The sequence below is a fragment of the Phoca vitulina genome, unplaced genomic scaffold (genome assembly GCF_004348235.1).
Source record: "Phoca vitulina isolate PV1807 unplaced genomic scaffold, GSC_HSeal_1.0 scaffold68, whole genome shotgun sequence".
Lineage (NCBI taxonomy): Eukaryota > Metazoa > Chordata > Mammalia > Carnivora > Phocidae > Phoca > Phoca vitulina.
The window spans coordinates 87,170-375,527 of record NW_022589771.1 but is presented as its reverse complement, the minus strand read 5'-3'; the positions used below and the strand labels follow the sequence as shown (position 1 = coordinate 375,527).

Genomic DNA, 288,358 nt, shown 5'->3' with positions numbered 1-288,358 from the left:
AGATTTTTCTTTAGTCATCCAAAAGAGAGCGGAAAATTTTAATCTATAAATTGTCATGTCTATATGACGTGGGCAAGATATTTCACATTGATATCCCTGAATAACATGGGCAAGCTCTAACCACCATGAGAGTAATAAGTTAGTCATACAATTATTCTGTCTCTGGCTGTCACAGAAAGACTGCAGTTCTTCTGCAACATGTGTAGATGGCAGAGAAGTCCTCATAAATTTAAAATACAGATGCCTGCCAGTCTGAAAAATAACCCAAGGAAAGTTACAGAACGTTTGGAATGGTAATGAAGGAAACTTCATTCTTAGAGCCAAAAACCCCACAGTATGGCCCATCCTGAATGAATATGAAATGGTTTTTCCAAAATATTACTTGGATCACTTTCTCATGATTCTTATATATTTGTGTAAGAAGATGTACTATAATCGTACCTCCAGAGTATACCTAAGCGTCTAGGAAAGAGATCCATTTGCTCTGTACATTAATAAGAAACACAGTGTCCAACATGTACTTTGGAAATACTAGTTGGAGTTACTTCATTCGGACATAGCATAAAAGTAATTTCTTCTCTCATGTTAGTTTTGCTAGTTTATCTCACTAAGGTGAATCCAAATCTCCCTTGAGTTTATTCTTAGTTCCCAAGATGTGACATTTGTGAAATATCTAAGCAACAATGAAGAGCCAGTCCGGTTGGAGCGACAAGAAGAACAGACAGGTTTTTTGAACCAGACGTTTTCTTGAATTGCTGAACATCAAAGTTGAGACAACTCTGCATTCTTACAAGGTCCAAGGACCATTTTCCTTTAAAGGCAGCCCTTCCTTTTCCTTGATAAGCTCTAGGAAACCAGGTTGTATGCTGTCTCCACTGTGGATCTAACACCACGTCAGGAGCCCTCAGGGCAGATGTGTGTGTGATGGCTCATTCCCAGACGGCTCTAAATCTGCTCCCACTGAAAACTGGTTGAGTGGTTGAACCTTCCAACTCTTCCCTCAGACAGGAGTGTCCAGGGGATTCAGGGTAAAGAAATTCCCACACGCCTGGCTTGTGCCCTCCTTCCCCACAGCCCCCACGACAGGTCTGACATGCCCTTCAGCAGTGTGGGTGGGGAAGGGCCAGCCAGCCATGTGTGCCCAGAGGTGAGCTACTTGTAATGGGATTGAGTTTTTGAGGGGTGAGGTAGGTGACAGCTACAGGTAGCCAAAGGTGAGACTTGTGAGGGACGGGGACATCGTGTGACTCAAATGTCCTACCGGCCTCACACCCACACGCCTCCAGGCAGTCTGGATGGCGGGGGAGACCTGAGCTCACACTCCACCAAATGAAGAATGAACTGGATGTGCCCAGGACATCTTTTATTGGACAGTAAAAAAGCAGGAGCAGGGGGCTGGGTGAACAATGCCTCAGTCCCTTGCCCCCACCAGGCTATCCCCACTAGCCACTGCTGTTGAAATGACACTTAACTGGGAGACAGCTGGAGTCCAGGTAGACTGGGAGGTTGAACACAATGGAGAGACTCCACCATGTGTTAAGGGTTTCTGCTCTTTTTTTTTTTTAATTCTTTCTTTCCTTAAAAAAGAAAAAAAAAGTAGCTCACAGACAACAGAGGAAGGAGCAACATAAAAGTTTATATGGAAAAAAACCCTCACCTTTCAGATCTCGTGCTCATAAAACCAGATCCAGTTTGAGGGGCTGACAGTGCCCTGGTGTTTTTCACAGCTGCCCTTCACGGATTTTCATGATACTTTATAGCCCTGGGGCTTTCTGAGACTCTGCTGGGGGCAAACCCTACATCCTGCAGGCCTTCCTATCTGTGCTCATTCAGCCTCCCAAAAATCAAATTGTTTGGTTTTGCTTTTTGTAGCAACTCTAGCTCATCATTGCGCCATTAAACTTTTAAGGGAATTGTAACCTCTCAGTTTGCTTGCCAAAGTGATTTGACTTCAAGTTGTTCCCTAGAAAAGTCAAGAGACGATGTCTCTAGACGAGTAAGTAAGTTTAGGAAATGCTACACAGACTTTTCTGGGAGGTTCACAATGCACACCTGCGTATTACCAGCAGTGAGAAGGCCTGCAGTTACCAGCTCTTCTCAAACCCACCTGACATCTACACTCCTCACACAAGACATCCTGCAAACACAGCGTTGCAGAAACATTCCTTGAGAAACACCATCCTAAATCCTGCTCGCTCACACAACTAAGCCATGTATTGCCCACCCAGGGGTGTGCTTTGGGGGCTCTGTGAACCCCAGACCCAACATTTATTCCTGGAATGCGTTATCTTGTTACGCTCAGCCCCACCCACCCAGCCTGTCAAGGTCTTTTTGGAACTTGATTCTTAGGACCATATTTGTCTTGGACTCACATCTCCCTAGCTAATGTTTCCACAAGGACACACACGTCTGCAGGAAAAGAGTAGCCCATAGGTGAAGCAGTTGCAGCTCTTCAACCCGCTGGCTAGTTGAATCCTGCATGCACTGCCCCTCTTGGGAGGCATGCTTGGGCAAGATCCTTCCGGAGTATCAGGGATGAATTTTATGTGGTTTCCAAGGAGATGCATTCATTTGAGGTTGTTTTTCCACCGAACAGCCCCAAAGTGAAAAGTGGTTGCGGGGAAGCTGAATTATGACCTAACGCCAGTAGCAGCTGCTGGTAACTACAGGGAAGGGGTGGGAGAGCTGATGGCTGGGAGTTGGGGGCTCATTAACACCCACTTCTTAAATTAGCAAATCCTTCTAGTACAAGTTTAAAAATAGGAACCTAATGGTTTCTAATATTAGCAGTCATGGCTCTCCATAAATATTTAGACCTCCAATAAACTTCTGGTCCACTTCCCTAGACTAATGGGGTCAAGCAGGCTTAGCTTTTATGCCACATTCTTGAGGATCAGTGCACTTAATGACTGACCTTGACAAACAAAAGCTTTGAGAAGCCTCAGAATGCCCTGGACCAGGGACAGCCTGCGTGGCCATCAGCCTGGGGACAGCGTCGAGGCAGGACTGGAAGCATCCCAAAGGTCATCTGGAAAAGTCTGCAGCCTCTGGGCTACCTAGAGGAACCAACTGTCCAGGCTGGCCTGGGACTATCCCGATTTCACACTGAAAGCCTCCCAGTCTCCAGCAAACCGGAACGGTTGGTCACCTTGGCCACCTGGCCCACTGCAAAAGGACTGAGACCAATGTTCTGGGACGTCTTTGGGGAGAAGAGTCAACTCTCCAGAAGGCACTGATGATACCCTCCCCCCACCCCCTGCGGTCTTCACACCAGTGTCACTCCTATTTACTTGAGAAAGGTAGTGGTTGAAGGAGGAATTAAACCACAGAAAAGACCAGCCTGGCCAGGCATGGAACTTCATCCCCTGCACTCAGTTTCCCCGTGTGTAAAACAGGATGAACAGTTGCCGCATCCCTGGGTTACTAGGGGGAATAAACTGGGCCGCGTTATGTCCGAGAAGCGCCCAGCACCGCTTATGCCTAGAAATTGGTGCTTTGGGTGTCAGCTCTGCTAGGGCGCTCAGTGCATCGGAGGGTCGCTGAAGCAGCCCTGGCCCACACATCAAGCGACCCCTGGGTGGGCCCCATCTCTTCCCCGGCAGTGACTGCAGGACAGCCGGCCCTGCTCTGGGCAACAGGGACTGCCAGGGTCCCCCCACCCTGAGCCCAGCACCTGCACAGAGTGTGCACTTGCTGAGTGGAGGGAAAAATCCTTCGTGGGGAGACAAGGTGCAGGTGACCAGTCAGTGTGAGGTGTGTGTGAAAAACACTGTGTCCTGAACAAATCATCCTTTAAAATGCCTGTGCAAACCCTAATATTGTCCCCACTGCCAGAGGACTGCGTGTCCTGTTTGGCACCACAGTGTTTTGCTGTCCCCTAGTTTTGCTTGTTAACCCAGAGAGAGCTAGGAATCGTTAACCAGCACAGAGCTAGGAATTAGCTACAAGGCTAAGACATCTCAGCCCAGTACGTAGTTTTAAATCCAGCAAGATGATGGCACAGGCCCCCAGTGGAAACGTCACGTGTTTGTTACTAACCAAATCCTGTACTGTAATTGAGTCGGGGATTTCTCCACCAGGGACCCAGGGTTCAAGACCGTCACCGTGAGCGTCTGCATGGCCTGGGTGGGAGAGGCCCTGCCAGCCCACAGTTTGCTCCCTGCAGCCTTCCCACGCTTAACTGAGATGAAGGAAGGAGTGGGTTTTGCCTACTGGGTTCTTCCTTGGTTCAGGATGCTGAAGTGACTTGTCATCAGCAGAGAAGCGCCCCTTTTCTCCCTTCAGGACCAGGAGACACTTTGGGGCCATGGAGTCTAGCTCCCTCATGTTAGAGAAGGAAGCTGAGCCCAGGGAGACACCCCGAGAGTCACCCAGCCGGTGGGGGTGGCAACATGGATTGGTACCCTGCCCCAGGCAAGAAAGAGGAGCCTGTGGGGCTCACTGGGGTATTTCTGCTCACCCGCCCACCCTCCTTCCTCCCTTACTCTTTCCTCGCACCCTTTTCCTTGCTTCTCTCCTTCCTCCCTTCTAATATTTCCTGAGTGTCCCCTATTTGTCTGTCACTACAGAGGTGCTGGGTCCTCGCCCCCCAGAACTGTGCTGGATTTTGCCATGGTTAGAATTTTTTAAACCTCTGAAATGGCTCCGCATTCCTGTCTCTCTGGAAGGCAGGTAGCAGTACCTGGTTCACAACAAGCCCACCCCTCTGCAGAGAAGTGTGAGGGGAGGTGGCCTGCCCGGAGGGGGTGGTCGCTGATTTGTGGTCTGAGCCCCAGCACCTCAGGCGCTGGTGACCTTGGCCGTTCCTGGCCCCTGGCATCCGCGGGCAATCTCTAAGTTCACATCCAGCTCCAGCACTCTGGAAGGAAGCATGAGACCTGCTTGTGGCTGCTAAATCTCTCCCTTCCTGAGAGCACAGGGAAGTCTCCCACTTTCCGAAGTCATTTCATCCTGACGGGCCATCCGAGGCTAATTTCTAAGTCAGGGGTAGCACACACCTTAACTCTTGTCAGTCCATGCGTCGGTTTAACAACTGAAGTGATTACTGACCAAACGGTACGCCATGAGATTCAAATGCAGCAGAAGTGTTTCAGGGTTGACATAAGGTAGAACTTCCCACACGGGCTTGCTCAGTGCTGACAGATCAGAAGCGGGGGCCGTGGACCGCCCTTCCCTGGGGTCCTTGGGAAGCCCCGGCCCGCCAGATTTCTGCCGTCATCCCTTCCCCTCTGGCCTTCCGGGGAAAACTTAGGCAGCTTACTCTCTCACCCAATGAAGGGGCAGAAACTATTTATAAAAATACGCTAATTGTCATACCAACTGCCTATGGAAAACTCAGTTCTGGCAGCAGAAAGAAAGGCATCAAGATAATCTTTAACCCGTTTCCTCTCTCTCCCCCCGCCCCGCCTCCGGCTTCATTAGGACTCCGGCGGGCGCCTGAGCGAGCCCGGCCGCCGCCACCGGGGCCATGGCCAGCACGGCCGTGCAGCTGCTGGGCTTCCTGCTCAGCTTCCTGGGCCTGGTGGGCACGCTCATCACCACCGTCCTGCCGCACTGGCGCCGCACGGCGCACGTGGGCACCAACATCCTGACGGCCGTGTCCTACCTGAAGGGGCTGTGGATGGAGTGCGTGTGGCACAGCACGGGCATCTACCAGTGCCAGATGTACCGCTCGCTGCTGGCGCTGCCCCGGGACCTGCAGGCGGCGCGCGCGCTCATGGTCCTCTCGTGCCTGCTGTCGGGCGCGGCGTGCGCCTGCGCCGTGGTGGGCATGCAGTGCACGCGCTGCGCCAAGGGCACGCCCGCCAAGACCACGTTGGCCGTGCTGGGCGGCGCGCTCTTCCTGCTGGCCGGCCTGCTGTGCATGGTGGCCGTGTCCTGGACCACCAACGACGTGGTGCAGAACTTCTACAACCCGCTGCTGCCCAGCAGCATGAAGTTCGAGATCGGGCAGGCCCTGTACCTCGGCTTCATCTCCTCGTCCCTGTCGCTCATCGGCGGCACGCTGCTCTGCCTCTCCTGCCAGGACGAGGGGCCCGCCGGGCCCTACCAGGCCCAGCCCAGGGCCACCACGGCCACCACCGCACCCGCCTACCGGCCCCCCGCCGCCTTCAAGGACAACCGGGCCCCCTCGGCCACCTCGGCCTCGCTCAGCGGGTACAGACTGAACGACTATGTGTGAGTGCCCAGGACCTGTCCCTCCCCCGAGCGCGCAGACGCAGCGGGACCCAGACTCGCCCCGATGCCGGGTCCCGGCACAACGTTGACTCCTGGGCTACTTATTTGTGTCCAGAGGAATGATATGAGCACGAGGGAGTGGGCTTAGAACACAGGGAAGGAGGGAGAAATAAGAGAAGGGGAGAAAAGCTCTATATACCAAAGACTTCACCCTTTCTGGTTTTTTATTTATTATATGTATTTATGTGGGTGATTTAATAACAGCTGAATGAAAAGCAACTTGGGAGTTTGGTCTGTGGGGTTTGTTTGCAATACAGGAATAAACCTTTTGGATGTGGTTGTTAATAAAATGGACAGTATCCGTTTCCGTTTCCAGTCTATTCTGTCGGCTGAGGTCTGGGAACCACAGCACGCTGTCAGGGCCCCACGTTGCAAAGCAATGGGGACACCCCGGGAGTGGCCCCAACCCACACATGATGGGAAAATCAGAGGAGGGCCGGGCTGATATTCATCTAAAAGCTGCTTGAGCAACACAACCAGTCACTCCAGCTTAAGCCCAGAGGCAGGGCAGGAAGTACAGGCCTTCCTAGGGGGAAAGATGGTTGCGGTAAACCCCACAGTAAAGATGATGTTGTTTTCTGCTGGTAGCTCCCACTAGTAAGGAAGCACAAGTCAGCATTCAAAAGACAAAGCAAAAGGCGCCTGGTTGCTTGGCTCTCTGGGCATTGGCAAGAAGCCCAGTTAGGAGCACTGCTCGTGCCCGAGGGCCCCGCAGGACACCTCTGGCTTCTCTTCTGGCGACGGAAGCAGGAAGGCAGCTTCCATCAGGGCGGGTATAGAGCGTGTGGACTTCTTTAGCTGGAAAGAACTGCTGAGAGGACCAGATGAGCTCTCACTGCTCTAAGAACATTGATGATGCTTTCTGGTTGTGATCTAAACCACATGGTCAGAGAGCTGTCACACACACACACACACACACACACACACACAGACTGCTCTCCCGTTAGCCTGGGGACCGTGGTCCTCTTCTCTGTCCATTTCACAGCCTTGCCCATCACGTGCCTTGTGGTGCCCTGCTTATGCCTCTGTTCCGAACCTCGAGTTCTGAACGTGTAAAGAACATACCCTGTCCTGTGGAAGGGCTGAGCCTGAGACCTAGACATAGGGCAGCAATTACACAGATCCCTCCATTCTCAAGGGGCCTTGGAGAAGGACCACCAGGGCTCCAGCAGCCCCTGCCTGAGAGAGGAGAGCCACAGCAGGTCAGCACAGACATGGAGCCAGCTGGCCAGGCTCACCGGTGCGGCGACCAGGACCAGGGGGGTGGAATCCCAGGGAGGCTCCCGGACAAGGGTCGAAGGGCCAGGCAGGCCGCAGCCTGGAGCCCCTGGACACAACAAGGCCAGATGTGGGTTTATACTCCACTAACTTCATGCTTCCTCCTGACAGGGTCCTCCAGGCCATTGAGATGGTGACGAGAAACCCAGCCGCCATGGGCTTCTCCTGCAGGCAGAGGCCCTCAGCAGTAATGTGTTTCCACTGAGAGACCCTCTGGTTCCTTGAGGCCTTACCAGTCACAGCTCCTAAACTACTCTGTTGCTGAGTTCTGGCAATAGGAACACCTTCCCGACATGAAGAAGTGGGGGTTAAAGGAGCAGCTCTACACCACTTTTTGTTGACCTTATGACCCCAGGTAACAGGTGCCACCTCTGTTTGGAAGGAGGGAGTGCAATACATTTTAGCCTGAAAAGCTAGGAGGGTGGGGATCTGCCATCCCATCCAGGCCAGGGAGTTAGACCAGAAAGGGCATCATTCATGTAGGATGAAACAAGCGATTTTAACCTACTCTTTAAATTATAAAAATAAATCAATCTAGACTAATGAAGAAGGGAAATAAAATCTTCTAAAAACAGAATGACATTCTGTCAGTCCTGCCTTGATGGTCATGGTCTAGAAGGTGTCTGGTGAAGTTATTCTAGGTAATAGACCTATTACAAATTAAAGAAAAAATAAAATCGCTTTTTTTTCAAATTCTTTCTTGAATTCTGTCACTACTAAAATACTTAATGTCCCTATCTCTTACTCAGGGGAAAGACCAATAATAATAGTGCTTACAGTTTACTGGGCACTTACTATGTGCGAGGCATAGTTTTTGTTTACTAATTTGGTCCAATGAGACCCATGAGAACCCAATGACATAAACACTATTCTTAACCCCATTTTACAAAGGAGGAAATTAAAGCACAAAGAGATTAGTTACTTGCCCAAGGCCACAGGGCCAGTGAGTAAAAGACCCAAGATTCAAAGCCAGACAGGTAAGCAGGGGACAAATATGTTCACTCAAATAGCAGCATGACCCACGGTCTAATTACTTTTGTGTCCAGACTATTTCCAAATAATTAAGAGATTATTCCATGCATATATGATTTTTTCCACAATCATCACTCCGTAGAGCTTCTGTTGACTGGGCTCTGGCTGGACTGATGAAACATGATGTCAGACCCAGAGGTCCAAATTTGAATCCCCATAGAAAGCAGGAAGCAACACACAAGAAGGGACACATGGAGGGCTCCGTCCTATGGCTGGCCAGCCCAAACAGGAAGTAGGTCTGAACAGGACCTTGATTCCCTCCCTCGAGTAACAGGGTGTAAGACTACAGTTCCCAGTTTCCTCCTTCACTCCCAGGACAAGTACTTCAGGCCACACAAGCCCCCTTTTTGCCACATTACCACCAGGGCCAACAAATTGATGTTGCCTGTTTCTGTTTTTGCCCAAATCTTCAGGACTGCGCAGTCTTAACCAAAGCTGCTTTGACGACAGCATGGTCTCCTTTTGGAGGTACAACACACAACCCCAAATTTCAGAATAAAAAGGAAACATGAGTTACCGTTGCTATGGATATAAATTAGAACATGACTCTCACGGGATAAGAAATGCTACATTTCTTTGCTTCTCCAAATCAAACCAAGTTTGGCTCTGATCCAGAAAGGCCTAAAGCTAGCCATATTTTCTGGTTCCCTCCCCTGCATTTAGGATGTCTCGGGGCCCCAGCGCTAAGGGAGGCCCTGGATTTGTAGGCATGAAGGCCGGTCTTCAGTCCTTAGGGATGGCTTGTTACCCATTGACCACCAGCACCGATGTCTTCACAGCCCAGAGCCTCCCGATGCTCCTCCCAGGCCACCGCCCGTTCATCACCACAGTCTTGCACGTCATGTCCCCGGCCCTCCCCGGCCCTGTGGGAACAGACACTGGAAACCTCCACCCTGTGAACCCTTTGTCCCCAGCCCAGTCTCCGGGAAGCCACTTCCTGAGATGGAGCCACGCCCCTCACACACTCTGATTGCTTTCATGGGTTTCACCTCCTGAAATCAAAGGCCTCTGACTTCCCCTAGAGAACCCTGCTTTTGTGTCAGCCCCTGTCACCCTAAATGGAAACAGTCTGAGAACTCTGACTCACAGTCGGTTAACAACCATCTATTACTTTGTAGTGATAAACTGAAGACAGGGCCAGGATTTTCGCCCTCGGTGCCTGGCCCCACAGTCCCATGCTTGGCCACAATGCCACCGTGCTTCTCCCTGCCTTGGTCCCTCCTTGCTTTCTCCCTGCCGGGCAGAGGGAATGGCATGAATGGCAACAATCCGGTCAGGAGATGTGGGTGGGGACCAGGTGGCAGGATGGAAAAGGAAGAAGAGATGAGGATGTGCCTGAAGGCAGAGCCAGTAGGTTTTACTGAGGGCTTGGTTCTGGGTGTGAAAAAAAAAAAAGGCTTAAAGGATGATACCAAGATTTGGGGCTGGATCAGCTGGAAGAATGGGGTTACAATTTTCTGAAATGAAGACGATTCTGGAAAGAAAAGGTTCTGGTCTGCTAAGGTAGATTAAATCCATTTTCCAGGGGTTTGGTCTGAGCTGCCTCCAGTGGAGATGTGGAGTGGGTCTTTGGATAGACGAAGCTGGAGTTCAGGGAGAGGTCACTTTGGGAGCCATCAGCCCAGGAACGCCACGTAAGCCGGCAGCTAGAAAGGATCACCTTGGAAGCGAACCCAGATGAGGAATCAAAGAGGCCAAAGACGTTCACATTTGGAGGCTGGGAGGATGAGGCAGATGGATCTAGCCAGCAGCCAGAGGGGGAATGCCCAGCGAGCAAGGAGGACTAAGAAGAAGATGTTCTCGAAGCCAAGGAGAAGGGAGTGATCAGCAGTGTTAAATGAACTCCTTGATCTTCATGGTCAGGTGGGCTGGAGGCGCTATGATGGGCTTCATTTGTAGGGGAGGCACTGGACTTAGAAAAGTAAAGGGCAAGCTGAGGGCTGCCAGGCGGAGGCAGCAAGTTACCCCGGTGGAGAGCAGACACACTGAGGTTAGAACACTCTTGTCGCCAGTTCCTAAGTTTGCAATAGCCCTCAAGGAAAATCCGCAGTTCCCACGTAAGCTATAAGGCGGACCTACCGTGGAATCCTCCCGAGATAATACATCAGGAGCCTTCTCGCCAGGTTCTGTCCTAGGTTCCCACGGACTCCACACCACATTAATACTTTTGCATAGAAAGAAGAAAGGGAGCTATGCAAGATTTGAAAAGGAAACCAATGAAATTGAAATGTGTTGTCAAAATATTTACAAAGTATGACGTTACTAGTAACATTTATGCTCCTTCATGAATGCACTAAATGACAATACCCAGCAATGAATACTGCAAGGCCAAGGCAATAATGAGCACAAACAGTATTTTAAGAAATTTGCAACAACTGTCATTTGATATGAAAATATTTGTGATTTCCAGTAGTGATAAGTCCCAAGGACAAAAATATAAAATATAAAACAAAAAAAAGTAAAGCAAATTGCTCAGATGACTTAAAGATACGCTTAAAGCCCCTTCACATGAGAACAGTTCGTGCAACCAGAAATTCAAATTTCCTTCCGCACATAAGTAATAGTTAACTAAAATAAACCCTAAGAGGGGTGCCTGGTGGCTCAATCGGAATAGAATACCACGCTTCATCTCTAGGTTGTGAGTTCGAGCCCCACACCGGGTGTAGAGATTACGAAAAAATAATAATAGTAAGTTTTAGAAAAATTTTTAAAAATTAAAATGAAATAAACCCTAGGAGCTCCCCGGGGACCCCAGAGGCCTTATGTATGTGTCTGGCGGGGGAGGGGACACCGGAACAGCAGCCTAGACCTGAGCACCATTCCTGAAGGGAGCAGAAACCAGGCTCCACTTTGAACTGCTCAGTAGGAGCTGAGCTGTCTCAATGCCCCGAGGGGAATGAATCACAATGACCCACAGGCAGTACTCCCATGTTGTAGACAGAGCAGGAGCTCCTCACGGTGGCCAGAGAAGCACCAGGCATAAGCACCCAGGCGCGGGGTTCCTGGCCAAACCACTGGCTGCTATTTGCGAGGTGCATAGACAGGAGGAGAGAGAGAGAGGAGACGAGTCCCCAGGAACGGCCTTGCTAAACCAAGTCAGGCCAAGGACAAAGGCAAACCCAGCGCCCATTTCTTCTGCCAGAAATGTCAGTTGTAGACAAATGAAATTAGAATTAAGGATGCTCAGTTGCTTAACAGTCACCGAGCACCAGAGAGGGAGGAGGAAGCAGAAGACGCAGGGGAATGACAGGCGAGTAAACCAAGTGTAACTAAGTCTTGGAGGAGTAAAGCCTTCTCTCATCTCCTGTAGAATCCTCACACCTTTCTCACCCAGAATGAGCCACAGGTGTGTGTGTATGAGACAGAGACAGAGACAGAGAGAGGAGGAGAGATTGAAATCTGAGGTCCTGGATATTTGAAGCCATTTCTTGAATCAAAAAGCACAAAGCCAATTACTGGGCAACTATCCAAATGAAAACACAGAAATTTCATTCTAGTAAATTATTTTAAAATACTACCAACTGGCTTTTGCAGGTGTGTGTGGCAGGGGAAAGGCATCAGCCAACAGCCCATTTCCTGCCTGGGAAAGGCCAGCGGAGGTCACCCCATAAATCTGGGAGGGCCCAGCCCCTGGGGGGGGATTCACCTGCATCCTCCTCACACCTCCTGCTCTGAGAGCTTCACCTCAGAAAAGCTCAGCGCAGTGCTCAATTCCTTTCTCCTGAGGGGCTCTCTGTGTAAAAGCTCACCACCCTGCCATCCCTGCTGGGTAAATGATTGACTGGCCCAAGCTTTCCATCCCACCAGGGCAGCCTCCCAGCTCCTGCCGGGAGCATCAGCCACCTCCAGCTCTGGGGAGGTCTGGAGTTTTTTTTCAGTCATCCCAGGCATTTTTCCAAAATAAAGCATTTGCATAGATCTCCCATCCAGCGTAATAAATAGCAAGAAGGCAGGATTTAACAGCCAGGAAAACACAGGAGAGTTTTGGTCTAGTGGCTTCAACAGGTGTCTGGGGAAGCTGGTGCCTGCCTTGGGTAGCAGCTCACCATGACCTTGCTCAACACTAGCTGGAGGCAATGGGGGTCCAGGACAGTGAAGAGCTGGTGTGAATAAGGAGTGCTCCCAGCGCTACACTCAGGAGTCCTTGAGCCTAGACCGAACCCGATCCCCAGCCTCTGCCCAGACAACGCTCTCGGCCGGAGAGGCAGCCTGTGTTTCCATTCACAGCTCCATGGATACTTCTGTTATGAAACTGACCACCCCCCTTTATAATGACTATGAGTTGGTTGGTGATGCCCAGACATCAGAATATCACAGGACTTTGATTCTCTGAAATCAAATCTGGTTCTGATTAAAACCACAATGAGATACCACTACACGCACACTAGAATGGCTAAAATGTCAAAGATTGACCATATCAAGTGTGGACAAGGAGGAGAAGCAATGGTAACTTCTGTTTCCAGGAGGGAGCGGGCAAATCAGTACCATAACTTTGGTCATGGGTATAGGGTACTTGGGGGCTTCTGGGTGCTGGTAATGTTCCCTCTCTAGATCTGGGTGGTAGTTATACAGTTATAGTCACTCTATGATCATTTATCTAGGTGGACACTCACAACTGGGATATGTTTATTTTGTTTTGTTTTCTTTACAACTCACCCTGTGTTTGCCTCCTTCTCCCACGAGACTGTGAGCCTCCCCGATCTAGGGAGTTTTATTCCCATGGTCTGCGTGGTAGCTCTTCACCAAGTGACCTGCAGTTGAATGCATGGCTTTGTGCTTCCCAAAAAGCTACTGAATCCCTTTAGATATGCCGCTCTTCTTACATATTTTACATGTGACTTAGTTTATTTTAAAAACCTCTTCGCACAGGGGCGCCTGGGTGGCTCAGTCGTTAAGCGTCTGCCTTCCGCTCGGGTCGTGATCCCAGGGTCCTGGGATCCAGTCCTGCATCTGGCTCCCTGCTCAGCCGGGAGCCTGCTTCTCCCTCTCCCGCTCCCCCTGCTTGTGTTCCCTCTCTAGCTGTCTCTCTCCCCGTCAAATAAATAAATAAAATCTTAAAAAAAAAAAAAATCTCTTCGCACAGAACTTCCCAGGACCACACTGTATGGAAAACGGCCTCCTAGGATCATGGGCCACTCTGTTGTTGGAAACTCCACTTGCCCAAAGCTGAAAAGGAGGAGAAAAGGTAGGGATGTATTTTGTACAGCGCCCCAGAGCCCAGCCCTTTTTCCAAGTGGAGGTTGAACCTCATTTTACCAAGAGAATCAATAATACACAGCAGAGAGAGGCTATCCCCTACTGGGCCCAAATGTGGTCAGAGTCATGGTTAAATCAGGGACTTTGGGGAGCAGCTCAGAAGTGCCAGTCTGGTGTTCTAAAACATCCTGTCTTCAGTGCATGGAATTCTTTTAACAAAAGCAAAGTCTTTCCATTCATATTTAAAGATAAAGCTTTAAGCTTCCCCCATCTTATATCCAAATCCTCCAACTTACTTGTCTATTCCCCTGTTCTGCTTCCTCTCTGCCCCTCTCCCTCTCAAGAGCCTTCTTCACACAAATTGGGGTCCCACCCCCTTCAGACTTTGAAAGACTCCCTCCTTGACTATATCTCTCTGTCCTATTGTTGTTCAATTCTTTGGTATCTTCCCTGATTTTTCTGTTTGGTCTACCAATTATTGAGAGAGGAGTGTTGCAATCTCTGATTATAAATTGAGGTCTGTCTATTTCTCCTTGCAGTTCTATTTGTTTTTACTTCATGTACTTTGAAGCTCTGTTATCAGGTACATGAATTAGAATTATGTCCTTTTGATATAAACCTAAGCATATCAGTAATCACATTAAATGTACATGGACTAACTGCCTCAATTTCAAAAATAGAGACTGTCAAACTGGGTGAAAAAGCAAGACCCAACTCTATGATGCCTGCATAGAAATCCACTTTAAAAATAAGGAATTGCGTAAGACTGATGAATTATAGACCTGTACCTCTGAAACAAATAATACATTATATGTTAAAAAAAAAAAAGAAGAAGAAGAAGATAGTAGGAAGGGAAAAATGAAGGGGGGGAAATCGGAGGGGGAGACGGACCATGAGAGGCTATGGACTCTGAGAAACAAACTGAGGGTTCTAGAACAGAGGGGGTATGGGGGTACGGGTTAGCCTGGTGATGGGTATTAAAGAGGGCACGTACTGAATGGAGCACTGGGTGTTATACGCGAACAATGAATCATGGAACACTACATCAAAATAAATATTTATTTATTTATTTATTTATTTATTTATTTAATAAAAATAAGGACAAAATACAGCAGGGAAGCTGCTTCTCCCTCTGCCTGCCACTCTCCCTGATTGTGTTCTCTCTCACACACACAAATAAATAATAATAATAATAAATCTTAAAAAAAAAAAAAGGGATGCCTGGGTGGCTCAGTCGGTTAAGCGTCTGCCTTCAGCCCAGGTCATGACCCCGAGGTCCTGGGATCGAGTCCCACGTCGGTCTCCTTGCTCACCTGCTTCTCCCTCTGTCTGCCTCTCTCGCACACTCTCACAAATTAAAACAAAACAAAAAAAAAAACTTAAAAAAAAATAAGGACAAAATAAGCTAAAAGTAAAAGGATGGAGAAATTTACAATGTTTAATGCTAATTTAAAGAAAAAAGATGGAGTGGGTATACTATTAACAGACAAAGTAGATTCCAGAGCAAAGAATATTAAGAGGGACATAGAAGTTCATTTTGTAATGATGAAGCGGTCATAACAATTCTGGACGATTCTGAAATCCTATTCACTCTTATGCTTCTTTCTCACAGCATAGTCAGTCATCCTTTTAAATTGGACACTTCCAATTCAAGACAGCTGACTAAGTTTATGGGTTTAAGTGCCTATCCTGGGCGCCTGGGTGGCTCAGTTGGTTAAGCGACTGCCTTCAGCTCAGGGCATGATCCTGGAGTCCTGGGATCGAGTCCCTCATTGGACTCCCCGCTTGGCGGGGAGTCTGCCTCTCCCTCTGACCCTCCCCCCTCTCATGCTCTCTGTCTCATTCTTTCTCTCTCAAATAAAAAAAGAAAATCTTCAAAAAAAAAAAAAAGCCTATCCGTCCTTGGATCCCATTAAAGTAATAGTAAATAATAAAAGAATGAAGTGTACAACAAAGAGAATGGAAGAAGGACCGTTAGGGCTGGGTTTTTGTTTTTGTTTTTTAACTCTTGAAAACAAAAAGCTGATGTGAAAATATAATTTTCAAACCAGAGTGGTGGGAGGCACAACAAGGAGGGCATGTGGAGGGTCTGCAACTGGGGCAACAGAGCTGAGCTAGGGGAGCCCCTGGGGGAATCCAACAAGAAAGCTGACACGGAGCTGAGTGGGAGAAGATTGAAAATGCAAATGCCAAGGGGTTACTCCATTTGCTGCTTCTCACCACTCCCACCACACACACAGAGGATCCGGCTAACGTGCTAACGCGATGGAACAAATGTTCTGGGGACAGAGTCATGGGGCAAGTGGCGCAGGGGTCTGCACGTCACCATGAAGCCCCCTACTTCCAGCATTTTGGTAGTCCTCCAGCAGTCCAGCTTCCTGCTCCCTCTGGCGCAAGGGAAGCCATCATTTTGACAAGTCCTGCTTGCATAAACCATGCTCCCTGCCTGCTTCTGCTTTGCCTCACGCTTCCAAGAAGCATCAAACATTTGAGGAAAGCCTGCGGCATGAAAGAGAAAGACTGACACCAGAGGAAACCCGTAGTTCAGGGAAGAGAAGAGAATATTTTAAAATCTCTATTCTGGTTTTAATTTGAATTTCCCTGATGGCTAATGATGATGAACATTTTTTTCATGTGTCTGTTAGCCATTTGTATGTCTTCTTCAGAGAAGTGTCTGTTCATGTCTTCTGCCCATTTTTTGACTTGATTATTTGGTTTTTGGGTGTTGAGTTTGAGAAATTCTTTATAGATCGTGGATACCAGCCCTTTATCTGTAGTGTCATTTGCAAATATCTTCTCCCAATCTGTGGGTTGCCTCTTTGTTTTGTTAACTGTTTCCTTTGCCGTGCAGAAGCTTTTTATCTTGATGAAGTCCCAAAAGTTCTTTTTGCTTTTGTTTCACTAGCTTTTGAAGATGTATCTTGAAAGAAGTTAATGTGGCCGATGTCAAAAAGGTTATTGCCTATGTTCTCCTCTAGGATTTTGATGGATTCCTGTCTCACATTGAGGTCTCTCATCCATTTTGAGTTTATCTTTGTGTGTGGTGTTAGAGAATGGTCGAGTTTCATTCTTCTGCATGTGGCTGTCCAATTTTCCCAGCACCATTTATTGAAGAGACTGTCTTCTTTCCATTGCATATTTTTTCATGCTTTGTCAAAGATTATTTGACCATAGAGTTGAGGGTCCATATCTGGGCTCTCTATTCTGTTCCATTGGTCTATATGTCTGTTTTTATGACAGTACTGTGCTGTGTTGGTGATCACTGCTTTGTAATATAGCTTGAAATCGGGCAACGTGATGCCCCCAGCTTTGTTTTTCTTTTTCAACAATTCGAATTAAAACCACATTGAGATACCACCTTACACTGGTTAGAATGGCAAAAATTGACAGGGCAAGAAACAACAAATGTTGGAGAGGTTGTGGAAAAAGGGGAACCCTCTTACACTGTTGGTGGGAATGCAAGTTGGTACAGCCACTTTGGAAAACAGTGTGGAGGTGCCTCAAAAAATTAAAAATAGAGCTACCCTATGACCCAGCAATTGCACTCCTGAGTATTTGCCCCAAAGACACAGATGTAGTGAAAAGAAGGGCCATACGCACCCCAATGTTCATAGCAGCAGTGTCCGAAATAGCCAAACTGTGGAAAGAGCTGAGATGCCCTTCAACAGATGAATGGATAAAGAAGATGTGGTCCATATATACAATGGAATATTACTCAGCCATCAGAAAGGATGAATACCCAACTTTTGCATGAACAAGGATGGGACCGGAGGAGATTATGCTAAGTGAAATAAGTCAAGCAGAGAAAGTCAATTATCATATGGTTTCACTTATTTGTGGAACATAAGGAGTAGCATAGCATGGAGGACATTAGAAGAAGGAAGGGAAAAATGAAGGGAGGGAAATCAGAGGGAGAGATGAACCGTGAGAGACGATGGACTCTGAGAAACAAACTGAAGGTTTTAGAGGGGAGGGGGGTGCGGGGATGGGTTAGCCTGGTGATGGGTATTAAGGAGGGCACGTACTGCATGGAGCACTGGGTGTTATACGAAAACAATGGATCATGGATCACTACATCAAAAACTAATGATGTATTGTGTGGTGATTAACATAACATAATAAAATTAAATTAAAAATAAATAAAAATAAGTAAATAAAATCTCTATTCTGTACTCTTACAGAAATTCAAGGTCTTATTTCATCCATAAGGAGAGAATACTATGAAAAAAAATCAGAAAATGGAAAAGGCTCTTAAGTTGAAATTTTTAATAGAATATTTAAAAGTTTTATATAAAATAAGCACATTAAAAAAATTAAATAGATGAATTGAAACATAGAGAAAATATTCCAGAGCATAACAAAAATTAAAATACAAATAATAAGGGTGCCTGCCTGGCTCAGTTGGTGGAGCGTGTGACTCTTGATCTTGGGGTTGAGGTATAGAGCCCCACGTTGGGTATAGAGATTACTTTAAAAACAAAATACAAATAATAGGGAACCACAGACCAGAAGATGAAAGACATAGAGCATCCCTGTAGGAGGTCAAACACTGCCAAATAGGAGTTCCTAAAAAATATATGAGATGGACGAGTAGAAATTATCTTAAAAACTGAAAAAGAAAAATTTCCCAGAACTGAAGGAAGACATGACTTTCCAAATTGAAGGGGCTTAACAAGTATTAAGTAGAATGAATAGAGATTTACACAAATAAATAAGATAAAGCCTCATGAAATTTCAGATCAAAAAAAAAAAAAAAAAAAGATGTTTAAAAAACTTCCAGAGAGGGGCACTGGGTGGCTCAGATGGTTAAGCGTCTGCCTTCAGCTCAGATCATGATCCCAGGGTCCTGGGATCGAGTCCCACATCGGGCTCTTGGCTCAGCGAGGAGCCTTCTTCTCCCTCTCCCTCTGCCTCTCTCCCTGCTTATGCTTTCTCTCTCTCTCTCTGTATCTCTGTGTCTCAAATGAATAAATAAAACCTTAAAAAAAAAAAAACTTCCAGAGAGAAAAAACCCAGATCATATTGAAAGAATAACTGGTTCCTTCTCATTCACAGCAGCTCCCACATCCCTGTTAGACCCTATCTCAGCACATTGTCCATCCCTTCAACCCTTCTCAGAATGAGTGAATATCACTTGCTACATATGTTTTTTCCTGACTCCTCCATTAGATTCCAGGTCCTTTGGCGCAGAGATTTTGTCCATGTCAATCACTGTTGTATGTGAAAAACCTGGCATAGCCCTGGGTTAAAAATAGGTCTGTGATTTAATTGGATCTCTTTGAAGCAGAGAAGGCAAGAAGCATGAGTTCCTCCTTGGAATGCTAGCGAAGCAGCTTTGATTCTCACAACAGTGTGACTGCTATCTCAGCAAGTCCAAGAGCCTGATGATGGAGGGCAAAGGGCACAAAAAGGGAAAACTGGAAGACCAAGATTGACTTGGGTCCTGCACCACCTGGCAGCCTACACAACTAAAGAACATTCTTTGCAGTGGCCTCAGCCCAGAAGCTGTCTTTGGAGTTTGGGTTAAATTCACTCCAAAGTTAGCCTGGTTTGCTGGAGCATAAAGTCTGGAGTAGGGGAGGTTGGAGCACAGGGGTGAGGGCAGCAGCATGGGGAGGAAAATCTGGGAGCCCCGGGAGCAGCAGTTGGGTCCTCAGCCTGTCCCGTGCATCTAGACTCCAACCTGCTGCTCAGGCAGGGTGATGCACTGTGAGGAGTGGACACTCTGGTCAGATCCCTCTGCTCAAGCCCCAGAACCATAGGTGTTACCACTGATCCTCCCTTCCTTGTGGTGCTGTTCTGGGTCACTGGTCTCCCAGAAGTAACTCACACTCTGTGGCAGCTGAGGTTCCAGTGGGAGCCAGAGAATACAGCTTCCTTCGGTTGTTCTTGTCCTTCCACGTTGGCCAGGCCACACTGGCAGAGCAACCCTCCTCGATTATGCACTTACTCCATTTGGCACCTCCTTTTTCCACTCCTGAAATACCAAACTGCAAATCCAGAGCAGTGTGTAAGGCCCCAGGTCTTACAGGATTAAGAAACTCTAACAACATGCAGCTCGGAGTCCAGATGTGGGAGCATTTCCAGTAGGTGAGACTGAAGAATTGAGAGAGTGCGGAAGGATGGATGGGGGTCCTAGAGAAAGTCCCAGGAAATGACTTCACCAGCACATCTTGAAGCGTAGAGAATCCTTTTTTTTTTTTAATTTTTTATTGTTATGTTAACCACCATACATTACATATCATTACATATCATTAGTTTTTGATGTAGTGCTCCATGAATCATTGTTGAAGCGTAGAGGATCCTAATTAAAATGTAATGGTGGCCCAGAAACTCCACTTCTAAGTATATACCCAGAATGATTGAAAACAGATATTCAAACAAATGCTTGTACCTGAATGTTTATAGCAGCATATTCACAATAGACAAAAGGTGAAAACAATCCAAATGTCCATCAACGGATGAATGGATAAGCAAAATGTGGTCTATCCATACAATGGACTATTACTCAGCCATAAAGAGGAATAAGGTACTGAATACATGCTTTAAGGTGGATGAACATCAAAGAAAGCATGTTAAGTGAAGAAAACAGACACAAAAGGTTATATATTGTAGGACTGCATTTATATGAAATTATATAAGATCTTCAGGATCTATCCATGTTGTGGCATGTATCAGAACTTCATTCCCCTTTATGGCTGAATAATATTCCCTCATATGGATAGACTACAAGTGCTGTGTGTTCCCTGCTGGACCAGCCCAGTCAGACTGCTGGTTCCCAGGGACTAGTGTGAGGGATAACAGGCAGTGATTGCTAAATGAGCATGAGGTTTTCTGTGGGGGTGATTAAAATGTTTGGGGACGACATAGAGGCAGTAGTTGCAAAACACTATAAATGTATTAAATGACACTGAATTGTACATTTTTAAATGGTTAATTTTATTTTACTGTGATTTTTAAATGGCTAACTTCATGTTATGTAAATTTCACCTCAGTTTTAAAAGAAATGTTATAATAGATGTCTCTCCATGGCAGTTACCAGGAAGGAAAGGGGGAGCTCACAGGCTGAGGCTGCAGCCCAGCAAGGTGGAAGGGATAGCAGCAGCCCTGCTACTCTGCTCTGACCACCCGCAGACAGAGACCTCCACGTGCTGGCACTCACTCAAGAGAGACCTAAAGAACAAAACATCTAGCGATGATTTCTCAGTGTTTGCAATGAAATACAAGATATAACTCTCTCCTCCGTCTCCCCTAGTAAACCTTCAGTAAAATCTGCAAAATCATGAATGCTTTTGGGCAACTGGGAATGTTTGGAGGGAAACTGAAGAAGTTCCTTGCCTGGGCTGGCACAGCAGGGAACACACATGGTACATGTGGATTCAGGAGCAAAAGGACACAGGACAATTGATATCTGGGTTCCATGAGAAAGAAAACTCCATTAAGGCTGAAATTACAAAGGGCCCCAACCACTTCTCAACTTCAAAGACCATTGGCCAGATGTGCATGAGACACAACATCCCAAGAGCATACACAGGAACACCCAGCTTGTAAGCACAATGAGTGCTTTCAGAGGAAAAGAAGGCAATTCTGAAAGAATCTCCCCCTCCCCAAAACATCCCCTGGCATGAAAGAGCTGAAAGCATGTGTGGGCTGGGGAAGGACAGAAAAGCCCTTACTTAGAACAGCTCCCACTGCAGATCGGCAGGCACATAAGACTTAAAGAAATGTCTCTCAACTAGGGAGCATCACGTTTTATCCCAGCTCTGAGCTTTATGTGCTATTCCTTTAACCTAGAATGCTCTCCTCTGAAATCTTCAAATGGCTTATTCCTTCCCTTCATTCGTGCTTCTGTTCAAATGTCAACTCCTCAGGGAGGTCTTCCTTTCCTAATGGGAAGATCTGGAAGCTGCAGACAAGCTGCAACTGTTAGATTTAAAATAAGTGCTACTACAGTACACAGAACAAAATTCTTATAAGCCAGGCTGCCAGGCATCCCTCCTACTCAACTTCTCACACCAGTGCAGGGGAACATACCAAAATCTAAGGGTAACCCCACATGCACAGAACAAGATAAGACATCAACCCAGTTTCCCATGGATTCAACAAATTCAGGGTAAGAGCTTCCAGAATGCATCTGCTCACAACCTTAGTCCTCCTTCTAACCTCTCAAGCAAATGAAGATCTAAACAGAGAACATAAATTATTAACCTCCCACCTTTCAGAATAAATGCTAAGAGGATTGAAATAGTGCTCAGAAACACAGGAAAGGAAAATCCCACCCCCATTATTTTTGAGCAGTCAAGACAACAAACATTTCCATCATCTCCAAAAGTTTAGCCATGCCCCTTAGCATCCCCATCTGCATCCCCATATCCAGGTAACTATTGTGTGGTTCCATTTATATAAAACTCTAGAAAATTCAAACAGGGATAATTATACTGTGTCACTTCTTATCTTCATGTCTTTTATTTCTTTATCTTGCCTTATTGCAATGTCTGTAAACGTCAAAACAATATTGAATAGAAGTGTTCAAAATGCATATCCTTGCCTTATTCCCTATCTTGGGGAAAACAACTCAGTCTTTCACCATTTGGTCTGTTGTTAGCCTTAGCCAAGTATATTTCAGAGAAGTCTACGTGAATGATATAGTTCATGAATTCGTGAACATTTGATAACATTTTTCTCTTGCTTTGTCAGATGAATGATAACTTGGCTGGGTATGGAAAATTGGGTCAAACAGTCCTTCAAACAAAACCTTCAATGGACATTGTTCCATTTTATCCTTTCATTTATAAAGAGAACTCTGAAGTTAGACTAATCTTTCTTTAGTAGACAACTTTATTTTCGCCATATTCCTTTCAATCTTATCTTTCAATAATGTTATTCAGAGTTCACAGTTCTTTATTATTTTTGCCCCCAAAATTAAAGGACTCTTTTGATGTACAAATTTATGTCTTGCTTCATTTCAGAAAATTCTGGTTTTTATTATATCTTCTATTTTTTAGGTCTACATAATTAACTATATATTGGATATTTGGGTTGTCTGTCCTCCATGTTGAGCATTGTTTTTCCTCAGCTAGAAATGTGTGTTATCTTTTTTCCATATGTGTTTTTTACAAATGTTTGTTACTTTGATTGCAGCAACGGTTTCACAGATGTGTGTGTGTGCATAAACTGATGAAATTGTATACTTTGTATATGTCAATTAGTGTACTCCAATAATACCTCAGTAAAATTTTAAAAAATGCTTAAAGATATAATCTATTTTAGAGAGAAAAAAATAACTCAGAAGTAGGGAAGTCATAGGATAAAAAAAGCTTTGGTCATTGAATCTATTAAATATAAATTATATCCAAATAATGCAGAAATTCTAATAATAAGAATATAATTGTTGCAATTCCTGGAAAAGAAGGGACTATTTAATTATTTTTAATTGATAATGATGTAAAGTACAAAAACTTCAAAGCAAGCAAATAAAATTGGGGAAGAGAATCCAAGAATACACTAGTCTCCCCTTATCTAGGATTTCACTCTCCATGATTCCAGTTACCTGCAGTCAACCAGGGTCTAGAAGCAGATGCTCCTCCTTCTGACACATCATCAGATTAACAGCAGCCTAGGGCTAGGTCACATGCCCGTGTCACTCACCTCATTTCATCTCATACCATCATAAGAGGAAGGGTGAGTACCCAGCAACTGCACTACTGGGTATTTACCCAAAGATACAAATGTAGTGATCCGAAGGGGCACCTGCACCCCACTGTTTATAGCAGCAATGTCCACAATAGCCAAACGGAAAGAGCCCAGATGTCCATCGACAGATGAATGGATAAAGATGCAGTTCATATATACAACAGAATATTACTCAGCCATCAAAAAGGATGAAATCTTACCATTTACATCACCGTGGATGGAACAGGGGCATATTATGCTAAGTGAGATAAGTCAATCAGAGAAAGACAAATACTATATGATTTCACTCATATGTGGAACTTAAGAAATAAAACAGGTGAACATAAGGGAAGGGAAGGGAAGGAAAAATAAAATAAAATGAAAACAGAGAGGGAGGCAAACCATAGGAGACTCTTAACTCTAGGGAACAAACTGAGGGTTGCTGGAGGGGAGGTGGGTGGGGGGATGGGGTAACTGGGGGATGGGCATTAAGGAGGGCACTAGATGTAATGAGCACTGGGTGTTATATGCAACTGATGATTCACTAAACTCTACTCCTGAAACTAATAATACACTGTATGTTAATTAATTGATTTTAAATAAAGAATTAAAAAAAAGGGTGAGCACAGTGCAATATTTTGAGAGACCACATTCACATAACTTTTATTACAGTATATTGTTATAATTATTCTTTTTTTAAAAGATCTTATTTATTTATTCATGAGAGACAGAGAGAGAGGGAAGCAGAGGGAGAGGGAGAAGCAGGCTCCCCATGGAGGAGGGAGCCCGATGCAGGACTCAATCCCAGGACTCTGGGATCACGACCTGAGCCAAAGGCAGACGCTTAACCAACTGAGCTACCCAGGTGCCCCTGTTATAATTATTCTATTTTATTATTAGATATTGTTGTTAATCTCTTACTGTGCCTAATTTATAAATTAAACTTTATTGTAGGTATGTATAGGAAAAAAAACCAGTCTATATATGGTTCAGTGTTATCTATAGTTTTAGGCATCCACTGGCAGTCTTGGAACCCATTCCTCGGAAATAAGGGGGGACTACTGTCCTAATTTTCTCATCTTTTTTATATGACAAAATAAAAAGAGATGTTTGTATTCCTGAAGTTGACAGTGTGAAAAACATAGCCTTAAGCACACTATTTAAAGTTATAAAGGTAAATACTAGAACCCAAACAGACTATATGCTTTCTAAATTCAAAGAGAAAAAAAGTCGGCAAAAGGGTAGAAACAGCAAGGAAATATTAAAACTATACACATCCAAAAAGAAAATGCTTTCAGGGACACCTGGGTGGCTCAGTACATTAAGCATCGGACTCTTGATTTCGGCTTAGGTCACGATCTCAGGGTTGTTGGATCGAGTCCCACACTGGGTTCCACACTGGGCGGGGAGCCTGCTTAAGATTCTTTCTCTCCCTCTCCCTCTGCCCCATCCCCACCCTGTGCACACTTCTCCACCCACACAATCTCTCTCTCTCTCTCTCTCTCAAAAAAAAAAAAAAAATGCTTTCAGATAAATGTAACCAATTATAATATAATCAGGTGGACTTAATAAAGAGTAAAAAAAATCTCATACTGGATTAAAAAAATAAAATCTAACTATATGCTAATATAGTAAAACAAAGTGACTCAGAAAAGCTGAAAGTAAATTACAAGAAAAAGGATAGGGAAACTGATGAATAAATAATGGGTAAAATGATGGCAAATAAAAGGAAGCGGGGAGTGGGGGGAGCGCCTGGGTGGCTCAGTCGTTAAGCGTCTGCCTTCGGCTCAGGTCATGACCCCAGGGTTCTGGGATGGAGCCCCGTATCAGGCTCCCCGCTGGGCGGGAAGCCTGCTTCTCCTTCTCCCACTCCCCCTGCTTGTGTTCCCTCTCTGGCTGTCTCTCTCTCTGTCAAATAAATAAAAATAAAATCTTTAAAAAATTAAAATTAAAAAAAGGAAGCAGGGGAAGGTGTATAATATTAATATCAGAGAAATTTGAATTCAAGGAAAACTCATTAAGTGACCCATAGAGGTCACTTCATCATGATGGATTTTATAATCCACAATGAAAAGATCTCTCTCATGAACTGGCAAAAAATGGCAGAAACACATGAATATTAAGATATTTTAATTCACTTCCTTCAGTCCCTATCAAGTAAAACAAACAAACAGCTGTAGATGGCCCTGGTAATAAGATGAACCAGGTTGATCTTGTACATACATATCTACTCTGTGTCCTGAAAAGAAAGAGAAAATACAGTATACTGTCTTTTCAAAAAAAAAAAACAGAAGACAGGGGCGCCTGGGTGGTTCAGCTGGTTGAGTGTCTAACTCTTGATTTCTGCTCAGGTCATGATCTCAGGGTCGTGAGTCAAGCCCTGTGTCCAGCTCCACACTCAGTGCAGAGTCTCGCTCTCAAATAAATAAATAAAACCTTTAAAAAAAACAACAGAAGACTTACACAATTTTACAATATATTAGATTACAAAGAAACCTCAACAAATTCCAAGAAGTGAAACAGAAACCACATTCTCAAGCCAATAAAACCAAAAATAATAAAGTTGAATAAAAAATATTAATACCCAGGCTATCAGAAATGTTTTTTTTAAGTCTGTTTTTCCTTGTTTCAAAGAGGAAATCAAACTAGAACTGCAGCATATCTAGGAAATTACAATAATGAGGATATTATATATCAAACCCCATAGGAAAAGGTCAAAACTGAAGGCAAAGTAATAATCATATCCTTAAACACGTCACACACAAATTAATCAAGCATTCTGGGAGAAAAAAAAAACTAGAAAAATTAATACAAAAAGAAAACGTAAGTGGAAAAAAGCCAAAAGAACTGATCATAAATTCAAGATTTAGGGGCTTTTTCGAAAAACAAAGTAGAAAGACCACAAAGTAACTTGATTACTTTTTTTAAAAAAGGCAGGGATGGGAGAGCACAAATACATAAAATCAAGATTAAGTAGGGAAGTAATTGTAAACAATATTTTAGGTAACTCTATGCCAGTTAATTATCTTCCGGGGAGATATAGCTCAATAATACTGGACTGAGGAAAAGATGGAAAAGCTACCTCAGTAATTTGGGTAAAAATTGTAAAAAGCTGTCAGGGAACTATTCCCCCCACAAAAGGCTCATACTCAGAAAGGATGGCAATTTTTTTCAAACTTTGAAAGAATACATGCTTTCAAGGCTATTGGAACTATTCAAGGGCACAGAGAAACAAGGAAAGCCTCCTGATTCTTTCAGGTGCTCGTTATTTACCTACATAGTCTCTCTGGTCTATACCCTCCGTGATCCTCCGGATACGAGGACTAGGACCCCTTGGCCATTCAGATTCCCACCGGAGGTCCTGGGGCAGATGAGCCTCAGTGGGCGCAGCTGGTTCTGACATGCGGGTTCTCTTGGCACACCTGTCGTAAGCTCACTGCGCCTCTTCAGTGGGGCCGGGGCAACCAAGTCGTGCCCTGCACTGAATCCCTCTGACAACCTAGCGTGGCTTCTGTTTTGCTGGCTGGACCCTAACTAACAGAAACACTGATAACAAAGCCTGTTAAAAATATCACATACACACACCAAACAGTAGATCTATCTCAGTATCTCAGTTATAAATATTGATATAAATGCATAATGAAATACTAGCAAACATGGGGCGCCTCGGTGGCTCAGTCGTTAAGCGTCTGCCTTCGGCTCAGGTCATGATCCCAGGGTCTTGGGATCGAGCCCCGCATCGGGCTCCCTGCTCAGCGGGACGCCTGCATCTTCCTCTCCCTCTCCCTCTGTTTGCCACTCCACCTGCTTGTGGTGTCTCTGTCAAATACATAAAATCTTAAAAAACAAAATTTAAAAAAATACTAGCAAACCGATCACATAAATATACACCATGAATTAGATCAGTTCATTCAAAATAGATCAAAAATGAAAAAAATACATTGAGTTCATTCAGAATAGATCTCAGAGGTCTCAGTAGGTCAAGGAAGGAAAAAAATATGACCATCACAAAAAGAGCCCTTAACATTTGATAAGCTTCCACTGCCTTTTCCAATTGGAAGCGGAAGGAAACAGAGTCAGAAAAAAGTTCCTTTGTTTATATTTGCATGAAATATCTTTGGAAAGACACACAAGAAATTGATAACTTCAGTTGCTTCTGTGGAAAGAGACAAGGGTGGGAAGATGGTTTGTTATACCTTCTTACTATAGCTTTTGTGTCCTTTGAATTTTGAGCAGTGGGAATGGATTAGTCAAAACCTAATAAATTTAAGGTTAAAAAATAAAAATGTTTTAAAAATTCGAAAAATAATATTTTTTAAAAAGTTTTAAAAATCTGAAAAATAGTATTTTAATGTATTTTTAATTGTTTGAAGTGTTTGTAAGATGTTTTAAAAATTTGAAAAGTAGTATTAAAAAAATAAAACACTTTTTATTGCTGCTGCTTTGAAGAGGAACAAGGAGCCATGAGCTGAAGAATGCAGGTGACCCCGTGAAGCTGGAAAAGGCAATATTTCTTTAAAATGATAATTTATGTACATGTGTGAGCAGGTACACACATTTTAGATATAAAACAAGGGCACCCACCTCTGTTACTGAACATTATTGAACAAGATAATCCATAAGAAAAAATGGAGAGAAAGTTACATTTATTTCTAATAATATGGTTGAATGCCTGGAAAATATAGTTCAATAAGATGGCTTGTTAGAGAAAAAGCAGAAAAAGACCCACAAATACAGAAATAAACTGGGGGTTGCCAGAGGCAAGGGGTGTGGGGGATGGGCAAAATGGGTGGAGGGGGCAGGAGATAAGGCTTCCAGTCGTGGAATGAATTCGTCATGGAGATAAAAGGCACAGCATAGGGAATATGGCCAATGGTGGTGTAATAATGTTGTGTGTTACACTTGTGGTGAGCACAGCGAAGTAGTTGTTGAATCACCATGGTATACACCTGAAACTAATGTAATATTGGGTGTCAACTGTACTTCAATTAAAAAAAAAATGGCTGGGATACCTGGGTGGCTCAGTCGTTAAGAGTCTGCCTTCAGCTCAGGTCATAATCCCAGGGTCCTGGGATCGAACCCTGCATCAGGCTCTCTGCTCAAGGGAAGTCTGCTTCTCCCTCTCCCCCTTGCCCCTCCCCTGGCTAGTGCTTTCTCATTCTCTCTCTCTCTCTCTGTCTCTCTCAAATAATTAAATAAAATCTTTTTTTTAAAAGATGGCTGTTTAAAGAATAGATAGATGATAGCTATGTAGGTAGAGAGAAGATAGGTAGATGATAAACAGATGGATAGATAGATAAAAAGCTTTTATGTAACAAGCAATAACCATTAAGTATTAAGATCAGGCAGGATCCAGGGCACCTGGGTGGCTCAGTCGTTAAGCGTCTGCCTTCGGCTCAGGTCATGATCCCAGGGTCCTGGGATTGAGCCCCGCATCGGGCTCCCTGCTCGGCAGGAAGTCTGTTTCTCCCTCTCCCACTCCCCCTGCTTGTGTTCCCTCTCTTGCTGTGTCTCTCTCTGTCAAATAAATAAAATCTTAAAAAAAAAAAAAAAGATCAGGCAGGATCCAGTTAGGAACACAGAAACTGCACCATTATTATAGGAGAGAGTAGTTAATATAAGGAATTGGCTAAACGGGCATTGGACAACAGGGAACTGTGGTAGGAAAAGGAAATCCCCCATGATGTCCACCCCCTATTACCCAGAACTTGTACACATGTCGGGTTCCCTGGCAAGGGGGAATGGAGGCTGTGGATGGAGTTAGGGTTGTTCATCAGCTGACCGTAAGATAGGGAGAGTAGCTTGGAGTACCCAGGTGGGCCCAATGTAATCACAGGCGTCTTTATAAGTGGGGGAGGAGGCAGGAGGGGAGAACCAGCGAGACAGCAGCATGAGAAGGAGTCGGTTCAGTGTTACTGCTGCTTTGAAGAGGAACAAGGGACCATGAGCTCAAGAATGCGGGTGGCCCCTTGAAGCTGGAAAAGGCAAGGAGATGGATTCTCCCCAGAGCCTCCAGAAGGAACCCACTCTACCAACACTTTGATTTTAGCCCAGGGAGACCAGCACTGAACTTCTAACCTCCAGAACTGTAAGATAATGTCTTTGTGTTTTTTTAAGCCATTATGTTTGTGCTGATTTGTTACAGCAGCTGCAGGAAATCAATAGGGGGACACTGGGTTAACACAGAGAAAGTAATTGCAGGAAGCTACTGTCCCCTGTAGGTCTGGAAGCTCAGAGGACAGGTCTGCAGAGCTGGGCTCAGACCCCTGGGGCTGGAGCCAGTATTCTAGCCCCTCCGAGGGGCCTGTGGAGGCTGGTTCGGGCAGTGCAGCCTGGCACCAAGCACTCTGCAAGCGTGAGGGCCCTGCAAGGCAAGCCACCAGGAGAGCAAGCCAAGGAAGGTACAAGTCTGCCCTCCTCCAGGCTCAGTCTCCCTCTGTGCCACTGCTAACAGAAACTAATACACAGCTTTCAAAGCAGAGATGGAAGAGTTAGCATCCTTGTCTTGTTCCTGATCTTGAGGAAAAGCTTTCCATCTTTCTCCATTGAGTATATCAGTTGTCGTTTTGTCATATATGGTCTATATTATGTTAAGTTATGCTCTTTCTTTATCCAATCTGCTGAGGGTTTTTATAATGAAAAGATGTTGTATTTTGTCAAACACTTTTCCCGAATCTATTCAGATGACCATGTGATTTTTATCTTGCATTTTATTAATGTGATGTATTACATTTATTGATTTGTATCTGTTGAAACATCCTTATGGCCTATTGGTCAATGGTGTATAATCCTTTTTATGTGTTCTTGAATTCAGTTTGCTAATGTTTTGTTGAGCATTTTTACACCTATATTCATCAGGAATATTGGTCTAGAGTTTTCTTGTGGTGTCCTTATCTGGCTTTGATAATGCTGGCCTCATAGAATGAGTTTGGAAGTATTTCCTCTTTAAGTTTTTGGAAGAGTTTGAGAAGGATTGACACTAATTCTTCTTTGGATGTTTAGGAGAATTAGCCAGTGAAGCCATCTAGTCCTGGGGTTCCTGGGGTTTTCTGTGTTGAGAGGGTTTTGATTACTGAATCAATCTCTTTGCTCACTATGGGTCTCTTACCACTGCTATTCAATATAGCACTAGAAGTCCTAGCTAGAATGATTTGGCAAGGCAAAGAAATTAAAGGCATCCAAATCAAGAAGGAAGAAGTAAAACTCACTATATTTGCAGGTTATATGGTTCTGTATATATAAAATCTCAAAGACTCAGCGAAAAAACTGTTGGAACTGATCTATGATTTCAGTAAAGTTGCAGGATACAAAATCAACATACAGAAATCAGTAGCATTTCTATACACTTAGGGTGAATAATCTGAAAAAGAAATAGAAACTATCCAAATCACAATAGCATCAGAAACAAAATAATAAATTTTTTTAAAGATTTTATTTATTTGACAGAGACACAGCGAGAGAGTGAACACAAGCAGGGGAAGTGGGAGAGAGAGAAGCAGGCTTCCCGCTGAGCAGGGAGCCCGATGCGGGGCTCGATCCCAGGACCCTGGGATCATGACCTGAGCCGAAGGCAGACGCTTAACGACTGAGCCACCCAGGCGCCCCCAAAATAATAAATTTAAACAAGGAAGTGAAAAATCTATATTACAAAAACTACAAGACTTTGCCAAAATAAACACAAACAAATGGAAGGACCTCTCATCATGGATCAGAAGAGTTAATATTGTTAAAATGTCCATATTACCCAAAGCCCTGTCAATGCAATCCCCATCAAAATACCAATGGCAATCTTCACAAATAGGAAAAACAATCCTAAATTTGTATGGAACCACAAAACACCCCGAATGGCCAAATCCATCTTCAGGAAAAAGAACAAGGCCAGAGGTTTCACACTTCCTGATTTCAAACTATACTACAAAGCTACAGTGAAGAAAGTGTGGTACTGGCACAAAAGCAGACACATAGAACAATAGAACAGAATGGAGCCCAGAGAGCCCATTAAAACCCTACTTATATAGTCAATTAATATTTGACAAAGGAGCCAAGAGCACCCAATAGGGAGAGGATAGTCTCTTCAACAAATGGTGTTGGGAAAACTGGATGAACACATGCAGAGCAATAAAATTGAACCCATATCTTATACCACTCACAACAATTAAATTGAAATGGATCAAAGACTGAAACATAGGATCTGATATTATAAAACTCCTAAAAGAAAATGAAAGGAAGGAGTTCCTTGGCATTGGTCTTGGCAATGATTTTTTTGGAACCAAACAAATAAACAAAAATCAACAAATGGGATACATCAAACTTAAAAACTTCTGCACAGCAAAAGAAACAATGAAAAGGCAACCTACAGAATGGGAGAATTTTTACAAACCATACATTAAATAAGGGATTGATATCCAAAATCTATGAAGAACTCCTACAACTCAATAACAATTCACTTTAAAAATGGGCAAAAGAACGAAATAGACATTTTTTCCAAAAAGACACCCAAATGGCCAAAAGGTACATGGAAAGACGCTCTGCATCATTAATCAAGGAAATGCAAATCAAAACCACAGTGAGATATTACCTCCCATCAAAAAGACAAGAAATAACAAGTGCAGGTAAGGATGTGAAGAAAAGAGAACACTTGTGCTCTGTTGGTAGAAATGTAAATTGGTGCAACCACTATGGAAAACAGTATGGAAATTCCTCAAAAAATTAAAAATAGAACTATCATATGATCTAGCAGTTCTACTTCTGGGTATTCAAAGAAAATGAAAACACTAACTCAAAGACCTATGCACCAGCATGTTCATTGTAGCATTATTTACAATAGCTAAGATACAGAAACAATCTAAGTGTTTATCAATGGATGAATGGATTTTTAAAATGTGGTACATATATACAATGGAATATTATTCAGCCATGAGAAAGGACATCCTACCATTTGCAACAATATGGATGGATCTTGAACACATTATGCTAAGTGAGCTAAGCCAGACAGAAAAAGATAAGTACTGTGTGGTATCACTTATATGTGGAATTTCTAAAAACCACACTTATAAAAACAATAAAATGGTGGTTACCAGGGTGGGAGTAGGGAGGGGACAGGACAGATACTGTTTAAAGGTACAAAGTTACAGGGCACCTGGGTGGCTCAGTTGGTTAAGCGTCTGCCTTCAGCTCAGATCCTGATCGCAGAGTCTTGGGATCAAGTCCCGCATCGGGCTCCCTGCTCAGTGGGGAGTCTGCTTCTCACTCTGCCCCTCCCCTCTGCTCAAGTGTGCGCTCTCTCTCTCTCTGTCTCTCACAAAAATAAATAAAATCTTTAAAAAAAAAAAAAAAGTTACAAGAAGTAAATAAGCCCTAGAGATATAATGCACAGTATGGTAAATGTAGACGACAATATTGTATTACAAGCATCTAAGTTGCTAAAGGACTAGAACTTAATTATTCTACTTACTAAAAAGAAAGAATATTTATGTAATGTGACAGAGGTGCTAATTATCACTACAATGGCAATCCTATAATAATATATAAATATATCCAAAAAAGAGTTTCCAGAGTCCCAACCCCATCACCACAAAGCTCTGGAGTTAAGAGACAATTGTAAATAACTGGCACAAAAACTTAGAAGTCATTATTGAAAATTTTCATTTCTAATACCATCATAAAAATACATTTAAAAATCCCAAGGAATGGATAAACTGTCATATGAGCATACAATGGACTATTATTCAATGATAAAAAGTAATGAGCTATCAATCCACAAAAAGACATGGAGAAATCTTAAATGCATATTGCTAAGTCAAAGAAGCCAGTCTGAAAAGTCTATATACTATATAATTACAAGTATATGACATTCTGGAAAAGGCAAAACCAAAGAAACAGGAAAACCATCAGTGGTTGCCAGGGGCTAGTGCCGAGGGGAGGAGGGATGAATTGATGGAGTACAGGGGACTTTTAGGGAAGTGAAACCACTGTGTATGATACAAAGAATGTACCACAGAGAGTGAACCCTAATGTAAACTATAGACTTTAGTTAATAATAATGTATCAATATTGTTCATCAGTTGTAACAAATGTACCTCACTAATGCAAGATGTTGATGATAGGGAGATCTAAGCACTGGGCAGAGGGGAAGGGCTGAGGGGGGTATACCAGAACTCTATTTTCTGCACAATTTTTCTGCTAACCTAAAATTTTTGGGAAAAAATAGACTATTAAAAAAAAAATCTCAAGGAGTAAACTTGAGAAATATACAGGACCCATATGAAAATTTTTTAGCTCTCCTGAGAGAAATTAATGAAAAATTGAGTAAACAGAATTACCTCATATTTTGGGGGGTGGGATGACTCAATATGACAAGGATGTCCTTTTTCCTGAGATCATCTATAAATTCAATCTAATAAAAGGTCTATTTTTTTTTTAATTTGAAAAAAACGTGTTTTTAAATTCACCTGTAAGAGTTAACATGTGAGAATAGTCAGGGAATTTCTGAAGAGAAACAAGGGGGTTCATGGTGTACAAGATGTTAGAAGTATCTTAACATACAGGAGACACCTCTTGCCACCCAACATCCACTCACTTTTATCCTTCTCTTCTGTTAACACGGCCCACTTTACCTTTATGCAACCACGTTCCCCCTTAGTCCTTTGAGAGAAATTGATTCCATGCCTGCATGGACTCCTGCCTTCCCAGGGATAGGTACATGACCCCGCAATGCCAACAGGGGGCAACATGGCATATGCTGCAGCCAGAGAGGGGCATGGTGGACTTGAACCTGAGAAGTCATGAGCCTGGTGTCACTGGCCAGACTGAGAACAAAGTCCAGTGATGGAAAAAGAAAGCATCTTGGAAACTTGAACACTTCCTTGTCTTTTTCAGTTACTTGAATCAACATATTTCCCTGTCATGTAAACCAGTTTAAGATGGAAAATCCATCACTGGCGACAGAAACACATCCTAATATATAATGCTCCAGCAATTAAAACAGTATGGTACTAGCCCAGCAGTAGACAGATTCACAGATGGGTTCATGAGGCAAGAGAAAACAGATCAATATAGGGAAATGTATTAAGTAATAAAAGTGATTTCACATTAATTGGGGAAAGACAAATTACTTAAGCAATGATACTGAAGCAGCTGGGCAACCATTTGGAAAATAAAGCAGGGCTTTCACCCTCACTTCTGATACCAAAATAAATCTCATAGATCAAAGTTGCGCTCTTAAAAAAAAATGATAAAACCTAGAGGGAAAGAAGTGAATCTTTTTATAATCTTGGGGTGACAAAGGCCTTTCTAAGCAGAAAGGGGGAAAAAAACTTAGCCAACTTTGAATTCTACATTTATTATATAGTTAAGAAAAAAACACTTAAAAAATCCAGGAAAACCACAAACTAGAAAAAAATTACATATGTAAAGGAGCTCTGATAAATCAACAAGAAAAAAGTGAAAAGTGGGAAAGATATGAATACAAATGACTAATAAAAAAAGAAATTAATGAAATTCAAATGAAAACAAGGTATTTTTCAACTACCAGCTTACCAAAGATTTAACTTTGTGTTAAACTGGCACATACACGATTGGTGGGAGTTTAACTCGGTATGACCATTTAGCAGACATTTGACAATATGGACTGATTTAACATATGCATGCCTTTTGGCTCGATAGTTTCTAGGCCTTATCCAAAAGAAATACTGTCACATGTGAGTAAGAACATAGCATAAGATATTCACTGTAGCATTGTTTTCATTAGCAAAACAGAAAAGGAAAAAAAGAATGACTCAAGTGTGCATGTTTAGTGGAATGGTTGAGTAAAGCATGCGAAATCTACCAGGCAGCTATTAAAAGTTTTTCTTGGGGTGCCTGGGTGGCTCAGTCGTTGGGCATCTGCCTTCGGATCAGGTCATGATCCCAGGGTCCTGGGATCGATCCCCACATCGGGCTCCCTGCTCCGCGGGAAGCCTGCTTCTCCCTCTCCCACTCCCCCTGATTGTGTTCCTTCTCTCGCTGTCTCTCTCTGTCAAATAAATAAAATCTTAAAAAAAAAAAAAAAAAAAGGTTTTTCTTAGGGTCCCACGTGGCTTCTACTTTGCCAAAACCGTTGGTCAGTTTTCTATCTTCCTCTTACTGTCTCAGCAGCCGTGTCCCATGCTGGATCACTCCTCCTGGAGCCCTCTTTCTTGGGCCTGCAGACACTAGGTCACCTTGTCCCCTCCCACTCACTGCTTGCTCTAGTGGAGTCTCTTTGCTCTTCTTCCCTCCCAGACCCAGATCTTTCCTTGACTTTCTTCTCTTCCTTGCCATGTGATTTCATCCATGATTTGAAAATTTCATTCATATGCTGCTCTCTTAAATCTGTAACTCCATGGAGCTCCAGGTATGACATTCGACTGCCTCCTCAATTTCTCTACTCAGAAGTCTCCTACGTGTCTCAAACAACATGGTGAAAAGAAAAGTGTTGATTTCTCCCAACCCCATGTTCCCTCTTCCCCATAAATGATGTCCTCAGCCTCTCAGTCCCACAGTCCTAGAACCTAAGTGTCATTCTTGTTTCCATCTTCTTAAACAATTAGTAAGACACTGGGAAGGTGTTACTAGTTGTGGACCTGTTATCCTTTTTATTTGTTCTTTCTAACAGAGAACTCCAGTTTTGTTTGGGAGTAGCAATATACCCAGATAAAGATATTTCTATTTCCTAGCATCCCTCACATCTAGATTTGGACCAATCAAATATAAGTGGAGGGGTTCCTGGGTGGCTCAGTTGTTAAGCTTCTGCCTTCAGCTCAGGTCATGATCCCAGGGTCCTGGGATCGAGCCCCGCATCAGGCTCCCTGCTCCGCGGGAAGCCTGCTTCTCCCTCTCCCCCTGCTTGTGTTCCCTCTGTCACTGTGTCTCTCTCTGTCAAATAAATAAATAAAATCTTTAAATATATGTTGAAGTTTCTAAGGCTTCCAGGAAGTCATTTTAGCAGCCTTTTATCAATGCCTCAAACACAGATGTGTTGCTGAAGGTGTACAGCCACCTTGTCACCATGAGGCAGCATACATAAGGTGGCTGATTTTTATGTTTAAATCTTCCTTCCAACTATCTGCTATTCACTTTGATATATATAGTGAGGTGCCTTTTTAAACCCACGTTTTGAAAAGTTTACTTGATCAGTTGTCATTTGTCCAGAAGACCAATATTAGCTGTCGTCGTATTATTGCCTTCCAGGTCTGGCTTCTGGCTCCTCCTAAATTGTAAATTAGCTGCAAACAGACTTATAGGTGTCCCCAAAGCTCAGCAAACTATGGGATCCTCTCCTGTTTCCTTCATCTTCCTGAATGCTGGTCTGCTGCAGAGTGATTTTTAAAAGGAAAAAAGAAAATTCATAAATCTAAGAGCTGTCCCAACTGTCCAACAGTTGACACCACCTCTGATCCTCAGGCTGGAAAATGGGGAGCCAATAACAGACATGCAGGAGAAACCTGGTTCTGAAGCTCATAAATATGCACGTCCAGGTGACCGGTGAAACCAGCTGCAATGTTTCATGTTTCAGAATGTCATTGCAAATGGAGCCCACTTGCAAAAACACTCTTTCCACTGAGCATTAGCATTGCCGGGGGGAGATGGGGGTCTCTGTTAATCCCTTGGACTTGTTACAAGGGAGTATGAAAAAGAACCTTTCAAATGGCATTTTATTGACTTTTAACATGCCGATTGCTGCCTTTTGGTTTTTTGCATTTCCACGGTCATTTCCTCTCTTTAACCTACTTATTATCTCCAAGGTGCATTTTTTTTTTTTTTCTAAATGGATGAAATAAATCTGCAAAAGGCCAAATCCATAGCATAATATAGGGGACATGTTGGCAGCAGAGTGGGAAATGTACTTGCCGGGGAATTGATAAAGCAATCTCTTCTGAGGTGTGATTTTGAGTTTGGGAAACAGCTCAAGTTTGTCTGGCAAGAGGAATAACCTTTTGCAGGATGCTTTGATGCAAACACAGTCTCAGCAGGACAGCCTAGAAGGTGTTAGTGATACGCTGAGAGCTGTAGATGGGGAGAGCCCACGGTTATATTTCACTATTACTGGGACTTGTCAGGCCCTTAAACCACCTGGCTAATTCTTGGAAATCGCTCTCTCCTGAACCAGGGCTTTGGCTCCCATTTGATGTGGACACTTCCAAAAGGGGCTACCCAGGGATACCATAAGCCAGCACAAGTTAAAACCACAGATGGCATCAATGTGATTTGTTCAACAGATGTCGCCATCCTTGTGTTGAAGACACAAAGACAATAGCCCTGTTTGCTCCCAACCACAGGGCATGTATGCATGGTACTCCTCTAGTTTGAGTGTGGTGGAAGGACAGCAGAAAGCCCACAGGCAGCAGAGTTATGTCCTGTCTGCTTGGCAGCATTCCGAGTCTCGGGCTGGACGCTGGGAACAGTAGCCCCTGGCTCAGATGAACATTAAGATGCTAGGGCTTCAGTTTCCTCTGTACATGAGGTTCCAACAGCAGCTCTGAAGTCCACATTCCATCCCTGGGGGGCAAGGAGGAAAAAACAGAAGAGGATGCAGTACAAGGAACCCCAGGGGCCCTTTAAGACACCCTATATCTCTCTCCATGGGTGAAAGATTTGCAAGCACAGAATCACTGGGTCCAGACTGATCCACAGGCTGATCTTTGGAAAAACCAAACCTTCAGCTGGGCCTAGGTCTTCCTGCATCCCCAAATCAGTGAGGTCTAGAAGGAAGCCTCAGACACCTCACTGTTTGGGATGCATATAACCTTCCCTTAGGATGCCTCAAATAGGAACTGTGCTGGGCAAACTGGACAGGTGATAGTGGGAACCAATAGGGGCTGTAAGACCGTGCCCAAGCAGCAGGGATGGATGCATAAGTAGGATGGAGGGGTGCATGGTGGGTGAAGGGTGGTTGGTGGTGAGTGAGTGGAAGATGAGAGGAGGAGGAATAGGTGGGTAGGCGGTGGTTATAGGGTAGTAGATGGTGCACAGATGGATGGATGTTGGATGGGATGTGGGTAGGTGGATGGTGGTGGGTGGATGAGTGAGAGGCTACTATAAAGAAGCCATTTTTATAATTGCTTTTAGAGAGAAATGACTAATGCTTAACAATGATTTGCAATGACTCCAACAAACTCTCTGGCTCTAGAGCAGTGTGAGAGGCATGTTCCTCGCGGGTTTGATGTTTTCCAGCTTGTGGAGCTCACTCTTCACAGAATGTGGGTCTTCAGCCAAGTTTCACCCTTTCCCGGCTGCCATTTGTACAGTCACACAACGGCGCCTGTCTTACTTTAATGGATAATTCACTCATTCAACAGCGATGTTTGGTAGCCAGCTTTTGTCACACACCATGCAACATGTCAGTTCTATTTTTTTTCCTAAATAAAAGGGAAATGCTTACAGGCTAGGGAAAGCAGACAAAAGCATACAAGCAAATGAATTTATAATCATAAACTGACCAGTGCTATGAAGAAAATGAGCATGGATTAGTGAGGGAGGACAGGAAGGTCCCCGCTAGCAAGAGAGGTCCGCAGAGACCACCTAAGGAGTAGAGATTGAAGCTACAACCTGAAGGCCAGCAAAGAGCCAGTCAGGGGATTTAAAAATGAAAAAGGTATACAGATGGCCAATAAGCACGTGAAAAGATGCCACCATTAGTCATTAGGGAAATGAAAATCAAGACCACAGTGATATACCACTTCATACCTACTAGGATGACTAACATTTTTTTAAAAAGGAAAACAAGTGTTGGTGACAATATGGAGAAATTAGAACCCTCATATGTTGCTGGTGAGAATATAAGATAGTACAGGCTCTGAGGAAAAACAGCTTGGTAGTTTCTCAAGAGCTAAACACAGAATCACTATATGTATTCATATCTTAGGGCTGCCATAACACAGTACCACAGACTGGAGGGCTTAGACAATAGACACTTATTGTCTCATGGTTCTGGAAGCCAAAAGTCCAAGATCAATGTATTGGCAGGGTTAGTCCCTCCTGAGAGCTGTGAGGAAGAATCCGTTCCATACCTTCTCCCGACTTCTGGAGACCTCGGACATTCCTTGGCTTATGGATGGCATTGTCCCTGTGTCCTCACATAGCCTTCCTTCTGTGAATGTATGTCACCATGACCAAATTACCACCCCCCTTGTTTTTTAATAAGGACATAGTCATGTTAGATTATGACCCATCCTAATGACCTCATTTTCACTATATCTGTAAAAAACCTTATTTCCGAGGGGCGCCTGGGTGGCTCAGTCGTTAAGCGGCTGCCTTCGGCTCAGGTCATGATCCCAGAGTGCTGGGATCGAGCCCCGTGTCGGGCTCCCTGCTCAGCGGGAAGCCTGCTTCTCCCTCTCGCACTCCCCCTGCTTGTGTTCCAGCTCTTGCTGTCTCTGTCTCTGTCAAATAAATAAATAAAATCTTTAAAAAAAAAAACCTTATTTCCGAGTAAAATTCCATTTTGAGATACTGGGGGTTAAGATTTGAACATTATCTTTTCCAGGGGATACAATTCAACCCATTCCATCATAAGACCCAGCAGTTGCACTTCCAGGGATATACCCTTAAAGAATTGAAAAGAAGAACTCAAACACATGCTGTACACCAAGGTTCATAGTAGCATTAGTCACAATGTGCAAAAAATTGAAACAACCCAAATGTTATCAATAAATGAATGGATAAACAAAATGTGGTGTGTCCAAACATGGGCTATTATTGGAATGGAGCACTAATACACACTGTGATGTGGAAGAACTTCAAAACCATTATGCTCAGTGAAATAAGCCAGCCACAAAAGGACAGATATTGTATGATTCCAGTTATATGAAATATCTGGGATAGACAAATTCAGAGCAACAGAGAACAGAAGCCACCAGGAACAAAGGGAGGGGAAATACGAACTTAATGCTTAATGGGTACAGAGTTTCTGTCTGGGGTGTTAAAAGTCTGGAAATGGATGGTGGTGATGATTGTACAATACAACAAATATAATTAATGCCACTGAATTGCCCAATTAAATTATTTTTGGTGGAGTTCTTAGGATTGTCTATGAATAGTTTCATGTCATCTGCAAATAGTGACAGTTTAATTTCTTTACCAATATGGATATCTCTTATTTCTTTTTCTTGTCTGATTGCTGTGGTTAGGAACTCCAGTGCTATGTTGAATAAAAGTGGTAACAGTGGACTTCCTTGTCTTGTTCCTGACCTTAGATGGAAAGTCCTCAGTTTTTCACCATTGAGTATAATGTTACCTGTGGACTTTTCATATATGGCCTTCATTATGTTGAGGTATGTTCACTCTAAACCCACTTCATTGAGAGTTTTTATCATGAATAGATATTGAATCTTGTCAAATGCTTTTTCTGCATTTATTGAGATGGCCATGTGATTTTTATTCTTCATTTTGTTGATGTGGTATATGACATTGATTGGTGAATATTGAACCATCCTTGCATGCTGGGAATAAATCCCACTTGATTGTGATGAATGATCTTTTTAATGTATTGTATGAAGTTTGCTAATATTTTATTGAGGATTTTTGCCTCTATATTCATTAGGGATATTGGCCTGTAGTTCTCTTTTTCTTTGGTGTCTTTGTCTGGTTTTGGTATCAGGGTAATGCTGGCCTCATAGAATGTATTTGGAAGCTTTCCTTCCTCTTCCATATTTTGGAATGATTTAAGAATAGATATTAACTCTTCTTTAAGCACCTGGTAGACTGCCCCTGTGAATCCATCTGGTCCTGGACTTTTTTTTTTTTGGCAGTTTTTTGATTGCTGATTGAATTTTGTTACTTGTAATCAGTCTGTTCAGATTTTCTATTCTTTCCTGGTTCAGTTTTGGAAGATTGTATGTTTCTAGGAATTTATCCATTTCTTCTAGGTTGTCCAGTTTGTTGGCATATAATTTTTCCTGGTATTTTCTTCTAATCCTTTGTATTTCTGTGGTGTCAGTTCACTCATTTTTGATTTTCTTTATTTGGCTTCTCTCTCTCTCTCTCTTTTAATGACTATGGCTACGGGTTTGTCAATTTTGTTTATCTTTTCAAAGAACCAGCTCTTGGTTTCATTGTTTTCTCTATTTTTTTTTAGTCTCTGTAATTTATTTCTGCTCTGATCTTTTTTTTTTTTTTTTAAAGATTTATTTATTTCTTTGACAGAGACAGCGAGAGAGGGAACACAAGCAGGGGGAGTGGGAGAGGGAGAAGCAGGCTTCCCGCTGAGCAGGGAGCCCGATGCGGGGCTCGATCCCAGGACCCTGGGATCATGACCTGAGCCGAAGGCAGACGCTTAACGACTGAGCCACCCAGGCGCCCCTCTGCTCTGATCTTTATTGTTTCCTTTCTTCTACGAACCTTGGGCTTTGTTCTTCTTTTTCTAGTTCCTTTAGGTGTAAAGTTAGATTGTTTATTTGAGCTTTTTCTTGTTCCTTGAGGTAGGACTGTATTGCTTTATACTTCCCTCTTTGAACTGCCTTTACTGTATCCCAAAGATTATGGACTGTTGTGTTTTCATTTTCAATTTTCTCCATGAATTTATTCCTTTCTTCTTTGATTGCTTCATTCACCCTTTGGTTGTTGAGTATCATATTATTTAGTCTCTGTGGGTTTGTGTTTTCTCCGGCTTCTTTCCTGTGACTTATTTGTAGTTTCATACTATTGTGATCAGAAAAGATGCATGGTATGATTTCAGTCTTCTTTTGTTTTAAGATTTTATTTATTGGACACAGAGCACAAGTAGGCAGAGCGGCAGGGAGAGGGAGAAGCAGGCTTCCCACTGAGCAGAGAGCCTAATGTGGGGCTCAATCCTAAGACCCTGGGATTATGACCTGAGCTGAAAGCAGACGCTTAACCAACTGATTTTGTGGTGCCCCTGATTTCAATCTTCTTAAATTTATTGAGGCTTGTTTTATGGCCTAATATATGATCTGTTCTGGAGAATGTTCCATATGCACTTGAAAAGAATGTGTAGTCTTTTGGTTTTTGGATGGAATGTTCTGTATGTATCTGTTATGTCCATCTAGTCTAATGTATCACTCAGAGACATTGTTTCTTGGTTGATTTTCTGTCTGGATGATCTGTCCATTGATGTAAGGAAAGTGCTAAAGTCCCCTAATATTATTGTATTACTATTAGTTTCTCTCTTTATGTCCATTAATATTTACTTCATGTATTTAGGTGCCCCAGTATTGGGTGCATAGATGTTTACAGTTGTTATCTCCTCTTGTTGGATTGACATCTTTATCATTAGGTAATGCCCTTCTTTGTCTCTTGTTACAGTCTTTGTTTAAGGTGTATTTTGTCTGGGTACACCTGGGTGGCTCAGTCCATTAGGCATCTGCCTTTGGCTCAGGTCATGATCCCAGGGTCCTGAGATTGAGCCCCATGTCGGGCTCCCTGCTCAGTGGGGAGTCTGCTTATTCCCCTCCCTCTGTCCTACTCACCCCCCCCATGCTCGCTCGCTCACTCTCAAATAATTAAATAAAATACTTTTAAAAATAAAGTCTATTTTGTCTGATATAGGTATTGCTACCTTGGCTTTATTTTTCACTTCTATTTGCATGGCAAATGTTTTTCCATCCCTCACTCTCAGCCTGTGTGTGTCTTCAGGCCAGAGGTGAGGCTCTTGTAGATAGTATATAGATGGGTATTGTTTTTTATTCACTCTGCCACCTTATGCCTTTTGGGTTTTTTATTGTTATGTTAATCACCATACATTACATCATTAGTTTTTGATGTAGTGTTCCATGATTCATTGTTTGTGTATAACACCCGGTTCTCCATGCAGAACGTGCCCACCAGGCTAACCCATCCTCCCACTCCCCTCCCCTCTAAGACCCTCAGTTTGTTTTTCAGAGTCCATCGTCTCTCATGGTTCATCTCCCTCTCCGATTCCCCCCTCTTCATTCTTCCCCTCCTGCTATCTTCTTCTTTTTTTTTTCTTAACATATATTACATTATTTGTTTCAGAGGTACAGATCTGTGATTCAACAATCTTGCACAATTCAGAGCTCTCACCATAGCACATACCCTCCCCAGTGTTCTATCACCCAGCCACCCCATCCCTCCCACCCCACCCCCCACTCCAGCAACCCTCAGTTTGTTTCCTGAGATTAAGAATTCCTCATATCAGTGAGGTCATATGATACATGTCTTTCTCTAATTGACATTTCGCTTAGCATAACACCCTCCAGTTCCATCCACGTCATTGCAAATGGCAAGATCTCATTCCTTTTGATGGCTGCATAATATTCCATTGCATGTAGATACCACATCCTCTTTATCCATTCATCTGTCAATGGACATCTTGGCTCTTTCCACAGTTTGGCTATTGTGGACATTGCTGCTATAAACATCGGGGTGCACATACCCCTTCGGATCCCTGCATTTGTATCTTTGGGGTAAATATCCCGTAGTGCAATTGCTAGATCATATGGTAGCTCTATTTTCAACTTTTTGAGGAACCTCCATACTGTTTTCCAGAGTGGCTGCACCAGCTTGCATTCCCACCAGCAGTGTAGGAGGGTTCCCCTTTCTCCGCATCCCCGCCAACATCTGTCATTTCCTGACTTGTTAATTTTAGCCATTCTGACTTGTGTGAGGTGGTATCTCATTGAGGTTTTGATTTGGATTTCTCTGATGCCGAGCGATGTTGAGCACTTTTTCATGTGTCTGTTGGCCATTTGGATGTCTTCTTTGGAAAAATGTCTGTTCATGTCTTCTGCCCATTTCTTGATTGGATTCTTTGTTCTTTGGGTGTTGAGTTGGATAAGTTCTTTATAGATTTTGGATACTAGCCCTTTATCTGATATGTCATTTGCAAATATCTTCTCCCATTCTGTCGGTTGTCTTTTGGTTTTGTTGACTGTTTCTTTTGCGGTGCAAAATCTTTTTATCTTGATGAAGTCCCAATAGTTCATTTTTGCCCTTGCTTCCCTTGCCTTTGGTGATGTTTCTAGGAAGATGTTGCTGCGGCTGAGGTCGAAGAGGTTGCTGCCTGTGTTCTCCTTTAGGATTTTGATGGACTCCTGTCTCACATTTAGGTCTTTCAACGATTTTGAGTCTATTTTTGTGTGTGGGGTAAGGAAATGGTCCAGTTTCATTCTTCTGCATGTGGCTGTCCAATTTTCCCGATGCCATTTGTTGAAGAGACTGTCTTTTTTCCATTGGACATTCTTTCCTGCTTTGTCAAAGATTAGTTGACCATAGAGTTAGAAGTCCTAGCCACAGCAATCAGACAACAAAAAGAAATAAAAGGCATCCAAATCAGCAAAGAAGAAGTCAAACTCTCACTCTTTGCAGATGATATGACACTTTATGTGGAAAACCGAAAAGACTCCACCCCAAAAGTGCTAGAATTCATACAGGAATTCAGTAAAGTGGCAGGATATAAAATCAATGCACAGAAATCAGTGGCATTCCTATACACCAACAACAAGACAGAAGAAAGAGAAATTAAGGAGTCGATCCCATTTACAATTGCACCCAAAACCATAAGATACCTAGGAATAAATCTAACCAAAGAGGCAAAGGATCTGTACTCAGAAAACTATAAAATACTCATGAAAGAAATTGAGGAAGACACAAATGGAAAAACGTTCCATGCTCGTGGATTGGAAGAACAAATATTGTGAAGATGTCAATGCTACCTAGAGCAATCTACACATTCAATGCAATCCCCATCAAAACAGCATCCACTTTTTTCAAAGAAAAGTAAGTGGGGTGCTAAAGTCCCCTACTCCTAATGTATTACTGTCAATTTCTCCCTTTATATCTGTTGATATTTGCTTTATGTATTTAGGTGCTCCTATGTTGCGTGCATAGATATTTACAATTGATATATCCTCTTGTTGGATTAATTCCTTTATTATTACATAATGCTCTTCTTTGTCTCTTGTTACAATTTTTATTTTAAAGTCTAATTTGTCTAGTTATGGCTACTCCAACTTTTTTTTTCCCCACTACCACTTGCATGCAGTATCTTTTTCTATCCCTTCACTTTCAGTCTGTATGTGTCTGTAGATCTTAAGGGTGTCTTGTTGGCAGCATATAGAAAGTTTGTCTTTAATCAATTCTGCCAATCTATATATATTTTCAGAGCATTTAAACCAGTTACATATAAAGTAATTATTGATATCTATGTGCTTATTGCCATTTTGTTCATTGTTTTCTGGTTGTTTTTGTAGCTCTTCTTGTTCCTTCTCTTGTTCTCTTTTCTTGTGATTGAAGACTTTCTGTGGTGTTATGCTTGGCTTTCTTCTTTTGTGTACCTGTTACCGGTTTTGGTTTCTGGTGATGATGAGGTACATATGTAACATCCTAAATATATAGCAGGTTACATTAAATTGACAGTCACTGAAGTTCAAACACATTCTGAAACAATTTTTTACTCCCCCTTCCACATCTTTTATTTATATATATATGTCATATTTTGCATATATATAGTCATATTTTACATATTAATTTATAATTTTCCTCTAATTATGGCCCTTTTCCACTTAAAGAAGTCCCTTTAACATTTCTTGTAATGTTGGTTTAGTGGTGATCAACTCTTAATTTTTATTTGTCTGGGAAGGTTTTTGTTTGTTTTTGTTTTTTTTAGGTGATTCTCTTGGGTTGTTCTTTAAGGGTCATGAAGGTTGCTGAACCACAAATGCAGGTCTTTTTGTTTTGTTTGTTTTTATTAAGCTCCAAAGATACAATAGCTTCAGGAGTCATCGAATCAATAATTTCCTTCACCCATTTAACCCATCCCCCCCCACCTCCCCTCTGGTAACCATCAATTTGTTCTCTATAGTTAAGAGTCTGTTTCTTGGCTCCTCTCTCTCTTTTCCTTTGTTTATTTTGTTTCTTAAATTCCACATATGAGTGAAATCATATGGTATTTGTCTTTCTCTGACTTTTTTACTAAACATAATACCCTCTAAGTCCATCCATGTTGTTGGAAATGGCAAGATCCCTTTCTTCTTTATGGCTGAGTAGTAGTATATATATACCACCTCTTCTTTATCCATTCATCTATTGATGGACACTTGGGCTGCTTCCATAGTTTGACTATTGTAAACAATGCTGCAATAAACATAGGGGTGCATATATCCCTTAAAATTAGTGTTTTTGTATTTGGGGGGTAAATAACCGGTAGTGCAATTATTGGATCATATGGTAGTTCTATTTTTAATTTTTTGAGGAACCTCCATACTGTCTTCCACAGTGGCTGCCCCAGTTTGCATTCCCGCCAACAGTGCATGAGGGTTCCTTTTTCTCCACATCCTCACCAACACTTTTTGTTTCATGTGTTTTATATTTTAGCCATTCTGATAGGTGTGAGGTGATCTCACTGTGGTTTTGATTTGCATTTCCCTGATGATTGGTGATGTTGAACATCTTTTCATGTGTCTGTTGGTCATCTGGATGTCTTCTTTGAAGAAATATCTGTTCATGTCTTCTGCCCATTTTTTAATTGGATTATTTGTTTTTATGGGTGTTGAGTTGTATAGGTTCTTTATATATTTTGGATACTAACCCTTTATCGGGTCTGTCATTTGCAAATATCTTTCCCCAATCAGTAGGTTGCCTTTTAGTTTTGTTGATTGTTTCCTTTGCTATGCAGAGCTTTTTATTTTGATGTAGTACCAATAGTTTCTTTTGCCTTTGTTTCTCTTGCCTCCAGAGACATATCTAGAAAGATGTTATTATGGCTGATGTCAGAGAAATTACTACCTGTTTCTCTCTTCAAGGATTTTTATGGTTTCACATCTCACATTTAGGTCTTTAATCCATTCTGAGTTTATTTTTGTATATAGTGTTAGAAAGTGGTCCAACTTCATTCTTTTAACTGTCCAGTTTTCCCAGGACAATCTGTTGAAGAGATTGTCTTTTCCCCATTGTATATTCATGTCTCCTTTGTCATAGATTAATTGACCATATAGGTGTGGGTTTATTTCTTGACTCTCTCTTCTGTTCTATTGATCTATGTGTTTATTTTTGTGCCAGTACCATACTGTTTTGATTACTACAGCTTTGTAGTATATCTTGAAAGCTGAGTATTTTGATACCTCAGGTTTGTTCTTCTTTCTGAGGATCACTTTGGCTGATCTGTGGTTCCATACAAATTTAAGTACCATTTGTTCTAGTTTTGTGAAAAATGCTGTTGGTAGTTGATAGGGATTGCATTACATGTGTAGATTGCTTATGGTGGTATAGATATTTTAACAATATTTGTTCTTCCAACCCAGAAGCATGGAATGCCTTTTCATTTCTTCTGGTCATCTTGAATTTCTTTCATCAGTGTTTTATAGTTTTCAGAGTAGAGGTCTTTCACCTCTTTGGTTAAGTTTATTCCTAGATATTGTTTTGGTGCAATTGTAAATGGGATTTTTTAAATTTAAATTCAATTAGCCAAGGTATAGTACATCATTAGTTTTTTTTTTTTTTTTTAAGATTTTATTTATTTATTTGAGAGAGAGAATGAGAGAGAGAGAGCACATGAGGGGGGGAGGGTCAGAGGGAGAAGCAGACTCCCTGCCGAGCAGGGAGCCCGATGCGGGACTCAATCCTGGGTCTCCAGGATCATGACCTGAGCCGAAGGCAGTCGCCCAACCAACTGAGCCACCCAGGAGCCCACGTCATTAGTTTTTGATATAATGTTCAATGATTCATTAGTTGACTATAACTTTTTTCTTAATTTCACTTTCTGTTGCTTCATCATTAGTGTATAAGAACACAATGGATTTCTGTACATTGATTTTGTATCCTATGACCTTAGTGAATTCATTTATCAGTTCTGGTAGTTTTTTGTTAGAGTTTTTAGGGTTTTCTATATATAGTATATCATCCACAAATAGAGTTTTACTTCTTTCTTTCCAATTTAGATGCTTTTTATTTCTTTTTGTTGTCTAATTGCTATGGCTAGTGCATCCAGTACCATGTTGAATAAGAGTGGTGAAAGTGGACATCTCTGTTGTTCCAGAACTTAGGGAAAAAGCTCTCAATTTTTCACCATTGAGTATGATGTTGGCTGCGGGTTTTTCATATAAGGCCTTTATCATGTTGAGGTATGTTCCCTCTAAACCCACTTTGTAGAGGGTTTTATCATAATGGATGTTGCATTTTGCCAAATGCTTTTTCTGCATCTTTTGAAATAATCATACAGCTTTTTAAAAAAGATTTTATTTTAAAGATTTTATTTATTTTTTTAAAGATTTTATTTATTTGACACAGAGAGAGACAGCGAGAGAGGGAACACAAGCAGGGGGAGTGGGAGAGGGAGAAGCAGGCCTCCCGCCGAGCAGGGAGTCCGATGTGGGGCTCGATCCCAGGACCCCGGGATCATGACCTGAGCCAAAGGCAAAAGCTTGATGACTGAGCTACCCAGGCACCCCAATCATACAGATTTTATCCTTTCTCTTTCTCTTATTGATATGGCATATCATGTTGATTGTTTTGTGAATATGGAACCACTCTTACATCCTGGGAATAAATCCCACTTGTTCATGGTGCATGATTTTTTTAATGTATCATTGGATTTGGTTTGCTAATATTTTGTTGAGGATTTTTGCATCTATGTTCATCAGAGATATTGGCCTATAGTTCTCTTTTATTGTGGTGTCTTTATTTGGCTTTGGTATCAGGGTGATACTGGCCTCTTAGAATGAATTTGGAAGTTTTCCTTCCTCTTCAATTTTTTTGGAATAGTTTAAGAAGAATGAGTATTAACTCTTCTTTAAATGTTTGGTAGAGTTCACCTGAGAAGCTGTCTGGTCCTGAACTTTTGTTTGTTGGGAGGTTTTTTGTTTTATTTTGTTTTTTGATTTTTAAGTAATCTCTACACCCAACGTGGGACTCAAACTCATGGCCCTGAGATCAAGGGTCACATGCTCTACCAACTGAGCCAGTCAGGTGCCCCCGTTTGTTGGTAGTTTTTTGATGATGGATTCAATTTTATTGCTGATAATGGGTCTGTTCAAATTTCCTATTTCCTCCTGCTTTCATTTTAGAAGATTATATGCTTCTAGGAATTTATCCATTTCTTCTAAGTTGTTGAATTTGTTGGCATATAGGTTTTCATAATGTTCTTTTACAATTGTTTGTATTTCTGTGGTGTTGGTGATTATTTCTCCTCTTTCATTAGTGATTTTGTTTCTTTGGATCCTCTCTCTCTTTTTTTTTTTTTAGTCTGGCTAGAGGTTTATCAATATTGTTAATCTTTTCAAAGAGCTATCTCCTGGTTTCATTGATCTGTTGTATTGTTTTTCAGTTTCTATATCATTTATTTGTGCTCTGATCTTTATTATTTCCTTCCTTTTGTGGAGTTTGGGTTTTGTTTGTCCTTTCTCTACCTCCTTTAGGTGTAAGGTTAGGTTGTTTGAGATTTTTCTTGCTTCTTCAGGCAGGCCTGTATTGCCATAAACTTCTCTCTCAGAACCATTTTGCTGCATCCCAAAGATTTTGGACCATTCTGTTTTCATTTTCATTTTTTCCCATATAACTTTTCATTTCTTTGATTTCTTGGTTGAGAAATTTTCTCTCTCCTTTAGTTCTGAATTGTAACCTTGATAAGTAGTATATTCTTGGCTATTGGGTTTTTTTTCCTTTTAGTACTTTGCAGGCCAGAAAGGAGTGCAATGATATATTCAAAGTTTCTGCTGAAAAATCAGCTGTGATAGCCTTACAGGTTTTCCTCTGTACATAACTTTTTGCTTCTCTCGTGCTGCTTTTATTTTTTTTATTTTTTTTTTAAAGATTTTATTTATTTATTCATGAGAGAGAGAGAGAGAGAGGCAGAGGGAGAAGCAGGCTCCCAAGGAGCAGGGAGCCCGATGTGGGACTCGATCCCAGGACCCTGGGATCATGACCTGAGCCGAAGGCAGACGCTTAATAACTGAGCCACCCAGGCGCCCATCTCGTGCTGCTTTTAAAATTCTCTCTCTTTAAACTTTGGCATCTTAATTACGTGTTGTGGTGTGAACCTCTCAATTTTAATTTTTTTTTTTTTTTTCTGTTCAGCTTGGGTGCTTTCCGTTACCCTGTCTTCCAGATTGCTGATTCATTCTTCTTCATCCTCTAATCTACTGTTAATATGCTACAAGGAATTTTTCATTTTAATTATTGTATTCTTCAACTCTGATGGTTATTTTTCATATTTTCTACCTCTTCGTTGAAATTCTGAGTTCTTCCACTCTCTCCAGTCTGGTGAGCATCTTTATTATCATTAGTTTGAATTTTTTATCAAGAATATTGTTTTTCTCCATTGAATTTAGTTCTTTTTCAGAGGCTTTGTCTTGTTCTTTCATTTTTAGTGTATTCCTCTCTCTCCTCATTTTGTTTGACTTTCTGTGTTCATTCCTGTGAATTGGGTAGAACAGCTACTTCTCCTAACTTTAAGGAATGGTCTTGTGTGTGGTCTTTCCCTGTGTAAACTGCATGTGCCTGGTGACCTTGGCTGGCTGGTTAGAGCTGTGGCTTGCATGGGCTGGGGCCCAGGGCACTCCATGCTGGCGCTTCCCTGGTGGGATGGCCCAGCTGAAGTGGACTTGGGCCAGGGTGGCCCTGGGGCTCTCTGTGCAGAGGACACCCTGGCAGAGCAGCTGAAGTTGAAGCCAAGGAGTTACAGGGCTCTCTTCACAGAAGGTGTTTTGGCGGGGTAGCTAAAGCTATGCACAGGTCAGTGAGTCCCAGGGCGCTCAAAGCAGGGTGTATCCTGCTGTGGTGACTGGAGCCAAAGCAGGCATGAGCTGGGAGGTACTGGAGCACTCTGTGCCAAGGGTGCCCTAGCAAGCTGTCTGGAGCCAAAGCAGTGTGGGCCTGGGGTGCTTTGCACCTGTGTCACTTTGGCTAGAGCTGTAGTGAGTGCTGTCCTCGGGTGTCCCACACTGGGACCACCTTGGTGGGATGGCTAGGGCTGATATGGGCTGGGGGCCCAGGGCTCACTGAGGTGGTAGGCTGGCTAGGGCACTCAGACTCTGCTCCCATCCACACTATTAAGTTGGAGGCAGAACATAAACCACAGTGCTCACCAGTCCCTCTGATCCGGAGAAAGTTCAGCAGCTCCCCTGCCATTTGGCAGAGTTCTAGGGCTGGTTCCTCTTTATTCTAGTTGCCATTTTAAGCCATGGGTTTGTTTTTTGTTTTTTTCTGTGCCTGAGGGCAGATGAATCTGCTCAAGGTCGCTCTGTACTATCCCTCCCCCACTGCAATTCACAGGCAGGGGTGGGGTTTCCCTTCATTATTGTGTCTCTGTTCTCTATGTGGTCTTTCTATCTTTTGTTGTGCAGAGACTGTTCTAGTCAGCCCTCAGTTCTTCCTCAGAGGAATTGCTTTATAAATCAGTATAGATTTGGTGTGTCCATGGAAGAGGTGAGTTCAGGATCTTCCTACATCACCATCTTGGACCAGAACTCCCCAGATGGGTCTTGTTTTTTAAATCCATTCTGTCACCGTATGTCTTTTAATTGGAGCATTTAGACCATTTACATTTAAAGTAATTATTGCTACGTATGTACTTATTGTCATTTTGTTAATTGTTTTCTGGTTGTCTTTGTTTTCTCTCTTTTGCTCTCTTGTGATCGATGACTTTAGCGTTATGCTTAGATTCTTTTCTTTTTATTTTTTTGTGTATCTATCATAGATTTTGGTTTGTGATTACCATGAAGCTCATATAGAAAGTCCTAAGTATGGCAGTCTATATTAAGTCAGTGGTCACTTAAGTTCAAACACATTCTGAAAGCACTACGTTTTTCTTCTCCCCTCCATGTTTTATGTATACAAAATCATATGTTACATCTTTTTATTTTGTGGATCCCTTAACTAACACATAATTGACTTTATTTCTTTTGTTTTTTAACCTTCATATTAGCTTTATAAGTGATTGACCTACTACCTTTACTATAGGTTCTTTTTATCTGTGAAATTTCTTCCTTTCATAATTTTTTTCTAGCCATGGTCTTGTCTTTTCCACTTAAATAAGTCCCTTTAGGGATGCCTGTGTGGCTCAGTCAGTTAAGCATCTGACTCTTGATCTCAGCTCAAGTCTTAATCTCAGGGTCATGAGTTCAAGCCCTACATTGGGGTCCACACTGGATGTGGAGCCTATTAAAAAAAAAAAAAATCCCTTTAACATTTCAGGTATGGCCAATTTAGTGGTGATGAACTCCTTTTAATTTTTGTTTGTCTGGAAAACTCTTTATTTCTCCTTCAATTCTGAATGATAACCTTGCTGGGTAGAGTATTTTTGGTTGTTGGGTTTTTTTCCTTTCAGCAAAAACTTTAGAGTCCAGAAAGGAGCAGCATAATATGTTTAAAGTTTTTGCTGAAAAATCAGCTTATATCCTTACAGGGCTTCCCTGTTTGTAACTAGTTGCTTTTTTCTTATTGCTTTTAAGATTCTCTCTTTACCTTTGTTCTTTGACATTTTGATTCTTATGTGTCTTGATACGGACCTCCTTGGGTTCTTGTTTGTGGCTATCTGTGCTTCCTGGACCTGGATGTCTGTTTTCTTCCCCAAATTAGGGAATTTTTTAGCTTTTATTCCTTCAAATAAGTTTTCGCCACCCGCCCCCTTCCTAGGATCCCTATAGTGTGAATGTTAGTGTACTTGGTGTTGTTCTAGAAGTCCCTTTAATCTATGCTCATTGTTTAAATTTAAATTTTGTTTTCTTTTTGCTGTTCAGCTTGGGTGTTTTCTATTACCCAGTCTTCCAGATTGCTGGTTCATTCTTCTGCATCCTCTAATCTACTGCTGATTCCTTGTGTATTTTTTCATTTCAGTTATTGTGTTCTTCAACTCTGGTGGTCCTTTTTAATATTTCCATCTCTTTTTTGAAGTTCTCACTCAGTTCTTCCACTCTTGTCTCCAGTCTGGTGAGCATCTTTATAACCATGACTTTGAACTCTTTTATCAGGTACATTGTTTACCTCTATTTTTTTAAAAAAGATTTTATGTATTTATTTGAGAGAGTGAGCACGAGCAGGGGTGGGAGGGGCAGAGGGAGAGGGAGAAGCAGACTTACCACTGAGCAGGGAGACCGATGCACGGCTCAATCCCAGGACCCCAAGATCATGACCTGAGCTGAAGGCAGACACTTAACTGACTGAACCACCCAGGCACCCCTGCTTACCTCTCTTTCATTTAGTTCATTTTCTGGAGTTTTGTCTTATTTTGTTTGGAGCATAATCCTGTGTCTCCTCATTTTGTTTGACTTTCTGTGTTTGTTTCTATGAATTAGGTAAAATAACTACCTCTCCTTGTCTTGAAGGAGTTGGTCTTATGTAGGAACGTCACCTATGTAGACCACATGTGCCAGCTGGCTTTGCCTGGCTGGCTGGAGCTGTAGCAGACATGAGCTGGGGGTCCTGGAGCACTCCACGCTGGGGCCATTGTGGTGATATGGCTGAAGCTGAAGCAGGTGCAGGCCAGGTCCCAAGGTGTTCTATACAGGGGGCACCCTGACAGGAACGGGTTGGCTGGAGCTGAAGCAGGCACTGATGGGCGGTGTCCCAGAGTGTACCATGCTGGGGTTGCACTGGTGGGATGGCTGGAGCTTGGGCAGATACAGGTGGGGGGCCCCTTGGGGGAGCAGCTGAAGCTGGTGTGGGCTAGGGGCCTGGGCCTCACTGAAGTAACAGACCAGCTAGAATGTCCAGACCCTGCTCCTGTCTGTGCTATGGATGTAGAGGGGGGATATAAACAAGGGCACTTGCAAGCATCTCTGACCCAGAGAGAGTTCCAGTAGTTCCCCCACTCGGTGGACACCCTAGAGTTAGTGAATGAGTTTCCTTCACTTATCTAGTCTCATCTCCCTTTAAGCTGCCACTTTTTTCCTGTGTCCCAGGGCAGGCAAATCTGCATGCAGGTCCCTCAGGGCTATCCCTCCCCACTGTAGTTTTCAGCATCAGGGCTGGAGTTCCCATTGTTACTGTTCTCTGTCTCTCCCACTGCCATTCTCTGAGGTCCCTCTATCCTCTGTTGTGCAGAAGCTGTTCAATCAGGTCTCAGTTTTTCTTTAGGAGGAATTGCTCTATAGGTAGGTGTAGATTCAGTGTGTCCATGGGAGGAGGTGAGTTCAGGGTCTTCCTATGTCACCCTCTTGGACACTCCCCAAATCTTAGATTTCCTATCAATGGTTTCCAAATTTAAAAACAAAACACTGACATTCACTTAGTGCCTAGTATATAGAAAGCTCTGCAGTGTCTGATTTCATCCTCACAGAACTGAGGAGATAAGAGTCATCAGTACTCTCACCTTTCCCAAGAGAAACTAAGGCACAGGGAGGCCACATCATTTGTCCAAGACCACAGTGGTTCAGTGGTGGGCCCAGGATTCCAGTCCAGCTCTCTGGGCCCATGGATGCCCTCTTTCTGACAATGGAAACCCAGAAGATCCATCACAGCAGCTGGTGGTAGGGGTCTTTGGCGAAACCAGGCAGTGGGGGCATGGTAAGTTCAGTCTCCCCCTTGACAGCCACTATGTTCAAGGCCCTCCACAGAACATTCTGGGCTCCACAGAGCTCACCCCAGGTCCTCTACTGGACATTCCACCAGCTCTAAGTCCTGATGGAGTTGTGTGAAGAAGGGCCAATCCTAACTCCTCCAGCACACAGAGCTGAGCCCTGGAGCCAGACCAAAAGGGAATGCCCAGGGACACCAAAAGTGTTTGGGAGTGTCTCAACCAAGGCTCTGTTTTCAATGATCTCATTTAGTTAAGTACAATATGACAACCCCACATCGCATCAGAAAATAAAACTGGTTGCACAGTTCCCCGCCCTACTGATCAGATAAGCACAAGAAAGCAACCAGAAGACCAAGGCAAATGCCAAGTGTTGGCCAGAACTCGTGAGAGGCACAGAGGTGGCTTCCAGGCCTACCCCACTAAGCTCAGACAGCTTCCCCCCGACACTCAGCTGGGTCTTGCATTTTGCACAGGCCTCTGGATGGCCAGCTCATGTTTCTTCCATCTGCTTCATCAGCCAGGAAACAGGAGCTCCTGATTAAGCCAAGGTGCTGGCCTTGAAATAAGGATAGCCAGTGACTCACAGCTGGAGCCGATACCAGACAGACCCGGTTTTGTCACTCGAGCCAGGCTGCTCTCTGAAGCTGTCTTTACCTCCGCGGCTGTAGCAGCTTCTACCGCTGGGGCAGCACGGTGGTTTGGCAACTTACAGCTTAGGAGGTCCTGCTGGTCAGGAAGTATGTTTAGCCTGGAAAAGAAGGCCCCAAATGGCGAGGTGGAAATTCTGAAATTCTGGGAAGAGGGAATCGACTACTCTGTGGCTCACAGAACATAACCAGAGCTGGGGTTGAGGCCATAGATGGGAGAGTGAGTGGAAATAGAGCAGGCTTCCCCACAGAGTGGTGAGCTCTCCGTTGCTGGAAGGGTTCAAGCTGAGGCTGAGTGAGATGAAGCAGCAATGCACCGTATCCCTGCATTAGGAAGAGGGTGGATTATATAAGCAGAACTGGGGGTGTGGTAAAGAACCTGGACCTGGGCTCTCTGTTTTCCTGGAAGCAAATTTGGCATCTACCCTTCATATAGGCACCTACCCTTGCCAGGCCTCAGTCCCTCCTTCTTCTGCAGGAAAGGTGAAGGGAAATTGGGCAGATAGGAGCAATCCTACCAGACTGCCTGCTTCCAGCTCTGAAACTCAAATCCCTGAGGCTCCCCTAACAATGGAGTTCTAGAATTTCTATCATCAGTAACTATAGTAATTAGAGACGGAGTCACGGCAGTTTCCCCCACCAGTTTTATTGAGATACAACTGACATATGACACTGTATTACTTTTAGGTGTACGACATTAAGGATCTGATATACGCACATATCATGGAATGATTACCATAGTAAGTTTCATTAACATCCATCATCACACATAGTTGCAAATATTTTTTTCTTGTGATAAGAACTTCTAAGATGTGCTCCCTTAGCAACTTTGAAATAGACAATACAACATTGTTAACTGTAGTCACTGTGTACATGGCATCCCCAGGACTTACTTATCTAACAGCTAGAAGTATTTTCCTTTCGACCTCCTTGCTTTATCTCCAACACGTTCAGGTGGGCCTGCCTCTCAGCTTCCCCTGTGTCAGCGTTCTGCTCCAGGCCCACCACCCATGCCTGCAGTAGTCTCCTGACTACAGCTTCCTCCACAATCCATTCTCCACGTGGCATGCAGAGGGCTCTTTCTAGAACACAGGGAGTCAGGTCCCTGTAAAGCACCCCCTTTGCACTATGAATGCACCCTGACTCCTTTGCACGGTCCCCATCACATACCATCTACCCACTGGTCCACAAAGCTCCAGCCACATGGGTGTCTGTCTGTGCATCCACTCCTCAAGTTGATCGGGGCTTCCCACCTCAGAGCCTCTCCAGTGGTTTCCTCCACCCAAGATGTGCATCCCACCCCTCCTCATATTTCACGTGGCTTCAATATCATCCCTCAAGTCAGCCTATGTGAACACACTTTGAAAACCAGGTCTTCCCTTTACTCCGACCCTGTTTTTCTCCATTGCTGCCCCTGGGACCACGTCCACAGGGCAGGAACCAAGGTCAAGCCAAGAAATCTTTCCTTCACTTTAGACCTCAGCCACACATTCCCTCACCCTCCTTTCTAAATTTAGGCCCCTCTCATGGGCTGCCTCCATCAACCCCATGGGTTAGACATGACCCTGTTCCACTCCCTTTACACAGCTGAGGCTCAGAAAAGCTAAGCTGGATCCGAGCCTCCCATGCTGACTGGGTTGCCAGGTGGGGAGTCTTTCATTCTTTTACTAGTGAAAGGGAAGCCAGTGCTGATGATGGATGAACTCTGCTTGACCTCCTGGAGTTTCTTCTTTGCCCAGATAACCAGGTTCTGGCGGTAGGTATGTGGCCACATTCTCTACGTAAAGCTAGAATCCCGACAACATAGTCAGGGGGTCCAGACACAGACTTCAGAGCCAGATGGCTCCTCATCAGTTATAGCTGCACTTTCAAGCCTGAACAAGTGTCTTACCTTCTCTGTGCCTGTTTCCGCATGCCTCCTAGACCTGGCATGAGGGTCTGGTATACTGGCCGTTTTATTTTTAATTATTTAAATTCAATTTAGTTAACATACTCTATTATTACTTTCAGGGGTAGAATTTAGTGGTTCATCAGTTGCATATAACACCCATTGTGCATTATATCCAGTGCTCTCCTTAATGCCCATCACCCAGTTACCCCCTCCCCCCACCCACCTCCCCTCCAGCACCCCTCATTTTGTTTCCTAGAGTTTGGCATTGCTTATGGTTTACCTCCCTCTCTATTTTCATCTTATTTTATTTTTCCTTCCTTTCCCCTATGTTCATCTGTTTTGTTTCTTAAATTCTACATATGAGTGAAATCATATGATATTTGTCTTTCTCTGACTGACTTATTTCGCTTAGCATAATACCCTCCAGTTCCATCCAAGGTGATGTAAATGTAGGATTTCATCTTTTCTGATGGCTGAGTAATATTCCATTGTATATATGAACCACATCTTCTTTATCCATTCATCTGTTGATGGACATCTGAGCTCTTTCCATAGTTTGGCTATTGTGGACATTGTGGTTATAAACATTGGGGTGCAGGTGCCCCTTCGGATCCCTACGTTTGTATCTTTGGGGTAAATACCCAGTAGTGCAATTGCTGGGTAGTTCTATATTTAAGTTCTTGAAGTACTTCCATACTGTTTTCCAGAGTGACTGCACCAGTTTGCATTCCCACCAACAGTGTAAGAGGATTCCCCTTTCTCCACATCCTCGCCAACATCTGTTGTTTCCTGACTTGTTAATTTTAGCCCTTCTGACTGATGTGAGATGTATGTCACAGTAGTTTTGATTTGTATTTCCCTGATGCCAAGTAAAGTTGAGCATTTTTTCGTGTGTCTGTTGGCCATTTGTATGTCTTCTTTGGAGAAATGTCTGTTCATACCTTCTGCCTATTTCTTGACTGGATTGTTTTGTTTTTTGGGGTGTTGAGTTTGACAAGCTCTTTACAGATTTTGGATGTTAGCCCTTTATCTGATATGTCATTGGCAAATATCTTTTCCCATTCCATAGGCTGTCTTTTGGTTTTGTTGACTGTTTCCTTTGCTGTGCAAAAGCTTTTTTTATCTTGATGAAGTCCCAATAGTTCATTTTTGCTTTTGTTTCTCTTGCCTTTGGAGATGTGTCTAGCAAGAAAGCACTGGCTGTCTTAAATGCTTGTTGGCAATTGTGTGTGAGAGAGAGAGAGAGAGAGAGAGTGAGAGCATGTGCATACCTTGCTCAGCATCTTGTCATAGCTCTAGAAGCAGTGTCACCAGCCACTTCACCTTGGCCTGGCCTTCCCTAGTAGGTATTCCTAAAGCCCATCTCCTGGGGAGCAATGACTATAGATCAAGAATGAGTTCATCTCCTTCTCCCCCACAGCACCTAGGACCCAGCCTGTCTTTCATGGCAGGTGCTCCTTTCTTGGTGATCAGTTTGAAGCCTTCCATCCCAGAAAGAGAACTCCCTCCCCAGTTTAGTGTGAGCTCTATTGACACCTGCTTCTCATGGCAAAGTATCCAATTGTCAAGAAAGCTATTTGAGATGTTAATTTTATAGCTTCTGACATCTCGAAGGTCAACTAGGATGAGCAATGGAAGTTGGGGCTTTGGTTTTGGACCCAAACCCCATAGGGTCTTGTTTAGTGGTGAGGGGAATGGAGATCTGGAAAGGAGTAATAATGGCTGATGTGTTTTGAGGCTCACTATGGGGCAGACCCTGCACCATGCACTCCACCCATGGCTTCTCACTTAACCCACACTGCAAGTCCATCAGGCAGAGGCTGTCATCTCATTTTACAGGTGAGATAGACAAGGCTCAGAAAGGTTAAGCAAACACCCCTTGGCCACACAGCAAGTGGCGGAGCCAGGATTCAAGCCCAGGCTGGCTGACCCCAGAGCCTGGGACTTTCAAACCCTATGATTGTTGAGAACCTGCGTTCTGCTGGGTTCCACTGCAACACGTTAAATCACAGGTGACCGGTCGTTCCTGCTCACGGGAGAGCACTTCAGTGCTGCCTTGGCAGTCCCTGAGTTGCTCTCTTAGAGGTCCTCAGAGTACCGTGTGCTCTCATTCTGTAGATTAGGATGTTCTGGTGGAGGGTGGGCATCCTACTAAATGTAAATTAGCCATGGATTAGGGATCCAGACTCACTGCTGTTCAGAGTGCAGTTGTTGGTCAGTTTGCCAGGCCACATGAGTTCCCAATTCCCAACTCTGAGGTGGTGGTGGTTGGGATGGTTAATTTTATGTGTCAATTTGTAGGGTGGTTTTGGATGAAATTAACACTTAGATCAGTAAACTTCCAGTGAACAGATTGCCCTCCATAATGCAAGTGGGCCTCGTCCAATCAGTTGATGGCCTGAATAGCACGAAAAGACCAGTCTCCCCAAGCACACAGGAATTCTACAGCAAGGTGCCTTCAGATCTCGTGTGCACCATCAGCTCCCCTGGGTCTCCACCTGAGGGCCTTTGGAATAGGGCTGTAGCATCAGCTTTCCTGGCTCTCCAAGCTGCCAGCCCACCCTCTGGATTTTGGACTTGCCACCTCCACCGTGCGGTGAGCCAATTCTTGATAAGAAATCTCCACCCATATATATATATATATATATATAATGTGCCCTTGGTTTGGTGTCACTGGAGAATGCTAGCCAGTGGTCAGATACCTCCCCAGGAATCACAAAATTTCCCCCGTGAGAAGCTGGAGCTCTCAGCTGAAGAGGAAGGTCTATACCTCACTCAGTCCTTCCGACCACCAAAGGAGGCAGACCCCTATTTGACAGACGGGGAGACTGAGGCCTAGGAAGGGACGCAGAATGTGCAGTTGCAGCAGAATTAAAACCCCACCCTTTCCGGCTCTCAAGCCCATGCCCTTCCCACCTTCCTGGTGACTCCCTGCCGCTACACCCCACTTCACACCATTCCCCACAATCGTGGGCTTCTTGGCCTAAGTTCCCCTGCCACCATCAAGGACAACATCCTCCCTGGTTTTCCACACACCAGCATGGGACATAAGACCTAACATTAATATTATGTGCTGGTCTGTGATCTAAAACTGGAAGGGCCTTGAATGGCCTAACTGCATGCCCCCCGCCCCCACTCCGCTCCTGAGGATAAGGTCCTGGAGCCAGACAACCCTCCTGTCACAGCACGGTGCGTGCGCATCAGTCCGGGGCGGGTTCTGTTCTCTGGTGGCTCACCGGGGAGAGGAGGATATATATACACACCAGGCTTCCCTGCTCCTTGGTCTTGCACTTGAACCTTCCTCACAGCAGAGCACACAGCTCCAGCTCAGAGCTCCATCACGTGCCACCATATGGTCGCCCTGCAATTTCATGGATCTCCTGTTGGTAGACACTTAGAGGATTTCCAGTCTTGTTTTCCATCTCAAAATACTGCAACAACTCTGTGCATATGTCTTTGTATAGTTATAAGGCACAGTGGATATCATGTTTGTAGCTAATGCAGAAAAATGTCACCAAGACATTATTTTTTTGGCTTAAAAATTTTTAAAAAGAATAAGTCAAACAGAGAAAGACATGTATCATATGACCTCACTGATATGAGGAATTCTTAATCTCAGGAAACAAACTGAGGGTTGCTGGAGTGGGGGGTGGGGTGGGAGGGATGGGGTGACTGGGTGATGGACACTGGGGAGGGTATGTGCTCTGGTAAGTGCTGTGAATTGTGCAAGACTGTTGAATCTCAGATCTGTACCTCTGAAACAAATAATGCAATATATGTTAAGAAAGAAAAAAAGAAGAAGAAGAATGTAGCAGGAGGGGAAGAATGAAGGGGGGGAAATCGGAGGGGGAGAAGAACCATGAGAGACAATGGACTCTGAAAAACAAACTGAGGGTTCTAGAGGGGAGGGGGTTGGGAGGATGGGTTAGCCTGGTGATGGGTATTGAGGAGGGCACGTTCTGCATGGAGCACTGGGTGTTATGCACAAACAATGAATCATGGAACACTATATCTAAAACTAATGATGTAATGTATGGGGATTAACATAACAATAAAAAAATTTAAAACTAAAAAAAAAAAAAAAATTTTAAAAAGAAACCTTTTAAGGTTAGCTTCTTCAAACTCATTATACCTTTGGCTACATTTAACCGAAACACCTTTTAAATCTAGCTATTTGTATGGGAAGTTCTCACGGAGGGCTCCAATTCAGTATATGATGTGGATTTACAGAACTCTTTGGAACAACAAGATAGCATGTAATTATACAGAAAGTAATAAACATGAAAAATGTCTTGCAGGAGGTAATATACTACTTCCATAACAATGGGATTAAAAATCCTCCCATTAAAAATACATTCGTTCGTGTAGTTGACCGTGGAGCGAAGGGCTAGCAATATCGCCCCCTAGTGGCCTATTCGAGTACTCATTCATTCGGAACCCAAATTCACACAGCCAGGGTTCAAATCGAGGGGGGAAGCCACTGTGGGCGGCTAGCTTGGAGGTGGCTTCAGAAACACAGCATCTGCTCGTTTCTTCAAGCTTCAGCCTCCTCTTGAGTAGTTGAATATGTAGTTTCTTTATACAATCGGTAAGTTCAAGGAATTTTAACTGCCCTTCACCGTGTGTCTTGCAGGTCTCACAACCCTCCACGTGGTAGGTCTCAGGCCCACTGCCCGCTGAATCTCTAGGACCGCTTTTAAAAATGCATGTGCCTCGCTGGGTGTCTCCCCACCTGCAGAAGCCGATTCCGGGGTCCAGACAAAGCCTAGATTTGAGTCGGTTTTGTTTTGTTTGTAAAGCCCCACAGGTGCTCCGGTGCAGGGCCCGGAAGGGGTGGTGGTGCTGCCAGCTCCTTGTACTTGGCAGGTAGGTGGGGACGGGGACAGAAGAGGGACCTGTGCGGGAAAGAAGGTCTGGAAGGGCTGATGACAGCACCGACTTCTTTCCAAGCATGCATTTCTCCAGGGACCTGCCAGGGCGCTGACCCAGGCAGTGAGACCCCGAGTTGTTCCAAAGTCTTGGTATTACACTTGAAATGCCTTTCCCAGCTGATGAGCAATGACAGAAGGAGACATCAAGTCATTTGGGGTATTAAGGAACGAGGCCAGGGTCTCAACCCCACACAATTGCTACTAAGCACCTGTCACCACCGCTTCTGCTTCACAGCGTCTCTGAGCCAAAATGCAAGGAAATAAACCAGGACTAAGGTAGGGATCCCAGGCTCTCCGTGCTGCTCTTTGTGCTGAGGAGGCCAGGACTTTGGACGCAGAGGCCGCGCTCAACGAGGCGCCTTCCACGGCCCCCACCCTGACAAATCCGCTCTCACAGCCTCGGGGATTTGCTTAAATGCAGGAAGTGGAAGACAAGGCTGCGTGATATATGGCTCTGCCTCTGGCCTGGAGGAAGAGACCGAGGCACGACTGAGGAAGCTTCCGTGGCCCCTGGAACGTGGCAGGTGCCCCCCCCCACCGCCCCGACGACTGGGCAGTGGTCCCCCGTGGCCGGCGCCGGGCCACCCGAGCCACATCCCCAGAGCCTGAGCGCCCCCACCGCTCAGGAGGAGCCTGAGTGCCGGGCAGCCCGAAACGCCCAGCCTGTGCCCGAGCGGAGGTGATCTTGCCCCGGACGAGCTGGAAAGCCTGACCCGCTTGCCGCTTCACCCTCACAGGGCCGGTCCTGCTGCAGGCGGCAAGCCACCCCGCCGGCGCTCCTCTTCCCACGGTGCTCGGCTGTCACGGCTTGCCCTGCTGACCGGTGGTCTCCGCCAGCCAGAAGGTAAGCCCCAGGGGGAGGGCTCCCTCTTGTTCCCTGATGGACGCTCGGGAACCTGGCTGTTTGCTAAGCATTTCTTGAACGGACGAAGAGATGGGTCCTCACGTTCCTTCCTTCACGCTCCCCCACCCCAATCTGCTGAGCCGTGCTCCTCTAGGACCAGCCACCAGGGCCACTCTGGCCAAGCCTGCTCCGAGCCCGGCAGGGACAAGGACCCCCGGGGCCGTCCAGCGGGGACAGCGACCCCAGCGGCCGCGAGAGCTCATGCGGGAGTACAGGGACCTGTTCCTGCGACCCTCCAGCCCCTCGGTTTGATGTCTCATCTCCGCCCTCTCGCTTCACCCTGTCCCCGGCCACAGTGGGCAAAGTGAAAGTTGGTAGAGCTGTAGAGAAACTGCTTTTGGTGACGTCATTTGTCCGAGGCGTGCCCATGGCAGGTGTGAGGCCGGGCGCTGAACTAGTCCGGTGACAAAGGGAACTTGCAGGCTCTCGAGACTCCAGGTGGGAAGGGCTGGGCCAGTTGTCCTCTCCCCACTTGGAAGTTTCCAGACCTACTTGCTGAAATGGACGCTGACAGCTGTTTTGCTAAGAAGGGTCCTCAGCGCCGTGAACATGCAGATGTGAGTAAGGGGACTGGATGGGACAGCCGCCCTGTCCCCAGTGACACCCGCTCCGTGTGTCTGCTGCAGCGCCCTTGCCCCGGCGGACGCCCCGCTTGCAGGGGCTCCCGGCACGATGGCGTGGGCGGCCGTGCTCACGGTGACATTGGGTGAGGGGACCCCGCCTGACACTCACGCCAGGCTCCTTTTGCAGAAGGCTTCCGCAGTAAGTGCTCGGATGGAAGCAGACCGTTTCAGATCAGGACACGGGGCTGACATCGCCTGGGCTCTTACGGACGATTCGGGAATTCATATTCAGTAACAGCTGACAGACAACTAGTTCTGCCTATAAACCCCTGCTTCAGGCTGTAGGTGCCCCCTGTCCCCCCACGGTTGCTGCACAGAGACAGAGGTGTAGACAAGTCCGGAGTGTGGCCAGGAAAGCAGGCTCACCCACCCAGAATGCGGGATCCACGATCAGGCCTCTCTGCACAGGGATCGGTGACCAGAGAATACCCCACTCCAGCCGCAGGACACGTAAAATCTTTCTTCTCTGAAGAGCTGAGGGCATCTCCCACCCATTATCTTCTCAGGCTGCCAATCAGTGAGGATGCAGAGAATAAATAAGAGGAAGCTTTCGGTGGAAATGGTTTAACCACAAGAGACCACACCCGGGCAGAGCTTTTCTCTTAGGATTTCCCAGTCTTGGCTGCACATGCGAATTACCTGGAGCTTTAAAGAATCCTGACCACGCCCAGTCCCGTTAGGCCACGCCCTGTGGAGTGAGCACCCAGGCGTCAATACTCCAGTCAGTTCTTTGGGTGATTTCAGCACACAGCGAAGGTTGAGAATCACAGGGCAGAACAGATACCGTCTGACGTTTTTAAAGTGTCTTCATGTTGAATGTGCCCCACACCCGTGGTCATCACAGCTAAGAATCTGTTCATCTTCTAGCTCTCTACACCACCGTACATTATCCCTCGTGAGCCACTTTCCCACCTGAAAGGGAGGCAAGCTCTTTTTCTGGTTAACTAGGTTATGGATTAAGCAACCCATTGATCCTTTTTCCAGTTCTTTCCTTTGCCGCTGCTGACCTGAGTTCAAAGGGGACACATTGATCCACTCCTCAGCCACTTCCTGTCAGACTTGACCAGGGCTCCTGAATGCTCAGTGAGCTCTCCCAGACTGGAACAAAATCTGGGGTGGTGGGAGCCTCACTTGCACGACTCATGGTGGTCACTGTGCCCAAATGACAGGCATCGAGCGTTCTGAAATGCATCGGTAGCACCTCCTGTCGGTGAGAAGCAGGAACTACCTCGGGCCCATGACCCCATCCTGGCCCTGCATGCACCCCACCCCACAGCCCTGCTTCACTCCCCGCAGAAAGGAGCGCACGTCCTCATCCCCGGGCTGGGCAAAGCAAAGGCAGAGGCATAAATTGCTAAGGCAAGTTCTTTTACTCTGAAAAATCAATCTGAAAAGTTCACCTATTTGGATACCAAGCTGTAGCTAAAGTGAAATCTCAACTCTCCCCCTAAGAAAAAAGTCAAGGAAATAAATATGCCTGAACAGCAACCAGGCTCCTTCTGATGGTTAACGGGGTCCCATCTCTGACCCGGTTTTCCTACTTTATTCTCACTTCCTAACTTTCCAGAACAAGCGTTATTACCTTTAAAATCAGAAAGCAAACTAGCAAACTAACTCCTAAAAATCGGTTATGCAGAAGGTCAATTCAACAGAATAAACCTCCTCAAATAACTTTCTCTTTCTCATTCCTGCTTTAGAAGGAGTCCGCTTGCATCATGTCTCTACTTTCCTGCAAGTATTTTTAAGGGAGGATTCATGGTTTCTAGATAACGCTGAACTGCTCCAGTTTCAGAAACTCATCAAAAAGAGGATTTAGTCCATTAAAATGTTCACATCTCCGAGGTAAAAATGTATCTTGAACACAAGAGCAAACATAGTTCTGCAGAAAAACTGGTCCCTGTGTATCTTCTGTTACAGAAATCCATTCCCCGAGTGTCCGTCAGGCTCTGCCTAATGTCACTGGTCTCCGGTGTCTCCGGCCCGGCCCCCCGCTCTGTGCGCACGGGGGCCCCCAGACCTGGCAGCCCTCAAGCACCAGACAGGTCTCATCAAGGGTCCAGACCTTGGGGACTTCCTTCGTGCTCACCAAGTCGAGGCCGCTTGAGCTCCGGAGGACTGCCCTGAGGGTCTCCGGGCATCTCTGGAACGTTAACAAACACAGGTTGGCAAGTAAGTGAACACTTCTTTAAAATTAAAAGCTGGTGTTTACTGGGCCCCTGGATGGCGCAGTTGGTTAAGCATCCGACTCTTGGTTTCAGTTCAGGCTGTGAGCCCACGATCGTGAGATCGAGCCCCACATTCAGTGCAGGAGTCTGCTTAAGACTCTCCCTTTGCACCTCCCCACTGCACGCTAACTAAAATCTTAAAGGTGATGTTTACAAAATAAATTTTGTGCCCTGACGAGAACTGAACTGCCTAGCAAGGTCCTATATGGATATAAGAGAAAGGATCCAGTGGTTCTCAATGGGGGCGGGGGGCGATCTCGCCTCTCAGGGAACAGTGGGCAATGTCTGGTGACCTCTGAGAATGTCCCAAGTGGGTGGGGGAGGGGAGAATGGGTACCGGCATCCAGGGGGGCCGCCAGCCTACAATCACAGGACAGCCCCCACAGCAAAGAATTATCCAGCCCCGCAGGTGGAGAACCCTGACCTCTAGCACCTCCGAACCCGCCATCTATCATTTACTGTGAGTGGCTGCGCGGGAAGGTGGCCTCCCTGCTGGGCATAACTTGGCAGCCAGAGAGTTTGAACGATGGGTCTAGTAAGATGCATCCCCGCTTTCTCAAAACGGACTTCAGATTAGGTGGTTAGTTTCCAAGAGAACAAAAGAAGATAGTCAACCTTTACTTATATTAAACCACGACCAGTGTCACTCACCTGACTGAATTTCTTCTGTGGGCGGGGTGGAAATTATACTGGTTGGTGCAGAATTCGGCGGAGTATCTGTCTTTAAGGGTATTAAGTTTATCCTCCTTGATTAAAAAAAGTAGTAAAGGGGTACATGGCTCATTAGTGTCATAGGCATCATTTGTGAGGATACCAAATTTCAAAACTACCCCAAGGAGTTGATCATATCATGCAAGACACTAAAAGTTGATGTGCCCACTTATTTAGGAACTAAGGACTATGTTCAGGCACTAAGTTCAGTCATCACATTTACAAGTCAAGCCTTAACTAGTCATCTAAAAGTCCCCAAACCTGTGTTTTGTTCATCTCCAATCGCATGATGAGCACCCATGGATGCCACGTATGTAAGGCGAGCAGACACGGTTTCTACTATGGAAAGCTCCAGAAACTGGGTGGCGGGCTGCAGCCACGTCTGCCCGTATGCCCTCCCTGACAGGCGGAAACGGGGACCCCACAGAGGTCTGGAAGCAGGGGGTGGCACTCAGGTCTGTCCCGAAATCTCTCTGGCCACACTATGAAGCCCTTACGGGACGTCCCCTATTCAACGTTGGGGCCTTCTGGTTTCTATTTTGTTTTTCAACTGCAAGGACAAGTTCTTCTTCCGCCGGAAGTTCTTACCGGGGTGTCGTCTTGCTCCAGGCCTGCAGGGTGTTCAGAGTGACCCTCCGGGATGGGGGCGCTCTTGGGTTTTGAGTGCTAGGCTGCAGGGCCTTCTCCTCGGAAGGTGCTGCTGGGGCTGGAGACGGTCTCGCCTGAGGTGGGGGTGTGCAGGGACTGCTGGGGTCTTGGATTCTGCCGGTGGGGGTCCCCTCGGCCAGCCTGGGTCCCGGCGAAGACCCCTGGTGTGGCTGACTCTTCGTTTTCTTTGCTGTCTCGGGCGTTCTCATGCTTAGAACCGGCTTCTCTTTCAAAGGTATTCCAAGTTCATCCTTCTCAAACGTCACAAATGAACAGTAGCCGTCCGTGGAAGAGATGGCCAGGAAGGCCCCGTCGCTGGACCTTTGTTCCCCGAACAGGAAAAAAGGTTAGAAACTGTACCAAAGTCCAAAGGGGCCCCTCTTAAGGCTCTCTTTATTCGTTAGAAAATGCCAGTTCACACAGGATCACAGGCTTGGTGTGAAAGGGAGAAGGGCTTGTGTGCTCCTCACTCCCACCCTTTCCTCCCCAGCCCCAGCTCGACTTTCTCAGGCACTGTGACATCTCAGGACTGTCATCAAAATCACCCAAATAAAGGTGTGATGACCTTCCCCCCCCCACCCCCAAGAAGAAAAAGAAGGAAAAAGGTTATAAAGAGCAAGAAAGAGATGGTGGGTGGGCAGGGCCGGCGGGGGCTAGGGGTGAATCAGGGACCCCGGGGGTGTGGAGGAGCCCAGCAGAAGGCAGAGTGCAAAGTGACACCACCAACAAGCGCAGTTCCGGGTGACAGGAGCTCACGGGTATGGGCTTCCTGCGGGGGGGATGGCAAGTCCCCAACAACCAGGGAGCCCACGGGGCACCCCCTCAGTTTGAGAATTAGAGGAATCTCCAGGGCATCGGAATGGCATCATTCAGATGTTACTGTTACCATAGGAAGTGGTATTATAGCAAATTAGAAATGGCTTTCTTTTTAATGTTAATTCCTTTAAAAAGATATTGGTAGGGGCGCCTGGGTGGCTCAGTTGGTTAAGTGTCTAACTCTTGGATTCGGCTCAGGTCATGATCCCGGGGTCTTGGGATCAAGCCCCACATCGGGCTCTTCACTCAGCAGGGAGCCTGCTGGAGATTCTTCTCCCCCCACCCCAAATTGTGCATGCACACATTCTCTCTCAAATAAATCTTATTTTTATTTATTTTTTTAAAGACTTTATTTGAGAGAGGGAGAAGCAGGCTCCCCACTGAGCAGGGAGCCCGACACAGGGCTTGATCCCAAGACCCCGAGATCATGACCTGAGCCAAAGGCAGACGCTCAACTATCTGAGCCAGCCAGGTGCCCCTCAAACAAATCAATCTTAAAAAGAAATGAGAAGAAAAGAGAGAAGAGAAGAGGGGAGAGGAGAGGGGAGAGAGGAGAAGAGGGAGAGGGGAGAGGAGAGAGGAGAAACGAAAAGAAAAACGAAAGTAGTAAATACGGGCCAAAAAAGCCATCTATCGTGCTGACGTGCTCCCCCCGAGGGTCTGGTCCAGGGCCCCAGGCCCTGCAGCTCCTCAGCGCCGGCCACTCACCAGGACACATCACTGAGGGTGTGGTAATGTATGTTACACACGTAGCCGAACGGGAACGGCTGCTGGGTGTCGTACAAGAGCACCGAGTCCTCGGAAGCCACAGCAAAGACCAGGCGGTAGGGCAGGCGTACCAGCTCCACCCCCGGCTCCTGCGAGGGTCCGTCTGCTGGGGGGGGGGGACAAAGGACAGGAAACAAGGAGCAAACGCCAACAAATCCCCCCCAAAAGCCCTCTGTCAGGGGACATAAATGACATCATTTTACTGAAGGCCAGTTCTAAGGAGAACCCCCCCCCCCCAGGAACCGGCGAGGACACTGGGTCCTCACCCGAGCGTCGGGGGCACCAAGGAGGTCCAAAAAGACGGGACCGGACGTGTGAATGAAACAGGGCAGGCTGAGGGGCCGCTTTCAGAGAAAGAAAAATAAGGGTCACCGAGAAACATCCTGTCAAGTGACATTTTAACGGTCCTTCAGTTCGTTATGTGCATTCACATCAAGGAATAAGGAGTTAAAAACAGCCGCTTCCAGCCACGGGGCAACAGGGACTGGATTCACTCGCCCACCTGGAGCAACAAACACCCGGCAGAATAGACCAAACGACGGCCTTCCAGACCCCGACCATCAGGCACTGAAGGACACGGATCCCTGAGGGGAGGGAAGTGAGAGGGAGGCCTACATCTGCCTCAGTTTACTGCCTGGAGCTTCCAGACCCGGAAAAGGTAAGAGGGAAGCCGACAGGACGGAGCTGGAAGCAGGAGGCCCAGGCGGCCAGAGCTCACGGGCAGAGACGCGCAGGGGCCCTTTCTGGTCTCCAGCAGAGCACTGATGGGTGCGAGCATGTGAGGAAACCACCCCAGGACAGAGCAAGAACTACAGGAAAGCCATTCCTGGCGCTCCCTGCGGCCAGGGTGGAAAACCTAGCTCTCGGGGCTCAGATGAGCGTACTTTGCTGCAGCTGGGGGGAGATTAGCTGTCGACCAAATGCCGCTGGGGTCCGGTCTACGGAAGAGAAGCAGCGCAGTGTTTCCAAGTGACTTCACCGCATCCCAGAATAAAGCTCAAGAATATTTATAAAAATATATCCAGCAGGGGCACCTGGGTGGCTCAGTTGTTAAGCGTCTGCCTTCGGCTCAGGTCAGGATCCCAGGGTCCTGGGATCAAGCCCCGCATCGGGCTCCCTGCTCGGCGGGAAGCCTGCTTCTCCCTCTCCCATGCCCCCTGCTTGTGTTCCTGCTCTCACTCTCTGTCAAATAAATGAATAAAATCTTTAAAATATATATATCCAGCATCCACTAAGGTACAGTTCACAATGTCTGGTATCTAACAAAGAATTACCAGGCATTCAAAGAAGAAACTCTGACCCACAACGAGGTGGGGGAAAAAAAAGTCAAAGCCACTCCTTTGTAATAACTCTTAATGTCTTTGTGTACAAACACTGTATTCTGCATGTTCAAGAAGAGGAAAGATGGAGCGTGTTAAGTAGAGACGTGGGATATGTAATACAGAAAACTGAGACACAACAGGCAGGCAGATCACCAGGAAGCCAGGGGGTGACATCAAGTGACCTGATGCACATGTAGGTGGAGGCCCCGGCGGAGAGGTCAGGGCATGACAGAAAAAATGTGATGCTATAATGGTCGAAACTGCCCAAATTTGATGAAAACTATAAACCCATAGATCTAAGAAGCTCAGTGAACCCCAAACATGAGAAACCTGAGGAAAACCACACAAAGGCCCATCATAATCTGACTGCTTAAAGCCACAGAAAAGATTTCTCTGTTTACATTAAGGAAAAAAAAAAAAAAAAACCCTAAAAAACAAAAATCCAATTCAAACATAACTTTACTGCATAGGAAATGGATGAATGACATTCGACCTGCTTCAGTAGAAAAATATGAGTACCTTTCTTCCTTTAAAGTTTAAGTGAAGAAGGTGTATTCTGGACAATGCAAAAACTGGACACACGTTCTGAGCTCTCCTCCGAGTAACTAAACTGAACCAAACCCACATACCTTTCCCCACAAGATAAAACCCAAACCGCGACCCGTAGCACGACCACTGAGGCTCTAACGTACCTGTTTCCACCACGGGCCTCAATTCAAAGTAGACCGGACAGCAACGGACAGCGAGCGTCGCTTTGCCAGGACACGGAAGATGAGCGATAGGCCTGGAAGATGGGTCATGACCTTTTTAGAAAGGGCACTGTTTCGCACCAAGAGCAAAAAGAAAGGGTAAACGTTTCAACTATGCCTTCAATTGCATACCTTTTAAGATTTTTCCTGGAGAAAACATAAGTCGTATTTGTTACGTTTTCGCCAGATTCCACACATCCAGCTGGGGAAGCAGGGAGAGGGAGAAGAGGCAAGGTTTTATTAGACTGAAGAAGATAAACTCAAGAGCATCCATCCCTGGCTCGTAAAATACTCTCCCCCACTAGCTGTCTGCTCTGGACAATGTTTTTGTGACTGAGGACGAATACAAACAGTCCCAGTCTGGGCTCGGCTCTCACCCAAGCTCTACCCACCTGTCCCCTCCCCCGAGCGGCCCACCCACCCAGGGCGGCTTGAGGCCTGGGCAGGAAGAACAGAGCAGGGGGCCCTTGCGACGAAGACCTCCGCCAGGGAGACCAGCTACTTCCTGCTGCAGAAGCGCTCTCGCTAGACCCCCCGGCTCGGTTCCTGGATTTGAACTTGGCGACCTGTGCCTGCTCTTTTCCACCTGCCCGCGGGAGCCAGGAGGCCACGGGGGGGGCGGGGGGGCGGCCAGCCTCCGCTACACTCCCAGCCCCCTGCAGCAGCTGACCTTGCTCTGGGGAGAGCCCACGTTTGAGCTCTTCCACACGCACCCCAGGCTGTCCTGAAAACCAGGTCAGACCCGGGCGGAGAATGACCGCCAACCACAGCTCCCTTGGACACCTTCTTGATACACACACGCGAAATCTCACCTGGGACCACCTCGTCCCCACCGGGGCGGGCAGAGGTCCTGTCAGCACTCTCAACCCTCCCCCACCCAGCCCAGCCTGCCATCCCCACCTAACCCATTTGAACAAGCCATGGATCATTACTTCCTTTCCCCCACGCTCACACAACCCACCGCAACCAGTTACAACTCAACTGCGTATCTATTCACACGGTGCGGTTTTCAGTCCAGCTCACAGAAACGGGGTCTTGTTTACACCTCCTTCCGTTGGTCTGCTCCGTCGACCACTCATGAACGCTAACTTGGGTAATGCACCTTTTTACTAGCTGCCTAATATTCACTGCTATGAGGATACCATACTTCATTCACCCATCTTGTTAATCAGTATTGTTTTTTCACAGCTACAAACAATACTTGCAATAAACATGGTTGAAAATATACTTTTTCGTACTAGGTTTTCATTTCTTAAAGACTGAGTCTAAGGTGAGGGGCAGATTGGCTGACGAGGACATGCATTTAACGGTGACCAGACTGTTTTCTGAATAGGCTGTAACCATTCACAATCCCACCAGCAATACCCACATTCTGCTTGCCCATCAGCAGCGATATTTTCACTTTTTTCTGGTCTGAAAAGAATAAAGAGATACCTCAATTTGTGTCACTTTAATTTCTATTTCTGTCACTGAGTTTCCAAACCTTTTCCTTTGTGTGCTGAACGCATAGATCTGCCTTTTTGTATCTTTCACCCATTTTGTTTCTTCTGGGTTTTCCTTTTTTCTCATCAATTTGGAAGAGCCATTGTCAATGATATACATAGGCTCTCACCCATTTTGTTTCTTCTGGGTTTTCCTTTTTTCTCATCAATTTGGAAGATCCATTGTCAATGATATACATAGGCTCTCTCTTTCCTGTGACGTAAACAGTATTTTCCAGTTCTGTTATGTGTTGACTGATTTCGCTTACAGGGTGTTTGCTGTACAAAGGTTCCCCAGTCAAATGCAGTCAAAAAGGCCTATCATTTAAGAACTTCCAGGTTTCCAGTGTTAAGTTTGTCTTCCCTGTTCCTAGGATGTCCTCCTACATTTTCACCTTTTATATTTAAGTATTAAATTCACCTGGAATTTATTTTTTTATTTTTATTTTTTAAAGATTTTATTTATTTATTTGAGAGAGAGAGAACGAGAGACGAGAGCATGAGAGGGAGAAGCAGACTCCCTGCTGAGCAGGGAGCCCGATGCGGGACTCGATCCCGGGACTCCAGGACCATGACCTGAGCCGAAGGCAGTCGCTTAACCAACTGAGCCACCCAGGCGCCCGGAATTTATTTTTTTATATGTAAGTTAAGGGTCCAGTATCATTTTCTTCCAGACACCTGGACATTCTAGCACCATTCACTCAGTAATTCATTCTTCCCACTGAAACACCACCCAAGTCAGTTTTTAATTCCCTTTGATCTCAGGACCTATTTCTGGACTTTCTGTTCTGGTCCACTCATCTGTTTACTCCTATACTAATAACCATGTTGACTTGATGGTAGTAGTACCGACAGGTATCTGCTGACAATCAAACACCTGCTCAAGTGTTATTATTTTCCATACTTTTAAAACTATTCTTGGGGCGCCTGGGTGGCTCAGTGGTCCAACTCTTGATTTAGGTTCAGGTCATGATCTCAGGATCATGAGATCAAACCCTGCGACAGGTTCCATACTCAAGGCACAGTCTGCTTGGGATGCTCTCTCTCTTTCTCTCTAAATGGATAAATAAAATCTTAAAAAAAAACAACCTTGTTAAGCCCACCTGGTGTGAGGAGCAAAGATCCATCAGGAGTAAAACTAAGTCTACGAAAGAATGACTTCATGCTGTCATCATGAAACATCCGGTAACTTCTTGCCTGTGGCACACAAGTTTAAACATTAATCCAAATCTTTACATTCACAAGAAAGGCTAACCAGTTTTTTTTAATTTTACATAGTATCATTTATTACAAAATAATAGATGAAATATATTACAAATCAAATAATCACTCAAGACTGCAAGAGTAGGGGTGCCCGGGTGGCTCAGTTGGTTAAGCGCCGAACTCTTGATTTCGGCTCAGGTCATAATCTCAGGGGCCTGGGATCGAGCCCTGAGGCCACATTCAGCAGGGAGTCTGCTTGAGATTCTCTCCCTCTGCCCCTCACCCCACTCTCCCTCTCTCAAAAATGAATAAATCTTAAAAAACTGCAAGAGTCTCATGAAGACTAACTGCCCATTTGTGTTTGTTAAGGAAAGCTGTGTGTGTCGGGGCGCCTGGGTGGCTCAGTCCGTTAAGCGTCTGCCTTCAGCTCAGGTCATGATCTCAGGGTCCTGGGATCGAGTCCTGCATTGGGCTCCTTGCTCAGCAGGGAGCCTGCTTCTCCCTCTCCCTCTGCTCCTTGCCCCCCTCAAATTTAAAAAAAAAGGAAAGCTGTGGGTGTACATGGGTGTGTGTGGGGGCTCTACAGTTATTTTACGAAGCCTCGATGAGAACACAGCACACCGTGAGCAGTGGTTTGTCTGGAGAATGAGACTGGGGTGGGGGGACTCAAGACGACAACCAGGGGCCCTTTGTTATCTGTGTGTGTCCACTGAGAATTTCCAACTTAATGAACACTTCTTAGAAAACACTCCGCTACTAAACTGGTAGACCTATCTTTCCAAACATGTCTTAAACGCCTGCGTGGGACGGTTTTTGCTCCAACTCACTGACACTTGATGAACACTAAGCATTAGCTCTCCAGGACCCTAAGACCCAGCGTCACCCTCCTCACCACAGGGGAGCTCGCCTGCGTCACCAGTAGCCGCTTGCCTGAGGACGGGATTCGCACTGTGTCCCTTTTTTGTTCCAGTGACCGACCTGCTCCCTTTTGCCTAGGTGCCTGTGTCCGTAGTCTTGATTCTTCTAGGACCAATGGCTGGGTCTCCGTAGTCCGCTAGCAACATTCTCTCCATACCGGCCACAATGGTATACGGCCTCTTGCCAGACAACCTGATGCGTGACCCACCTGCCTTCCTGTTGCACAGTGCTGGGGTCCCCCTAGGTCCGAAGTTCTCGACCCTCACTACACCTCAGGATCCCAGAGGCCCTGCCAACCTCAAGCCAAGTGAATGACATCTGGGGGGAGGGGGACGGGTGCCCATATTTCTTAATGCTTCCAGGGGACTCCACAGTGAGCCAGGGTTGAACACCTCTGTCCACCGTCAGCAGCTGTCCCCTGCCCCCCCCAGATGTCCCCAGTCCCATGCACACCGGCCCAACGGTCTAACTGAGCCTTGACTGGATCTGAGGAAGTACAAGGTAGTTCAAGCGTCGGGGGCCTGAGACCAGCGGTTTAGCCATAAGACACGGAGGAGCTCATGACCTCCCGAATCTCAACGCAAGCCCTGCTAAAGTAGAAGGTCAAGTATTTCCTACCTCTCCTTCGGCCCCTATTCCAGACAGCATTTTTGAGACATTAAAAGCCACACGTTTCTTCTGGGTGCTGTAGACCCTCAGGATCCTAAAGAAAGAAGACGACTCTGACTGGTCCCTTCTAGTGAATGAAGTGGTTCACACAGAAGCAACCAGTACCAAAACTGAAGACAGATTAAACAATGTGAGCCTGCGAGACCACGGGTAGTAACGGCTGTCATCCTGTCACACATTAACTGTGGCAGAAGCAAGCCACCGAGGCAGGTCACTAATGAAGTGAGGAAATAGGTCCTAACTTCATTTCTTACTGAACGTTTCAGCTTATCAAGACGGGCTTTAGGCCTGGCCTTTTCAGGCTTTGGACACTCAGCCCAGTGGTGATTTCTAAGACTGTGGTGATACTTGTTTCAGACGGTCTTGCCCTCAGGGATTTGGAAGAGTACGGAAAACACCAGCATATAAATTTGGTTGGTGCTAATTCATATTATTCCCACTAGCTAATCAGATCCTTATATTCCTGATTGCCCAAATAAAACACACAGATCAGAAAATAAATGCACATACAATATAAAGGTGTTTATTTTTCATAGCTTCTCCTAACGCTTCCACATTGCTGGGCCATCTGAAATCAAAGGTGTTATGATTAAAAGTAGTCGGGTAAATACTCAAAAAGACTATTCTGACCGGTGAGTAATATACCCAGCACCTCTGATGTTTAGTTCCTTGTTTCAAGAACACAATTAAATGCAGGACACCAGTAAACACAGCAACAAAAGCTCCTTCCAAAAAAGACAAAATATTCTAGGTTTACATTGATTTAAGTGGAATCATTAAAATCCCTGCAGTAGTAAACTATAATCAAAAAGTGAAATAGGGGCATCTGGCTGGCTCAGTCGGTGGACCGTGCGATTTGATCTCAGGGGTTTTGAGTTTGAGCCCTGCACTGGGTGTAGAGATTACTTAAAGATAAAATCTTAAAAAAAAAAAAAGAAAGAAATATCGAACCCTACCGTTAGGTGCCCCTTCTTGCCTAAGTCATAGTTACATAAAACACTTTTTCTTTAAAAGTTGCCCATGAAATTCCAAAGTAATTCAAAGCTCTCTCTGCATTCATTCACCCATTCAATAAAGATTTACTAAGCACTACATATAAGGCACTTGCCCTAATTAGTTTCTAATTTCTTGTTATGGTGTAAGAATAACAGTAAAGCCAAATGCTTTATATGAAACCAAGAACGTGGATGGATGGCTAGATGGACAGATGGATGAATCAAACCTAGACTTTGCTTTATTATTGGTTAAGTGGTGATGAAAACACCTCTGCAGAAAGATTAAGCCAATAGAGAAGACAACTTGCCAAATACTTACGTACCTGTCACAGCTGAGGGTAGCAACATACTGACCCAAGGGGTCCCAGGTTACTCCTTGGACATAACTTTTATGTTCATTAAAGATGGAGATCTTTTGTCCTGTGAATAAAGCACACAACAGCATTATGGAAACCTACTCAAGCACGAGTGGCGTCAACTACACTTTAGGTATGACGCCCTTTACCCCATTCCACCATTCTGCCTCTGCACCACACTCTGTGTCGGGCTCTGGGGAGACAAAGAGGACCCCGCAGCTTCAGGGAAGAGACACCCCCATGGACGGGCAGCATGGGACACAGAGGGGCAGCTGAGGCAGCAGTGAGGGTCAAGAAGGGGACGGGGCGAGTTCAGCTCTCCAGGTCAGGCGGGATGAAGGGGGTCGTGAAGGAGCAGGTATTGTGAGCAGATCCACGGCAGGAAGGGAGGGCAGTTTAGGCACAGGGAGCAATAAGTAAGGGAGAATTCCAGAGGGTCATGTCCAGGGCCAAAATGGCAAGACAGGGAGGATAGGAGGTACATGACTGCGACCCTCGTGTACAAGGAAAAGGTTCTGGGAATCCAAGGTGCGGCCGAGAGCAACACTCGACTGGGAAGCGACCTGCGTGAGGAAGATGAAACCGAGGTTCACAGAGAACTCAGGCAGTACCCTAGTTAGGAGGGGACAGCAGGCCAGGCCGGAGGCAGGGGCCCGAGCAAAGCTAGCAGGGGTGGAAAAGGGACTCCGTGGAGAGAGATTAAGCCAGGAGTGCATGAAGATTAGCTGGGTAAAGAGAGGAGGGAGTTAGGAAGCCGTGGCCATTCAACACAAACAAAAACCCCCAAAACCCTCTTCTCTGAAAAGGAGTCTACGCTCGCTCACTCACCTCCCCCAATCTTCCCCTCCTCTCAGCCCTCTGCAGTCTGGCTTCCGCTCCCCTCCACAAGTTGCCCGTGACCCCCTGGCCCCCCCCATGTCCGTGAAACGCAGCGAGTGTGCTTCAGGCTACACCCCCCAGCCTTCCTGCGAGTCCCTTCGGGGAGTCTGTGACATTAAGGTGGCCCGGGGCTGGGTGACGGCACCTCCTCAGACGCCCTCTGAGTTTTACAAGTCTTTTTAACCCACAGTTGCGTCGTTGGGTCGGTGTGTGAGTGCGGGGGTTTCTGGAGAGGGACTCTGGAAGCCACCTGCCCTGGGGCTCGAGCGGCTGCCCCTGCCCTTGCTGCTCCCACAGGCGGGAGCCTCCTCCCCGAAGGAACGCCCGCGGCCCGCCCCTGCCTCGGGCCGGAGCAGCCTGCCTGGCACTGCCGCCCCGACGTCACACCCGCCCCTGACGTCACACCCGCCCCCTGACGTCACACCCGCCCCCGACGTCACACCCGCCCCCTGACGTCACACTCGCCCCCGGCGTCACACCCGCCCCGACATCACACCCGTATCTGATGCCCCACTGGCACGCAGCCTCCATCTTGTAGGATGTAATGACCTGGCCACATTCAAGGTCGTTCCACCTGGCTTCAGGGGGCTTCTGGGTGGACTGTCCACACAGACACTGAAACTATCCGGAGCAATGGCCTGATGTGGGAAAGAGAAGACAACGGGGACACTGGCCCTCCATATTGCCGAAGTCCGGGACAGAGGTGGGGCAAGAGGGGGGGGTCTGGCTGAACGGCAGGACCTAGAACAAACAGACTTTCACAGAGTGGATAATCCAGAGGTGCAGGCAGCGCGGGGCGGGGAGGGGGTGCCTTCTCCACCCTGACTCCCTCCCGGCGCTCTCGGGCCACGGGAGGACCGGCCGGGAGCACCAGCGGGAGCACGGCAAGAGGCTACGAGGAAACATCAAGGCTGAGCACGGTCTGCAGGGGGCAAAAACGGCCCAGCGTTAGCCACTAAGCGGCTTTTGGCATTTCGCTGCCATTCCTACAGATTCTCACATGTCTACTGTCTCCCCACCCAGAGAACAGGTTCTATAAATGAGCGAGGTTGTCCTTGGCTGTCCTTGCTGTCAAACGGACACCTGACCCTACCTCTCCCAACACGGCGAATTCAGGGCCCATCGATGACGACGACGTGCTAAACCCAAGAGCCTGAGTTCCACGAAGACAGGGGTGAGCCCTGCCCCCAACACGTCTGCATCCCCATGCATGTGGGACGGACCTCGCTCCGGCACCACGGCTAAGCCTCCTGCACTTGGACTGGGACCCTAAAACTGAGTCGGATCCATGACACAGGGGCATCCTCACCTGCTGAGCCAGACACCTATTTTAGTTCACTCAGAAACTCTTCTTATGCCTTTAAAGATAAAGCAGGTTATGGGCGCCTGGGTGGCTTAGTGGGGTAAGTGTCTGCCTTCGGCTCAGGTCTCGATCCCGGGTCCTGGGATGGAGGCCCACATTGGGCTCCCTGCTCAGCGGGGAGTCTGCTTCTCCCTCTCACTCTACCCTCATGCCCTCTCTCTCTCAAATAAATAAATATTTAAAAAATAAAAAAACATACAGCAGATTAGACTTTTTAGCCACTTAGAAGATTCCTTCCCCCTGACAATAAGAGAAACGTGTCAGCTACCTTTACTGACGTCCCATATGATGGCTGTATTATCCACAGAGGCAGAAGCCATTAAATTCCCGTCGGCTGCCCAGCAAATATCGTACACATCTTCTAAGTGGCCCCTGGAGTCCAAAGAGGAGAAAGAGGGGGAAAAAGCAAATCTTGTCTCAACAAGAGAAAAACCATCAAAAATTTACAGGCAAACTCAGAGACCATACATTAGGATTTTAGAAATTTCCATGGGAACTGTATTAGCTGCAGCTAGGATCTGCTACCTTCACGGGTAATAATAGCTTTATAATTGATTCAATCTGACTAAAGAAAATTTTATAGCAGAAATAAAACCCATTTTGGGGCGCCTGAGTGGCTCAGTCGGTTAAGCGCCCAACTCTTGGTTTGGGCTCAGGTCATGATCTCAGAGTCGTGAGATCGAGCCCCATGTTGGGCTCTGGGCTGGCTGTGGAGCCTGCTCGAGATTTTCTCTCTTCCTCTGCCCCCTCCCCCTCAACTCTCTCTCTTAAAAAAAAAAAGAAAGAAAGAAGATCCATTTTAATCGTTGTTTCTAAGTCAAAATGCAGAGCACCTGACTGGCTCAGTCAGTAAAGCATGCGACTCGATCTCAGAGCTGTGAGTTCAAGCCCCATGTTGGGTGTAGAGCTTACTTAAAAATTTTTTTTAAATAATAAAAAAATGCATGTGAGTTGAATGCATTCAGATCAGTTAGATAAATCACTCCCGTGGGCCCTCCCCAAGTTACCTCAGGGTTTTTATGACAGTCCAATTCTCCTTATTCAGCTGAGCCTCATCCTCATCCTGAAAAGCAATCTGTTCTGGCTCCTTGTTGTCGTTGACCTTCCACAACAGAATGACAGCATCTGTGGAGTGATTCGGTTAAAGATAAGCCATGCTTTTTGCATGCTCCTTCATTTCTGGGCTTTTAGGATATTAAACCCTATTTACGTTGTTCAATAGACACTATGGTCACCATGAGTGACTTCTAAGAATTTGGACAGGACAAACAGGTTTGCCTTCTGATCTAAAACTCCAAAATCAAACTCATACCAGATCAGAGCTATCCAGAGTCACATGCAACAGAAGAGTCCCTAGGCCGGCAAAACACCACTACAAAGCGCTATGTTAACAAATCCTAAGGCATTACCTATGGATGGCTGAATAGGGAAAAACCAAGAGCCATCAAGCAAGGATTGGCAAATCATTCCCAGCTATCTTAGCCTCAGCAGGATTTAGCATCTTAACTCCTCAGTGACCTCACCTGTAAAATGGGGATAACAGCATATACCTACCTCATAGGGCTTTCTCGGGGATTAAATGAGTTAATATGCATAAAGCACTTAAAACACAATGCCCAGCACATGGTGACGCATGGACGCATTAGCTACTCATATGGACACACCAGATACCTCAGCCTCATGTCATCCATTGTCTGGGTGCTCCAACTCCCTGTGCTCTGACCCCAACTCTCCACACAAGTCTGAGCACCCCTTGGCTTCCCTCTGAATGCCAGCAGGACAGTCACTGAGCCGGCTGTATGGGCACGAGTGTGGAATTCTGGGAGCCGGGTGGAGAGGAGATCAGCCTTGACATTGGCAGGTGGACACTCTCCACTGCTAATGGCAGGTTTCTGGGCCTCCAAGGCCAAAGGACTTGGCAAACCAAAGGCTGTCCTGTGCGACCTCTCAGAAGACAGCCTGCCGGCCTCCCCCAGTGGCGTTCCCCACCTTCCACCTTTCCCTCTGTGCACACACGCCCTGGACACCACGGCACTGAACTTCACCGGGTCGCTTTCCTCCTTCTGCAAACGAAACCTGTGATGTGTTTTATTTTCTAGTAACTTCTAGACTCTTCTGGTGTCAAAGCATGGTAAAAAGATTTACTTTTTTGGTAGTAGTTTTATGCTATTTAAGCACAAGCAGAAAATATGAATCAATCTACTCCCACCAAGGAAACATAATTTAGAGGGCCATTCAGACAATTCTCCCCCAAGTGAATTAATTAATTACGAGAGACGTGGGAAAGACTGTGATCACTTGGATACCAAGCCAGCAATCAAACAAGGCTAGGACAGCTGTATTGGAACACTGGCAAAATGGTAAGCGCCCTACTTGTCTCCACCAGCAGAGTGGGGTGAGGGGGAGTCGCTGGCGGGGGGTGGAGTGGGCATTTACAAACAGCTCTTCTCAGGTTAAGCTTGCTGTCCTCCATCCCTTCATGCTCCTCAGAACGCTATTTTACTAAACTATCTAAATGACGGATTGAGAGGTCAAGTGACCTCTAAAATAAAAAAGCATACTTAGCTCAGATCTCACTATTTAACATGAGACACAAAGGTATCTGGTTTCTAAGGAATTTTGAAGGCTAATACTAACACTCACCATCTCCTCCTGATGCTAAAATTTCCCCATTTGGAGAAAAACGCACAACATTGACAGCTTTGGTATGGCGAGCAAGATTGGACAAAAATTCAACAATGGCCTTTCCGTCGGGTCCTTTTTCCACCTTCCAGATCTGTTGAGAACCAAAACATTCGTTCAGAGAACCATATAGTGAGCACCTACCATACTGTGCTTACTAAAACAACACTAGGCTAATTTTCAGGAAGAAAACAGTTTTTCTTTTGCTACATAAAATGGAACTTCTTTCTAAAACGTAAACTAACAGTCCCATTGCTCGCTGCCCTCCCTCCTACCTCTTTCTAGTGCAAACTGTTCCCCAACAGGAACTGGCTCGAGATTCTAATTTCATGAGCATCCAGCTTATCAATTTGGGAAACATTCCCCAAGGAGCAAAGCTTTCTTCTGCTTTCATGGTTCATTCAAGGCCCTGAGAATTTCTCTCTCTGCGCTAGATGACAGAAGAGTCGGAGTTTGTTGACACTCGTCTTAAAGGAAAGAATGGAGAAGGCAGCTTCAGCAGCGCTTCTCTGTATCCCTCCCAATTTACCCGAACGGCGGTGTCCACGCCCGCGGACGCCAGTCTGTGGATCCTCCCGGCCGCGCCATGCTGGAAGTCGAGGCTGTACACCGGCTCCTTGTTGTGCCAGGCTATTTCGCAAGTAATGACTTTCATCCTCCCGAGCCTTGAGGGAGCAAAACAAATTCCTCCAGCACCGTTCTTTTCCCAAAGACAGGAAAGCTGAAAATCGCTGGTAATGAACTATCAGAGCAGGAAAGGTGGTCCTGAACGCTTATTATGAGCCGGGAACCCTGCTCATCATTAAAAATGCACGCCGTACCGGGAAAGGATGCCAGTGTTGACCTCTCACGTATCGCCTTGCAGGTGCACCTAAAAAGCTTCACTGAGCCGAGGCTGTTGGGTTTATTTTACTGCTACGTCCGGAAAAGCAAAATGGAACACGCAGGCAGAGGAAATCAAGGGGCCGGGCCCTGCTGCGCGACCGCCCCCGCTTGGTGGGGGTTGGGGGGCGCTCCCGGAGAGCCAGGGGTCGGGTCGCTCGGGTGAGGGGCTGTCCGGGGCAAGGGGCCGCCCGGGAGAGGCCGCCTGGGGGAGGGGACCGCGTGGAGGGGAGGGGGGCCGCGGGGGACACCCACCTCCCAGGGGCGGGGGCCACCAGGAGGAGGGGGTCGCCCAAAGGAGGGAACCGGGGCCGGAGGGGACCTCCCCGCGTTCGCAGGCCGCAAGGGACGGGGCGCTCGGCCGGGAAGCCGAAAGCAGGCCTGGCCCGGTGGAGGCCGCACCGGGCCGGGGCGGGGACCGGCCGTCCGAATGCACGCCGCTCCGGAGCTATGCCGGGATCCGGGGGCGCGCCCTCAGCGAGATCCTCTCGCCCCCGTCCGGCCCCGCAGGGAGACCGTGGGGACGCCGGAGCCAGCGCCGGGGAAGCAGTACCTGCACGGACACGGTCAGTCGACTGCACCGCCAGCTCCCGCCGCCGCTTGCGCTTCTTCCCGCGCGCCGCAGACCCCGCCTCCTGGTGGGCGGGACTCCGCGCGACGCCCCGCCCCTTTGTCGGTGGGACTCTGTTCGCCCCGCCTTCGTGTGGGCGGGATTGCGTGGCGCTCCGCCCCTCCTCCGGCCGCAGAGAGTGGTCCAGAGGTGCTGAGTCCTCGGAATCCCCGCCGGCTCCCGCCGGTTCACTTATTACGTGCCCGACCGACGCCTCTGTGGAAGGCGAGTTCATCGTCTCATTCATTCAATCATTTCTTCCCTTCTTAACTCTTTTAGCAAACATTTCCTGAGCATCTGCCAGATGCTGGACCCTATGCCGGTGCTGGACAAGCAGTGCAGAGAGAAACTCAGACTGACTTACCCTCAGGGAGTTGCCAGTCCGGTAAAAGGAAAAGAGCGGTCCTGTAGGACAGGTGGGAGGCTGTATCTCTGAGACCCGCCCAAGACCACCCCGTCTGTCCCTGGTATTCTTTCACAGCGAGTGTTTGAGAGCTGTAACCTGCATCAGGCCCCGTCTCGGTCTCTGGAGCTTCAAGCATCAGTGAAACACAAAGTCTTTTTGGGCCTTCTGTAGTCGTGTACGCAAGTAATTATTTTAAAAAGGAGTGTGGGAAAAAAAGTATGTAAGGAACAATGTGCTCGGTTATTTTGATCTGAAGCCTCAAGGGAAGTCTGAAGAGAAGAGGGCATTTAAAATGGGCTTCAAGTGATAGAGTTTTGGATGATCAGCTCTGGGAAATGGGAATTTAAGCTTAAAGAAACTCACAGTTAACAGAGGCACATGGGGGAGCAGTGGGACTTGCGATGGGAAAGGATGGATAGGGCAAAACCCCGGAAGCATTTAGACGTGAATGAGCAGGTCATTTGGACATGTGTGTCTCAAAGGCAGTTTTCTTATTCTAAATTAACTGGAATCCTGCATATATTAGTCTGGGAGCTTCGTTGAGACGAGATGACAGATGGACACTCTCTTTGTGCTGACAAACAGCAGGTTTCTGGGTCTTCAAGACCAAGGGGCTTTGCAAAACGAGTGCTGCTCTGTGCAACCTTGCAGAAGAGAGCCTGCCAGCCTCCCCCAGGTGGCTCTCCCATTCCCCACCTTTCCTCTGTTCTCTATCTTTCCCTCCCTCCCTCCTTCTCCCTCCGCCCCCTCCCTGGATATCATTGCACTTGAACTCAACCAGGTTTCTTCTTCCTTTTGCAAACAAAAATGTATAATTTTGTTTTTTTATATATATTGGCTTTTAGAATGTTTTGGAGAGTTCAAAGCAATAAGCAGATGTGGTCATAAACACTTGTTAAACACGTAATTTAACATTTTCAAGAAAGGTTGTAAATCAGAAGCCAGAACTAGATGCAGCAGGCCTTTTGAAATGGGATAATTTTCTAAATAGGACAATTTATCAGTGAGCTTCCAAGAAGGCCAGGAAACAAAGACCTTGGGTTGAATAGCTTTTACTTGATAAAAGGAACATATAGGTTCATCTAAGGAGCCAATTCTTCTTTTTTTAGGAAAAAGAATGACCTGGATTCTCATATAAATGCTGGTTGATTCTTTTAGCCAATTTTATGAAAGTTATAGAAGTTGTCTATAAATGGATGTCTTGTGTTGACAGGAATGACTGGAAACTCCTTAAGCCTGATTTCTACAGTAAACTAAGAGAATTTAATCCAGATATGTAGCTTTTAGATCTTCTCTCTTAAATCAAGGCTAGGATTTAGAGAGCTTGGACTGGGAATGACTAACATAGGTAACCTGGCTGTTTTAAAAGTACAGATTCCTGGCCCTATCTAGGCCCACTGATTCAGAGTATCCAGCAGGGGGCGCCCCTGGAGGGGCTGCATTTTCTCTCATAATGAGTCTGGTTTGGATCCAGGGGTTCAATGTCTCTCATAACCACCAGGTTTCTCCCCGTTTCTGACAATGCTCTTGGTTCACAAATGAATCCTCTGACCATCTCCTAGAGTGCCAGGATTCTAGACTGTAGATTAAAAAAAAAAAAGACATAGGTTTAGGTACTAAATATACACGAAGGAGATGGCTTTCTTGGTGAAAACTGGGGGGGGGGGGGGGGGGGGGGGCGCTTGACGTCACTGCCCGCCTGGTGAGCCACATGGTGGCCCAGAGTGGGGATCTGAGATGTGTCAAATGTTTTCAAAAAGAAAGAAAGGAGGGAAAGAGGGAAGAAAGGAGAAGGAGAGAAAGAAGATGGAAGGCAAGTGTTTGGTGGAGACCTCAGACTTTTGCACCAAGATCTATGGCAAGTGATTCCAGCTAGATGCCTCAACAATCAGTGAACTTCACTTTGGGCAGCAAGCATTGATTTTAGCACAAGTGCATCACTCTAAGGGGACCACAAGTTATTTGGTCTCCTGAGAACTTTTTTAATAGTGAAAATTAATATAAAGGGAGCAAATCTTAATCTGACTTCAAAAACAAAGATTTCTCTGAATGCACTTTATTATAGTTCCCTTTTCTAAGTGTGACTACTCTAGAATAAAAATCTGAAGTCAGAATATGTTCTACTAAAACATTATTAAAGGAATAGGAAAGAGGAGCGCACTGAAAATTTAACAGCAGAAATTGAAAGTTCAATACAGGGTTAGGAACAGATATTGAGTAAATTTTATCAGAATAAAAAGAGGAAAAATAGGAGAAAAGGAAAGTAAAAAATTGAATGCACAGGATCTAGTCGAGCACACTGCTGGTCCAAGTGTAAAATGATACAAATTGCTGTGGACTGAATGTTTGGGCCTCCCCCCACCCCAAAATTCCTATGTTGCAGCCTTAATCCCCAAAGTGATGGTGTCTACAGGTGGGGCTTAAGGGGGTAATTAAGGTTTGGATGAGGTCATGGGAGTGGAGCCCCCATCATGGGATTGGTGCCCTTATAAAGGGATGAAGAAAGTCAAAATTCTCTTCCTCCCCACCCACCACCCTCTCCCAGGTCTCCAACATGTGAGGATGCAGCCATCTGCAGACTGGGAAGTGTCCTCACCAGACACCACATCTGCTGGTGCCTTGAGTTTTGGACTTCCTCGCCCACAGAATTGTGAGAATTTAATGTTATTTAAGCCACCCAATCTATATCTTTTTTGTATCAGCCTGAACTAAGATACAAATACTTTAGGAAGCTGTTCAGTAGTTTCTTTAAGTCAAAGATTATGTCTACCCTATGGCCCAGCAATTTCACTTTTTTTTTTCTTTCAAGATTTTATTTAAGGGCGCCTGGGTGGCTCAGTTGGTTAAGCGACTGCCTTCGGCTCAGGTCATGATCCTGGAGTCCCTGGATCGAGTCCCGCATCGGGCTCCCTGCTCAGCAGGGAGTCTGCTTCTCCCTCTGACCCTCCCCCCTCTCATGTACTCGCTCTCTCTCATTCTCTCTCTCTCAAATAAATAAATAAAATCTTTAAAAAAAAAAAAGATTTTATTTAAATTCAAGTTAGTTAAAATATAGTGTAGTATTTGTTTCAGGGGTAGAGTTTAGTGATTCATCATTTGCATATAACAGCCAGTGCTCATTACATCATGTGCCCTCCTTAATGCCCATCACCCAGTTACTCCATCCCCCCACCACCTCCCCTCCAGCAACCCTCAGCTTGTTTCCTAGAGTTAAGGATCTTCCACTCTTGGTGTATATGTAAGAAAAAATGAAAGCAAACTTGCAGGAGAATGTTTATAGCAGCTTTGTTCATAATAGCCCAAATTGGAGACACCAAATATCCATCAACTGAAGAAAAGATAACCAAACCATGCCATATTCATACAATAGAATTCTATTCAGAGATCAAAAGGAAATACTGCAACAGCATGGATGAAGCATTATGATGAGCACAAGAAAGAATTACTTCAAGTGATACACAGAAATGTGATAATATCCCAAAGAAAGCTTATACTTTTTCAGTCATCCCATGGTTGGAAGTGATAGTGGTATTGATACATATGTATACGCACACATATAAGCTTATTGGGAAAAGCAAATAACTATATTATGTGGTTAGGAACGAAGATTTCCAGCAAAAAAAAGAGAGTAAAAATCTAGATATATAAAATCTAAGAAGAAAAATTCTCTAAATTGGCAGTATTGGTATATATTCAATTTATTTTTTATCTTAAAAAAAAAAAAAGAATAGAATTTCCTAGCTCAGTCCACTAAAAAGTCTTAGAAGAAATAACCAAACCAGAAGCAATGAGTATGTCTGTGCCTCGATTATGGTCTCTAAATAGCATTTCCCTTGAAAAGAACCACAGCTTCCTGGAGGAATGGCTGTTTCCAGGTCTAGAACAGGAAATGTTTTAGACCAGCCTGGAATACTTTATTCTGATACCAGAAAGCAAGAAAATCATCAAAGATTACTAGGAATATGTAATAAGGACACAGGAGCCAATCTGAAGACCTGTAGCCAAAGTGAGACAATTTAACATTGGAAAAATGCCACAGTGGATTGAAACACATTAAATGCTAAAATTTACTCATACATAATGATATTAACAACAAAAAGCCTCACTGGTTACCTTTGGGAAACAAGGCATGAGCCAAACATTTATCCTGCCTGTCCTATATGAACTATATGTCTCGGGATAACTAAATAGGTTTTCTTTTTAGATGTCCCGCAATTCAGAAGGATTGATAAAATATAAGTACCACCATTTCACAACTCCTAATAAAATAATAGATCTAGGTGCAATCATTAATGGATGCTAAAATCATTAGGTGAAGACTGATAGGGAACTTTATAAAGGACTGTTTAAGATGACAACACCCGAACTCAAATAATTAATATAACAAAAAGGGATGAATATATATAATGCACCTCTTGGTATGATGCAACCCAAAGAACATAGTACCACCTAAGAAGGATTCTTCCAAACAAAGCAAAATAAAACCAAAGAACTTGAATCTGATTAACTCTGTAGATCTACCATCTTACAGGAATACAAGAAAAAGATTTTCCTAAAAATTAAATGATATATAAAATGAAAATTATCAAAGAAAACTGTTCTGATTTCTTCAACAACTAAAAAATAAGAAAACAGAGAAAGAAGAACCAACCTCCAGATTTAAAGAAACCTCAGCAACGTATCAACCAAATGCAACTTGTGGATTTTGTTTGGATTCCAACTTGAACAAAACCACCTGGAAAAATAATTATGAAATGACCAGACATTTGAATGCTGACTAGATTTGATATTAAAGAATTATTAAGGGTGCCTGGGTGGCTCAGTTGGTTAAGCGACTGCCTTTGGCTCAGGTCATGATCCTGGAGTCCCAGGATCGAGTCCCGCATCGGGCTCCCTGCTCAGCGGGGAGTCTGCTTCTCCCTCTGACCCTCTCTCCTCTCATGCTCTCTCTCACTCTCTATCTCTCAAATAAATAAATAAAATCTTTTAAAAAAATTATTAAGGGGTGCCTGGGTGGCTCAGTCAGTTAAGCACCTGCCTTCAGCTCCGGTCGTGATCCCAGAGTCCTGGGATCGAGCCCTCTGTTGGGCTCTCTGCTCAGGGGGAAGCCTGCTTCTCCCTCTCCCTCTGCCTTCTACTCCATCTGCTTGTGCACCCTCGCTCTCTGTGTCAAATAAATAAAATCCTTTTAAGAATTGCTGAAATTAAAGAAGATAGAAATAAATGGAAAGACATCCCACGTTCATGGATTGGAAGACTGTTAAGATGTCAATGGTACCCCAAATAATCCACAGATTCAGTGCAATTCCTATCAGAATCCCAATGGCATGTTTTTTAGAAACAGAAAAACCTATCCTAAAATTCATATGGAATCTCAAGGGACCCTGAATATCCAAAACAATCTTGAAGAAGGACAAAGTTGGAGGACTCACACTTCCTGATTTCGAAACTTACTAGGAAGTTACAGTGATCAAAATGGTGTGGTACTGGCGTAATGACAGACATACAGACCAGTGGATTACAGAGCCCAGAAATAAACCCTCACTTATATGGTCAATCAATTTTTAATAAGGATGAGATGATTTTTTAATGGGGAAAAGACAGTGTTTTTCAAAAATGTTGCTGGGAAAACTGGATATCCACAGCACAAAAAAGAAGTTGAAATTTTACACCATATGCAAAAATTAATTCAAAATGGATTAGAGACCTAAATATAAGAGCTACAACTATAAAACTCTCAGAAGAAAACAGAAAAAAAAAAAAATCTTCATGACATTGGATTGGTCAAGGATTTCTCTTGGATATGATACCAAAAGCACGGGCAACAAAATAAATAAGCTCTAATTCACCAAAACTAAAAACTCAAGAGTGGAAAGACAAGCCACAGAATGGAAGAAAATATTTGTAAATCATATATCTGATAAGGGACTAAGAGCCAGAATACATTTTTTACAAAATCATATCCTGCAAATCGACAGTAAAAAATAAGCAAGCTAAAAATGGGCAAAGAACTTGAATAGACATTTCTCCAAACATATACAAATGACCAGTAGACACACAAAAGCAGCGTAACATCACTGGCCATTAGAGAAAGGCAAATCAAAACCATAATGGTAACCCTTCACACTCATTAGATGGCTAAGTAAAAACAGAAACAAACAAAAAACCCAGAAATTTAGTGTTGGAGAGGATGTGAAAAAACTAGAATGCTTCTGCATTGCGGGTGGGTATGTAAAACGGTGTATCTTTGTGGAAAAATTTTGGCAATTCCTCAAACACGTAAAAAATTACCACATAATTCAGCGATTCCTCTCCTAGGTATGTTATCCCAAAGAATTAAAAGCAGACTCAAATAGATACGTATGCAACAAGGTTCATAGCAGCATTATTCTTAATAGTAAAAAGGTGAAACCACCCCAAATGTCCATGACAGATAAATGAATATCAAAATGTGGTACACACAACGGAGTATTCAGCCTTAAAAAGGAATGAAACTGATACATGCAACAACATAGATGAACCTTAGAAACGTTATGGAAAGTGAAATAAGCTGGACACAAAAAGACGAATATCCTATGATTCACTGATACGAAGTACCTAGAATAAGCAAATTCACAGACTGAAAACAGAGGTTACCAGGGGCAGGGAGGAATGGAGTTATTGTTTCGTGGATAGTTTGGGATGAGAAAGTTCTGGAAATGGATAGTGGTGACGGTTGCACAATGTGAATGTACTTAATTCAACTCATACTTAACAGATGGTTAAATAGGAAATTTTGTATTTTTCTGCAATTAAAAAAATGAGTTAAAAAAATGAGTTAATATTTGTAACACACACATGAAAAATATTATGGAAGGGGTTTAAGTAAATGGGGGTATAGATAAAACAAAATTGACCATGAGTTGAAAATGTTGAAATGGTGATGGGTACATGGGAGTTCATTAGAATAGTTTCTCTATTTTTTTAAAAAATTTGAGAGCGAGCGAGCTTGAGTTGGATGAGGGACAGAGGGAGAAGCAGACTCCCGCTGAGTAGGGAGCCCGATGTGGGGCTCAATCCCAGGACCCCAGGATCATGACCCGAGCCAAAGGCAGATGGTTAACCGACTGAGCCACCCAGGCACCCCAGTTTCTCTATTTTTGTATACATTTGGAAATTCCCATAACAGAGTTTAGAATATCTGATACTGAAAAAAATCAATTTAAGAACACAGTAAATTAGTGGGAAGTGAGAAACTATTGGTTAAGAGTGATTACAATGAAGTGTGTAATACTAGGATTACATAGCTTATAGCATGATCATGTATTATAATGACTACTTAATGATATATAAGTTACTGTGCTAGACCCCTGTATTTCTCTACCAGGAAGAGGTAACAGGTGTAGTTGTGAGACTGCGTCACTTCTCTTGCTGTTGGCTGGTCAGTCAACTCACACTCCTGGAACTCAGGATCTCACAGCAAGTTTCCATTCCGCAGTCTATGAACACCTCTCCCCTGGAACGATCTGCCAAAGGTCCTACGGCAAACCGGCAACAATGCTCTGCAGTAGCTCAGCTGCCTCCATGGGCACCACATTATAAACACAAACTACTTTAAGTCGGCCTTGGCTTAGATCACAGTACTGACTTTCAAAACACCAGCCACAACTATCAACAGCATTTACCAGGAAACCCATGGGAGATTAGGAAGGCTGCTGACTCACATACTTGGTGAATGTAAGCACCATTACATTTTGTTACGAAGAGAATTCTGGATAGCTGCATGGTGAAGACACTCATAATCTAAATATTAGTCAGGTTGGGGTAAAAGTTATTGAGTCAAATTTAAACTTGTTCTATATATTGTTACCATGATACGGAGTCCTGACTGCTTTGCAAGAAATTAACAAGGAAGCCTGGGGTTAAACTTGTACATGTGTGAAGTAGGGAACTTCATTTACTCACAACTCATTAGAAGGTTTGTGTACAAAACTTAATGGACTTGTGACTCACACTCCAGTTTTAGACGAGCTAATTCATTCTCTGTGACTGCACTCATTTAATAACCATCTGTGTCTGAATGGCTTGATTTAACCAAGACTCTTTCCTCTGATCTTCACTTTCTCCCTATAGGCCAGGATATGGAAATTAACTGTGATCACAAAATTTAATTCTAAATATCATATATATATATAGATAGATAGATAGATAGATATAGATGTCCTTCTACACCAGATGGATACTAATGGCATTCCTTTTCTGAACTGTGGCCAATGTCCAAAAGACAAATATATGGAAAAACATGAATCCAGTGGGTCTCTAACTCCTCTCCAGTATTTCTGAGACAGTGTACAAAGTAAGATTTAACCTACTGTGAATTTTCTGAAAGATAGCTGTCTGGGTGGTGTTTGTTGCTACATTAGCACAGCGTTTAGCTTCTTTAAAACACTTAAGACAAAGAACCCAATAGAAAAGAACAAGCAAACAATATGATGTAGTACACAGAAAAAGAAATTACAATGGTCAATAAAACATGAAAGCATGTTCAACTGAGACCAAGAATGCAGGCTGTCATTTTTTCACATGTCAGATTAGTAAATTTGATGGAGAGATAGAGGAAAAAAACACACTCATACATTTCTTTTTCACAGGAGTTTAAATTCATTTTGGCATGGTAACATTTATTAGAAGTTACATAGCACACACTCTTTAACCTATCAATATTCACTGCAAAGAATTTACACTCTGGGTATACTTGTAAAAGTGTGTGTGGTGTGTGTTAATTTTCACAGTAGCATATTTTGTAATGTCAAAACATGAGAAATAAATGAGCGCTAGGAGAATATGCAGATCATAGACTGTTACCAAACCTGTTCAAAAAAGTAACATGGAAATGTCAAGATAACCAATTATATGGTGTACCACCTTTGTGAAAACTTGAGATACAAATATATAATCAAATATAAAGATATAAAATTGAATATAAACTGAATGCATATATATGAATGTGTATATGTATGCAGCTAATATTTTCTGGAAGGACATACAAAAAGCAATAGTGGTTAACTTTAGGGAAGCAGTGGGTAAGTCTTCTCACTTTATACCATTCTGTCCCATTTACATTTCTAACTTAGGCACCAACTATGCCTCCCTTTCCCCCTCCTTGCTCACCCCAGTGAGAAAGCAGCCGTGCAAATCCTGTGTTTGTTTCAGGAGCCAACTGAGTTCAACACTTGTAAACACTCATCACAGGAAGGTAAAGATCAATGGTTCTCGGCTCTGATGGCACACTGGGAGGCCTTAAAAAAATACCGGTATCTGGGCCCAAACCCAGACTCTGACTTAATGAGTACGGGGTGCATCCTTGCATGGGGAGTCCTAAAAACTCCCCAGGTGATTCTAATAGACAGCCAGGGGTGAAAACCACCAGATGTATCACTTTAATTATTCTCCAATGATAAATAATGAACTAATGGGCTGTTGATCGCAAGAATTAAGTGTCTGAGGCCATAGGCAGAGTCCCCAGCAGTACCTGCCTACATTAAGAATTCGAGGCCCAAATAAAAGACACAACAATATGCCCCACACCACTCCTGCTGCGTGAATGCTTAGCTAATTACAGTGGGTCCTGTTTGCAGGGATTGTGGACTATGCTGGTTTACCTCCTCATACTGTTTTTGTTTTTAAAGTAATAATTAGTTTAAACATCACTGTGTTCCCACTAGCCTTTTACAAATTTAACGTAACAACAAAAGATAGATATCTCTACCTAAATATGATATATACATGAAAGCCCATGTTGTTGTTCTGTTAAATTTTGTTAGCTACATTTTCAAAGAATCGTATCTTGGCAATATTTTCTTAAAGGGTGAAAAATATGTAAGTACTTCCAAAGAATCAATTTAGCAAGCAAATTTACTAATCCTATGACTAACTTTCCCATTAAAAGCAAGATAACAGCCATGTAAAATATGTATTTTTGCAAGAATATAGCTGACCCAAAGGAAGGGAAAAATAGCAAATTCCAGAAAGAACTGCTACATAAATATTCACAAACTTAGACATGCTATACATTGCTGCTATCATTTAAGCAAGGTTTCTTTAGGCTAAATGATTTACAGAGTCTCTTCTTGAATGTAAAATACATGTACACACGCACGCACACACACACTCTCTCAAGATGAGCTCAGTTTTTAGAGTCTTAATGGAAACAGTCTTGGTCTCCTAAATAGAACTTGTAATTAATATAGATTTTAAAATGAGCTCAACTTGAGGGTTCCTCAATGGACAGTTTCAGTTTCCAAAATATAATTTGAATATAGAATTCTTTAAAAGTAGTATCTGAAGAGTTAGTCATCATATATATTTTTATTTTATTACAAGATATTTTAAAATTTGGGCAGATACAATCAGGACAGAAAACCAGCTTCATACCAAAAATACACTTTCAATTACTTTATCAAGCAAATAAAAACAACCTTCATTTATTTGCTTTTTCTAGAAGTTAATGTACAGTAAAAATTTAATATTGTATATGAAAGACATGTAATTAAGCATACATACAAAAGAAACATGTATTGAATGTTCAGAAACAAAAGTAAAAATAAATAGCAATGATAAAACTTTGAAAAAAAATAATGCACATTTCAGTTGTGGAAAATACGATTCTTAATTATATATACATAGTTATACTTAATAGAAAGCCATCTCTTTAAAATTGCACAAACAAGGGACCAATAAAGCATAATTTTTATGGCATGTAATACTATAATCCTAGGGCAGTTTGCTGCTTACCTCCAGGACATAAAACACTTAGCTCTGTAATATAATGAAAAGTATGCTGTACTGTTTGAGAAAGATTGTCTTCCTCAACTCTCCTTAACCTGTAGTAATCCTACAAAAGGCTGTACAGGAAATTTCACAAAAAGAAATATTAAACAATTATTGTGCCCACTCCATGCTGAAGAACCAGCCAAAAATGGGCTTCAAAGTAAACGTGGTGGGACATTTAATATTTCTGATGCTTTTTTATACTAAAGATCATTTCTTTGTTCTATAAAAACACTGCGTTTAACCATGATTGGCAATCTCAGCACAAGGAAAATCCTGATAAAATGGATGGAGAGTTTCTGCTTACCTTGTTTCCATGAATAAAATATTTCAGGAGATAAGAATTTATAGAAAAGAAACATTAATGTTCAATTCACTTACAACTTACCAGGAGCATAATTCCATTTTTTAAAAACTTTTCTGTAAGAAAATCAAAGGTAACATTTCCATCTGTATTATGGCACGGCCCTCACTTCAGAGAAAAATACACTTTGGGAACCAGAAAAAATTGCACAAAGGTTAGGGGCAACCTGAAAAGCTCTTGGTGAAAAACACTTAAGTCCTCTAGGGTAATAAAAAAATATGTGCAGACTTAATTACAAGTATTTACACTTCAAAGCAGAATCATGAGTTAGCTGTTCAGCCGTTCAGTAAGAATGATTCTCAGGCATTTCAAAAGGTGTGATTAAGTGTGCCCATAGTACTTGTGACCACACTTGAATGCATAGAATACAGTAAAGATCATGGGTTCTTCAGTCTGTCACTTGTCATATCTATAAAACAAAAGTGTTTCCATTCTGAAAGCTATAAAACCACAGGACTGAGCAAGTATTTTTATTATCTCACATAAAACAGACTTTAAGTACTACTGATTTCACTCATTTGTTCGACAACTTGTCCTAAAATTTCATCAACCACATCAACGTCATAATTCACTTGCTGAAGATCGAGATCAGGTACGATCATGGCCAACAGCTGTCCTACGTTAACTCGAAGAGATCGAAGTTTGAGGCTGCAAATACAAATATTACGTCTATTAGATGAACATAATGACACAGTTCAATATTCACGTGGAGCCTAAAATTTAAGTGAAACATGAATTCACCTACTTTAATAATCCATAATTTAACCTAATAATTATGCATCTCTTGGTAAGTAGAGTGTTTCATAAAACTAGTGGCTCTGTTTGGTTCTAACTAATAAAATTTAAACTTGCTATTGGAGAAATCTGGACTGGTAAAATACATACAATTACAAGGTGTTATTTATAATACAAAATATTGTCACCTGGAAAACAGCAGTGATATACTAGTGAGAACACTGGTCTCAGAATAAGAATGCATCTCCCTGAATTTCAGCTTTTGAGGAAAATAAAAACTGAACTGTTCTCTAAAACGTGTTCTATGAGATATCCACCCTTGTGTGAAAGAGAAACAGTTCTGTGGTCAAATAAGCTTACAAAATTTTGGGCTAAATAATGTTAAACAGTTTTTAAAATCAAGACTTCTCTGAACCTTTCATATGCTGAAGTTCACTGATGATCCATTTTACTATTCATTTACAGGGAATGGTGCTTTGCTGAAAACACTGGGAATCCCTGTATTAAATGATCATTATCATTCCTTCCAAATTTATATACATGTATCTGAATATCAACATCCTAGACTTTATTTTTTTTTTTCAAGTGGGCTCCACACTAGGCTAGGTGGGACCCAAACTCACGACCCTGAGATCAAGACCTGAGCTGAGATCAAAAGTCGGATGTTCAACCAACTGAGCCACGCAGGTACCCCCAACACCCTAGACTTTTTGAAGACTTACAACTATTCAGCAGCCTTTGCTTCAAAGATTGAGTGAAACATGGGAACTGAATGTTAGTTGCTCTTATTCTGCCCCTCTCCCAAATATAAACAGCCCACGTTTAGCTTAGATACTGATCTAAGGTGGAAATGTCTGAAGAGGCAAGATGCTCATCCCTACGTTGACAATCCACAGTACGGTGATTTAAAACATGTTTTGTAAGCTTGGATTGTAAGATTCCATTCGCCCCTGGATAAAATTTTACATCATTTCCACTCCAGCCATTTTTTGTCCAAGCTTCCTCACTCACCTTTGAGTTCATGGTTCAAACACTTTTCTGCTTTGCTTTCCAGAAGTTGTTTACCATCCTATATCCTTACCAAGAATGTCCCCTTTGTTGTAACCACAACCTCTTATCTATATGAAAAGTACACAGAAGACTAGTATGACCCAATGGTCCTCTTACATCTCCTTTCCTTTAAGTCTTCTGACTGTCCCTGGCTAGTTTCTACCATCTACTGGGCCGGCCACAGATTCTGATCTTTAATGTACAGGACAGCACTGTCCCAAGAGAAATACTGCAAGCTCCATACGCAGTTCAAAATGTTCACACAGCCACGGTAAAAAGCAAAATGCAGCTGTAAATTTAATTTTAGTTATATATTTAACCCAATGTAACTAAAATATTGTATCATCACAAAATCAAAATACATTATTGAGGCATTTTACATTCTTTTTCTTACTAAGGCTTCAAAATTTTATTTATTTTATACTTAAAGCACATCTCAATTCAGACTAGATTTCAAGTATCAATAGCCACATATTCCTATACTATTTTGGAAAGCACAGGTTTATCAGTTAAAATAAGTAAAATAAATAATCAATCGATCATCAGTTACCCAAAGGTCAGTGTGCAAGAGAATTATCTGAGACTGTTTAAAAGTTTCCAATTTAATAAGCTGCACTGTAGGCCAAGGATCTACATTTCTACAAGCACCACAGATTCTTGTGGTTCCCATTTTGAGAAACACCACTTGGGATTTTCTTCTAACCTTAGCCTTCTAGGCTTTTATGTACTGCTCTACTCCATTTCCATGAACAGATTTATGGAAACCCTTCAAAAACTTAACTTAAAAAACAAGGTAATAATATAATTGATGTCAAGTGAGGATGGCAGGAGATTATTTCTCAACAACAGTGCCTTTTAGGTCTGAAGTCATACTGTATGAGCAGGAAGAGTTGCCCAGTTTTAGCCTTTAATAGCTACTTTCAGATGGTAAGTCATCAACACATCAGGAGCACCATCATCCCCTCCCACCTGAACGTCTGCCTCCCCCACGCTCAAAACCGAAACAAAACCCCAAACCCATTTTATATCTTACTGAGATAGGGTAATACTTCATTTACTCTTTTCTTATTTTCACAGAGGAACTTCTTCCTAGTAATCACCTGTACTACGGCAATTTCTAGTAATTTTGTGATTACCTAAAAGTTAACAATGGGGATGGCGTGTAGTAAAATGAGGACAGAAAACCATAAAGAAATGGCAAGTACAAAAGTAAAAGAAATCCAGGTGAAAAAGTATGTTTCATGAAATATTCCCCTGTCTTCTAGTCATGGCCAAATTCACCACCTTCTTTGATATCTAACTCAATTTCCACTTTTCCCCAAACAGCATTCCAAACCACTCTAACTGATCAAGTGCTTTATTCTTTCCAAATTCCTATTTCACTTAAGTTGAACCTAAACTGTTCACTCCTTGAAGGGAAGGATCGTGTTCTTTTGATAGAACAGTATCTGTTCGAGGTGTGCTAGCAAGTATCATGCTAACCAGAAGGTAGCCCCAGAGTTGTGCCTCTTGTAATATTACCTTTCCCCATCAGTATAATTTACAGACTCCTCAATGTTACTTGAAGTTGAAACATCTGCTTCTAACTGTTGATTTGTAGATTTTAATTGTTCAATTTCAGTTTTCAGTTCTTCACATTGTGAACGGATTTGTGATTTTTCCATTTCCAATAATTCAACCTGACAAAAAAAAATTCATAACTGTAAAATTAAATTTAAAAATTAAAAATACTAATAAAAATAAAACTTAAAAATACTAATGCTAAAATGAGACTTAAAAATACTAATGCCAAAGTACAAATTTAAGCTAAGAAATGTAGAAAATCCTGCTTGATGAAAATTACCATCAAAAAAGGGGAAAAAAAACACCCACAATAGCTTTCTATAAACAAAGCTTCATTTTAGTTTCACCTCCACATCTTGTCACATTCAAAGAATACGAAATGTTAACTACCGCTTGACTGAAAACAAATGGTACCTAAAAACTGGAAAACCAAGATAAAAATGCCTAAATTATGTCGACGTCAAAGTGGCTTTCATTTCTTGCACACTCACCAGCTCTAAGTTGTAACCGAAAGCTCGTTTTGATTTTTATATATTTTGCCATCTAACTCTAAGCCAATACATCAAGATGAATGTTTGGATGAGCTGTTATGTCAGCATTATTTCCAGGAAGAAGGGGCAGGACAGCACCACCCTGTTGTTTCCAAATTCTTTAGCAGAAAAACCCTTCTTTCAAACACCACATTAATACAATACATAAAATACATGTTTCTAAAAGGAGCTCTCTAAATCTGAATGGAGGGTATATGCAGAGGCTACTACCTATCTCCTGACGTCTACCATTTTTCTCCTTCTTCCTCAGTAGAAGAACCCCTGAATAAAGACTACACTTCCAAAGCACCCATTAGCCAGGTGACTAAGTTCTGACAGGTGGAATATCAGCAAACTTTAGGAATTGCACTCCTCTTCTTTGCTGCTGCTTGGAACACAGATCTACGAGGACTGGACCTGGAGGCCACCTCGGACCATAATGGCACACTGAGAAGCGAAGCAACAATGCAGGAGCCTGTTGTCTCGGATGCCTGTGGAACTGCCATGGCTCTACGGTGTTTTTGGTCACCTGCCAATAGACCTAATCGTAACTAATACAGGGTGCATCTATAAAATGAGGACATCATCACCTACCTTGCATGGTTATTGCAAGGCCTATTAATAATGGATGTGATGTTCCCTATATTTAGCAACTGACTGGCTCGATGGGAACGAGAACAGTATTTTGAGCAGGATAATCCTTCATTACACAGTAATTTCCAGTACACTACAGGAAACTACAATACCTGGTCACCACCCACTAAATTTTAGCAATGCCCAGCTCCTCAACACATACTTCCATATACCCCAGGACGACCACTCCCCAGCTGAGAAGCAGCAGGGCAACACACAGTCAATACACGGAAATATTACTAAGTAATTTATTCCAATCTAGCAACTGGCAGTTCTTTGTGGCTCAGACTCCCAGGGACTCCCAGGACTCTCATTATGCGGAATGATACACTCACCTCATTTTTATACTGGTCCCTCTCCACAGTGCACTTGTCCAACTGTCTAAACACATCGTCAAGCTGCACAACCATTTCGTCCACTTCACTTTTGCTCTCACTACTGGCACACTGACTGCATTCGGCCTTCACATGCTGCAAAGCACTACACTGTTTCTTCAGCCTTTCTATTTCCTCCAAAGCTTGCCGATACTGAGATACCACGTGGTCTGGACTTTCAGATTTGCCATTAATACTTTCAAGTAAAAATACAGCATCAGTCTCGGTAGACTGATGGCAAGTTTCCTTCTTCACGTATTTGTCGTTCATTTCCAGTATCCTCTGCTGTAACACTTTGATTTGGTCAGTAAACACATTACACTGTCTTTTATAATTTTCTTTTTCTTGGGTAACTAGAAGCAGCTCATTTTTCAGTTCATTTAGCTGGCAACTAGCATCACCCGCAGATTTATCAAAGGTGTCCTGGGTTTCCTGTGCCTTCCCTTCAGCTTCCACACAGGCTGGCAGCACAGCTGCATCATTTCGTGCGTCTATCTCATCTTCAAGTGCCTCTTCCTTTTTAACAACTACACTCGGGGCTTCAGTCTGGGTGGCCGCAGTGGTTCCCTGATCACACCTGGATGATGAGATGCCTGATGAACCAGCCGGGGCACAAGGTCCCTTATCAGCCACAGGCTCGACCTGATGACCACTTTGCTCGATGTGACTCTGTTCTGATTTCACTTCAATGTCATGATCTACTGCAGGTTTGGGAGTACTGTTTTCTTCTAAGATGATGACATCTTCATCATCATCAACTTTATAAGCTGAATTTTCAAATGCTTGATTACTCAATCTCCGAGTCTTTGCATTCAAAATGGACGAACGAGTAGAAAGTCTCCGTTTCAGGCTGGAAAAAAATTTAATATATAAAATATAAGACTATAAAATATTGAAATGAACAAAATAGATGACTTGAAGCAATCTATCTTGAAATTCTAAGAAATGTCCATGTTCATTTAAAAAAATGTTTAACACAGCACTGCTCAATGATTTAATGAAGTAGAGAGGATTTTCTCCTGTACAGCTGAGGAAACAATTAGACTACTTAGCTTGCCTTAAAGTAGGAGCTCTGCATACTCCCAAACATCCCTTCACTTGATGTCCTCTGGGCACCTCAATATATACACGGCCAAATGGGAATGCCACCTCTCCCCCAGGTCTGCTCCTTGCATTCCAGCGCTCAGTGAATGGCTCTGCCCTTCCAGTTTGCTTTCATTTTTATCAATGCTCGATGATCAAAGATGAGCCACAAACTAAACCAGCATGCCCTCTCCTTCCATTTTCCTGGCATTAAAAACTGCCTCATTTTCCTCATTGACTCAGTTTTCTGTGAATTTACCACCAAATGATACTATTTGCTCCCCCTCAGCGGGTTATCTGCCGTTTATTGTTTAGGCCCTAGGTGTTAGCCCTCCTGTTTCCTCCATCTCAGGAAAGGTTCTTCTGGTTCTTGGCTTTACTCCCTCATATCGAGGGAACATAGTCTCCAATAAAATCTTGAGAAACAGTACACAGGGCATAAAAAAATGTGAAAGGTTACATGATGAAAGTATCTTTATTCACTTCTCAATTTTATTGCTGGCTTGGTTTTTATATAGACTTCCAGGTTGGAAATTACTTTCTCAAAACTTTAAAAGCATCATTCCATTGTTATGTACCATTTGGTGTTCCTGCCATTCTGATTCCTGATCTTTTTGAAGGTAACTTGTGTTTTCTCTCCCTGAAAAAATTATTTTCCATGGTGTTCGAAAATTTCATGTTTCTTAGATTGGATCTTTTTCCAGACATTTTTGCTGTGTATTTAGTGGAAGTTAAGTCATACTATTTCCTCCCCTTTGTTTTCTCTGATCTCCCATTCTGAAATTCCCTTATTTAGATGTTGGCCCTCCTGTACCTTGTGTTTTCCTTTTTCTACCCTCTACCTGCTTATCTTTTCTAAGAAATGTGTTTGTTCCACACCTACCCACCTCCCAGTAAATTTCACAGGGCTTCCTCTACTCCCTTTGTTTCAGTTTGTACTCCTGGTGATCTCTGCCTATCTTTATGTTTCAGGGTGAGACCGACTAGAAGCAGTGAGGGCTGGCCCTGTGGTGTTAAGGGTGCTCAAACTGTCAGCACCACCCAGGGCTTTTCCCCTGGGGGCCCAATGAGGGGAAGCGGGGGGGGGGGGGGGATTTCTCATCATTTAGTACTCACTTTCCCTTACTCCTCCTCTTTCAAAACAGTGGCTCACCCACATCTTCAGCAGTGAAACTGCTCCAGAAGGAAAACATCCTACCTTCTGACGGAGAAGGAGAAGCCACATCGCCAGACCTGGCAGGTTATGAAGAGGTTTAGAGAACTACTCTTCCTTAAACTCTCAAACAAGCCTCCCGTTCTCACCCATTTTCTGCCTTAAGAAATGCTTCCGAGTTTGGAGCACGCCTGGGGTTCCATGGAGTTAATCACTTAACTGGGAGCTGCCCTGTTATTTTTCTTATGAAGCTAATTCCTATTTGTCTTTCTGAAGACTTAGTTTAGGAACACCTTTCCAGTCTTTGGCTTTATTTTTAAAGCTTATATATAAAAAACAAAAACAAAAACAAAAAAAACTTGTATTTTTCTCAAATTCAAACTTCAAAATCTTCAGGCTTTAAAAATTAATGAAAAATTTCTCTATTCTCTTCTTCCACTTGGATGGAATAAATCACTTCAAAGAATAAATTTCAGGGGCACCTGGGTGGCTCAGTCGGTTAAGCGTAGTACTCTGGATTTCGGCTCATGTCATGATCTCAGGGTTGTGAGACTGAGCCCCCCGCAGAGCTCACCCTGGGCGTGGAGCCTGTTTGAGATTCTCTCTCTCTCCCCCTCTCACTCTGCCCCTCTCCCCTTAAAAAAAAAAAAAAAAAAAAAGAATAAATTCCATTATCTTTTATCTGTAAACTTTACAGATTTCACTTTTTCTTACTTTGTTTGGAACCATCTTTAAGAAGAAAAGCCAAGAACATTAAAGAGACTATTTTTTAAAAATTCACACAAATTCTTAGTTGAGTAGCAATCCAGCCCCAAAAATGTAGGCTACAAACAGCAAACTATTTTAGAACATGCCCTCCTGATGTATATATGCATGCAAGCAGTTATTTCTAATCCTTTTGGAGGTCAAAAATCCCTTTGAGAATTTAATGAAGGCTATAAAACTGCTCAGAAAATCCCATCCCACTATCCCTAGGAACCTGGTTTCAATGTTCATCTTTCAACAAAAAAGACCAAGCGTAGTTCAGTCTGATTCCCTAGTTCACTGGCATCGTGTTTTCTTCTTCACCTGTATTCAATTCTATTCCCTCTGAATGGCCACCTGCACAGAGTATTGCTTTCAGAATTTCAGGAACCAAACCAAGTACTACCTCATCCCAAACCTTCCCTGACCATTCCAGTCAAGAGAGCTAACTGTCCAATTTCCTATCCCTCATACCTTTCTTTCTCCCTTCCTTCTCCATCCACTCATCCAAAATAAACAGCCTACCACGAGCTAAGAACTCATGGGTCACACTTGACATTATAGTGCTGTACTATTAATTGCTTCATGTTTTTCTAAGATACTGGTAATTTTAAAAGCAGGAATTTTCATATTATACAGAATTTCAAAGAGGTTAAAATTTGATCAAATTCCACAATGATTACAACTGATATTTTAAAAATTGATTTAAATGGGTGGCATGAGTGGGGTGGAGTAAGTTTAGATAATAAAAGTAAATTAACTAGGGGCGCCTGGGTGGCTCAGTCGGGTAAGCGTCTGCCTTTGGCTCGGGTCATGATCCCAGGGTCCTGGGATCGAGCCCCGCATCGGGCTCCCTGCTCAGGGGGAAGCCTGATTCTCCTCTCCCTCTGTCTGCTGCTCCCCCTGCTTGTGCTCTCTGTCAAATAAATAAAATCTTTAAAAAAAAAAAAAAGTAAATAAGTGGGGCGCCTGGGTGGCTCAGTTGATTAAGCGACTGCCTTCGGCTCAGGTCATGATCCTGGAGTCCTGGGATCGAGTCCCGCATCGGGCTCCCTGCTCGGCAGGGAGTCTGCTTCTCCCATTCCTCCCCCCTCTCATGTGCTCTCTCTCTCTCTCATTCTCGCTCTCTCAAATAAATAAAATCTCAAAAAAAAAAAAAGTAAATTAACTTATCCTTAAGACTTTTTACATGCATATATAAACTACAACTTCTTAGAAGTGCATTACTGCAATAGAAGTGTCAAGTAAAGGCTCTGTTTAATATTCATTCCCCATTGGAAAAATACATTTTAGCCACTGACTTGTTGCTTTCAGGTTCAGACTGGGGTGAACCTCGATGATTATTTATAAGTCTTGTTGCATAAGTATTTGCCACTTCTGAAAGATGTCCTCTTGGAACACTTTCCTTCACAGGAGAAAAGCTTTGACCTGACACGGGGGTTGTCCGAAACAAGAGTTCAGCATTAATCTGTTGGAAGAAAAAAAATCAACTTTAAAGGACTTTTTTTAATGTGCCATGCCCCAAAACACGAGATACTATTTTCCCTTTGCCCTGTATCCCAGAAAACATTGAGAACTATGCTAATCATGTAAATTCTTTAGTCTATACCAGAGAGCCACTAACAGGCCAATAAGCCAAATCCAACCTGCAAGTGAGTGGAAGAAAGGTTGTACATTTTTAAAGGTGTAAACAAAACAACAGAACAAAGAATACACAACAGAGACTGCATGTGGCCCACAAAGCCTAGAATACTTACTACCTGGTCTTTTATAGCAAGATTTACTGACCCTATGCTATAAAGAACCTAATGAAATACAATTAAAAACTTCTTTTTCTCAAAGAAAGAAATAGAAAATAAAGTCAAAGATACTGCCTTTAGAATAAGTACGCCCACTATTCTTTTTCACCCAGTTCTGTCCTCACCTCCAAACCCTCAGCCTTTGCCTTAAGAAAACATTTCAATGTAACTAAAAGCAAACATACACATCTGCAGCAGACCAAACTTCCTTACACAAGAAGTACAACTGCCTACACATATACTCAGAAAAAGCTCCTTAACACCATTAAGCACTAAGAAAGTGGTCAAGGAAAACACTGTAGCTTTAGTCCAGGTTAGTACCAGAACACGGCTCCCTAGGGCTTCCTGTGAATTTTTCCTTAATTGCCTATGTGACGGTGAGATTCATCATTTTTTTCTCTTTTTTTTTTTAGAGGGGGAGAAGCAGAGGGAAAGGGAGATGGGGAGAGAGAATCCCAAGCAGGCTCCATGCCCTGCAGAGAGCCCGACTTGGAGCTCCATCTCACAACCCTGCGATTATCACCTAAGCCAAAATCAAGAGACACTTAACTGAATGAGCCACCCAGATGCCTGGGTGGTAAGATTCTTAATGCCTGCCTTTCCTCAGAAGATGCCCGACTAAATAATAAAACTGAACAGTTTGAATGAAGTTGTTGGCCTAGGAAAGAAGGCAAGAAGGGGTATAAGAAAAGGAAGTATGTGAACTGAATGAACAAAATCACCTCCATTTGTTATGCAACTCCTAAGCTTTAAAACTATTTGTTAAACTACCCACTACCCAATATAATACACAGCTATAAAATGCAAGGTTTCATTAATTACCCGAGGGATCATTTCCGGTTGTCTGATCCTGAATTTTTCCTTGTCTCTTAAAAAAAAAGAAAGAAAAGTGAACATATTTAATTATTTTTCACTGTTTCTCAATGACATACTTGGCATTTCACTACTGAGTCACTCAGATATGTACACTGAACTCTGCTTCAATTTCATTTGTAAGCCCTTAGGAGGGAAATACTTTCTACCTCTTACCTCAGTAATGCCCAATGTCTGCCTTAAGCTTTCCACCCTCACCAGCATTATTCTCAGACCTCCAAGCTGGAACATCACACAGGCTTCTAACTGGTCTCTTTACTCACAGTCCTGCTGCTGCATTTATCTTCAAAAACCGTGCACTCTAAATCAAAACCACCTGGAAGTTCTGCATGCACTCAGCCTGTGTGTGTGGACAGTAGCCTACAGTTCACCAGGGCTGACTATCCTTCATTACCCAGCTTCTCCCTCCCTCATTTTCCATCATGCCCATTCACGTATTTGCTCTAAAGCTGAACAAATCAGTTTCCCGTACATTTGCATCTAACCCATCCTTCAAGGCCTGTTACACAAATATCCTTCATGAATTTTCCTGATCCAGATTTCCCTTCCCATCCCCAGCCAGAAGTCATCTCTCCTTATGGGCTTCCCAGCAGGACTGGATCCTGCCTTCTATAGTACTCATCAACTTCTCACTGATAATGCACATATCTCACCTTCCCTGTTAAGACTATAAACTCATATCAGGCATTACTCATTTATGATTCACCTATGTGTGGCCCCAAAAAACAAACTATTCTGTATGCAAACTATCTTGTAGATAACAGGATAAATAGCAAGTGAAAAAAGAGCAGACATCCACAGTATAAAGTTAAAACAACAACAACAACAAAAGCATCCGGTATTATGCATCCACATCAAAATCTTTTCTGGGGTCATAATCTTTTCTGGGTTGTACTAGTTTGATCTTGGAGAAGCATCCAATTAATGCGGCACACCCATCACTATTAATAATTTGAGCATTATTTCCCCACCAAACATTAATACAATACTCACTTCTTTTTGTAGGTTTTTTCGTAAGTAGGATGCACCAAATCCTCATCTTCAGGTTCTTCTGGAACATCACAATTTCTAGTCAGAAAAATCACATGGGAATAACACGTCACCAGCGCCTATTCATACATCTTGAACAGTACTTTCTGCCTTTCCAAAAAGGGTACTACCAACTATATGGTACCTGAACTGTGGGTCAGGGTTATTGGAGCAATACCATTTTTCTGGAAGTTGATCTATCCCATCTGGTAATTTTCGCCACTTTAGACAGGAATCACATTGAACCCATGTCTGATCAGGACGTTTCCTGTAACAAAACAACATAATATTAGTATGAAAATACGGATGCAAAGTACACTTCATGAGATCTTCTACATCATTTCTACCGCAAAATGCCTTTATTATTTAATTCTGTTCCTGAAATGCCTGCAACATAATTATTGTTGTACAGCAAGTTAAATTTTTTTTTAATTTTTTTATTGTTATGTTAATCCCCATACATTACATCATTAGTTTTAGATATAGTGTTCCATGATTCATTGTTTGTGCATAACACCCAGTGCTCCATGCAGAACGTGCCCTCCTCAATACCCATCACCAGGCTAACCCATCCTCCCAACCCCCTCCCCTCTAGAACCCTCAGTTTGTTTTTCAGAGTCCATTGTCTCTCATGGTTCTTCAGCAAGTTAAATTTTTAAAAACAATTTTGGTTACCTTCAAAAGGTTAAAGCTAACAGGCCAATTTAAACAAAGAGACTTAAATGTCTTGTTTAATAGCATACTATTCAATTTGTTCTCTGGTAATAAAAATTCAAACTTAAGATTCCAAACGCTTTGCTCTGAAATTTATATTAAGTTAGCATTTGCAATGTCCAATCTAGTATATTTATTAGCCTAAGTACAGAAAACAGACAAGCTGTTATTACTATAATTTAAGCATTTTTAGTAATTCTATTACATTTTAGCCTCTACCATAAGTGTATCTCTGAATATCTAAAATTTGTATATTCTTTTAGTTTATAAAATGCTTTAGTTTTATCATTTGAAAATTACAATGATCCTATGAAGAATTTAGGTATTCATTTAACATTTCACTTAACAATTAACAATTCACTGAATATATGAATAATGCCAATAACTTTTTATATCTAAATTTTTAAAAATGCATTTGCATAGTTACATAAACTTGAAACAATCCATAAATTTGTTTATTTTTAGAGAGGGGGGAGGAGCAGAAGGAAAGGGAAAGAGAGAATCCCAAGCGGGCTCCACACCCAGTGCAGAGCATGACGCAGGGTTGTCTCACCACCCTGAGATCATGACCTAAGCCGAAATCAAGAGTTGGAGGGTCAAAGTCGGATGTGCTCCAGAAATTCATGAAGTAAATACAAACCCCTTGTTTCAGGAGCTTACCACTGTTCATTTTTTTAAAACCCTGGCAGAATTTTCTATGCTTACAGAATTATGCATGTGTATATGAACACTTTAAAAAAATAAAGTGGGAAATTAATACATTGAACTGCATTTTTTTTTTTTTAAGATTTTATTTATTTGACAGAGAGAGACACAGTGAGAAAGGGAACACAAGCAGGGGGAATGGGAGAGGGAGAAGCAGGCTTCCCGTGGAGCAGGGAGCCCAATGCGGGGCTTGATCCCAGGACCCTGGGATCATGACCCGAGCTGAAAGCAGACGCTTAACAACTGAGCCACCCAGGCGCCCCTGAATTGCATCTTTTTTGTTCCTCATTATACATCTTGGTCATCTTTCCATCAGTACACAGTTATTATTCATTCATTCACAGAATCGGTTCTGTGTGCTATCCTGTTACTGAATGCTTGTTAGGCACAGTTTTTAAATCTTGTAACTCTGGGAGGTGCTAATGTTCCCATTTTACAAGTAAAAAAAAAAAAGGAAGCTTATAAAAGGCCAAGTAACATGTTCAATGTCACATCATTATTTAAGCAGAACTAAAATCTAAATTCAGGTCTGGCTTTAGACTCATGATCCTATTACACAAGACCAGAGTTTTTCAAACTATGAGATACAACCCATTAGTGGATCATGAAATCAATTTAATGGGTCAAGACTTACATTTTTTAAAAGAAATAAGTATCAGCATGCAATGAATGTATGGATAAATACTGCTTCATGAATCTTTTGTGTGTATATATAAATGTATACATTCACTGGCTCATTTCATGGTGTGCTCATTGGAGTTGTACAATTTACTTCTTCCTCTGGCTTAGTTCAAAGTTTGTGTACCATCCCTATACCCTCCAACACCACATCTTGATATTAGAGTGGGTTGATATTTTTTAATGTACTTACTGAATATCTTCAACTGGCAAATTTAGAGGATATTCTGCATTTTTCTTCACTTTCATTTCATTCCAGTAATCATTCAGCTTTTCTCCTAACGCTGCTATTGTCAGCCTAAAAAAGCAAATCAAAATCAATTTAAGAAAAAAAAAGATAAAGCTTAAATCTTTGTCAAACACAGAAAAAGCATAAACGACTTAGTAAGGATCATGTGGACACTAGAGGGGAGGGGAGGTTGATGACTCCCAAAGGTACAGTTAGTAAAGAATGCTCTAATGGCAATTTTCTACAAAGACACTTTTAAGTTCCCAGAACAGAGCCAGGATCATCTTTGAAGATACAAATAGTAATATTTTGTGTCCTCTGTTGAGAAAGTATGTTGCAGACCAATTAGTGGGAGTACCACAGGCTCTCTGAATTCCAACCCCAACCGATAAATTTATAAGCTTCAATTCATATTAGAACTCAAACTTTTTTAAACTAATGATGTAATGTATGGGGATTAACATAACAATAAAAAATTAAAAAAAAAAAGAACTCAAACTTTTTTTTAAAGATTTTATTTATTTATTTGACAGAGAGAGAGAGAGAGATAGCGAGAGCAGGAACACAAGCAGGGGGAGTGGGAGAGGGAGAAGCAGGCTTCCCGCCAAGCAGGGAGCCCGATGTGGGGCTCAATCCCAGGACCCTGGGATCATGACCTGAGCTGAAGGCAGACGCTTAATGACTGAGCCACCCAGGCGCCCCTAGAACTCAAACTTTAAGTTTATAAAAGTATGCTATCATCACCAGCAAGTATATTTCAAAATAGCTTCTGTCCCACAGTTAAGACTGTCACTTCTTCCCCAATAAGATATTAGTAAAAAGCAAACCAGTGGGATCTAAGTCCACACTTAAGTAATCATCTGAGTTAAGCACCTACTTTGCCAGAACTATGCACACGTGTACAAGGTACGGTCAGTGTAACATTCTAAATTTAAAATAAGGCTTTCAAATGTCAAGACTTCAAATTCTACACTGGCAGATTAATCAGACATTTCTATCCACACCCGTTATCTCCCACTAATTTTTTCTCCATTACCACATAACATATAACATGTAAGTGTCCAAATGAGAATGAATCTTCCTTCCCAAACATATCCTCCCTGCATTTCACTTTTTCACGTCTTCTTCATCTCTTCCTCTCATCACCACTATTCCTCAGTCCAAGAGACTGCACCCATTTGTGTTGAGAATATACTGAGGACTGAAACTGCAGGGTCATAGGCGTGGGCACTGATGTTTGGTTTTACTTGATAATCTAATAGTTCTCAAAACTGATCGATTTTCATACCCACCAGCCACGTGCAGGGGCTCCAAATGCTCTACATCTTGCCAACATTCTCTGTCTTACTCATTTCAAATAACTTTTCCATTTTGCCCATTATGATCAATACTTTTTGCATCTTGTTTTAAAAACTTGCTTAACTAAAGGTTTTTAAAATATTCTTGTTCTCATTTTCTGTTTTTGTCTTTCTCATTTAGGTCTAAAATCCATCTGGCATCGATTTTTTGCTTCCTTTGAGGTAGGAGTCATATTGTATGGTTAATCATATTAACCATACAAATAGCCAATTGATCCAGCATTTTTGGAAAGATGATCATTTTCCCACTATAACATGATGTAATCTTTGTCATAAATCAGGTCACCAAACATATAAAAAGTAGGGGGTTATTTCTGGCTTCTCTATTTCAAGAGACTGCTTATCCTTTAATTAATACCACACTTAGTTACCGTAGCTTTCCAAGTGTTGGTATTTAGTAGGTTAAGTTTTCTTGCTTTGTTGTTCTTTAATGATTGTCTTAACTATCTTGGGTCTTCTGACTTTCCACATAAAGTTTAGAATAAACCTATTAATAATATCAACACCCAAACTGGCAAGGATTTTTTTTTAAAAAAACTGGAATTGTATTTAATTGGAGAAAAACTGACATTTTATAATATACAGCCTTCTAATTCTTGAACCTGGTTTGCCTACTTATTCAGGGCTTAAATTTCACTCCACAATATTTCATAGTTTTCAGTGTATATGCTGCATATTTTATTTACTCCAGAGTACTTGATTTTTTTTTAAACTTTTCATGAATTTTTTTTAATTCATGTTCTAGTTTTTAGTTGTTGGTAAACAGAAATACAATTGATTTCTGAATACTTCTTATCCAGCAACCCTAGAATATATATCATTTAATTTATTCCTTTATTAATTCTGAATTTGCGTATTATTCTGGACTTACTATATACTTAATACTATCTTGTACAGAAAAGTTTTATTTCTTCCTTTTCACCCTTATAACTTTTACTTCCTTTTCTTTCCTTATTATACTGATTATTTCCTCAAGAACAATGGTGGATAGCAGAAATCCTTATCTCATTTTCACCGTTAAGGGGAAAGCTATTAATAATTCACCATTAGGAATGATGCTTGGTGTTTCTGTAAATGCTCTGTATTGCTAATATGCCCTTCTATTAATGATTTTGTAAGTGTTCCCTTTTTTCCCCTAAATTACAAATGGGCGGGGTGCCTAGGTTGCTCAAGGCTTTGGCTCAGGTCACAATCTCAGGGTCGTAGGACCAAGCCCCACGCCCAGCATGGAGCCTGCTTAAGCTTCTCTCTTTCCCTCTCCCTCTGTCCCACCCTACCCCCACACCCCGCATCCGCCCCACTCGCTTGTGCGTGTGCTTTCTCTCAAATAAAAAAAAAAAAATTACAAATGGGAGTTGCGATTTATCAAGTGCTTTTTCTGTACCTATGAAAATAACCATAAGATTTTTCTTTTCTAACATCAATGTGATGAACTACATTGATTTTTGAATATTAAAACCACGTCATCTTGGAATATAATCCAATTGGTTTTATTTATTTATTTATTTTTTAAATTTTATTTATTTATTTGACAGAGAGAGACACAGTGGGAGAGGGGACACAAGCAGGGGGAGTGGGAGAGGGAGAAGCGGACTCCCCGCTGAGCAGGGAGCCCAATATGGGGCTCGATCCCAGGATCATGACCTGAGCCGAAGGCAGACGCTTAACGACTGAGCCACCCAGGAGCCCCTCCAATTGGTTTTAATGTATTATCCTTTTTACATATCACTAGATGGTATTTGCTATTATCTTATTAAAATTTTTATATTTTGATCATGAGAGACATAAATCCCTTTCTTGTAATGTATTCACATGTTCACTACCAAAGTTACATGTCCTCATAAAATCTTAAAGATTGTGTAAGACTGGTACTACTTCCTTCTTAACTGTTTGAATTTAATATGTGGAAAGTCTTCTAAAAATTGACTCAATTATAAAGGAATGTGCCATATCATCTAAGACGGTAAAAAACCGTTCATGCTATTCCTTTGATGTTTTTGCATCTGTCTCCTTTTTGTTTCTGATAGTGATGATTTGTTTTCTCCTTTCTTTCCCCTTTTATTGCCCCTTTACTAATCTTATCAAAGAACAAACTGGGCTTTTTGATTTTTTCAGTTATGAACTTATTGTCTCTCAGCTCCACACCCAGTCTTCTTTGCTCAGTTTTGTGATTCTGAAGCTTGATCTCGTAAACATTTATCCTTTGGCAGCCTGAGGAGTGCTGAACTGGATTAACAGGTCAATGAAACTGCTAGGTGACAGCAAGACATGTGTGCCTCAGGTTCTGGTATATATTATTATTATTTGGCTGGAGCCCAGTGGCCCCCAGGAGCTCCATCTGTGCTCTCTAGCCATGCTCTGCTCTCCAGCAGCCTACAACCTCCAGCAAGAGACCAGTTCCAGTGTGCCCACATCCTTGGGCAAAAACAGGTCTCCTCTACAGAACAGCTCCAGCCCACCCACAGCCTCTGGCAACAGCAGGTCACATCTACAGACCAGCACTGGCCAGGCCTTCTTTTTCTGGCAAGAAACTTGCAGGTAGCTTGTTCCTATGTTTGTCATGACTGCTACAAGATCTGAATCTCTGACTTTAGGGGCAGGGGGCCCTCTCCTAGTTCCTAGTCCTCTTTTTCAACCTTGAGGGAATGTTAGTCTTTTATATCTGCTAGTTCTAGGAACCTACTCTTTTATCCCTTCTAGTAATCACCCTCTACTATCCTAGTTAATAATTCCTTATATTAAATTATCCCTGTTCAACTAACAGGAGTAGTCTCTGCCTCAGGAGTGAAGTCTTGGAGTATATACTGATTTTCTGTATTATATGTGATTCCTAATTCATTGATTTGCTCTTACCTTTATTATTTATTCTACTTTATTTGTTCTTTATTTGAAAAAAGGGCCTATGACATTATTTTTGTCTTTATCACCAATGTTCACATGCATTTGCATTATGTGCTCATTAAGGAAAGTGTGCCTCCTAAACCTACAAGTGAAACTGATGGTCATATTCATTCTGTGACTTCTAACCACTCTTAAAAGATCAGAGTATTTCTGTCTAATGTACACAGGACTAAATTACCTTCAAGTTCCCACCTAATAAGAACAAAGTTTCAGGATATTACATAGTAAATATTGACACCAAGAAAGCAGAAATATCCTCTATTTTTACCATAAATCTCAGAAATACTTCATCAATAAAGACAGGGGAGAACGAATTTCTACCAGTAATGGAGTAAAATATAATTCCTAGGTTGGGAGAAGATGGCTAAATGTGTTTTCTATGCAAGCCTCTCACCTACCAATTTTCTTAAAGTTCTATAATATAAAAACATCCACAAGACAGAAAAAAAATTCAGTTTAGGAAAAGAGATGAAAGTATTTCCAAAATAAACTGTAAGAAGTAACTTCAATAGGTAACATACCTGTACTCGTTAGTATAGTCAAAATCTTGTTTATTATGAGTTGGCTTTAGGAAATTACACTCTATAATTCCCACTACTCCAACACCCATATTGTTTGCCTGAAAAAGAAAATGACATCAGTGTTTTAAGCATAAGACATGATGCTCAAAATAATTACCCTTCCACACAGATTTATAATTTATATGAACCATTTTCCTACATTTTATGTCATGATTCTTATGAAATTTAGATTGAAAAATAGTGTCTGAGGGCGCCTGGGTGGCTCAGTCATTAAGCGTCTGCCTTCGGCTCAGGGTCCTGGGATTGAGCCCCGCATCGGGCTCCTGCTCAGCGGGAAGCCTGCTTCTCCCTCTCCCACTCCCCCTGCTTGTGTTCCCTCTCTCGCTGTCTCTCTGTCAAATAAATAAATAAAATCTTCAAAAAAAAAAAAAGAAAGAAAGAAAGAAAGAAAAATAGTGTCTGGTAGGTATATTTTACTTTTCTAGAAGTTAATTCCTAAATATATTAGAGCCTTCCTCCAAAACCACTTCCACTGTTGTCAAATATCCATTTAGACAAGTATTATCATCCCCACTTTTATACAAAAGAAAAAAGACCACCTCTACTGGGATACATTTCTTAGATAGTAGAAACCACAACTACCTCCTTTCTATATCCACAGTATCTAGCAAAGACCTTAGCAATGATATTCCAAAAGTTTGTTAGATAAAAATTAAAATCATTTATCCAAAGTTACACATCCAGTTGCTAATGGTGATGAAGTAAAAACCCAGGCCAGTTGAATTCAAGTTATTTTTAAAACGCTGCTAGCTAAAATATTGAAATCAAAGTATAGGAGTCATATATTCTGATTATATGTGATTAACAAGTGTATTCTGTTCACACTTATAGCTGAGTCTACAAAAGAAAAAAGTGAAAGAAAAGTGAAAATTTTCAGAAATATAGATGAAACCATGCAGATTTAATCGTAATCCCACTCTATTAAAAACCATCAGTGGTTTCTCATCTCAAACCATTAATAAACCACAATACCCTTCAATTTGTAGTTCCTGTTCACTTTCTTTCCGGCCTCATCTTCTTGTCTCTCTCCCATCACTCTCCTGACTTAGTTGCATATGCCCCAAGCAGTTAGCTACTCCCTTAATGAAGCCTCTTTCCCCTCCTTTGCAGAGATTTTTCTCTGCCTGGAAAACCCTTGCCAGACTTTTCAACACAGTAACATCAACTGAGACTCATCTCAATCACCACTTTCTCCAAGAAGCTTTTTCTGATTCTTCCAACTTGTACCACATTTTCCCCTCACCAGAGCTCTGAGAGCATGCTCTGTATCTTATCATCTTCTTATTCTGAGCATCAAGCACGGCAAATCATACCAGGTATCTGACACTTATTTAGTAACTGTTTATTGAATCCACAGAATGCAAATACTATGCCCAGTCCATCACCTGGTAAAGAAAAACAATGTAAGAGTTGGCTATAGAAGCCTATTTCTAACAAGGTCAACCTTAACCAGAAATTATACACAATGCAAATTTAACTGGGTTGGAAAAATGGGCTGTGTATCTTAAGTCAGATTCATAAATGATAAAAGAAAAAAATATTTTACATTCTGTTGCAGATACATTGTTTCTTTTGAATCCCAAAGCACTTGAGAAACAAGGCTTAATACCAAAAATGCATTTCTAATTTTACCAGTGAAATTCCCTGTAACTTTAATTATAGAATATTTCTGATGAAAATTACTAGTCCAATTATAAATGAAAATTAGCATTTTAAATAAAAGTTATTGACACCTCATACCATGGTTGCCAGATTTCTGTATTTAGTGGTTCTGAAATTAGTGGTTACCAAGAAGAATCCAACAAAGTTTGCTTACTTTTGCGAAAATGCTATATTCTGGGTCATGTAACAGAGTTGAGCAATATTCAAGATAAACCCACACTATCATACTGTGTAGAGCTCACACCATTCTACAAAGAACTTAGAATGAAACAAGATGAATAGAAAATGAAAACCATAAACTTGGAAAACAAGATATGCCTAGACTTAATACCTTTAACAAACTTCATTTTCAGAATTTATCACTGAATTCTTACATATACTCCAAAAAAACCTTTCTGTGAAAACATGTAAAGGATGAACAGACTAGCAGAGTGGGCAATGTGCATCATCCTAAATTGAATTCTACAACAATGGAAGTGGTTTAGGAGGAAGGCTCCAATATATTTAGAAATTAACTCCAAAGAAGTAAATCACCTGTATGATCCTGTTTTTCTGGCTAATAAGTCAGGACTAAACAAAACTAACCAATTTCATCCCAAAAATAATCAGGGATCCATATCCAAATACAGTCAAAAGATCTGCACCTGGATCTAAGAACCATACTCATTTTAAGTCTAGGGCAAGTTACTTAACTTCTTAGCCCCCATTTCCTCATCTGTAAAACAGAGATAAAATATTCTGTCCCCCTCATAAGATTATTTGGACCAAGCGGGAAATTAATATAAAAGTATTTTAAATTCAAGTGCCATACCAACATTATTAAACACACTGACATTTAGAAGTCATTAAGCAAAGCATATTATTTCACATTTGACCCAATAAGATATTTTAACTTTTTATAAAAGATAGACATTTCAGATATAAAGCTTACCCTTAACTGACATCCAACTTTTTCATAAGCTTTGATGAGTCTATTTCTGTGATACATCATTATCCCATAATGGTCTTTATTTCTGCAGTTGAATCCAAAAGTAATTCTCACCGTTTTAGTCTTAAATGTTAAGGAAAATTCTGAACACACCACCTCACTCCCCTCAAATCATCCTTTCCAAGCCATTTTTTAATGAATCCAAAAGTGTAAAGAAAAAGGCAAAGTTGGAGAGGATTAGACTCCATATCAGGATAGAAGGAGAAAGGGGGAAGAGAAATACACTTTATAAATGTATCTTTATACAGCATCGTAAAAAGGAAAATAAAGGACACCCGGGTGGCTCAGTCAGTTAAGCATGTGCCTTCAGCTCAGGTCATGATCCCAGGGTCCTGGGATCAAGTCCTGCATTGGGCTCCTTGCTCAGCAGGGGCCTGCTTCTCCCTCTGCCTGTTGCTCCTCCTGTTCGTGCCCTCCCTCCCTCTTTCCTCCCACCCCCGACAAATAAATAAATAATCTTAAAAAAAAAAGGATACTAAAAATTTGGGTCGATAAACATCACGTTCGATGTAGGCAAGACTCTTTGAAACCAGCTGTGTCTTCACTTTCTGTCCACGTAAGATGATCTGCATTCTTGGCTTTAGGTATAATATACTACAGTAAGCCTGCAAAGACACAACAGTATCTGTCCTTTCCAAATAATTACCTACACATTTGTTCAACATTACTGATATGTGTATTTAAAAAGAAACCTACCACTTTGCTTTGACAAAGGACCCATGAACTCTTCAACAATATAGACTATAAAGCTGTTATTAGTATCTGATTGCTTTTCTTTAAAAATATACTCAATAGGGGCGCCTGGGTGGCTCAGTCGTTAAGCGTCTGCCTTCGGCTCAGGTCATGATCCCAGGGTCCTGGGATCAAGCCCCGCATCGGGCTCCCTGCTCAGCGGGAAGCCTGCTTCTCCCTCTCCCACTCCCCCTGCTTGTGTTCCCTCTCTCGCTATGTCTCTATCTGTCAAATAAATAAATAAAATCTTTAAAAAAATATATATATATATACTCAATATACTATAGCCTGAGAAATGGTTTGCAGAAAACAATCTATTGACCTATATGAATATTATGTTATATTACAAATAAAACATTTTAAAGTTACAAAACAGCATATGTGGTATTTCATTTTAATTTTTAAAAAATGTACATATGTACAAAAAAGGATTGTATTTCTGACTCTTTGTCAAGTATATATATTACTATTGCATTTTAAAAGTAATGATAAATTTTATTTAGGCAAAAATAACAAGCAAAATCCAATATAGACAGAAAGGCCTGTTGTACACCTGAAAAGGAAAATATCATAAATACACCAACACTTAAGCCAAGTAGACAAGCTTAGTATTTTTTAAAAATTGAACTGTAACAATCAGCACTAATCTAAATGTATTTTCAATTCTTAATGTATGAAAATATAGATACTGGAACGCCTGGGTGGCTTAGTCAATTAAGCGGCCAACTCTTGATTTTGGCTCAGGTCATGATCTCAGGGTCCTGGGATTGAGGCCTGCATAGGCTCCGCACTCAGCGGGGAGTCTGCTTGAGATTCTCTCTTTCTCTCTCTCTCTCCCTCTGCCCATCCCCCTGCTCACACATGCACTCTCTCTCTCTCACAAATAAATAAATAGATCTTAAAAAAAAGAAAAAAAAAGTTTAGATACTTTACAATCTTTTTTTTTTTAAGATTTTATTTATTTGACGGGGTGGGGGGGAGAGAGAGAGAGAGCACAAGCAGGGGGAACAGCAGGCAGAGGGAGAAGCAGGCTCCCTGCTGAGCAAGGAGCCCAATGCTGGACTCAATCCCAGGACCCTGGGATCATGACCTGAGCTGAAGGCAGATGCTTAACAAGTGAGCCACCCAGGTGCCCTGATACTTTACAATCTTGACTGAAGTCCATATTCTAAAACATGTTAAAAAATAAATATGCTGTTCTATGCCTGCCTCCAAGCCATCATATATCTCTAAAGAAATGAACTGAATAACACAAAGACAGATGAAGATTCAACACAAAATTTGAACATTTCTCTTTATTTCCTGATTCCTGATTTCAGAATTAGTGTTTTGTCATTTATAAAATTTATTAACGATATTTAAAACATTTTACTTCATGGTACACTAAATCCACACCACCTGCTGGGCCTGCCTCTGGACCTGTTTCGTAATTGAGCAACATTTTCTTAACAACTAGGACATACTTCAATAACGTTTTGGGGTATATAACTGCTAGGGTATCAGAAAGTTATAAATGTGTAAATGTCACATGTATCCTCAACTTGGGGTTATGGAATCATCTTAGCACAAAAAAATAAAGGGAAGGTAGTATTATATGTCTTATAGTGACTAAGAAACAATATTCTTATTATCATATCAACATTTTAAACAGTATTAATTTCAATCTCAAAAACACTTATTAATAAGGTCAAATGTCAGAGATATTTATCACAAAACTGTATTAATGTGTATGATCTGTAGTCTATATTTGCTTTAGGATGCAAATTAAGGTGTTCCAGAATATTTTAAACTAAAAAAGAGAGACATTGAACTTCGTGTTTTTGCCTGGATTAATCAATATGGCTACTATAGGACATACTGATTCTAGAATTCCTAATGCAAATAATCTAACCACCCAGTGAAAGAACTACAAGTGCTGTTAGACCTGATGACTTTACAATTATAAAACTTTTCTGAACAGGGGCGCCTGGGTGGCTCAGTCATTGGGCGTCTGACTTCGGCTCAGGTCATGATCCCAGGGTCCTGGGATCGAGCCCGGCATCAGGCTCTCTACTCAGCAGGTAGCCTGCTTCTCTCTCTCCGACTCCCCCTGCTTGTGTTCCCTCTCTCGCTGTGTCTCTCTCTGTCAAGTAAATAAATAAAATCTTAAAAAAAAAACAAAAACCAAAAAAACCTTTTCTGACAGTGTGCTCATGAAAAGTGAAATAAATTGGTTCCTGTCTGAGATACTTTTACTTAGAGATCACTGACAGCATTTATAACACAAGTGGATAACATAATTTCCATTATTTGATGATTTTCTCATGTCCAGAAAGAGAGCTGAATACATACCCTCAGGGAATAGTCACTCTCAGGAGCAATTTGGTCCATTCTCTCTTGCTTCTTGTACCCTTTCTTCCCTGTTGTCTCATCTAAATCTTCAGGAATTCTGATGTCATATTTATCCTTATCAAAATCAAACTCTGTTGCATTTTTGTAGCTATAAAAACAATTTTTTGAAAGAGCTAAATTTTAACTTCACAGCAAGATAAGCAAATATACTTAATTAACAAAACAAAACACCTACCCGTCCTGGTTGGGGGGCGAGGGGGGAGACGAAAGCAAGGGAAAAACAAAAGAAAAGGAATCCAGGAAGATACAGAAAAACTGTATACATTCACACACTGCTGGCAGGAAGTCAAATGGTAGAGCCACTCTGAAAAACATTCTGGCAGTTTCTTAAAAAACGGAACAGGCAACTACCATAGGACCTAGCAATTATACTCTTGGGCATTTATCTTAGAAAAAGAAAGACTATATTTCCACAAAAACCTGTACACAAATGTTTACAGCTTTATTTGTAATAACTCAAAATGATAAAAATCCAGATGTGCTTTAACTGGTGAACAGTTAGACACACGATGGTCCAGCCATACACTACTACTCAGCAAGGACAAGGAAGCAAACTGCTGACACACACAGGAACCCAGATGAATCTCCAGACAAATATAATGAAAAAAGCCAATCCCAAAAGCTTTCACACTATAGGATTCTATTCATGTAACATTCTTAAAATGATGAAGTTACAGAAATGGAGAACATGTTAGAGGTTGTCAGGGATTACAGAGGGAGGGGGTGTGGATATAAAAGGCCAACATGAGGGATCGCGGTTGATGAAAACATCTGTCTCTTGACTCTCTCAATGTCGGTATCAACACTACTGTACTACAGTTTTGCAAGATGTTGCCATTGGGGGAACTGGGTAAAGAGTACATGAGATTTGTGCACACAAATCTACAGGTATCTCAAAATAAAAAGTGTAAATTTAAAAAAGGGGAGTGAGAATGGGTGGGGCTTGACAGCAAAACAAGGAAAAAAGGGAATATAAATCAGAAAAGATGTAAAGTATTTTAGGCTTACCACTCAATTTGTGCTTTATTCCTATCATTCTGTGTGTCTAAATTTCTCAACATTATACATTCATCCTAAGTTTTAAAAAAACCTTATTTGCAAATGATTTTATCCTCACAAGGATAAAAGACTACAATCTTTAGCAATACAGAGGTCTCATCTACATTACTTTTCTCACCAGTTGTTAAATTATGCTTGGCTTTAAGTAACTGACAAAGATTTCTCTTCCTAACTTACACAAGTAGGGTTTATTATTTGAGGAGGGGTAGAATAACAGAAAGTGAGAACTGAGCTCTATGGTTACTCAATGGCAGGGCTAGGAAATTTAGTTTTAATAATATGAAATTATCTCAAATTGAAGCCAAAGTGGCCTCAATAAAACACTCTTGGAAAAGACAAATCGTTACCTATGCCAAAAAATGAGTACCTTCCAACATATTTCTACTCCGTGTGACAATGGATAAATGTAATAAAACCATTCCTGCACAAGCAATTTCCTTTCCAAATGAGAAACCATTCACTGAGTTCCACATTTACCTTCTAAGGTTCCAAATGATGATCCTCGTCCCCTTCTTACCCATGATAGCATCAAGTTCTGCCAGTAACTTCTGTTCCGTAGAAAACAGAGAATGTTCCAGAATTGCTGCAAGGCTTGCTTTTGATTCTGATAAATTTATCATCTGTCGTATATCTTAAGTTAAAGACTTAGACGAACAACATATTTTTCACAATTGCAATATGGAGACTCAAACAGTAACAGTAACAGATAACTATTTCCTAAATTAATTTCTAAGTTTTAAAACTGTAGTTTGATTTCAGATGAACACCAAGGAAGATGAAGTATGAGCAAGTTTATTATGATTCCTAACTAATTTAATGGTTCCTAATATCTGAATGTGTTTATACACAGAATGTGTTTATACACAGAAGACATTCTCCTAAAGATACCTTGCTTTTCATGGGCTTAGGGGAAATTTCAAGGCAGACCACACATCTTATTAGGCATAAACACAACTGAAATAAAGGGGAGAGCTACAGGAAGCTGAACACAGAATGCAACCACCTGACGTTAAGGGTTTCCATGGCACAATTCCAACAGAAGAGAGAAAGAGACAAAGGCTTAGCCTCAGATGTAAGAGGCAATGGGTAGGAACAACAGCTATCATGGAAACTGTGATTCAAAAACGAGAATCTGGAGGAGGGCAAGAGGAGGGAAGGGTTTGGAGTATTTCTTCAGTTTCTCCATAGTTTCTATTTCAAAATCAAAAGGATATGGTGTTTGTTGAACGCCACTATTGGGACAACAACATGTTCTGCTTTTATGACTTCCAAGTAGGTCTGAGATAAGAAGCCCACACTCATGCTTTCTCCATTTTTGGTAAACACGATTGCATCTTTACCCAAACGCATAGAACCTGACTTAAAGCCATTCCCATACAATCCAACTGGGACATGACCATTCATGGTGACTTTGTCACTGAAGCCAAAGCTAAAAAGGAAAAAAGAAAATTTTTTTAAAATAAATATGTATAACCTTCGTTTTTTTAAATTCAAAAATTATAAAGTAAAAAGCCTGGGTATAAACGTTAGCCTCATCCTCTAGCTGCATAATCTTAGGCAAACTACTTTTAATCTATTTTGACGTTTTTCCCCATCTCTAAAATGAAAACTAAATCTGCATTGTAGGGTGTATGAATTACACACTAAAACAGGAGCTCATTGCCTAGCACATCATGCCAAAATGACTGAGTTCCCATCTGGGCTCCTGTGACCCTTGAGATTTTACCCCATGATATTTCTTCTAAATGCAAACAACCCCCTCGATCTCAGCAAGCCTACTGTAGTATGATTACCAATGGCATCGACTAGAGTTTCTGGCAGAATAACAAGTATTTAAGGGACAGGAGAAAGGGCTCTGCTGCCACATTTTCTCTATCCTGTATCTCTACTAGGTACTTTGGTTTCCTTTTCAGGCACATTTGGCTTCACACTGACATCCTATTCTGTGACCCCAGAGCCCAAGGCTTTATGACTATTTTATCTTGCTTCCTTCCTTTTCCTCAGAATCCCTTTAAAATGACTTCCCACCAAAAGTGGCGTTTTACTGGAAATACTGGTTAAAACTAATGAACACTGGAGTATAAATAACTGCTATCACTGCACTATAACTCTAAAGGAATGGTGGAATTTTGGGTAAGTCAGACATGCGGGGGGTGAGAATGGCAGGGATTGTCTAATAATCAAATAGAAGGAGGAAATGATGGGAAGACTTAAGAGAACGGAGTGGGCTGTGGGTATAGCATATCATATTTAAAAACCAAAAAGTATGGGCAATAAGTAGGACACATGAAACCCCTGAACTGGGTAAAAGCAATATTTTTAAGAAATGTGACACTTTTGGGGCGCCTGGGTGGCTCAGTCGGTTAAGAGTCTGCCTTTGGCTCAGTTCACAACGAGCCCTGTGTCGGGCTGCTGAGCCCTTTCCCTCTGTCCTTCACCTTGCTCGTGCTCTCTCTCTCTCTCTCTCAAATAAATAAAATCTTCAAAAAAAGAGAGAAATGTGACACTTTTACATACCTTAGCATTTTATGTAACTTATCTGAAGTCATACCATTCCCATTATCAGTGAATGTCAAGCATATATGGTCATTTATCACTGTTTTGTCAATCCATATCTGTTTAGCATTCACATCAGGATCGTAAGCATTATCTGGGAAACAGAAGTTTTGAGAAATTTTGATTTTTCATTTTAAAGAGCAATTAGTTCAGTACAATCCTTTAACAAGCAACATGTTTTTTAAAAATTGAAATGCTTAGGAACTCCTAAAATTTGAAAACATGAAACTAAACTGTACCTTGCTATACATCATTCACTGATCATTACAGAATTAGCTCTTTCCAAAGCCCTCCATTTGTCACACTGGTACCCACTACACTGAAAAAGTACAAATAAGAAGAATGACTGTACCAAAGAGATGAATGAGACAGGGAGGTCTTCCTCTGCCCAAAGAACCGGCCTGGCTATCAAGAGAGGAACTGAGAGCTGAGTGTCATCTCGCACTACAAGCTGACACCGAGGGAATGCAATGCAGTTCCTGAATAACCAAGGAAGCGGTCATGTTTTCTGCTAAGCTGGATACACAGATGAAGGTCTACCTTCTACACAGTTCTTCAAATTATGGCCCTTTCCAATCTAACCAAAGTTTCTGGTGGCTTTTACATTTCTATGATCTCTGTACAGATCCCCATTTAACACTCTTGTTTAGCTTCCTTGTTTGTCTCAGAATAAATAAGTAGGAAGGAATACATTAAAAAAAAAAAAAAAACACCGAAAAAATTTTAAAAATGTCAACAGAAGCAGTAATAACATCAGCTTGTGAACTATCTAAGTTCTACTCGAATATCCTTAACTGACCAAAAATACTTGCTGAGGTATATTTTGAAGTCTTTATGACTAAATATAAATAATAGTTCTCAAACTATCCTTCCATAAGGCAGCCTAGAACTAAAATCATCTTTTTAATCAACAACGTTGGGAGAAATGGTGTTTCACTTAAATTTGGTATAGCACAAAGAGCACCATGACTTTCAGCTGCTCTAACCCAAAGCCAGACAATCACTATATATGAATGATCAATCAATCCCAGGTTGGGTGGCTCCTCTGGGTTGCCGTAAAAAAAGAATGGCTCTAGATAGCTGCAGTGTTATACCCATTTCTGGGTTTTTAAAAAACCAGCTGAATAGCACATGCTAGCTGGGAGACTTTGGAAAATCTAACTATGCCAAAGAAAAGAAGGGTGCTCAAAAGTGCCTCCCTTTTTTTTCTCTTATACATCTAAGATAGAACCCTTTCTTGACAAAGAATCTAAAGTATTTCTAAGAATTCCAAAGAATATACTTTCCTTTATTACCTGTTTCTCAAACACATGCTTAAAAAAAAAAAAAATCAGGGGCGCCTGAGCGCCTCAGTTGGTTAAGAGGCTGACTCTTGGCTCAGGTCAAGATCTCAAGTCCTGGCACGGAGCCCCACCTCGGGCTCCACGCTCAGCAAGGAGTCTGCTTCCACTCCCTCAGCCCCTACCCCTGCTCGCTCTCAAATAAATAAATCTTAAAAAAAATTTCACATGCATGAATTTTCCAGACAGAAAAAAATCATGACCCATAATGCAAATCTGATCACAACCTTGCCTCTTCTCATGTTCACTGAAACACTATTAAAATACAATTCTATACCTAATCATTCTATTGGAGGAAACAAAAATGTATTATCACAAATCTAATGTAACATTAATCCCCCTATTGCTAACATCAGAAAAACAAATCGACTGTTATATGTACTTTCCAGCTATTAAAAAACACAATTCCCATTTTTGCAGTATGTCAATTTCTTTTATAATCAGAATAAAACTATTTTCAACATGTTTCATAAATTTAGCAAAATACTTTTATAGTACAGAGAAGGTTGAGCAGCAATTAATTTGACATCTATTTGAATAGTTGTTATGCTAGATAACCTTTACTGATGGTATCATTCAAAATACATGTTTTATTAAACAGCACATTTGCGGGGCGCCTGGGTGGCTCAGTTGTTAAGCGTCTGCCTTCGGCTCAGGTCATGATCCCAGGGTCCTGGGATCGAGCCCCACGTCGGGCTCCTGCTCAGCAGGAAGCCTGCTTCTCCCTCCCCACTCCCCCTGTTTGTGTTCCCTCTCTTACTGTGTCACTCTCTGTCAAATAAATAAAATCTTTAAAAATAAATAAATAAATAAATAAACAGCACATTTGCATATTATTTTTCAATGACAAGTTTTTTAAAACTTCAATTGCAAGCAACATATTATACATGAAATGTCAATTTTACATACCTATTAGTTCAGCAACTGCACTGAATGGCCAAGTGTGACTAGTAGAATTTGTATGTAAAAACTTCGGGCAAAGCTGAAACAAAGCAATGATTCATGTAAATTAATTCAAGTCATACTTTTGAGAACAGAAACCAATATAATTTTCTGTCCCTGTATTAAACAACACTGGGGCACCTGGCTGGCTCAGTCGGTAGAACCTGTGACTCTTGATCTCAGGGTTGTGAGTTCAAGCCCCACGTTGGGTGTGGATATTACTTAAAAATAAAATCTTTAGGGGCGCCTGCGTGGTTCAGTCAGTTGAGCGGCTGCCTTCGGCTCAGGTCATGATCCCAGGGTCCTGGGATCGAGCCCCACATCCAGCTCCCTGCTCAGCGGAGAGCCTGCTTCTCCCTCTCCCTCTGCCTGCCACTCTGCCTACTTATGCTCTCTGTCAAATAAATAAACAAAATCTTTAAAAAATAATAATAATAAATAAATGAAATATTTTAAAATAATAAAAATAATAAAAATACAATAATCAACATTGAGACCAAGCAAAAATAATAGCTGCTTGCTTCAGGATATACCTGGAAGTTATAACCTCGAAGATAAGATTCTTAGAAGGCTGTGCTAATCAACTAAATAGTTTACTCATCAACACCTGCTTCAAAACCCTTGCCTCCTTGGGTCCACCAATCCAAAGCCATGATATCATAAACCACCCAATCAGAAAGTTACCCAGTTTGCAAGGCCTACCTCAAAATTACCGTGAGACACAACTAAGATTTTGCCAAGGGGGTGTTTTTTCCTGAGTGCATTTGCTTAATAAACTTAACTTCACTTATTAATCAACAGGCTTTTCTAGTGGTCTCTTGGAACGTCAGTATTTGATACTTTTTATATTATTTACTCCCAGTTCATTATAGTTAAAACTTGGCAGTGGAGTAATAAATCAACCCTTTACACAATGTCAAATAAAAGTTCAAATCCAAGGACTTTAGGTCTGATTTTATTCACAGTAATACAGTATGAAAGACTATGCCAATCAACCTCATGCTATAGGGAACTCTCTAAATTCCTGAGTAATACAGATATCAAACACATAAAAATGTACAAGGGGCCTTCAAAGGCTGAGGCTGAAAAATTTCCATTTCAGACAGTTTCCATGCAATGGGGATTTTGTGTTCATTTTGAACAGATTATCTTATATTTAGGAAAAAACAGAGAGGGGGCACTTTCAAGTATTCAATGTGAAGAGCTCTGGAAATGTGATGAGATTATAAATGAAACCAACTGAGTTTGTAGTGCTCAGCTGCTGCCACAAGGTGTCAGAAAGAGGTCTATTTTTCCTTTGTCCACACTTGGTTTTAGGTAATTCCCAAGCATTCATTCACCATTAGACTGAAGTACACATGTGAGAAATGAAATTCTGTAGAAGAGCAGTCTTCAAACTGGAGTATGGCACACATTCATGACTATGAAGTAATTCAGCCTTTTTTTTTTTTAAAGATTTTATTTATTTGACAGAGACAGACACAGCGAGAGAGGGAACACAAGCAGGGGGAGGGGGAGAGGGAGAAGCAGGCTTCCTGCTGAGCAGGGAGCCCCATGTGGGACTCGATCCCAGGACCCTGGGATCATGACCCGAGCTGAAGGCAGATGCTTAACGACTGAGCCACCCAGGCGCCCCTAATTCAGCCTTTCTACAGCATATGTTACAAAGTTTTTTTAATAAAAATCAATTTCCAGATCTTCATCTTGCACAAGAGGCCTTTCTCAAATTAATCTACCTGAGACAGTGCCAGGGGTCAGCCATCAGGAGGCTCTTTATGTCCCAGCCGTCTGCCTTTGCATAATTATCACACTACCATTTATAGAATGGCATACTCCTCACCTGTTATAAATTTTACAGTGCGGCATGGCTTTGGAGTATGAAACTTCTGGCTACCAAAGGAGAAGACACCCTTAGAATATCTGTCTTTGCTCTATTTTATACATTTTTGTTAGGTGTGAAATCTGGAATTGGAAATGGGGTACTGTGAATTTTAGATGTACTGGCAGAATGTGGTAGTGGGAATGTCAATTTTCATTTAATGTCTTCATCCTGTATATCAATTCCAAATTGACAATGGTACACATAGTTCTTGCATAAGAGCCCCAAGAGAGCAAAGCAAAGAAGGCATCAATAAGAAATAACTGAATGGTAAACAGTGGCTTTTTCAACTATTCTGAATTCTCATCTCTAGAACATGTCATTAGCTGTGGAGGGAAAAAAACACGCTTGAACGGCCAAAGCAGTAATACACACACAGACACACATACAGACACACAAACATGCACGCGAAGCAGAGTATGTTTAGGTGTGTGACCTTGAGCAAAAAGCTTAACCTCTGTGTCTCAAGTTCTGTCATCTATAAAAATGAGGATGATAATTGTATCAGCTTACCAGGGTATTAAGACTATTAAATGAGTTAATATTTATAAATGCTTAGAAGACCAATTGGAACATAATAAGCACTGTGTGTGTGTGTGTGTGTGTGTGTGTGTGTGCTTGCTTTTTAAGTATTCCTTAAAGGCACAACTGAGCTCATATAAAAATAAAAATTAAGGAAGAGGAGCCTGGGTGGCTCAGTCAGTTGAGCATCCGCCTTCAGCTCCAGTTATGATCCCAGAGTTCCAGGAGTGAGCAGCATCAGGCTCCCTGCTCAGCGGGGAGTCTGCTTCTCCCTCTCCCTCTGCCCTCACCCCAGTCATGCGCACTCTTTGTCTCTGGATCGCTCAAATAAATAAATAAATAACCTTAAAAATATTTTAAAAAGGAAAATCTTTAAGGGCTTCAAGTAAAGAAGGAATTAACAACAAAAATAAGATTTGAAAATAAGGATGCAATGAGTGAGATGCTTAACTGAAATACAAAGGTTTTTTTGTTTTTGTTTTTTTTTTAAGGTTTTGGTTTTAACGGTGATTCAGGGATAGGAGATTTGGAAGGAAGTGCCCCTCTCCACACCTCAATAAGAAGTTGGAGGCAGCAGGAATCTCTCTAATGGGAAGCTTGTCTGTTTTGGTCTAGATGCTTAAAAAAAAAAAAAAAAAAGTGTAACAGGAAGCTCTGTAAAAAGGGGCATGCCTTCACTTTGGTTAAGTGTTTCAATTTCTATAACCTGCGGAAACACTATGGAGACACAACCTCAACCAGACCACATAGGATTCTCTTAGCTCATTATTTGGGAGAATATTTGAGTACAAAATCTAAAATAAGGGAACAATCACTTAAGGAACAATCCACCAGGAGAAAATGTTAGCAGACAAGATACAATAGTATTAGACATCACTTCCCACCCCCTAAACGTTAGGAAACACATACACACAAATGAGATGCTCTGAAGACTACACAGATTTTTTAAAGAATTAATATAACTTTTAGAATCAACAAGTAGTCACACATTTTAAAAATCAGTTAAATATAAAACTTTTTTGGAAGCCTGAACACATGTACACCCCTGTTCATAGCAGCATTATTCACAATATGTTTACCTGTGCTCCTGCCTGAAACTGTTTTCTAATGAAGGGGGAAAAAAAAGAGAAATAAACCCAGAAGAACAAAAATAATCAGAGAAGTGATGGATAATAGGAGATAAAACAGTAGTTTGGAAATTGGAAAGCACAGATAGTGACAACTGATTTAACAGCCGTTGTAAAGAGCGGAATCCAAAACCTAAAAGAGATGGGAAACGAAACAAGAAGCAAAACAAGACCAGGAACCTTGGCAGAACTCCAGAAAGCCTTAGGAATTAGACTTTCATGCCTCCAAAGTCAAAGGTACTAGAGATTGTATGAAAACAAGATAGCTTCAAAGTCTTTAAAGAAGCAGTAAAGATTCCCCTCCAGTTCCTTCTTTCACCCTGCCAACTACTCGAAGCAAGCCGGCAGAAAACTGGAGGTCTGTTCTCTGGAGGAAGTGATGATGGCAGGTTCAGGGACAAGGAACACAGGTGGGTTAAAAGCAAGTCAGCAAATAGCCCAGAAATTAACCCTCACATATATGGTCAAATGATTTTCCACAAGGGTGGAAAGACCATTCAGTAGGAAAAAGACAGCCTTTTCAATAAATAGTGCTGGGAAAGCTAGATATCCTTATGTAAAAAGACTCAAGTTGTACCTTTACCTCACAACGTACAGAGAAAAAAAGAACATCTTAAAATGGATCAAAGATCTAACATAAAGAATTAAAACTATAAAACTCTTAGAAGAAAGCACAGGGGAAAAGTTTCATGACACTGGATTTGGCAATGATTTCTTGGATATGATACCAAAAGTAGAGGAAACAAAACAAAATCAACTGTAAAGGATACAACTGGGACGCCTGGATGGCTCAGTTTGTCATCTGCCTTTGGCTCAGGTCATGATCCCAGGGTCCCTGGATCAAGCCACGTCTCAGCGTCAGACTCCCTGCTCAGTGCGGAGTCTGCTTCTCCCTCTCCCTCTGCCCCCCCTTGCCCTGCTCGTGCTCAGTCTAAGTAAATAAATTAACAAAATATTTTTTAAAAAAAATAAAGGATACAACCGATAGAATGAAAAAGCAATCTATAGAATGGGAAAAACATCTGCAAATCAAGTATCTGGTAAGAGGTTAATATCCAGAACATATAAAGAACTCCTGCACAAATCAACAAAAAGACTAAAAACCTAATTAAACAGTGGGCAAAGGACTTAGATATTTCTCCAAGGATTGTATACAAATGGCCACTAACACAAGAAAAGATGCTCAACATCACTAATCGTTAGGGATATACAAATCAAAACCACAATGAGATACCACCTCATACTTATTAGCATGGTCCTATAAAATTAAACACAGAATTGCTATATGATCCAGCAATTCCACTGCTGGGTACATACTGAGAAGAAATGAAAGTAGGATCTTAAAGAGATTATTTGTACACCCCTGTTCATAGCAGCATTATTCACAATAGCCAAAAGGTGGAAGCCACATAAATATCCATCAATGAATGGATAAACAAAATGTGTTATATTCATACAAGGGAATATTATTCGGCCTCAAAAGGAAAAGGTCCCTTGACATATGCTACAACTGGATGAACCACCCTGAGAACATTCTGCTAAGTGAAATAAGCCAGTCACAAAAAGACAAGTAACTGATGATTACACTTAATATGAGATACCTACAGTAGTCAAATTCACAGAAAGTAGAATCGTGGTTGCTAGGGGCTGTGGGAAGGAAGAACGGAGAATTATTTTTTAATAGGTATAGAGTTTTAGTTCTGCAAGATGAGAAGAGTTCTGGAGACTGTACAACAATGTGAATGTATTTAACACTACTGACTTAAATACTTAAAAATGGTCAAGATGGTAAATTTTATGTTAAGTGTATTTTACCACAATAATAAAGAGATAAATACCAAGTCAGCAAACTGAACAACGTGATACTCCCATCTCCTTTCTCCCAGGTGAGCTTTCAGAAGAGCTAGCAGCCAGAATTATCTGTGCCATGGCAAAAGATTAGATGCAGAATTCCTCTCTGGAAAACCAAATGATTTCTAAAAGTTCCATCTGCTTCTTTTACAGTTGTGTCAGGCCTTTCTGGATAGCATCTTATTTTTGTTGTTCCCACTTTTTAAAAATTACTTTAAAATTTTTTTAAGTTATTTTTTTAAGATTTTATTTAAATTCCAATTAGTTAGCATACTGTGTAATATTAGTTTCAACACTTATAGTGATTGTGATTCAACAATATAGTATTCAACACTTCATTACAACAGCCGGTGCTCATCACAAATTTTTACGTTACTTTAAACACACCTATTTTATTTTCTAACACTTCCATTCTTTAGGCTCTTACAAATACTGACATAGGGTGCCCCCAACAAAACATAACTGATTCCTACCTATATGATCACCCAACACTGAAGCCCACCAAAGGAGCTCTACTCATATATGAATACCTTCTAGTCAGCTGTGTGTCTTACTTGGAAATGTAATCAGGTTAACCATCTCCAGACATTTGAGACTGTAAGATCAGAAGTCGAAAACACAAAGTAAAAGGAACAAAGAAAGTAGAGGTGATGCACTGAGCAAAAGAAAACTTGAAAAATACTTTGATCAATATGTCCAGTGATAACAAATATTCTGTCCAGGGGAGATGATTGTGTATGTATATATATATATAGCATTTTATTTTATTTTTTTAAGTAGGCTCCATACCCAATGTGGGGCTTGAACTCATGACCCTGAGATCAATAGTCGTACACTCCACTGACTGAGCCAGCCAGGCACCCCTCTCCAGGGAAGATTTTAAAAAGACATTCAGTGGGGCACCCGGGTGGTGCAGTCCGTTAAGTGTCTGACTCTTGGTTTCAGCTCAGGTCCTGATCTCAGAGTCTGCTCCAGACTCTCCCTCTCCCCCTCCTCCCTGCTGTGTGCACACGCTCTCTCTCAAATAAATCTTTTAAAAAAAATATATAGTTATATATAGTCAATATAATTATTAATTATAATAGTTAAATAGTAGGAGAAAGGTAGGAGAACATGTGGAGGAAATCTCACAGGAAAGAAACAATGAGTAGGAAAACAGGAGAGAAAAGAAAACAGAAAAACAGGGAAGAAATATGTCAAATAAATGAGAAATCTTTCCAGATTATTAAGAACTTGAGTTTCCAGCCTAAGTGCCCAATACAATACACAGGACTCTAAAAGCATGCTTTTAAATTTCTAAGAGAAATCATTCCTAATTTAGAATTATAATTCCAGATAAATGATATGTAAAGAGCAAGCAATGGTAGCATAAACCTATTTCTAAGAAATGACATAAATTTTTTTTCTTCCCATGTACTCTGCTCTCAGGAAGCTATACCTGTTTTTGGAAGGATGGATGGGCTCCACCACTACCAGGAACAAAAATAACAATATTTACTGAGTGCTTACTGCATGCACAGACCTTTTATATGTATTTGCTCCTTTACTGTTTAAAACCACCCTCTGAGGTGCCCACCCATCCTTCAGATTGGAAACTCAGGCACAGAGAGAGTAAGTAATTTGCCAAGGTTACATATCCAGTTGTCAGTCAGGATTTGAACCTAGGCAGGTGGGCTCCAGAGCCCATGCTCTCAGTCATTAATCTATTGCGCCTGCCAAGGGAGTAAACTCCGAAAGAGGAATATGTGGGATGGAGACACAACGAAAGGGGAAGGAAATTTCCAAAAAGATGATAAAGGGAAATCCCCAAAACACAAGTGAGCCAACAAAACTGACAAAATATTGGGTGTGCTTGAGCACATCTGGAAAAGATTTTCCAGTTAAAGTTTGGACAAAAGAGCAAATCTAAGCAAACAAAATACAATTATTAACTTCAGAAAAACAAAAAGCTGTACAACAAAGAAAATGCAATCATAATTCTGGTTGGTTCATTTGTGAATAATGGTAAGAGTGATAAATCATACAGTAATTCAACAAAAAAGAGGTAAGTGCATTGGAAGGATGGGACGAGGTGAAAAGAGTGTGCACGTGTCAGCTAAATCCACAGCAGGACTACTGGAAAACAACAAAATGGTACCACCACTTTACTTAGAAATACGAAAGCAGAAAGCAAAAATGTAAATGTTTTTGTCACTCTGAATTCCGTTCTTGGATCTCTTGCCCTTCTAAATTAAAATTTTGCATACATCATTATGGTTCACCCCTTGTGTCTTAGGTTTATGACTTCGGACAAATGCATAAACTCATTAATTCCTAGACTCCTAATGAAAGCATTTGATAGCTACACCCAAACAGCGAGCATGGCTGTATTCAAATGAAACTTTATGGAAACTGTAATGTCTACTATGTCACATAATTTTCATATGTTGCAAAATATTCTTTTGATTTTCTCCAACTGTTTAAGAATCATGTTTAAGAATCATTCTTAGCTTATGGGCCATACAAAAACTGGTGGCAAGCTGTATTTGGCCCATGAGCTGTAGTTTGCCAATTCCTGTCCTAAAGCAAAAAGATGGGTGGGGACACAGTCCAGAAGCTGCAGACGGGAGATTACCGTCAATGAGGTTCCCAACAGCCCGTATTACCCACAAAAGAAATATTTAGCACATGGACAGCTGCTTCACCCAGAAAGCCAGCTAACAATATCGGTCTCTTAACACTGTTTTGACCCTTATCTTTGCTCCCTTTCTCACCTCAATCTTGAAGAACCTGAGACAGCAACAAGGGGGGGGGGGGCAGGAAACGAAGAGAATCCAAGGGCAGAAACAGGATGAAACCAGTTCACTCCTTTCCCCCACTACAGGATTTTGGTACAGAATGTGGCCCAATCTGAGGAGGGGGGAGGGCAGGGCATTAAATTGAATAAGATATTTTAAATTAGATGAGGCCAGACTTCACAATACCTGAGGCTAACTGGAAAGCCTTACATCTGCCCAGATTCACCTAAGCGTGGAAGAGAACCATTAGCAAACAATATCTAAACCCAGTGGTAAAAGAATAAAGTTGTTCTCTATATTCAAACTACTAAATACTATCTCATTGAAGAGGCCAGTTACGTAACCAAAGGACCTTTATTCAGTATAGGTAAAGAACGCTTATATATAGATCAATAAAGATCCAAGAGAAAATAGAAAAATGGGCAAAGGATACAAATAGGTGTTTTTTAAAAAAGTTAAATAACTTTTAAGGAAATGCAAAATAAACCCAGATACATTTCACATTCACCATACAGGAAAATTGTTAAAGTCCAACAATATCAGGTATGGGTAAGAATGATTAAATGAAAGAAGTCACAGGGCAATGCACCATTTTTAAAGCAATGGTATTACCACTCGATTGTTCAATTTAACAAGACTATGGTAGCCATTCTCTGGCAAGAGTCACCAACCTCAACAGAGGACGTACACTTCTGCATAACACCAACTTTTTAAGGATAATCAGGTAGGAAAGCCACGCCCACATTTCAGGAGATGAAATTCCAATTCTTGTGTGTGACCACTCCCTACGACTTAAGACTCCTAGATACAAGAAATGCTGGAGGATTTCCAAGAACGCCCCAAAACAGAAACGACGGAGAGGCTAGAGGAAACGGGAGAACCCAGCGACTTGGTGATCTGGGCCCGAGGGCTTAACTGGAGGGAAGCGGCAGGAATGTGACCGAATCGGGAAGACCCGTCCCGGCTCGCTTCACCCCGTCCCACCGCCTAGAGGTCAAGGCCGCCTGGCATTTCTGGCCGCGGACTGCCGCTCCCGCTCCCTCCCCCTCCGGGGCGCCCCGCGGGCCCGCAGGCCGGGAAGGGTCAGGGGCCCTGCGGTCCGAGGGGCGGGCGGTCCCGCCACCGAGGCCTCGCCCTCGACCGACAGGGGCGAAGCAGCCAGGAGAGAGCCGGGAGGAGGGGCCGCGGCCCCGACCCGCCCCAAAGCCGCGGGGGCAAAACAGAAACCCAGCGCGGAGGAAACGGAACGCAGCCCGGCCCGTGCCGCCCGACCCTGCCCGCCGCCGAGTCACTCCGCCGACGGGAGCGAGATGGCCGCCCCCTCCCCTGGCCCCACCGCGGCCCGAGGCGCCGCACCGCGCCGACGAGTCGCCACCGCCCACTGCCGGCCCCCCTTCGCTTGCCCGCCTGCCCGCCCTCCTGGGACACGGCCCGCTCCACCCCTCGCGGCTGCTCACCGCGCTGAGGCGGATCCCGCTGGGTGGCTGCGCCGCCATCTTGAGCGAGCTACAAAGCCAGGACCGGCCTCGGCCGCAACCCGACTGGGAGGCGGCCGGGACGACTGTGGGGCCCACTGGGCCCGCCCACTTCCGGGGCGGGGCGCGCGGCTGCCCCGCCCGCCCACTTCCGCCTCAGGCACAGTTGTATTAAGAGTGTGGGGGAAGTAAATTCCCGGGAGGAGCTGGGAGAACTGGGCTCGAAGCGTTGGGCCCTGCAGGGAAAGGGTGCATGCGTGAGACTGGCGGGCGCGAAAGGGTCGCTCGCTGCGTTTACTGGATCTGGAAACTTGAGGGTGGAGAGTTTGAAGTCTGTCCCCACGTGCGCTGGGGTCCGGAGAGGTGAACTCGAGGCGCCTGATTGGCTGGACGTGAATTGCACTAAAACAAGCCGCCTATGCCCACGGCTGTGTCAATGTGATTTGAAACCTTGTTAACGAAATACAGACTTTGTGCATTTTGGATTTGCTCTGGAAGTTATCATCCTTCGGCCTGGAGAAGAGTCCTTTCTTGCGTGCACATTTATTGAGTCCTTCCGCTCATGCACGCTTAGTGTCCACTTTGCGCCGGATGTTGGGCTGAGTAGGATATAGAAATGAGTAAGTCTAGGGCTGTTCCATACTGCAGGTAAACAGAGGATGGAAAGGGTTTTTTAAATATCCATTTAGGTTTTTTGCTTTTTGTTTTTCCTTTTATCTCTTTGTCCTGGTTTTTGGGAAGTTTAAGCACATGTCAGGTCTCCAACACTTGTTTTTAATTTTTTTTAACTAAAAAAAGAAGATCCACCAAAACCCGGTTAACCCATTTCTCCCACCCACTCCCCACCTATTGCGTTTTTTACTGTAGTACATTTTCTTTGTAAAAATTCAGATAATATGGAAATATAAAACATGAAATTTACCCCCAATCTCTTCACCAGAACATATAAACAATTTGGTATACATTAATCCAGGCTTACTATATACTAAATATTATTTCCAATACAGATGGCCTTCCCACTTGCCACAGTTCCACTTAGGATTTGTCAACTTTCCACTTGCCACAGTTCCACTTAGGATTTGTCAACTTTACCATGGTGTGGAAATGATATGCATTCAGTAGAAACTGTACTTGGGGGGCGCCTGGGTAACTCAGTCGGTTAAGCGTCTGCCTTCAGCTCAGTTCATGATCCCGGGGTCCTGGGATGGAGCCTGGCACTGGGCTCTTTGCTCACCGGGGAGCCTGCTTCTCCCTCTCCCTCTGCCCTTACCCCACCTTTCTCCCCCCACTCGAGATACCTCTCTCTCTTGCTCTGCATTCTCTCAAATAAATAAATAAATAAAATGTTAAAAAAAACTGTACTTGGAATTTTCAATTTTGCTCTTTTGCTGGTGTGAAAATTAATAGCCAGAAACCTCACTGAAGTGGAGTTGGAGGTTCCACAGGATGACCTCTCCTGCCCTACCCATCCTTATCAGTTGCAGACCCAACAAGAAGAGACCGACGACATTACCTGGACTTGACCTTGCTCCTTGTACTACTTTACTATCCCTGGGGGAAAGAAAAAACACTTACCTTATCTCCTACACCCCTGAAACAGCTCAGCCAAGAAGCCGCTATACTTTGAACTCCCGATCTACTCCAGTGGACTTTTTCGTTTATAACAGCCTTCCCAACCTACTCCTTTTCTCCTTAAAAAAGGGTGCCTCCCCTTTATTCCCTGGACTCGACTATGGGTTTTGCCGCAACTTGTTTGTCCCGGATTACAATCCTCTTTTATTCTTGAGTAAGTCCATTTTTACTAGTAAAATAACTGGCAGTTTTTATTTTATTTTTAAAATTAACACTGGGCTAGCAATATCCGGTATGATCCTCTCTCGTGATGCTGGGTAGCAGCAAGCTGTAGTTCCCAATCAGCCATGCTATTGGGAAAATAAACAACCTATATACACTTACAACCATTGCACCCAAACAATCTGTTTTTCACTTTCAGACAGTATTTAATAAATTACATGAAATATCCAACACTTTGTTATAAAATAGGCTTTGCATTAGATGATTTTGTCCAACTGTGGGCTAACATGTTCTGAGCACATTTAAAGTGACGCTAAGCTAAGCTATGACGGTCAGTGTGTTTAGGTGTATTAAATGCATTTTCAACTTACAATATTTTCCTTTTTTTAAAAGATTTTATTTATTTATTTGACAGAGAAAGAGACAGCGAGAGGGGGAACACAAGCAGGGGGAGTGGGAGAGGGAGAAGCAGGTTTCCCTCTGAGCAGGGAGCCCTATGCTCAACTTACAATATTTTCAATTTATGATGGGTTAATTGGAAGGTAACTCCATCGTAAGTCAAGGAAGATCTACATGAATGAGAAAATGTTTAGGGGTGCCTGGGTGGCTCAGTAGGTTAAGCGTCTGCCTTCAGCTCAGGTCATGATCCCAGGGTCCTGGGATCAAGCTCTGCATTGGACTCCTTGCTCAGTGGGGAGTCTGCTTCTCCCTCTCCCTCTGTACTCTCTCTCTCTTGCTCTTGCCCTCTCTCAAGTAAATAAATAAAATCTTAAAAAAAAAAAGTGTTTTGTTGTCACTCTTGCCACTCACCATTGGGCAAATGACATAATGTGAATCACCTAAGTCAAAGTGCTAGTTAACACCACTTGTTATGCCCTGGACTGAATAATTTCTTGGTTTCCTCCAGCGTTAAGACTATTATGTAAGAGGCTTTTTTATCAACTCTTTATTGAGAGCCTTCTTCGTGTCTGTCAGTGTCAGGGCTCTAAGGATTTAGTGGTGAACAAAATAGAGAATTTATGATCTCAAGGCTGTGTTTGTTAAATTGTGGCCCATTTGTGAGTTGTGAAATCGATTTGATGAGTCTCTACTAGAGCTTTGTGAAAAACAAAATAGAATTTTAATTTAATAGTATAGTGCAATGTCAATCTAGGACTATATCCAACTTCTTCACTTACTAGCTATGTGCTGTTCAGCAAATTACTTTGATTTTGAGATGAGATTAGCCTGGATTATGTGGCTGGGCCCTAGATGCAAACCCAAGTATCTTTATGAAACAGAGGCAGAGGGAGATGGGGTCACAGAAAGGTTATTTGACCTCTGCAGCAGAGAGAGACTTGCTATGCTGCTAATTCTGAAAATATAGAAGGGGCCTGGAGCCAAAGAATGCAAAGAATGCAGCTCTAGAAGCCGGAGAAGACCAGGCAACTCCATTCTAGAGCCCCCAGAGTCTGCAGAGGAGACACCTTCAGCCCAGTGAAACTTATTTCAGACATCTGGCCTCCAGAACTGGAAGAGAAGAAATTTCTGTCGTTTTAAGCCACTGAGTTTGTGATAATTTGTTAGGGCAACAAAAGGCATAGACAATATGTTCATGTACAAGCAAGTACTTACCTAAACATACAAATTCTTGTCCCCCTCCCCCCTTTTTCACACAATTGAGCACACTGTGGAATTCTGCATTCCCAAGGCTTACTCATATTGAAAAAAAATTGAGGCAAACACGTACAGGCTAAGCTTACACCAGGTTGGTATAAAAGGGGATTTTACAAGAAAGTAAATACTCCACCACACCCCTCTGGTGCTTGTTGTATCAGACAAACCCAAGCTTGCATGGAAATCTTTATTTAAAAAAAAGTCAAAGCTAACTTGAGGTGATTTTTTAAAAGAATGTATTCATTTATTTGAGAGAGTGAGCACGAGTGGGAGGGGCAGAGAGAGAGGGAGGGAGAATCTGAAGCAGTCTCCTCGCTGAGCATGGAGCCCGAGGTGGGGCTTGATCTCAGGACCCTGAGATCATGACCTGAGCCAAAACCAAGAGTCAGATGCTCAACTGACTGTGCCACCCAGGCACCCCGATGTGATTTTTTTTTTTTTTTAATGATAGAAACTATCTTCTTTGGGGAGGGCTGTAGATTGAAAGTTCATCTCTACCCAGACTCATATGTTGAAGTCCTAACCCCCAATGTATTTGAAGGTGGAGCCTTTGGGAAGTGATTATGTCACATGGTGAAGCCCTCATGAATATTAGTGCCCTTATAATAAAAGAGGCCCTACAGAGCTCCCTCAGCTCTTGTGCCATGTGAGGACAAGGCAAGAAGAACCAAGAAGGCGCCTTGATCTTGGACTCCCAGCCTCCAGAACTGTGAGAAATAAATGTTTGTTGTTTAAGCCACCTAGACTATGGTATTTTTGTTATAGCAGCCCAAATGGACTAAGTCAGGGAAAGAGAAATTTTTTAAAAGTCCACACAATGGTTGGAATATTAGCCAGATAAAACAAAACCTCCACCTGATCTAAATCAACACAATGTGAAATCTGGTTGCTTTCACAAACTTATACAGTTTATGCATCTTGAGTTTTACGTAAAACAGTGTATTGTGGAGATCTTTCCATAACTACATAAAGAGCTTCCTCATGTTATTTCGCAACTTCATAACATTCCTTTATTTATTTATTTGTTTTTTAAGTAATCGCTATGCCCAGTGTGGGTCTCAAACTCACAGATCAAGAGTCACATGCTCTACTGGGCCAGCCAGGTGCCCCAATAACATTCCATTTTATTGATGTATTGTAACTTCTTTAGCCAATCCTTCTGCTTGTGGGCACAGGTAGTTTCTACACTTCTGTTATTTTTTTTATTTTTTATTTTTTTAAAGATTTTATTTATTTATTTGAGAGAGAGAGAATGAGAGACAGAGAGCATGAGAGGGAGGAGGGTCAGAGGGAGAAGCAGACTCCCTGCTGAGCAGGGAGCCCGATGCGGGACTCGATCCCAGGACTCCAGGATCATGACCTGAGCCGAAGGCAGTCGCTTAACCAACTGAGCCACCCAGGCGCCCTACACTTCTGTTATTATCAATAAGACTACAATGAAAAACTTGTATGTAAGTCATTTTACACATATGTATGTATATTAGATAAATTCCTGAAAGTAGAATTGTTGGGTCAAAAGATACATCCATTCATAGTTTTGATTGAAATTGCTTGTAGCAATTTATAGTTCTTACAGCAAAGTAGAAGGGAACCTGTTTCCTCTATTACTAACACCTGCTGAAACGGTCAATGAATAATGTTTCAGAGAAATTTTAATTTTTTCCTCATATTGTAAATTTGGGCACCTTTTTACATATGTTAAAGCCTATTGTTTTTTCTTGTGTGTAGAACTCCCCATTCATATCTTTTGCCCATTTACTATTCTTTTTGATAGGAGTTCTTTGAGTATTAGAGAAATTAGTCCTTTGTAATAGGAGTCTCAAATATTTTTCTTGGTTTACCATTTGTCTTTTACTTTGCTTATTATTTTTGTTATGCAGAATTTTTAAAAGATAATTTGTATAGTCAAAATTATTGAACTTTCTCTTGTGGCTTCTGGAATTTATATTCATCTAAGGAAGATCATCTCCATTCTTGGCTTATATAGATGTCTTCTCTTGACTTCTTCTAGTATTTTTATGGTTTTTTCATGGTTTCAATCTTTGATCTGTTTGGAATTTATTTTGGTGAAAGATGGAAGGTATACATCCAATTTATTTTTTTTTTCTGTTGGTTACCCACTCATCTCTATATCATTTATCAAATAAGCCACCTTTCTTTCTCCCTATTGATCTGAAGTGTCACTTTTATTATATACTAAATTCTTCCTGGCATTTGTGTCCATTGATGGATTTTCTGTTTTCTTCTATTAATCTGCTGTTCATTTCTGCACTGGTACCAATTATTTTAGCGCTGTAATATGTTTCAAGATCTACTCAATTTAGTTCTCTTCTTTTTCAGAAAATTCCTGGCTACTTTTGCCTATTTTTTCCATATAAGTTTTAGAATGAGTTTTTCTGGTTCAAAAAAAAACCTAAGTGTTGCTTCTGGGGGATTCCATTAAATTTATAGATTGACTTAGAATTCACAACTTGGTGATGTTGGATCTTACCCTTCAAGACCTACTAAGCCTTTCTTTTCACTTCAAGTCTTCTTTACTCCTTTGGAAATATTTTCTTCAAAGAGTTCTTATGAAGTTTTTTCCTGAATATTTTATTATCGTTGTTATTGTAAGTGGGATTTCATCTATCTCATAACTGGCCATTTAGATAGGTAGATAGATATAGAGATGTTGATCTCAAAAAACTGCCTTGATGTGTATATGTGTATTTTAAAGATTTTATTTTTAAGTAACCTCTACACCCAAAGGTGGGGCTCGAACCCACAACCTCAAGATCAAGAGTCACATGCTCTACTGACTGAGCCAGCCAGGCACCCCTTGATTTGTATATATATTAACTTTTCATTGAGTTTGATTGCCTTTAGGCTAATCATGCGCTTCAATTAGCCACAAGCCTCTCTCAATCATAGTAAACCATTTGTCTGTTTCCTGAAGGATTTAGATTCCTTAACAATTAGATTGTTAACCTGGCTTAGATTCAGAAACAAACATAAAACAATTACAAGGGAAACGTGAAAGAATAGACAATCACGTGCTTATCAGTTAAGATAGTATCTTTACTATAACACAGCGAGCTCTCTCCATACAGTACAGTAGTGCCCAGGGTCAAGTGCTCACCCTCCGGACAGCAGTGGTGTTTTGTTGTCAAAGTGTCCAATAAGAGTTGAGGACAAGCCCAGTGAAGACAGAAAAAGCAGTCTTCACATGTTTTTCAGGTGGGCTGGGCTGACTCTTAATGGAATCAGGCAGTTCAAGGACCAGCAGGGAAGGGTGGGGAAAGCAAGCCAAGCCAAGCATCCTCATGCGCCAATACTGGGTGGTCAGTGAGACAGCATGAGCCTCAGGGAGGTGGTTACTAGAGTGAAGGGGGTTCTGAGTTTAGGGTGAAAAACCCAGTATTCCTTGAGCCCCCAGCTGTCTAGTCCTATAAATTACTTCATTCAAACTTGGGTTTACTGTCCTTTCTTCCTCCTCCAGCACCCATCTTTTTTTTTTGCCTTTTCTTTTTTTTTTTAATTTTTTATTGTTATGTTAATCCCCATACATTACATCATTAGTTTTAGATACAGTGTTCCATGATTCATTGTTTGTGCATAACACCCAGTGCTCCATGCAGAACGTGCCCTCCTCAATACCCATCACCAGGCTAACCCATCCCCCCAACCCCCTCCCCTCTAGAACCCTCAGTTTGTTTTTCAGAGTCCATCGTCTCTCATGGTTCGTCTACCCCTCCGATTTCCCCCCCTTCATTCTTCCCCTCCTACTATCTTCTTCTTTTTTTTTTCTTAACATATATTGCATTATTTGTTTCAGAGGTACAGATCTGAGATTCAACAGTCTTGCACAATTCACAGCGCTTACCAGAGCACATACCCTCCCCAGTGTCCATCACCCAGTCACCCCATCCCTCCCACCCCACCCCCCACTCCAGCAACCCTCAGTTTGTTTCCTGAGATTAAGAATTCCTCATATCAGTGAGGTCATATGATACATGCCCAGCACCCATCTTTATCAGAAAAATCAACTTTATGTTTCTCATTTAGTTACCTCGGGCTGCTTGTAAATGCCGGACCCCAAAGGAACTGAAGATACGGGCTCTGTCTCTTCCACAAAAGGGGCACTTGCCTTGAAGCTGGTGATGGGCTATGACATCAGTACGAGCTTTAATAGGGCTGCCCTGTGACAAAGTGCCTCACTGTGTCTGAGAACTGTAGAAAGGAGCAAGACTGAGGAGTTTGGGTCTCAAAGATTGGCTCCCATATATATATATATATATATATATATATTTTTTTTTTTTTTTTTTTAATTTATTTATTTGAGAGAGAACATGAGCTGGGTGGGGAGGGCAGAGGGAGAGGGAGAAGCAGGCTCCCTGCTGAGCAGGGAGCCCGACGTGGGACTTGGTCCTGGGACTCCAGGATCATGACCTGAGCCGAAGGCAGACGCTTAACGACTGAGCCACCCAGAAGCCCCTGGCTCCCATATATTTGTTAAATAAATGACTTGAGCCTGGTGAAAGAAGAGGAGAAAATAGTATCAAGCAGTTGGAACGACATATGGAAGAAATGCAAGAGATGAGAAATGCTGAGTGGTTGGAGGAGACAGAAGAGACAGATGAGAGGCCTCCAGGTCCGAAGAGTCATTATTACAATTTCAATTTAGGGTAACATGTAAACTGACTTCTTTAGAGCCAAACATTGAAGGGCAAGTTTCTCCTTTATTTTCCACCTCCCATCTGCTTCTGGTTGACTTCACGGGGGAAACCCAGAATGAGACAGATGTTTGCTCATCACATAAGGGGGAACCCCAGCTGTCTCCCATGCCCTCACTTTAAACTCACAGTATTTTTGTTTTTGTGTTAAAAATTGTATTGTATACTGGGGCGCCTGGGTGGCTCAGTCGTTAAGCGTCTGCCTTCGGCTCAGGTCATGATCCCAGGGTCCTGGGATCGAGCCCCGCATCGGGCTCCCTGCTCGGTGGGAAGCCTGCTTCTCCCTCTCCCACTCCCCCTGCTTGTGTTCCTGCTCTCGCTGTGTCTCTCTCTGTCAAATAAATAAATAAAATCTTTAAAAAAAAAAAAAAAAATTGTATTGTATACAGAACATAAAATTTACCATTTTACCCATTTTTTTCAGTGTATGATCCGATGACATTAATTTTACTCACATTGTTGTGTCCCCATCACCACCATCCATTTACAGAACTTTTTCATCTTTCCAAACTGAAATGCTATACCCATTAAACACCAACTCCCCAGCCCCCCCAGCCCCCGGCCCCTGGTACCCACCCTTCTACTTTGTCTATGAATTTGGCTATTTCCAGTCCCTCATGCAAGTGGAATTATACATTTGTCCTTCTGTGACTGGTATACTTACCATAATGTCCTCAAGGTTCGTCCATGTTGTGGCATGTGTGAGAATTTCCTTCCTTTTTATGGCTGAATAATATTCCATTGCGTGTATAGACCACATTTTGTTTATCCAGTCATCTGTCAACGGATACTTGGGTCATTTCCACCTCTCGGCTATGGTGGAAATGTTGCCATGAACATGGATGTACAAGCCTCTGAGATTCTGCTTTCGGTTCTTTTTAGGGGAATTGCTGGATCATATGGTAATTCTATTTTTAACTCTTTGAGACACTACCTTACTCTTGTCCTAGACCTACAGTATTTCAAAGTCTATTTCCTTTCCCCCTTGGCTTAAAGGTGGACTTCCTTGATTTAGATGGAGAACCACTTGGAAGGAGCTACCTATATGGGATGAGAAGTAACCAAACAAGCTCAGCTTTGCTAGTTTCCTCCTGGTTTCCATAAAAGTCACCATATGTATGAATACATTGCTCTGAAAACTAGGGTTTCTCCCAGAATGGTTCAGGAAGCACCTGCGACAAAAACAACTTGTTACACAAGCAAATTCCTGAATGTCATCCCATCTACTGATCTAGACGCTCTGGGGAGGAGGCTAGGCATTCTGCAAGTTAGCAAGCTCTCCAGGTGAGTCTCCCGCACAGATGAATGGGAGGACCCTTGCTAAGCATAGTTGCTTTGCAGGATTCCAGCCATAACTGACAGATTTCTAACCTCAGGATACTCATATCCATTCTCAAAAATGCTTGAAGGGATCCCCTTCACTCTGAACTTCAGAGACAGCACTGAGTCTGGCTGAAGAAGATTGAATGGTCTGGAATGATTACGACGAGACTTAACAAAATATGGACACACGATCACACACAGGACACTCATGTAACACAAGCCCAGCTGTTCCTTCATGCAGAACGGGGAGACTCCTTAGCTGGCCCACATCCTCCTACTCCGAATCATATTCTCTTGTTTGAAGGTGTTGGTTTTGCCTGTTCATTGGTTTGTCTCACTGAACTGCAAGTAATACCTCCTAGCGGGCATTGTCTTACAACGGAGCATTTTATTCCAACAGCGCAGAATTCTCTCTGGTCTCCTGGGTAATTGTTCTAAACTTTTAAGTACAACCTTCATCAACTATTTCCACAAATCTAGCTACTTCTACTCCTAATTTAAACGGGCATAATGTACAACTAATGGGAAATAAGGCTTGTTCTCTTCCACAACACATCTCACCACCCCTTCAAAGCTAGGAGCTGTGTGTGGCCCTAATACGAGCTGTTTTTACAGGAAGTCATGAATGGGCGGGGTAGTTTCAGAAACTGTCTTCCACACATTACCAGAAAGCAGCAGCCACCTCAGGGGTTTCCTGTCTCACTTTCTCAGCCCTGCGGTTGAGAACATAGGGCTCTAGAGGGAGACAGACCTAGGTTTTGTTTCCTGGCTCTGCTGAACTTGTAGAATGGGGTAAGCTCCTACTTCCTAAGGAGGTGGTAAGAAAGCAAATGAGGCAGGTAACGCACTTGGCACCATGCCTGGCCCCTGGTAAGCACCCTAGTAGTGGGGATCACTTCATCCCCACGCACACGCACCCCTCTCCCACCAACACTGCCCGCAGCTCTGGGTGTCCAAAACTCTGCTTTTAGAGCACCAGTCTGTTCCGCTTTGCCGTGGCTGCCCTTGGCAAGCCCCACCTCTCCCAGCACACTCCCTGCCCTCCATGCGGTGACTCAGGGCTTATTAACACGGAACACCAGCTTCCTCTAGAAGGAATGGAGTCAGAGCGGTTGGCTGCAAAGAGGGGTGCAGAAGGGCCCCTGTTGGGAAGTAAGAAGAAAATATCAGAACTATCAATCTTGCTTTTCGGCATGCTTCCAGACATTGGGGTGGGCACAGCCTTCTTTTTTTACTGAAGGGTGCCTGATCAAAACTGTTTATAGATCACAAAGGCGGCACGGAGATGATTAGTTGCTACAACCCTAAGATATAGTTACATTCGATATTCCCATTTTATAGATGAGAAGACTGAGGCACAAAGTTTTGCCCAAGCTAGTTTGTGGGGAAGCTGAGTGTCACACCCAGGCAAGTTGACTTTGGAGCTTAAACCCTCAACTGCTGTGGTACACGCTAACTAAAGATTTAGATGTACTTCATGTTTATAAACTTCCTCAGTGTTGTAGGAGAAACATAGGGATGTGTTGTTGAATCCCTGTCTTTTAAGATTTCCATTTAATATGATATTTTCAGAAACCATTACGCTGTTTTAGATACTGGGGAGAAAAAAAATGAAAAACAAAATTTGTAAATCTAAGTAGAGACACAAGAACTGCCTTCCATGGCATAATAGCTATGATGACATTAAGTTATTAGTTTTGTTGTTAATTTTGATATATGAACACATGCACCCACCTGGATGTTAACTATTAATCAGCCGATGGTTATCTCCTCACAATCTGAATTACAGCTAACTCACAGTGTAAGTTACACAGGATTTATAAGTCTACACTTCAATATTTAAAATTTCAGTGACCGGGGCGCCTGGGTGGCTCAGTCGTTAAGCGTCTGCCTTCGGCTCAGGTCATGATCCCAGGGTCCTGGGATCAAGCCCCGCATTGGGCTCCCTGCTCAGCGGGGAGTCTGCTTCTCCCTCTCCCACTCCCCCTGCTTGTGTTCCATCTCTCTGTCAAATAAATAAATAAAATCTTAAAAATAAAATAAAATAAAATAAAATTTCAGTGACCCAACTTGCAAATGTTTTAAAAGATACCCCCTTACATGCAAAAAACCATAATTTTCATGTAATATTCACACACATTTGTATGAATACCCATGTTTCCAGTGGTGCTTTTTTCTTCTTATCTTCAGCCCTTACTTAGGTAATCAGGTGGTTCTGTGCTCCCCAAATCCTAGATTGGGGCTAATGATGCACATTTCTTCTGCACTGCACACAAACTTACTAGTTTGTAGTAAGTAGAAGGATGTTAGGAGAAACTTAACCAACGCTGGCCTCATTCCAGAACACCCTGGTTTACAGAAAGGATGAACATGAGAGCACGCATTAGACCTCGTATGCATCATCTGGCCCGGAATGAGACTCCATGCAGTGCTCTGGAGGCTGAAAAGGGGACATGAGGTAGGCAAGTCTGGAAGGCAAACCACGCTCACTGGCAGAGTGAAGGCTCCCATGGCAGAGCAGGGGCGCCAAGCCAGGACTCTAAATAGGGTAGCTGGCAGAAGACAGAGAGGTTCGGAAAGAGTGGGGCGACCTGCTGCCAGGCGAGAGGAGTCCGTGCTTAGAAAGGGATTATTTTAATGAATGGGGAGGTCTACAAAGTGGGAAAGAGATCCCAGAAAGGACAGAGGGCGAGGAAAGAGTCCAAAGGGTCAGTGTCCCAGACAGTAGCCTCAGGCATTAAAGGCTCCAGGACAACATCGATTCATTCATGTTAGATGGAAAGTGCTGGCAGAACACATAATGGTACAAAACTAAGGCTACAGCTGTCAGTTTTGCAAACTATGTATGTCTTTCGAAGCTGGACGCACTGTGATTTTAACATGTGATTTAAAAAAAAATTATTTATAATTTCTATACCCAATGTGCGGCTTGAACTCATAACCCCGAGATCAAGAGTCATATGCTCCACCGACCGAGCCAGCCAGGTGCCCCTTAACACGTGATTTTTTTTTTTTTAAGATTTTATTTATTTATTTGAGAGACAGAGTGCAAGCAAGAGCAGGGTGGGAGGGCAGTGTGGGGATGAAGCAGAGGGGGAGGGAGAGGGAAAGAATCCCAAGCTGACTCTTCTCTGAGTAAGAAGCCCCACCTGGGGTTCGATCTCACAACGCTGAGATCATGATCTGAGTCGAAATCAAGAGTCAGAGGCTTAACCAACTGAGCCACCTAGGCGCCCCTACCATGTGATTTTAATGGTTAAGAGTTAAATACACTGCAATATCTTCAAGCCCTTACCACTGCTGAAACAGTCAATGGTAATGGGCAATTATTATTTTCAGAAAATAATATACTTTGGTTTTAAAATGTGGAACCAAAATAAACGCTTTAAAGGACATACGTGTGGGCGCCTGGGTGGCTCAGCTGGTTGAGCGACTGCCTTTGGCTCAGGTCGTGATCCCAGAGTCCTGGGACCGAGTCCCGCATCGGGCTCCCTGCTCAGTGGGGAGTCTGCTTCTCCCTCTGACCCTCTCCCCTCTCATGCTCTCTCTCACTCTCTCTCTCTCAAATAAATAAATCTTTAGAGAAAAAAAGGACATGTGTGAAAGGTTAAAAGTAATATTCAACAAGTGTAAACTTTTAGAGAAATATACTGACACAGCCCACACGTATCTACATCAACAAAGAAAACTCATTACCTTCACACTTCATATTACACATTTTGTGCTAGCATTAGATGATATATTAATTTTATTTTCTTTACATAAATTGAGGAAGAAACATACAATCAGATCCAAATATATTACAAGGCATTTAGGGAGGTGTGTTTTGTTGCCCAACAGAAAATTATCTGAAATCGACCTTGAAAATGGAAAAAGACTTATTTAAAAGCACTATCCTGGCTCCTTTCTTGTTTAGAATATATCCTGGCTTTCAGGATATATTCTGAAATTCTGTCTTATGTGGTTAAGATTCCAGATGTTCCAAAAAATCATATTCAACACATTCTTCTAGTTGTTTCAAGACCCTTGGGCTATCTGTGACAGGAAACTCCAAGACTGGAGGTCCTCGGGTATCGGCAGGCAGTTTACTCTGGGTTTTAAAAGCACAATTTAGAGTCTGGAAGAATGGCATCAGTTGTCTGATGCTGGAAACAGAATGTTGGCGCAGAAGGGGGAATTCATTCTTCATGGTGATCTCATCAGAGCTGCCAATTTCCTGCAAAACATAACAAAACAAAACAAAAAAACACAACCACCTCGTAAAGATAATATGGCTTTGCTAAGGGTTAGAGATGCAAGTGAGGTACATGCAGGCAGCCAACCTAAGCAGTGGGTTCATTTTTTTTTTTTTTAAGATTTTATTTATTTTTTGACAGAGAGAGAGACAGCGAGAGAGGGAACACAAGCAGGGGGAGCGGGAGAGAGAGAAGCAGGCTTCCCGCGGAGCAGGGAGCACGATGCAGAGCTCGATCCCAGGACTCTGGGACCATGACCTGAGCCGAAGGCAGACGCTTAACGACAGAGCCACCCAGGTGCCCCAAGCAGTGGGTTCTTTATGAACATTGACTACCAGCACTAATGGCAGTTTCCAAATGAACTCAAATGCTGGTCTTCAACTGACATTTTCCACCAGGATGTCACCCCAGCCCCCCAGGCCCCGGCCATTCTTCCCGCAGGCCCTTCCTCTGCATAATACAGGGACTCTGTATGAAACTACTTCCACAGATCCCGATCCTGTTATCCAGGATGCTTAACTCAGCAACTGGGATGAAAAAGTGACATATAAATGAGAAAATAAAGATGGGCTTTATACCACCTCCAAGTTTTAACACTCGGATCAAAGAACTTTAGAAAATTATTCAAAGTCGTTAAAATCAAGTGGCACGTGGAGGACTTCTGCTGCCTAGACTTTCTCCCTTCTGCCACAAATACAAATTGCAAAAAGGAAGACATTTACCCCATATTTTAATTTTAGAAGTTCGAGAATCCTAACGGTGTGGGGTTTGCATTCTTGGTGATTCTCCTCTAGATCTGACAGGAAGGCAGGGCCCTCTGTGTCCACTTCTGGAACAAACGCCCACCTGTAACTGGACGAAAAAAAATCTGATGTCAGGCATGCTGACTCAGAGCCCACTTCAAAAAGATTTTTGAACAGCTTTATTGAGATATAATTCACACACCATACAATTCACCCATTTGAAGTGTATACTTTAATAGACTTTCGTTTATTTGCAGGATTGTCTATCCATCACCATAGTCAACTTTAGGATATTTTCATCACCCCAAGAAGAATCCCTGCTCCCTTTAGCTATCACCCTGCAATCCCTTGCACCCCCTTCATCTGGGCCACCACTAATCTATTTTCTGTCTCTTCATATTTTCTTATTCGGAACAGTTCATATAAACTGGATCATAGAGCATGTGGTTTTTTGTGAATGGCTTCTTTCACTTCATATGCTGCTGCCAAGGTCCATCCATGCTGTAAGGAAACGTCGGTACTTCATTTCTTTTATTGCTGGATATTTCACTGTACAGATACTCGTACATCGATGGACTTTAGATTGTCTCCACTTTTTGCTTATTATGCATAATGCCGCTATGTATACTCCTATACATCAGAACCCACTTAAAAAAAACTTTCTTTTCTAAGAAGATAGCAGGAGGGGAAGAATGAAGGGGGGGGAATCGGAGGGGGAGACGAACCATGAGAGACAATGGACTCTGAGAAACAAACTGAGGGTTCTAGAGGGGAGGGGGGTGGGAGGATGGGCTAGCCTGGTGATGGGTATTAGGGAGGGCACGTTCTGCATGGAGCACTGGGTGTTATGCACAAACAATGAATCATGGATCACTACATCAAAAAAAAATTAAATTAAAAAGACAAAAAAACAAAAAAACTTTCTTTTCTTACAGCAGGTTTAGGTTCCCAACACAATTGCCCGGAAAGTCCATATGTGCCCCCCCCCCCCCCCCCCGCCCGGCCATGCGATGCCCTCCAAAGTCCAGAGTTTACCATAGGGCTCACTCTGGTGGTGTGCATTCTATGGGTTTGAATAAATGTATAATGACATGTATCCACCATTATAGTATCAAATAAAGTAGTTTCACTCTCCTAAAAATCCTGTGTTCTGACTCCCTCTCTTGTAACCCCTGACAATCTTTTTACTGTCTCCATAGTTTTGCCTTTTCCAGAATATCACAGAGCTGGAATCATACAGTATGTAGCCACTTCAGATTGGCTTCTTTCACTTTGTAATATGCAGTTAAGAAGAGCCGACATTTTAACCACAAACATTTCTACATGATTGTTCTCTTACTCTCTGTAGGGGGATAGGACAGAGAGAAGTGGCATCTGGGGCCAGGCATGAAATTAACCATATGAGCAGCTGTGTTAAGCCTATAGGAAATGTAAGCCAATAGGGGCAAAGTGAGCTGGAGATAGAGTGTTCCATTTATTTAATTAAAAACAAACAAAGAAATCTACACAAATGCAGTGAGGACCACCAGCCCGTGACTCTTGTTTTATACGCATTCAATAGCAAAGCCCCCTCAACACACACCCCCCTGCCCAGAAACCCATCCATAAACACTATTATGAGCCAAATTCAGGAAACCACAAGTGTTGTAAGAACTCTGAAACCTGGTATTCTCATCCGCCACTAGAAACCCCAACCGGGGCTTCTCACACACCCTACACAACAAAGTGAAAGTGCTGACAAGGAAAGTCACCATTTCAAAGAGGACACATGGTCTTATCTGACTTACATTTGAAATAACGGCATCTTGTCAGGTGGAAAAGAAAGTGCTGTGTCCAGGAATTTGCAAGCTGATAAATATAAGACCAGTTCACTCTGGGGTATCTCCCCCACTGAGGGCCCATTTCCATCGGCAACTGAAACTTTCATTCTGTTGATTTTGTTGCTGTTTCTATAAATTTGCAAAGAAACTCGTTATAAATTCGTTCACATACGCTGTAGTCCATTTGCCTGTGCAAGGTCCATAAGGAGTTTTTTCTGTTTAAGAAATGGTCAAATAGCTGGTCCCTTCACAAGTACTTGAAGAAAATAACACTGACTGTTAGATAACCGTACATCACAAAGTGATGTCTGCTCACATATGCGCACAGACCCTCGCACAACTCACCTCAATGATTCATCATCCTCTTTCAGATCTTCTTCAAGCTGTATGAATATCTGAATCTTAAAAAGAAAACATAAATTCAATTTACTATTTGAGAGAGATTAAACCCAGCTTGATGTTTAGAATGTATATGGCCATAAAAAATAACAAAGCAAAACAATCAGCAAAATGAAAAGACAACCTACAGCGTGGGGAAAAATATTTGCAAACCAAATATCTGATAAGGGGTTAATACCCAAAATATATTAAAAAACTCATACAACTCAGTAACAAAAAAGCAAATAATTTAATTTAAAAATAGGCAAAGGACCTGAATAGACATTTCCTTTTTTTTTTTTTTTTTTAACGTTTTATTTATTTATTTGACACAGAGACAGCGAGAGAGGGAACACAAGCAGGGGGAGTGGGAGAGGGAGAAGCAGGCTCCCCAGTGAGCAGGGAGCCCGACGTGGGGCTTGATCCCAGGACCCTGGGGTCATGACCTAAGCCGAAGGCAGACGCTTAATGCTTGAGTCACCCAGGCGCCCCCTGAATAGACATTTCGAAAGAAGATATCATGGCCCACAGGTCCATGAAAAGATGCTCTGCATCATTAACCATCTGGAAAATGCAAAACAAACAACCAAAAACCCCAGTGAGATATCACCTCACACCTGTCGGAATGGCTAGCATCAGAGAGAGAGACAACCAGTGTCGGTGAGGATGTGGAGAGAAGGAACGCTCGCGCACTGTAGGTGGGAACGCAAACTGGTGCAGCCACTGTGGAAAGGAGGTTCCTCAAAAAAATTAAAAATAGAGCTACCTTCTGATACGGGAATTACACTTCTGGGAGTACCTCAGAAGGAAATGCAAACACGATGTTGACGAGATATCCTCATTCCTGTATTCACTGCAGCATTAGTTACAAGACGTGGGAACGACCTAAGTGTCTACCGATGGATGAATGGATAAAGAAGATGTCGTATATTATACAGTGGAATATCACTCAGCTATAAAAAGGGAGGAAATCCTGCCGTTTGGAACACATGGATGAACCCTGACGATATTATAATAAGTGAAACAAGTCAGACAAAGACAAATACTGCATAATCTAATTTGTATGTAGAATCTTAAAAAAAAAAAAAAACCAAAAATAAGCCAAATTCATAGAAAAAGAGACCAGATTTGTGGTTACCAAAGGCAGGTGTGGGGGAGGGGAAATGGGATGAAGATGGCCAAAAAGTACAAACTTCCCTTTTAAGATAAAAAAGTACTAGGGGTGTCACATGCAACATGACAATGGTTAACACTGCTGTAGGGTAAATATGAAAGTATTAAAAGTAAATTTTAAGAGGGCGCCTGGGTGGCTCAGTCGTTAAGCGTCTGCCTTCAGCTCAGGTCATGATCCCAGGGTCCTGGGATCGAGCCCCACGTCGGGCTCCCTGCTCCGCGGGAAGCCTGTTTCTCCCTCCCACTCCCCCTGCTTGTGTTCCCTCTCATGCTGTGTCTCTCTCTGTCAAATAAATAAAATCTTTAAAAAAAAAAAAAAAAAAAAGTAAATTTTAAGAGTTCTTATCACAAGGAAGGATCTTTTTCTTTCTCTTTTCATATCGACGAGATGATGGATGTTAGCTAAACTTCCTGTGGTCATCACTTCACCATATATGTTAGTCAATCACTGTACACCTTAAGGTTATATACTGCTGTATATCAATTATATCCCAGTAAAACTGGAAAAAACCAGTTTAAAAAATAGCAACTAATATCAAACAATACAAATTAGTTGGAATAAGCTGACAGTTAAAAGATCAAATATGAGGGGCACCTGGGTGGCTCAGTCGTTGGGCGTCTGCCTTTGGCTCAGGTCATGGTCCCAGGGTCCTGGGATCGAGCCCCGCATCGGGCTCCCTGCTCAGCGGGAAGCCTGCTTCTCCCTCTCCCACTCCCCCTGCTTGTGTTCCCTCTCTCGCTGTGTCTCTCTCTGTCAAAGAAATAAATAAAATCTTAAAAAAAAAAAAAAAGATCAAATATGATTGCAGAAGATAAAATATTCTCTATTCAACCAAAAGCTATGTGTTATCAACTTGAAAATTTTCAGATAAAATTAGATATATATGAAATAGTACATTATTCCTGAAAAAGATTTTGAAAATATTCCTAAATACATGTTCACAATCTTATGACATATCTGTATGACTAATTTACAACTAGATGTGAGTAAGGAAGAAGAACTAAATGTGTGGAGTATTTCAGAAATGCTGCTCTTAAAAGCCTACCCACAAACTTATAGTGCTTTCAGAGATTAATGGTTGTTAATAGCCTTCTAAACAGCAGTAAGCTTTCAACCTTAAATTTTTTTAAAAAGATTTTATTTACTTATTTGACACAGAGAGAGAGAGCACAAGCAAGGGGAGTGGCAGGCAGAGGGAGAGGGAAGAAGAAGGCTCCCCACTGAGGAGGGAGCCCGACGTGGGGCTCTATCCCAGGACCCCGGGATCATGACCTGAGCTGAAGGCAGACGCTTAACCGACTGAGCCACCCAGGCGCCCATCAACCTTAAATATTTCTATATAAGATATGGTTTCAAAGAAACTCACAACATAGGTACAGTGGGCCTATTATGGAAATCCATTATCAGTGAATGTGAACATCTGGTCATGAAGTTCTTCAATGGAAATATGAAAGATTTAGGAAAGATTATTTTTCATTAGGAATCTTTAGTTACGCGGATTCATGGTATGGTACGGTAGGTCATGGTATGTGGTGGTAATATTTCTAGTCATGGGTGTAAACTCTATAATTTAGAATTTAAGGGATTAATCTGCAGATTATGTAATTAATGTCACCATAAATTACAGTTTACACCAGTAGCTTGGAAACATGATAACCTGACATCTTCCCTCTAATTTGCTTTTGACTTCACTTGAGATGGCACCTCCAGCTCAGATATTGTGAAGGCATCCATATCTAAAGATGATCTGAATCTTTTCTCCCTAGAGGCACTAGATCTAAAAGAGCTCGCCTAGGAACTTTCCTGACTGTAGGAGCAGGAAGATAGTAACTTACAGAGATTTTATGTTTCTTGAATTTTACCTTCTCAACTTGTCCAATGGTGGCCAGTTAGTAACGTGTACATAGTTATTCACTGTGCCTTAAAGTTTTATACTTTGTTTATACAAACTATAAAATTTCCCAGAGATACATTAAATGGTTCTGTCTCAAAAAAAATTCCCTATTTAACCAAGAGCTGACTGTGTGCTATGAGCTTGGTTGAAAATTTTGCAGATAAAATTAAGATATATATGAAATAGTATACTATTCCTGAAAAAAGCACTTAAGAAAGCTCCAGTCCCGCTTTTAAGAGTAAAATATTTGTACTTACTAACTCAGAGACCATTATGGGCCACAATGAAGTCAAATGTTGGGGAGATATTCTTAGCAGCAAAACTCTGAAAAAAAGAAACATCTGAGCAGCAACTGTGGATGTCTGTCCAACTCTGAGATTGTCTGTCAGGCGTTCTAAGGAAAGAAGATTTTAAAGATGTCACACAAATATGCAGTTTGAGGTTTCTCATTAGACAAAAAAATAAAACTGTATTTGTTTTGACATTTAACAACAATGCAGCCTAAGACCCCCGTTGTTTACCTCCAGCCCTCTTCTTTATGAGGTGAAGCAGTTCATGGCCTTTGCTAAAGGAATGAACCAAGTGGCTCTTATTTCCCTGCCACAGCTGACCAGAAAAATATCAACTTCTGACTTAACCCGGAAATCCACTGGATGACCAATGACCACTAAATTCTCTTCTGAGAATATGAAATATAAGACACAAGAACCACAGACAGTCCTTGGTGAGTGACGATGCTCCAGGATCACAGAGGTTGGCTGGCTGCTGACACCACATTCTGAGGGTGAGGAGTGGGAAGTGGCGCGAGTGAGTAAAAGGAGAGGTATTCAATGAAGTTGGGATTTCATGGCCAAGACAAGAACTTTAATTCCTGTAGGGAAAAAAGGTGTGAGCTCCTCTAGCCCCTAGCAGTCTTCCCCACTTCTCCACTGAAGTAACTATCTGCAGAATGTGATTTCCCCCCCATAATTTAAGGTTTCTGAGGAACATAACAAATTGCTATGGCAAACAGCTAAACTACAGTCATGCTAGTTAAGATTTGTTTGTAGTATCTTAGTAATAAACTTGCCTTTATCTGCACTAGCTTGAGTAGGTTTATACATCTTGCTTTTAAAAATATTCTTGACCAGGGGCGCCTGGCTGGCTCAGTCGGTAGAGTATCTGACTCTGGATCTCAGGGTCATGAGTTCAAGCCCCACATTGGGTGTAGAGACTACTTAAATAAAAACTTAAGAAAAAAATACTCTTGACCAAATGAAGGTTCAAGCATAGCTCAGATATTTGACAGACAGGTTGGCATTTTTGCTTTTAAAATTCTTTTTAAGTAATCTCTACACCCAATGTGGTCTTGAACTCAAGACCCCAAGATCAATGGGGCGCCTGGGTGGCTCAGTCGTTAAGCGTCTGCCTTCGGCTCAGATCATGGTCCCAGGGTCCTGGGATTGAGCCCCACATCGGGCTCCCTGCTCATCGGGGAGCCTGCTTCTCCCTCTCCCACTCCCCGCTGCTTGTTCCCTCTTTGGCTGTCTGTCAAATAAATAAAATCTTAAAAAAAAAAAAAAAAAAGACCCTAAGATCAAGAGTCACATACTCTACCGACTGAGCCAGCCAGGTGCCCCAGGTTGGCATTTTTAAAGAGTGCTTTGTGTTTCTGGTTCTGGATGAGATGGAGTAAATAGATTACACCCTATTTCTCTAGCAGCAATTAAAAAAAAAATGCATCAGAAAACTGAAAAGTGAAGGAAAGGTGACACGACTGGCTAGGATCCTTGGGACTTAAACAATGACCTGAAGGTGAGTTCCCTAGGGTTTTTAATTTTTTACTTTAATCTGGCTTGGGCACCTGAGGAAATGGTAAGCTGGAACGCCAAAGTTTCAACATGAACAAAAAATGGTAACAAAAGACACCAATAAAGAGGTGATAATGGAGGTTGGGATTATTGGGAAAGGATTTTAAAGATGTGGTCTGAAAATATTCCAGTAATCAATTATGGACATTTGAAACAAATAAAAAATAGAATATGTCAGCAAAGAAATAGGAGCTACAAAGAAGAGCCAGATGGAAATTTCAGAACTAAAAAGTAAGATCACTGAAATAGAAAAGCCCTCACTGATGGGCTCAACAGCAGAATGGAGATGACAGAGGACAGAGGGAAGTTAAAGACAGAATCCATGGAAATTACTGAAACTGAACAAAAGAAGGAAAAAAGATGGGGGTGGGGAATGAGCAGGCTCAGGGACCAGTGGGACAATGAAAGATCTAATATTTCGGTCACTGGAGTCCCAGAGAAAGGAAAAAGGGTATAGGCTGGGAAAATATTTGAAGAAATAATGACTGATAACCTTCCAAATTTGGTGAAAGATGTGCATCTACAGTTACAAGAAGCTGATGAACTCTAGGAAGGATAAAACCAAAGACATCAGTTAAGTTACATCATAAAACTTCTGAAAAAGTAAAGATAAAAGTCTTGATAGTGGTCAGAGGGAAATGATACATTACAGTAGTGCGCCATCTTATCCACGGTCCTGCTCTCTGAGGTTTCACTGAGCCGTGGTCAACTGAGGTTGACTGCGGTCCAGGAGCAGATGACCCTCCCTCTGACATGTTGCTGGGGGGGGGGGGTCAGTGGTAGCCTCACATTACACGTCATATGCCTACGTCACTCACCTCACTTCATCTCATCATGTGGGCATTTTATCACCTCTCATCAGTCACAAGAAGGATGAGGACAGTGCAATAAGATATTCTGAGAAAGAGAGAGGACATTCATGCAACTTTCACTACAGTGTATTGTTATAATTGTTGCATTTTATTACTGTTGTTAATCTCCTACTGTGTCTGATTTATGAATTAAACTTTATCATAGGCATGTACGTACAGCAAAAATCATAGTGTACGTAGTATTTGGTGCTGCCCATGGTTTCAGGCATCCACTAGGGGTCTTGGAATGTACCCCATGTGGAAAAGGGGGGCTACTGTACCTAAAAAGGAACAATAATTTGAATGAGAGCAGATTTCCCTCAGAAACCATGGAGTCAGAAAGAAGTGGCACAGTTTTCAAGTGCTGAAAGAAAAGAACTTCACCCCAGAATTCCATTTCGAGGGAAAATATCCTTCTGGGTGCTTGGTCACCCAGACCAAAAAGAAGGAAGGTGAGATAAACAGTCTCCATGAAGGGAAACAGAGAAAACTTGTGGCCAGCAGATCTGTACTCAAAGAGCATCCAGAAGATGTTCTTCAGATGAATCAGGAATGGTAACAGTCGGAAATGTGGAACATCAAGACAAAAGAGCAACCGAAAGGGTAAATCCAGGAGTAAAAAGGATATTGTCTATCCTCTTAAACTATGCTGGACAGCTGAAGTGGTTTTGCTAATGGACCATGCCGTGTGTGAGGTTATCGCAGGGTAAGCTGGGTGCACGGTACACAGGGACGCTCAGCGCTACTTGTGTGACTGCTGGTCAGTCTTAATCCATTTCAAAATAGAAAGTACGAAGGGAAAAAGTGGTTTGTACACATAGGGCATATTCCACATGCTGCTCCAAATAAAAGCTAAATTCATGAGGTTATTCTTCAGCCAAGATGATCTATTTTAGAATCACTAGTGTTCTTCAATCTCTAACAGTCCTTCCTTAGCTGAGTGATAAACCTTACGAACTGAAGGAGTTTCTGTGAGCAGACAGTGGGAGAGAGCCCTGAGCCAGAACCCCTCCGCCACCACTCCAGGTCGGGGGACCTTGTTCAGGCTGGCTACTTAGCTGTGTTGCACCCTTGTCTCCCGTCTGTGGAACCGGAATAGTCCCCTACCACACCCACCTCAAGGGGCGCCTACTAAAGACCCTTGCCTATCGTGGGGAGCCAAAGGGCTCAGGTTTCAGGCCAGGTGTTGCCAGTTAATGTCAATACAACCCCAAGCATCAGTATCCTGATGTGAAAACAGAGCTACGACGTACAGGACAACGAGGAAGACTTCAAGGATGGGAAGTACTCCAATGGACCTGGGACAGGCCAAAGTCACCCGGCTTAAAGGGTACAGAGTGTTGCTGCTTTAGATCTTTCTGATGCGCCCAGTCAGGCCTATGTTGGGGGTGATGTCTGTCCTCCTCTTATTTAGACAAATAGCATTTTGCCCTTTAAAAAAAAAAATCGTTGCTTTGGGCTTATCTATCTCTTTTGCGATCAATGTAAAATTCATGTCACTCTGAGCCAAGATGCACAGAGCTGCTCGTTCTATGCCCTGTGCACACCGACCTCTTTCAGGGCTACTTGATGGTGCCATCAACCAGGAAAAGGGGCTCCACAGTGAATCCCTGAGGAGAAACATTAGAAATTCCCTATTCCTGCCTTTGTGATTAGGCCTAAACTACCATGGTGTGCCACTCAGAAGCTTCTGGATATATCTACTCCTTCAGCCTGGGCATTATTGCTCCACAGGGGCCAGTCAAGTGTCCCAAGACTATCAGAGAACGCTCTGAATTCTATCATCCCAGGATCTCCCGGAGGCTGGGCCTTTCAACAGTTTAGGGGACAATGACAATAAAAGGAAAGTGCTTTGTAAAGTGTCAGGTTTTTTGTTTTTTTAAGACTTACTTGTTTGACAGAGAGAGAGCATGCACACAAGCAGAGGGAGCAGCAGAGGGAGAGGGAGAAGCAGGCTCCTTGCTGAGCAGAGAGCCCGATGCAGGGCTCAATCCCAGAACCCTGGGACTATGACCCGAACTGAAGGCAGATGCTTAACCGACTGAGCCACCCAGGCGCCCCTGTAAAGTGTCAGTTAACAAAAAATGAAAGGGGGTAAAAATGTCTATTTTTTAAAACATGGAGCATTTTTAGAAATACAGCACTTGAGCTACGCAAAATGCAGGGGTATGTGGAGAAATTCCTCCTTCCCTAAGGGCCGAAAACCATCTCTGAATTTAGTCAGTGCGCGCATGCACACACACACACACACTTTTATAGAATACATACAGTATTATATTGCCCCTACCTCTCTCTTCCTCTCAGAGGCATGATTTCTTAGAACTGCTGGATGCTTAGATTCTGCCGTGGTCAAACCATATGACACTGTTTGAGAAAGGCTCTGGTCTGTTCTTTTCCTGTTCTACACGCCTAATACCGTCTCTTTAGCTCTCTGGGCCTTACCCCGCATTTTAAAGGTGCGTGTGATGGGAGACGGGGTAGAGAATGAACAGGTGTTTGACCTCAGAGTGGAAAGGCACCAAAGGGACTGTCTGGTGCACTGCCCTACACGTTCTCCTTTCTAGCTTCCTCCTCTTGCCTCCACTGAGAGCGGACTCAAGGCTGCACTTTCCAGCGCTGTTGAGTGACCAGGTGCATACAGACCAGCACGGACCCTGCACACACACTAGAGCACAGGTGATTCCTGTTCTTGTTTCTCCCCTCTGTTTTGTAGGGATGCAACAAAGTACGGCTTTGACTCTGCGTTCACTTATTTTTTTTTAATTTAAATCCAATTTCGTTAACATATACTGTACTATTAGTTTCCGGGGTATAATTTAGTGATTCAACAGTTGCATATAACACCCAGTGCTCATCACATCCAGTGCCTTCCTAAATGCCCATCCCCTCCAGCGACCTTCTGTTTGTTTCCTAGAGTTAAGAGTCTCTTACGGCCCTCTGCATTCAGCCAAAGTCTTTGGAGAGCTGCCATCACCCTTACTGGCAATCCTGGCCATCATCTGACTGAATCAGCAATTCAAGAAAGGATCTGTTGGTATCTGAACATTAGCTTTCATGTATTTCAAGTACTTAGGACATCATGACGTAAAAATCTCCTTATGTGTTTCACAGGTTGAAATTACGTCAGTTTTAGTATAAAGATATTTTATTATTGCAAATATAAAATATAGTCATAATTAATAATTGTGAGAGCTATTAATGTTCTGAACTACAACAATCAGGGCCTTTCAAATAGTTAATCAAGGAGGCACATGGGCTGATAATTATTACTAATATTAAGAGTGATCAGGATGACTTGGGGAAGAGAACATGCTTTGTGAGCTGACAGATACGTTTATATATTTATTTATCTATTGATTGTAGGCTCCACGCCTGGCATGGAGCCCAGTGCAGGCCTTGAACTCAAGACCCTGAGATCAAGACCTGAGCTGAGATCAAGAGTCAGGCACTTAGCCTACTAAGCCACCAGGAGTCCCAACTGACAGATGTTTATAAACACTTTTTTTAAAGGGCAGAGCAAGAGATTTATGTCATAATTCTACCTGGAAACAACCCGAATGCCCTACCATTGGTGAACTGATGAGGAAGTCACAGAATGGAATGCTGTTCAGCAATAAAAAACAGTATGCTGTTGATAAATACGATGGAATGGATGACTCTCAAAATACATTATGCAAGTCAAAGAAGCCAAACTCAAAGGCTGCACTCCACCTAATTACATTTAGGACATTCTGGAAAAGATGAAACTGTATGAGCGGAAGGCAGATTAGCACTTGCTAGGGGCCACGGAACAGGAGGGGGATGACTTCCAAGGGGGCAGAGGAGAACTTTCTGGGTGATGGAAATATTCTGCATGTTGACTATGGTGATGGTTCCATAACTACATGTTCTCATCAAAATTTACAGAACTATATACCCAAAAGGGTGACTTTTATTGTATGTAAATTATACCTTAGTAAACCTGGCCCTCAATAAAGAAGTTACAACATAATTCTAATATTTGTAAAATTATTTGTTACACTAGTCTTCATAATATTAAACAACTCCTTTAAGAATTGTATTAATTTTATCTGATTCCATTCAGGCTATGAGTCTTAAGGAAAACACATTTCTATTTGAGAATTCTTTTGTATCTTGGAGAAGGGTGAATTTAGACAGAATGCCCACTTCACCACCTCCACATCTTACGAGGGAAAAAAACCCTTTAAAATCATGTACAATAGCTGTAATAATTCATTTTTGAAGCAAGGAATATGGTGAGTACAAAAGAGAGAAAAACTGTTAAGGAAAGGTTAAGGACTTCTCCTTCCCTATCCTTGGGGGTTAGTGCTGTAACCTCCAAGTATCTTGACTGCGGGTGGGACCTAGCAGGAGACAACGCTAAGAAAGTACTGTCAGACTTTTAGAACTACCTAATAAAAACTCATAGCATTACAATCATTGACTTTTAAAATAAAGTTTCAGATTCACAGGTAAATTTCCAGAGTTCTTCTACAAGTACTCATTTTGACACTCCTCCATCCGGCCAGAACGTGCTGTGGGCCACTCTGGCGGCCGGCCCATCTCAGCCAGCCGGGGGTCCACCCACGAGGGGGCAGGGCTGGGGGTGAGGGTGGGGTGGCCTTCTTACCTTGTATCAGAGGAAGGTAAAGGTGGTATTGATCAAGTTCTCCACTGAAGACAGCAAAAGCCTGGCGCTTTAGCAGCATGGCTTTCTGCTCAAAACTTGAGAACAGTTTTAAAGAACTGCTCTGCATGTCTAGAATAAATACAGCCAATAAGTTCCATTTAGTGAGAAAACCGCAATCAGAGGTAAGTGACAGGACATTCATAATCATGTAAATTTCTATCCTTCCTGGTCAAAATCATGGTCCTGACTAAGTAATTATGATCTTGTGGTTATTATTCACATATTTATTTGTAAATACAAATACTTCTTTAATGACATTAAACAATAGGGCACTAGAAGAGGATATGAGGGACAAATACTCCTAATAAATTATGGTAAACCTATCATTACTTTCAAAAGTATTCCCCCACTGTAAAGGTGTAGGAAAGGTTGTCGGGCCTTCTGGCCAATAGACTGGAACCAGGAGGCTCATTCATGAGTCCTGACACATTATGCACATGTTACAGTTTGCAGCTTAGATGGCATCATTAAAGATCCGAGTGGAGTTTTGAGCTATGTGGTAAAAGCTGATTATGATGGGATCAGTCCTTCAAAAGTGTGGTTTATGTGCAAGTAATATACAACTTACTCACTCATTAAATCTTTAAACATTGTTTTCTCGTGAGTCAGAAGATGGTCAATAATGGACTTCCAACTGGATATTAAAAGAAGGCAAAATTAATTAAATATGTAAAGGATGACAGTCTGAATAGAGGCATCAAGAAAAGAACAAGCCCCTTTGAGATCTATTAAAACCTGTTTTCTGAAAAGAAGTTAGGGAAATGAACAGGTTCTAATACAAGGGAAAGCTGAGCAAAAGCTTTTTATTTATAAACTTAACAACACAGGTGATGAATGACAAATGAAAGAATGAATAATTCCCAGCTTACAGTAAAAGAAAAATGTTTTTTTCAAGAGTTGCCCTGTGTTCACACAGGAGGCCGTTCATACGCTTGTGCTGATGGAAAGAAGTGGGAGTAGCGACATCAAATAGACTAATTTTCAAGTGGGCTCCCCAGAAGAGCAACAGGACTTGAAGGTGAAAGCCACAGGACGCGGGGGGTAGCAGGGCAAACTTCGACCAATCGCCACCCCCCATCCATGCCATTGATAAAGACGTCAGCCATGACAGGGGGAGAGCCAACATAGTGGTTTTGTTGACCTCCCAGGAAAGGGCGCAGGGAGTTCACCTCACATCTGTCCCTCAGCAGCAGGGCCGGGCCTGGCCCGGCTGCACGGTCTCAGTGAGAACTCGTGAAGCGTGAGCTGAGACGTGGGATAAGGACAACACAGTGTCACCAGCGGGCTCTGTCATCTGAGTTGGAGTATCTGTGACTCCGAGCTGGAGCAGCACTAGGCCAGGGGACACTGGAACCCTGGATTGTGCGCTCTGGGGATTATATGCTCTCGTAATTGAAATCCTTTTGATAAAAAATGCACCTCTATATTTTTAGAACACCCACCCCCTCTGCCATGAACACAGTTAACATGAGGCCTTGTGACAGGGACGTCCTGGGATCTGGGCTGATGCTAACTGCTCCCGTTTCAAGTATGAGAATTATGTCAACTGAAACACTTTTTCCACTTGAGGATTTGCAGCAGCCCTTTGTCAGAACAGCGTTTCTTACTGTGCACAGCAAGTGTCCATCTGAAAGAAAGCAGGGTCCAAGAATAAGTCCAAGACTTCTTTCTTCCAGGCTCGCTTCGTATAGGCGTAGCCACTCAGAGAGCTCAGCAGCTGAGCGCCGGCCCGGAAGCTGGGAGCGTTGTAGGCACTGAACAGGGGTGGGGAGGGAAAAGGGTCAACGTCAAAGACTGTGCAAAGAAAGCCACTTGGTGCATTTCCCATAACCGATTTTGCTCCCTACCGGCGGGACACCAGGGAGGAGACGGCATTACCTGTGATTGCGTAAGTAAGGAAACACGTAATAAAGCAAGCGGGAGATCAAGGGCACCGCTTTCTCCTTCTCGTCACTTCGATAAACCATGTCCAGGAGAGATGCCAGGACCTATCAGAGCGGGATCACGAGGAAAACAGAAACCTTCTAAAGCCGGTGACAGTAAGAACTCATCCTCGAGGGGCACACAACCTAACAAGACAAGTCCCAGGGGCAGCTTGAGGCCGAGCGCGGTCTGCAGGCCAGCCGGGAGGGGCGGCCCGCGCTCACTGGCCCGAGAACAGAGCGGCTGCACGAAGCTCCGGGCCGGCCATCATGCCGTCGAGGGAGGACAAGCCAGGTGTGCACTGACCTCTGCCAGGAGGGACAGGGCCTGCACGCTGTACGCCGAAGGGGCAGACGCGGACACCATTGCTGAAGCAGCGGCGGTGGTATCTGCTGACAGAAAGAGGCATTCCTGCTTTAATCATGGCGGATGGGCCACCATTTATGCCCCTGAAACATCACATGGATGTGCGTGATGCGTCCCAGCCTTGCACACTGAGGATGTATGTAAGTATACCTGAGGGGCTCCTCTCTGTCAACATGTTCAACTTCAGGAAGAATCTGGGCATTGTGATCAAATAAATTAGCACTGACTCACTGTCCTCCTCCCGATCTCTCTTCTCAGCATTGTTCTCAGAATGTCCACATCCCCCTTGGATGATGCTCCTACCCTCTGGGCCTCTGACCCCCTAAACTTCTCTCTTCCAACAATCTGTTACTCCGGCCCAGCTCGGTCACCCACTGTCACCATCACACCCTCGGCTTCACCAATTTCCCAAATCTCCATTTCCAGCCTCCCTCTCTGACCACATCTTACCTTTCCCGAATGCTTGCACAGACCACCAAACCCTTTGGCCTGCCACCCTGACCACCCGTCAACTCCTGCAGGTCTGCCCTTCTCGCCTCCCCACCTATACCCGTGGTCTCCCATCTACTGGCAAACATCCTGGGCTGTTTTGCTGCTCTCTCCCTCTGAGGCACTCACCTGGAAAAATGCAAAGCTGGCTAAACCCACAGATCAGCCCGTGTGGTTCTGTGTAGCTAAATGCTCTGGAGAAAACCAAACAACGATGAAATAGATCTCACTTTCCTTCATGACCATGAATCTCAAAAAGGACCTGATGCTACCAGATAGTCCTACCATCGTACCCTGGCAGTATGCTGGCTTTCCTACTCCGCAACGTCATTCTTGCAGACCTTCCCTCGATAACCATCAACATTCTTCCCTTCTCAGCTGGTAACGCACCTCCTATTTCACTGAGAAAATTAATGGAAACAAACAGGAACTCCCTCAGTTTGGCTCCTATGTGCTATGAATCTAGAACATGTATATATATATATACATTCTCTGCCTTATCTCCTGTTTTGATAGACATGTTCCTGGCTCCTATGGAAGAACAGTAATTCTATTCATGACATCAAGCTTGGCCCCATGGCCATCAAGGGCTTCACTTTCTATCCTTTCTCTCTTTATTTCTTCCTCTGCTGCACAGATCTGTCACTATATAAATATGCTCTGGAATATTCCAATTCAAAAACAAAGCAAATAAGGGGTATTCTCTGGTCTTTAGTTCTACTTGGTTTCTGTCCTACTGACCAGTGAGCTTCAAGGATTCTCTGCATTCACGGCCTCCTCCTCCTCCCTTCTACCCGCTCCAGTGTTCCCACCCCCGTGGCTTCCATGTTGTCAAGCCCAGTGGATCTCTGTCCGACCTTCCTCTGTTTCTCAACAGCCTTCCATTGTGTTACCCCTCCCTCCTTCTGGAAGCACCCTCTTCTCCTGTTTCATGACTCTGTGCTCTTGGTTTTTCTCCTACCCCAGTGACCACTTAAGTGTCTTTTCTGGCTCCTTCTCTTTTTTTCTGACATCTCAGATGTAATACTTGCAAAACCAAGCTCAATTTTCTGTTATATAATGTTCTTATTTTGGTCTTCTCCACCTCAATAAATTGCGTAAGCGAAAAACCAAAGTCATCCTTGATTGTCTTTTTTGTTAACCACCACATGCAGCCCATCAGCAAATTCTGCTGACTGCATCTAAATCGGTCCACCTTTCCGTCACCCCGCCTCCAAGCCCACACCACTGCGAAATCCTGTTAACCGGACTTCCCTTTGCTGCTCTCACTTGACCCAGCCCTTACTGCTCACAGCAGCCAAACTGATGTTTTCTAAAGACGAGGAAGAGCCTGTCACTGCCCTAAACACTTTAATGGCTTCCACAGCGAGTGGGAGGAAATCTAAGCTCCTGACCAGGCTCCCCTCAAGCCCAGCAACCCTCAACTCCAGCCAGGCTGGTCTCCTGGTTCTGACCCACACCCACCTCGAGGACTTGCCATCCCTCTGCGCAGCGCCCTCCAGGTCTTTGCACAGCTGCCCCGACTTCTGACTTCTCAGCGCAACTGTCACCTCCTTGGGGACACACTCTGCAACATCTCCCCGCTCCCAGCCGCTCCCTGTAATCGGACTCTTACTGTCCTTACACTAAGAACCACTTGAAATTCTCAGGGTCATTTACTTCCTTTTTCGATCTTTGAAAAGCTTTCATTTTGAAATAACTTCAGATTTTCAAAAGAGTTGAAAGATCCCTTTGTTAATGTACTTTTTGCTCATCCTCTTCCATGCTGCCCATGTCCGAAGCTGTAGGGCCCGCACGCAGCACACACCACACACGGACTCTGAGTGAGAACCTGCATGGCCGGTGCACGCACACCAACTTTAAATGGGGACAAATACGTTACCGGAAGCCTCATTTTGTTTCATGCTTTCTATGGCCGATATGTATACATAATTTGTTCAAGTCAAGTAAAATATAGTCATGAGCTAACCACTCAGGGTTTTTGGTACTTTCTAATTAATTAAGTTTTATAGAGAAGCCCAAAAATCACCTCCAGCTTTGGAATTCTCTGATTTCTTTAAACAAAAATGAGGTAATTTTCCCAGAGTATTATCTTGAGGTTAAATGGAATCATTGCACAAAAGCCAGGCCCAGTGACCGTGGACCGAACACGGTCGGCACAGCCGCTCTGGTGGAGCAGCAGCCCGACCCGTACCTCGGTACGTGGGACAGAAATGACTGAGGGCAAATTAGCCCAGGACATGCAAGCGCTCCCTCCCTGAACCACAACCATAACCAGAGCCACAGCCTGAGAAAGGCTCACGGTTGCTTTACATCAGCAACTGAGAGCACACTAGATCTAGTATCTTCGTTACACAATGAAGTATAATTATTTTTGTTACGCGAACCACAAAACAGATTATGAAACCAGTATGGCCGAAGCAGCGGCCAGTGGGACTGCAGATTGTTGAGTACGCCATCCTTCCTCCTCCTGGGAAGAGAAGCCCCCTTCCGGTGGGCACCCATTTCTCGTGGCTCCCGTGCACCAGCCCTTCCCTCTTCTCCTCCGGGTCAGCTGTGTGGCCCGAGACGAACCACCCAGAATCTCCGCGCGAGCCTTGGTTCGCCTCAGCTGAGTGCCCGATTCCTGCTATGCCTAGAACCAGACGCCGATGCCAGGGCTTTTCACCCACGGGCGCCGAAGTGTTTTGTTCTGTTGTTTCTATTATTTCTGCTACTTGTGAGAGAAAAGAGCCCTGACTTCTTGACCCTTCTACGGTAGATTAAAGTTCACAGACTTAGCTTTGAGCTGCTGCTGTAACTATTGCTAGTGACAATGAAAGAGGCAGTAAAATATTACAGGACGGTTTTTGAACATTTCCTTTGTGGCGGGTACTGTACTATGTAGTTCGTATTAAGAACCTAAATGTAATTTTTTGCCCTTGTGTTAATAAAACTGAGAGCAAACCTGTTTACTCGTTTGGTGTAACCAATACTGGGACTGGACATACGTTCCTGTCCCTCTGTTAAATAATACTGAGAACTAGCAAAAACAATTGCTTGCTCCAAGATACACTTAATCCTGAAAGAACAACTAAAACAGCTTACGTATCGAAACAGGCGGCGTGCTCGTCAAGACTCACTCTGGGACCCTCGCCTTGAGCTGCCCCCACCAATCCCAAACTCTGCCCAATCCCAATCAGTTCCCCACCCTAATCAAGACTCACTCTGGGACCCTCGCCTTGAGCTGCCCCCGCCAATCCCAAACTCTGCCCAATCCCAATCAGTTCCCCACCAAAAGATCTGCCACAAACAACTCGGTCAAGGCCCTGCAACCCTACAAATGCCCTCCCTGAACTTCCCTGATGAGACGTTGCTATGACCCTGCCAAGTCTGTCTCTCCCTGCAGTAGGTCTAATAATCTTCGATCTGCTTCATCGACAGATCTGTCCGGTGGTCTTCAGGGCACCAGTGATTAACCATCTCCACGACCGCATTTAATGTAGACTCCTCAAGAGTACTGGTTGATCGATGGTCCGAGTAAACAGATGAGTCTCCTCTGAGAGTCTCCTGACTGCTTTCCTAGGAAGCTACAACTAATAATAAGGCCGGGGTGTGCCCGCCCATGTGACCTCCACTAGAAAATCTTCACATCTCAGACAGTGATGAGACACAAGGATCACTGAGAGGCAAGGGTGTGTTAGTCATAAAGAAAAGACACAATCTAATGGCCTGACAACAGTTTGTTGGTTTACTAAATTTTCTTTCCACAGTTCCACAAAAAGAAAAACATACACTTCCGTATTTTTTATACCCCACAGATTTCTTTTACCTAATCTGTGCAAGTTATCTTGGGAAGCTACTTTCTTGGATTCTGATCTAGGCTCAGTGAGGGCTTCCACAGTAGCATACGTCACTCGGAGCCCTATCAGTGGAATCCTATTGTTTATTACACATAAATGATGTTGTAAACAGTAACAACAGACTGTCTGCTTTTTTTTTTTTAAGTAGGCGCCACGCCCAGCACAGAGCCCAGTGCGGGGCTTGAACTTATAACCCTGAGGTCAAGACCTGAACTGAGATCAAGGGTCAGAGGCTTAACTGCCTGAGCCACCCAGGTGCCCCCAGACAGTTTACTTTTAAGGAAAAACCAGACCCCCTCACAGTAGCAGGCAGCAGGCATTATCTTCTGACCCTCTCTGTACCTACCACACAAATCTTCCTCAGCATCAGATTCTTCTAGAGAGATCTGAGGCTGGGCCTTCACTTCCAGGTTTCTGCTTAGCCAGCTGGTTTGTTCCAAGGAAGAGCCAGCAATGTTCCCTACAGCTTCCAGGATTTTTTGAGTGACTTCCTGAGAGTAATGAAGAGAAAGAGGAGAGGCAGTTAGCTCAGGAAAAGAATCTAAAATGCCTACAACAGCACCAACCAGCAGAAATACAACATAGGCCACAACTAGAACCACACAGGTGATAGGAGGTTTCCCAGGAACCACATTAAAAGATCAGACGAAACAAGTTCATAATGTTTAACCTCATATATCCAAAATACGATCAACATGCAATCAGTGTAAAAATTAATGAGATTTCACACTTTTTTTTTTTTTGCACTAGGCCTTTGAGATCTGACGCATGTTTTACACTACAGCACATTCAATTCGGACAGGCCACATTCCCCGTGCCCAACAGCCACATGTGACTAACGGCTCCCGTACTGGAGTATGATCAGTAGAGAATCAGGTCACGTGGCTGTGATAGGGAGAGAAATGCTGAGCCACTTTCTCAAGCCAGCATCACCAAGTCTCACCAGCGGAGGCTGGCTGCAAGTCCCGGCCATCTGAGATTCGAACCACCCTGACTTTGACTCTAAGCTGTGTTTAGGCATAAGGCAAGAGCACACCCGCCTGCCTGTGGCCAGTAGGCCAGTAGGGGTGCACTTGAAGGAACTACCTTGCCCTAAGCCGGCGCAGAGGTGTGGTGTGGCTGACGGTGGCAGGGAAGAGCAGGAAACGGGACCGAGAGCTCAGAGGTCCCACTTCTCATGCGGACGGAGAGTGATGGGGAAGAAGGGCAGGCCCCGTCTCGAAGCAGGGATAAGGAGTTGGCGTCGGGAGGCTGGGCACCGTGGGACAGAAGCAGCCACAAAGAGCAGGGGCGAGGTGCACCAGCTGTATCGGCTGCGGTAACGCCCGTGGCCAAAGCTACCCCAGAATGGACCAAAGGGAGGGGCGTGCTGTAGGCAATGGGCCACAAAGTGGGGCCTCGAGAGGGGAGTTTGGGAATGCTGTCCATGTGCCAGTCTCACAGTGTCTGGGCTTTAATGACGCTTCCGTCTCAACAAGTGGAGGCCAAAAGAGTCCCGAGTTTCCTAATTATGCTCGACTGTGCTCTAGACGGTGCTCCAGTGGTTCAGCAGTGGGAACTGGACAGACCGTTCACAAATGCCAGGGATCGTAATGATTCGAAGAAATATCGCCAGGGCCGTAAAACTGATACACGTCCCATTTAAGTTGAAGCCTTGGCTCCAAAAGCCCCTGAATCAATGATTTTCATGGTTGCAAAATAGTGATTTCCTAACCCCATCGTTCTATTTATTCTATTTATTTGTTGGCTTTCTACTCTAACATCTCCCTTCTCCTAGGGTGAGTTTCACTTTTATTTTTCAGGATTTTTGAGGTTTCCTACGAGTATATACTGCTTTAATCAGGGAGGAAAAGAAAGGTTTCCAGGGAAGAAATTCACATGGACAGAGTTATTAACCTAACGCTGCTGAGGCGGCGGCTCCAGCTGATCTGTGTGCGGTGAGGAGTGGGGGCATCCTGTCAACCCACAGCAGACTGCTCAAGTCTGACACGAGAACTTTGGCAGGAGACTCCGGCCCGGGTCTATGGAGCCCTCTAAGACCGTAACAGAGGAAGTCAGCTGTGAGAACACATGCAAATCTAAGGAACGATTCTGCCCAGTGTTGCTGATCCACAGGCACGTCCTCTAAAGGCGGACAACCACTCCTGGAAACGGTAACATCTGCTGAACTTTTCACACACAGACCTGCAGGTCTTTCTGGTCCTTCTTGCTTTCCAGGTTGGGAGTTCTCGTCACAAAGTCATTCAGCATGCTGTTGAGAGACAATCAGCTTTAGACTAAGAATGCTGCAGAAACAAGGGATGTTCCAGCAGAAAAACAGGGTAACGTGAATGCTGGGTCACAATACCTGAGGAGCAGAAAGTATCCGGGGGGAGCCAGATTCAACTGTACGGATTCCTTTAACACGCCCAACAACGAAGGAAAGTTCTCTTGCAAGGCTGTTACTGGGAGTCTGTTTTTAAAAAACAGGGGAAAACACCCAACTGTGAACAAGTCAAAACACGTCTTACAAGCACATTTTAGGTCTGGGCAGTTGGAAAGCAGAGGGAAGATGGTGTATCTGACTGACCTGTTTGTTCTTTTTTAAATTAAAATACACACAAACGAAATTTTTGTACTCTGGCAAGAACCTGCAGTCTGGAGACCAGAAATCCTGCTGCTGACAGGTCAGATGCTCCCGGTTTCCTGCCTGTCAAATAAAGGCCTTGAACCGGAGGCCGGTCTGATCCCTTGGGCCCATCTAGCTCTAGGATCCGGCCTCCCCGGTGTTGTTGGTAGCGGAGTCGGCCCTCGGGTCACAAGGTCACCCACAGGAGGCTGATCTTCAGTGGCTCTCACAGCGAGGCCTGCGCAGCACAACACGCTGCAGCTCAGCCACAGCCCGAGGGCCCCGGGTTCAAGTCCTGGTGCCTGACGTACCGCCTCCGGAGTGACCTCGGCAGTGCTTCTTCTGTAAGAGGAGGAAGGTAAACACCTAACCTGCAGCTGCTCTGGCAGCCCACGGATCACTCAGGCCGCTGTGACAGACACTTGCTAGCATGACGATGCACAGTAGCTATCACCAGGAAAGACGTGACCGGGTCCTCTTTAACTCCTGGAAGAAGGAACTGAACGATGCTTGGGGGTGAAGCCTCAACAGCTGGTCTGAACTGCACCCCAGACCCAGGGACTCCTGGGATGCTGACCCTCTCGATCTAGCCTCCTGCAACCTCAGGGTGTGGGGAGTTGGAAGAACCATGGAACGGGAACTGTGTTAACCAAGGAGCTCAGATCTGGTTGTCAGACTGCCCAATTGCGTAACTCCTGCCACACACGTGAGGATCTGGAGGCTTCCTTGAGAAGGGGGCTCGTTACTGCAACAGAGATGGCCCCACACAGTGGAGGGGCTGTGAGCTGCACCCGATGTGCCCGTGTAAGACCTGAGCAGTCCAGGAAGCTTTCCTTTCCACCCGTGGAGAACCATGTGGGGGATCCGCCTCACTGCCTCCTGCAGCAGAGGCTCCTGAAAAGCGCCAATAAGCTCGAGACACCCAGGCAGAAGCCACGGGAAAGCACTGAGGACAGCACCCAAAACAATCATTTCTCGGGGCGCCTGGGTAGCTCAGTTGGTTAAGCGACTGCCTTCGGCTCAGGTCATGATCCTGGAATCCTGGGATCGAGTCCCACATCGGGCTCCCTGCTCAGCAAGGAGTCTGCTTCTCCCTCTGACCCTCCTCTCTCTCATGCTCTCTGTCTCTCATTCTCTCTCTCTCAAATGAATAAAATCTTAAAAACAAACAAACAAAACAATCATTTCTCTTTTTTCTAAAAGAAGTCTAACACGTTTAACACTGAACATAAAGTGTTCAACCAACAGCACCCGGCTTTTATAAAGTCAGATTAGATCTCTGCAGAGGGAAAAGATCATCAGGGCATTCTCACAGCTCAGGAGGAAACTAAGACACCGTCAAGATATTTTCTGAACTAAGGCTCTCCAGTCGTCAACAAGTACGACCAGGGTTACATTTAGAATTGCTGCAATAGCATCTATAATTGAGACATGTTTGGGAAGGGTTGTGTTACCTTTGGACGAAAGCATAGCAAAACTGCAACACGGGGATATCCACAAGGGGCGCTTTCTAAAAATAAAAGTGAAACCAATGACTCCAAGTTGGCAGGAAATAAGGTTAAAAAAAAGAATTACAACACAAAATGAAACAGAGTCTATATCCCCACAAAGCAAAGATTTTTAGCCAGAGTCTTTCAAATACAATAACACACGTGAACGCATCCCCCAGGTATAACAAAACAAACCTATACTATGAGGTCCCGAAACATTACTGACCTTCTTAGCAGACTTCCAGGGCGAGTCCACGCCAGGCTTTTAACAAGTATTCAGGGAAAATTTGGTAAAATAACTCTTAAACAAAAAAGGTGGTGGCCAATGTTGACCCTCATGAGTGCGTGCAACTAGCTACAGGAAAGAGACGATAAAAAAGTTCTAATTCTTAGCTCAAGGAATTTCCTCAAACTCAGGCCAGACAACTTCCCTAAATCCCAAGTGGCTGCAACTACTTAGAAACTGGTTTTGAAAATAAATTTTTTCCCCTCCGTGCTTATAAAAAGTTATCTGTAGAGGTTATAGAAGTTGAGCTACTGGGGCGCCTGGGTGGCTCAGTCGTTAAGCGTCTGCCTTCGGCTCAGGTCATGATCCCGGGGTCCTGGGATCGAGCCCCGCATCGGGCTCCCTGCTCCGCGGGAAGCCTGCTTCTCCCTCTCCCACTCCCCCTGCTTGTGTTCCCTCTCTCGCTGTGTCTCTCTCTGTCAAATAAATAAATAAAATCTTAAAAAAAAAAAAAAAAAAAAAAAAAAAGAAGTTGAGCTACTTACTAATCACAAAATGCAATTGTTATTCGAACAGCCAAAAACCAGCCAGCCACGCTAACTGAATTTAAATAAAACAAACAACCAGCCAGCCAGATGAGATCTAGTGTTTTGTTTTGTTTTTAGCCCAGGAGTTGCAGATATTTGTAGGAATTGAAGTAACATGAAGGAACAAAACTATGAGCACCTGCCGTGTACTTAGAAGGGGTCTCAGAGGCCCCTCCTGGAGGACAGCCCACCCCGGTCCTACAGCCGTAATGCCGCTGCTAGGAAGTGACCACCAGCTCACAGGGTCTCCTGACACTTGAGACTTGCTCAGGGTTATAAATGCAAAATCACCGTGAATCTGATGGCCCCTCCATCCCCGCTCCCCTCTTCGAGGTTGATTATTGTAATATTTATGTATAAGAGTGAAAGGCAACAAGACTACCCGGCATTTGCGGGAGGCCCGACAAAGGCCACGGATGTCACCCACATGCATTTGGCATCCGATTCCTTGTGCTTCAACGGTTCCATAATCTGGCTGCATGGTGTTAATTTTTAGGCTGGCCTATCCTCTTTTCCTAACTAGGATACAGCTCACTGAGGGCAGAAACAGTTTTACTACTTAGGATTCCTTACCACTGAAGCACATAGTTGATTTTCGATTTTGGAATGAAGAACGGGACCAGGGCCCTGAGCACAACTGACTGGAAGCCATGACAGGCCTTCTTGGCATGGACATTTCTGGAGAGGCTCCCTGGTGCCATGCGCAAGGGGCCCTTCTGGAAGAGGCATCCAAATGCAGAGCTCTACTCTAAGACAGGCGGAGCTATAAAAACGGCTAAAGAAATTCTTGGTCAGTTTTCTCACTTACAGGGTGAGACATGGCTGAAAAGATTGCTGATTCCAAGGTTTAGCTTTTGTTTGCCATCCTCAGTGTGATGACCTTAATATCCAAAGCTGTATTCCTTTTATTTGTTATAAAACTTTTTATCGTGGTAAAATATACAGAAGGGGCTCAGCTGGTTGAGCATCCGACTCTTGATTTCGGCTCAGGTCATGATCTCAGGGACCTGGGATCGAGCCCTGCGTCGGGAGGGAGTCTGCTTGAGGATTCTCTCTCTCCCTCTCCCTCTGTGCCCTATCCCACTCACACTCTCTCCAAAATAAAGAAATCTTTAAACTATACCTAGAATTTGCCATTTTAACCAGTTTTAAGTGTCCAGTTCGGTGGCATTAGCATTCACATTGTCGTGCAACTGTCACCACCATCCATCTCCAGACTTTTTCATCTTCCCAAACGGAATCCCTGTCCCTGTTAGACAGTAACTGCTGTCCCCTCTCCTCCTGCCTCTAGCAACCACCACGCTACCTTCTGTAGAATGTACGTATGCAACGGGCTGCTCCAGAGACCGCGTGTAAGTGGAATCACGTTTTTGTCCTTCTGTGACTGGCCTCACTTGGCATGGCCTCAAGGTTCACCCACTGTTACAGCAGGTCTCAGAATTAACTTCCTTTTTAAGGCTGAATGATATTCCATTGGATGGATAGACCTGATTTTGTTTATCCAATCATCCATCATTGGATATTTGGGTTGTTTCTACCTTTTTACTATTGTGAGTAATTCTATAAACAGTGGTGTACAAATACCTATTTGAGTAAAACTCTATTTTTAAATAATTACTTTGTCCATTTTCATTTAGGGAGTTATTCTTATATTTTTCCTAACAATTTTATTTTTTTAAATTTTTATTTATTTCCTTATTTTTTTATTATGTTAGTATTGTATGGTGTTTATTTTTTAAAAGATTTTATTTATTTGAGAGCGAGAACGTGCGTGCAGTGCACGTGAGTGCGGAGGAGGGGCAGACAGAGAGGGAGAAGCAGACTCCCTGCTGAGCGGGGAGCCCAACATGGGGCTCGATCCCAGGACCCTGAGATCATGACCTGAGCCAATGGCAGCCACTTAACCAACTGAGCCACCCAGGCACCCCTTTTCCTGACAATTTTAAATCGTGATAGAAGGCAATTATTTCAAAGTCAAAATAAATCCCTGGTTTCTATCAAATTAAGAACAAAATAGCTCCCACACATTCAATGAGGCACCCTGCTTTGGTGAACACAAAAAGCTCTGGGGTGCCAGGCTGGCTCAGTCGGTGGAGCGTGTGACTCGATCTCGGGGTCATGAGTTCAAGCCCCATGTTGGGTGTAGAGACTATTTAAGAATAAAATCTATTAAAAAAAAAAAAAGCTCTAAGGGCATTTAAAAAAGTGTTAAACCACAAAGTCTGCTCTGTTTCAAAAGCACTGCACGTGACTGGCAAAGGCCTCGAGGTAGCAGGGACTCTCTTGGAGGCTGTGCTGATATGGAGAAGCACAAGTCTAGGAGCTTCACAGGTCCATTCTGGCACCCTTCACACGTCACCGCTTCCACCGCGGCCAGACGAATCTCTTCCTTCCCAGAATGCCTCGAAGGAGTCCTGTCCCCTGACCTGTATTTTTCACTTTTACATAAAAATTATGCAAACTTTTAACTTGCCCTTTGATGAAGACATTCCTCTTCTCTTTGAACTCTGGTCAGAGCTCTCTTCTTGACTAGGCGTGTGGGGACCAGGGCTTTCAGCAGAAGTGACTCCGTCCCCCACTAACCTGAACAAACACTACTGTGGTTTCTAAGCAGCTCAAGGTGGGGGCCCTCAGATGACAACCCCCGTCCCCTTAAAATGCCTGCCCAAGAGAGCTCAAGGCTGCCAGAACAATTTGCCATTTGCTGAGTCAACACCCGATAGGCTCCTGACCCCCCTTTTCAGAGCATTTATTAAGAAAAGCATAATTATAAATCCTTCCTTTAAGATGTACATGCATCGCCTACAATAGGAAATGTCTTTGTAAAGGACCTGGGAGCCATCCTGTGGAATATCGCCGTTGAAAGAGACAGGTGCCCTGTCTCGCAGGCTCCGGGGTATGGGGGCCTACACGCCCCAAGCACCAGTCAGCAAACCTGGACGGCCCGCTCACAACGACCAAGCCCCCTACCTGCTTTTTCGGAATTTTCTACTTCCCTGACTTTGCTGGACCCCTGCTCGTTCACCCTTCCTACTCCCCCATTTTTCGGCTCAAGTACCCCCGCTGCACGAATCAGAACTGAGGTCAGCTCTCTCCCCCAACACGGTAGCTACTGAATAAAGCTGGTCCTTGCCACCTGTAAGTAGCATCTGGCTTTGCCTCTCTAGGACGCCTTTTAGGCTGCAGGTTATTAGAAAGAACCCATTCCCAGGCAGGGTGCGCTGCAGCCGGGGTGTAATGATGAAAGATGGGCCCTGACCTCCAGCGGCTCCCACCTCCAAACAGGTGCACTGAAGCCCATTAGGCACACCTCACGGGGTCTCCCCCAAGCCCAGTAGAACAGCTCCATTCCCCAACCCCAGGAAATCCCAGTTGCTCCTGTGACCCCCGCTTCCCTTCCCCAAACACAATTTATAAGACACGGTGATAGGAGGGTGCCGCGCATTCATCTGGAACATCCCCAGGCTTCCAACCTCGTCCCCTCGGATTTGCGGCGGCCTCTTCACCACCTCCTTTGCTAGGTGCAGCACCGTGTCCGTCTGCAGGGTGCTGAGCGCACAGATCAGGTCGACAAGGGTCAGCTGGGATGCGCTTGCTGCTGGGACAATCTGCCAAGTGGAAAAATAGCTCCCTTAAAGCTCACAGAGAGAAAACAAAAATAAGAATGATGCAGTATTCTATAATAGCTGCCCCAGGGAGAACGAGCTTTAACTTTTTAAAGTAAATATTTAAACAAAAACTAGGTAAAGGACTCTACTGGTGGGGATAAAGAGAAGGCTGAGCGTTCAATCACAGGAACGTAATCAGCATCTGACATACATTAGCAATAACAGGGGCAGGTGATGATGGGGCAGTGACAGTGGATGTTCAAGCTCAGAAAGCAAAAGTAATCTCTATACCCATCGTGGGACTCAAACTCACATCTCTGAGATCAAGAGTTAGATGGTCTACTGCCCGAGCCAGCCAGGTGCCCCTCAGAAAGCATTTTAGAAACAGACACACTTAATTTGAAGGAAGCAGGCTGGCACTGAAAGACAGCCCTGGAAGTACGAGGACAGTAAAAGAAAAACCAGATCAACTAGGTTCTTGGTAGTTAGCCTTGGCAGGAAAGCCCTGGTGTGGGAAGTCCATGTTTGATGATGGAAGTCTGCATAACGTGACTGCATGCACTTGGAAGGATCGGGTTTACCACCAGGGAAGACCCCGCAGTGCTAATAAGCACGGTGGCCTGGACCACCAAGCTCTTGTGCCTCCTCGGGGAACAGGACCCTGTGTTGGGCACTGAGACAGTGTCCAGGGGTGGGAAAGACCCTCTGAGGGAGGTATGAGATAGGAACCCAGAGGGTCAAGAGAGAACAAAGTGTTGGTTTTGCAGAAATAAACCAAGTCCCTGGAAGACTTAGTGATGGACCAATCAGTGGATAAAGAACGGATGAGATGTGAACTGAAGTTATCTTTGGGAATAGGCATGGAGGATTTAAACCGGTTTTACATTTTTGTAGGTATTATTTTTATAAATTAAAAAGCCTGTGGAACCTGACGTGTCAATGCAGGTTCATGACTGGAACAAACACACCCCTTGGCGGGGGGGTGATTGTGGGGGAGGCCGTGCACACATGGGGCAGGGAGCATTCAGGAAATCTCTGTATTTTCCCCTCAGTTTTGCTGTGAACCTAAGACTGCTCTTAAAAAAAATAAAGTCTTTAAAATAATAGTTTAAAGAAGAGCTATAAGATGGGACTACAACCAGGGAAGGACCCACAGGGGTTCTCCCAGGGAGGATAACATGCCGTTCCTCGAGCGGGGTGGCAGGTTCACGGTGGTTTCTCTATTCTGTGGAACATACACGCTACACATGTTCTTGAATGTGAGCTATTAGATATTACATTTAAAAGGTTAACCTAGGTGTTCATTACACAGAGATCCGAGAACAAGCCAGGGGAGAGCCCCCCCGAACAAGCCTAGTGGGAGACGCAGCTTTTAAAACACTGAAACCACTTCAGCAGTTTCCCGTGCCGGCCTCCGATGTCACCTCTGATTACATGTGACTCTGGTATTTCTGGCAGAGTAAGTTCAAGTATAACTCTCATTTTTAGACTCTACCTTCATCTTACTGAGACGCTTAGCCTTCTTTCTGCCCCACACTGCTGCCACTGCGGCGGTCAGCTGAACTCCCAGATGCGCCGTCAAGGGGTTCAGGAAGTCTAAAATCTTCTGTCGTATGGTCTAGAACGCGGCAAAGAGAAGAGTTACGGCAGAGTGGTATTGGCGCTATCATCTATAATACATTCCTGAACACATTTATTTTTGGTGGGATAATACAAGACAAAAGAAATAATAAAACCACAGAGGAAGTTCTCTCACTTTGGTGGTTTTAAAGTAAACGGAAGAGGATCCCTTCATGGCTCCAAGGAGATCGACGGGTCTCTTGTGAGTCTCCTCCCTTCTCAGAACATTCCAGAGAAGGGCCATGGTGTTAACAATTCGAGGCAACTCTTCCAGAATGGCATTCTTGGCATTTTTCAAATTGGTAGGATCGCCTACAGCGGTGGTCTAAAATTGAAAATGAGCGTGAGACTTGGCCGTGTGGGTGGCACCGGCTCCCTCCCCACGAGGCCAGGGCGCGGCTGGGGTGGGAGTCTGGGCCCTATGCTTCCTGTGGTTTCTTTCTGGGCACCTGGGATTCTGAGACTCCACATCAGACTCAGTCATTCAGCCAAAGCATTAGCCGAATTCGAAAATTTAATCCCCAATAGGGCACAGCAACTAACAGCTAAAATGGCTTCAGACTGCAGATTTCACAAACACCATGAAGTCATTGTAAAAAATATGTGCAAAAAAGATAACATTTTGTCCCATTTGGTTACTGATAAAACAACGGCCAAGGGGAAGGCGCCCTGGGGAGGGCCAGAACAAAACTACATTTGCATTACTTTTGCATATTTGTGCACGCATATTTGCATATGCACTTGCATTATTTGCAAGCATACATTTGCATACATATCTACGTTCCTTACACATGCACTTTTCTTATCTGAACTGGTCATAATCCAATGAAGACAAAACAATATATGAAATGTGCCTCAAACTCAGGGGAAAAAAAAAACCCCCAAACTTACCTTTTTGTTTTGGTTGGGTTGTTCCAAAAGACAAAAATGACTAATGGTTGTCAGACCTTCCAAAAGAGTGAGTGGGTAATCCGGAGAAATGTTTTCCCTCTTGGAGGTTATGCTTTGGTGAAGAAATGAGAAACTCGTTTTGAGAATTTTTACGAATGAGCCTGTCAGGTTTTTAATCCTACCTATAAATGCAGACACCAGAGAGCTAGTACTATCTTCAATAAACTGGGACCTTTATAATAAAATCTTGTTATAATAATGAGGGGCATTTTTTGTGCTATTTTACATTCATTCAGTCACTTTGGAAAAAATGTTTTCAGATGTTTTAGAATTTCTGTGAAGGTGATGCATGTTTTTATTTCTGTTTTGCAAAAGTCATGGCGAGTGGCTGCAAGCTCAGCTAGCCTGGGTGTCTGTGTGGAATCAAAAATGAAGGACATGAGCATTTCGTTCCTGGCTACCCCCTCTTGACAATGCTAAACTGGCTTCTGATTAGGCTGAAATTATCCTCCACCTGGCTTCTAGGGCACATCAGCCATTCATCACAAACACTGGCCTCAAAGTAGTGATAACGTATCAAACGGTTTGCCATACCTGATAGAGAACTTCACAGATTCACTCTCATACTGCTTGACCAGCTCATCCAAATTTTTGCAAATCTGGACAATGAAAGGGGTCACTGTCCAGCCCAGGGACTTTCCAAAGTACGGTAAGGAATGCGTGACCAAGCTCACCCAGGCCGGGTGCATGCCGTAGCCGTAGGCCGGCTGCAGCCCCCGCACCACGGCGGCCACCAGCAGCCCCTGGGAGGTGAGAGGGTGGGGCTGCACGTACTGCATGGCGCTGATGGCCTGCTGGAAGTTCAGGGCTCTCCGCCACTCCCGGGACAGTTCCGGCTGATTTTCGGCCTCCTCTTGGACCTGGCCCAGGTGATGTTCCAAGACAATGAGCACCTGCAGGAGCTTCAGCAACTCGATCTGCAGGGGGTGCTCACTCCAGATTTGATCCTGGCCCAGGTTGATGAGACTCTCCTCAAAGAGGCTCTCCTCCTGCGGGGCCCGGCCTCGCTCGGCCGTGGCCAGTCCATAGCGCTTCTGGCTCGTGTACATGGACGCGGACAGCGAAAGCAGGACAAACTCCTGAACTTTGCACCTCTGCAGCAAGCTGTGAATGAACTCCACGTTCTTCCCCTCGGCAGACTTGGCCACGGAGACCAGCTGCATCATTATTCTAATCAAAACCTCCACGCTCTTGACCTGCACGTCCCGGTTGCCAAGGACATCTCGGTGGGAGACCTTCAGGTAACAAGGGTAATAGCTGCGCAGGAAACTGAGGCACAGGTAGGTGAGAAGCTCGATCAGCAGAGAGTGGGGACACACGCTGGGAGACTGGGTCTGGAGTTTTCCATAGAAACTCTGGCCAACGAGGGCCTCCTGGTGACGAGCGAGGAGGTTGGAGATGAGGTTGAGGTGTGCGGTGGAGCTGGTGTCCATGCTGGTCCTGGACACTGCCTCGATAAACTCCTTGGGGTTGGTTTTGAGCACGGCCTCTAACACTGAGAAGGCATAGAGAACTCGCCGGGAGTCGTAGGGCTGCAGGTAGAGCAGAATGTGCTTGAACAAGGCCTCGATGGTCTCTTGCCTCTCTCGCTGCTGCTTTAGCAGCCGGGATGTGCTGAGGGCCTGCAGCTCCAAGTCGGCCTCCTCGTCACTGGAGAATGACTCCGAAGCCTGGGTCTTGTCCGAGTCCACGCGTGCCAGGCTTAATTTGGCACCGGACTTGAAGCTTTCTGCCTGGAAGGCCGCCAGCAAGGCTGAGCGCTTGGGGTAAACCTTGCTGCCTACGGGGATGGGCGCACAGCAGCTCTCTTCGTTGCTCAGCTCCTGCGGGTCGTGGGAAGGGGAGGAAAAGGAGGACGAGTGCTCGCTGTCCGTGTGGGCAGAGCTCGTGTCTGCAGACTCCGTGTGCTCGCTGCTGTCCAGGGCGCTGCAGGCCGTCCTGTCGGGAAGGTCCATGTAGTAGGGAAGGTCGTCCTCGCTCAGCTCGCTTCCGGGTGGACACTTCTCTGGTTCCTTCTCCACCTCGGCCCAAATGGCCTCACGGTCGACGGTGGTGAACTGGCTCAGCGGCACGCCTTCTTCGGAGCTGCCTTCCTGAAGCTCGGGTGCTCCACATGACTCTTTGAAGGGGGTTTTCTTCCTGTTAAACCAACGATGCAAGTCTTCTGAAAATTACAAAATGACAAATGACTTCAGGACAGAAGGGTTCTATAACGATCTTTATCTTAAAGCCAGACAGAAAGATTGATGTTATTTATTTTTTTAATAAAGATTTTATTCATTTATTTGACAGTGAGAGAGTGAACACAAGCGAAGGGAGTGGGAGAGGGAGAAGCAGGCTTCCTGCTGAGCAGGGAGCCCGATGCGGGGCTCGATCCCAGGACCCTGGGATCATGACCTGAGCTGAAGGCAGACGCTAACAACTGAGCCACCCAGGCGCCCCAGAAAGATCGATGTTAATAAAATTCTCCCATAAAACTAAGACACCAGAGTCTACATTGTATTATGGACAAAAGGCACAGCAAGTAAAAGTGAATAGGTCTTTTAAAATGTTCAGGGAATCAGATAATTTGGTTACATTGTCATAGAAAATACAAGTATCACAACTTTTATGGGGAGGGTGATTAAAAAAAAAAAAAGCATTTTATTTTGTTCCTTTCAAGAAATGAGTTTCAAGAAATGTATCCCACGGGAATGCCAGCAGGTTTTCAAAGCTGTAAGGTATTGCTGAACTGTCACGTGTGCAGACAAGCTGGAAAATGAACAAAACATTAAGAGACTGAGAAAACTTGCCGTACATGCATGCCATGGAGGACTGTTTGGGTTTTTAAAAGATACACCTGTATGTACTGATATGGAGCAATGTGCGGGATGTATTAAAAGAAGAAAAATCAAGCTGCAGAATCAAGCTGTATCGAATGAGCTCATTTAGGGGAGAGCATCTATAATACGCGGTTCTGAAAAAATCTGGAAGACTATCCACCAACCATCAATAGTACCTAGCTCTATTAGCGAACACTGCAGGGGACTTTCGTGCGCGTTTTGACCTCTTTATTACTCCAATTGTTAACATAAGCATGTTAGTACTTCTGTAATCAGAAAATATGCAACACTTTAAAATACTCGGGTCTCTTTAAAAAGGAACAGCCAGAAAGCAGTGTTTGGTCCCTACGGCCAAACCTATTTACATATGCAGCTCTCAGCAAATCTATTTCGTGAGCATCAAGCAAGATTAGGAAAGGAGGAAGAATAAGACATTAGAAATCGATGAGCTGCCTAAGGCTCACGGTGGTATTTTCCAAAATAGGTATCTACAATATTATAGAGATAGGGTGGGGGGTAAAGCAGAACTCTTCCAGTTGCTTCCAGGGGAAGGACGTGGCAGGGAAAAGACATTTTCTCTTATTTTTTTTTTTTTTAAAGATTTTATTTATTTGACAGAGAGAGAGATAGCGAGAGCAGGAACACAAGCAGGGGGAGTGGGAGAGGGAGAAGCAGGCTTCCCGCCGAGCAGGGAGCCCGATGTGGGACTCGATCCCGGGACCCTGGGATCATGACCTGAGCCGAAGGCAGACGCTTAATGACTGAGCCACCCAGGCGCCCAAGACATTTTCTCTTATTAGGAAGGTAGCAGGAAACATGGGTTAGAGGAAGCAGCAGGAAGTGCCCTGACTTTTAAAACCGGGATGTGTGGCATTAGGACTTTCTTCTTCACACAAGGGAACACTAAAAAATTTAGCTGCCCTAAATGACAGCCAAACTTTGAAGAAGGTGCTTTAGTTTATACTTCTTTGGATTTTACTTTCTTATAACATGGAATAATAGAATGCCTTCTCTTTGTGAAGGCAGCCAGCTTTCCTTCCTAAAGGAAAACCAGAGGTTCCAGTTTTAGTCAGGGAACTTTGTAAAGAGAAGAAGCATCTCAGAAATGGCTGCTTATGGGGGTGTTACGCTGCTTCTCCCTGTAAGATAAGACTGGTACAAACAGAATATTTACAGCCCAGTGGGCTAAACAAGCTAACTCAAAGCTTGTAAAATCATCACTGAGAAAACAGCAGGAAGTCATAAAACACACCTACTGTGGGAAGTCATGTAGTTCACAAACTGTGCTAGGTACTAATCACCCACATGTAGTGCGCTCATCAGGTCTATTTCAGCCTCGTTTTTCTTCTTCCTACCTACATTCTACTAATCTGTGCTAAAGATGCCTCTGGGAGCACCTGGGTGGCTCAGTCGGTTAAGCCTCTGGCTCTTGGTTTCCACTCAGGTCGTGATAGAAAAATGGACAGACAGGAAAGAAACCACTTACCTTGCTGTTGAAGGTTCACAAAGAAAAGTTATTTTCTAGATAAGTACAATTGACCAGATTACATGGAAATTTCAACTTCTCGGCCACTCATAGCTGAAGGCAACCTAAACTGCCCCTCGGTCTAAGCAGGGATCTGGAGAGAAGCGCCGGCCTAGCCAGACACGGAACCGCGACTCTTCTAAGTGAAGGCACCGGCCTGGGAGACACTGGGATGGAGGGTCTGTTATTCTTTCCTCCTACCTTAGGTGCATTTGAATTGTTTTCAGTAGCAAAAGAATAAAAAATCAGCTATTTTTATTGGAACATGGGTTACTAACAATTTCCTTTTTTATTAAAAAAAAATCTGATTTTTCAGCTAAAACAACCAACCCACTCCCTAGCATTTCTAAGTGCTGGTTCGTCTGCTTACATTTGAAGAGTCCTCACAACCTTACAAAGTACCCTCATACCGCTGGAATCTAGCCAAACCACTGAGCGGGGCTAAGTGCCTTGACTGTCCCGATACGCAGCTGGGGTCCAGGCGGCCCCTTGCTCCCTCCCAGGCCCAGAGGCCCTGGGGACACAGAGCTCCCCCGGCCGCCCTGGGAGGTGTGCTCACCCGCTGAGTTCTCCTGCTTGAGGCAGTGAATGGAGGTCCTCTGGGTTTTGGGCTGGAGCAGGAGAAGGAGCATGGGTTCCAGGATGCGCGCCACATCACCAAGGGAGAGCGCCCGCACCAGCCAGCCCTGGGCTGCCGCGCTGATGGCGCCGTCCGTGCAGGCCAGACTGTCCAGCACGACAAACAGGGATCTGTGGGTGGGAAGGGTACCATCGAGCCAGCGTCTGGTGATCCCGTGCACCAGGATGCCCGTGGGGAGCTTCACCCATGCTGGGCTTAGGAGACCCAAGCAGACAAAGACAAGGGATTTCCACCCTAGAATCACTGGGGGAGCTTTTAAAATCCTGATGCCCAGGCTTCACCCCAAATTGATTAAATTGACTGTGGGGGTGGACCCCCAGCATCAGAATCAGCTGGCATTTCTCTAAGGCCGTGTGTCTGGCCCCAGACACATGGAAACAAGGAAGGGAATTTTTTTTTTTTAAAGTGCAACAGATTATACTGCAATAAAATTCACATTCACACGGTCGATGACACTCAAGTGTCCACACTCAGGGTAGCCACTGCCCTGATAAAGACCCAGACCACCTCCATTTCCCTACAAAGGTTCCCTCACGAGGCATGTCCTCAAAGCTGCTCAGGTGATTCTGATGTATTGGGCTTCCTCCCACCAGGACGAAAGTAAGAAAATTCCTACTACGTATTCACATGAGTCTGGCCTAAAGTCACTCAGGGGATCATGGGAATCGTTTGCTGTGCATCCAGAAAATGGGGTCATGCTATCAATTTTACACATCTCCCCTCCCGGCCCCAACACACTGCCCAGGAACCTCGGCAAAGTGTCCTAAGCATGAAGGGTCATGTACCCACAAGGACCATCTTACCTATCAAAGGAGCGGTTGTGAGATGTCACACGACTGCCCTGCGTCTCTCTGGTCAGGTGCCAGATGACGGAAAACCTGAACAGAGCTTCCAGTCTTGTCCCCTTGATGAGGAAATAAACGGGAGTGAGGCATCTACTTCCCTCACAGCACACTGTTTGCAGTCACAGCAAACCCGACTTTAGTGACAAACAAGAGCTCAGCAGAATGACAGCAATATCAGCAGCGGTGCTGGGCTCTTGGTGTGCCTGGGGTCCCACTTGGCCGGCGGGAAGGAAGACCTGCATCCTCTTTTCCTTGCTCACTTGAACACAGTAAAGCATATTTTCAAGACTCCACATTAGCCCATGTCCAGGGTCACACCTGGGCCTGTGGTCGAAGATCGCAAGATCACACACCTTGGACGTGCCAGGCCCAAGTGGCTCAGAGAGCAAGGACACAACTTGACTGCAAAGGATGGCCAGGGTGACGCATTCTCTACGACTGCCTACTTCACCAGCGGCTCTAGGATCCCTGCAAGCACTCAGTGTCCTGCAAACATCATGGGAGTTGGGGGAGATTTCCCTGGTGAGTCTTAATATGGACACAACCCATGTTTTTGGGACTCTAAAGGGGATGGCCAGTGCTTCTGAAGGCCTCCCAATCCTGAGATTCTGTGACACCTCTGCTTATTGATCAGGATGTCCCCTGAGCCCCAGAAGGGTGGAGTACATGTGAGCCTACGCCGGGCACATATAGGGATGGGGGGCCTGGCAGTTGGGATCTCTGCAGGACAGAGATGACAGGCTGCAAAGACTTACCTTGTCAGGGTCCAGGAGGGCATGGCAGATGATATCTTCACAGATGTTGGCCGTTGGGGCCAGGCAGTGCAGCCGGTAGAACAACTCTACACAGGTGATGTGATGCTCCCGGGTCTCCTTGTTCAGCTGACTCCAAAGCACACGAGCCACCCTCTGGGCAGAAGGGAGACTGTGTGAACACAGGCAGCACCCACACTTCTTCCTTGTGCCAGTCCAATCCCAGCCCCAAGGAACTGGATCCTCAATATACAAAGAAGTACCACCAACAAACAAAATGAAGCAAACCAAACCAAAACCCCACCAGGCGATGCTATAGGTTAAACTTGGAGGTGTCTCTATACCCAACGTAGGGCTCGAACTCATGATCCTGGGATCAGGAGTCACATGCTCTACTGAGTCAGCCAGGCACCCCAAGACTACTCTTTTTGTTTTTTCAGTAAGCTCTATGGCCATGTGGGGCTTGAACTCATGACCCTGGGATCAGGCATGGTGTGCTCTATCCGATGAGCCAGCCAGGTGCTCCCTGAAACTTGGAAGTCTGAACTTGCAGCTAAGCACACTGCAGCTCTTGCCCAGACATTAACATTACTGTCAGAGAGGAAATCAACTGGAAGCAAGAACCTACTGGCTGGCAAATCCTTTCGACAAGCACACTTGACCCAGCCTCACTGTGTGCTGGCACTGGGGGCTGCAGAGCTGTGGGCTTGGGAACTGTGGTGCATTTGCACTGGTCGCCAAGCTCGACGCAGACACGCTGACAGCACCTTACCACCCAGGGTTGGCAGACATCCGTCACCACGCGGTACTGACCAAGAATCGTGGCTTTCAGCTTCAATGCCACAAACCTGTCTGTTCCCATCTCTGTGCACAGTGCCACAGCAGATGCCCAGCTCACTTTCAGGACACAAATCCCATCCCAAATCAAGTCCTCCATCTCCTCAGCCCCGATCTCAGCTCTTTAAACATACGGGGCCTGGAGCTGGCTGCAGCCCCCCCCCCGAAGTCCCAGGGAGCACCAGAGGGGTGCCTGACCCAACTGGGTGAGACTCAAGGGGAAGGCTGGCCCCATTTCCGGGACGGAATTTCTGAAGGCATTCTTCCAGGTCATGGGAAAAGACCACGCCTCACAGACTGTGATATTTTTAAGTACATCTCAGGTCAAATGACTTCTTTTGGCCCATTTATTTCTATTTGACAAAACTATCTTCTCTGCTTAGATCAAATTAACCATTGACTGGCTCGAGCCTCTAACCATTATTTTCATTACTTTTTTAATCTAAGGGAATGTGATTTCCAATTATCGAATTGCAATGAAACCTCTGATACAAAACTTTTGATTAAGTAGAGTAGTCCCCTTACTTGTAGCCCCTGGGGGCAAATTTACGTGGAAGAGACTCTGGAAGTTTTAAAACAATGTTTTTTGAAGCGTTAAGGAGTTGGTGTTGGTCACAAAACACACGCCTGCTCCTTCATCTGTGTTAAGCTTCTCAGTCCCCATGTCCTAAACCCTTTCTCAGTGAACTGAATTCTGCCATTACCACCTGATTAGAAAGGTCAGGGCACTCGTGGGATAGTGGACCTTATTCTTTGCATCGTGGGCATCGCAAACACTGGCATGTGGGTTGTTCTGTGGGAATGAGAAAAGGGCTAGGAGATCTGGAACCAGCCCTACACCTGGAGTCCGAGAACTGGGGCGTGGCCTGGCTGCTGGTGCAGGTGTTTTCGCTGCCTGCCATCCAGCGTGTTGACATGGGCAGGCACCAGCCACTGCGGGCGCTCTGGACGAGGCTGGATGCTCTATAAAGTGCACTCCAGTGCCCGGCAAGTGGTAAGGACTCAGATATGCACCAAATCGGACTCAAAATAAAAATCAAGGCTTCAGAAAGAACTCAGAAAAGCCTACTTTCTAAAAACATCATTAAGGGTACATCATCAAAACAAGAGTATTTAATGCAGTCATTTTTATTCTATGGATAGCTTTCCAAAGATTCACAGACCAAATTCTTTCTTCTGTTCTAGTCCCTGCGCCTTATAACACAGTGACCCCACACTTCTCAGATATATGCAGGAGCAAGGAAGGATGTGCCCAGTCACTGCTGCTGTATTAACACTGTTCCTGGTCCTGAGATCCACACAGACTCAACTCTGGTAAGAGAGCAAGGGAGCGGGGGATGAGGGGCTCAGGCCGAACAGCAATCAAATAAGGCTCCGCCAGGACCTGGCACTGTAGATGGGGTCTGAGTACACAAGTTAGTCTGGCTGTGTGAGGAGCTCTGTAAACTCTCCCAGAAAAAAATACCATAACTCATGAAAATTATAAAAAAATAAAACAATCAAACATTTAGAGTCTCTGGAAATTATCTTAAGGGCATTCAGGCAATAAAGAAACATTTATTCAAGAAAATCTACTAAATTCCAGTAAAAGCAACAAGTCTGTGGCAGTGAACTGCGACTCTATCCACCCCGCTCAGCCCAGCTTGGTGTGACAAGGAACGTGACTATCCACTCCAGGAGGAGTCCCCTCCCCCCAGGTCCCAGTCCAAGGCTCTGCATCTCCATGAACGAGCAGACCACAGCATTTCACGCCTCATCCCCACTCCTGGGTGGAGGCTGTATCCAGACACTGCAGGCCAGGGGTGCTGGGGTTCCCACTGGGGTTCCCACTGTTCTTACCCTATGTGCTTGTGGGGTATGTTACATGCGCCGAGAAGCTCAGATGACCAGAGGCCAGGGCCCCTGAGGGCAACCCGCAGGGCTAGCCCTCCAAGAGAAACAGGTAACTGTCTCAGTCCCAGCTCTTTCTGAGCAATGGGATGCAGAGACTGCCCAGAGCGAGGGGCAGGCCATGACACAGAAGGCTCCCTCAAGGAAAGTGTGAGTAAGTTCGAGCCTAGGAGTGCTCGCAAGAACAACGGAATTCTGTAGTAAGTAAGTACCACAAGCCTGGTGGCTCCGCAACAGCAACAAGTTAAACCACAGGCCAGCTCGTTTATCAGGAACAACCAGGACAAGAGACAGCTAGGAAGAACCCTTGTACGTAAACAAAACAACCCATAGACTGGCCTCAAAAAACTACCAGACTGTGCAGTAATGTATGCCTTTGGACACTGTTGAAAACGCGAGAGTAGCGAGCCAGCCAGCAGTTCGTGGAGCCTAACGGCTGGGTGTGATACTGACAGAGACAGCTTATAGAGAGAGCAGGGAAAGAGACGGTCAGTGAGAACCCTGCTAAGATCACTGCCATTGCAGGGTGACCATACATCCCTCCAGGGAGCAGCGCCAAAGGACTCACATGGCAGGGGAGACAGACTCCACCAAAACAGTCTAGGCAAGTCACCAAACAGTGAACAACAGATGAGGACAAATCAAGATTGGTGGCGGGGAGGGGGCCAGAATACAGTAAAATTGCTACGATACACTATCTAAAATATCCAGTCTTCAATAAAAATTGTAAAATAATAAAACATGCAAAGAAACAAGAAAATATGACACTCACACAAGGGAAAAAAGTGGGCAACGAAGGTATCTGTGAGAGCAACTGGGTGTCAGATTTATTCAACAAAGACCTCAAAGTAGCCATTATAAGTCTGTTCAAATAACTAAAGGAAACCATGTTTAAATAAGTAAAGGAAGGCATGATGACAATTTCCCATCAAGCAGACGATACCAACAATGGCTCAGTCGTTAAGCGTCTGCCTTCAGCTCAGGTCATGATCTCGGGGTCCTGGGATCGAGTCCTGCATCTGGCTCCCTGCTCGGTGGGGAGCCTCCTTCTCCCTCTGCCTCTGCTGCTCCCCCTACTTGTGTTCTCTCTCGCTCGCTCTAATAAATAAATGAAATCTTAAAAAAAAAAAAAAAAAAGGTTGAGTAAAACACGAGGCACACAGGTATCACTGGAACATTCAGAAACACACTTGCATGTAGCAGCATAGAAGAGGGAGGCAGGGGAAGGCTAGGGCCCATGTACAGACTGAATCCACAGTGAAGGGCCAGGAATGGAGAAGGAAAGTGGTATAAAAAAAAGAAAAAAGAAAAAAAGAAAAAAAAGGCAAAAACAACAACAACAAAAACAAATGGAAATTCTGGAACTGAAAGTATAATAACTGAAATGAAACTTTCACCCCTCAGGGGGCTAAGTGGCTCATCTGAACGGACGGAAGGAAGACTCGGTGAAGAAAATGGATTGAGAGAAATGATGCAATCTGAAGAACAGAGAGAAAAAAGAATGATGAAAAATGCATAGGGCCTTAGAGAGATGTGGGCCACCGTCAAGGGCAGCAGCACACCCACAGAGGGAGTGCTGGGGGAGGAGAAAGAGAAAGGAGCAGGGGAAATATATGCAGAAGTAGTGGACAAAAACTTCCCCAAACTGATAAAAGAACATTAATCTATATATTCAAGAAGCTTGAAGAATTCCAAGTGGGATACACTCCACAGGATCCACACTGGACACACCACAATGAGATGTTAACAAAGACAGAGAGAAAATCTTGAAAGCAACAAGAGAAAAACCACTCCTCATTAACAAGGGAAACCCAAGAAGAAGAGCTGCCTTTTCAAAGAAATGCCAGAGGCAAGAAGACAGTGGGATCATGTCTCCAAATGGTGAATTCCAATGTGAGTTCAAACATTCACATGAGCATTTGTTACGGATTATTGAAAAAGTGCTGTTGGGGCGCCTGGGTGGCTTAGTTGGTTAAGCATCTGACTCTTGATTTTGGCTCAGGTCATGATCTCAGGGTTGTGAGATCAAGCCCTGCGATGGGCTCCATGCTGGGTGTGGAGCCTGCTTAGGATTCTCTCTCCCTCTGCTTCCCACACCCCCTCCCCCATGCACCGTGCACACGTGCTCTCTCTCTCAAAAGAGGTGCTGCTTTACTTAAATATTGCATATTCAAGGTTATTAGTGGCTGATTAAAGTATAATTTATTCTAATATTCCAAGTTTTGAAAGAAAAGAAAAAACCTAACCAAGAACATTATATCTAGTAAAACTATCTTCCATAAAAGGAGAAATAAAGACATTTCCAGATAACAAACACTGAGTGAACTTGTTGCTAGCAGACCTGTCTTATAATATGAAACACTGAAGGAAGTTCTGGTGGGGGAATGGGGTAAATGGGGGATGGGCATTAAGGAGGGCACTTCATGGAATGAGCACTGGGTATTGTATACAACTGATGAATCACTAAATTCTACCTCTGAAACTCGTAATACACTATATGTTAATTAACTGAATTTAAATTTAAAAAAATCAAAACAAAACAGAAACACTAAAGAAAGTTCTTCGAGGTGAAAACAACTGACCCCAGATAGTCAATCAAATCCATACAAAAAGCACCAGTAAAGGTAACCGGGTAGCTCTAAAAAGACAGAGTAAATGCATGTCTCCTTTCTTTCAACTGAGTTTTTTGAAAAGGTTGAGGAGGGCACCTGGGTGGCTCAGTCGGTTAAGTGTCTGCCTTCGGCTCCGGTCATGATCTTGGAGATGTGGGATTGAGCCCCGTGTCAGGCTCCCTGCTCAGTGGGAAGCCTGCTCCTCCCTCGCCCTCTGCCTGCCCCAGCTCCCCCTGCTAGTGGTCTCTCACTCGCTCTCTCTCTCAAATAAATAAATAAAATCTTAAAAAAAAAACTGAGTAAAACACCAGGCATACAGGCATCACTGTGCTATTACTGGAACATGCAGAAACACACAGCTCCAAAAACACATTGAGAAAAATCATTAAAGCGATTAAAACATTACTTGGAAAATATCCATTTGCTGAAAAAGAAAACAGTAAAGGAGGGATAACAAAAAACAGGGAAAACAGTAAGTAAAATGGCACACTTCTGTGAATACAGTAAAAACCACTGAATTGCACACTTCAAGTGGGTGATTTGTATGGTACGTGGATTATAGCTAAACATAGCTGTTATTAACAACAACAGAAAGAAACAAAGCTGAGAGGCGGCCTCAGTTACGTGACCTGCTTGAGAAGAGCTCCTCCCAAACAGGGAAAGGGCAGCCTATTTCAAAGGCTTTCAAAAGTGCACGGGCTGTTAGGACCTGAAGGGACAGTAGAGTTTCCGTATCTCATTCACCCATAAAATATACAAAATCTCTCTTTCTAAGTGTCAAAACTTTTCAGGGTGGTCTGTGGCCCCATCACCGCAGGTCCCGGGGAGTGGCCACATCCCTCTCTGCACCACAGGACCTCCTACCCGTCAATGCTGCGTGGGCCGGAGAAGCAGAAGGTGCTGACCCAAGGGTGCCTCAGCCCCGACCCATTAGTTCAGACTTGAGGGAAAGACATCCAAGCATCATTAACTATAGGAACCAAACTTGAGGGTCATGAGGCAGACTGAAGGTCAAGTGGCAACCAAGTTAGTGAGGTGATCCCTGGGCACCCCCTTGGCTGAGCGAGGTGCAGAGGGAGCAGCCTCAGGATCTAACAGCCCCCCCAGGTGACACCCCGTGAGACCCAGCTGCATTCCGCTCTTGCCCTTTGGCATCCATGGGCACTATCTCTATAATAAACTTCACTTTTTCTCATGAGCTCGCCGGAACTGCTTTTAGCTCTTTGCAATTAAATGAGCCCTATCATATGTAGCTTTAAGTGATTTTACTTTGTCTCCTCAAAGAGGGACGCAACACCTGCTCACCATCTTCAGCAATAATCTTTCCTAAGTTTGCCAAGAACTAAGTTTTCCTTGAGGTTAACTAGCTTCACAGCCTTTAACCTCATAAATTAGGGCACAGTCTCTTCTTCCGCATATTTAGATAAGTAACTTAACAATCCTTACATGTGAAGTCCGGTCAGCCTAAAACGGAGCACAAATATTTAACGAACTCTTGCTGCAGAGCCAGAAACTGTGCCACAGCCTGGGACAGGGGGTAGGCAAGGCAGGCACAGGTCTCAAATGACCCTCTGGGGCTGTCACGAGAGCCGCCATATCCCGACCACGGTGACTACCACCTCGCGGACTTTAAACAGATGGTTGGGAAGTGGGTCTCGCCCACCTCCTCCCAGTGGGAAATACCTGATAGAAGTCTGTCTTCTCCGCAATGACTTTCAATATTCCTGGACCAATGGGAGGAACTGTCACCATCTGCAGCTTGCCGAAAAATGGGTTGTGTCCAGAGCTTTTATAGCGTTTCATCTTGTCTTCGATGACAAGGGCTAGGGACTGGGAATGGTTGATCACCTCCAGCAGGGTGGAGATGGCCACGTTCTGGAGGAAGCAGTCGGTCACACAGCAGCTAACGGTCATGAGGGATTTCAGCCACAACGGGAAACTGCAATCGCCGGCTCCTGCAAGGAAGCCAGTCAGACAGACAAAACCACGTGAAGGTGGCTCGCAATGTGCAGATTCTAAGACACCCTGAGAGCCACAAGTCAGTGGCTTTTAAAAGCTGGTCAGGTTATTCGAATTCTAAAAATGTCAATCTCAGGATTTTGAGATGACTCAGTGTCCGTCTTTTATTTAAGAAAATATATTTTTAATTTTTTTTTAAGATTTTATTTATTTTTTGACAGAGAGGGACACAGCGAGAGAGGGAACACAAGCAGGGAGAATGGGAAAGGGAGAAGCAGGTTTACCGCCGAGCAGGGAGCCCGATGCAGGGCTCGATCCCAGGACCCTGGGATCATGACCTGAGCCGAAGGCAGACGCTTAACGACTAAGCCACCCAGGCGCCCCTTATTTTTAAAATTTACATATAGTAGAACTCATGTTACAAACTTCTTTTAAATTTACATATAGTAAATCCACATTTGTGGGTATAGAGTTCAAATGTTTTTCCAAGCTCTCTTGATGGTGGGACACATGGCATTAGCTTTAAAAATGGCCCAAAATAGGGGCGCCTGGGTGGCTCAGATGGTTAAGCGTCTGACTTCGGCTCAGGTCATGATCCCAGGGTCCTGGGATCCAGCCCCACATTGGACTCCCCACTCAGCAGGGAGCCTGCCTCTCCCTCTCCCTCTGCCCCTCCACCGCTCATGCTCTGTCTCTGTCTCAAATGAATAAATAAAATCTTAAAAAAAAAAAAGAGGCCCAAAATAAACTGTGGACTTGAATTCTAAGTGCTGAGCCTCCAAGTACAGTGTTATCTGCAGCTGATGAGCCAAGAGACAAACTACACAGGAAGTTTACTGTAATGACTACAAAAGGGGACAGCTTGGTCCTGTGTTCCCACCAACTTAATCACTTCTTTCTTGTTTTCCACCTTCCTCTCTTTTTTCTTTAAAGTGTTCACTGCCTGCTAAGGACTGAACTGTGTCTGCTCCAAATCCATATGCTGAAGCCCCAATGCCTAATGTGATGGTATTCAGAGGTGGGGCCCTCATGATGGGATTAGTGCCCCTATAAGAACAGACACCAGCGAGACCCCCCCATACCCCCAGGATGTGAGCACCCTGTGAGAAGGTGGCCATCTATAACCAAGGGGAGAGCTCTCATCAGAAACTGATGATGCTGGCACTCTGATCTCAAACTTCCAGGCTTCAGAACTCTGAGAAAGAAATTTCTGTTGCTTAAGCCACTCAATCTATGGTATTCTGTTATGGCAGCCTGAGCTCCAAAGACACTGCCTGTTATGGGTTGAACTGTGTCCCCCCCCAACTCCCCAAAATTCTTATGTTGCAGTCATAAGTCCCTTTAGGACCTGAGAATGTGACCTTATTTGGAAATAGGGTTGATGCCGATGTAATGAGTTCAGACAAGGTCATATTAGAGTGGGCCCCTAATCCAATATAACTGGTGCCCTTATAAAAAGGAAACTGAGCACAGGATGTATACACATACACAGGGGGAATCCACGCAAAGACTGGAGTTATGATGCCATGAGCCAAGGAACTACCAGAAGCTAGGGGCGAGGCTAGAGCACATCCTTCTGAACCTTCAAAGGGAGAACAGCCCTGCCAATATGCTGATCTCAGACTTCTGCCTCCAGGACTGTGAGGCAGTACATTTTTGTTAAGTCACTTAGTTTGTGGTACTTCGTTATGGCAATCTTAGCAAACGAACACAAATCCTTAACAACCGGTCTGATGACCTCGTCTATTTCCTGATTATCACGAAGCACCTTTTATGTTCCAGACCTCTTAACGGGCTGTGCGGGACACCTCAAGTTTAAAAATGCGGTCCCAGCCTCACCAATCTGCCATCTTCAAGAAGCAAGTCAAAAGCACACAGCACGAACGACAAAAGCGCACATGGCAGAGGGGGTTTTGGCTCGTCCGTCAACACCAGCTACATGACAGGACGCCTCAGGGCGGACCCCGGGGGGGTGGGGGGCGCAGCCCTCTCACCGGGAAGCTGGAAGAGCGTTTCGCAGAGCCGCTCCGTCTCCTGCTCGGACAGGTAGACGGGGAAGGTGGCGCAGTCCAGCAGCAGGCGGCAGGCGGCAGCGAAGGCCTCCCGGCAGCCCTCTCGCGAGCTGCCCAGCTCCGTGACCACCTGCTCCACAGCCCAGTCCCCCTCCGTTTTTCGGCCAGGGCTCCTGGGCAGAGGCGATGGCAACTCTGCACTTTTTGTCTTAAATGGAGACCCTCGAGCTGTGAACAAGTCTGAGAGCATCTGCTTAAACTGGGGCACGCTGATGGGCTTTGCGTCCCACGGGCTCTTCCTGTCGGAGTCGCTGCCCGCCGAGCTCGGCGGCCCGCCCTCGTCCCTCCGGCCCGCGGGCTCTTCACACTTGCTCTCTTCTCCGGACCCCGTCAGCTGCACTCCAAAAATGTTCTTGTGGGCAAAGTTGGCAATCAGCTCCTGGATGCAAAGAAACGTCCTCTGCATACTCCCACCCTTCTTCCAAACATCATCTTTTTCGGGAGAAACCCTGGGGACCCTCCAGCGCTCCGAGAGCTCTGGCGACGAGGCGCTGAGCCCGATCCCGCTGTCTTCAGATTTAAGGGGAGGAAACGAAGCATCTTCATCAGCCGGAATCACTGCCTTTGTGTCTATAATCATTTCACTGTTTTCACCTTTTACTGGACTCTGCAAAAAAAAAAAAAAAAAAAAAAAAAAAGGAAATTTGTGTTGTACCCATCTCGTGAAGCCAAGGGATTCAAGTATCAGCTGAATCGGGCAAACCATGAATAGGTACTTCCTGTCTTTCGAAATCCTTATTCTCTGCACCAAGAGAACCCCTGTGTAAAAGTGTATAATAAAATGAAGAAGGCATAGCACGGGGAAGGACGGGGAGCAAGTCCAAAGAGGAGGCTGCTGGGACCCCACGCTCTCTGGGAAGGCGGGTTTTGAGCCCACTTTGTATTATTTATTTAGGTTCAAGGTTCAAAAACGTTATTTAAAAACAGTGTCTGACATATTTAAATTAAAAAACTGAACGAGGACATTGGGCTGAGGATAAAATAAAGGCATGAAGAGATAAAATGAGAGCAGAAAGCCAGAATAAAGTGTTTACCCGTGTATATATAGTACCCATCCGCCCATCTGCGCACACTCCATGGCTTTTTCAAAGGGATGACACTGCAACCTTTAATCAGCCAACCTCTCCTCTTACACTGCTAACGTGAAGAATATTCCATTAAATTTAAAACATTGCAGCATTTAAACCACTATGCTCTATAGGAAACAATGAAATAGTACACACTTTGTGAAACATTAATAATTATGTTTGAAGACACATGCTTGTTAAACTTTGTATCTTCAATCATTTAAGGGATTTTTAAAAATTAGCTATGATAGCTAGAAAAAAAATAAAAGGACTAACTTTGGAAGGGAAATTAACAGTCTGTGAGTGAGTCTGCACCCTGAGCTGGGAGCAGCTCCCTTTGTGGAGTGCCCGCTGTCCAGTCGGCTTGCGCTCCCGCCCACAGCTGCACTGAATGGGTGTCAAGGGCAGAGTTTTCAAAGCTTTAAGCGAAGTAAAAAATAAAAATAATCCAATGACTGCAGGCCTCAAACTGCTTGGGGGACTCTGTTACCATCTTCTGGGAGGACCATTTGGCAACATCCTTGCCAATTTAGAAGGAGCATGCATCTCTCCCAGTTTAAAAAGAAATGGGTTTGACTGCAACGCATGGAGAGGGATTGATCCTTCAGAGAAACCTGCAACCACAAAACCAGCTGTGCAAGGATGCTTAGTGCAGCGCTGTTGGTAATAGTGAAAAACCAGAAATCACCTAAATGCCCTTGATGGGGAAGAGCGGAAGACAGAGTAAAGCCGCACCTAGACTATCCCATAGAAACCACACGAGAGGAAGATATCTCTACATAAACCAGTATGGAACGAGGTCCCCAGAACACTGAGAACCAAAGCAAGTCAGAGAACAGTGTATGTTATGGGTTGAACTCTGTCTCCCTCAAAAGATGAAGTAGTCCTGCCCCCGATACTTGTAAATGTGACCTTATTTGGAAATAGGCTCTTTGCAGATGGTCAGGTTAAAATGAGCTCATTAGGGTGGGCCCCAATCCAACATGACTGATGTCCTTACAAAAAGGAAATCTGGACACAGACAGGGCGGGGATGAAGACAGAGCAGGGTGACGAGTCTACAGCAGAGGGACACCAGAGACTGCCAGCGCCACCAGAGCTGGGACAGAGGACGGAGCAGACTCGCCCTCCCCCCCGACTCAGAGAAAACCAACCCTGCCCACACCGGGACCTCGGGTTTCTGACCTCCAGAACCGTGGGACAATAACGTCCTCTTATTTAAGTCAGTCAGTGGTACTTCGTTACTGCAGCCCAAGTGAATGAATATCTCACTTCTGTGTTTATTTTTATTTTTCAAATTTTATTTATTTATTTGAGAGAGAGAGGGTGAGAGAGAGAGAGTGCGTGAGCGAGCACGAGCAGGGTGAGGGGCAGAGGGAGAAGCAGGCTCCCCGTGGAGCAGGGAGCCCGATGCGGGACTCAATCCCAGGACTCTGGGATCATGTACTGAGCCGAAGGCAGATGATCAACGGACAGAGCCACCCAGGCGCCCTCACTTATGTGTTTAAAAAGACACCAACATCACACAAATACACACACGTAACAAGGTCTGGACAGTGAGCTGAACTGAACCAGTAACTGTTGGGAGGAAGTGGCGGGGGTGCGCAAAGGGAAGGGGGGTGGTCAGCTTCCACGCTAAAAGCTGTTGGGAAGTGTTTGAGGATTTTAGCAGCATATTTTAGATATTACCTTTATATCCTCTGATCTTTACTCCTACCCTAACCAACCTTAATTACTTCCCGCTCCCAGGAAGGTATAAGCCCAGCCCAGAGAACCCCGTCAGCTCCCCGGGGGCGTACCGTGCTTCCACTTGCGGGCTCCATGTCCAGGTAGGAAGGTGGCATCTGGACCTTGCTGAGCACTTTGAAACATGTCTTCAAGGCATGCGTCAGCTCAGGTAAGCTTAACACCTCCATCTCCTCGGCCAAAGGCTGCACCAGACAGCCCAGCACCTGAGGGAGGTACTGGGTTTGCACTTCGGAGTAAAGTTCCTGTGGAAAACAGACATGAGTTAACTAACAGGTTTCCAATTTCTGGTCAGAAAAAAAAAATGCACCTCAAAATGGCGCCTTAAAAAAGTCAATTTTTTAAAAGATTTTATTTATTTATGAGATATGAGAGAGAGAGTGAGAACGAGCGGGGAAGGAGCAGAGGGACAAGGAGACACCCCGCTGAGCAGGGAGCCCAATGTGGGGCTCGATCCCAGGACCCTGAGATCATGACCTAAGCCAAAGTCAGACACTCAACGGACTGAGCCACCCAGGTGCCCTGAAAAGTCAATTTTTTTAGAGCATGAATAAGTTTCATGTTCATTCCCAAATCAGAGAACAAAATACTTCTTTTTAATCTAGACAAATCAATGGACATTCTTCTTCTCTTTTCAAGTGTCTTTACCTTTTTTATGTTTTTTTTTTTTTAAAGATTTATTTATTTATTTAAGAGAGAGCGTGTATGTGCGAGCAAGAGTGCATGAGCAGAGGAAGGGCAGGGGGAGAGAGAGAATCTTAAAGGCTCCGCACTCAGCACAGAGCCCCATGTGAGGCTTGATCTCAGGGCCCTGAGAGCATGACCTGAGCTGAAATCAAGAGTCAGACGCTCAACCGACTGAGCCACCCAGGTGCCCCTCAAGTGTCTTTACTTTTCTTAATAGAAGATCATTGCCACATTTATTTCTGTATCAAGGAAACTAGTTTCCTTTGACAAAATTAGCCAACAGCACAGTTTTACCTAGAAATACATTTACTCTCACTCCTGAACAACTGAAGTGCAGGGTGATGCTATCCACCTCTGGTTGACATAACTTTGGCTCAGGCCAGTTACAACTGGCTCAAAGTTTTATAACCTCTTTTAAATAAGACATAAAAGACATAAGAGATTACATTCAGCTACATCTTTCATGCCAAAACATTGAAAGTGTTGTGTATTTATGCACACCCACTTTTCAGGAAGGTGAGGATTATCAGGCCAAGGACACAAACCAGAACATAAACAAGCACGCATGGAGCCCTCTTCCCGGCAAGGGGCCTTACCAAGGGGATAACATCCAGAAGGAACACCAGGAGGGTGCAGAGCTCTGACACCGTCGGGGGAGGGCTGATGCTCTTCCCAACAGTGTAACTCCGCTTCGCTGGTCTACATAAGTCACAGGAAAGAAAATCAAATCAATTCTTTCTCCTGTAATAGCTTCAAGCATTTCTTATGATGTCCAATCAAGTTCCTCTATTTCAAACATAATGAAAGGCGGCTCTGTCGTTCTAATAAGTAAGCTTTAGTGACTAAAACTATCGGACACAGAGAACTGTCAGTCTGTGTCCTGAATTTGCTTGTCTCCAAAACAGGTTCACTCAGACTTGAACTTCATCAGTTCAGATGAGGGCGGACCCATGCCCAGGTGGGATGCCACACCCAGCGGATCTGGAGCTCCATGGACAGCAGCAAGTGCTAGGTACCCCACCCCAAACCAATGGCATGTTCCGAGGGAAGCTGCCTGGCTAGAGAAGACAGGGGCTGAACAGTGGTCCCCCCTGCTGTGGGAGCAACCTGAGACAGCTCCTCTCGCATGACACCCATGAGCTCATCCACATGAGCTGCTTAGCTTCTCCGGCTTCCATAGAGAAGCGAAACTTCACCAGTCAGCTCTATTGGGAGCTGCTCATACTAAAACGTAACACTTCTTTTTAAATAAGCAGGCAACTGGTTAAATAGGTGAGTTAAAAAACATATACATGTTGGTTCTCAAAACAGAGTAACTTTGGATTCATCTCCAATCACAGGACAACTCAACCTGAGTTAATTGTCTTCACTGCAAATTAGCACTTAGTTATCTTGGAGTCTGAGCAAGACAAGAAGGCCTCTCTTGAACTGTGTACACGAACCCAGCAACCGTTCTCCCAGTCTGCTCTAAGGGAACCCCGCATAGGCCTGTGAAGAGACAGGACAAAGTACTATTGCAACAACGAAAAAATGGAAGCTGGTGTTTCAGCAGGATGTACAGACAGATCTCCAGAGGACGGCTAGCCAACCCCCAAAACAGCAGACTGCAGAGAGTCATATAAAACTTGACAGCCTTGTGTAGAACTTGAACAGACACACCAGACTATGTCATCTCTGGAAACACAGGTTATAAAAGCACAGACAACATCCCGGGCAGGACAGTACGAAAGCAGAAGGTGCTGCAAGGTGGGAGTTAGTTCTATCTGGGTAGCAACATTTAATTCCTTTAAAAAAAATCTGAAAAACAATGGCCAAGTGTATAATTTCAGTAATAAGTGCATGTGTGTCTGGCATTATTTCTTGTTCTTTCTTACATTTGAAATGTTTCGTAGTTGATTTTTTTTTTTTAAAAAAAGGAAAGCACACCTTGTAACTCTGAAATGGAAATAGGCTGACCAAAATATACTCCAGCTTCAGTATAACATGGCCTTGCTGCCACTCATAGGTCCAGCTATAGTTAATGGGTTCATCACAGATTTGAATGCCCACCGGGACCTGGCTCTAGAGGACACAGGGGAGCACAGTGGGAGCGGCTGGGAGGTCAGGCATTCCTGGGTTCCCGTCTTGGCTGGCCGCCACTAATTTCCTGGGCAATGCCACACGAGGGACCTCCTGTCGCTGGGTTCTGGCTTTCTTTTCTTAAAGATTTTATTTATTTATTTGACAGAGAGAGGCACAGTGAGAGAGGGAATACAAGCAGGGGGAGTGGAAGAGGGAGAAGCAGGCTTCCCGCGGAGCAGGGAGCCCGATGCGGAGCTCGATCCCAGGACCCTGGGATCATGACCTGAGCCGAAGGCAGATGCTTAACGACTGAGCCACCCAGGCGCCCCTGGGCTCTGGCTTTCTTATGTGATCCAAGTGCCTACTTCTCTTTGGGGTGTCCTGAGGAGCTAATGAGTATGCCAGAGGAGAGCCCACAGCAAACAGTAAGTAAAGCTTCTACTGAGTTGCTAGGTAGGGGAAGAACAGTGACAGCAAGGAAGTCTGACCGTGTGACTTAGGACAAGACAGGGTCTGAGAGATTACACTATCCCTCCCGCTGTGGGGAGAGGGGCCTGGGAGAGGCTTGCAGGGAAGCACTTGGCTCCCCAGAGGGGCCACCGTCCATGACGGCGAGGTGGTGCAAGTCACTGACCAGATGAACGGTGACATAAAGCTGATCAGGGCAGCTTAAGACATTAATGCTTTTATCTGACCAGTGATACAAAAATTTCAGTAAGAATTTAAGAAGACTGATGATTTTAAAACCACTCGCTCTAGTCACAGAACCACAGAACTCAGCCCCTTTAAACAGATGAGCCTTCAGGAGCGCCGTGTGAAGGAGATATATTTGGTCACTGTAACTAGAAAATGCAGAGGGTTTTCTCTAGTTAGAATTAATAAATAAAAAAGCTCCAGAATTATGGGGCAGAGACTACCTGAACTTTCTTAATGGCAATGTTTTTATTCTACTACAATTTAAAGGGAATTCTTTTCCATCGTGTGCTCAGCAGAGACTACCCAACATGAGCCACAGTAAGCAGCTATGAAAGCACGAAAGCTTCCACTCCTTCCTAAACATTCCGTAATCCTGAACTGGATACTTACCTAAAGCAGTCCTCAAAACACCTGGTCATATAGTCCCAGAGAAAGTCTGTGCTGAGGGAAGTGATCAGCAAATTCACCGTTTTAACAATCTCAGAGGCATTTCTGTTTTCTTTTATTGAACTGTAAAGGAAGGTGGATGCTCATGAATAGATGTATGAGAAACCCTCTATCATAAGAACACGTGTCTGAAAAACTGTAATTCGTTTATTTATTTCTAGAGAGATGAACAAATCCCAACAAAGATAAAAATGTTACTGGTCTGATATAGGAAAGAGTTTGCATAACGCCATCCTTAACAGTATTTGTATTGATACGTCCTCTAAGAAATAAGTGTAAGAGCTAATGTGAAAAGAATCTGGTATAGAAAACCAGTTTTAGTCCGACTGTGAGTCCTTAGATACCCTGTTGGTGAAATAACACGGTACACCCATTTGGGCATGAAATTTGGCTAAAATTTAAATGTGCGTCTTCTATGACTCAGGACATTTATTCTAGGGATCTCTCCTACAGACGTCCTTGTAGAGGCACACAAGGATGTATGCATGAGGATACCACTGCAACGTCGTTTAAAAATACTGAAAAAGTAGAAGCCACCTGACAGCCAATCAATAGGGGATTGGTCAGTCAGGATTTATTTAAATAAGTGATAAATCCTTACTGAGGAACCTAAGGCAACGTTATGTTCCACTGCAGAAGGCAGGAGAGCTACTCACAACTTGCATTTAAAAAAAACAGGCAACTAAATAGCTAATGTAATTCCATCTTTATATATTATTATTATTATTTTTTTTTTTTAAAGATTTTATTTATTTATTTGACAGACAGAGACACAGCGAGAGAGGGAACACAAGCAGGGGGAGCGGGAGAGGGAGAAGCAGGCCTCCCGCAGAGCGGGGAGGCCGATGCGGGGCTCGATCCCAGGACCCTGGGACCACGACCTGAGCTGAAGGCAGACGCTTAACGACCGAGCCACCCAGGCGCCCCTATATATTATTTTTAAAAAATATTTTATTTATTTGTTTGACAGAGAGAGCGAGAGAGAGACAACACAAGCAGGCAGAGTGGGAGAGGGAGAAGCAGACTCCCCACTGAGCAGGAAGCCTGATGCGGGGCTCGATCCCAGGACCCTGAGATCATGACCTGAGCCAAAGGCAGACGCTTAACACACTCAGCCACCCAGTTGCCCCTAAATATTATCTTTTAAAGATTTATTTATTCATTTGAGAGAGAGCGCGTCCGTGCGCGTGAGTTGGGGGAGGGGCAGAGGAAGAGAATCTAAAGGAGACTCCCCACTGACTCTGTAGGCCAACACGGGACTTGATCCCATGACCCTGAGATCATGACCTGAGCCGAAATCAAGAGCTGGACGCTTAACTGACTCAGCCACCTAGACTCCCCTGTAATTCCATCTTTAAAAAAATATGTATTTTTTGTATGCATTCAAAGTCTGGAAAGAAATGAAAATGTTTTATGTTTTTCTCTCAAGGGAGGTGGGATTGTGGGTGACATCTTTTTTCTTGATACCTTCAAATATCAGTATATTCCACAAAGAGCATGTATTACTTTTGTATTCAGAAAAGTAGTAATTCTGGGAGAAAGAACAAACATTCTGGGAGAAAAAAGCAAACATTCAGAACTCTTGGTACATTTACAATTAAGAAGCCAGAGAAATCTTCAAATAGATTTGTATTTTCAATATACCCAATGCCAATTCGGGCAGAAGGAAATTACATCAAGAATAAAGTAAAAAGGAAGAGACTATTATCTTAAAAGGAACAAAAGCAAGGGGTGCCTGGGTGGCTCAGTCGGTTAAGCGTCTGCCTTCGGCTCAGGTCATGATCCCAGGGTCCTGGGATCGAGGCCCGTGTGGGACTCCCTGCTCCACAGGGAGGCTGCTTCTCCCTCAACTCTTCCTCCCCACCCCACCACCAATCTCTCTAATAAATAAAATCTGAAAAAAAATAACAAGAACAAAACCCAGGGTTGAGAGATAACTACATGCTCCAAGGCAACATGTCTGCTGTGTCCTGAACCCCACCTGCTCTGCCTTTGGGGTCCTACAGCACATGTCCTCGGGGTGCCCCTGGCGGGCTCTCCCCTCTGCCGCTGGACCCTGGCTCCACGTCCTGACCTGCCCCCGCTGTCTTCCCTGTAAGTCACCGCGTGGGCACACCAGATCCAGTTGCCCTTCAATGGCTTTCACACCTGCTCAGTAAACATGGTTTGTACAGCCCTGGCTGGGCAGAGACCAGCTCAAATGCCTTTGAAACTCTTCACAGTCTGCAACAGGAAACAGGCCGTTCGTGGTGACTGACTCAAGAGCATCGGTAATCTTCATGAGTGGTGTGATCCCTTGCATGCCCGCTTTCTCTAGCGCCACACAACTTCTAATAAACATAGGGAGATGAGACTCGTGCCATTAGAGAGGGGGAAGAAGTGCAAAGCTGGGGGCCAAACCCAAACCCATACCTTATTAGCGAGTTTCCACTCTGGGTATAGCTAAGTTTAAGTTCAGAGCCGAGAGCGTCTCTGCAGTAAGAATAAAAGGCCCGGATGACTTCGAGAAACAAATTCCCAACCACTCGAGGCCCTGCAATTAAAAAGGAAATGGTCAGAGATGAATAATCCATATTTAAATCAATAAATGACATATGCGTGAAACAGAGTAACTATACACACAATTTTATTGTCTAAAATGCTCAGAAACTTTAGTTTGACAATGACAACTTTACTGGGGGAATAACATCCATTAAAATGGTCAATTTTTTTTTTTTTTTTTTTTTAGATTTTATTAATTTGAGAAAGCGAGAATGAGAGAGAGAACACATGAGAAGGGGAAGGGTCAGAGGGAGAAGCAGACTCCCTGCTAAGCAGGGAGCCCGATGCGGGTCTCGATCCCGGGACTCCAGGATCATGACCTGAGCCGAAGGCAGTCACCTAACCAACTGAGCCACCCAGGCGCCCCTAAAATGGCCAATATTTTTGTAGCACTTACCATGTGCTGGACACTGTTCTAAACATTTTGTATCTGTTACCTTATTTACTCCTTAAGTAGCCATATGACCAGGTATTACGTTGTTGTACTGACTACAGATAAGGGGACAGGGACTGAGAGGCCAAGGAACTACTCCAAGCCAGACTCTGTCCGGGGGAGCTAAGATGTATGCTCAGTGTGCATAAGTGTGTATAAACTGCTTGGCCAGAGACACTACTCAGCATAAATACCAAGGGAGTAGGGCAATTTTCCTATTTTACATTCTTTTAAAATTTTTTTACATTTTTATTTTTTTTAAGATTTATTTATTTATTTTAGAGAGAGAGCGAGTGAGCGGGGGGTGGGAGGGACACAGAGAGAAACCCAAGCAGACTCTACACCGAGTGTGAGCCCAACGTGGAGCTCAATCTCATGACCCTGGGATTGCAACCTGAGCCAAAACCAAGAGTCAGACACTTAACCAACTGCCCCACCCCGGCGCCCCTATTTTTTATTTTATTTTTTTAAGTAATCTCTACACCCAGCATGGGGCTCGAACTCATGACTCTGAGATCAAGAGTCGCATGCTCCATTGACTGAGCCAGCCAGGTGCCCCTCTAAATTCTTTTAATCAAATGAGCTAGAACCCCACAAAAGAAATACCACCACTCCTGAAAGGCTTATTAAATGGCACAAAAGAACATAACCAGCTGCAGGTTAGGGAAGCATTCCTGCCGATTAGGCAGGTGGAAGGCAGGTAGACATTTCCGCTCCACACACAGCAGCCATCAGGCAGGGAAGGGAGAGACTTCTCACCCATGTGTACAAAGGGATGAAAACAGGATCGATTCAGAGGAAATGAAAGCTCTGTCAATACAACTGTGTTAAAAAGCAAAGATGGATCCAATCTTTTATGCTTCTTTTTCATAAAAACAGAGGATGTGCCTCTGAGAAAACTTCTTCCACGATAAGCCCCACGTACATCTTATCTGTAGTATAAGAATGCTGAATGCTTTTTACAAATGAAGGCAAGTTTGTTGCCATGATTGAAGGAGAAAATGAGGCAGTGGTTGAAGCCTGGTAGCAAAAGAATGACTGCCCTGGGCCTTCTAGCTCTACTTCTGTATGATCCACTCCTCTGCCTCTCAAGTACGTCCTCCCTGGAGACAGAAATTTTAGACTAAATTAACAGACAGAAAACTTAGACTGTTAGATTGGGCAGAAGCCTGCCACTCACCCCCTTCTGGAAATGACGGCAGGGAGCCCAAGCTGACAGCAACATTTCACTTGGCTCACCCAGGTGCAGGGTCGAGACATAAAACACCCATCCTCCAAAATGCGGTTACGTTTTTGCTCTGGATATTTCCCCAAGTTATGCAGGAAGCTCCCCATACACTTATATAGCTCACTTCATTTTTTAGCCAAAATCATGATTTTTCCGAGCTGCAGTCACTCCACACAAAGAGGAAAATCTACTGGAGCCATCGCTGGTTGAGGTAGCAGGGGAGGGGAAGGACGGGGGGAAGGGCACAGGGCAGCTTCAGGTGCACTTAAGGCCAGAGCTTGGAGGGACAAATGCTTCACGCTTTGACTTTGGTTAAGAGCAGTTAGAGCGTACATGTCATGGGATACAAGGTCATCTGTGTTACATGACCGAGCATCTCAGGTATGGTGGGTCTGCGTGCGATCAGGTAAGCAGCTGTGTCCTGTCAGAGAGCTTACGCTCTAGAGTCAAACCGACCACATTTTAATCTCAGCTCCTGGGCAGAGGTTTGCCAGAGTAGCAAATCACTTACTCTTGCTCAACCTTAGTCTTTCCATCTGTAAGATGGGAACAGTGAGGAAACCCACTTCAGGGTTGTTGGAGGCAAGGAGGTACGTATGGAGATGTACATTAGATGACGTGTACAAATCACTTCACACAAAAAAATTGCTCAAAAAATGTCAGCTGTTATTATTAACAACAGTAAAAACACATGAGGACCTCAGAGTGTCCCTTCCATACAACTTGACTGGATGCCTTTTTTTCCCTTTGCATCCCTAGGGCCTAGCATCGTCCCTGCTCCATGCCTGCCCCTGAGTGAATAAATGAAGGGTCTCCATCCTCCACCCCAAGACCAGAGGGAGAAGGGACCTCAATAATGCCCTCGATTCTTGTTCTCTGCAAACAGCTACCAGGCAGTGTGCAAATCCTGAGCGCTCAGATGACATCATCAAACTTGAAATCCCAGGGCGCCTGGGTGGCTCAGTCGGTTAAGCATCTGCCTTCAGCTCAGGTCATGATCCTGGGGTCCTGGGATCGAGCCCCACGTTGTCGGGCTCCCTGCTTAGCGAGGAGTCTGCTTCTCCCTCTCCCTCTGCCCCTCCCCCCACCTGTGCTCTCCTGCTCTCTCAAATAAATAAAATCTTTAAAAACAAACAAACAACAATAATTAACAAAAAACCCCTTGAAATCCCATGGAGAAGATGGGGACCCCATTATGGTGTTCAAGTGATTAGATGTTAAGATCTTTTTTTTTAAGATTTTATTTATTTATTTGACAGAGAGAGAGAGAGCACAAGCAGGGGGGAGTGACAGGCAGAGGGAGAGGGAGAAGCAGGCTCCCTGTTGAGCAGGGAGCCCGATGCGGGGCTCGATCCCAGGACCCCGGGATCATGACCTGAGCCGAAGGCAGACGCCTAACTGACTGAGCCACCCGGGTGCCTTGGATATTAAGATCTTACTGTGAATGGATATTGGAGCAATTTCTATTCTTTAAGCAAGGGAGAAAAGGTCATTTTTTTAGCTGACGCTCACAGGACCACAGTGTGTGACAGGGGACCCTTTAGCAACCAAAGTCTAGTTCAACCCCGTTCATTTGGCAGAGGAACAGACTGAGGCCCACATGGCGGAAGTGGCTTGCCCCAGGTCACAAGGCAAAAAGATGGAGGAGGGTCTCCTACCCCACCCCCTTGAAAAGAAAATCAAAGCTCATTTGAAGCCTGATATTTGACTGAAGAAACATTCTCACAAAGCCAGTACGGCACGTGCTCTGTAGGTGCGTACATAGATGTGCACAGGAGGAGCTCAAAGGTATTTTTCTAATGAAAGTGTTCACATTATTGTGCAAAACTTTTAAGTGGTGCCTAGATATGATAACTGAACACATGACTGAAGTACTTCAAGATTTGGAAACTCCGATGATGGAATTACATTCAAAATAACGTGTTGACTGTGTCTCACACAGGCCATCCACAGTGGGCCCACGATGGCGACCGCACTTTGCACATTACCTATTTCCGGCTTGTCGAGCAGACTGACGAGGACGCGGAATGGCTTCAGGTACGCGTGGTGGCGTTCCTCCATGTTGGCATCTGAGAACTTCTGGTGCAGTATTTCAGCTAGACCCTGTTTTTTTTTAAAGCCACAGATCAGGATACTGTACATAGCACAGTTTGACATTATTAGTTGTTCTACTTGTAAATACGCTGGGACAGAGAGAAAACCAGTCACACAGCACGGAATGAGCACACAGAAGGTTTCCCCACTGTGGATCCAGGGCATGCCCCATGTCTGCTTTGGGGCCCTGCCCATCAATCCACTGAGGAATCACGACCAGGAATGTTCTGATTGGGATCTACTTTCCAGAAAGGCTCCTTTACCTCAACTAAAAGATCCTTGGAATATTTTTCAAAAAAATACGAGGACTGGTCTTCGTAAGAATTTGAGAGTTCAGATTCTGGCACAATGGTATTTCCTTTAATATCTGAACCTATAAAAGAACAAGGACCATGAGCTGTTAACAAGATCTACGGTTTTAAGGTACATAATATTGTGCAAAGGTCTCATGCTCCAGCATTTTTAAAAATAGAATTCCTCCAACAGAAAACCAAATTCCAATCTGGCAAGACTAAGTCACATTTTCTTCTGACAAAAATGTGGTGTACTAAGGATTCCACCTCAATAGGCATCAATTTAGTTTGTCCTGAGAATTCACCCTCAGTGTTTTGACAAGTCTGATTACAAGGATCTAATGGAACGAGGATCAGTTTTAAAAACCAGTGTTTGTATGGCAGTATATAAAATCAAGCTGTTCTCATCTATATGCCCTTATTTTGAGCCCTGGCTAAGTCTGTGAGGTCTTCGGGACAAGGGGAGGCAACTCATGGTACAAGGAGAGAGCGTGGACTCTGGGGCCGAGGCTAATAGGTCGGACCCAGCACTGAACTTGGATCCTGGGTCCTCTCTATACACAGCAAGTCAAGGCCAACTAGGATGGAGCTGAGCATTTAGCAAAACCATCCTTTTGATAAAAATGCTTAAAGAGCCTGTAAATATTCTTCTTGAAATTCTTCATAAGCTTCCATGCAATGGATTCTGGAAGTTCTGTAACCAGGGAGAAGAGAGGAAAGAAAGGGTTCAGAGAACTTTCTGACTTTGGTGTGAGAAGACCTCTATGTTGAGGGTGATAAAAGTGGTGAAGCAGAGGCTTTTTTAGGGCAGTGAGACTACTCTACATGGATGCGTCATGGTGGACGCATGTCCTTACACATCTGTCTACACCACAGAGAGCACACCAGCAGGAGCGAGCCCTGATGGAAACCACGGAGTCTGGGCGATGACGCGCCAGCGCCGGTTCATTGACTGTGACAGATGTGCCACCGGGTGGGGGGAGGGGCGCCTGGGGGAAGCTGGGAACTCTCTGCACCTTCCTCTTAGTTTTGATGTGAACCTAAAACTGCTCTAAAAAAAAAAGAGTCTTAAAAAAAAAAAAAGCTATGGAAACCTTTCATGTCGCTTGGTATACCGCTTCTGCTCAGGTACACGAACGTGGGACTTTATAAAATTAGCCTCCTAGCCCTGTGGTTTCCTGGACTCTTGTCCCCGTGAAGCCTTCCAACCGTCAGGGGCTCTCTTCCTACAAGTTTACAGGCTGTCCGCAGAAACACAAGCCTGGGTTCTCAAGCTCTCCCCTTAAGTTATCCAAATGTCTTACAAAACTTTACGTCAATGCCACAAACATTCTCATCCATACCAAACCATCTTTTACACAAACTCCGTAACATTTGTGGGTCTTCTCTCAAACCCCCAAACCGATGAGACTTCTTTATAGCAACAAGCTTCTACTTGAATAAGGTTTAGCTACAATTTTTTTTGTGGTACTTCAAGCTTCTTAAAATGGAGTTCAATACTCAATATTCAATAAATATCCCACTTATTTATGTCCCTGTTTTTAACTGTAATACCTGCAACATAACCAAAGCTACAGTGTAGGCAGAACTCCACTGACTGGGCCATATTCAGTCAGCATGTTATCTTTCTATATCTTATAATTCAGAAACTTAACACAAAGATTGAAACTTGTTCCACAAATCAGCACTAAAAGGTTTCACGTTAACTTTGACTTTCACTTATTGGATACTGCTCAGTACCTAGTAACCACGCATAAAGTCTTCTGTTCAGAGACATGTCTCTCCTCAGTAGGGTCTGGGTGGCTGCTGACAGGATCTGCACGATGTCAGATCTGAGCAGGGGAATGGCTCTCTCACTGGAATCCTATTGGAGGACAGAGAACACTTTACTGCAAAGGGATGATGAAGTAGATTACTGGCTTTCTGACCCGTGGCCCCTCCTACCAGTCTACAAAGCTCTCTCTTAAAAAGGTCATTCTCAAAAGGAGTTGGTTCTCCACAGTGCCCACAGACAGAAGCCATTCAGTTTTTGCTATGGAAACATCATCCTCACAAAAAGGAACAAGGATCTTTAATTGGCTGAAAGCAAACTGTGATCTGCCAACTGCCTGACGTCTATCCCACCTGCCCCACGTCCTCAGGAAATACCAGTGACTTCCCTGGAAGAACACAAACGACTTACCAGACAGGTATAAAATGGAAAGAAGAACAAAACGATTTCTAGGTTATTTCTTTGCACCAGGACATTTGAGTCCAACAGTGAGGCACACAGAGACTTTACCTGTAAATGATAGAACAGCATGAACATTTCACTCCCAAGACATTTGGCAGCATTTGCAGGCTACTGTTTACAGTCGTAAAAATGAAACTAACTTTTCCTGGGAATCTTGAAACCACTGTGTGAAATCATGTGGAACAGATCGGTAAGGTGTAAATGTGAGAAATGTGGGTTCTAGCCCTAGAAGCTGGGGGGGCAGTGTGTGTTGGAGGAGGTCAGACAAGACGTGACCTGGCTGACCTGTGGAGCTCGAGGTGCCTCACCTCCCCGGTCCCGGAATGTGCATTCTGCTTGCCCCCCTGCTCCGGAGGTACCCGAGGGACACAGCCTTGAGACAGATGTGGCATTGAGAACACCCGCGCAGTATATGTGATTGAGCCCAGTTAAGGCCTCTACGTAAACTTTTAAGATTTGGCAGGTGGGTACTGTATTGTATGGATGGAGGCTCCTGGGATTTGTCCTGCGTAACCGACCACCCTGACCTGCACGGTACGCAGACAGGTTAAGGAATGTTGTGTGTGAGACTCGTGCCGCAGAGGTGACCTCGGGAGCCTGCTTAGTGGACATTAGCTGGCCTCCAGGTCAGAATTGGTCCTTTTGGTCTGGACGCCAAGAGCTATGAAATTTGCCTTGCATGCCCTCCTGCTCCAGGCTGGGCTGGGCCCCCGGAATGGAATCCAGGCGGGGAGGTGAGCACACCCAGCCCAGGCTCCTTGAAGATGTAAAGACATGATAACATAGGAATGCAGTTCGCACCAAACTGCACGTAGGTGAATAATTGTTTAACTTCAGACCTCATCATTTGCTCTATAAATACGGCCCTATGGGGATGGTCAGTCTCAGCTGAGAGGAGGACGCTCCGCCTAGGCCTCTCCATCGGGACTCCACCCTGGCTGTCTCCACGGGGTTTCCCCAGCTAGTAAGGCTGGATGTTGTAAGTACCCGATATGATGAAACTCTGTCTTATTCTCCTTTACTGCTTACTACTGCCCTCATCTATACACAGATTTCCCTTTTCTTCTGTTTTGATTAGATTTTTATAATATCAAAAAAGTGTTTTTTCCCCTTCAAAACTGAGAGTACAGCTGCTGTGAATCTTTTCTTAAGAACAGACGCGGGCGCCTGGGTGGCTCAGTTGGTTAAGCAACTGCCTTCGGCTCAGGTCATGATCCTGGAGTCCCAGGATCGAGTCCCGCATCGGGCTCCCTGCTCGGCAGGGAGTCTGCTTCTCCCTCTGACCCTCCTCCCTCTCATGCTCTCTGTCTCTCATTCTCTCTCTCTCAAATAAATAAATAAAATCTTTAAAAAAAAAAATAAAAGAACAGACGCGAGATCTACTGGACCTGTGGCCACCCAAGACAAGCCTCGTAAGTTCCCTTGCTTATTAAACTGTCCACCTACCAATCTGGAGTGGCTTGCCTCTCTCTTTGGTCTCTCCCTGCCCGCCGCATACACGGGCCAGTTTCGGGTGACACCTAGAAGCTCCCAAGGAGGCTGTTAACTAACAGTGTGACATCGGAGAGTTGGTCAGCTGCAGCCCTCGCATGTTCCATTGGAGAGCTGGAGAGGCTTGGACCAGAGGGTCAGGTTCTAAGACCTCAAATTCTCTGATCCTAGAAAGGAATGTCTTTAGGTTCCAATAGGGACTTCTGGCTAACCTAAAACTCCAAAGACATTCCGTTAAATGGATTCCAAACCAATTCAATACATATTTTGTGTGTCTTTTCCAAATATAGATACACGTGATACAGAAGAGCCATAAGAGAAATGCTAATAAAAAGCTACGAGACTTCAGAAAAGGGGAGGGAGAGATCATTCAACTTGGGGAAAACAACACAACTCTGTGGGAAGGCTGAGCTGGAAGGACAGGGAGGCTGTGCATGGAGTTCATCGAGAAGGGATGGGGAGTGAGTGCAAGGAGCAAGGAGGTGGCATCACAGACCTACAGGCCAGGCTGGGCAGTCCATTTGGGAGTGCAGAAGGTCTGAAGGGAGGGCAAGGCATTGGTGGGTTGGGAGTGGACTTACAATACTCTCAAATTTGGACTTTATCTGTAGGCAAGAGGAATCCAGATATTTTTCAAGCACAGTATAGGTATAAGCAAAGCTATGCTTTAGCAAAGAGCTAAGAACGATCAAAAAAGCCTGGATGGGCAGAGGATGGGATGGGGAGGAGCGAGTTGGAAGATTATGGCAAGGTCCAAGCAAGCATCAGAAGCTGAAGGAAGCAGGGCAGTGAAAATGGAGACACACAAGGCTGTTAGGGTTTACCACTAGGTGGCGAGAGACTGCAGGCCATTAGACAAGCCGTAAGTTTGGGGAGAAGAGAAAGATCCGGAAGGGTCATAATAAGAGACGGCCTTGCCAGGGAAGAAAGCAGCCCTCCGAAGGGCCTCGGGATGGATATCCGAAGAACTCTGACAATCTTGGCTTGAGAGCAGCCAGAGGAGAGGACGACGGCAGGAGCAGGACTGAGAGACTGAGACTGGAGGAGGAGGGAGCCTGATGAGCAGACGGTAGGGGGGCGGGGGGGGGGGATGGCAGTGAGACACAGGCCAGGGAGGAAGCAAGGTTCTAGCTAAAGCAGGAGACTCTGCGAGGCCCCTGGAGCACTGCTAACAGCTAACTGTTAACCACTGAAGCCTGGGTGGGGGGGGGGCTCCCGAAGGGCCCTCTTTAGGTGCAAATATGTATTTGAATATGTAAATCGTTAATGCATATGTGAAAAACCACCACCACCGTCCTGGGGTTCATCCTGCGTACTGACGCCTCCTGTCTTTTTTTTTTTTTCTCAAGATTTTATTTATTTATTTGACAGAGAGAGCGAGAGCAGGAACACAAGCAGGAGGAGTGGGAGAGGGAGAAGTAGGCCTCCCGCGGAGCAGGGAGCCTGATGCGGGGCTCGATCCCAGGACCCCAGGATCATGACCTGAGCCGAAGGCAGACGCTTAACGACTGAGCCACCCAGGCGCCCCTGACGCCTCCTGTCTTGCTCAGCAGCAGAGCGCACATACTCTGACGCCTGGAACACCTCCGTTTCCCTGCTGCTCACACTGATGTCCCTTTGCAGCCCCAGCTGACAACCTGTGCACGAGGAAGCCGGCCCCGCCTGCCCCACTCTGCCCCCCTGATGAGCAAAGCACCCACCGTGAGCTGGTAATCTGTCCCCAGCATGTACTTCTGCTCCTTGCCCGGGCAGTCCTTGCTGATGTGGCCCACCACAAAGAGCGAGGCGGGAAGGCGGATGGCCGGGCTCACCAGGACGCTCCCCCAAAGGGCAGCATAAAACACCTCTTTGCCGACCACCAGGGACAGCCTCAGGAGCAGAGCGTCTGTCCTGTGGACAAGAGATACAGACTGTAAAGGCTCGGTCCCAGCAGCCACCGCTTGCTCAGCCTCCCCCCGCCCCCCGTGGAACCCCATTTCCTCATCCTTCTGAGTGGCGGCCATCTCTTGCCTTTCTGTTCTGTCCACCTGCCGGCAGTCACTGAAACGGAGTTTGCTAAGACAAACATGTCCCCGAGACGTATGGCTTCTTGGCCAACAGGAAGTGCCTGACCGGTTCTGTCTGTGGATCTGCAGGAAGGGCCGTTCCACCGCCACAAAGGGACGAGCGGATCAGCCTCAAGAGGTTGGTGCAACTGACTGGAGACTTAAGTAATGATAAAGATCCCCCCACTTGAGCACAGCCAGGGGACATGTGACTTTAGAAACACTGGGGATAAAATTTGCCTGGGCCTCCCACTCGACACAAATTCCACAAAGCCTGTCACTCTGCCCACAGCGCGCCCCTATGTTGACGTCCGCTCTGGAACGTTCTCCTGCTGATGCCTGACATTTCTTTGTCCCTTATCTCTATCTGGGTCTCTCTCCCCTGACACGCCATCAGCAACTTCACGTCCGTCCTTTAAGAGAAGCAGCGTCATCAGCAGGTCTGGGTTTGTTTTTTCCACGGATACTGCCCAAGGCCAGGCCCCCCGCCTCTGCTCCGCGGCCTGCGTGCAGCTGACTAGGGCACCTGCCCTGTCAACAATGGAAACGGCTTTGCTAGGCCGATGAGAGCAGCTGTCAGTAAAACAGCAGAGGCAAATTCCCACAAGGGGATTTCACTGAATGAGTGGACGGACTCAAAATCCAAAAGCATTCCACTCCTCGCGTCTCCTATTTGCAAAGAAGACACACAAATATCACAGAAGCAGTAGGCCAGTGTGATGCAGTGGGCTACCCAGCTTCCTGGAGTCAGGCCCCTGTCGTCCAAATCCCGTGTCTGCTTCCTGGCAGTGGTCCCTAGGACGAATGTGCATGTTAGCTGTCAGCTAGGAGATACAGAGGAGAGAGGGAGACGTTCTGAGCAGGACTGGAGAGTCTCGTGTAAAACTCCGCATGGGCGAACAGAGTCAGCGCTCGGGCCCCGCCGCCTGCCATGACCACCGGGTCCGCGTCCTTAGCATCCAGGGGATCACCGGCCACACAGGTAGCACTCAAAACCATTGGGAAATGAATGCCACCCCGCCCTTTTATTACGACTCAAATCGTCTTCAGCTTACTTTTCAATAATCAGTTCAGGGTATACAAAGACTTTTCATACCAAAAATTATCTACTACCTTTTTTTTTTTTAAGATCTGAGAGAGCGAGAAAGCTCATGCACACACATGAAGGGGGAGGGGCAGAGGGAGAGAGAGAGAGAGAATCTCAAGCAGACTCCCCACTGAGCGAGGTGCCCAACACAGGGCTCAATTCCACGACCCTGAGATCATGACCTGAGCCAAAATAAGGAGTCAGATGCTTAACCGACTGAGCCACCCAGGTGCCCCTACTACCTTTTTATATTAACAGCGAATTTTGTTCTCTTTAAAGCTAGTCTGAACTTTTTTGTCTCATAAAATATGTGAATTTTACTGTGCAAATGATGCACAGTATCATCTTTATAGAAAAACAAAACTGAAGAGGTATGAGTAACAGCCAAATGTTTAGGAAAAGCACACAGAAGGGTTTAGTGACTAAAGATACCGACTGATCTCCTATTGAGGCTGAGCAAACAAATACAGCTTATCTTGCCCAGCTCTGAAAATAGCGCAGCAAAGGTCCCAATTTGAGGCAGAAGCATGGTGCAGCAGGTGGGGCTGATGGGTCACTGTCCCCTGGGCAGACAGGATATCCCCAAGCTAGGCAGATTCCTACAGTAGGAGATTAATTGAGAAAGCCCCTGGGAGTGCTCCCCTTTCCCCAGGATCCCTCTCAGGGGAAGACTGATGCTTAGATAAAACCCATCGCAAACACTGCAATGTACACACTGATATCACGTTCCCCTTTGCTCAGAACAGTGTATTCCCAAAGTCAGTTGCACGGAACGCTGGCCACGAGCTGGTCCATAGACAAGAAATCTGGGTAATGCCGCCTCAGCTATCCCTTCTTCAATATTCAGAGTGCGCCAGCTAGTTTTCTTTATTAAAGAAATGCAGCTTAAGTCTCATTTTATCCTAAAAAAATTAATAGATATTAAAAACTTAAACGATGCCATGGTTCACAAAAGGGCGATTATGACAAGCCTTGGCTATGGAGAGCACAGTGAAGAGCAAGATAACTGGGTTAAGAGGCAAGTAACTCTCTACTAAAGAATCACTCCCATCATCTCAGATGTGAAATTCCAAAATTAGCACACACATTTGAGAGCCCAAGACTTGAAATCTTTTCTATTCAGAATCAACCAGCAACCTCCAAACCCTTCCTACTTCCCTCCCTCCTGCCTCACCCTGGCTGGTGCGCTCATGCCTCCTACGAACACCAGCTCACTCCCACGACACCAACACGCTCTCCTCTATTCGATGGACAGCAAGTGACACAGACTGCTTGCCATGAACCCCAAGCCTTTCCCAACTTTGGCCATGTAGCCACTTGCCTAGTGGATGGTCCTGGAAAACCAGGCTGTCACAAGAGCAAAGAGCTTGGGGCGTGAGCATCTGAAGGAGCACAACAGTGACAACAGCGTCCTGCACCACCACAGGTCAGGTCCATGTCCAGAGGGGTAAAAAAATTCTAGAACCAGCAGAGCTCACCGTGGTGCCTGGAATCAACCAAAAGAAAGGTCAATAAATATGTTTCCAGGCGCCTGGGTGGCTCAGTCAGTTAAGCGTCCAACTCTTGATTTTAGCTCAGCTCATGATCTGATGTCATGAGATTGAGCCCCGAGTTGGGCTCCATGCTCAGCAGGGAGTCTGCTTGAGATTCTCTCTCTCCCTCTCCCTTTGCCCCTCCCCCTGCTCGCTTGCACGCTCTCTCTCTAAAATAAATAATCTTAAAAATATATACATGTGTTTCAACTACTATTTAAATGGGGCTGTCTCAACCCTGACACGATGGACTTTGGGCCAGATAAGCCTTCATCGTGGGGACAATCATGTCGCTGCAGGACGTTGAGCGCTAGACGCCAGGAGCGCCCTCTCTACCCTGTGGTAACAGCCAGAAGAATGATGCCAAACTTCCCTGGGGGATACAAATCAGCCCAGCTGAGAACCGCGGACTCACATTTCTGCTTGGTTACAGACCTCTGCGAATAGTCACCTTTCCCCCAAATCCTCAGAAGAGGAGTCTGGTACTTTCTCCACACTACTCCTGCTTTCTCAGTGCAGCAAAACGCAGCTGTGAAGCTACTTCATGGGCACTTGAAAGAAGAAAATCTGGCCAGGAGTAATTCGCAGGCACACAAGGATTAGAAAGCCAGGGTGAAGCGTTAGTCCTAACACTGGCCAGAGTTCCACGGACGAGCACAAGCCAGGAACAGTCTGCGCCTCCAGGGAATTCGTGAGTCACCCGGCCTGCAGCGGCCCCAGCCTAACTCAGCCCTCCGCGTTTGCTGCCAACGGGGACATCAGGACCCTCCCCTTCACCCCCCACCCCTCCCTTTCTTGTTCCTGCACAGTGTTTGCTGTGGGTGTCTGCCTCAGCTCCTGAGCACTTAGGGGAAGAAAGAGTTGCCGACTTCTCTCAAACTAACATGGATACAGAGACCCAAGACTCTGGTGCAGTCATCCCAATTACTGTGCCCATACACACGCACTCAGAGATTCTAGAACCCTCGACCAGCATCCACCTCGGAGAGCTGATAACGAATGGCTTTGGGGTGCTGCAGACACTGGGCCTGGTTTTCTCTCATGGCTCCATCTACTCAGTGATTCATGCAGCTCTACTCAGCTCTTGGTTCGATGTCAAGAAATCACACCAAAAAAATCCATGTTAAGCAACTTTAGCAGATGTTCAAATGAACCCTCATTGATCAACTAAGAGAACGCACAAAAACACCCCAACTATTTACACTCTTCTGGTGTGATTCATTCTTACAAATCAAAAAAAAAAAACTGCAATACATTTTGGGAACTGATGTGTTCATCTGTCAGATGATGGAAAAAACATTTATATACACTGTGATACACGGATCTGTTTGGGAAACATGAATGGGCCAGAACTTCTAGAAGGAGCCTGGGACAGATCTGGGAAGGGTCCTCTCGCTGACTTTTATATGACCTTCTGCTCATTCCCTCCACACACCTACCAACCTTGCATATGGCCACAGGCTTAAAATAGCCCCGAGACAGACTCTGCCTTCTAAGGAAGTAGATCCTACCGACCCGACCCACTGCAAAGGTGGATTCTTCACTGGGAAGTGGGAAGCCACCACCTGTTCTATGTGAAAGCTTGAAATGTTTGAAGTGCAAATTTTTGGTTAGGTTTGTCAAATTCTACTACAAATGCTCATGACTTAAATGTACCCTTGGTCACTGGCCACAATCCCTCAAACCATTCTAATTATTTGGTTTCTCTGAGTTTAGGGGAGCACTCCAAACAGACCTTGGATTGATTCCTTGATTCCACCCCAGCCCCCCACATTCCACCCCCAGTCACAGCCAATGTGACAAAGGCGGTGTGGCTGGGGCCTCTGGCGTGGGGGAAATGTGAGCAGTGCGTGGTGTAATCAAATGGAAACTTTTGCAAGCACAGAGGTTTCTAAACCTCCCAGTCAGGCTGCACATGGGCTCTTAAAGCAGGTCCTATTAACAGAGGTTAATCACAGCGATCACTCAGAATGGTTAATATGACGGGAGTGAACTCTTAATGTGATGATTCCCCAGAGAAACAGGATACTGTGTATACCCAATTGTCTGGATGGATTTATGCTTTCTTCTGCTCCTAAGCATGACCAAAAATAACCCCTGCATGAACTTTTATGCATACAAGCTTTATAAATTTCCCCAAAGTGCTGCTGAAATTTGTCAAGCTATTCTGCTTAGCATCGCCTTTGCGTGCCCCAGCCATTAATGAAGCATGGCTCTGCTTCGACCGAGAAGCAGCCTAGTGTAACGGGAAGAAAGCAGGCTTCGGAATCTGACCTATGTGGCTTAGGATCCCAGCTCTGCCACTCACTGACCATGGGACTCTGGGAAACGTTCTCACTTTCTGATTCTCACCTGTGACTGCAGGCAATTCCCAGGAGGACACGGTATTTGGTCAAGAAGAGACCTGCACAGCAATGTCAAGCATCACCCTAACTTCTGCATCTTTCCCTGCCGCGCAGACCCCTGCACCTCCCTCCCCGCTTCTCCCAAAGCGGCAGCATCACACACAAGCCACAGAACCGTCAGCACGTCCGTGAGGATGAGACCCACCTGTCGTAGATCTCAGAGCCCTCCTCCAGGCCGGGCAGCAGGCCCACAATGAAGGCCTGGAGACTGGGCAGGAGCAGCTTCTGCAGTGGGAGAAAGTACTTCTCATACAGGCCGAGCAGCACGGGCCTCACCGACATGGCCGCGTTTGCCAGAAGAGGAAACAAGCCACAGCTTTGGAAAAGAAGAAAGGGAGAGGAGGGACAAATGAGACACAGAATCAGAAGTTTGCAACAATCACCCAGCCACAGGGAGTTTTCAAAAGCAGCCAGCCAGCCGTTTACACTGGGGCTGTAGACGCTTGCTTATCACGGGACGGTGCCAACGTACCGTTCGGCAAAGAGCAGGCACCTAGACAGGAGGTCCGTCACAGTCGGACTTCGAACACACTTAAAAAAGAGGCCTGGGAGGGTGCGTTCCCGACGTAAGCGCTGGTTATCTCCTGCTGGCATCTTTACGATGAATTGCTGCTCACCACTCCCTATTTTGTCATTTTCTCATCTTATGAACCGAAATGCGGATTATTCAGGTAATAAGAATGTGATATGGTAGGAAGCCACTATACCTGTATAGGAACAAATCCTTGGCCAGCCATTTGGTCCCCACAATTTTGAAGATAATCTCATAGGTTTCTAGGGCTTTTAGGTGCACACCGCTGGGCAAAGCAGGATGCAAGCACTGAGCTAACCTCTTGCTGATAATGAGCCGTCTCGGCAATAAGGAATACCTCAGGTTACTCTGAAGGGCCTGGAAAACAAGAGGGAAAACATGAGGAGGAAGGGAGCAACATTTACCATGTAAAAGTAAATTTACCATGTAAAGTAAATCTTCCAGGGCCAGGAAGACACGAGCAGATGCAAAAGGAAGACAGAGGGCCATGAGCCAGGGTCCAGGGACATGGGTATCAGTGAAGCCCCTAGCAATGCTGGAGATGAGGCAGGCATCAGAATCAAGAGCAAGAGAGACCCTGTCACCATAAGACCAACTCCTCGGTCACACACAGAAACCCAGGTACCAGTGAGGGCTCCAGTCCACACCCGAGGCTAAGCAGAACATAGACTATATCGGGTGGGGCGGGGGGGGGGGGACTCGACCCTCATCCCTAAGAAGACCCTTGTCTGTGTGCTGGGGAAGCCCTTGGCATCTTCCCAGTAAGAAGAGGTCTGAATTATCCCCATCATTCTCCTAGCTCAGCTTCGCAGGCAGGTGGCTCTGAGTGAGGGGTCACCCCAGAAGAAACAGGGGGGGCACACCTCTAGCCCATGACTCCTGTCATCTTCAGCAGTTGGTGATCCTGCTGGGTGGGAAGGACCCACGTCCCACAGGAGAAATGCCCCACTCTGCTGGGGTGCAGCAACAGGATTCCTGGGCCAGGCCTCTGCCGGCTGGACACAGATCTTGTCTGCCCTAAAGCAGCCTGGGTATTTGTGGTAGCTGAGGAACACGGTCAGGAGTGTGAGCGGATCACTGCTGTTCTGCACAGCCTCAAGTGACCATGGGCAGAGTGCTGTGGCTGGGTGGCTCCTCATGACTCAATCTTATAATACAAAGTGTCTGTAGTTATGGAACAATCCACAAATATTTGCTCAAAGCCTACAGGGTGAAGTCCACGCTTCTTAAAAAGCCACTCAAAGGCCTCCATAGCATGACTCCTGCCTGCTTTGCCTCCCCCTCCCCCATCCCCATCTCTTAATACTTCAGCTTCAAACTTTGTAGCAACACAGATCCATTTGTGGTTCCTGCCTGCCCCTCTGCCCAACCTCCTTCCTGTGCACCTGGCTAATTTTCCTCACATGAGACTTAGCGTCCCCTTTCCTGGAGGCAGAATGGTCCCTGCCCTGGCAGGGCACCCCATCCTGCGTGTTTAGTGACTCCTGCCCTGGGCTACATGTGCACATCTGTCACCGATTTACAACTGTCCTAATGATTATCAGCTCCTGGGCTGACTTAGGCGGGGAGCAACTTGAGGGCCGAGTATGCTGTCTTCTCCTCTGTGGTTTTCAGCCCTCTGCACAGAGCCTAAAACAAAGCAGGCGTTCTGGAAGAATGTCACAAGACCTGTGTGATGCCAACCGCATTCTATCTCTGTCTCCCAACCGCTGGCCCCTGGACCGTATGGTCTTAAGGCCATGACAGCTTTCTTTTTATAAACAAAGAAAATAATCCTGCCCCTAAAATATACACTGAGGTTATGCAGGAGGTAAAGGAAAAGGAAGGAAAATATTTTTCATCGGAAGCCTGTAGTCTAACTGAACTCTCAAATTCAATAAACCTGCATCTCGGAAAAAAAAAACAAAACCACCCATATAACTAGAGGTCATCAAGAAATACCTTAAAACATTATATATAAAAATCTGATATTTTAAAACAAAGGAAAAGCCAACAAAATAATTTTTTTTTAACGATTTTATTTATTTATTTGAAAGAGAGAGAGGGAGAGAGTATCTCAAGCAGACCCCATGCTGAGCACAGAGCCACTTCCTGTGCATCCAATAGGATAATCGGATTTTTTTTTTTTTAAGTAGGCTCCATGCCTACTTATGGAGCATGGAGCCCAACATGGGGCTTGATTGAACTCATGACCCTGAGATCATGACCTGAGCTGAAATCAAGAGTCAGACACTTAACCGACTGAGCCACCCAGGTGCCCCCCAAATAATTTTTTTTAAATGTGCTCCTGTCAAAACAAATCCTGAGGTAAGCTGAAACACACGCTGTAACAGGATAAGAACAAAGTGAGACAGCTTTGGCGGAGGGGAAATGAATGTGCCAAATGCACAGGAAACTGCATTTTATTATGGACATTTTCAAACACATAGAAAAGCAGGTGGAACAGCAATATAACCCTTCCCCCGGCTTCAGTGACTATCCAGTGCCGGCCAGTCCTGAAGACGCGGCTTTTAGAAAATCATGTCTGGGGCGCCTGGTGGCTTAGTTAGTTGGGCGACTGCCTTCGGCTCAGGTCATGATCCTGGAGTCCCTGGATCGAGTCCCGCATTGGGCTCCCTGCTCGGCAGGGAGTCTGCTTCTCCCTCTGACCCTCCCCTCTCTCATGTGCTCTCTCTCATTCTCTCTCTCTCTCAAATAAAATCTTAAAAAAAAAAAGAAAATCATGTCTGTGACTCAGCTGGCTTATCAATAATGTGGCTGCGGGCATTCTCCAGGGATTCAAGAGCACGAGGGAGGGCCTCTGTCTTCACCTGTAGCAACTGTTTTTGTCAAGATCAAGCACTTGTGTGTTTTTTTTTTTCCCTAAGATTTTATTTATTTGAGAGAGAGACAGAGAGAGTATGAGCCAGGGGAGGGGAGAGGCAGAGGGAGAAGCAGACTCCCCGCTGGTTGTGGAGCTGGACACGGGGCTCGATCCTAGGACCCTGAGATGATGACCTGAGCCGAAGTCAGACGCTTCACCGACTGAGCCACTCAGGTGCCCCCAAGCACCTGTTTATTAAGTTAATACCCACTCTCATATTGCTCAGTGTATTCCAAGGACTCCTACTGCTTGAGGAAAAAAGATGGGGCACACCCAGCATGGTGGGTCACCTGGGACTCACCAGCGTTTGTCTTCCTTGGGCTGTGCATGTCCAGAATCCCATTTCTCTGCCCTTTTGAACCTGGGTGTGGCAGAATAACTGACTCTGGCCAGTGGGATGAGTGGAGTGATACGTGTCATGCAGGCCACATAAAAGCCAACTCAAAGCTTGTTGCATTCTCTTTTCTTGACTCTAAGATCATGGACATGTGGGTTGAGCTGAAGCCCCTCCCAGCCTGGCTCCCTCAGAAATTATAGAACAGAAACCACGTGCTGACCCAGTGAGGCAGAACTCAACCATGTAAACTCACCGAGATTAGGGATTGTTTGTTACCATGGCATAACCCTCTCTATCCTGATAAAAACTCTTCCCACATAAATGCAATTACAACGAACCACAACCATCCATTCCAAATGAATGAGGCTGCTTGCTCATTTCTTTTTCATTTAAATGTGTGACTTATTTGAAAAAAGACATAGGAAAAGAAACATAACAAGCACTGAAGCTGCAACCAGTAAACGAGGAATAGATTATTCACTGTTTGCTGTCTGTGTTAATCCACACAAACATGGCATGTCTGAGAAAGGGACTCAGTGCTGTTGAGGGAAAGGTGGAAAGATAAAGGAAGCTGTCGGATCTGAAAATTCAGCAAAAACAAAAGATATAAATAGACCGTACTTAGAAAAATGAGAAGCTGCTTGTCGTTCCTGGTAAGAAAAACGCAATTAAAACTACAAGAAAGTACTATTCTTTTCACCCATCAGGTTGTCAAGCTAGATCAAAGCACACAAGTTCAGGAGCAGAGCACAGCCATGGAGAGACCGTGAGCCAAGCTAAGTTCTTCAACTAGAGTCAGGATGTGGCCAGACAGACCCTGCGAGCCTGCTCCTTGGGGCGGTTAGGAGATTCAACCCTTCTCATTTTCATCACTAATCATGGGGCTAAAATCATGCCTAGGTCACAGCGGCTGTGCTAACCCACTTCCCATAGAGCCTGGCACTTAACAGGTGCTTCCACACTGAGGCCAGGCAAACAAACCAGACTACAATATTATAATTCTGGTTTACCATCTGAGCTTGAGGATGAGAGGCTGACATCCCAGTCCCACCATTTGCTTGTTGGGCAATTTCTGGCTATCGTTTCATCTATAAAAATGGAGATCACGGCACCTCACAAAGTTGGAAGCATCAAATGAGACACCCCCTACGAAGAGTAGAGCAATGTCTCCCACCCAGGAGGCAGCCAGCAAACACGACCTCTTATCACGACAAACCGAAAATGAAGCACAAGACTTCGAGAGATGGGGAGAAGATGAATTCTAAGACAATCCACTGAAGCCCAGTCATTTACAGGCAATGCCCTTTACTGTCCCAAAAGCAAACAAGGACACTAGTTAGGTATGTTGATGAAGAAGGGTGAGAAATACATCGAATCAGAAAAGCAAAGCTCAAACTGCTCTATGTTTGGAGGTAAGATCCCTGCAGACCCAAAATATGATGAAAATCCCAAGAGACACTGTAGCCAAGGAGGAAATCTGCATCGATGAGGTGCAGTTGGGGAACATGAAATTTCCTTTTACGAAGACAGAGGAAAAGATAAATAGTAATTAATATTTAGGATTAAAAGGGAAAATAAAATATTTCCTAAATGATATTTAAGGAAAATTTCTGAACAAATATTTTGCAAGTCCTTTTTTTTTTTTTTTGAAGATTTTATTTATTTATTTGACAGAGCAAGAGAGATAGTGAGAGAGAGAGTGTACAAGCAGGGGGAGCGGCAGGCAGAGGGAGAGGAAGAAGCAGGCTCCCTGCTGAGCAAGGAGCCCAAGGCTCCATCCCAAGACCCTGGGATCATGACCTGAGCCGAAGGCAGACACTTAGCCACCCAGGCGCCCCAACATTTTGCAAGTCTTAAAACTGAAGATTAGAATCACCAGTTGAAAATACTTGGCATGCAGTGGATTTGGAGCACTTCTGGAAACAAAGGATTCCCCTAACAGAGCTCCTCCTCCCCTAGAGTGACAGACTTCATGCAGGAAATGAGGCTGTGAGCCCCATTTAAAAACACCTTCTGTGAGCATGGACTGTTTTTCCATCTCTTTGTGTCTTCCTCAATTTCTTTCATAAGTGTTTTGTAGTTTTTAGAGTACAGATCCTTTACCTCTTTGGTTAGGTTTATTCCTACGTATCTTATGGTTTTTTCTGCAATTGTAAATGGGATCGATCCCTTAATTTCTTTTTCTTCTGTCTCATTGTTAGTGTATAGAAATGCATCTGATTTCTGTGCACTGATTTTACATCCTGCCACGTTGCTGAATTCCTGTATGAGTTCTAGCAATTTGGAGGTGGAGCCTTTTGGGTTTTCTACATAAAGTATCATGTTATCTGCGAAGAGTTTGACTTCTTCACTGCCAGTTTGAATGCCTTTTCTTTTTGTTGTCTGATTGCTGAGGCTAGGACTTCTAGTACTATGTTGAACAACAGTGCTGATAGTGGACATCCCTGTCGTGTTCCTGACCTTAGGGGAAATGCTCTCAGTTTTTCCCCATTGAGAATGATATTCGCTGTGGGCTTTTCAGAGATGGCTTTTATGATATTGAGATATGTTAAAATGTCTATGTTACCCAGAACAATCTATACATTCAATGAAATCCCTATCAAAATACCATCAACTTTTTTCACAGAGCTGGAACAAATAATCCTAAAATTTGTATGGAACCAGAAAAGACCCCGAATAGCCAGAGGAATGTTGAAAAAGAAAACCAAAGCTGGGGACATCAGAATGTCAGACTTCAAGCTCTACTACAAAGCTGTCATCATCAAGACAGTATGGTACTGGCACAAAAACAGACACATAGATCAATGGAACAGAATCGAGAGCCCAGAAATGGACCCCCAACTCTATGGTCAACTAATCTTCGACAAAGCAGGAAAGAATATCCAATGGAAAAAAGACAGTCTCTTCAATAAATGGTGCTGGGAAAATTGGACAGCCACATGCAGAAGAATGAAACTGGACCATTTTCTTACACCACACACAAAGATAAACTCAAAATGGATGAAAGACCTAAATGTGAGACAGGAATCCATCAAAATCCTAGAGAACACAGGCAGCAACCTCTTCGACCTCAGCTGCAGCAACTTCTTGCTAGACGGGTCTCCAAAGGCAAGGGAAACAAAAGCAAAAATGAACTACTGGGACGCACAGCAAAGGAAACAGTTAAGAAAACTAAAAGACAACCGACATAATGGGAAAAGACATTTGTAAAATGACATATCAGATAAAGGGCTAGTCTCCAAGATCTATAAAGAACTTATCAGGGCGCCTGGGTGGCTCAGTTGGTTGGGCCACTGCCTTCGGCTCAGGTCATGATCCTGGAGTCCTGGGATCGAGTCCCGCATCGGGCTCCCTGCTCCGCGGGGAGTCTGCTTCTCCCTCTGACCCTCCCCCTTCTCATGCTCTATCTCATTCTCTCTCTCAAATAAATAAATAAAATCTTTAAAAAAAAAAAAAAAAAAAAAAAAAAAAAGAACTTATCAAACTCAACACCCAAAAAACACAAATAATCCAGTCAAGAAATGGGCAGAAGACATGAACAGACCTTTCTCCAAAGACATACAAATGGTCAACAGACACATGAAAAAATGCTTCACATCACCTGGCATCAGAGAAATACAAATCAAAACTACAATGAGATACCACCTCACACCTGTCAGAATGGCTAAAATTAGCAAGTCAGGAAACGACAGATGTTAGCGAGGATGTGGAGAAAGGGGAACCCTCCTACACTGTTGGTGGGAATGCAAGCTGGTGCAGCCACTCTGGAGAACAGTATGGAGGTTCCTCAAAAAGTTGAAAATAGAGCTACCCTACAACCCAGCAATTGCACTACTGGGTATTTACCCCAAAGATACAGATGTAGTGATCCGAAGGGGCACCTGCACCCTAATGTTCATAGCGGCAATGTCCACAATAGCCAAACTGTGGAAGGAGCCAAGACGTCCATCAACAGATGAATGGATAAAGAAGATGTGGTGTATACATACAATGGAATATTACTCAGCCATCAGAAAGGATGAATACCTAACATTTACATCGACATGAATGGGACTGGAGGATATTATGCTGAGCAAAATCAGTCAATCAGAGAAAGACAATTATCATGTGGCTTCACTCATGTGTGGAATATAAGAAACAGCACAGAGGATCATAGGGGAAGGGAAAACTGAATGGGAAGTCATCAGAGAGGGAGAAAAACCATGAGAGACTCTCAACTCTAGGAAACAAGCTGAGGGTTGCTGGAGGGGCAGTGGGTGGGGGGATGGGGTAACTGGGCGATGGGCATTAAGGAGGGCACGTGATGTTATGAGCACTGGGTGTTATACGCAACTGATGAATTATTGAACACTACATCTGAAACTAATGATGTACTATATGTTGGCTAAATGAATTAAAAAAAAACAACAACAAAGCAAAACAAACAGCTTCTGGGTGAGCAGTATTAAGTAGCATCTCGCAAACGTCCCTGAAGGGGAACATAAGCCAACTGTTGGTGCCGTTAAGGAAACAGTGGCCACCACGAAGGTTCCCACTCTGGCTCCCCCAAATTCTCCAAGACTTTTCCTTTAGGTTTGCTGAGAGCTAATGCATGGCCAGGAGGGGACCATGTCCATGTTTTCAGGGCCAACTTAAAAGGGAACAAGTCATCCAATGATTCATTCCCCCACTTTGGCTGCTAAAGATTCAGAGCTCAGGGTGGTGGTTCAGCCATGGTTGCTTTCTTCCGTCAGCCACCGACTCAGGAGCTCCTCTACCTGGGAGCTGTCGACTCAGGCATCCCTGGACACGAGGAAGTGTTTGGCCCATGTGGCCAGCCCACTTTTAGGATCTGAAAAACACCTCTCAGTAGGAAACTGGAGGCCTTCTGCTGCATCCTCTCTGAGAGCAAGATCAAGCCAGATGCCCATGGCTGTCGCGGCTTTTCAAAAAGAAAATGTTCTATTTAGAAGAGCCCTGGCCTAGGAGGTTTCAAAACTGAGTGCTGTGCATGGCTGGTGGGAATGTAAAATGGTGCAATCGCTGCGCAAACAGGATGGTGGCTCCTCAAAAGATTAGGGGCGCCTGGCTGGCTCAGTCGGCAGAGCACGTGACTGTTGATCAGGGGGTCGTAAGTTCGAGCCCCACCTCCGGTGGAGAGTTTACTTAAAAAAACAAATAAATAAAATTGTTAAAAAAAGATTAAATATTTGACTTGTTTACCAAATTACTGTATGATCCAGCAATTCCACTTCTGAGCACATGTGCAGAAGAATTGAGAGCAAGGACTCAAACAGGTATTTGCACACCCATGTTCACTGCAGCGCTAATGTCAAGCCAAATGTCAAGGATGGATCAATAAAATGTGGTCTATACATACAGTGGACTGTTACTCAGCCTTAACAAGGAAGGAAACCCTGAGGCACGCTACCACGTGGATGAACCCCGAAGACACCGCACTCAATGCGATAAGCCAGATGCAAAAGAACACATGCTGTATGATTCCACTTACACGAGGCCCCTAGAGTTGTCAAAGTGACAGACACAGAAAGTGAACGGGCGGAGGGGCCAGGGGCTGGGGGAGGGGGGAGGGCAGCCGTGTTTAATGGGAACGGTCTCAGTTTTGGATGGTGGTGCTGGTTGTATAACAAGGTAAACATACTGAATGCCACGAAACGGTACACTCGTAAACAGTTAAAATGGTAAATTTTATGTGTATTTTATCACCCAAAAAGAAAAAAGAAATGAATGCTGTGTGTCACCCAACTGCTCGTGCAGCTGAGCTGCAAGAGCCACGAACTCTCAAGTGACATTTGTTTGCTGAACAAACTGAAAACTCTTTCCTCACCAGAGAACAAAGGGACTCCTTTTAATAAATCCTGAAGGGACCCAGGGACTCAGTCCAGCCTCTCCTGAGTGTGAGGTTTTGGTGGTGGTTTTGTGTTTTTGTTTTTTTTTAAAGAGAGAGAGAGAGAACTCGTGAGCGAGCAGGGGTCGGAGGAAGGGGCAGAGGGAGAGAGAGAATCCCAAACAAGCTCCATGCTCAGCATGGAGCCCAACACAGGGCTCGATCTCACCGTCCTGAGGTCACAACCTGAGCGAAACCAAGAGTCCAATGCTTAACCGACTCAGCCACCCAGGCAACCCTGAGTGTGTTTTTAACCCTTAATTAGCAAAATAGCCACCTGAACTGAGTCCACCTTCTAGCGCTTAAAAACTCCTGATTTCCTCTTTACCCGCTCCTGGCTGTTGGAGAGCTGCCAAGACTGGGACCCGGGTGTGGGTCAGGGAGGGCCACCCCGATGCTGCCTTGCTCTGGACAGCCTCGATCCAGGCACTGTGCTTCTCCAGCAGGACAAGCCGGTATTTCCAGGGAAGTTTCATTGTTTGGGGTGTGTTTTTTAGGAAACCAGAAACCCAAGTAAACCTAATAGATACACAGACAGAGAGACACAGATATACAGAGTCTATAATATATATATACATATTTATATTACATATACAACATATACGATAAACACTGAATAAAAATGATGTATACTAAAAAAAAAAGATGAGAAATATTCTTCAGCTATAAAATAAGTATCTCAAGGAAACTCATAAATCTGGAAGGAAAAAATGGCCTTGTTTTCAAAATCACTTCGAAAAGTGCTAAACAGAAAGGAAAAGCTAGGATTAAACCAGAAATAAGCCTTCCTTCCTTATTTTCCTCAAGAATGACACTATTTTAAAAGCATTCCTTGAGCTATAATCAAGATATAATAGTTTGGACCTCATTGTCTGCATTGGCTCGGCAGGCTGACCTTAAAATAATAAAAAAATCTATAAAACATAAGTTTGAGAAAGGAAGGTTGGAACCACATCCAAGCTTCGTTAATAGAGACCAGGAGGTATCTCGCTTTGCTTCACCCATGAGAATGTCTGCACTGCACTTTTACTTTGACATCATGCTATCTGGCAGGACTCAGCACGATGTAGACTGGGTCTGTGTAAGAAACAGGGTTAAAAATTCCAAAAAGGCAGACCATGGACTCAGAAAGTACTTTAATACACTTAAAAAATGGTTAAGATAAATTGTATGTTAAGTATATCTTATCACAATTGAAAAATTTTTAAAGAGAAATTAAACAATATGGGAAGGGGGTGAGTTACATTTGATTTTCAGAAGTTCCTAGAAGAGAGCGCCCAGACCTGCTCTTTGCGGTGATAAGACTGACTTCGGAATGCCAGATGCTTGTCTATAAAGAAACACAAGCAAGCCAATTTAAAAGCAGGGCTCGCATCAAGCAAATGGTAAAATACCAGCAGGTTTTCCTTCTGGAAGTTGGTCATCTTTAAAAGGCTGTTCGTTTCATGCCACAAAACCGAAGCCGTACCGTGAGTAAGGCTGGCCAGGTGGCACAAGCTTGAACACTCGTTAAATCCCTGCCAAGGGACACCAACGGTGCCCTTCAGACAGAAGGAAAACCGGACAGACACTAATAACCAACTGGCCAGGACTTCCCACACGAAAGTAGGCCAAGTCCTGCAGGCGGAGATGGTGAAGAGCGTCATGTCCCACCGGAAATGGCAATGACTCGGCCACCGTGCCAGCTTGGGGGGGCAGGGCGGGGACGGCAAGAGACAGGAGCGGCAACGGGGCCCTAACAGGCAGGACAGGCAGTGGGGATTTCACGGAGAACCCATGAAGTCCGCTTCTGTTTAACTGGGGCAGTGACACCGCACATTCCCCCTGGAAATGAGCGCTTGCTTCTTGAGAAGGTCCCGGACTGACACACGGCTGCGTGGCGCCGTCGCATCCGCGGCCCGCTGAGCGCAAACCTGCCGAGCCGTCACCTCTCGCCTTCCAACACCCACCCCCGCCGCCACGACCTCGGCTTGCAGGGAAGCTGCTAGCAGGGCGCAGCCTTCTCTGCTTCACCCGACCTTCCACATGAGGTAGAGACGGAGCAGAATACATGTTTTGCTTTTAAAAATGTCTTACAATTATTTTTATTCCTTTTGAATCGGCTCTATCTTACTGCCGGAGCTAATGCTAAGTCACACTTCCTTACCGCGCTGCCTGCCAGGAGCCCCAGCGAAGGCGAGCACACACACCGGGGGAGGCTTTACAAGCGCGGCCCGGGGGCGAAGGCGGTGGCTACCCCAGGCCGGGCCAGGGCGGCGACAGCAGGGGGACCCACGGCCGCCACCGCCCGCACGTCCACGGGCACCACGGCCCCGACACCACAAGCCCTGGGCCGACGCCTCTGAGGCGCGGTCTGTGAAACTCCTTTTTCTCAGCTGAACCAGAGTTGGCTCTGCTGTGGAGGGAACGCGTTGCTGGTCGAACTCATGACAAAGCGAGGCAGGGGCAGGGGACGTGTCATGGAGAGCACAGTGATGCAGCTGGGGCGCCACCCTTCCTCCGCTGCCCAGCCCAGCACAGGTTCCCTGACCTGGTCGGGCAGGCGAGGCTCGAAAGGAGCTGAAACATCCCGGGTGTTCACGCCATTCCCACTTCCCCAGGGCATCGGATTCACAAGGATCGCACACATCTGTCCCCGTCTGACATGAACACCGGGTCCTGGCTCTCGGTTGAGAGGACTTGGGAATCTCCACACTGGGTCAGGAAACTCCTTCTTAGAACATGACAGGGTGGGGCGCCTGGGTGGCTCAGTCGTTAAGCAACTGCCTTCGGCTCAGGTCATGATCCCAGGGTCCTGGGATCGAGCCCCACATTGGGCTCCCTGCTCGGCGGGAAGCCTGGTTCTCCCTCTCCCACTCCTCCTGCTTGTGTTCCCTCTCTCGCTGTGTGTCTCTCTGTTAATTAAATAAATAATATCTTAAAAAAAAAAAACAGAAACAAAACATGACAGGGCATCTGGGTGGCTCAACCGGTTAAGCGTCTGACTCTTGATTTCGGCTCAGGTCAAGATCTCAGGGTTGTGGGAATGAGCCCTGTGTTGGAATCCGCGCTGGGTGTGGAGCCTGCTTGGATTCTCCTTTCTCTCTCTCTCCCCCCTTGCCCCTTCCCTCTCTCTTAAAAACAAAATACCCAAAACAAACCCCAAACAAACCACAACATAGCATTGCTACCTCACAGAAGGCAAGCTGCAATACACATGTCCAAATATTGCTCTTTATTTTTCCCCTTGTGAGTTTATTACATCTATTGTAGAAACCACTCCCTCTCACCACTAATAACAATCTTCCCTGTCTTCCCACACAGAACTTTAGATGGCTAGCTGTAATGCCTGCCATGTTTCCAGTCTTACACCTTATCCTCTTCCCACTGCGGTGCAGGTCCTGAGCCCGCGCTCCCAGCCGTGCACCTGTACGTGGGCTCTGGGCCGTGCTGGCTGAGCTGAACACTGTACGCTGAACGGGGAAGCCTCAAGCAAGCCTGAGCTTCCCTCAGTGTCCTCGCCAGTAAAAGGGGTTGAACAGCACCAACTGCGGAGGATTACAGGTTTGAGAAACAATGAGTGACAAGCTTGTAACAGGGGCTCACTAAAGGGAATCATTCTATTTTGGGGGCTATGAGCCAAGAGGCTGGAATGATGGACAAGGGCGGGAGGAGGTCAAGGCAGCAGAGTTCGATAGTGAACCACATTAAAGGAAATGAACATATGGGGCAAACGGGCCCTTCAGGACTAAACCCTGACACATACGTGATGCAGAGAACACGAAAATACTTAAGAATTTATTACCGCAAACTAGAAGATCTCATAAAAGTGAGCGTATCATTAAGATACTAAATGACTCGCTGTCTGGACACACCTTCTTTTCTGCTGTTTAAATGTATTTTAACCCACATACAAAAGATATATTTAACAAACAAACCAAAAGCCTATTATATGGAAACCAACTTGTTAAAGTCAGAGCCAGAAAAGCAGCAAGAATATCTTGGGGAAAAGGTCTCATTACAAATCCCAAACAGGCTTCAGTCCCAAAAGTTCTACTGGTAGAACTCAATATTCTTTAAAATTCACACCCAGAAGAACAGAATTGGCACACTTAAATAAGACTAAATGTTATCTCCTCCTGCGCAGAGCAGGTTTCTTGAGATCTCCGGAGCCACACTTTCCAATCCTCGGTGTTGTAGCAAAGTGGGTTCAGAATGGCTGTGTGGAGCTCAGGACGCATCCTCCCCGAGTGCTCTGGTTCTGCCAGTCCGGAGCCTCAGGCGCCGCACTGGGAGCTGGGATCATGTGACCTGCACGTACAGCAAGGAACTAATTCAGAGTCGTAGCTGGGAGGTGAAGAACACACTTCAACACTGCTCTGCCTGTTCACTCTGATCTGAATCCATCCGGGTCCCGGAGATAAGCTTTCTGCATAGAAGTAGGGGGCAGTTAAAGAACAATGATGGGAGGAAGAAGGCTGCTAACAAGGCACCCGGGAATGGTGACTGAGGCATGAAAGCCTGGCTCTCTCCAGATCCCTTCAAGCCCAAGCTGGCTCCGCTTTCCAGAACCCAACCGCTATAAAACTGCCTGGGCCACCCCGAACCAAGACGCTGAACACAAGGCAAGCATAAAGCAGGTGCTGAAGGAACACTACCTCCTCAGAAACACAACAGGGCTTGTGCAGTGAAGATGAAACCAGGGCAGGGAGACAAAATCCTCCGCAGTTTCTCTGTACATGTCTTGATTCCAGCCAGAACCACGCCAATGCAGATGGTGAGGGTGCCAATCAGCATGGCACATGCTACATCTTTTAAGGACAAACACCTTTACTGTTGAGAAACAAGTGTCCCTGCTTCTGCCCACAGAGGAAACGGGTTCCCGTGGGTTAAGGATGGTCTGACATTGTGGAGTCAGTTACCCAGCATTGGGCTGTAAAGCATAGCTCACCCAACTATACAAAATCGAAACGAAGAAATGTATCCCCTCACAACCAAAAGTCTAGAGCAGCGGTTTTCAAACTGGGGTAGTTTTGCCCCTGGGGGACATCGGTCAATGTCTGGAGGCATTTCTGGCTGTTACAATGGGGGTTGGCATCTAGCGAACAAAGGCCAAGATGCTGACGAACATCCTAGAATGCACAGGACAGCACTCCCTGCCCCATCACGCAAGGTCAAGGGTGCCAAGGCCAAGCAACTGGTCTGGGGGAGCACATTCCTATATTTGGCTAATGCAAGGGCTCAGTGACATCCTAAAAGGACGAGCCTTTTCATGCTTACATGCTCCTCATGGTGAGTTGACTTATCCTCGGCCTTTCCCTGCTGTGGCCTCAGATGTCTGCCGCACATCAGGCATTACATTCTCCCGCAATTAAAGAGAACAAAAAAAGTCAAGTGTTTGTTCCTTTCCTGTCTCTCTGTATTAGAGGAAACCCTTTCCAGAAGCCAGCTGGCCACAACTCATAGGTCAGGGAAGGTCACATGCTCATGTCTGAATCAATCTCTGCCAAGGAAAACGGAATTACTAGGAAGAAGTCCTGGAACAGTAACACTGACTGCTGAGGCCGGGAGATGAGCGCTCGCACCCTGCAGCGCTTCGCCACCTGACCCCTAGACATAACTGAGAAGGCGGAGGGTGAACAGCGGGGTAGACAACCAGCACGTGCATCTCAACCTCAGAAGAAGTGGTGAGCCTGAACGCGAACCCGAGAGCTCTCTCCTTCCTTCACTCCACAACATCTGAATTATCGTACTTCCCAGCAGATTTGCTTCCGAGGCCGATCTCAGGCATTGGGAGAATCAGTTTGAGTACCATCATCACCAAAAACACAAGACTAAAATGCTAAGGCAGAACTGTGTGGCTTTGAGAAAAGCAATTCAACACTTTACCAACCGATCAGGTAATGAAATGGCATACTTTCTGGCCATATAAAGATAAGCAGTCATTTAAGTTAGTAAATAAAGACTAAACTGATGTTTCAGGGGACCGCAATCCGATGGGCCTGCAGGTCTGAGATAATCGTTGAGACAGGAGGCGCCCCCACCAAAATCAGTGCGCACCACGTGGGGGCAGGGACTGCAACGTCCATCCGAATCATGCTCCCCGCTTCTGTGGTAGAAGTGGTAGCCAGGCCCTGGTTGCTCCACCAGAGGATATTTTTCCCCCTTGAAGATATGAGTGGAGGGAATGTGTGCCACTAAGATCTATGCACGCTCCTATATGGGCAGCAAACAGAGCAGCTCTGGAAGCCATGTGTTAAAAATGGCAGAGTCCCAGGTTTGAGTCTCTAGAATAACCATGGGGAAGAGAGCTGCCCAATCTGGAACACCGTGCTGCACTGACAGAGGAGAGAGAAACTTCCATCTCACTGGTGGCCCTGGGTTTTTGGATGGCTTTGCTATGGCAGCTGACATCACTGTCACTTAATACACTGCAAGTATCGTCATTACTGAACACTGTTCCAGAAAATGCTAGCAAAATACCAGGAAAAAAAAACACAACAAATTCAGTATTGGTTGATGATATGTACGCTTGTCTAGCCACAGAACTCAAAACCGTTAGCTGAAAAAAAAATTAGAAATAAATTCATGAAGATGGCCAGTTTCTAAATTCTGTAAGTTAATCGTTTTCTACACACCAACAACCAGTTAAAACATAAGAGTGGGAAATAAACCCATTCACAGCAGCAAAATACATGCATAGAATATCCAATATATTTAGAAAACAGGAAGGACTTACGTAAGAAAAATGACTCAATTCTTTGGGACAAAGTGAATACCTTTTCCCCAATGAAGAGAATGCCCACATTTCCATGTGGGAGGGCCAACTGCGTACAGATGTCTCTTCTTCCCCAAACATGCTGTCCTTGTTACCTCACGCCAATCAACACCCCCCCAAGATGTAACTTCACAAATGATTCTAAAGTTCATTGGAGGAAAACAGCCTGGCAACAGCAGAAAGACTCTGAAACAGGAGGGTTAGGTCGGTGTAGAGAACCCAGTCCTGGGGACAGACACACTCGGAAGCGCAGCCGTTAAGGGCCATGGCGTCAGTGCAGACCGGCGAGCGGATCGCAGACGCGTGTGACCAAGGGGTTAGCTCTATGCCCACAGACACAGCTTCTCCACCTCCGGCGATGCGCATTGGCAACATCAGCCACGTGCACGAAGATGTTCACGAGAGCTTCATTTAGAATCAGGAAAATCCGGAAGCAAACCAGTCCAGCAGTAAGGGCTTCCAGACCTCGCCCCCTTCCATACAACCCCGCCCCCCATTTTGTCTCCCCCACATCCAAGACTAGAGGTATATATGACTGTTCAACTAGCCTTTTTTGCCCGTTTTATCATGAGCCTCTTTCACACGGGTAACGACACACCTACCTCACTTGGATGGTTGCATACGTCATCATACTTTTTTCCTACTCCATACAATAAAGTAGTGTAGATTCTTATGGTTATCTTTGTATTGTATTTCTATAAGATTAACACAAATTTACAGTGATCACGTACTAACTCTCTAATTGGTAGTCATTTATTTTTATTTTTTTAAGGATTTTATTTGAGAGACAGAGAGCGAGAGAGTGCAGGAGCTGGGGGGAGAGGGAGAAGCAGGCTCCCCACTGAGCAGGGAGCCCGACATGGGGCTCGATCCCAGGACCCTGGGATCGTGACCTGAGCTGAAGGCAGATGCTTAACCAACTGAGCCACCCAGGTGCCCCTCTAACTGGTGGTCATTTAAATGCGAAATGCAAAAGCCACAAGGAGCTACTACCACACTCCCACTAAAATGGCTAAAATAAAGACTGGCCATGCTGAGCAGTGGCAAGAATATGGAATAACTGGAGTTCCTGTACACTGCTGGAGGGGTATAAAATGATACAACCACTTTGGAAAACGATTTGCCAGTTTTTAAAAAAGTTGAATATGTATCTACTGGAAGAAATCCAAAATGTCCAATAGGGAAATGGACAAATAAGTGGTATACATCCATGGCATCCTACTCAGCAGTAAAAAGGGATGAACTGTCCATCTACACAATCACCTGGCTGACTCTGAAACTGGTTTGCCAAGTGAAAGACGCCAGACCAGGGAGTAAAGGGTATATACCGTATGATTCTGTTTATATAAAATTTTAGAAAATGCAAACTAGCAGATCAGTGCTGCCTGGAGACAGGGGCAGAGAGGGACGGGGGGAGGCAAGGAGGGGAGGAAACATCTGGGGGTGATAGATACATGCCCATTATCTTCGAGGGATGATGGTTTCACAGGGATATACACATGTCAAAACTCATCAAATTATATACTTCAAGTATATGTAGTTTATTGCATGTCAGCAAAGCCATAAAAAAAAAAAAAAGGAAAAAGGAAAAGACCATTTAAAAAAAGATAAATAAATGGGAATGCCTGTATTTGGCTCACATACAAGCCTGAACACAGGCGTTCACGTTCAATCAGCTGTCCTTTTTGAAAAATAGCCAAGTTTAACTTAATTCCTACTGTAACAAAATATCACAGACTGGGTGGCTCAAACAACAGACACTTATTTCTTACAGCTCTGGAGGCTAGACGTCCTAGATCAAGGTGCTCACTCGGTTCTCTGGCCACCTTCTCGCTGTGTGCTCACCACATGGAGGAGAGACATGTCTCGCTCTCTCCCTCTTTTTATAAGGCCACTAACCTATTGGATTAGGGCCCCACCCTAATGAATGACCTCATTTAATCTTAATTACTTCCTGAAGATGTATCTCCAGATACAGTCACACTGAGGCTTAGGCCTCCAACACACGAGTTTGGTGGGGATGGGGGGAGACATAATTCAGTCCATAGCACCTTCCTTACCATGGCCCGATGTGAAATTTCTAGTTCCATAACTTTCTTGACAGAACTTATAAAACATAAGCAGACAACAAGCTCTTTCCTTATCCATAAACTCAATTCTGCTAGATGAGCTTTTTCTCCCCCCAGATGTGCTTTTGCTATTAGATTACTGGGGGAACAACTCACCTGCCCAGATCTGGACTATTTCTACCCCTCCAGCAGATCTCAAAGAATAGCAAAAATATCCTCTATTGACATGCAAAATATATACACTACCCTAGCTATAAATTACTGAAAGTATACCAGTCTCCTGATTTCAGCAGAGAAATGTTCCTTCCAAAAAGAGCATGTCAGCTGCTTGAGGCAGCTCCCACAAGCCCAAATCAGCGACCCCCTTGCCGATTCTCAGCTCCTTCCGGAGAACGTGGGACAGGGTAAGGAGCAATAATGCCGTCTGAGCCCCGACGCGTCACCTACCAAGAGGAGGAGGACAGAAGGGCAAGGGACTTGGCAGCCTCTGCCACAGTAGGATGGGGAGTTCTACTGGACTTTCTATTAGCTACGTCGTCTAACTTCTGGTGCCAAGGACATCCGCACACTGCCAGAAGCAAACGGGCCTGGTGTTTACCACCGTCCCGCAAAGAAACAGTTCTACTTTGCTGACACGTGAAGAATCAGTAATTGCCACAGACAACCTTCCAATTTGGTCGCTTCCCAGAAGGCATTCAGGCCACATCCTTCTAGAATGACCCTAACACCACACGTACCTGCGTGCTTCTACCCTTGGGTCACTGCCATAGGTGGCAGCAGAAGATCGCTGGGAAACAACTAAAACAACTGCCCCAAACTGAGGTATCACTCTAACAAAATGGCCCCTCTGGGGCGCCTGGGTGGCTCAGTCATTAAGCGTCTGCCTTCAGCTCAGGTCATGATCCCAGGGTCCTGGGATCGAGCCCCGCGTCGGGCTCCCTGCTCAGCGGGAAGCCTGCTTCTCCCTCTCCCTCTGCCTGCCTGCCGCTCCCCCTGCTTATGCTCTCTCTCTCACTATCTCTGTCTCTGTGTCAAATAAAAATAAAATCTTAAAAAAAAAAAAAAATGGCCCCTCACAGTGAGGTGACAAGAAGGAACCAGGCATCACAGGCTCAGAGCTGCAATTCATCAACAGTGAAGGCTGGGAGGGGCTCAGGTCCTGCCCCAGGTCACCGGCTGGACGGAGTCTGGTCCAGGGCGATCAGGGGCAGTGATTTCAATCACATCTCACGAGGCGCCTGGGTGGCTCAGTTGGTGAAGCATCTGCCTTTGGCTCAGGTCATGATCCTGGGGTCCTGGGATTGAGCCCTGCATCGGGCTCCCTGCTCCACGGGGAGCCTGCTTCTCCCTCTCCCTCTGCCTGCCACTCCCCCTGCTGTGCTCTCTTGCTCTCTCTCTCTCTCTGTCTGGCAAATAAATAAGTAAAATCTTAAAAAAATAAAAAAATAAATCTCATCTCATGGGAAAGAGGAAGAGGCTGGGGAGGAGGACATAAGGAGACATATGGGAAAGGCCAACTGGAAGGACAACACCCCCCCCTCCAAAAGATACCCCACAACAAAGCCCCTACGAGAAAGCTGGTGCAGAGCTTGTGAGGTAAAGTCAGATGGGACACGAATCATTGGTGTTATGGTCTGAATGTTTGCGTCCTGCAGTATAATAGCACTGGGGGAAGGGGGAGTTTGGGGGGACAATTAGGTCATGACGGTGGAGCCCTCATGATTGGGATTAGTGCCCTTATAAAAGGGACCTCACAGCGCTCCCTGGCCCCTTCCGCCATGTGAGGACACAACGGAACAACTATCTGTGAACCAGGAAGTAGCCCGCACCAGACCCTGACTCTGCCAGTGCCCTGATCTTGAACCCCAGCCTCCAGAACCGTGAGAGAGGAAGGCCTGCTATTCCGAATCCGGTCTCGGGTGTTTTGTTACAGCAGTCCACACAAACTGAGACAGTCGGGAAGTTCTTGGCACACATCCAATCACCACACGTGCCAGAAGTGAAGTTCTTCATGATGTTGCAGGGCAGTAAAAATAAGATCAAAGAAGTAACGCTCTACCATTCCATAAGGGGTGTGATGGAAAACCATCTGGGATTCCATCAGAAATAAGCTTTTTGAAAGAACTGGTATATGGAGAGACAATCTGCACTTCATTGTCAGACCCTGTTACAGGCTAAATTGTGTCCCCCAAACTCCTATGTTGAAACCCTCATGCCCAGTACCTTACAATGTGACTATGTGGAGACAGGGCTTTTGGAAAGGCAATTAAGGTAAAATGTCTAGGTGATGTCCAATATGACTGATGTCCTTGTAAGAGGAGATTAAGACCTAGACATGCACAGTGGAGAGACCATATGAGGACACAGGGAGAAGGTGGCCACCTACAAGACAAGGAGAGAGGCCTCAGAAGAAACCAAATCTGCTGGCACCTTGATCTTGGACTTCCAGCCTCCAGAACTGTGCAAAAGTTAATTTCTGTTAAGTCGCCGAGTGTGTGGGATTTTGCTATGACAGCTTAGCTGACTAATACAGACCTCAGACTAAAGAAGCTTTATCTGAACTAATAATACTATCTAACAGAGAAAAGTAGTTGATAGGGTTAGGGTAAGAATCAGAATCCAGCTCAGACTCATGGAGTTTCCAGGTAGAGAGGTCCCGAAGCTGATCAGTTCAGCTGTAGACCAGAACAGTTCACCTGGTCTCCCATCTCCAGCCCACGTTCTTCCGGAAATAATGCAGCGCTAACTCTGAAATGCCACAAGGAGGCTCTGCGTTAACAAGGAGGTGCTGTCCTTAAGCGCTAAGACTTGAGAAGCTGAAACTAACAATACCCAGCACCTCCTATTTCTCTTGCTATTCATGTCACCTGCTTTCTGGCCATTTCATGAAACAGTAGGGTGCTGAAAAAAAGCAGCAAAAAAAATGGTGCTTCGTTAAGGACCATTATGACGTTTTTTAAAAAGGAGTTTCAAAGATCAGGTTTTTTTTTTTTGTTTTTATTTTAAAGATTTTATTTATTTAGGGGCGCCTGGGTGGCTCAGTCGTTAAGCATCTCCCACTCCCCTTGCTTGTGTTCCCTCTCTCGCTGTCTCTCTCTCTGTCAAATAAATAAATAAAATCTTAAAAAAAAAAAGATTCTATTTATTTATTTGACAGAGAGAAAGCACAAGTGTGGGGGGAGCAGAGAGAGAGGGAGAAGCAGGCTCCCCACTGAGCAGGGAGCCCAACACGGGGCTCGATCTCAGGACCCCGGGACCATGACCTGAGCCAAAGGCAGACGTTTTAACGACTGAGCCACCCAGTTGCCCCATAGATAAAGTTTTTAAATGCACAGAGTTTATTCATTTCTACTATCCTCTGGTTTCTAAATGCACAGAGTTTATTCATTTCTACTATCCTCCATTTCCATAATCAAAGTTGTAACCCAGGCTTGGCAAGTGGTTGCGTTTGCCAGGGCTCAATTTGTACTTGTTAATTAAAATTTATCTAAAAATAATCAGTGAAAGATGATGGCTTGAAGTCTCAGATAAACAATTAAGCAAAAATTACCCTATTCATGTTGCTATACCTGAAAGCCATAAAAGGTAAACTTTTCTCTAATACATGAAATTCAGAAGATGATACCGAAAGTTTAAAAACTGATATAATTAGAACTCATAGTCTAACAAACCAAGACCTCTTGGGGCCCAGTTTTCTCATCCAAGAGTTGAGCTAGATGAGCCTTCCGTTCTTGTCTATGGTTAATGTTTTATTACCAACAATCACCCACCTTAATTAAAAAGCATCTTGACCTAACCTTACTATTAACCTACAATAGTGTTTCTATTCGCATTATAAAGGTCTTTTACTAATTCGTCACTAATTTTCTCACTGAATTTCTGTGTACATGTATAAGTCCAAGCAATCTGACCATTGCCAAAGCCTTAACCTCCTTATTCACATCAACTCTCATCAGGTTCCCTGAATGCAGAAGTTGTGAGTCTCCCAGGAGATAAGTGAATGCCGACACTGACTGGGGCTTGCTCCATCCAGCACCTTCCCAAATCCTCTGCCCCAGTACCTCTGATCTAGCTGCAAAAGCTGCCCACTGCCACCGCAGCAGGCTCCCACGCTCAGGCTCACTGCCCACCCATCAGCCAGAGGGATGCTTCCAGCAGGTAACGAAGGCGGCGGGCACCTTGCTCAGTGGTCCTTCCTCCCTTGTGGAACAAGACTGTGTGATCTGCCCTGGCTACCTCTCCTCCCTCGGCTCCTATCACCGCTCCACCCCAACCACACCCGCCCCCTACTGTACCTTGGACACAGGCCCACACCCCAGATGGTCTCCCCGCCAGCTCGCTCACTGCATCCAGGCCTCTGCTCAAATCTCAAATGTCATGTTATCAGAGCCATTCCTGTCTGAACTAACACCCGACCTTCCTTCCTCCCTACCCAATTCCCTTGCCTGCTTTATTTTTCCTTAGCATCCAGCAGCTGATATCACATATTTATTCATTGTCCGTCTTCTGCCAACAAAGCCTTATGAACTTGTGTTCAATGCCGTATCCCCAGCACCCAGGTGTTCAATATATCTTGGTCCTACCACTGTATCAGTTTGCCAGGCTGCGGTAACATGGCACCACATGTTGGACGGCTTAAACAACAGAAACAAATGGTCTCTCAGCTCTGGAGGCCGGAAGTCCAAGATCAAGGTGTCAGCTGGTTGGTTCCTTCTGGGGGCTGCGAGGGCGAATACATTCCAGACTGCTCTTCTTGCCTCTGGTAGTTTGCCGGCAATCTCTCCTGTTCCTAGCCTTATAATCGCATCAGCCAGATCTCTGCCTTCCTCTTCACATGGCGTCGTCCCTCTATGCACATCTGTGTCTGTGTCCAAACTGCCCCTTTTTATAAGGACTCCAGTCAGAGTGGATCAGGCCCATCCTAATGACTTCATTTTAACTCGATCAGCTCTGTAAAGACCCGATCTCCAAATAAGGTCACACTCTGAGACACTGGGGGTTAGGACATCAATATATTTTTTTTTGGAGGACACAACTCAACCCATAACAACCACTTAGCAGCCATGCGACATCAGGCAAGTTAGTTAACCTTCGTCAGTAAAATGAGTCTTAGTAATTCATTGTACCTGCTTCATTTGGATAGTGAAGACGGTGCCCCTGACATCAAAAAGGTGTATTCCTGTCCCTTTATGTGAGACACACAGATAGTGACATGAAAAAAGCTCAAGAGCATGGGCTTGGCAGCCAGGCAGCCGGGGTTTGAGCCCTCTCTGCACTTGCTGGCTCTCATCTTGCAGAAGTTGCTTAGTCTGAGACCAATCTCCAGATATGCTGTAATATAAAATAATGCACATCAAGTCCTTAGCACATGGTATGCTCTCTCGGAATGTGAGCTGTCAGAGGCAGGGCTGAGGCAAAGATCGACAGTGTCACCTCATCCCACCCATGTCTTGCAAATTTTTTCGGTCATCATTTAATCACACATAGCAACAGAAAACAGGAAGCTCGAGCACAGAAAACACAGTAGTGCCATTACACAGGATTGGGTACCGACTATAACAAAAATTTGTCTTTTTAAACTTTTATTCAGTATCACTCATATCCAACTGCCTACAGACATCAGATGGGAACATTGACCAGACACCTCAAACTGGCCAATCCCAAAGTGAACCCTTGGTCTCCCTGCCCACCTCATGGAGTGGGGTCTTCCCCAGGCTCCCTCCCCATTGCATCTTGTGGCTTCTGGAAGAAAACCTGCGAGTCCTACTTGATTGACTCTTCTTTTTCTCTTGTATCCCAAATTTGATCCATAAACAAATTGTTATACCTTCGAAGTATATTCAAAATCCAAACCCTTCTCCACTGGCCCACCTCTGTTACAGCAACAGCTCCTAAATGGTCTCCCTGTTTCTGCCTTGCCTGACCCCCACCCATTCTCTACCCCCTACAGAGCAGCTGGAACCCGCTCTAGCATGCTAAGCCAGGCCATGCTCCTGGCTCAGCTGCCCTCCGGGGCACCCGCCAGCCCCTGACTCAGTGGCCACTGTCAGACTCCAGTTTTAAAGGACCTACAAGATTGGATGCCCTCCCCACCCCTTCCTCTATGGCCTTGTATCCTACACTCTCCCCATCCCTCGCTTGGTCTGTGACCTCACTGGCCTCAGACACACCAGAGCCTCTGCACTTGGTCAAAGGGTGCCTTCTCAGCAAAGCCTTCCTTAAAGACCCCACTTAATATCACAATGCGTCCTCAACACTCACCGCCCCCTTCATTACTGTTCCCACACGCTCATCACTACCTACCATCCTGTATATTTTATCATCCGGCTTTCCCCTGGCCCCCACGTGGGCAGGGTCTTGCTGGTTTTGCTCTCTGCTGTGCCCTGATGCCTGGGACAGTACTAGCATGTTGCAGGGACTCACACAGCTACCGAATGCACGAATAGCCAACGCTTTTAAAGCTCCTCCAAGAAGGGTTCATCTGTACTTGAACCTGCATTTTAAAAGGTGGGTTAAAATGATTAAACATTTTAGGAAGTTTTTCAGGCATACTGAAACAAGACTTGTTTAACAGGATACTTCATGGCTTGAGAATTGCACTGACCAAGTTTATTATTTTAGCTAGCTCAAAATGTGTATGTTCCTAAATAAATGGAAGACATCCAGTGTTCACGGACTTGGAAGACTTAATATTGTTCACATGGCAATTCTCCCCAAGTGATCTACAGAGTCACAGCAATCCCTATCAAAATCCCATTGGCTTGTTGGCAGAAATTGACAAGCTGATCCTAAAATGCATATGGAATTTCAAGGGATCCAGAATAGCCAAAACAATCCAGCACAACAAAGTTGGAACAACAAAGTCATTTCCCCATTTCAAAACTTACTACAAAGCTACAATAATCAAAATGTATGGCACTGGCCTAAGGATAGACAGATAGGTCAATGGAAAAGAAATGGAAGTCCAGAAATGAAGCCATCTACTTATGGCCTACTGATTTTCAACAAGGGTTCCAAGGCCCTTGGAAAGAACAGTCTCTCCAACAGATGGTGCTGGGACAACTGGATTTCCTACAAAAGAATACATTCAGGACCTTACTTCACACCACGCATAAATATTAACTCAAAATGGATCAAAGACCTAAATGTAAGAGCTAAGACATAAAACTCTCAGAAGAACATACAGGGCAAAATCTTCATGATCTTGGATTCAGCAATGGTTTCTTAGATATGACACCAAGAGCACAACAGAAGAAAAAGTAGGTAGTTTGGACTCCATCAAAATTAAAAACTTCTGGGTAGTCTGGGTGGCTCAGGTAGTTAAGCATCTAACTTTTATCTCAGCTCAGGCCTTGATCTCAGGGTTGTGAGTTCAAGCCCCATGTTGGGCTCCACGCTGGGTGTGGAGCCTACTTAAAAAAAAGAAAAAAGAAATTTAAAACTTTTGCATTAAGGGTGCCATCAAAAAGGTGAAAAGACAACGTACAACCTAAGTGGGGCACCTGGGTGGCTCAGTCATTAAGCGTCTACCTTCAGCTCAGGTCATGATCTCAGGGTCCTGGGATCGAGTCCCACATCGGGCTCTCTGCTCAGCAGGAAGCCTGCTTCTCCCTCTCCCACTCCCCCTTCTTGTGTTTCTGCTCTCGCTTTCTCTCTCTGTCAAATAAATAAATAAAATCTTAAAAAAAAAAAAAAAAGACAACCTAAGAATGGGAAACAAATATCTGCAAACCATATATCCAATAAGGGCCTAGTATCCAGAATATGTAGAGAACTCTTACAAATCAACAACAAAAAGACAAACAACCCAGTTTAAAAAAATGGGCAAAGTATTTGAACAGAAATTCCTCCAAAGAAGATACACAGATGGCCAATAAGCACATGAAAAGATACCCAAATTATTAGTCATTAGGGAAATGCAAATCAGAACCACAATAAGACAGCACTACAATAGCTATCATCAAAATAAAAAAAATCTGAAGCATTAGCGAGGACATGAAGAAACTGAAAGTCTCGTCCATTGCTGGTGGGCACATAAAACAGCGCAGCCTCTGAGAAAGCAGGCTGGTGGTTCCTCATAGTTACACATAGAATCAGTGATTCCACTTTTCGGTCTATACCCCAAAGAAGTGTAGACAGGTGTACACAAATCTGTACACAAATGTTCACAGCAACACTATTCACAACAGCCAAAAGGTAGAAACACAGATGTCCATCAATAGATGCGTGGATAAACAAAATGTGGTGTAGCCATATAATGGAGTATTATTCAGCTCTAAAAATCAATGAACCACTGATACATGCTACAACATGGATGAACCTGAAAACACGCTAAGTGGAAGAAGTCAGACACAAAAGGATATTGTATGTGTGCATGTATATGAAATGTCCATAGACACGGAAAGTCGATTAGTGGTTGCCAGGGCCTGGGGGGGGGTGGGATGGGAGGGTTTCCTTCTGGGTTGGCGAAAACATTCTGGAACTAGTTGGTGGTGATGGTTGCACAACACTCCGACTTAGTAAAAACCACGTAACTGTACGCTCTAAAATGGTTAAATGACAAATTCTAGGTTTTGTGGATTTTACCTCAACAATAACAAAAAAAATGAACACACCCCCTTCCAAAGTAAGTTGCTATTTTTAGATTTCAAGAGAGTCAAGTACTAAATAAAATACTGCAACACCTAGAAGAACTTGAAAATGCCTAAATCCCATTTCAGCGCTTCTCCCTTTCCCCTAAAAAAGAGACGCACCTTCATGGAAGACACTGTTGTCTTCACCTTGCGAATTCCCGAGTTGGAGCTCTACAGCCAAAGCACTCTCAAGCTCTCATCTGCTGTTTCAGTACCTCTGTCTATCCCGGACAGGCCAGCCATGACACTCACGTGTGGTAAATACACCTTGCTAGAGACCACGTAGTTTCCTGGCCACTACCTGTCGTAACTGCCGGCATTCTTCACTCCCTCCTCACGCCCTCCCTGCATTCTCTGAGGAGGTGAATGGAGAAATTCTTTCTCTTCGTTAGAAGACCCCGGTGTGTATGACCTCATGAGCGGAGAGCTGAAGAGGACGCATGGGCATCTCCCAAGTCCCATACGGCACTAGGGTTCCAAAGTCAGGTATCCTAGGCAGGAGCCCCAGCCAGGCAGCAACAAAGCCTGGGAACAGTGTCTTCAAGCCCAAATATCTTCTACCTAGAGTAGAAGCCTTGGGCTTTACTAGGTCATCCTTTTGGGCAGGACAGGAACACACGGTGGTCCCGTCTACAGAACACAAGGTCAAGCCTGCATGTGACCAGTTTTGATCTTCCTAGACCAGACCCTTTTCTCCTCATCCAAACACACTCACAATTTCTGGGCAGATTTCAGTATTTATGTCATCCCCTGGTCTTCCATGAGTTACCCATCAGCAGTCAAATGGCCAAAAAAATAGACCAAAGAAGAAAAAGCCATAAAAATCCTAAGTAGCACATGAAAGATAATTCATCTTTGGGGCGCCTGGGTGGTGCAGTCGGTTGAACCTCTGATTCTTGGTTTCGGCTCAGGTCATCATCTTGGGGTCCTGGGATCCAGCCCTGCGTCGGGCTCCACGCTTAGCGGGGAGTCTGACTGGGATTCTCTCCCTCTGCCTCTGCACCTCCCCCCACTTTCTCTCTCTCTCAAATAAATAAAATCTTAAAAAAAAAGATAATTTATCTTTGAATAACTGATTGGTCAATTTTAAAGTTTATCTTATTTAGACGTGAATATAGTTGAGAAAAAGACTGTTCAGCTATTCCACCGACTACATCCACGGTATAATTCTATGCCCAGAAGGAAAAAAAAAAAAAAAGCTGGAAGGAAGGAAGTATACTGACCAGGTTAACAGCAGGTAACCAGAATTACAGAATTATGGGTAGATTTTCTTATCAGCATTTTCTAATTGTTATAATCAGCATGTCATGTAATAATAAAGAAAATTCCTTGAAACAATAAAAAGACAGCTGTGTCCCCGCCTCCATGCAATCTAAATACTCTACACCCCACATACCTTGTTGAGCTTGCCCAGTGAAGATATGAGATCCGCCCATTCACTTGAGGACTCGAAATTTCTTAAAGCCTTTTCTATCACCGAAGAGTAAGTTCTGTATCTGTAATCATTCAAGAGTTCCTGCTCTTCTGGATCCATCTTACATTCTCACAGTGGAGAAGTATCTAAAAGTGAATCAAGAAAGAAATGAGGGAGCTACTCAAGGACACAGAGCATTCCCGGCCCAGAGCTACAGTGGACACGTGTCCACAAAACAACCGTGCACAAACGCACTCAGCAACGCAACTCAAATATTTAGCAAGGCTCCTGGGCCAGGCACTGTGGTAGACAAAAGACAAACAGTTCCGGTCCTCTTGGATTCTGAGGGAGACAAATGCACGGAGCAGAAAAGAAGCAAAAATGCCAGGATTCCTCTTAACTGACAAAATTAATTCTAGGAGTGAAACTTACAAAGCCGCTCACTAAATATTGTTGCCCGCTGGTAATTCTGAATGCAGGTGGCCCTTCCTACCGTAGGGCATTTATAAAAGCTAAGGAAAAGCAGGTCAATGCTATTAACCAGAGCAACCTCTTTAGTGATCCAATCCTTTACAACTAGACTATGTTAGAGGATTGGAAATATTCTAGAAGAAAATCTGATAGGGGAAAAAAAAAGTTTAAAAAATGAGGATGTAAGAGTGCACTGTTTGAAATCAGTGTTGCCAGAAATCCACCAGGTGCCTGTTTAGCTACTAAGCTCCAATCACCCACCAATCCCCCCACCCAGCCGCTGCCCTGACAGCTCCACGCCTCCACGTGTAGAGCCTGGACATGGGGTGGTGACGCCAGGGCCCAAGCAATCACCATTTTATTCTTCTTGACCTTGTATATTCTTTGACGGATTCTTTTATTTTTTTCCTGTGGCTAGATGCATTCATTATGTATGAACCACTGCAGCTATTATAAAGCCTGAGACCAATACGGTCTCATCCTGGCTCCAACAACAACCATTTCCTCTTTTTGTCTCCAAGGTGACAGAAGGAAACAAAGAACAGCACGGAATGCTGCACTCATTTGACTTCATGAAAATATCCATCATTTATACGTGACAATGGACGCAATACGAGTGCATGCTTATGTCAAGTTTTGTTTTTATTCTTTCATTAACAAAAAAAATCTGTAGGTCAATCTATCAGTTTATTCAAACAAATTACAACTTTGAGAAATATTCCACAAGATATGGAAATGTTCAATGGTTCCCTTGATCTGGCACCAAGTTCCATACTTTGGCATTTTCTCAAAAGGGACGCCTTAGGGTTCTGATTTGCCCTCCTTCTTTAGTCTTCATCTGATGAAGATCTACTTAAAGCGTGGCAGGCACCTACCCTAAAATTCCTTGTCCCCTTTTCCATACTAAGGGAACCCAAATTTTGCTCAGGATAGTGCTAACAGCTCTAGGCAATGAGGGGTCAGTAGAAGCTGGTGGTGGGGCCTCCAGGAAAGACGTTTGAAAGGAGGTAGACTCCTCTGGCCCGGGCCTCTTGCCCTTTACTCCTGCCCCTCCTTCTGCCTGGAACGAAGGTTTGATGTTGGAGGTGAAGCCATGTGTGGCAAGCAAGAGGCAAAAGCCATCCTGGGTGTACGACTTTTGTGGGTAAGTAGAAAGACATAGCAGCTGAAGCCAGAGATGACTTTAAGAAGGCACCACGTCAACCCTGGACTCGATGTTTTCTGCACAGAAGAGCTGATCTAAGCCACCGTTCAATCAAGTTTTCTGCTACTCACAACCAAACACAATCCTGATATACGAGGCTAGTATTTCACTAGTACACAGTCTGAAAAGACAGTAAAATATAGAGCAATGTGATACCGTTAAACACACTGAGAATGCTGTAGTTAGCTAACCAAGTTGCGTGTCCTCAGGCAAAATGGCAAGTATCATAGAGGAAAGAAACTGAACTGCAGGTACAACATGTTCTTTAAACCTGAATCTTTCATTTATTGGTGAATTTCTGAGAATCCCATGGTATCCGCTACTTCACTTTCTGGTCATTCTGCGCCCATTCCGATATTCCCAAGGCCACCACAACTTCCAAGTTTCCAACGTCAGTGGACTTTTTACCTCTCAGCAGTACTGTGCAGCAGACCATTCCCTCCTTCCCAAAACAGCCTCCTTTCAGCCCATACCCTCCTCTGGCCCCACCAGCCCTGTGCTGGTTTCCACCTCTCCACTGTTCCTTCTCCTCTGCTGGCTAATCCTCCTCTATCCTATTGCCAAATATTGCCATTCCCTGGCACCAAGTTTTGTTCTCTTTCTATCCTCGGTCATCTCCCCATTCCTACAACTTACAAATACCATCTTCATGCTAATGACCCTGGATTTATAATGCCTGCCCAAACCTTCCCCTCTGAGGTCCAGATTCATGCAAATACCTACTTGACTCATCTGCCCAGATCTGCCATAGGTGTCTCAAACTTAGTGCATCCCAAACATCCATCAACAAAATATGGTCTAGCCATACAATGAACAAAGTACTGATATATACGACAGTAAGGGTGAACCTGAGAAATACATAACATAGCGGAAGAAGCCACACAAAAGGCCACATATTGTATGATTCCATTCATATTACATGTCCAGAACCTGTGAATCTGTAGAGATGGCCAGTAGATTAGTGGTCGTCTAGGGAAGGGAGTAGCAACAAGGAGGAACTGCAAATGGGCATAGGAATCTTCCGGGGGTAATGGAAACGTGCTAAAATTGAATTACGGCGATGGTTGCACAACTCTGTAAATTTACTAAAAATCACTGAATTGTACACTGAAATCAATGTATAGACTTATGGTCTATAAATTACACCTTGAGAGGGTGCCTGGGGGGCTCAGTCGGTTAAGCGTCTACCTTCGGCTTGAGTCATGATCTCAGGGTCCTGGGATGAAGCCCCATGTCGGGCTCCCTGCTCAGTGGGGAGTCAGCTTCTCCTCTCCCTCTGACCCTCCCCCCACTCCGGCTCATGCTCGCTCCCTCTCCCTAATGAGTAAATAACATCTTTTTAAAAAAAACTGCACCTCAGTAAAGTTGTTTTTTAAAAATCCCTATACTCTTGATTCTACCCGCTCAGTGCTCCTTCTCCAGTCTTCCTTTCCTCAGGAAGTGGCCCGCCCCACCATTCATGGGACCTTTGACATCATCCTGGACTCTTCCTTCTTCTTTTTTTTTTTTTTAAAGATTTTATTTATTTATTTGACACAGAGAGAGAGAGAGAGAGAGAGAGAGAGATAGCCAGCTAGAGAGGGAACACAAGCAGGGGGAGTGGGAGGGGAGAAGCAGGCTTCCCGCCGAGCAGGGAGCCCGATGCGGGGCTCGATTGCAGGACCCTGGGATCATGACCTGAGCTGAAGGCAGATGCTTAACGACTGAGCCACCCCGGTGCCCCGCTCTTCCTTCTCTTCACCTGCCTTACTTACCCAAGTCCCGCTTCTTGTTCTTCCAAAATATCTGTGGACTCGATTGCTCTCCATCTCCTCCGCACCACTGCGCAAGCCACCTTTCCCCTATAAGCCTGCAGACACTTCCTGATGGTTCTCCTTCACTCTCACCCCTCTCCAATGGTTTTCACATAGCAGTCCAAGAATCCTCTTAAAACATAAATTACAGCACATCCCCACCATGTTTAAACTCTTCCCATTAAGCTTATAATAATCCAAACTTCCCCACCCCACGGCCTACAAGGGCCTCTCTCTTCAAGGCACTCTGCTTATTCTAAACTGACTCTGCCTATCACAGAGCCTTTGCACATGCTGTGGCTCTCTGCAAAAATATACTGTACTTTGTATATGAACGTACACAATAAGACTGCCCACTGATTCTTGCGAAGGCCTCTTTTTCTGAAATACTAGCCTTTACATTTTTTTTTTTTAAGATTTATTTTTAGAGAGAGATAGAGCGTGCAAGCAGGGGGAGGGACAGAGCAAGGAGAGAATCCTCGAGCAGACTCTGCACTGAGAGCAGAGCCCAATGTGCAGCTCCATCCCAGGACCCTGAGATCATCACCTGAGCCAAAATCAAGAGTCAGTCGCTTAACCAACTGAGCCACCCAGGTGCCCTTTGCCTTCACACTTTTTAAAAATATTAAAGGACGGCGATGAGAGATGGTAGTTTATTTTCCCAAGTAAGATGTTAGTACATCCAAATAGTCAATAACTTTTTTTTTTCCCCAGGAAATTTACAGGTTTGAAATGTAGCATCTCAACCACTGCAAAACTCCATGCATAGTCTTCACCATATTGTGTCTAAGCACTGGGCAAAGAAACATGGAAAAAAAAAAACAGGGTTCCACTTCCATAGTTCATAACATAATACAAGAGGAAATACCTAAACACATAATTTCCATTTAAGGTGGCACACACAGTGACAGAAGGTGTCCTGAGTTAACACTGGCACAAGGAAAAGACAGAGGAAGCCCAACTACCAGCAGAGGAGTGCTCAGAGTCAAAATGTGGGTGGCTAGTTAGTAGGAAGAGAGCCTTGGGGTGCCAGGGTGGCTCAGTCCATGGAGCGTGTGCTTCGGCTCAGGTCATGATCCCCGGGTCCTGGGATGGAGTCCCACATGGGACTCCCAGCTCAGCGGGTCTCCCTCTCCCTCTGCTGCTCTCTTGCTCACTCTCTCTAATAAATAAATAAATCTTAAAAAAACAAAAAACAAGGGAGAGCCTTCATCTGCGATAGTTTGTAATTAGGAGCTGGGGTGGCAAAAAGGCACCACTGCTCATGGCAAAGGCAGGTGTTGGCCAGGTAGAGCAGGTAACTGGAGCAGTTCGATGTTATGGTTGGCTACACGAAGAAAGTACTATTCCGTGTAACTAAAAGCACAGATGAGAAGTTTAGAAATAGTCATTCAAGTAAGCTCCTTTATTTCAAAATATGGGGCATTCAAGACTATGCTACTAGGCAAGTCTGGGTGGGCTTGGTAAATCCATCATTATGCATGCATTTATCTTATGCAACACACAAGAATCCTATGACATGGGTATTATCTTGAGGCTGCTCAAGAGGAGTATATTGGGAATCAGGCCCCCAGAAAATTGCCCAGGGCCCTCAACAACCAACCGGCAAAGATAGGAATCCAGCTCAGGTTAGCACAATGGCACAGAGCCTTTATTTACTATATTATGCTACAGGTAAAATTAACAGTTCAGCCCCTAAATAGCTCTTCTGACAATGATCTTGCAACCTATCCTGAATACCTTTTCTGTGAGAGACTCAGCTCAGTAAAACTGGTAAGAGTTCCGTAGCCTACTAACAATTACATACACAAAGAAGTAATCATATAAACAAGTATATCTGACCAGATGTATCCGCCTTAAAGCTGAGTATGTCATTAAGAAATTTCTCATCCTATCCATTCTAAATTTCTTAGAAAAACAAGTTTAGGCGAAAAATCAACTGCCAGATCAGAAGGAAGTCAACTGTAAAGATGTTTACACGAAGGAACATGTGAATTAGATGAAAAGAGTGAAAAATCACAAACAGCCACCCTCTCACGAGCAAGAACATTAGATAATGACTCTTAGTCGACAGCACAGAAACATTCTTCTGCCATTGGTTTAATCAACTCTGGGGCACATTATTTTGAATTTGGTCTTTCAGAGTGGTAATTAAATTGCAGTGGAAAAAATTTTAAGACTAACGGGAGCAGGCTCTGTGGGGGGAGGGGAAGGCCTCCATCGCCCTACCAAAAAATCCTACAAAGGTTTCTCCAAATACAGAGCGACCGTCCCAGGTTAGGGAAACACCTGCGGGTAACAGTCTCCATCAGCAGCCGCCCTACGAGTTGCTAAAGGTCCATCCACCCGGCAGCTGGCGGCGATCCTGCAAGACTCCCGGACCGGGCGGGGAGAGCGCGCGCACTGCGGCTCCCATCCCTTCTCCAGGGGACAGTCTGGGAGACTCTAAGATCTTCCCTTAACAGAAAAGCCCTCATTTTACAGAGGTTTCGGTCCCTAGCCCTCCGCCGGGACCAGGACCGCACCGCAAACAAAGGCGCGGCTTTCCGTCGTCCGCCGGCCGAGGGGAGGGGAGGGCGGGCGGTGACCCACCTGACCTCCACCCGCCCGACGGAAGGCCGCGCGGGGCCGGCGAGGGCTTGGCCGCCCTTCCTTTGCCGCGGGGGGCCGGGGAGCCTGAGGGACCCCGCCCTGCCCCCGGGCTGCCCCTCGGGGGTCCCGGGCCGGGGCCCACGCCCACGCGCGGCCTCGCCGGGGCCGTCCCCGCACTGCAGCAGTGCACGCCGCGGGCCCGGGCCGCGGTCGGGGAGCCCCCCTCGCCCCGGGACCGCCCCCACAGCGCCGCTCGTACCCTGCGCACCCTGGGGAGGACGCCCGCGCCGCCTCGTCGCTCCCGGGCCCGCGAGAGGAGACGCCCCGGCTGCCCGGGCTTCGCCCAGCGGCCGAGGGCGCGGGGCTGCCTTACCGGCGGCGGCAGCGTCCCTTGTCGGCGGGCGCGCCCACGTGCGGCGCGGAGGAACTGGCCGGGCTGTGGCAGGTAGAGCGAGCGGCCCCTGCAGCTCAGCCCGGAGCCGAGACTGGGGAGGAAGCGCCGCGCCCGAGCCCGAGCGGCAGCGGCCCCAGCCGGCGGGGCGGGATCGTGAGGAGGGCCCTCGTCAAAGGGGGCGGGGCCGGGCCGGATGGGGCGGGTCCAGGGCGGGCCCTCAGCGCGCGGGGCGGGGCAGGGGCGGGACCAAGGGAGAGCCCTCAGTGCGGGTGCAGAACCCGGAGGCGGGCCTTTGACCCGGGGGGCGGGATCAGGAGGCGGTACCTCAGCGCGCGGGGGGCGGGTCCTGGACGTCGGCTCTGGGGCGTGGGGCTCTAATCCCTAGTCCCCCACAGCCTCCGGGCGGTGGGCGTCGCTCTCAGCGGCCGCAACTAACTGCCGCCCTCGCAGCGGGGCTGCTCCGAGGAAGGCCTGCGGAGGTGGGCGGGGTGGCTCCGACTACCACCTGGGGCTCCCCCAGCACACCCAAACGGAAGGGGACAGCGGTCAGTTGATCACCGTGCTCCAGGAGGGGCTTTGCAGTACGGACGAGAACCGTGGGGCCCAAGAAAAGTGGGGCCGATGGCACATGGCTCACCCCATCCTTTCCGCTGGGACCACACCCAAACCCTCGGGGAGGAGGTGAAATGAATCCTTCCAAACGCGCTGGGGCCGCGGGAAGCCCCGGGGACCTGGTTAAGGCGCCCCCGCCCCCAGAGGCCGCACCTTTCTGGACCTTGGCGTCAGAGGCGAGGGAATTAATTCGTGGAGTGAGTTTCATTGTGTGGGTTCTGGCTCAGAAGGAGACCTCAGTCAACTCTAAAGCGCATTAATATTTCCAGATAAACTCTAACCCCTTCCTGTCATCCTCAGGAGCCTCCGGACCTGCATAGTTCAGACCCACCCAACCTGGCCTGACAGCACCTTGAAGGACTGGAGTCAGGCGGAGTTCGCCTGTGCATCCTGATTGCACCAGCTGGGGCTCCCAGCCAACCAAAGCTGCTGGCACCTGTTGATTGAAGTGGTAATTTCTGCACAGGCCTCTGACCATTTAACCCTTGACAGTCCCTTAAGGAATTTTCAGATCTAGTCTGGGGCTCCTAAAAGCTAGGCCTCCCTGAAAGAGTTAGGAGCTGGGAGTGGGAGGTCCACGAACACTTTGAAATTGTACAGAACATTTTGGTATATGTTTTTGGAAAAGGGTATATAGTTCGTATCAGATTCCCAAGGGGATCTATCGCGGGCCCCCAAATCACCAAGAATATTTTCATCATTTGGGATGCGGGACCCCCTTCCCAGGCTTCTGATTCTGATTCCATCTGCATTTGGCATATACCAAGTGCACCAGATGTAAATCCTCTAATGGTCAATTTTAGGAGTGGTCTTAAAGTTAGAAGCAGAGGAAAGCTAAAGGATGAAGCATTTAGTGGGAAAAAATTAATTTCATGAAACTGATTTCCTGATGAAGAGATGAGAAACTCCATTTTTATAAAAACAGTTGCCAAAGAGGTGAGGTGGGGTTTTTTTGCTTTTGTTTTGGGTTCCTCAAATCCTAGCCACACTCCACACTGCATTTAACTAATAATGAAAGAACTGCTTATACTCCCCACTGAAAGGGAGAACCAGTCTATTCATGTCAAAACCACCATGTATAACTTTGTCCTAATACATTAAAATAAAATACATGCCTTGTATTTGTCACCAGTCTCTAAAGAACTCCAGGTGTGTGGAAAGTTAATTTAAATTAATTTTGACAGATTCAAGTATCATAAACCCTTAAAAGAACCACTACACTTATAATCAGGATTGACAGCGTTAAGATTTGAAAGTTTATTCCTAAACGAAATCTGTTTCCGTGGGTCAAGTTGTCACACTTAAAAGTCTACTTAGCTGTGTTTATCTGTTTAAGACATATAAATAGAGCCTGTTACTCACATAATAATATGCTAATCAGAGCATTTCAGATTTAATCTGAACCAGAACTTTAATCCTTGCCCCTTCTGATAATAAAGAAGGGGTTATAAATAAGTTGTGACTACATTCTCTGGCTCAGGCTGGCCCACCTGTTAGAGAGATTGGCCAGGTAAACACATTCTGAGTTTCCATGTGCAAATCCTGGTGATCCTCTAACCCTGTCTTTTCTGTAAACTAGATTCTCCACCACCCCATCTGGACAAAGTCCTGTGTAGTTCTGTATTTGATGCTGTGCCCACTTTGTGGTTGATTTGTAGTAACAAGTAAACCTTTGTCAGGATCATCATTATCACCCGTCATTATCATACTACATCATTGTTCAGGATCTTGGTCTGTCATACTCTTTAGTGAAGTTCACTAGATGAGGGAGAAGCCCAAAGGCCAGGCCTAAAGCTGATACCGTTTGTGGGTTTAACACGCGTGTATCAGCCTAGAAAAGTGTATCACGGAGAAGCTGGTTCGGACAGGATCACTGGCTCCATTTGGTGTCTCAAAAACACACAGAATGGGATAATCCACTTAAAATATGCCACATTTAAACCATGTTTCATTTACCTATTTTATGGAAAAGTTCACACAGAGGCTAAATGGGGGATCTAATAACCAGATGGCTTATAAATCACTTAGATTCGATGTATCATCTCCCCTAATTTTTACACCAAGGGAGTTGTCCTGGTCTCTAGACTTGTAATAGTGAAGCTGGGCATGCCAAGCACTAGGCACCAAGAAAAACCAAGGAATTGGGGCGCTTGGGTGGCTCAGTTTTTAAGCATCTGCCTTCGGCTCAGGTCATGATCTCAGGGTCCTGGGATCGAGCCCCACATCAGGCTCCTGCTCAGCGGGAAGCCTGCTTCTCCCTCTCCCACCCCCCTGCTTGTGGTCCCTCTCTCGCTGTCTCTCTCTGTATTAAATAAATAAAATCTTTAAAAAAAAAAAAGAAAAACCAAGGAATTGCAATCGTGGTTTTTCACCTGGATACGATCCTGGCTCTTGGCTCTTGGCTCTTAACTGTGGGATCTTGGACAAGTTAACCAACTTCTCCAAGCCTTTTTCCTTATTTGAAAAATGATATTAATACCTATCTCAAAGGACAGCTGTAAGAAATACATAAAACAACATAGGGAAAATATTAAGTATGACATATGGCCTAGTATGCCATGGTTCTCAATTCATGATTTTTTTTTCTTTTTTTTCCTTCTGATTCTAAACCTAATTATTTTTTTCACTACAACACACCGTGAAACATTTTCATGCACATGTATTAGAGTCCTTTCAGTTGCAAGCAATAACATAATTCAAACTAGCTTAAGGAATAGGAACATTTCTTTTAAGGATTCAGAGGTATCTTGGAGCAGCTCTTCGAATCTGGGATCTCAGGAATAGTCTGAGGCCAGGTAAGGGATGCCACGGTGGGAGGTGGGACAGTTTCTCTTGGGGCCACTCTGTGTGTCTCTTGAGAATTGGTTGCTTCTTTTTCTGGCTATACTTGGTTCCCTCTGCTCCGTAGACCATGTGGAGCAGGGCGGGGCCACCCACAGTAATAGCTCTGGGCTTTCCCTGATCCAGTCGAGCTAGTCCTCCTCCTTAGAAGACAGGCCTACAGCTGGAACAGTAAACAGAGGCTAGCAGGACAAAGTCACCTTGTGGCTGGCAGCTGCAAACATGGGAAGAAGCAGTGGGCGGAGGGTGTTGGGCAGACCATCCCATAAGGGTCCCCTATGACCTTTCCATAAACATGAGACATGCTGTTCTGATCAGCAGTTTACAATTAATGGTCTTCTAAGCGGGTACACACTGATCCAAAAATGTCAAGATGATGCTTGGCTAGAGACAAAAAAGGGAGAAGAAATAAAAGGAACTGGCCTGTTTACTTGTGCATTTCCTGTCTGTGACTCCATTAGGCAGAACCTGAAAATACTCCGAAGTCCTGGTGCTACTGCTCATCATTGGCAGGGTTCTGGAGGCTGGCTGCAGACGGAGACCAGAGTATGAAAGATATCAAGGAAACATATCGAAAACCATTAAAATGTTTTTAGAGCCAGACAAGAAGTCATTAAGATGTCTTGGGAGCTATGGTCCTAGACAAATACAAGAGCAAGCTGGATTTGATCAGGCAACGTAGAGATGGCTAAAGGAAGTGAGATGCAGTTTGGGTGGGATTCAGACGTCCCTCTACCCAAAGTGGATGAGGAAGTGAGGTATGGGTTGTCAGAGCTAAATGACACTTTGCCATGCTGCCATCATTAAGTTGGAGAGTCCAAAAGCACTTTGCATGCTGTGATATACAAATTAACAGGATTACCTGCATAGTCCTAGTTCCCCCAAATAAATGAAACCTTGAGCATTTCCATACTCTACTGCTTCTCAAAAGGAAAATGGTCTTTTTTAAAAAAAAAAAAAAGATTTTATTTATTTGACAGAAAGAGACACAGCAAGAGAGGGAACACAAGCAGGGGGAGTGGGAGAGGGAGAAGCAGGCTTTCTGCTGAGCAGAGCCTGATGCAGGGCTCGATCCAAGGACCCCGGGATCATGACCTGAGCTGAAGGTAGACGCTTAACGACTGAGCCACCCAGGCGTCCCAAAGGGAAAATGGTATTATTCCTTATTTCTGCAATGCCACCGTCAGGTGATATGATGTGACCTTTGTGGTCATAATCAAGTGACAACATTGCTGTATCTCATGATGAACAGCCCATCATAAACTTGGTAAATTTGTGTTTTCATTCCTTTGTAGTTTGTCCATTGTGCACCTGTTGTATTTCTGTTGTTTGGCTAGCCATTCCTTCTGAGGTCTTGACTCCCTAGCAAATGTTCTTCACAAGTGTACTTCTCTTTCGTAAGATTCTTTAGTTTCCAAGTCCTTTTTCTACAGGGTATAACCAGAACCCAGGAGGCCGATTACAAAACCAATCCCATTGCTTATTGTCAGAGACTATAAAAGGGGCTCAGGGAGGCATCTGAAGGGTCACCTTGGGCTGTAGCTCTGAGGGGAGCAGGAATAGGTCCGGGAGAAGGTATCTGCAAGTGTCAGAGCAAAGAGATGGTCTGGACAAAGTTGCCCATGCAGGAACAATTTGAAAGAAGGGGCATGGCAACTTTGCAAACCTTCTGGGAACACAGATTACAAAACCCAAGTGAAAACCCCAGTGTGGAAGAAATCATACCCCGTTGAAAAAAAGGACATTCTCCCTGAGTCTTTCAAGCCATACTACTTCATAAGAACCAATGAAAATGTGCTCAAATGTAATGAAACAGAATGTGATACAAAGTAGGATTGCAGAACTATGGAAACAGGATAAATCACGTCCTTACAGAGTTAACAACCTAGAATCAGCAAGGGATGGCTGGAACATGGCTGGAACCTGCTCCGTAGCCCGAGAGCTCTTGCTAGACCAGTGGTTCTTAAACTGCTGTCCCAGCACCAGCAGCACCTGGGAACTTGTCAGAAATGCACATGCTGGGGCCCCAACTCTGGGCAATGTTTTAACATACCCTCCAGGTAATCCTGATGCCCTTGGACACTGCAGAACCATTGGACCAGGTTCTTCGCCCTTTCAGGCTAGAGTTTGGACATAGCAAAATCGCTCAGCCTGATTCTAGAACAAGACACTTTCTCCCAGGGAGATTCTTTTTTTTTTTTTTTTTTTTAAAGATTTTATTTATTTATTTGAGAGAGAATGAGAGAGAGAGAGCATGAGAGTGGGGAGGGTCAGAGGGAGAAGCAGACTCCCTGCCGAGCAGGGAGCCCGATGCGGGACTCGATCCCGGGACTCCAGGATCATGACCTGAGCCGAAGGCAGTCGCTTAACCAACTGAGCCACCCAGGCGCCCTCTCCCAGGGAGATTCTAATCGACATTCCCCAAGGACGGAAACAGAAGCCGACTACAGCAAAAGAATTCATTCATTCATTCCACAAACATTTATTAAGCATTAAGCACCAAGGCAGACATTCACCAGTTTTGGACGACTTTGTCATGGACGAGCTGGCCATGAGGCTCGGTAGCATCTGGAGACAGCAGGGCCAAGTAGACAGGGGTCTCGGCTCCCTCCTCCACAGTCCTGGGGCCATGAGCCCCACCCATGTCCGTCTTCACCCACCCTGGGCAGCATGCGTTCAGCAGAATCCTGTCAGCTTTTCTCTTCTCATCCAGACGCCGGGCCAAGATTCTTGATAAGACCGTGACCCCCAGCTTGGACACCCCATAAGCTGAGTTGGGCCAGCCTTCCTTCTCGTGCACTTCATTGTTTGTATCCTCCACAAACTTCTTCATGAGGTCCACCAGGTCCTCCTCCGTGAGCATCTCACATCGGAACTTCTTCTGTAGATCTGCGCTGCAATTTTCAAGAGCTTTTGAACCCTCTAAACTACTGATATTCACCACCCTGCCTGAAACAGAAATAGTAAAAACACAGAAGCATGTCACAAATAAACAATGGTTGGTTGACTCTACGTAACATGCGATTCGATTCATACTGCAGGCTTAACTGCTGATTTTTAAAAAATGACTCTAGAAGGCACCAGTGGGTTTTAACATTATGTTGTGCTCTCTTCCCCCAAAGGGAAGAATGCATTCCCATCAGCAACAGGGGCTAAAAGCAGTGATTATTCATTAGGTGAGCAGGAGGTAGGTCTGGAGTGGAATCACCAGGTGCTTTTATAAAACCATCCCCTTGCACCCATGAACACTCCAGGTGCCTGTGAACTTACTCTCCTAGAGACAGCACCCTCACCCTGAGGATTAAAGCTCTTTCTTGGCTTGCACAATTTCCTAGGGCCACGGGCAGCCACCTCTTTAACTCCGAGTACCCGAAAATCAGGGTCAAGCAATGCCGTGTCTATCCTTAATGATGGCTACTTTCACACATGGAGTGGGTTGATTCTCCATCTCAGTTTTGATTTTCATCACTTTTTTAGACCATAGCTAAAAAGTAAATATAATGTAATTAATGAGTTAATATTCATATTAACAATAATTCACAGCTACTAAAGAGACCGTTTTGTCTATAAAAAAATATGCAGGCCCAAAACTATAAGACAATTTGAAGTATTGATGGAAGTCCCCAAACCAGTAAATGTGTGAATTTATACAGTTCATCCAACATCAAAAACCACCACATTTGGGGGTTCTTTTCTTACATATTATCCTGAATCCACTTCCTGTGCATCCAATAGGATAATCGTTTTTTGTTTTGTTTTAAGTAGGCTCCATGCCTACTTATGGAGCATGGAGCCCAACATGGGGCTTGATTGAACTCACAACCCTGAGATCAAGACCAAGACCTGAGCTGAAATCAAGAGTCGGACACTTAACCAACTGAGCGACCCAGGTGCACCAGGATAATTGGATTTTATTGCATTTTTTGAGTGGCATTCATTCACCATGGAGATGGGGTGGGAGCTGGGGGTGGGGGTGGGGAGGGTGTTGCACATTCTACTAGATATCCTTGTGGACCAACCCCACACAGAGATGCCCTCACTTTGTCTTGAACACGAGCACCTCACTTATCTCCAGGTACCCAAGACTCTTCAGTAATTTTCTCCCTCTCTTGTAATGCATATTTCTTTCTTTCTCAACCTTTAACTGTGAGAAATTTGAAACCTATAGAGAAGTTTGCAAGAAAAGTTCAATCAACACCCATACACCTTTCCCTTAAGTTCAATTATTAACATTTTGCCACATTTGCGTTCTCTTTCTCTTAATTGCAGACAAATATAAAACTTTGCCCTAAACACGTTAGTATATATATGGTAACAAGGGTATTATCTTACATAACCACAAGAGTGCTCACACTCAAGCCCTTTATCATGGTACAAAACTATTACCTAAAGTGCAGTTCACATTCAAAGGACTCCAATTATCTCAATAATCTTCCTTTATAGGTCTGTTTTCATCCAGGCTCCCATGTGGGATCATGGATTACATTTAGTGGTCTTGTCTCTTTAGTCTTTTTTTTTTTTTTAAAGATTTTATTTATTTGTCAGAGAGAGAGAGCACAAGCAGGGGGAGTGGCAGGCAGAGGGAGAAGCAGGCTCCCCGCTGAGCAGGGAGCCCAATGCTGGACTCGATTCTGGAACCCAGGGATCATGACCTGAGGCGAAGGCAGACACTCAACCAACTGAGCCACCCAGGCGTCCCTATTTTTTTTTTAAGATTTATTTATTTATTTTTAGAGAAGGGGGTGGGGGGGGAGGGGAAGAGGGAAGGGGAGAGAGAATCCCAAGCAGTCTCCATGCTAAGCAGGGAGCCCGATGTGGGGCTTGATCCCATGACCCTGAGATCAGGACCTGAGCTGAAACCAAGAGACAGACATTTAACTGACTGAGCCACCCAGGCGCCCCTCTCTTTAGTCTATTTTAATCTAGAATAGTTAACAATGATCTTTTTGAAGACTCTAGGCCATTATTTTGTATTATTTGTCCCAACTTGGATTAGCATGATTTTTAAAAAAGATTTTATTTCTCAGAGAGAGAGCGCACAAGCAGGGGGAGTGGGAGGCAGAGGGAGAAGCAGGCTCCCTGCTGGGCAGGGAGCCCGACGTGGGACTCGATCCCAGGATCCTGGGATCATGACCTGAGCCGGAGGCAGAGGCTTAACCAACTGAGCCACCCAGACATCCCAGGTATGATTGTCTTATAATTAGATTCACTTCAATAGTTTGGCCAGACTACTACTACTTTGCTGATATTGTGTTCTTCATTACTTTCTAAACGGCTTTGTTCTTGGGGCGCCTGGGTGGCTCAGTCGTTAAGCGTCTGCCTTCGGCTCAGGTCATGATCCCAGGGTCCTGGGATCGAGCCCCGCATCGGGCTCCCTGCTCAGCAGGAAGCCTGCTTCTCCCTCTCCCACTCCCCCTGCTTGTGTTCCCTCTCTCGCTGTGTCTCTGTTGAATAAATAAATAAAATCTTAAAAATAAATAAATAAAAGAAAATAAACGGCTTTGTTCTTGATCACCTGGCTGCTAGCAGGAATTAAATTCAAAAGGGAAAGGAGGAAAGAAAAACGAATTACAGGAGCCGCTCTGTGCCTTTGGTGAAAATTAAAAACTTCTAAGAGTAAGAGGGGTCCTCTTTGATCTCAGGGGACACCTCTGGGAGAAAGGCCAAGGGGTGACCGTCTCAACAGCTGGATGCGTCCAATCATCCCTGAGAAGGGCTGCACCCACACCACCCACACCTCCCTTTGCTGAGGTCCTGGGGGGCCCAGGGTCCAGAAACAAGCCCTACCACATTCTTAGAAATAGTGTGCAAGTAGCTCCGCCTAGTGGGCAAACATTTGATTAACCTATTCACTCGATTTTTTTTTTTTTTTAAGATTTTATTTATTTGACAGAAACACAGCGAGAGCAGGAACACAAGCAGGGGCAGAGGGAGACGGAGAAGCAGGCTTCCCGCTGAGCAGGGAGCCTGATGCGGGGCTCGAACCCAGGATCCTGGGATCATGACCTGAGCCGAAAGCAGATGCTTAATGACTGAGCCACCCAGGCGCCCCTATTCACTCGATCTTAAATGAATAAGCAAGAGGGTAACTTTCTTTAAAGAGATAATGTAACACTAAATAAAATGTGGCTTTTAAGTCAGTTTTGCTTGGGGAGAAAGTGATTCCCTACAAATCAAGAGGCAATAATCCTCAGCTTTTTACCCTCCAGGTCAATGTGAATTTTACTGAAAAATCACAAATATTCTGTGTGTTGTAAACCAGATTCCACTTTGGGAATTACTGTTACAGAGAACTGGTTAAAGCCAGTGATTCACCTGCTCTGGGTTGTTGCCTGAGCCCCACCCTCCCCAAAGCCACCTTTTATCTTTCAAAATGGCTTGGTTTGTAATCATTTGGCGTTATGATCCTTCCCTTCACTGGAACTAATTATCCTGATTTGATTGAGGGGTGAAGTCAGGAAACCTGAACACTGTTTTCAGCTCTATTACTACCTGTCTGTGTTCACATCGTTGGGTCTCAATTTCCTTCTCTGTAAAATGAAGACCTAGGAATGTAAGGTTTCTTTAATACCTTGCAGCTTTCAAATTCTAGGCTTCTAAAGCCCACAGACAGAGGACTTCCGGATACTTGGTAAAAGGCACCCTTGCAATGGAAGACTATGCAGCTGTAAAAAATAAGCTTTCTGTCCTAATCTAGAAAGAGTCCCAGATATAGTAAGTGAAGAAAGCAAAGTGGCAAACTTTATACTTAATGTTCCCTTTGTGTAAAAAAGGGAGCAAAAGAAATATGCATTTAGATTTGGATTAAAAAACTCCATCCTGAGGGCATGCCTGGGTGGCTCAGTCGGTTAAGTGTCCAACTCTTGATCTCATCTCAGGTCTTTATCTCAGGATGGTGAGTTCAAGCCCCGTGTTGGGTTCCATGCTGGGCATGGAGCCTAGTTAGAACAGAATAAAACAAACCTCCATCGCCTTGGCTCTGGGCACTCACCAACTCCGTGCACCCGGACCCAAGGCTTTCTTCAGCCAGTACACGCAACTCTGCCTGTGGGCTTTCTGTGAGCTAATTCCACTAGGAAAGGATAAAGGGAATTGCCTGTAGAGGCTGGGGATAGGAACTGGGCAAGCGGGGGGCAGGAGTCCGGGTGCAACTCTCACCATGCATCTTTTTAGATTTTAATCTAAAAAATTTTTTTTGTTTGCACTAGAGATTTGCACTAGAGATCATCTTTATTCAAAATGTTAAATTGAGAAAAGCACATTTTTATTATGCAGTTATTTTAATTAAAAATGCATGCATACCAGGAAAAGGAATGCAATTCTAGACACTGCTCCTTCTAGTTTGACTGGTTGAAATTTGGAAGCTTTTTAATGTATTATTTGTTTCAGGTGTACAGGTTTGTGATTCATCAGTCATATAACACCCAGTGCTCATTACAACACATCTCTCTCCAATGTCCATCAACCAGTTACCCCATCCCTCCCACCCCCCTCCACTCCAGCAACCCTCAGTTTGTTTCCTATGATTAAGAGTCTCTTACAGTTTGTCTCCCTCTCTGGTTTCATCTTGTTTCATTTTTTCCTCTCTTCCCCTATGATCCTCTGTCTTGTTTCTTAAATTCCACATATCAGTGAGATCATATGATAAATGTCTGAGAAAAGCACATTTCTAATAAGAACCACAGCTGCCTTTCTGGGGAAAAGAGTCCTCAGGGAAGGGAGTCTTCTCCGTCCCCCTCCTTCCCAGTACAGTTGTATGATTCTTCATCAGTGACAGTCTTCTCCATCAGACTCAGTGCTCTGTGGTCAGAGATTGTCCCTGTCCACTGTGCTTACCACTGTGTCCCCAGCAGCTGGGTTATGGTAGGCCCTCCAGTATTTGTGGAAAAATAAAAGTTATTTATTGAATACTTGGGAGTGCGGGTAAGATACTCCCTAATAAAGAAAAATTTCTTTGGGAGGTTCTGCAACAGCTTGAAGACAGGAACATGGGGAAAGTTATAAAAATGCTAAAACAGATCCTTCCCTCAGGCCCCCAAAACGAGCTGCGTGTGGCCCCACTACCCTGGGGAGCTGAGAAGGACCCACTGAGATTGCTCAGAGGCAAGAGGCCTTTGGGGACTTGTAACACCTTATCATTCTAGGGTTGAGTTCATGACATGGGACCGAAGGGCATTGCCATGTACCATACATGTATCTTTTAAAGCTAAGATGTGCAGGTGAGGAGCCAGCTCTTGTGAGAAAATAGTGCAGTTTTCTGTCCCCCCCCCCCCCCCGAGAAATGGCATCCCTAGGTCACTCCTGAGGGACAGCCCCATGGCCCACTTCCTGCTGAGGGATGCAACCTGACAATCCACATGGCTGGACTTACCATGAGGTTTTATTATCGGCAGTAATTCGATGCAGACATTTCTTGTGGCAAAAAAGTTTGTCTTCAGTGTTATCTCAGCTTGAATGTCAAAGGGCGTTGGATCATCAGCTTCCGAAAAGAGAAGGAAACAAAGTCACGCATTTCCCCCTGAAATTATATGACAAAGCGCATCTTATCTCTACTCAAAGGAAAAACAAGCTAACTTTTTTAAACCCCTAGGTCGGTGGTTCTCAAAACTTCAAGCGTGTATCTGAATCACGGGCAGGGCCTGTTAAAACACAGCGTTCCGGGCTCCGCCCCCAGAGTTTGGGATGGAGAAGGTCTGGGGTGGGGCTCCAGAATTTGCATTTCGAACGCGTTCCCAGGTGGACGCTGCAGCGACTGGTCTGGCCCCACTTTGAGAAATCCCGGCTTTCACGGCTGCTCCTCAATCTTGAACGGGTTTGGGACGCAGCTGGGGATTCTGTTAAAACGCAAATTCTGATTCAGCAGGTGTTGCGTGAGGCCTGAGCTGCAGGTGCTGCTGGTCCCCCGCCCACACTGTTGAGGGGGCGGGGGCTTCCAGCCGACTCGTGTTCCAGAAAGCGGAGTATCTATCAGTCAGTCGTCAATCAGCCGCTGAGGACTGCTCCCGCGGGTGCCGGCCGCTTCCCGCCCGCGCTGCCAGAAAGCCCGCAGGCTGATTTGGAGGTGCGGATGCACAGCGACGGTGAGGGGTCAAGGCCGGGGCGGGAATCGATCAGAGCCTCACACTAGTTTTTATTCTGTTCTGCCTCTTGGGTTTCTCTTCCCCATTAGGTTGGTAAATGAGGCTGGCTTGATTATTCTTTCTACCCCCGGCACAAGGTAGCTCAATTAACTTTCTCAGTAGAGCAACAGAGAAAGTAATCTCCTTGACTTTTTTTTCCCCCTCCAAAGATGCTACCTCAAATCACAGTTAAATGTATGTTTGATGACAAACAACAAATTCCCGGGGGGAGGGAGCAAGGCTCGCTTCCTTTCCGCCTGAGCCTATCAAAGCTCTCCATTAAACGAAATCTCAGGCCCACTAATATGCAAAGTGCGCGCTGATCGCGTCTCAGCGATTCATTTCCTGTCCCGAGCAGATGCCTCTGGGCATCTATGAATGCACCCTTTCAAGGAAAGCGAAAGCCCAAAGTGAGCTCGGAGACCCTTGGCAGAGAAAATGTTTTTTGCATTGGACAGAAAGCTGATGAGCTTAGCGGGGCGTGGCCCCCCTCCCCGGAGGCCGATTTTCTGGCAAACCGCAGCGGCTGACGGCTCCGGGAGGGCCCTAGGCTGCGTCCCGCCCGCCCTGCGCTGAGCGAACCGCTCTGGCGACTCCGTGGAAAGCGAGAATCCACCGCGCGAGGCCAGTGCTGAGCGCGTCCCGAGGAGCCGGCGCTGCGCTCCGCGATCACTCGAGTGGACGAGCGGCGGGTGCCTGCGGCTCTCTGCCCCGAACCCTTGGCGCGCCCAGCGACCCACCCCCGACCTACGCTTGAAGGCGATGCCCGCGTTGTTGACCAACACGTTGAGGCCCCCGTACTCCTTGCGCAGGAAGTCGCGCACGGCGCGGATGCTCTGCAGGTCGTCGATGTCCAGCAGGTGGAAGCGGGGACTCAGGCCCTCGGCCTGGAGCTGCTGCACGGCCGCGCGGCCCCGCGCCTCGTCCCGCGCCGTGAGCACCACGTCCCCGGAGAACTGCCGGCACAGGTCGCGCGCGATGGCGAAGCCGATGCCCTTGTTGGCCCCGGTCACCAGCGCCACGCGGCTGCAGGACGACATGGCCGGGGGAGGCACTTGGCGCGTGGAGAGCGGACCGGGCTGTGGGCCACCGGGGAGCGCGCTGCAGAGGCGTAGACACGGAGGAGCCACAGAGAACTGAGTTCTGGGATCCAGTGCTGCGACTTCTAGAGAACGAGGCCCCAGCCCTCGGTCCCTCCCCTGCGAGGAGTGGCCGTCAGTTCCCCGAGGTTTCGTAACGGCCCACTCCCGGGCCCGCCCCTTCCCCCGGCGCTGCGCCCTCTGGATCCCGCCCCTGAGTCAAGCGGTGGTCTGCGGGGTGGAGCGGTTGTAGTTTTCCCAAAGCCAAAGCAAATGGTGATGGGTCGATGGGGTCTAGAGATGCATTGCAGTTGGTTTGAAGAAACTATTTTAGGAAAACCCCTAAAGGAGAAAAAAAGGGCTGAGTAATTTTCTTGGGCGTGCGCCCACCATCCACGGCAAAATGAAAATGTTTACCTTTTCCTCAAATGCGATGAAAGTATTTAGACACGGTAACTGCTTCTCAGGACATAGATTCCCCCTTTTTGCTTAAACTCAAGAAAGGCAATGAGAAAAAAGGTCCTATGAGTAGATTCACAGGTGTGGGCAGGGTTCTTTGTGTGTGATTCCCAGTGCGCCCCCAAGTGGGAGGGAGTGTTAATGAAGCTCTTGTGTGCCAAGCCTCTTATTGGAATGTTGTTATTAATCCTTACATAACTCGTGTGGGTGCTAAGTGTCTGCATTTTAGGTTTGTCCAAAGAGGATGGATATCGATATATATATATTTTTTTCCTCCCAGTGAAACCTGTGCACCCACGAAGTTCAAATGAAAATGAATCCCCAGGTGTGTCGAGGTCTGCACAGGCAATTAGAATTGCCCCCCCCCCCCCCCGCTTTAGTGTAATCTGAAGGTGTTTGATTAGTGACACTTAGATTTATGGAGAGCTGCGACCTCATTGTGACTCAGCTTTTCCCAAGCAGAGCTGGCTAAGCTGCTTGTGTCTGTCACCTTGACTCCATCCTTCTCCATCAAATCAATAAGGGAGGTCAGGAAGGTGGGCTCTTGCTGTGTGGTCCCCTCCTGTGACTCAACCTGCGGTTTTTTCCCTCTAAAAATTATTTGGAACTTTATTTTAAAGATGCAGGCTATTCAGGGTTTCTATTTCTTTCTGAGATTAATTCGTGTTTTTCAAAAAATTTGTTTATTTCATTTAAGTTGTTGATTCTTTTGATGTGAAGTTGTTAATAATATGCTCTGATTAGTCCTTTTAATATTGGTGGTGATGCCACCTCCTTTATTCCTGATGTTGGTCATATTTTTTCTCCTGTTTTGCCTGGAGAAAGGTTTGTCAATTTTATGGATTTTTTTCTCCCTCAAGGAAGCATCTTTTGCTTTTACTGATATTTTTCTCTATTTTTTCCTGATTCTATTTTTATTCTAACCTTTATTTCCTTTCTTTTGCTCACTTTGGGTTTTGTTTACTTTTTCTATTCTCACCATGGATGCTGAGGTCCTTAATTTGAGATCTTTCTTCTTTTCTATATAGGTGTTGAGGGCTATTAATTTCCCTTTATTTTTATTTATCTTTTTTTGAAAGGGGGAGGGAAAGAGAGACTCTCAAGCAGATTCCATGTTGAGCAAGGAGCCCTACGTGGGGCTTGATTTCATGATCCTAAGATCATGACCTGAGCTAAAATAAAAAATCAGATGCTTCGCTGACTGAGCCACCCCGGGCCCCTATTAATTTCCCTTTAAGTACAGCTGCTGGTGACATCACATAAACCTTCATATGTTGACTTTTCAATTTTAATCAGTTTAAAATACTTTCTAATTTGCTTATTGATAACTTCTTTGACTTGTATTTAGAAGTATTTTTAAAAACATTTTAAGAAAATATTTTATTTTTAAGTATCTCCACACCCACGTGGGGCTCAAACTCACAATCCCTGAGATCAAAAGTTGCATGCTTGGGGCGCCTGGGTGGCTCAGTGGGTTAAGCATCTGCGTTCGGCGCAGGTCATGATCTCAGGGTCCTGGGACCGAGCCCCGCGTCGGGCTCCCTGCTCAGTGGGGAGTCTGCTTCTCCCTCTGCCCCTCTGCCCCTTAGCCTTTCTCCTGCTCATTTGTGCTCTCTTTCTGTTTTTCCCAAATAAATAAATCTTAAAAAAAAGAAAAAAGAAAAAAAGGTAGCATGCTCTACTGGCTGAGCCAGCCAGGTGCCCAGGAAGTGTATTTTTTAAAAATTTCCAACTATTTGGAGGTTTTCCAGATATCTTGCTGTTATTGATTTCTAACTTAATTCCATTGTAATTGGAGAACATACTGTGTAAGACCTGAATTCTTAAAGAGTTTTAAAAGCGGGGAGAGAAATATTAAAACATGTTTTTGTGCAATGGTAATACTCTCAAAGGGAGGTATAAATTGGTGATGGAGAGAAAGGGAATAATTCAAGAACAAAATGTGTGGGAGGCAGGCGCAGTTGGGATCTAGGGCTCAGATGGGGGCTTGTCATTGGAAGCAGGCACTTCTTGTGACAGGAGGAAAGCAGAGTGTGTGGGTCTAGCTAGCTCATTCTTGAAGGCATTATTTTCTCTTTGAAGAATGAGCTGTTTGAGGTCATTAGCAAGAGGTTTCAGTCTGGGAGATTTGAGGAAATAATAGCCATCTTGTGGAGTGTGAAGGTGAATATATTAGGGAACTGGGCAGCATTAACTAGTGGAGCTGGGGCCCCATTTGTGATCTGTGGTCATAAATGTCAAGACAGCATGATCAGCTTCCTGCAATTGCCCCACCCCCCCAACCCCCACCATGTCTAGCTGCTAGTGTAGGCTGGGAATGGTGGTGAAGTTGAGGGTTGGTGTTTTGCCAGGCACACACAAAAGCGTGAAGGGTGTTTGCAAGGAAAGGATTATAGTGTAGGGCTATGGCCTCAAAGGATAGAGGAAGGGACATGTTCCCTCATTTATAATGAGGGAAAAACAGTAGGGTTGATGGAAGGGGAGGTCTCTGAAGGCAGGACACCTCTGGAGGAAGCCAGGTCCTGGGGCGTCACTGTGGGATGCTTTGAGATGGAGGTCTCAGAGGCTGTGTGGATGAACCATGTAAAGGGGGCAGGCAGGGAAATCTTGTTGGGGTGACGGAGATCAAGGGACTGGGAAGCCAAGATCCTGGATGGCTTCTGACCTCATCAGAGATGAGGACAGGCGTGGAGAGGAAGAAGATATTGAGCCATGGGCCTCAAGGCGTGTGCCCTTCGGCTGCTGCTGTCCTGAAATTCTTGGTTTTTTAAATAAGGGTCCCTCATCTTCATTTGGCACTGGGCCTTGCAAATTATGTAGCAGGTCCTTGTCACCCCCATGAATGAAGGGGTATGTGGTGAGATTGGCTTGAAGGAACTGTGTCACTCATAACAATGGGGCCCAAGTTTTTCATGTTAGAATCTCCTGGGGATCTTCAGAAAAAAAAAAACCCCAAAACACAAATACAGATGCCTGGCTCCATCCCCAGACATTGTGATTTCATTGGTCCTAAGCACTGGGACTCCTAAAAGCTCTCCTGGTGATTCCGGTGTCCAGCAAAGGTTGGTAGCCGTTGGGTTAGAGTAGCAAGGTGGGCTGATTGGTTAAAATCAGCATGATCTTCGAAAGAGTTGGTGATTTCAAAAGAGAAAAGCTGAGAAAAGGTTTGGCACAGGTTATTGTGGTAGACAGAATAAGCAATGCTCCCAGGGGTTCCTGTCCTAATCCCCAGAACCTGGGAATGTTGCTTTACATGGCAAAGGGGACTTTGCAGATGTGATTCAGTCGAGGATCTTGTGATGGGGTGATTACCTCGGAGTATCTTGGTGGGCCCAGTGCAATCCCAAAGATCCTTAATTACATTTTATTTTATAATTATGATTTAGTAATCTCTACACCCAATGTGGGGCTTGAACTCACGACCCTGAGATCAAGAGTCACATGTACTACTGACTGAGCTAGCCAGGCGTCCCCCCCCCGCCCCCTGCAGGGTCCTTATTAAAGGGAAGCAGGAAGCTCAGAGGCCGAGAAGGAGACGAGAGACAAAACAGAGGGGAGAGAGAGAAATTGGAAGATGCTGTACTGCTGACTCTGAAGACCACAGAAGGGGCCAGGAGCCCAGGAATGTGGGCAGCCTTCAGAAGCCGGAAAAACCAAGCAAATCCTCCCCCTTCCCCCCCCCCACCTCCAGAAAGAATGCAGCTCTGTTGACATCTTGACTTTAGGACTTACAACCTTTACAACTGTAAGGTGATGAACTTGTGTTGTTGTAAGCCACTGAGTTTGTGCTCACTGGCAGCCACTGCTTTTCTTCGAGGATTCCTGCCTCACCTCCAGGACGTCAGGAGGACACCCTTCACTCGGACCCAGCACAGCATCGTACAAAGGATTGGCATCATGAACACATTTTTATTTTTTATTTATTTTTTATTTTTATTTTTTAAAGATTTTATTTATTTATTTGACACAGAGAGACATAGCGAGAGAGGGAACATAAGCAGGGGGAGTGGGAGAGGGAGAAGCAGGCTTCCCCGCGGAGCAGGGAGCCCGATGTGGGGCTCGATCCCAGGACCCTGAGATCATGACCTGAGCCGAAGGCAGACGCGTAACGACTGAGCCACCCAGGCGCCCCATGAACACATTTTTAAAGAAAAGGACTCGTTTGGGGGAAAAAAAAAGCTTTGATACATTTCCTGAGGATTGAGGAAGAATGAATGAAAGGGAGCAAGATGCTTGACATCATCTTTCTCACGGAAAACTTGACTCGGTTGGTGGGTTGATGTCAACGAAAAGCAGAAGTGCAGGGCAAACTCCTGATCCAAGCTGCCACCATTTGAATAGCAGTGGGTACCTATTCCGAAGAGTTAGGGGTTCTGGTGTGGTTTTTTTTTTTTTTTTTTTACAGCTGTGATTCTTCTTCGACTGCCTTTGCACTCCCTCACTGAGGGTATCCCTTCATGTTCCTAAATCATGAGGGTAAGAACCAAAGTATTCACCAGCAACATGCTGTGTCCGTGGTTCTTCTCCAAAAGGCACATTTTCACCTCGGGGACTGGGTGTCCATGGCATTCATTCACTCATCTGCATCCCTCTGGGGAATGTTTGAGCATCAGTTAGGTTCCAAGGGTATTTAGGAACGAACAGACGGGGGAAAGCTCCCTGCCCCCATGGAGCAGCTCTTAGCTTTCCTGCTTACTGGACTCAGTTTGGCCATTTGTAAAATGGGAATGATTACAGTGCTCAGTTCTTAGGACTGGTATATGGGTTAAATGAGTTAATATTATAAAGGTGCTTCGAGTCGTACTTGCAAATGGGAACCCTTTAGACATGTTTGCTGGTATATTCTCCAGCAAGGGGAGGCAGGCAGTCCTCTAAAACTAACACACCCGTGCGCTTACAGCCCCATATTGCGGTCCTCCTGGAAACACGGGCGGCACTAGGCATGGTTAGAACTGCTGACACTGCTTTGCTGGAGACAGATAGCAACGTAAGCAGAGGTCAGAGGTCAGAGACAGGAGAACCGGCCTCCAGCCTCGCCTTCAAGGAAGTACTGTTGACTCCCTCAGCTTCTCAGAACACTAGGAAGCTCAAGGCGGCCGGGCAAGAATGGGGCCCATTGTCTTTCTGGAAGCAAGATTAAGGTCAGATTCCTGAGTCAAATGAAGAAGTCAACACAGTTTGGTAACTGCTCTCCTCCTCCTCTTCTTCTCTATCCCCATTTCTTCAGCCCCTGCCCTTCCCAGGAGTGGACGGTGAAGTGGTTCAGAGGCAGAACCATGGACCTTTGGGTGCCAGGCAGGCGGTGGGGGTGGGGAGGCAAATCCGGGCAGCGCTGCCTGCCTCCGGTGCCCCCCACCGTCCTGTCCTCTGTGCTGTGCACCTCCCTGCGGACACGGGCTCATCCCAAGCCCCGGCAAGGCTTGACCAGGCAGGCAGGAGGCAGGACAAGCAGGTGTGGGATGCTCTTCTTCTTCTTTTTTTATCATATATATTTTTACTGTTGTAAGGAACGCATAACCTAAAACATCGCGCCTTAACCATTTGTAAGTGTACAGTAAAGCAGCGTTAACCATGTGCATATTGTGGAGCAGGTTTTCATCTTTCGTAACTGAAACTTTGTGCCCCTTGAACGGCAACTCCCTGTTCCCTCCTGCCCCCCAGCCCCTTAACCACATTCTACTTTCTGTTTCTGCACGTTTGACCACTTTAGGGACCTCATGTAAGTGGCATCAGGCAGTATTTGTCTTTTTACGATTGGCTTATTTCATTTGGTATAATGTCCTCAAGGTTCATCCGCCGTGTAGTGTGTGACAGGGTTCCCGTCTTTTTTAAGACTGTATAATATTCCATTGTATGTATACATCACATTTTTAAAAGATTTTATTTATTTTTGCACGCACGTGTGAGAGGGAGCACGTGCGTGAGTGGGGGGAGGGGCAGAGGGAGAAGCAGACTCCCTGCTGAGCAAGGAGCTCAATCCAGGACTTGGTCCCAGGACCCCAGGATCATGACCTGAGCTGAAGGCAGACGCTTCACCGACTGAGCCACCCAGGTGCCCTGCGCCACATTTTCTTTACCCGTCAGTGGACACGTAAGTTGCTTCCACCTCTTGGCTGTTGTGAATAATGCTGCAGTGAACGTGGGGGGGTGCACATTCGACTGCTTTCTTGAAGTCCTGCAGGTGGTCATACTGCATGTTGACGCCTCCACGACTAAAAGTAGGCCTTCAAGCTTCCAGTTGAATTTTCTCTCAACGACATTATTGTCTTGACCAGGACCAGGGTTAGTGCCACCAGCAGGTCCATTCAGGTCTTATTTCTATTAAACTACCCAAGAGTCAAAGTATCCTATCTTTTTTCCAGCGTTACTGAGCTCTAACCGACATAGAATATTTTTTTATGGTAAAAATAGTTTTTGTTTTGTTTATTTTTCTTTACAGAAAACAGCATGTTTTTGTTTCTTTTCCCCCCAGCTTTGTGGAGGTATGATGGACAAACAAAAATTGTACATATTTAGGTGGTACAGTGAGACTTTTTTTTAAAGGTATACAATGTGATGATTTAATATACATAGACATTGTGAAATGGTGATCATTTCACAATGGTGAAAATCTGCAGGGCTATTCAAAGTACCAGCCTGTGGCTCTGTGCCATGATGTGCCAATCAAGTTAATTAACATATCCGTCACCTCATATGTAGCCCTTTCTTTTTCTTTTTTCTTTTATCTATTTTCTTTTTTTTCAGTATTTTTAAATTTAAATTCAATTAATTAACATACAGTGTATTATTAGTTTGAGGTAGAGTTCAGTGATTCATCAGTCTTCTGTAACACCCAGTGCTCATTATACCATGGGCCCTCCTTAATGTCCATCACCAGTTACCCCATATTTACTTATTTTTAAAGATTTATTTATTTTAGAGAGAGAGATTGGGAAAGAATGAGTGAACTGGGAGAAGGGCAGAGCGGGAGAGAGAATGTCAAGCAGATTCCATGCTGAGCACAGAGCCTGATGCGGGGCTCGATCTCATGACCCTGAGATCATGACCTGAGCCAAAACCAAGAGTTGGACGCTTAACTGACTGAGCTGCCCGGGTGCTCCAATAGCCTTTTGTTTTAAAAGCTCTACAATGTGCAAGGTATTCTGCTAAGGCCTGTACATTGTAATGTTTTATTTACTCCTTCATATTATTTTACCCATTTACATCCTTTGTGTTGTTTCATTTACTCCTCACACCGATCTGTGAATTAGGCATCGTTCTTATGCCTGTTTGACAGGTAAGGAGACTGAGGTCCAGAGTGCCACAAGCTCGTCTGGTGCTGTGTTAAAGACTCTGTATCAGTGGTTATCAACCAGCAGTGATTTGGGGGTTCCCATTCCCCCCAGGGAACATTTGACAATGTCTGGAGACAGTTTTTGGTCGTCACATGATGTGGGGGGTGTTGCTCCTGGCATCTAGCGTGTAGAGACCAGGGATGTTGCTGTGCACCCTACAATGTACAGGACAGCACCCCCAGTCCTACCCCGACGAGGAATTACCAAGCTTGAACTGTCACTGGTGCCCAGGCTGAAAAACCCTGCTGTGTGCAAGTGATCTACTGCAGTCCCTACAACAACCCTGGTGAGAAAGTTGAGGTTCACAGGGGTGAACTCGTCCACTCAAGCGCTCAACCGGTCAGGGGCAGACCTGGGGTTTGAAGCTGCGTGTGTCTAATTCCTAAGCCAGTGCTTTTAACCACACGGGTAGACTGCTCCAAAGGTGTTGGTGTGCTACATTTCAGGGATGGAGAGGAGGCGTGGGCTTGGAAAGTCAGATGTGGCCATCACAATGGGTGAGCTACAACTTGGGGTCTTCTATGGGAGCACAGTGTTGAGCGTGGGGGAACTGTGTTCCTGTTGACACCAGGGGGAGGACACATCAGCACCAAGCACCTTTCTGACGGGAGGAGGACATCCCATAAATGGATTTGGTTCAAACTCATTCATTTGTTCATTCATCCATTCCATGTTTATTGAATATCAATCTTGTGCTTGGTGCTGATGATATGATGGCAAAGGAGAGAGGCCAGTTGGCTGCCCCATCAAACATATATTCAAGTGGGGAGATGGACAATATGCCAGCCGACAAACTCCTAGGTTAAGTAGAATGTGATTAGCACCTTGAAGAAGATAAACAGGGTGCTATGACAAAGGATAATGGGTTGGTAGATATTTTACATGGGAAGTCAGGGAGGCCTTCCTGAGGTGGGACCATGTCGACCATATGAAGGCTGGGAAGGAGCCAGGGGAAGGTAACTTCAGGCAGTGGGAATGGTGAGGATAGAGATCATAAACCTGAAGTGTTCTAGCAAAACACAGAAGAAAATCTGCAGGGCTATTCAAAGTACCAGCCTGTGGCTCTGTGCCAGGCTGTGACGTGGTAAGGAGCTTGTACCAGAGTGCACAGTGTGGGGTGCTTGATTCACTGAGGAAGTCTTGCTGTGAATAAAATGTCAGTAGAATCGAGTATGTTTTAATGATGTAGCTGATCAACATTCTGGCCCAAGCTCCTCATCTCATCACAGACTGGTTACATTCTGTGGAAGGGAGCTGGTCTGGGGACCACATACTGAATAGTCCTGAAGGAGCTGGTGGTATTCCAACCAGATCCTCTCAGTCTGTCCAGGTGGTCACGGCTTCCTGTGTCTTCAGAAGAGTGTTCTTCAGCCCTGGATGGGCAACTGACAGAGCACTGGGAAGTTACATCTCCAGAATGATGCTCAAAAGTGAGAGATGGGGCATGGTGGATAAACTCCCCACCTTCCTCACTCTGAGCTGGGATGACTTGGAGGCATGTCCACACAGAGGGTCCCCAGCGGCGCTGATCCCCAGTTGTTCACAGAGGTAATCCACTCATTAATATGCCCTGTTACACTTTCCCACTCGTTCACCATGCTGCCTGGGATCTTCTCTCAAATTATCTACTTGAACCAAAATCCTTGTCTCAGGGACTGCTTCTGGGAAAACCCTAATAGGGAGCGTGGCTGAACTATAACGTAAGTCAAAGGGCAAACGATGGCAATGGAGGTTAGATAGCTGTGCAGGACAGATCATGCAAGATTTTGTTGACTGTGGTAAGACACTTGGACTCTTCTCTAAGCATGTGGGCTGAAGAGCTCAAGCAGGAGAGATTACTTTGATCTGTTTGTAATTCAAAAAACTCCTTGGGTTGCAATTTGTGTAATGGATTGGATAGAGCAGAAGTAGAAGCAGGGGGCGAGTTGGGAAACTGCAGCATTCCAGGGAGGAGCTGGTGGTAGCTAAGGGGTGGTGGTCCAGATGGAAGCACATGCATAGCTTTGAGATCTATTTTGGGGGATAAACCAATAGGACTTGATGGTGGATGGACTATGGGGGCAAAGAAAAGTCAAGGATGACACCTTGATCACTTGATTCCCAGTGTGGATTGAGAGAGCTGGGGGGCAGGTTTTGCCACAAAAGGCTCTCAGGAAGACTGACATATAGTACTGTGTAAGTTTAAGGTGGGAAACATAATGATTTGATGTATGTATATACTGTGGAAGGATCACCATACTAAGTTTAACGAACGTCCATCACCTAGCTAGAAATATTTTTTTCTAGTGATGGATATTTTTACCATCTACTTTCCTAGCAACTTCAAATACGCAACACAGTATTGTTGACTGCAGTCAGCATGCTGTGCATGGCCTCTCCAAGACTTGTGTATATTATAACTGGAAGTTATGAGGCGGTCTCTCATGGTTTTGATTTACATTTCCCTGATGATGAGTGATGTTGAGCACCTTTTTATGTACCTGTTGGTCGTTTGTGTATCTTCTTTGGAAAGATGTCTATTCAGATCCTTTGTCCGCTTTTAAAAATGGATTATTTGTTTTTTGTGGGTTTTTTTTTTTTTTTGCTATCGAGTTGTATGACTTTTTAATATATTTTTGATATTAACCTCTAATCACATATATGATTTGCAAATATTTTTCCCATTCTGTAGATTGTCTTTTCATCTTATTGATGGTTTCCTTTGCTGTACAGAAGATTTTTAATTTGAGGTAGTCCCACTTGTTTGTTTTTTGTTTTGTTGTTTGTGCTTTAGATAGCATATCAAAAAAGTCATTGCCAAGACCCATGCCAAGGAGCTTTCTTCCTACTTCTTCTGGTTTCTAGTCTTATACCTACATGTCTTTAATCCTTTCCGAGTTAATTTTTGTGAGTGGTGTAAGGTGGGAGTCGTCTAGTTTCATTTTTTTTTTTTCATGTGACTATCCAATTTTCCCAGCACCATTTTTGAAGAGAAAATGTCTTTTCTCCACTGGGTATTCTAGGCTCCCTTGTCAAATATTAGTATATGCTTGGGCGTGAGGGCTGTTGTTGAGGACACCATGGTGGCTATCCCTATGGCACCCTGGAATTGGTTTCAGGCCTCTATACTCAGAGGGACTCAGGGAAAAGGGGTGCTGCTTATTAGAAACATCACAGTCTTGGAGCAAGACCTTCTCCTTGCAGTGTGGTATGAACCAATATAAGTGTGTTATCTGAAAGGCTGGGCTCCGTGCCTGAAAAGGGAATCAGTTGTGCCCATGCTCGGCTGGAGGAATTTCGGAAGACTGGGGATCTTTAGTACCCATCACACTGGCGAGTCCCCTGAACTGGGAGATGTGGGTCTAAGGGCCCTTAGCCCTGTCCTTGGGACCCACTTCACTGCTTGTTCTAGAGCAGGTCTGCCAAGGTTGGGAAAACCCACCATTCTTCTACATTTCTGGTGCGTATGTAACAGGGTATTACCTCCTTGCAGAGGAATTAGGCCCTGTCTTTTGAAATTCAGAATATACACCTGTTCCGGGAAGGGGAATTGTTAGGAGGAATTTATCCTACAGATACCCTCCCATGGGTACAAAATGGCAGCAGGGCAAGGATGTTCTTTAAAAGCTCCCAGCCAAGTGGTTGCAAAGGTCACACGTTATCCAGCAAGAGGATAATGGTTGTAATTTTTTAAGTGATAAATTATAACTTGTTTACCATCATCAAAAAGGTGTAAGTGTTTAAATGGTCTGAACATTGTATGGTGTGCTCGGTAAACTTCAGTAATTATCTTGGGCCCTGGTTTATGTGTATGCAGGACTTCCTGGTAGACAGTGCTCTCTGGTGGTCAAGTGGCCAAACTTCATGGCATCTGGATCCATCTCCTGTGGCCGTCATACCAAGTATCACAAACTGGGGGCTTAAAACCACAGAAATGAATTCTCTTATAGTTCTGGAGGCCAGAAGTACAATATCAAGGTGTTGACAGGGCCATGCTCCCTCTCAAGGCTCTAGCAAAGAATCCTTCCTTGTCTCTTCCAGCTTCTGGTGGTTGCCGACAATCCTTGGGGTTCTGTGGTTTGTGGTTGCATCATCCCAATCCCTGCCTCTTCCCCTGTGTGTCTGTGTGTGTCCTCTTCCCTTCTTATCAAGATACCGGTCTTTGGATTTAGGGCCCTCCCTGATCTAGCATGACCTCATCTTCACTAATTACATCTGCAAAGACCATCTTTCCAAAATAAGGTCATGTTCTGTGGTTGCAGGTGGACATGAATTTTGGGGGGACACTATTCAACCTCCTACAGAATCTTTCCTTAACCGTTCTATTGATTCATTTCAATTAATCTAATAATTGACTTAGTCCCGAGCTGTTGTTTATCATGAATAAGGATTCTTGTCTGCATACATAACACTAGTTTTCTTTTGCTATAATTTGCTCTGATACGCACACTTTTTTCTATCACCATGAAAGTTATATATGCTATCTTTACTGTTGTTTTTGTTATGGGGTACTGGGTATCTCTAAGGAGCTTAACTGGACTGTCAACTTTCTCTTCTCTACCTTCCTCCCTGGCTTGTAAAAGAAATGATAGCTAATCTGCTGAGTTCTTGCCCAGAGCAAGTTGCTGCTTTTAGCGCTTCACACTGCAACTCATCCCATTATCATACAAGGCTCGCTACACTGTAGAGTCTAGCTTGGGGGAACCCTTTCAAAAATAGGCTTTATGGGGCACCTGGATGGCTCAGTTGGTTGGGTGTCCGAATCCCGATTTTGGCTCAGGTCATGATCTCAGGGTCCTGAGATCGATTCTGCTCCAGCTCCATGCTCAGTGGGGAGTCTGTCCCTCTCCCTCCCCCATGCCCCTACCCCCCGCTTGTGCTCTCTCTCTCTCTCTCTCAAATAAATACATCTTTAAAAAAAAAAAAAAAGACTTTAAATCCTCTAGGTTGTAACACTGATTTTCTTCCATAGCCGTCTCTGTGCTTTCTGCTCCTCTTTGTTTCAACTGGTGATGGCTACTCTCAGTTATCAGTGGTCTACAGAAGAAAAGATTCTTTAGCAATCATTTTCCAGACCTCACATTCCTTGGAAAAGAATCTTTGTGCTGCTGTCAAAAGATATATTTATCGGGCGCCTGGGTGGCTCAGTTGGTTAAGCGACTGCCTTCGGCTCAGGTCATGATCCTGGAGTCCCTGGATCGAGTCCCACATCGGGCTCCCTGCTCGGCAGGGAGCCTGCTTCTCCCTATGACCCTCACCCCTCTCATGTGCTCTCTCTCTCTCTCTCATTCTCTCTGTCTCAAATAAATAAATAAAATCTTTGAAAAAGGAAAAAAAAAAAAGATATATTTATCTTCTGCTATTTGGCAACTCTTGTTCTTTGAACCCTCCCTTTTTAGAAAAACAGCTTTGAGATATAATTCACGTACTGAACAGTGTACCCGTTGAAAGCCTACAATTTAATGGTTTTTAGTATGTTCACAGAATTGTTCAGCCATCACCACATTTTAGAACATTTTCATCACCCCTCCAAAAGAAGCCCTATACCCATTAGTGGTTACACCCATGCCCCCAGCACTAGGCAACCACTAACCTAATTTCTGTCTATAGATTTGCCTGTTCTGGGTGTTTCATTTGACTGGAACCTTAAGATGTGTGGTTCTTTGTGACTGACTTCTTTCACTTAACATAACGTTTCAGGGTTCATCTGTGTTGCACTGACTTTTGAAGTTCACATTTAGCAAGTCTGATTCTTGATAAGATTTTATTTTATTTTATTTTATTTTTTTAAAAAAGATCTTATTTATTTGAGAGAGAGAGAGCACAAGCAGGGGGAGCACCAGAGGGAGAGAGGGTGAGCCCGACTCAGGGCTCGATCCCGGGACCCCAGGAACATGACCTGAGCCAGAGGCAGATGCTTAACCGACTGAGCCACCCAGGTGCCCCTTGATAAGATTTTATAGTGAACTTTTAGTTCATAGAAATATTTATCTTTATTTATTTTTTAAAGATTTTATTTATTTATTTGCAGAGAGAGAGAGAGAGGGAGCACGTGTAGGCAGAGCGGCAGGCAGAGGGAGAGGGAGAAGCAGGCTCCTCGCTGAGCAGGGAGCCCGATGTGGGGCTCGATCCCAGGATCCCGGGATCATGACCTGAGCTGAAGACAGCCGCTTAACCGACTGAGCCACCCAGGCGCCCCAGAAATATTTATCTTTAAAAGTATTAATTGGATATAATAAAGGTGATACAATAAAGACATTATAGACTTTATGGCTTTCAAAATAAATTTTTCAAAAGTACGCATGTGTATATTTTGTCAGTTTTTCAGAATTTTAAATAAAACATTTCAGTATTCTAATTTGCTCATCTATGCTTAAAATTTTTTTAAAAATTGATTTGTTTTAGTGTTCTGCAGAAGTGGCTGATGTAAAACTTTTTTTTTTTGAAATATCAAATTTGTGAGACTGTTAATGTCTTCAATCCCTCAAATACTTTATATCTAAATAGAATTTGACAGATATAGTTCCCCATTACCAATTTTAATTTTAAAATTAAAGCTGTGGTTTAGCAACTTATTGGTGCATAACATATTACTCCAAAATCCAGTGGTTTAAAATAAGAAACATGTGTTTTCTCACAGTTTCTGGAGATAAGGAATTTTTATTTTTTTAAGCAGGCTACACACCCAACACAGGGTTTGAATTCACAGCCCTGAGACCAAGAGCTGAGACCAAGAGTTGGATGCTCCACCAACTGAGCCGCCCTGGCACCCCTATGGAGATAAGGAATTTGGGCGTGGCTTTGCTGTGCGACCTTCTGGTTGAAGGTGTCTCATGAGGTTGCAGTTAGATGTCAGTTGGGGCTGCAGTCATGCGAAGGCTTTACTGGGGCTGGAGGATCCCTTCCAAGATGGCCTTTGGTTGGAGGCCCCAGTTCTTAGCCATGCAGACTTGTCACAGGCAACTTGAGTGTCTTCAAGATTGGCACCTGCTTCCTCCAGAGTGAGTGAGCCAGGAGACAGGGAGAAAGAAGCCAAAATGTCTTTTAAGTTCTAGGTTCACAAATTACATGTCATCACTTTGCCATGTTGTCTGGCCACACAGATCCACTCTGATCCAGTGTGGGAAGAGCCTACACGAGGATATTAATAATAGGCAGGGATCACGTGACAGTCTTGGCTGGCTCCACTGGAAAAGTCATCTGACTCCCCAGATTGACCCGGTCCCAAAATAATTTGAAGTCGCTCATTAGGCAGTAAATATTAGGTCAACTCTGGGTGTGTTTTAACTGGCATCTGAACACCTGAACTTAAAGAATATTGCACGGACCATGTGAAAATATATTTTATATGCGTGTGTACTTACATATGAATGTATGTTGAAAAAGTTTGCATTTTTAAAGCAAAACTGCAACTTTTGAAAAAGTTTAGAAATTGTGTAGTAGCAATCACTAGTCTAATAAATTGAATCCTAAAAAAGAATTAGACGGGAGAGTAACATCCGTACATGCTTCGGGAGAAGCTTCACTGTTATTTTAAAATAAAACTGCTGTGGGACGCCTGGGTGGCTCAGATGGTTAAGCGTCTGCCTTCAGCTCAGGTCATGATCCCAGGGTCCTGGGATCAAGCCCCACATCGGGCTCTGTGCTCGGCGGGGAGCCTGCTTCTCCCTCTGCCTGCCTGTCTGCCTACTTGTGATCTCTCTCTCTCTCTGTCAAATAAATAAATAAAATCAAAAAATAAAATAAAATAAAATGAAATAAAACTGCTGTGTCAAACACGGTAGCCACCGACCACATGTGGCTATCAAACACTTGAAATGTAACTGGTCCACACGCAGATGTGCCATAACATTAAAATTAAAGACTTAGTTAAAAAAATTGTAAATGATCTCACTAATATTTTCATACTCATTACATGTTACAGTGATGGTATTTTGGTTGTGTTGGGTTAAATACATTCAAACTAATTTTACCGGTTTCTTTTTACTCTAGCTACGACAAAACTTAAAGTTACGTGTAATTGCTTTTGTGGCTCACATTCTATTTCTTTTGGCGATTGCTGATTTGAAATGGAAAAGTTTGGCTGGATTTAAAATCCTTTGGCGGGATCACAAGAAAACATTGTGAATAGAAACAAAAGCTGCTAGATTTAAAGACTGGATCGTTTCTCTGAACTCTGCGTTAAAGAGATTGAATTATCTGAAACCTGGTTAACGGCAAGAACAGAGAATTTTTTGGAAAATGGGGAAACAGTTTCCTGTTTGTTACTGCCTACTTGTTTCTCTTTTAAGATTTTATTTATTTGAGAGAGAGAGAGAAAAGGAGCAGGGGGGAGGGGCAGAGGGAGAGGGAGAAGCAGGCCTCCTGCTGAGCAGGGAGCGCAAAGCGGGGCTCCATCCCAGGACCCTGGGATCATGACCTGAGCAGAAGGCAGACGCTCAACCGGCTGAGCCACCCAGGCGCCCCTGTTACTGCCTACTTGTGCAAATGAAGCTGTCCATCAGTGGTAACTCTAAAAAAATGGGAAGAGATCATCTTTAGAAAGTCATCTTGGTCAGGGATTGCATACACACTTGGTCCTCATTATTCATGAACCCATGTTTGTCAGTTTGTCCACTCACTAAGATTCGTTTGTAAGTCCCCAATCGTTGCTCCCAGGGCTCTCACAGTCATTGCAGATATGAACAGAGTGGCAAAATATTTGGGTGGTCCAAAGTGTAGGTTTCCAGCTGAGGTAAAAAAAGTGACGCTCTGCCTTCTTGTTTCTTCTCTCATACTGTATACAAGTGTCCTTTTTTTGGTTTATTTATTGACCTTTTTTTTTTTTCACATATCTGTGCTTTCCGTTGGTGATTCTGCTGTTGGAAATGGCCTGGGGATTAGAGCCACGGTGCTGTCTACTGTCCTAAGTCCAGGAAGGCTGGGATGTGCCTTATGGAGAAAATCCACGTGTTAGATAAGCTTCCTTCAGGCACGAGTTTGTAGGGAAGGAAAAATAATTGTCCCTCTACCCTTCTGGGTTCTTAGCTGAGACCCCTGTAATAAAAGATTAACAAGAGAAAAAACAAACTTGTTTGTTTGTTTGTTTATTACCATGTAATTTGCTTTGCTTTGTTTCTATTGAAGTCTGGTTGACACATAATGTTCCATTAGTTTCAGGTACAACAAGTCTGGAGCTGTGCTGTGCTCCCCGCAAGTGTAGCTGCCATCTGTCACCATACGACGCGATCACAATGCCACCAACTGCACCCCCTATGCTCTGCCTTTTATCCCCATGACTTATTCATTCTGAAACTGGAAACCTGTGCCTCCCACTCGCCTTCGCCCATTTTGCCCCCCCCCCCCCCACCCCGGCAGCGAGCAGTGTGTTCTCTGCATTTATGGCTCCTTGTTTGTTTCTTCATTTGTTTTGTTTTTCAGATCCCACATGTAAGTGAAATCATATGGTATTTGTCTTTCTCTGTCGGACTTATTTCACTTAGCACAATACCCTGTAGGTCCATCCACGTTGTCGCGAATGGCTGAGTCAAACAGAAGTTTATTAACACATCTACCTCGTGTATAGGTGGGAGATATATAGGGAACTATGAGTAACTCCTCGAGGTGGCTTAGGACTCAGGATTAAATGCCATCTTCATAGGGGAAGGGGAAGGGAGGTAGGTCTCCTGGGGCACAGCAGGCGGTTTTTAGGAAAGCTAAAGGGGCCTCAGAAGACTAGATGGGAGGCCGACAGTTCTGGACAGAGTGTGTCTGGGTGTGGAGCCGACTTCTAGTCTCGTCTCCTGCGATGAGAGTCCGTCTTCCCTGCTGAACACACTCCCGGGAGGGGATTGATGAGGACCCCGAGGTCCTTTGGAGGAGCTGTCTTCAGGCAGGTGAGGGAGATCAGAGCGTCTGTCCTGCACCTGCTGTTTTCCAGTGTCTTCAGTTCAAAGTAATCAGTGTTGCGGGGTCATATTCTGCCGCCCTTCATGCTTTGGTGCTGTGGTGGTGAGTTTAATGTTAATGAACGAACAGTACGTTCCGTCCAGAGAAAGGAGTAAGAAATGTGCAGACCTGTAGGGAGGCTGTTCTGGAAAGTACTACAGTAACACCTATAGCGTGAGATGGAGCAAAGGAGACAGAAATGGGGCTAAATGTGTGGATTTATGAGATGACTATTCTTTAAAAAACAATTAAAAATTGCAGTGGAGAGCATTGTTGGGAGGCTGAAAGCCAAAGAAATTTACAGCCATGATACCCAGCATCAGGAGAATCGTTATGCCCTTCTTGGCTGGCTCACGTGTCTCCAAATAAAAGTGTTGCGTGTGGAAGAGCAGGTTTTCAGTGTTAATGAGACTGGCTCGTTTTACAAGGATGTTGGCAAATGAATCCGTATGGCCTCTCGGTTGAAAACGTTCTATCAGAGGCTTGCAGGAACCTGACCCTAAGAAATAGTCCAGTAGTTACTAATGCAGTGTTTGCAGGAACTCTACAGAGTGTCACTAACTACTGTGGGTAATGGGAATCAACTCTTTCATGCGCACAGCCTGTTTATTTTTAATAAATAAACCCTATTTATTTTTATTAATTGAAAAAAATCAACTTTCTCACTTAAAAATTGAAAAGACTTGAGAAGTTTTATACACATTCAATATTTAATATCTTCCTTAGTGTTTTATATTCTTGTAATTATGTAATATAAAGAAAATACTGTAATCTTTTCTATCAAGGCTCTGATCATGGCCTCCATGCCTCCAACTCACTTCTACGTGTTATATAAACAGCAACATATCTGTGTTGCTATCAGATGAGAAAAATTGGGAATTACGACATCACAGTCTTTCTTTTTATTTATTTATTTATTTATTTATTTATTTATTTATTTGTCAGAGAGAGAGAGAGAGAGCACAAGCAGGGGGAGCAGCAGAGGGAGAGGGAGAAGCAGGCTCCTCACTGAGCAAGGAGCCCGCTGTGGGACTCGATCCCAGGACTCTGGGATCATGACCTGAGCCAAAGGCAGACGCTTAACGACTGAGCCACCCAGGCGTCCCACGACATCACAGTCTTATTTAGAACTCATTTATATGTGACTCAAACAGCCTCATGACCATCCTTGACAGAATGGATAAAATATCCATTAAAAAGAATAAGGCAGCTCTAAGTGTAGTGAAATGGAAGTGGCTTCAAAATATACTAAATGAGAAAAGCATAGTACCATATTGCGTGTATATAGATTTTTGTTGCTGCTGCAGCAAATTATCACAAATGCCGTGGCTTAATACAACACAAATTTATTATTTTACAATTCCATAGGTGGGAAGTCTGACACAGGTCTTGACTGGGCTAAAATTAAGGTGTTAGCTGCCGCATTCCTTTCTGGAGGTTCTAGGGGAGAATTATTTATTTATTTAAATTCCATTAAGGAGGGCACATGATGTGATGAGCAGTGGGTGTTAGTCGCAACTGATCAATCATTGAACACTACATCAAAAATTAATGATGTACTATGTGTTGGCTAATTGAATTTATTTATTTATTTGAGAGAGGGCGCACGTGAGAGCACTTGAGTGGGAGTAGGGGGAGCAGAGGTGGAGGGAGAAGCAATCTCCCTGCTGAGCGGGGAGCCCAACTCAGGGCTCCATCAGTTGATCAATCCCAGGACTCAGAGATCATGACCTGAGCCGAAGGCAGATGCTTAACTGACTGAGCCACCCAGGCGCCCCTAACTGTTTTTATTTTATTTTGTTTTGTTTGCCTTTTCCAGCTTCTAGGGATTGCCTGTATCCCTTGGCTTCCTACCTCTTCAAAGCTAGCAATGTGGCATGCCTGACCATTCTTCCATAGTCATCTGTCCACAATCTAGAAAAATTCTCAGCTTTAAGGATTAGTATATGATGACATTAGGCCCACCTGGATAATCCAGGATAATCTCCCCATCTCAAAATCTTTAACCTGAATGACACCTGCAAAATCCCTTTTGTCCTGTAAAGGAATCTTTTCACAGGTTCTAAGGATTAGGATGTGGACCTCTTGGGGAGAAGGCATTATTTTGCACCTTTGTGTATAAGAAATATTTATTTAAACAGACTATCTCTGGAAGGGCACACAAGAAATTGGTAACAGTACTAGCTTCTGGGGAGAACTGGGTACCTGGGGGATACGAGGCTGACTTTACAATGTATCTTTCATTCGTTTTGATTTTTTTATCGGTGTGCATATATTTATTTAAAATAAGTGGAGAAAAAATTTAAAAGTCTTAAACTGCGTGGTGGTTCATCAGTATTGTATTGTTTGTCTTGTGTACATATCTTAAATACTGCTTAAAGAAAAAACCCAGGGGCACTTGACTGGCTCAGTCGGTAGAGCATGCAACTCTTGATCTCAGGGTTAT

At 44.6% G+C, this 288,358-nt stretch overlaps 5 protein-coding genes across 11 annotated transcripts; 1 reads left to right on the top strand and 4 right to left on the bottom strand.

The window, feature by feature from the left end:
* The first annotated feature begins 5,467 nt into the window (after positions 1 to 5,467).
* Positions 5,468 to 6,270, top strand: CLDN14 (claudin 14). Its single transcript, XM_032392487.1, has one exon. The coding sequence runs from the start codon at positions 5,468 to 5,470 to the stop codon at positions 6,179 to 6,181; it is 714 nt and encodes a 237-aa protein (XP_032248378.1). The 3' UTR covers positions 6,182 to 6,270.
* A 58,955-nt stretch (positions 6,271 to 65,225) lies between these two features.
* On the bottom strand, positions 65,226 to 83,164 carry CHAF1B (chromatin assembly factor 1 subunit B). Of its 3 annotated transcripts, none has more exons than XM_032392685.1 (14): positions 83,079 to 83,164; positions 82,173 to 82,308; positions 81,605 to 81,737; positions 79,969 to 80,086; positions 79,230 to 79,333; positions 76,687 to 76,783; positions 75,318 to 75,402; positions 73,682 to 73,775; positions 71,230 to 71,299; positions 71,041 to 71,132; positions 68,967 to 69,132; positions 67,383 to 67,763; positions 66,735 to 66,829; positions 65,226 to 65,998 (listed from the first exon to the last, which is right to left on the bottom strand). In XM_032392685.1, exons 2-14 carry the CDS (start codon positions 82,296 to 82,298, stop codon positions 65,907 to 65,909), a joined length of 1,653 nt encoding a protein of 550 aa, XP_032248576.1. In that variant the 5' UTR covers positions 82,299 to 82,308; positions 83,079 to 83,164; the 3' UTR covers positions 65,226 to 65,906. The 3 variants fall into 3 exon arrangements, with proteins under 3 accessions (XP_032248576.1, XP_032248578.1, XP_032248577.1); XM_032392687.1 differs by having other exon boundaries at positions 68,967 to 69,129; XM_032392686.1 differs by lacking the exon at positions 83,079 to 83,164 and adding an exon at positions 82,465 to 82,606.
* A 7,701-nt stretch (positions 83,165 to 90,865) lies between these two features.
* On the bottom strand, positions 90,866 to 134,850 carry MORC3 (MORC family CW-type zinc finger 3). The gene is made up of 17 exons (XM_032392534.1): positions 134,730 to 134,850; positions 125,084 to 125,156; positions 122,796 to 122,928; positions 121,493 to 121,707; positions 120,756 to 120,903; positions 119,160 to 119,307; positions 116,573 to 116,701; positions 116,040 to 116,159; positions 113,387 to 113,484; positions 108,571 to 108,675; positions 106,426 to 106,548; positions 106,245 to 106,319; positions 105,201 to 105,246; positions 103,881 to 104,047; positions 99,561 to 100,449; positions 98,021 to 98,178; positions 90,866 to 95,362 (listed from the first exon to the last, which is right to left on the bottom strand). The coding sequence occupies exons 1-17, from the start codon at positions 134,766 to 134,768 to the stop codon at positions 95,209 to 95,211; spliced, it is 2,820 nt and encodes a 939-aa protein (XP_032248425.1). The 5' UTR covers positions 134,769 to 134,850; the 3' UTR covers positions 90,866 to 95,208.
* Positions 134,851 to 147,960: 13,110 nt separating this feature from the next.
* Positions 147,961 to 254,714, bottom strand: DOP1B (DOP1 leucine zipper like protein B). 5 transcript variants are annotated; one of them, XM_032392503.1, is made up of 37 exons: positions 254,542 to 254,714; positions 248,091 to 248,254; positions 220,324 to 220,505; positions 219,762 to 219,932; positions 214,248 to 214,437; positions 211,006 to 211,104; positions 210,564 to 210,687; positions 208,794 to 208,903; positions 208,425 to 208,539; positions 204,647 to 204,767; positions 202,178 to 202,297; positions 199,627 to 199,729; positions 198,397 to 198,588; positions 195,454 to 196,138; positions 193,184 to 193,455; positions 186,165 to 186,317; positions 185,368 to 185,468; positions 184,484 to 184,674; positions 180,112 to 181,741; positions 179,518 to 179,629; positions 178,763 to 178,951; positions 178,502 to 178,624; positions 176,872 to 177,006; positions 172,550 to 172,605; positions 170,835 to 170,939; positions 170,672 to 170,738; positions 168,834 to 168,978; positions 164,097 to 164,182; positions 163,746 to 163,855; positions 163,475 to 163,621; positions 162,440 to 162,501; positions 161,808 to 161,936; positions 154,734 to 154,870; positions 151,376 to 151,431; positions 150,998 to 151,159; positions 149,190 to 149,319; positions 147,961 to 148,448 (listed from the first exon to the last, which is right to left on the bottom strand). In XM_032392503.1, exons 2-37 carry the CDS (start codon positions 248,226 to 248,228, stop codon positions 148,197 to 148,199), a joined length of 6,900 nt encoding a protein of 2,299 aa, XP_032248394.1. In that variant the 5' UTR covers positions 248,229 to 248,254; positions 254,542 to 254,714; the 3' UTR covers positions 147,961 to 148,196. The 5 variants fall into 5 exon arrangements, 4 of the variants coding, with proteins under 4 accessions (XP_032248394.1, XP_032248397.1, XP_032248395.1 ...); XM_032392506.1 differs by having other exon boundaries at positions 164,097 to 164,179; XM_032392504.1 differs by lacking the exon at positions 254,542 to 254,714 and adding an exon at positions 254,428 to 254,524.
* A 5,767-nt stretch (positions 254,715 to 260,481) lies between these two features.
* On the bottom strand, positions 260,482 to 268,990 carry LOC116624605 (carbonyl reductase [NADPH] 3). The gene is made up of 3 exons (XM_032392684.1): positions 267,886 to 268,990; positions 266,387 to 266,494; positions 260,482 to 260,964 (listed from the first exon to the last, which is right to left on the bottom strand). The coding sequence occupies exons 1-3, from the start codon at positions 268,172 to 268,174 to the stop codon at positions 260,528 to 260,530; spliced, it is 834 nt and encodes a 277-aa protein (XP_032248575.1). The 5' UTR covers positions 268,175 to 268,990; the 3' UTR covers positions 260,482 to 260,527.
* Between the last annotated feature and the right edge of the window lie 19,368 nt (positions 268,991 to 288,358).

Bases quoted from the DNA above. Each gene is read 5' to 3' on its own strand.
- DOP1B (XM_032392503.1), bottom strand. From the start codon at position 248,228: ATGGATCCAGAAGAGCAGGAACTCTTGAATGATTACAGATACAGAACT. The intron at 196,139-198,396 runs GTACGCCCCCGG...TTTTTTTTGCAG, and splicing joins AGCCCGCAAGTGGAAGCACG to AGTCCAGTAAAAGGTGAAAA. The intron at 193,456-195,453 runs GTGAGAGGGCTG...GCTTCCTTGCAG, and splicing joins AACGCTCTTCCAGCTTCCCG to GAGCCGGCGATTGCAGTTTC.
- MORC3 (XM_032392534.1), bottom strand. From the start codon at position 134,768: ATGGCGGCGCAGCCACCCAGCGGGATCCGCCTCAGCGCG. The intron at 125,157-134,729 runs GTGAGCAGCCGC...GCTTTGTTTCAG, and splicing joins GCGGGATCCGCCTCAGCGCG to CTTTGCCCGAAGTTTTTACA. The intron at 116,160-116,572 runs GTATCCTTTTTT...TTAACATTTAAG, and splicing joins TTTATCGACCCAAATTTTTA to ACTAAAACGGTGAGAATTAC.
- LOC116624605 (XM_032392684.1), bottom strand. From the start codon at position 268,174: ATGTCGTCCTGCAGCCGCGTGGCGCTGGTGACCGGGGCCAACAAGGGC. The intron at 266,495-267,885 runs GTAGGTCGGGGG...TCTTTTCGGAAG, and splicing joins CGCGGGCATCGCCTTCAAGC to CTGATGATCCAACGCCCTTT. The intron at 260,965-266,386 runs GTAAGTCCAGCC...TTTCTGTTTCAG, and splicing joins GCCGATAATAAAACCTCATG to GCAGGGTGGTGAATATCAGT.
- CLDN14 (XM_032392487.1), top strand. From the start codon at position 5,468: ATGGCCAGCACGGCCGTGCAGCTGCTGGGCTTCCTGCTCAGCTTCCTG.
- CHAF1B (XM_032392685.1), bottom strand. From the start codon at position 82,298: ATGAAAGTCATTACTTGCGAAATAGCCTGGCACAACAAGGAGCCGGTG. The intron at 81,738-82,172 runs GTAAATTGGGAG...GGTTCTCAACAG, and splicing joins GCGTGGACACCGCCGTTCGG to ATCTGGAAGGTGGAAAAAGG. The intron at 73,776-75,317 runs GTAGGAAATACT...TGTGTGCCACAG, and splicing joins GAATAGGGGCCGAAGGAGAG to GCAAGAAGTTACCGGATGTT.